This window comes from Budorcas taxicolor, chromosome 4 (genome assembly GCF_023091745.1).
Source record: "Budorcas taxicolor isolate Tak-1 chromosome 4, Takin1.1, whole genome shotgun sequence".
Lineage (NCBI taxonomy): Eukaryota > Metazoa > Chordata > Mammalia > Artiodactyla > Bovidae > Budorcas > Budorcas taxicolor.
In genome coordinates, this window is record NC_068913.1 from 34,385,294 (window position 1) to 34,616,077 (window position 230,784).

Below are 230,784 nucleotides of genomic sequence, written 5' to 3' on the forward strand. Positions count from 1 at the left end.
TGAGAAAAACTATTAAAAATTCCAACATATGGAGGCTGAACAACACGCTGCTGAATAACCAACAAATCACAGATGAAATCATAATATGCATAGAAGCAAATTAAAATGAAAACACAAACAAACCAAAACCTATGGGACACTGTAAAAGCAGTGCTAAGGGGAAGGTTCATAGCAATACAGGCTTACCTCAAGAAAAAAGAAAAAAGTCAAATAAATAACCTAACTCTGCACCTAAAGCTACTAGAAAAGGAAGAAATGGAGAACCCCAGGGTTAGTAGAAGGAAAGAAATCTTAACAATTAGGGCAGAAATAAATGCAAAAGAAAGAAAAGAGACCATAGCAAAAATCAACAAAGCCAAAAGCTGGTTCTTTGAGAAGATAAATAAAATTGACAAACCATTAGCCGGACTCATCAAGAAACAAGGGGAGAAAAATCAAATCAACAAAATTAGAAATGAGAAATACAAAGGATCATAAGAGACTACTATAACCAACTATTGTTGTTGTTTAGTCCCTTCAGTCGTGTCCGACTCTTTGCGAGCCCATGAACAGTAGCCCATCAGGCTTCTCTGTCCATTGGATCTTCAGGCAAGAATGCTGGAGTGGGTTGCCATTTCTTTCTCCAGGGGATCTTCCTGTCCCAGGGATCGAACCCGTGTCTCCTGCATTAGCAGGCAGATTCTTCACCACTGAGCCACCTGGGAAGCCCTCAGCAACTATACGCAGATAAAATGGACAACTTGGAAGAAATAGATAAATTCTTAGAAAAGTACAACTTTCCAAAACAGAACTGGGAAGAAATAGAAAATCTTAACAGACCCAACACAAGCACGGAAATTGAAACTGTAATCAGAAATCTTCCAGCAAACAAAAGCCCAGGTCCAGACGGCTTCACAGCTGAATTCTACCAAAAATTTAGAGAAGAGCTAACACCTATCCTACTCAAACTCTTCCAGAAAATTGCAGAGGAAGGGAAACTTCCAAACTCATTCTATGAGGCTACCATCACCCTAGTACCAAAACCTGACAAAGATGTCATTAAAAAAGAAAACTACAGGCCAATATCACTGATGAACATAGATGCAAAAATCCTTAACAAAATTCTAGCAATCAGAATCCAACAACACTTTAAAAAGATCATACACCATGACCAAGTGGGCTTTATCCCAGGGATGCAAGGATTCTTAAATATCTGCAAATCAATCAGTGTAATACACCATATTAACAAATTGAAAAATAAAAGCCATATGATTATCTCAATAGATGCAGAGAAAGCCTTTGACAAAATTCAACATGCATTTATGATTAAAAAAAACTCTCCAGAAAGCAGGAATAGAAGGAACCCACCTCAACATAATGAAAGCTATATATGACAAACCCACAGCAAACATTATCCTCAATGGTGAAAAATTGAAAGCATTTCCCCTAAAGTCAGGAACAAGACAAGGGTGCCCACTCTCACCACTAATATTTAACATAGTTTTGGAAGTTTTGGCCACAGCAATCAGAGCAGAAACAGAAATAAAAGGAATCCAGACTGGAAAACAAGTAAAACTCTCACTGTTTGCAGATGACATGATCCTCTACATACAAAACCCTAAAGATGCCACCAGAAAATTACTAGAGCTAATCAATGAATATAGTAAAGTTGCAGGATGTAAAATCAACATACAGAAATCCCTTGCATTCCTATACACTAACAATGAGAAAACAGAGAAATTAAGGAAACATTTCCATTCACCATTGCAACAAAAAGAATAAAATACTTAGGAATATATCTACCTAAAGAAACAAAAGACCTATATGTAGAAAACTATAAGACACTGGTAAAAGAAATCAGTTCAGTTCAGTCGCTCATTCCTGTCCGACTCTTTGAGACCCCATGAATCACAGCACGTCAGGCCTCCCTGTCCATCACCAACTCCCAGAGTTCACTCAGACTCACATCCATCGAGTCGGTGATACCATCCAGCCATCTCATACTCTGTCGTCCCCTTCTCCTCCTGCCCCCAATCTCTCCCAGCATCAGAGTCTCTTCCAATGAGTCGACTCTTCGCATGAGGTGGCCAAAGTATTGGAGTTTCAGCTTTAGCATCAGTCCTTCCAATGAACACCCAGGACTGATCTCCTTTAGGATGGACTGGTTGGACCTCCTTGCAGTCCAAGGGACTCTCAAGAGTCTTCTCCAATGCCACAGTTCAAAAGCATCAATTCTTCGGCGCTCAGCTTTCTTCACAGTCCAACTCTCACACCCATACATGACCACTGGAAAAACCATAGCCTTGACTAGGCGGACCTTTGTTGGCAAAGTAATGTCTCTGCTTTTTAATTTGCTATCTAGGTTGGTCATAACTTTCCTTCCAAGGAGTAAGCATCTTTTAATTTCATGGCTGCAATCACCATCTGCAGTGATTTTGGAGTCTGACACTGTTTCCACTGTTTCCCCATCTATTTCCCATGAAGTGATGGGACCAGATGCCATGATCTTAGTTTTCTGAATGTTGAACTTTAAGCCAACTTTTTCACTCTCCTCTTTCACTTCCATCAAGAGGCTTTTTAGTTCCTCTTCACTTTCTGCCATAAATCAAAGAGGACACAAATAGATGGAGAAACATACAGTGTTCATGGATCAGAAGAATCAATGTAGTGAAAATGAGTATACTACCCAAAGCAATCTACAGATTCAATGCAATCCCTATCAAGCTACCAACGGTATTTTTCACAGAGCTAGAACCAGTAATTTCACAATTTGTATGGAAATACAAAAATCCTCGAATAGCCAAAGCAATCTTGAGAAAGACGAATGGAACTGGAGGAATCAACCTGCCTGACTTCAGGCTCTACTACAAAGCCACAGTCATCAAGACAGTATGGTACTGGCACAAAGACAGAAATATAGATCAGTCGAACAAAATAGAAAGCCCAGAGATAAATCCATGCACCTATGGACACCTTATCTTCAACAAAGGAGGCAAGAATATACAATGGAGAAAAGACAGTCTCTTTAACAAGTGGTGCTGGGAAAACTGGTCAACCACTTGTAAAAGAATGAAACTAGAACACTTTCTAACACCATACACAAAAATCAACTCAAAGTGGATTAAAGAGCTAAATGTAACACCAGAAACTATAAAACTTCTAGAGGAAAACATAGGAAAAACACTCTCCGACATAAATCACAGCAGGATCCTCTACGACCCACCTTCCAGAATATTGGAAATAAAAGCAAAAATAAACAAATGGGACCTAATTAAACTTAAAAGCTTTTGCACAACAAAGGAAACTATAAGCAAAGTGAAAAGACAGCCTTCAGAATGGGAGTAAATAATAGCAAATGAAGCAACGGACAAAGAACTAATCTCAAAAATATACAAGCAACTCCTGCAGCTCAATTCCAGAAAAATAAATGACCCAATCAAATAATGGGCCAAAGAACTAAACAGACATTTCTCCAAAGAAGACATACAGATGGCTAATAAACACATGAAAAGATGCTCAACATCACTCATTATCAGAGAGATGCAAATCAAAACCACAATGAGGTACCATTTCCCACCAGTCAGAATGGCTACGATCCAAAAGTGTACAAGCAATAAATGCTGGAGAGGATGTGGAGAAAAGGGAACCCTCTTACACTGTTGGTGGGAATGCAAACTAGTACAGCCACGATGGAGAACAGTGCGGAGATTCCTTAAAAAATTGGAAATAGAACTGCCTTATGACCCAGCAATCCCACTTTTGGGCATACACACCGAGGAAACCAGAATTGAAAGAGACATATGTACCCCAATGTTCATTGCAGCAGTGTTTACAATAGCCAGGACATGGAAGCAACCTAGATGTCCATCAGCAGATGAATGGATAAGAAAGCTGTGGTACATATACACAATGGAGTATTACTCAGCTATTAAAAAGAATACATTTGAATCAGTTCTAATGAGGTGGATGAAACTGGAGCCTATTATACAGAGTGAAGCCAGAAAGAAAAACACCAGTACAGTATATTAATGCATATATATGGAATTTAGAAAGATGGTAACAATAACCCTGTATGTGAGACAGCAAAAGAGACATAGATGTATCGAACAGCCTTTTGGACTCTGTGGGAAAGGGTGAGGGTGGGATGCTTTGGAAGAATGGCACTGAAACCTATATATTATCATATGTGAAATGAATCGCCAGTCCAGGTTTGATGCATGAGACCGTGTGCTCGGGGCTGGTGCACTGGGATGACCCAGAGGGATGGGATGGGGAGGGAGGTGGAAGGGGGGTTCAGAATGGGGAACACCTGTACACCCATGGTAGATTCATGTCCATATATGGCAAAACCACTACAATACTGTAATTAGCCTCCAATTAAAATAAATAAATATATATATATACACAAAATTACAAAAGACAGAAATATTCTGGTCTCAAAATGACAGAATTGGAAATTAAATCTGGGGAATAAACCCTATTTTAACAGCAAAGCTTCTTTTAATATAAGAATATAAAATGAAATATAAAACAAAAACTGTCATTTGGTTATTTCTGAGAATAACCCGAGTACACAGTCTCATTTCCCCAAAATTCCAAAGAGGGTAAAGACAGACTCAAAGGTGGAATTTTATCAAGAGCAACTGGAGTGCAAGAAGATGAAGTTCATATAAGATCACTGGAATATAAAAGGCAGCTCTTTTTATGCCTGTAACCATACTTAATATTCACTTTTACTAATATTCATTTTATAAGATAGCCTACCCCTCCCACACACACACTAATTTTACAAGTGTCTGGTGTGTTATGTCTGAATTACAAAGTGTGTACTATAAGACTTAATTGGTTTAGTAAGTCTTCCAGGTTCTGATTGCACAGTTCCCTAAATCTGCATTCTCAGGAGGAAAAACAAAAATGGATACAGGTAGAGAGGGCTCATCAACCAGCCTGTCTTATTCCAAATCTGATTAAAGAAAAGCTTCTAAGTGGCCACCAGGAAACCAGAAAATAAGACAAAGAAGTATATTAAGGTTTTCAAATTCCAGATTTCAAGTTATTCAGCACAGAAGCACAGTGACAGGTACTAAGCCATAGTAATTAATAACCCATTGCTAACTTCTATCATGAGTGCCTGGGACTTTGACCTCAAACCTTCCAGGATTAGAGCCCTTGGTGACAGGGTACCCCAGGTTTTGTTTGAACCACACTCCATGTGGCTGGTTTCCTCTGTCTAGGACTGAGACCACCAGTGGGAACAGGCCAGGACAGGGGACTCTGGAGGCTCTTTGCACACAACAAGTTTGTGTACAATGCTCATCATTCCCTGAGAACAAGCTAAATTAAATGAGTTCATTTTACCTCTTCATTAACATACTCCCCAAGAAAATATTATACCAGATGAAACCTCTTTTTTAGATCAAGAGAAGGCACAGCACTTTTTCTTTTGTTTTGCTTTGTTTTCATTGGAGTGAGATTGGTTTACAACCTTGTGTTGGTTTCTGCTGTGCAAAGTGAATCAGCTGTGTGTGTGTGTATATATATAGAATAGTGAACACATTCAAACTCACCATTGCTAAAGTACTGACAGTTGGTCTCTTTTCCTTCTTCTCATCATTTTTACTGAAGAATCTAGCAACAGAATGACATAAAACTTTAAAAACTATGTAAATCTATATGCAATCAACATAGAGCTTATATTTAGAAACAACCAGGACAAAGAAACATGTCTACAGTGTCATTAAAAAAACAGCTTATAATATGATCCCATTTATAAAATTTAAGTACGTTTACATATACCTAGAAATCTATACACGGGGTTATCACTGGGTGTTGAGATTTCTGTTGAGATTTCAAATTATTTTCTTCCTTGTGCCTTTGGTATTTCCTAATTTTCTATGATGAATACACAGAGACACACAAATTTGGAATTATAAAACTAACACTAAAAAAAGAGAGCTTCCTGTCTTTCTTCTACTTAGAACTCACTCATGCTCCCCAGAGTTAATCCCTTTAATTATCATCTCAGTGATTTTAGCAACAGATAGTCTATCCTTCTACCTAGATATTATTCCTTTACCTCAGGGAGAGTAGTGGCAAACATGCAGGGCAGAAATTATCCTAAAAAAGAAACATAATCAAATCACTCTCCATGAACAAATCTAATTCTGAAAAGATGTCTGGAGGTGGCAATACACACAACCTAGAAAAAGCACCATCAAAAAGGATGGTTTGTAAACTGAAAAAAAAAAAAAGCTGTCCTCAGGCAGAGAAAGGTCAATTATTTCGAGCACAGATTCAAAACTCTCTAACTAATGTTCTACTCTAACTGCCATCCAGCATATGAGAGCAACCTCCGCATCTGTATTTTCCTATTTCTAAAAAGAAAGACTATCTCAGGGAAGAAGTACATTCTTTTTACACAGCTTTTCAAGTTCAAAAAGTAAATTTATCTGTGTCTTTGTTCTTTAAGCTAAGCAAGGTCAAAGAGTCAAAGAAACTTCTAAAGAAAAAAAATCCAGAGTCTACTCCATATTTGGCTTTGGAGTGACGTTGCACTACTGAGAAACACACAAAATAAACAAACCTAACTCTTCAGATTCGGTTCCACCCTATTCCCAGTAAAGGCACAGTTTCAGTACCCCTGGAATCAGGATGAGAGGAGAAAAATAGCCATACAAAATTGAGTTTTAGCTCTAAGCTTTTTATTTATTTTTTCATTCTCCAAAACTGTGGCTACTCTGAAGAATTAATGTTTCAGACGCTGGCTAAGTAAACACGTCCCATACAAGACCTCATTTCATCTTAATCTCTGTGAGGCAGGCACATTTTTATCCTTCCTTTACAGACAAGAAGAGTTAACTCACTTGTCCAAGGTCACACAGAATGAAGCCAAGCTTTCCACGGAGAAGTCTAATTCCCAGACACCAGGCTATCTGGTGCAGTGTCAGACTTCTAAGACACTGCCCTGCCAGGAACACTGACTGTCACCCCTCTTAGAAGATTCATTTATCCCCATTTGCTCCAACACAGTGCTGACAAATACGAAGTTGCTTATCAAATTGCATCTTAATAAAGAATCTTTACAAATACAAATATACCAAAGGGTACTATTACCCAAACATTAAACCTATTCACATTATCAGCAAGTCACATGCTTCTTTATGATTCTGAATTAGAATATACAGTTTAAAAAACAAACTCATAGAAAAAAAGATTAGTGTTTTCTAGAGGGGGGAGACAGGATGAGAGAAAGCTGCTCCAAAGGTACCAACTTTCAGTTATAAAAGAGTGCTAGCGACACAATGTGCCACAAGATGCCTACAGTTAACACTGCTATATGATACAGATGAATCAGCTGTTAAGAAGGTGGATCCTAAAAGTTCTTATCACAATAAGAAATCTTTCTTTTTATCTGTATAAGATGAAGGATATTAGCTAAACTTGTTGTGATAGTGTATCACAATATTTGTAATTCAAACCATTATGCTATACACTTTAAACTTACAAGGTATTGAGAGAGTCAATTCCTAGGCAGATTGATAAGAAGTTCAGGGTCCCCAAGGAGGAGAACGGGATGTAGGGCTCTTGAAGGGGAGATAGGGGTCTGTAATTCTCAAGGAGGAGAAAATGACAAACTTTTTTTTCCCTCTACATTCCTTAGTTTAGTCAATTACACAACTCAGTTTAAACTTGAAATGGCAACCCACTCCAGTGTTCTTGCCTGGAGAATCCCAGGGACAGAGGAGCCAGGTGGGCTTCCGTCTATGGGGTCGCACAGAGTCGGACACGACTGACGCGACTTAGCAGCAGCAGGGATTATACCGGAGAAGGCAATGGCACCCCACTCCAGTACTCTTGTCTGGAAAATCCCATGGACGGAGGAGCCTGGAAGGCTGCAGTCCATGGGGTCGCTAAGAGTCGGACTCGACTGAGCGACTTCACTTTCACTTTTCACTTTCATGCATTGGAGAAGGAAATGGCAACCCATTCCAGTGTTCTTGCCTGGAGAATCCCAGGGACGGTGGAGCCCAGTGGGCTGCTGTCTATGGGGTGCACAGAGTGCGACACGACTGAAGCGATTTAGCAGCAGTAGCAGGGATTATACAACAACAATGTATCTGGCTGGAGGACTGTTTCTCCTTCCGGAAAACCTGACTAATCCTGATATCTTAGAATGTATTATGGGAGTGGGTCTGGTAGGATCTACTGTTAAATTCTGATCTTGTTATCCTAAAATGTAAATTGTGGGAGTGGGTCTGGTAAAATTTTCACAAACTTGAGACATTCTTTTGATTCATTGGGATAACTAATTAAAAGGTATATAACTCCATTGCTAACACTAGCAAGGGGGTGCTCTTTCTGCCGTCTTCTGATGTCTATGTCAGAAGCTTTCTCTGTCTCTTTCATATTTTAATACAACTTTATTACACAAAAGCTCTGAGCGTCTGGCCCTGGATTGAATTCTCCTCCAGAGGCCAAGAATCCCAGCATCTTTTCGTGGTTCAGCAACAACCTTTCAGTATCATAGGTCAATTATAACTCAGTAAAACTGGAAAAATACATAGCTTTATAAAAAACAGATTCACATCAATAATGGTGAGCACAGTTTAATAAGAGTTTCTTAACTGAAAAAAAAATTTCTAGTTTGAAAAAAAAGTTTGTAGACCAATCAACAATAAAATGAAGGTATGTGCAAGTTCAAAAGAAATACTGTTTTCAAAATATGGGCTCTTAAAGAAGAATAAATAAGTAAATATCCCACAAATATTTACTGAACACCTTTTTCAAAAAGGTTCAAGAGGGAGGGGACATATGTATACCTACAGGTGAATCACGCTGATGTTTGGCAGAAACCAACACAATACTGTAAAGCAATTATCCTTCAATTAAATTTTTAAAACCTGAGGTATAACTGATAAACACTGTATTACTTTCAGGTGTACAAGAGAATGATTTGATATTTGTATATATTGGGAAATCATCATGAGTCTAGTTAACATTTGTCGTCGTACACAGTCACAGAATTTTCTTCCTTTTGATGAGAACTTTCACGCTTTACTCTTAGCAACTTTCAAATATGCAATACAGTGCTAACTGGAGTCACACTGCTGTACATTACACCTCCATGACTTATTCTATAACTGGCACTTTGGACCTTTTGACTCCCTTCATTCGTTTTGTCCCCCTTTCCTCCACCTCTGGAAACCACCAATCTGTCAAACAAATTTCTTTCCTTCCACAAAGCCTTATTTCAATGTCCCTAAGTGTTTGCATCAAAAAATACATATTTAAGGTACCAAGTTTAAAAACTTAAAAACAAAAAGGGATGTATCTACCTTCCACTCTATATAACCTATTTTATGAGAATTTATTATGAAAACCTTCAAACAAACAAAAAAAGAATACTAATAATGACTACCCATTAAAAATTCACCTAGATTCAACAGCTGTGAACATTTTGACCATATTTTCTTTAATGCATAAGGAAGTTTATAACTGTTAATCATCAAACTATTTGAAAATAAGCTGCAAAGATCATGGCACTTCACATGTTTTCCTACCATCATCAAATACAATAAAATTAACAGCAATTTTGATATCAATCCACATTCAAAATTTCCAAGAATGGTTTCTATAGGTTTTTCCTTTTTAGAACTCTGATGTAATTAAGGCTCATGTATTATATGTGGTGGTTTTGTTTCTTTGTTGTTGTTTAATCACTAAGCCGTGTCTGACTCTTTTGCCACCCCATGGACTGTAGCCTGCCAGGCTCCTCTGTCCAAGGGATTTCCTAGGCAAGAATACTGGAGTGGGCAGGCTACCACTTCCTTCTCCACTTGTCTCTTTACTCTCTTTCAAATCTAGAAATTCTTCTTCCCACCTACCTCTCACCAAACGTTGACTTTTTATAGGAACAAAAACGGGTGTCTTATAGAATATCCCACATCTTGGATATGTCTGTTTCAAACTTTGTCCAAATTGTGCAGGAAGTATGAAACACAGATTTGAGAATGCACTGTAAAAAAAAATGCAAACTATCTCATTAATAATCCTCATTACATGTAGAAATGATAATAGGTTGAATATACTTGGATCCTTAAAATGTATTTCCAACATTAATTTCACCTGTTTCTTTTTACTTTTTAAAAGTTGCTATTAGAAAATTAATAATTACAAATGTGGTTCACATTATATTTCTATTGGACAGTATTAGTCTGAAAGCTTGATAAGTTAGATTCACTAAATGATTTTGCAAACATACTTCCTAGGTGGTGTCATGTCACTAGCACAGTCTATTCCACCAGGAGCCAGGCCAGGTATGATCACTTGGATAAGGTGGAGAACTGCGGTATCTTTCCACTGGAAAAATCACATTTTCCTTTTTCCAGTTAAGAATTGTGGCTAATTCATAGATTCAAACTTTCTCTGAATGGTTTAGGATCCATTAACAACCCTTGCCTGAACCAGTTACAACAATGCAGGTTTAAACATTTTTCTGTGAAGAAGGTTCTCCCTCTCTCCCCCTTAGTTTTCCTCCTCCTCTCAGAATTTTATTAAAAATTAATTTATTCAGTATTTCACAATCAAGTACAGTCATTATTCTTGTTGATGCTCAAACTGTCCCAGATTTGGGCCAGTGAAAGCCCCTTAAAGCCAGCTCCTGTGTCCTTTTTGATAATCGCCCTCCACCTCTTGTTTTCAGGTACCACAAGATACTTCAATCTCAGGCTCATCTGGCATTAACCCTTTCTCTATGGGGTGCAGATTCCTTTTTTGTAAGGAAGGATACTGAGAAACCAAGATTGACATTGAGTGTGCTCTTTGCCACTCACTATCCATTTCAATGGACAGAAACTAACCTATTAAAAAAATCATGAAATCACATTCAAATTCAACATTGTTTTTAAAAAGTCTACTTAATGTCCACACTTGTATTTCTTTTCTCTTCCACTGAAAAGGTTGGTTTCTAATAATATTAATATTTTTACTAATTTTACCATTTATTACTAACAAAGAGCTTACTGAATGAAATTTAAAATTTCCTGTACAGATACTGCACTCTGATCAAAGTTTACTAAAGATAATTATTTTTCCTATGTGATTACAGAACCAATTCTATATACAGTCAGAATAATTTTACACCATTCTAATAATTCTTTGGTAGTACATTCGTCTCACAATTACTTCTACCAGAGTCAGATACTCATTGCCTTAAAAAGAAAAAAAGAATACTTAAAAGTAGTCGTGGCCTTCTGCCTCAACTGCTGCGTGCCACAAACATGCAATGTTTATGTGACTGTTTTACCAGAAGGAACAGACTGGACCACAAAGCAGAGGACAAGCAGCGCACGGTTCAGGCTCACGCACAATCAACAGCACACGTAAAGCAGAAAGTTATAAAACACAGGAAAGGAAATGAGACTTGGTCTGTGTGGGACCAGAAAGCTGAGGAAGAAGCTCACCGTGCAAATGCTGGGCTCAACTCAAGCGAGCGAACCTCCGCAATTGCCTGCATTTAAGATAAAAACAAAACAAAACAAAACCCATCACCACCACCATCATCAGCTCATTTATTTAAGAGTTGGAGGCCAGAAACAAATCTCCCAAGTTTCTCAAGCCATGTAAAGTATGAAAGTGAAACAAACTACCTTTTTTTGTCCCTTTTCAAGAAGTTCTTCCCCCCTGCTCTTCCATTGCGGCCGTCAAGATCCATCACGACCTGAGGAGCAACCCCAGCCAATCAGTCAAACGTAAGATCCTCAGAAGGCTAAGGTGAAACTGAACTGAACTACAGCGCGCCGGGCAGAAGCGCGGAGCGCTCGCTCTGATGCTCCAGCGGCTCGTGGCCGCGAGGGTCGCCGCAGGGACATGTCTCAGCGTCAGGCATCCATGCGAGTACAGGGGCAGGGCGCTGGGCAGGGCGCTGGCCCGGCCCAAACTCTGCCCGCTTCCAGCGCGGCTTCTGCCTCCCGGTTCCCCACGCCACCCATCTGCCCGCGGGCTCAGAGCCCGGCTGCCCGCACAGCGCTGGCTCTGTGGGCTCGGGGCAGCAGACTCCAGGACGCATAACTAGCGCAAAAAAACCCCCCAAAAAACAAAAAACCAAACACTAGAGACTGGGGTGCCTCAAGAGCTCCCCGACTGAGAATAAGTCTCACCCTTTGTGGTCTCCTTGGACTTGCCAATTGGAATCTCCCCTGCCCTCTCCTCCGAAACCCAACTCAGGAAATTAGCCCACCCATCCTCCCCCCGAACCTTCTTCGTCTAGTCCCCAGCTTCTCGCGCCCTACCTCGGGCTTTCCCTCGGAATGTTCACTAAGGCGTGAATCTTGGAAGTAGATTTCACACTCCCGCGGAAAGGCGCGGCGGATGCGAACAGCGGTCTCGGCTCCTCTGAGCCTTGAAGAGAGCCGCTGGTCCAACACGCCCTGGCTTCCCCTGGGAGCTGGGAGTACGCGCGGAGAACTTGCGCAAAGCCCACGCCCGGTGCTCTGCGCTCGGCCAATCAGCCGCAGGCTCGGGACAGCTCCCGGCCGGTTCTATTGAATCCTGATTGCGCCAAGTTACGAAACAGGTTGGAATTAGGGGAGGAATGTCGACGCTTCTGTTGCCCCTCAGCAAAAGGGCGAGCAGGGGAACGCTTATCAGCTGAATCACCGAGAACTTTTATGTTTATAGAGCCCTTGTCTGTACAAGTCCACGAAATTATGAGTATATAGATACTCCAATACTTTGGCCACTTGATGCGAAGAGTTGACTCATTGGAAAAGACTCTGATGCTGGGAGGGATTGGGGACAGGAGGAGAAGTGGACGACAGAGGATGAGATGGCTGGATGGCATCGCCAACTCGATGGACATGAGTTTGAGTAAACTCCGGGAGTTGGTGATGGACAGGGAGGCCTGGCGTGCTGCGATTCATGGGGTCGCAAAGAGTCGGACACGACTGAGCGACTGAACTGAACTGAACTGAGATATAAATGTCACTATACAATTCGCTTCTTGTGACTCGAGTAGATAAGGGAAATTTTCTTTGATATCGCATCCAATATATTCTAATAAAACAATCTCCAGCCTTGCCCATTCTGTAAAATTCCCTTCTGCTCTCTCATATTTTTTCATTAGAGTATCCACCGTTTCGTACTTGTTTTAAGTCATATATTTTTTTCTTTATAACAACAAATTAAAGATATGGTGAAAAGATAAAATTCCCTTCCAAGGAGCATTATTTAAAAGGCCAGGTGAAATTTTTCTGCAAGTGCTTTTTTCAGTATGTTAGACAGTGTCTAAGGTGTATATGTTTATCCTTTATTTGAAGGGACATACAAATAAATGGTCTTCCCTGGTGGCTCAGATGGGAAAGAACCTACCTGGAATGCAGGAGATGGGATTCGAACCCTGGATGGGGAAGATCCCCTGGAGAAGAGAATGGCAACCCACTCCAGTATTCTTGCCTAGAGAATTCCATGGACAGAGGAGCCTGGTTGACTGCACCCCATGGGTTGCAGAGTCAGACATGACTGAGTGACTAACACCTTCTGTTTCAAGACATATATGGGAAGATTTTTTCTTAAACATATAAATCGAAATGGACATTTCAAGGTAGAAATGTATGTAAAAGGGTGTAATATTCTTGGGTTTTAGCCATCAGATGAATGCCCTGTTTTTCTCAAGGCATTTTAAAACTTATATTTTTATTTGGCTTCTGAAAGTATCGTGCATTTTAACATGTTGCTTTAGTTGTAATTTAGTGCCGTGTCTACTGTTACCATTTGCAGGTTTTTCTGGTCCTCTCTTTTCCTCAAATTGATGAAAAGTAAGGGCAATTGTGAAGACAATTCAAATTCATAAAGCAGCGTTAACTCACATCAGAGCTTTTCATGCTTGTCAACCCAGGGGAAATGGATGTTTTTGTAACCTTTTGTCTGCTCTCTCTGACTTAGAGGAGTTACCTCTCAGCTCACTGCAAAAGTTTAAAAGAAGAAAATCTTTTTAGTTTTTACAGCATAGTGTATTTTCTGTACTTTAAGTAACATATTTCAAAGCCATAATTTTCTTTTATTCCAGATTTTCTTTGCCTTGATTTTTTTTTTTCACTTAGCTATACAATCAGGTTTCTTTCCTTACAAACTGTTAATTAGCCTCTCTAACAGACCACTCATATTCTCTGTGTTCTAATTGGAAATGTGTGGGTACAGCATCAGCCCAACCATTTATAGGCTTAACACCAACCCTTTGTTCCACCTGGGGCTAATGTATAAGGCTTTCCCCTTTCTCCCATGTGTTTTTCATCTGATTCATGCTTCTGCTCTTTTTCTCCACTGTTGTTTTACCCTGTCCCTCATTTAGTTAAGAGGAGAGCAAAAAAGTTGGCTTAAAGCTCAACATTCAGAAAACGAAGATCATGGCATCTGGTCCCATCATTTCATGGGAAATAGATGGGGAAACAGTAGAAACAGTGTCAGACTTTATTTTTTTTGGGCTCCAAAATCACTACAGATGGTGACTGCAGCCATGAAATTAAAAGACGCTTACTCCTTGGAAGAAAAGTTATGACCAACCTAGATAGTATATTCAAAAGCAGAGACATTACTTTTCCGACTAAGGTCCGTCTAGTCAAGGCTATGGTTTTTCCTGTGGTCATGTATGGATGTGAGAGTTGGACTGTGAAGAAGGCTGAGCACTGAAGAATTGATGCTTTTGAACTGTGGTGTTGGAGAAGACTCTTGAGAGTCCCTTGGACTGCTAGGAGATCCAACCAATCCATTCTTAAGATCAGCCCTGGGATTTCTTTGGAAGGAATGATGCTAAAGCTGAAGCTCCAGTACTTTGGCTACCTCATGCGAAGAGTTGATTCATTGGAAAAGACTCTGATGCTGGGAGGGATTGGGGGCAGGAGGAGAAGGGGACGACAGAGGATGAGATGGCTGGATGGCATCACGGACTCGATGGACGTGAGTTTGAGTAAACTCCGGGAGATGGTGATGGACAGGAAGGCCTGACGTGCTGCGATTCAAGGGGTCACAAAGAGTCGGACATGACTGAGCGACTGAACTGAACTGATCTTATCATATATTCAATATTTTATGTATCCTTGAAAAATGCCCTATATCCTCCCTAAAACAATGCAGGATTTTTTTTTAATTCAAGTATAGTTGATGGTCAATGTTGTGTTAGTTTCAGGTATGCAGCAAAGTAATTCAGTTTTATATATATGTATATTTTCTTTTTTAGATTCTTTTTCATTATGGATTATTACAAGATATAGAACATAGTTTCCTGTGCTATACAGTAATTCCTCATTATTTATTTTATCTATAGTACTGTGTATATGTGATTCCCAAACTCCTAATTATCTCCCACTCCTTTTCCTCTTTGGAACTAAAAGTTTGTTTTCTATGTCTACAACTCTATTTCTGTTTTGTAAATAAGTTCACTTTTATCAGTTTTTTAGATTCCACATAATATTGATGTCATATGATATTTGTCTTTCTCCCTCTGACTTACTTAGTATGATCATCTCTAGGTCCATCCATGCTGCTGCAAATGGCATTATTTCATTCTTTTTTATGGCTGAGTAATAGGATTTTTTTAAAGTAGAACATATATTATGTTGACTGCACTATTTCTACAGGCTTGAGCTTCAAGTGATAATCTCTATCAAGGAGTACATTGTTCAAGGATCAGAATAGCCCACAGAATTTTCAATAAAGTTCTTGTACATATATATATATATTAGTTGTTTTGCTCCACTGGCATGAAGATATGGATATAAAATACAATGGACCTAAAATAATGGATGATTCTAGCTACTCCCAAGCCATAACCGTTGGTTTTAAAGACTCTGACTCCTGTCTCACATTACTGCCAGCCACTCCTGGTAATATGGAACAGCTGGACTAGGCACTTCCACTATGAGCCTCATTAACTTCCGGTGAAACCCTTTGGAAAGCAACCCCTTTGCAAGTCTTGACTCATACAACTTCATTCAAGCAGACATTTTTCCTTTCTGACGTGTGCTTCCCCATAATCTGTACCTTCCTGTCTTCCACTGGCATGTAGTCCTTTCACAGGCTTTAATGTACTTTCCCAACATTCAAGATTAGAGTCCCTGCCACAGTTTATTACATACCTGTGGGAATAATAATACATGCTGCTGCTGCTACTAAGTCACTTCAGTCATGTCCGACTCTGTGCAACCCCAGAGACGGCAGCCCACCAGGCTCCCCCGTCACTGGGATTCTCCAGGCAAGAATACTGGAGTGGGTTGCCATTTCCTTCTCCAATGCATGAAAGTGAAAAGTGAAAGTGAAGTCACTCAGTCGTGTCCGACTCTTAGCGAACCCATGGACTGCAGCCTACCAGGCTCCTCCGTCCATGAGATTTTCCAGGCAAGAGTACTGGAGTGGGGTGCCATTAATAATACATACCTATGGGAATAATAATAACTAGCATTGACTAAGCACTGGCTGTGTGCCAGGAATTATCCCAAGTATTTGAAAGAGATTAAATCATTTAATCCTCACAATTATCCTCTGACATGTGTAATTTTATTGTTACTCCCATTTTACAGTCACAGAAACTGAGGTTTGACATCACGTGCCCAAAGTCACACAACTGGTACGCAGCTGACCCAGGACTTGAAAGCAATCCAGCTCCCAGCCCTCATAACTACACTCTTAACCACTTGCCTACAAGGGTACGCTATTATAGTACACTGTCCTACACTGCCTTTTCAAGACCCATGAAACATTTTCATCTTCTGACTCTATCTTAGAAATCACGCAGTGGCTCCTTACCACCAGCTGTATTGTATCTGAGAGTTTCCACTTGACTTTTAAGGGCTGTAACACATAATGCCTCTCTGACTGTTTTCATCCACCCCACTTCCTTACACTCTCTCCCTCAACCCCAACACATACATGAGTGTTCACTCCATTTTGGCCCAACTCATCTCTCAGATGATTTGCTTTTTTTCCCCTCTGTGCCTTTCTACATGTAAATCTTTAATTTAGCCAGCAATTTTCTTTTATGGTACCAAATTCCACAAACAACTTGAACTTAGATTCAACTATTGCATGCATGCTAAGTTGCTTCAGTCTCACGTTACTCTTAAGCGACCAAATGGACTGTTGCCTGCCAGACTCCTCAGTCCATGGGATTTCTCAGGCAAGAATACTGGAGTGGGTTGCCATGCAACCACAGGGGATCTTCACAACCCGATGGAACCTACATCTTGAGTCTCCTGCATTGGCAGGTGGGTTCTTTATCACTAGTACCAGCTGGGAAGCCCTTTCGCTGTGTAAGTTTGAACAATTCGTAATTTACTTAACTTTTCAGTCCTTGAGTTGTCCCTTTGGTAAAAGGAGATAATAATGGTACCTTATAAAGTTATTGCAAGATTAAGTGATTTGTGTATTGAAAAGGCTTGTACAGTGCCTGAAACACATTAAGCACTCAGTAATTGTTATATATTAGTAATAAAACCCCCTTCTCAGTCTATTTTTGCCCTTCCTTGCTATTCTTCACCACTCATGTATGTAGCTACAGGTATGTATTCTCTGTTACTTTCAACAAGCTTTCCAGGTGACTCAGTGGTAAAAACCTGTCTGCCAATGCAGGAGACACGGGTTTGATCCCTGGGTTGAGAAGATCCCCTGGAGAAGGAAATGGTAACCCACTCTAGTACTGTTGCCTGGGAAATCCCATGGACAGAGGAGCCTAGTGGGCTACATTCCCCGGGGTCACAAAAGAGTAGGACACGACCGAGCCACTAAACAACAAGACTTTCAAGTCATAGAGGAGCTAAATGATAGTGATAGACGGTATAAACATTAAATTCTGCCTTTAGGGAGATTGCAGATTCCTTTATTCATAGAAGTTCTTCTGGCCCAAATAGACTGGGATTGTGTGTTTTATTATTTGGTTGTGTTGCAATTCATAGAGTGCTGAAAAGTACAGTTCATGTAGTACTGTACTCTGTGGTAGAGATACCATAAATGCCGTTGTCAGGAGAGTTTCTCTATTTTCTTTGAAACTGTTTGCCATTTAAAATAACATTAACCTCTTCTGAAACACACCTTTCTACCCAATGTCAAGCAAAATTAGTGTGTGAAGCTCTACCAAAAACTCTTTTTATTGAGATATATTTAATATACACTATAGTATTAGTTTTGGGCTCCCCTGGTGACTCAAACGATAAAGAATCTGCTGGCCATGTGGTAGACCTAGGTTCGATCCCTGGGTTGGGAAGATCCCCTAGAGGAAGAAATGGCAACCACTCCAATATTCTTGCTTGAGAAATCCCATGGACAGAGGAATCTGATGGGCTACAGTCCATGGGGTCACAAAGAGTCAGACACGACTGAGCAACTAAGCAGCAATGTTCATTCTAGGTGTACAACATAATGATTCAATATTTGTGTATACTGTGAAATAATCACCACAAGAAGTCTAGTTAACATCCGTCACTATGTCTAGTTATGGAGTTTATTTTCCTTGTAATAAGCCCCTTTAGATTTCACTCTCTTAGCAACTTTCAAATATGTTATTCAGTATTGTTAACTTCATGCTGTCTGTACATTACATCTTCATGACATTTATTTTATAACTGAAAAGTTGCACCTTTGACTCTCTTCAGCCATTTGTCCCACTCCCACTTCCCACCTCTGGCTACCACCAGTCTATTCTCTGTATCTATGAGCTTGTTTTGTTTTTGTTTTTAAGATTCCACATATAAGTGAGATCAGATTGTATCTATCTTTCTCTGTCTGACTCAGTTCACTTAGCATAACACCCTCAATAACGCCCTTAGCATAACATCCATCTATGTTGTTGAAAATAGTAAGAGACATTCTTTTTATGGCTAAACAATATTCATTTTATGTATACATGCCACATTTTCTTTATTCATCTGTCAGTGGACACTTCTGTTGTTTCCATGTCTTTGCTATTTTAAATAATGTTTCAATGAACATGAGCAAGCGTATGTCTTTTGGTATTTTTGTTTTCTTCAGGTGAATACCCAGAAATGGAATTGCTGAACCATATAGTGGTTCTGTTTTTAATTTTTTGAGGAAGCCTCCATACTATTTTCCATAATGATAATACCAATTTACATTCCAGCAAGTAGTGCACAATAGTTCCCTTTTCTCCATATCCTCACCTATATGTTCAGACGACTCAATCTTAAATGCAAAGAGTATTTGCCATGTAAGTCCCATAAGTGATGAGTTTCACTCAGTGCATTGAAAAATTAAGATATTAGATGTGGAACTACTGGCATTTTAGCTACTTTGATTTAGTGGGCTTTATCTTACAGCCTATTAAACTATTCACAAATGAATCTTAATTCCAATTCCTTGCATTTTAATTTCTGTAAATGTGTTGTTAATAAATGTTTTTATTTCTTTAATGTGGAATTTTCAGAAGTTTTAAAATTCTGCCATTAATAGAAAATCCATTACATGTGTTTTTATCAACCAACAAGCACTGACTAAAAATGAATTCTGAGGAATGTCCAGGCTCTCTGGCTGTGTATTTAGATGACTATTTATATCCTAGCTCCCTCAACCCTTCATTTCCTTTTCAAGCCACTATTATAATTTATTTTTTATGCTCTCACCTACTTTCCTTCTTCTCTTAAGAAGAGAAATTTTTATTCTTTAGGAGGTTCTTCTTCCTATGACTCTTTTGTGGTAAATCCTGGAAGGAGACTGTGCCAGTCAGGAAAAGACTGCAATTTTAAGTAGGATGACCCCATGTGACTGAGACAGGATGGAGGAAGGTTATCATGATGCAGTTAAGATCTTGGGAATCCTAGATTCTGTCGAGGTCACTTGAGGTCTGAGATAGGATGGAGGTGAGGAAGGTTATCAGCGATGGAGTTAAGATCTTGGGAATCTGAGATCCTGTCTGGGTCACATGAGGTCATCCTACTCAAATCTGAATAATGATGCTTTTAAAATTATTTCTATAAAATGGTTTCTGCTGTAGGGTAATTCTCACGCTCCAGTGTTTCCTTCTAGATTCATGGATGTTTACGCTTGTGTGAGAATTAAGAGGTCAATGTATGCAGGTCTTTTATTACACCAAGTCTCTGAAATGCTAATTCACTTGACTGAAGGCCGTATATCAGCAAGGGTCGAGTTAACAACATAGATTTTCTGACACTGAGTTTGCTGTTCTTTCTATCATGTTGAGAGGGATCCTAATGGTGAAGATTTCAGATTGGCTACTATAGGGTGCGTGTTAGGGGCACAGGTGCAATCAGACTCTCTAGCTGTTTTACTTCACCTTTGTGGCAAGTTTCTCTCACTTGATTTTGTTTTTGCCCTTGATCAGTTAATTACTGACTAGGGTTCTCAGCCTCCTTAATCAATCAAAATTGATGAGAGGCCAGTCAAGAAATTTAGACAAGGCATTATTACTGGGGCTCATGCTGCAGCAAAGAGGAGGGAAAACAAATAACAGGTTCCCTTGCTTGCTCGATTGCTCCCCGAGGTGGGGCAAGTTGGTTCCTTATATGGGGTGACAGTAGGGGTGTCAGGAAGGTCTCCTGGAGAAGAAAATGTCAATCCACTCCAGTATTTGTTGCCTGGGAAATTCCATGGACAGAGGAGCCTCGTGGGCTGGGCTATTGTCTATTGGGTCGCAGAGAGTCAGACAGGACTTAAAGGACTTGTTGTTGTGACTAAACAACAACAAGGGGTGGGTCCAGGGCTCAGGCTGGAGGGGTGGTTTAGGTAGTTTGCCCACTTCTTTGGTGATATTGTGTGCAGAGGGCTTGCACAGTACCTTGCTTTTGCCTCCCACTCTTCAAAAGTGGCAGTTAGGTTTTGGTCTCTTCATATCATGTTGTCCATAATTTGCCCCAATCGCACATGCACATGATTATTTTTAGTTTCTTATACTTGGTTTTCATTTTGTTACTCGAGGGGATATTTGTCCAGTTGCAAGCACTGCAGCAAATGGTCCCGGTTGTAGGTCGTAGCCTGCCTCATTGAGACTTGCTTGTTTTAGTAATCATTTTTCAGGACCCAGGAGAAGGGCTATAGTTCAAGGATACACTCTGCCTTAGTAGTGTCTGAAGTCCAATTATCTGGGATTCTAAAGCTGGCCAACTGAGACCTGGGGTTTATTTTGTTGCACATACTTGAAAATGCATGAAAGAAATATATTACTCATTAAAAGTTGCATTTTTGTTGTAGCTCAAAATTAAATTATGTATTAAAATACCTTTAATGATATTAACATTTCTCATATTATTAGAAAATGAGGACATACTGCTAACCCCAGTAGTGTAAAAGAAATTGCGAAATTTGTCATTTATCGCATGACCTTTTCTTGAGACACTGATGAATTCTGATTCTTATCTTTTAGTTGGTTTCCATTGTGTTAGTCCTTCCCAGTGAGGAATTCTGTAGTTCAACTGAATTTTTGACTGCATTGTCTCTGTTACTTGACATAACCTGCCATGTCCTTGTAGCTATTGTGTTGCTTCTAATCACTGTTGTATTGCATGTTATTTTCCAAGAACTGGAAATTTAGTTTGCAATTAACAGTCTGCCCTCACTTCTAATTTTATTTCTTTTATTTTGCTGGTTATTATGCATTACAGTCAAATAGTCCTCCCACAAGCCAAGTGTATTGGGGCTTCCTAGGTGGTGCTAGTGGTAAAAAACCTGCCTATCAGTTCAGGAGATGCTAAGGGATGTGGATTTGATCCCTAGGTCAGGAAGATCCCCTGGAGGAGGGCATGGCAACCCACTCCAGTATTTTTGCCTGGAGAATGCCATGGACAGAGGATTCTGGAGGGCTACAGTCCATGGAGTCACAAAGAGTTGGACACAACTAAAGCGACTATAAGCCAATTATATTATCTTATTACTATTTTATCACATGACAAAGATGAACCTTCTTGCTATTCTACAGTCTAGTTTTTCTCACTCTGTTATCTTTGTTACTCTAAATACAGTAAATTCCAAAAATCATGCTTTAAAATTGCCATCTGGGTGGCTCAAAACATCTCACATTGAGTATTGGACTTGTTTTTGCTTTCTTTCTTTTTATTACTTATTCATTTATTAATCTGACTGTGCTGGCTCTTAGTTATGGCATGTGGGATCTTTAGCTGGGCGTGTGAACTCTTAGTTGCCACATGTGGGATCTAGCACCCTGACCAGGGTTCGAACCTGGGCCCTCTGCATTGGGAGTGTGGAGTCTTAGCCACTGGACCGCCAGGGAAGTCCCCAACCTCTGAACTTCTGATCCTGTCGCCAGATTGGCTTCTCGTTCAGTTGCATATCTGAGTCAACACCATCATTTACTTCATATCAGAAACCTGGGGAAAGGGGCAGTCAACCTCGGCACCTGATTCTCCCCTACTGTCTGTGTCAGACTTGAATCCATTTTCTCCTCAACAGTGATAATAGCCTTGTAATCCCTGGAGAAGGGAAGGTCAACCCACTGCAGTATCCTTGCCTGGAGGATCTCATGGACAGAGGGTTGGACATGACTGAAGCGACTTAGCACACAGGCAGGCACGCAATTTTGTCAAACCATAATAACTACTATCCTCTCTTACCTGAGTTACTATCAGAGCTTCCTACCTGGCTTCTCCATATCCATTCTAGAACGCTTATAATGCACTCTCCACAGCAGGGAAAGTAACTTGTAAAAATGCACATATGGCCATGTCACACACCCATGTAAAGACTTGCAATGCCTTTCCGTTGCTCTCAGGTTCAATTCCCCATTCATCTCTGTAGCTACAGGCTGCTTCTCTCTTTGCTCCTTCGTGATCCAGGCATGCTGGCCTCTGTCAGCTCCTTGGAGCTTTACTGGGCATGGTGTTCCTCTTGCCCACCCTCCTGGAGTGGTCTTTCTCTACCCCTCTACCCTCTCCTACCCCTTACAACTGGCCAACATGTATTTACATAGAAACACACACACACACACACACACACACACACACACCAGCAGGTGGCTAATTGATTCATCCTTCTGCTTCAAACATCAGTTCCTCAGAGAAATATTCCCTATTCTTCTGGGTTAGATTTTGTCATCTTGATAGTAGTTCACAGAGTATATTGCACTTCTCCTTCCTATTAAACATCACAATTGCAATTTTTGCTCATTACAAAATGTGTCTTTCCCATTGAGATATAAACTCTGGAAGGGCAGCCCGTTTCTGCTTTGTTCTTCTGTTTCCCAACAAAGGAAGGATAGTGAACATGGTAAATATTTAGTGAATGAAGGAATGGCTAAATTAATACTGTTGTTCATCCCCTGGCTTTTTCTCTCTTTATACTGGGCCTTCCTCATTTTGAATAATCATTCCACATTTGTAGAACAAATTTGAAAGATCTTAGCTGATTAACATCTCTACATTCATTTAACATTCTTAGAAAGATTCCTTTTAAGATGAGGAAACTAAGACTCAGTGAAGCTGAAAGATTCCCATCTTTCTGAGACCATGAAGAAAAAGACATGTGTGCTAGTGTGCTCAGTCGTGTCTGACTCTTTGCGACCCCATGAAATGTAACCCACCAAGCTTCCCTGTCCATGGGATTTCCCAGGCAAGAGTACTGGAGTGGGCTGCCATTTCCTCCTCCAAGGGATCTTTCCGACCCAGGGATCAAACTCGAGTCTCTTGTATCTCCTACATTGCAGACAGACTTTTTCCCAACCAAGTCATCAGAGAAGACTTTATGAAGAGAATAGGGCATTAACATATTTTTTAAAATGCTTAGGGCATGTCTGAAATTCTTTAAACTATGTATCAAAATCAATAGATTTGATTTTCAGTTTTGTGTACATATTGCAAATAAAAATCAGGACATGTTATATTCATTTACCTATAAATAAATAAAATAATTATTCACAAAAGAATAATTTTTTATTTACAGCTTTTTGTATATAAAAAATGTTATAAAACGGGAATTCCCTGATGGTCCAGTGCTTATGACTCAGCACTTTCACTGTTGTGGCCTGAGTTCATTCCCTGGTTGGGGAATTAAGATCCCACGAGCCATGTGGTGTGGCAAAAAAAAAAAAAAAGTTTAGTTACGCATAAAGCAAATCACCTTTACTGAAGAGAAAGACGGAAATTTCTGGAGACTGTTAAATGTTCGAGATTTGTGACTAGCATTGGAAAGAATTTTCTGCTCTTTGTCACTACATGCTTTACCCTGGTAATCTGGTGCCACAAGAAATACATTATTTACAAAATTTTTTATAGCAGTGCTCCAGATGGTTCTATCAGACCTAAGAATCCCATAACAACAAAACTTAACAAATATTTATCGAGTGATTGCACTGAACACTCTAGGTGTAAAGAGAAATGAGTTAACCCTTGCCCTCAATAGAGTTCCTACTGTATCAGAGGAAAGAAGGTAAACATAATGACTAATATTTATTAAGCTGTAAATCAGATGTTTTAACTGGAGAAGGCGATGGCACCCCACTCCAGTACTCTTGCCTGGAAAATCCCATGGACTGAGGAGACTGGTAGGCTGCAGTCCATGGGGTCGCTAGGAGTCAGACATGACTGAGCGACTTCACTTTCACTTTTCACTTTCATGCATTGGGGAAGGAAATGGCAACCTACTTCAGTGTTCTTGCCTGGAGAATCCCAGGGACAGGGGGCTGCCGTCTATGGGGTTGCACAGAGTCGGACATGACTGAAGTGACTTAGCAGTAGCAGCAGATGTTTTTACACAAAGCTGACACAATTAGGGCTGTCATTATATTTATTTTAAAGAAAACTAAAACTCAGTGATGTTTAAAAAAGCTGTAAAATAACACCCAGTCGGTGACCAATAAATTTGCATTCAAGATCCCATACAGCAATTTGAACTTTGGAACCCACATCTTTAACCACTTCTCTATGTTTCCTCAGGTTCAAAATGATAGAGTGTTTAAAAAGCAGAACTGAGATCTTTTCTCAGGCATCTATTGTGCTACTTAAAGACATCCTTTTTTTTTAAGAGCCTATATATCCACATTTGACATCCCCCCCCCCCAAAAAAATCACATAGATGAATGCTAAATGCAGCTCTATTAGAGAGGATGGATATTTGAGGTGCATGTTTTGTTGTTGAAATACTTAAAATAGTCTCCATCCATGTGCCAAGGAAAGCAATTCAAACTTTTGAAAATGTAAAACCAACCTGCATCAACAATTGTTATATATTTTCAACTGTTTCTTAGAAGTAAATTCAGGCTTGTTAAAACTACTGAGCTGGAGTATGTTTGAATGATTTAATAGGCAGTTTTCAGAGCTAGTTTCTGAATGAGATAGCTCTCAGCGTAGCCTTGAGACATGGGGAGATTGGTAATTAAATCCAGAAAGGTGTTGTCATGGGCTCTCTGGCTGGAATGTGTGAGAAGAGTTTTTTAGTATTCATAACTGCTATTTGCTTGGGCGTGACAGCAGGAAGCCTAGTTTACGTGTCTGGATGGTATAATTCCATGTGTTCCTTGATTTTCCTCTTCCATTATGGTTTAAAGGATATTGAATACAGTTCCCTATGCTAGACAGTAGAACCTTGTTGTTTACCTGTTTTTTTTTCCATTGGAGGATAATTGCTTTATAATGTTGTATTGGTTTCTGCCAAAAATAACGTGAATCAGCCAGAAGTATACATCTGTCCCCTCCCTCCTAAGCCTCCCTCCAATGACCCCCTCTCCTATCCCACCCCTCTATGTTGTCAGAGCACCAGGTCTGAGCTCCATGCATCATACAGTAACTTCCCACTAGCTATCTATTTTAATATGGTAATGTATATGTTCCAAAGCTACTCTCTGTTCATCCCACCCTCTCCTTCCCTTGCTGTGCCCACAAGTCTGTTCTCTGTCTGCGTCTCTATTCCTGCCCTGCAAATGGGTTCATCAATACCATTCCCTTGCTGTTGTCATTTAGTTGCTAAGTCATGCCCGAATTTTTGTGACTCCGTGGACTATAGCCTGCCAGGTTCATCTGTCCATGGAATTTCATAGGCCGGAAGACTGGAATGGGGTGCTATTTCCATCTCCAGGGGATCCTCCTAACCCAGGGATTGAACCCACATCTTCTGCATTGACAGGTGGATTCTTTATCACTGAGCCACCTGGGAAGCCCACCATTTTTCTAGATTCCATATGTACGTGTTAATGTATGATATTTGTTTTCCTCTTTCTGACTTACTTCACTCTGTGTGACAGGTTTTAGGTTCGTCTACCTCGCTAGAACTGACTCAAATGCTCCTTTTTATGGCTGAGTAATATTCCATTGTGTGTATGTACCACGACTTCCTTGTCTATTCATCTGTTGATGAACATCTAGGTTGGTCACATGTCCTCGCTATTGTAAATAGTGCTGCAATGAACACTGGGGTCTTTTTCAATGATTGTTTTCTCAGGGCATATGCCCAGTAGTGGGACTGCTGGGGCATGTGGTAGTTTTATTCCTAGTTTTTTAAGGAATCTCCATACCACTCTCCATAATGGCTGTATGAATTTACATTCCCACCAACAGTGCAAGAGGGTTCCCTTTTCTTCACCCCCTCCAGCATTTATTATTTGTAATTTTTTTGATGATGGCCATTCTGACCGGTATGAGTATAGTAGTTTGTATCTGTTAATCCCATTTCAGAATTTCAGGATTTCAGAATTTATGTAGTTATTTCCTTTAAAGGAAGCAAAGGAAGTATCTGAGGAAATGGGGATAATTGGAAGAATGAATAAAATTATGGAATGGGAAAGCATGGCTGCATAATATTAAGATCTTTTCTTTTTTTTTCCCCCTCAACATTCACACATTCTTTAAGCCCACAATTTTTACTTATAAATTGGTGGAAGACTATGTTTTTACACAACACAGTGAAGATTATTACTGTCCTAAGCACATTGTATAGTAAGAAGGAAAATTCCAGCCAAAAGTATAGATCCTTTCTCAAGATATGTGTACACACACACACACACACACACTAATGTATGTGGGCTTCCCAGGTGGCACTAGTGGTACAGAACCCTCCTGCCATTGTGGGAGATGTAAAAGATGTGGGTTTGATTCCTGGGTCAGGAAGATAACCTGAAGGAGGGCATAGCAATCCATTCCAGTATTCTTGCCTGGAGAATCCCATTGACAAGAGGACCCTGGTGGGCTACAGTCCATATGGTCACAAAGAGTCAGACACAACTGAAGGAACTTAACACACGCACACACACACACATATATATGACTTCTCTGAGAGCTCGGTGATAAAGAATCTGCCTGCCAATGCAGGAGATGTGGGTTAAATCTCTGGTCTGGGAAGATCCCCTGGACAAGGAAATGGCAATCCACTCCAGTATTCTCCAGAATCCCATGAACAGAGGAGCCTGGCTTGCTACAGTTCATGGGGTTGCAAAGAGTCAGGCACAACTCAGCAACTGAACAATAACAACGTATACTCCTGAAAACTGGTCTTAGAAAAATAATTCTAAATACTAAAAGCTTTATGACAGATTGATTATTACAATGTTGTTTGAAATACAAATGATACGCTGGAAAATAATTATCCAACAGTATAGGAACAAAAGTAAATTTGATTTGTGACTACTTTCATATGTAAGAGGACAGTGGAGTAACATAGCAAGAGTTTATCATGTAAATAAGTAAAAACACAGGATACAAGATTGTTTTTACCATACAATTACAATTGTATAATACTGCTTGCACATAATGAAAAGCCCTGAATATTTGGGTGAAGAAAATGTGAATTATTATTTCCAAAATTTACAAATATATATGTTCTTTTATTCTATAAGTAGCATGATGTATCTCTGTAAGTGTGACACTGTTTTGTCTTACAAACTTTATTGAAGACAAAACTTGTGCTTTTAGTTTTTGACTTCTATAGAGTTTTATCAGATTACAAGGAATTGTCATTTAGAATGAAGAATTTATATGATAATGTCATTTTCTGTTTAAATATTTGATTGTATGCTATGTGCAAGGCATTGTGCTATGTGGCACAGCTTCTGTGGCAGATGACAAGGAATAAAAATTTGCCCTTGGTGTGAAGAAATTCACGATAAGTGAAGAAATTCACGATAATTTAATAAATATAGTCTTGCCATACAATAACATTTTTATAGTTAAATTTAGCACAGATTGTTATATTATGGACACTGCAGATAATGAATTTGTCTGATAAAGATAGATGTTCTGTTCAATATGGAACTGGGCAATTCTGTGTTGAAAAAAAAATCAATGTGAAAGGCAAATTTATAAAACTCTTGCCAAACCATGTAATAGAATTTTGGAGAAACTGGCTGAATCTAGATTTGATGTTCTGGTACCTACTCTAGGAAGAACCATTAAAAATAATAGCTTACACTTGTTGAACAATTGCTATACACCACACCCTGTTTTAAGAGCTTCTCTTGTTTTCCATTTAATCTTCCCCCAAACCCTATGAAAAAAGTGCTGTCATCATCATCCCATGTTTAGAAATCAGAGAATAGAAGTTACATAATTTTCACAAGTCACATAGTATTAATACATTAAGGACCATGCCGAGAGCTATCACATAACTTGACGGTAAAGTCTAATTGTCTGAGAAAGGTTCAGTGGGCCATATTCACTGTATTCTTCAATCAAAAGGTAACAAAAAGTGTGGCATAGATGAGATTGAGCACTTTCAGGGTGGTATAGTCAAAAACTACAGGTGGACAATAAGCACATGAAATGATGCTCAGCATTGCCGTTATTAGAGAAATGTGAATCAAAACTATAATAAAGTAGCATTGATCAGTATGACCATCATCAAAAAGTCTACAAATAGTAAATGCTGTAGAAGGCATGGAGAAAAGGGAACCCTGCTACCTACATAGTTTGATGTGAACATAAATTGGTGCAGCTATTATGGAAAATAGTATGGAGGTTCCTTCAAAAACTATAAATAGAGCTACCTTATGATCCAGCAATCCCAATTCTGGGCATATACCTGGAAAAGATGAAAACTCTGATTCAAAAAAATTTGTGCTCTCTAATGTTCATAACAGGACTGTTTACAATAGCCACATGTAGGCAACCTAAATATCCATCAACAGGTGAATTGATGAAGAATATGTGGTGTGAGTGTGTGTATATATATATATATATGTATATATATATTATATATATGGCATATTAGTCATAAGAAAGAATGAAATGATGCCATTTGCAGCAACATGGATGGACCTAGAAATTATTGCACTAAGTGAAGTGTCAAAGACAAATATGATATTGCTTATATATGAAATCTAAAAAATAGTACAAATGACCTAATTTATAAAGCAGAAACAGACTCAGATATGGAAAAAAAAAAACTTGCAATTACCAAATGGGAAGGCAGGGTAGAGGATAAATTGGGAGTATGGGATTGACAGATACACACTAACAGATATACACTGTGTATAACATAGATAAACAACAAGGATTTACTGTATAGCACAGGGAACTATATTCAGTATCTTGTAAGAAGCTATAATGAGAAAGAATATAAAAACAAAATCACTTTGCTCTACACCTGAAACTAACATAATGTTGTAAATCAACTATACTTCAATTAAAAAGAAAGAAAACCAAAACATATTGTGAGAGGAATGAGTGATGTAATGGTTAATTTTGTATGTCCACTTGACTGACTGTAGGGTTCCCAGATTAAACATTATTTCTGGGTCTGCCTGTGCAGTCTTTTGGATGGGATTAGCATTTGAATTGGTAGATTCAGTCAAATAGATTGCCATCCCCAATGTGGGTGGACACCATCCAATCCATTGAGGGCTTGAACAAAACAAAAGATGGACAAAGGAGGAAGTCACTTCTTGTTTTTCCTGCCTCAGAGATGAGCCGGAACTTCTCATCTCACCTTCTCCTGTTCTCGGACTGAGATTTACACTATCGTCTCCCCTGGTTCTCAGGCCTTTGGATGTGGAATGAATCATGTCACTTGCTTTCCTGGGTCTCTAGCTTGCATAGATTGTGAGACTTCTCAACCTTTGTGTTTATGTGAGTGTGTTCCTCATAATTAATTTCTACACACACACACACACACACACACACACACACACACACACACTATCATTTCTGATTCTCCCAAGAATCCTGCCTAATACAGGAAGGAGGTATATGGGTGGCAAAGCAGAGCAGAGGAGAAGCCCATGGGAATAGGATATGGGCTGATTTGGGTAATATGTTCTATTTAATCCATTCCATCAGTTACAGTTCTGCTTGACGCTGCAAACAGGGAATCAAAAAATTAGATTATCTAGCTCGAATGGCCTGGGGTTCTGTTAAATGGATTTAGACACTGGTCTGATGGCTAAATTTCACTTAAGTGGGGAGGGAGCTTGGCCATAACCAGGACAATCCTGCATTCAGGCATTTGCCTTAAAAATTATTTATCCATTCCCAAAAGTGTGGGAAATTCCCAAGAGTTCCCACACTCTTGTCTATTCTTTATTTTTCCTTTTAGATAGAAAATTATAACAACACAATCAACCAAAATTAAATGAGGACTGTATGTCAAGTAGGGATTCCTATATATCATAAAGGAGAGCGTTTGGAACAACAATCTCATTTACTGTGTTGATGGTTAGAAAACACTGAAGATAGACAAGGTGTAGTTTTCTCATATGAAGCAAAGCCACAGCAACATAATCCACCCCCGCCCCCCCCCCCAAATGAAATGTTTTTGTTTTTCTTCTACAAAGTACAAGTTGTTTCAGGACATGAAAGTACACAGTACTGGCACCTATTATCAGGAACCTACTAAAGCATGAAAGAAAGAACTAGAGTTTTCAATCAGAAAGTGTATGAAACCCTAAGTCTTTAGGGAAACTAATGAAACATTGCTGCTAGTGCTAAGTCGCTTCAGTCATGTCCGAAGCTGTGCGACCCCAAAGACCACAGCCCACCAGGCTCCCCCGTCCCTGGGATTCTCCAGGCAAGAACACTGAAGTGGGTTGCCATTTCCTTCTCCAGTGCATGAAAGTGAAAAGTGAAAGTCAAGTCGCTCAGTCATATCTGACTCTTAGCAACCCCATGGACTGCAGCCTACCAGGCTCCTCTGCCCATGGGATTTTCCAGGCAAGAGTACTGGAGTGGGGTTAAGTGCTACCAAATCATAATGTGGCAGCACTTCTTACTTGCTGTTTCAACTGTTCTCCACAAGGCAGCCACGGTGTCTTTTCAAAATACAAATCTGCTCTGGTCAGCCTTTTGCTACATACAGTTCCAAGGGCTTCTCAGGATTCTTAGAATAAAGATCAAAATGCTTCCTGAGGTCAAGGAGTTTGTGTAAAGCAAATGCTGTCTTCCTTTCTGGTCTTCTGTCCAAAAATACTCTCTACTTCCCTTTATTCTAAGAGCTCCAGCCACACTGACCTCAGGCAGAATGTATTTCCTCCAGCCCTGGGACATTTTTTTATGCTCTTCCTTCAGCCTACGTTCCTTCTCTCATCTTAAGCTCCTTTAACTAGTTAATTCCTATTTCTTCCTTTATGTGTGTTTATGCTAAGTGGCTTCAGTTGTGTCCAAACTCTTTGCAACCTCATGGACTGCAACCTGCCAGGCTTCTCTGTCCATGGGATTCTCCAGGCAAGAATACTGGAGTGGGTTGCCATGCTATCCTCCAGGGGATCTTCCTGACCCAGGGATCAAGACTGTGTCTCCCGCAGCTCCTGCACTGCAGGCAGATTCTTTATCACTGAGTCACTGGGGAAGCCCAATTCTTCCTTCACACCTCAGCTCAATCATTACTTCCTTCCCTGACATCCCTATAGGGACACAGTGTTGTTCAACTCCAGAGGCGCTGCTCACATTATATTCTATGGTAATAGTACTTTCTGGAGTCCTGTTCCTGCAACCAAATACAGTTGAGTATCCCTAGAGAAAGAGGATCAGACATGGCTTTCTTGACATAAGAGAAGCCATTTTGGGCCTAAATTATTTTGTGATCTAAGGCTGGTCACAATGCTTAGCCTTGAACTGTTCTCAGTAATTAATGATCTTAAGAAAAAAAAGAATACAGAAACAGGGCTTCCCTGATGGCTCGGTGGTAAAGAATCTGCCTGCCAATGCAGGAGGCACAGGTTTGATCCCTGATCCGGGAAGATCCCACATGCCATGGACCAACGAAGCCCGTGTGCCACGACTGTTGAGCGTGTGCTCTAGTTCTAGCTCGTGAGCTGCAACCACTGAGCCCGTGTGCTGTGACTACTGAAGCCTGTGAGCCTAGCGCCCGTGCTCAGCAGCAAGAAAAGCCACCACAATGAGAAGCCCATGCACTGCAGTTAGAGAGTAGCCCCCTCTTGCTGCAACTGTTAGGAGAAGCATACTGACTGAAACCGCCCACCCTGGACAGGCACCATAGTAGCTATTTGCATGAGTTGTTTCATGACAGGAAGTCCTAGTAAGAAACACGGAACTAATAAGCCACCATCAATCAGAAGAGTTCGGGAAAGATCAAAAGGAGACACCACGTTTCTGACCACCTCCTGGAATCCTCTCTGGCATCCATCTTGGCTGAGCCAATGCGTGTGCCACCAGGAAGGACTGAGTCAGAATGATTGGCCAAAGACAACCCAGAAACTAATCCCATTACCGTAAAACCCAAGACTGTGAGCATGTGGCAGAGCAGTTCTCCTGGGTTCCCTACCATACTGCTCTCCACCCAGGTGCTTCTTCCCAATAAAGTCTCTTGCTTTGTCTTCATTTCCAAGTGTTAGACAAGAGCCCACTCTTGGGCTCTGGAAGGGGTCGCTCTTCCTGCAACAAATGGTGACTCTGGTGGGATTCTTCACTGTGACTGACATCCTGATCACTTGGGGGTACTCAGGGACCAGTTTGCCTGCCAATGGAATAGACCCAGCGGCCACAACCAGGACCCTTTAGTCCCTGGTCTCATCCAAACACAGACAACTGGCCAGAGTGCCCTGACTGGGTAAGGAACCAGAGACTTTATGGACCTCTCTCCTCTTCCCTCTTTCTTTTCCCTCTTTAACCCTTCTTATCTTAACCTTTTTTTCTAGTCCCCCAGTCCTGGGCACAAGAGTCTAGTCGAAGGGCTTCAGCCTGAGCTGAGAGTTGGAGGAATATCACCTCAGCTTGGCCAAGAATTTGAATTCTGGTTCTGTTTTTGTCTGGTTTCTGATTTGGACTCAGTTAGGTTCTGGTCTGGTCTGTTTCTGGTAGGGCCAAGTTCCAGTCCTCCCTTCCTTGGAGGCCCAGGGAAAAGCCCCGTAATGCGTGGGTATCTGCAGATGGCAAGAGAAGTCTGTAAGGCCACCTTTTCCCCCCCCTCTCTCCCGCCTCCTTACCCCTCTTCTTTCAACCTGGTCTCTTTTCTCCCCTTTGAAATCTTTGAAGACCTGAGATATTTTCATTTATTCTGTTAGTACTTGGATCTGAACTTCTGCGTCTTGGTAGGTGGATTTCTGAAAGACTGTAATCTTTTATTTAAGGGAGTGTCTGATTAGGACATCTGGGTCTATGTATGTGTTTTACACTCTGTGATTTGTGTTGTGATTTGTGATGGCCATTTTGCTTTGTGTGGTCACCATTTTATTTAGACCTCAGAGAAAGTTGGTTTAGGTAAAAGTCTTAAAATTCAGTTTCAAAACTGGTTCTTTTTGCATATATAGTTAGTAAAAGCAAACTTGATCAAACCACTTTTTAGAATTCTGATGCCGTGCTTTGAAACCACGGCTCTCAGGAACACTTATCTAGACCATCTCTAACTCCTGAGATGGAGGGAAAAACAGGAAGATGCCTGAAAAGTTTTTATTTATTCCAACTTTTCTTTATAAACTAGTGAGTTTTATATTGTAATATCTGATTAATGACTAAGTTTAGGAAATGAAGCTAGATCTCATGTTGTATCTGTCTGTATATGTCTATGTCTCAGTATGTGTCTTTGTCTCTAGATAATACTGTTGAAATTAATTTGTAAATGAGCTCTATTTAACTGGCTTAAGAAAAAGTAAGTGCTTACAAAGGAAACAATTCCAGATTAAGCTAAATAAATTTCAGGTTAACTTGAACTGGGAAATATTCAGTATTAAATTAATATCTGATAATATAGACATGCCTTTAGAACCATCAATAAGTATAATACTTCTGTTGTACCTAGGATTACTAGAGGTCAAATGAGACTGTATTCTATCTGTTACAAATCTGTCAACAAGAAAAGGAATTCAATGGGAAAAAAGTTTTAAGGGAAGTGTTTTCAGTAAAAGAAGGTGTAAGAAATGAAAAAGTACTGAAATGAGTGAGTTATGCATGATCAGGATTTTCTAAAATTAGATTATAATTAATTGGGTAAATAGAGTTTGTTAGAAATTACTCAGCCATAGGAAAACTGGTTAGAACCAACTAGGTCCAAGATGGTAAAATCAACTTTCATTAGACTTTGAGCTTTGGTATGTACACCCATTATAAAATAGCAACAAGTTAAGTGATACACCCACTAGTATTGGCTAAATCTAACTAAGTGTTCCTGACCCTTTTGATTTTTTGGACAAAATTTCCTAAATCAAATTCTATTAAAGTTCTTTTGACTTCAGCCAACTTTGGGATGTTACAAAGGGCCCCTGAAACATCTGAAAGAAAGATACTAAGCTAAGTAGGTTCATTTGGTATATAAAATTACCTGGGAAATATTATATTATCAATGAGTAATACATCATTTTAGGTTATATTTTATGGTAAATGTTACTAATATAGATACCCTAGAAATTACATGGAATTCCTAAAATTCTGATATGTCCTGGTATTCTAATGGGAAAACTGATGACTTCACAAAGGTTAACAAAAGGGCTGAATTAACTAGTGAATATGCTTATAACTTCTATGGTTTCTATCTGAAAAAATTACTAGTTTGAATGTGTTTTCCAGAAGTATGGAAAACCTTCCCCATAAACTAATTATGACAGTAATATGGTAAAATTATACTGTATAGACAAATTGAAATAATTATCTTTTCTCTCTATCTGACCTCTCCCAAAATTGGAAACTCTTAGGTTTCCAATAACTTCGTCAGATAATTTAGGAAGATTATCTCATTAACAGGTACAGAAATCTCAAGGAATTTTTGAGACCTTGAAAAGGGAGGAAATTCACCTAGATTTATTAGGCAAAATCTATGATAAGCATTTTGCATGATTTTCTTAGCTGTGAAATGTTTTACTTTAAAAGTTCAGTCTGGAGAATGGATAAGGAAGTTGTGGTACATATACATAATGGAACATTACTAAGATATAAAAAAGAATGCATTTAAGTCAGTTCTAATGAGGTGGATGAAACCAGAGCCTATTACACAGAGTGAAGTAAATCAGAAAGAGAAACACCAACACAGTATATTAATGCATACATATGGAGTTTAGAAAGATGGTAACGATGACCCTATACACAAGACAGCAAAAGAAACATAGATGTAAAGAACAGACTTTTGGACTATGGGAGAAGGCGAGGGTGGGATGATTTGACACAATAGCTTTGAAACATGTATATTACCATATGTAAAATTGATGTCCAGTGTAAGTTCAATGTGTGAAGTAGGGCACTCAAAGCCGATGCTCTGGGACAACCAAGAGGGATGGGATGGGGAAGGAGGTAGGAGGAGGATTCAGGATGGGGGGATAAATGTACACCTATGGCTGATTTATGTTGAATAAACTGTGGAAAATTCTGAAAGAGGTGGGAATACCAGACCTCTTGAGAAACCTATATGCAGGTCAGGAAGCAACAGTTAGAACTGGACATGGAACAACAGACTGGTTCCAAATAGGAAAAGGAGTACGTCAAGGCTGTATATTGTCACTCTCCTATTTAACTTATATGCAGAGTACATCATGAGAAACCCTGGACTGGAAGAAACACAAGCTGGAATCAAGATTGCTGGGAGAAATATCAATAACCTCAGATATGCAGATGACACCACCCTTATGGCAGAAAGTGAAGAGGAACTAAAGAGCCTCCTGATGAAAGTGAAAGAGGAGAGTGAAAAAGTTGGCTTAAAGTTCAACATTCAGAAAACTAAGATCATGGCATCCAGTCCCATCACTTCATGGGAAATAGATGGGGAAACAGTGGAAACAGTGTCGGACTTCATTTTTTTGGGCTTCAAAATCACTGCAGATGGTGATTGCAGTCATGAAATTAAAAGACACTTACTCCTTGGAAGGAAAGTTATGACCACCCTAGATAGCATATTCAAAAGCAGAGACATTATTTTTCCAGCAAAGGTCCATCTAGTCAAGGCTATGGTTTTTCCAGTGGTCATGTATGGATGTGAGAGTTGGACTGTGAAGAAAGCTGAGCACCAAAGAATTGATGCTTTGAACTGTGGTGTTGGAGAAGACTCTTCAGAGTCCCTTGGACTGCAGGGAGGTCCAATCAGTCCATCCTAAAGGAGATCAGTCCTGGGTGCTCATTGGAAAGACTGACGTTAAAGCTGAAACTCCAATACTTTGGCTACCTCATTCGAAGAGTTGACTCATTGGAAAAGATTCTGATGCAAGAAGGGATTGAGGGCAGGAGGAAAAGGGGACGACAGAGGATGAAATGGCTGGATGGCATCACCAACTCGATGGACATGAGTTTAAGTAAACTCCGGGAGTTGGTGATGGACAGGGATGCCTGGTGTGCTGTGATTCATGGGGTCGCAAAAGTCGGACACGACTGAGCGACTGAACTGAACTGCACTGATGTCAAAAACCACCACGATATTGTAAAGTAATTAGCCTCCAAGTAAAATAAATGAATTTTTTAAAAAATTCTGTTTGAGACTCTATAAAAGTTTCAGCAAAGGAAAAAGTCTGTGATCAATTATGGTTATATAAATCATCAGGCCAAATTTATTGAGACCAGACCTATTTCATAAACAAAGTAGTCTTAATTTGGTTATATTTGGTAAAAATGAGGGTGATTTTAGGGAGAAAATGATGTTTCAATGAACACTAAATCCCAGTTTGTTAATGAAAGTCTGTATTTACTAAGACTCATTTCCTGGATAGTTCTTTGCTGTTAGGGTGTAGTAATGTAGAATTTAATTAGATTATTAGAAGATACCCTAAGATTGTTTCTGAAGCTTATTTCAGTAATCTATCTTTGAACGAAGATCGGGTGCCTCACGACCTGCAACCAGAACTGGAAAAAGACATAAGGGACTGTCTGCAACATGGATGGAAGAATCTTTTTATCAGGTACTCTTAGCTAGCTTATGCACAGTGAAATTCAAGGGGAAATTGCTCTTAGATTAATTCCCACTTCCAAAGGCCCCTTCACTGGACTAGTCTATAGAGAGGACTGCTGACCTGAATTTACCTTAAAACGGCGCTCAGAGGAAACTGCACTATACCAGGACAAGAGGCAATGGCACCCCACTCCAGTACTTGTGCCTGGAAAATCCCATGGATGGAGGAGCCTGGAAGGCTGCAGTCCATGGGGTTGCACAGAGTCGGACACGACTGAAGCGACTTAGCAGGACAAGAGGAAGATGACATGAGAAGTAGACAACTTGCCCAAGACGCTGGACCTGATTCATATGATCATTTATAATGCTTTCTTAACTTCTTGGACCTATTATAGACATGATCCTATGCTAGTTTTAGAAATTAATCCAATTGTTGGGTTTGTGGCCAATTACCTGTCTCAAGCTCTGGGTTACCTTGGTGAATTTCTCTACTCCAAGGCTCTAACTGGTTGGATGTGAACAAATTTACTTTAAAAGGAAAATTATAGTCATGTTCAGGTCACTGTTGATATTACTAGATGGAATCACCTCACCTGGCCAATTAATAATGCCTGCTCTGACTCTGGCCATAGATTTAAATTTTTTTTCAGGGTCACTCAAATTCAATCAGAATAATGAGCTAAGTCTCAACCAAATCCTCTAGTCTATTAAAAGGAAATCTCCCACAAGTATGGGATGGATTTATATAGATAACACCAGGCTATAATAATTTATGGAGAAGGCAATGGCAACCCACTCCAGTACTCTTGCCTGGAAAATCCCATGGACGGAGGAGCCTGGTAGGCTGCAGTCCATGGGGTCGCTAAGAGTTGGGCATGACTGAGTGACTTCACTTTCACTTTTCACTTTCCTGCATCAGAGAAGGAAATGGCAACCCACTCCATTATTCTTGCCTGGAGGAGCCTAGTGGGCTGCCGTCTATGGGGTCGCACAGAGTCGGACACAACTGAAGCGACTTAGCAGCAGCAGCAGCAGCAGCAGCAGCATGATAATTTAAGTTTAAAATATCTTCTACATGGTCATGAAATGCCCCCCATAACAGTCAAGTTTATCTCAAGCTTACTGAGATAAGCTTCAGAAACAAACTTAGCGTGTCTTCTAATAATCTAATTAAATTCTACATTACTATACCCTAACAGCAAAGAACTATCCAGGAAATGAGTCTTAGTAAATACAGACCTTCATTAACAAACTGGGTTTAGTGTTCATTGAAACATCATTTTCTCCTCATGAGGGGACTCTGCCAACTAGAAACTGGCACTTGCCACCTACCTCTACAAAGATTAAATCATGGCCACTGCAGCTGTTGACCTTCAACACCCCTAGAAGGAGTACAGGGCGGAGATCAGGAGCGAGGCACTCTGTGCTTTGGGGAAAACTGGCAGAACAGGCCTTCAGAGAGTTAGATATTTTCAGGAGGAGATTTTATGAGTCCCAACTCTTGCATCTTCTCATACCTAGAGAAAAACTAACATCATTATTAACAGTGACATCTACTTTGGCTATTAAGAAGATTATTACAATTAAAAGTAAAAAAAAAGATTGAATAGCTATGGTTCAGACATCCAAGGAAATCACTAGGCGACACTATGGGTATAATTTCAGACTAGTCCTTGAGCTTTCTGAGTTGGGTCAGACTTGGATACCACTGAGGTGCGGTGAGGTGAAGTCGCTCAGTCATGTCCGACTCTTTGTGACCCCATAGATTGTAGCCTACCAGGCTCCTCCATCCATGGGATTTTCCAGGCAAGAGTACTGGAGTGGGTTGCCATTTCCTTCTCCAGAGGATCTTCCCAACCCAGGGATCAAACCCAGGTCTCCCACATTGTAGGCAGACGCTTTACCATCTCAGCCACCAGGGAAGCCTAGACATTGTCAAAAAACAATGTCTGCAGGCAGCTAGTAACTGCAAACTTTTGATAAAACTAAACAACTGGCTACCAGGCTACAAGTCTCCTCAAAGTGCCAGGTCCAGGTTGGGTTTCAGGCCTATTCTTCTGAAAAGAAATGAGATTTATTTTGTCTATTAAAATTCCAGTTGTCACTCCTCCAACTACTTCTAACTGGGTCTGTTACATCAAAATGACAGACCAAGGGATTTAGATTTTAATCATACAAGACTCAGATCTAGGACTTGGAACTCAGAAATGCTTCCAGTTCAGTGTCTATTCTCCAAACTGAGGTGGCCCTATGCCTTATTTTGACAGGCATCAACTATCAGAGCCATAGTTGCCCAGTTCCCTGAATTAAAATTGAGTGGGAGTCTGGGGTCTTGGGGTCTTTCTGTGCCTCCTGCTTCCTGTTTGTAGGATATAGGCTTTATTCAGCCTCCTTGAACTTCCCCGAGTTTCAAAGGGCAGAGTCAAATTGTTGATAATAGGGGAAGGGAGAGAATGGTGGTTTGGTGAGTGGTAAAGAATCTGCCCAAGTAAGCAGAAGACTCAGGTTCATTACTGGGTCAGGAAGATCCCTGGAGAAGGAGATGGTGACCCACTTCAATATTCTTGCCTGAAGAATCCCATGGACAGGGCAGTCTGGCAGACTACAGTTTATGGTGTCGCATAGAGTTGGACACGACTTGGTGACTACATAGCAGCAGCAGGGAAGGCAGAAACAAAGGCGGAACACTCCAGAAACAATAGTACAGCAATAAAGCAGGGTCCTGGTTCCTCCTCAAAGGATGTTAACAATACCTTTGAGTTTTTCTGCAGGAACTAAGGCCTCCACTCAAGTGGAGGATGATGACTTCATGCTAAGCACAAGATTCTTAGAACTTCACCCTGTTACTTTACCACCAACCAATCAGAAGAAAGTCTGCATAGAGTGGAGAATAATGAAGACCCTCCTCCCCAAATGATTCTCTTTAAAAAAAACTTTTATTGTTGAGCTGGATCTTCAGTGTTGGTTTTTGGACACAAGTCTACCTTCTCTCCAGGTTGCCAGGGTATAAAGCAAATTTCTTTTCTAACCAACATTTGTCTCCTCAGTATTGGCTTTTGAGTGGTAAGCAGCCAAACCTGAGTTCCTTAACAATATGATTAATTTGACCCTGATAATTCAAGGATGCAATCATTATTATCATGGTCTTTTTGATATATTTTAAACATGTATATGCAAAATTCAACTATGGGCATAGTCAAGTGATACTAAATGTATTTTAATTCTCTTGACTTAAAGAATCTCTCTAGGAGAATTCTCTTGAAAATTGTTTTAAGCTTAAGAAGTCTCATTTGGTCTATCTGCAGAAAGAATTAAAGCTATATATATATATATATATATATATATATATCTTTGACATCATAGCTTAAAATCCTTTTTGGAAGTTTGTGAGTAACCCATTTCTCACTGATATTTAACTTTTGCCAAATATCCCCAAGATGATTATTTTGAAAAGCTTTACATTTGTATAAGTTGACTAAGATAACTTACAGAAAATCGCTTTGGCAGTCACCCAGTTATAGCTACAATGTCGTAGCCACGTGTTCCAGGAAACAAACTCACTCAGAAGGACAATGCAGATAGTGGAGTGCAGTTTATTACACTGGTGGGCCCAAGGCAGAATCTCCTCTTAGCCAAGGACCCTGACCAGTTTTAGTGGAAATTTTATATGCCCTGAGTGTACGTCCTCAAACCCACCTCCCCAGATTCCTTGAAACTAGTCTGGACAAGGTAAAAGAGAGATACGATCAAAGTTTACCGATGACTCAATGTGTCATAAGCCTAGATGGTTAAACAGTGGACATTTATCAATAGGCCTATGGTCATACCCCAATAAGCACAATGGGATTTAGAACTTTGCTCTGTTACAGAGATAATTAGCATATTCTTTTAGGCAACGGAAAGTCTAGGTACAAGTTCTGAGGCTCTTTTATCTGGGGGGTCTGGTTTTCCATTGGTATGCCGTCTCTATAGACACCGGGCACAATGTTCAGAGTCTACTGGGAGGGTGACCATGCGTATAGCCTAATGTTCACAGCTGGCCTAAGATGGAGTCCAGCTCTGTCTGTTTCCTCCTTCATTCCCCCCTCTTCATGCTCTTGTCAGGCGAGTGTATTCTTGGTTCTATCTCATCTCAACAAAAATTTGAAGCAATGGTTAGAGCCCTCGGAGCATCATAGCTCTCAGACAGACTGTGTTATAGCTCTTGGGTCTCAAACAGACCATGTTATAGCTCTTAGACAGATCAATGTTACAGCTCAATTTTATTTAGAAAAAAGCAGGAAAATACATCCTCGAGGCGTGAGGACATGCCAACCCAAAGACACGAAGGGAAGAGAGGGGAGTCCTGGCCCTTTGGCTCCTCTTTTTATGTGTTTTTTTCCTTGCCCCCCTGGGCCTGCCCTATGTAAATTGGGCTAGCCAGGAGTGCTGTTTGTTCTACCCAAGGTCCTCACTTCGGTCCTCTGACCTTCCTTTGTTCTATTTTCACGGGCTTTTCCCTTCCTTGTCTTTTAGCCACCGCCATTCTGGACTCCTGTTTCCTGTTCTAACTACCTAACACTTTTAACTCATATTATGAGCATCATTCATAGGGATATATTGCACCCTGGCTCTCTGACTGCCAATTTGGGAGAACGACATCAACCTTCGGGTTACAAAGTTCATAATACATTGTAAAATGCAGGGTCCACAAAGCAGAACTATCAAGGCAACTGTACCAACGGTAAATACAGTTTTCCACCAATAGCCCTTCACCCACGATAGGACTCCTTCTGAGTAAGTTTGTTTCCCCGAATGTGCAGCTACAATAAAAATGAATTCCTGATGTTAGAGAGATTTGTGTGTTACTTTACTAGCTTCATTATTAACCTTTTTGTTTTTGAGCTAGTATCTTACTTTCTATAGTATGTTTTTGTATACTTTACAATAGATTTTATTATCTGATAAAGCAAGTCTTCCCTTATTACTCTTGCTTTACCTGGTGATCTAGGCTATATTTGCATGTTTATATGACTTACAGATGAAATTTAGAATAATTTTGCCAAGACCCCCAAATGTAAACCTACTTACTTCATCATGGACAATTTAATCATTCTAATAACCAATGTAAATAATAATAATCATAATAATTACATCTAATGCTCATTGCATACTTACCAAGTGTCTGTCAATATTATAAGTGCTATAGCAGTAAACTCAAGTGATATAATTGTTTACTTGAAATCTAAGAAAATTGACTGAAAATATATTAATAACAATGTGTGTGTGTGTGCTAAGTCACTTCAGTCGTGTCCGACTCTTTGCGACTGCATGTACTGTAGCCCTCTAGGCTCCTCTGTCCGTGGGATACTCTAGGCAAGAATACTGGAGTAGGTTGCCATGCCCTCCTTCAGGAGATCTTCCTGACCCAGGGATCAGACCCACATCTCTTATGTCTCCTGCTTTGGCAAGCGGCTTCTTTACCACTACCATCACCTGGGAAGCCCATTAATAACAATAAGCACACTCAAAAAGATAACTGTGCAAAAGGAAGTATATTTCCTATGAAAAATTATAACCATTAATAGTTAGACATGTAATGAAAGTAAAAAGCCTAGTCATACTATCACTGGAACTTTATAACAAAAACTCCACCGAGTGAAATAAAAGAATGTTCAAGGAATTGAAGACACATACCATGGTCTTAGAACATTGCAAATATTGCAGAGATGTTTATATTTTTAACCTAATCTATTAATGCAGTGCATTTTCAGCAGAATCCCCATAGTTTCTTTGGGGGAAGAATGTGTCAAAATTATTCTAATGTGAAGAATAGACACTCTAAAGTTACTCAAGAACTTTCTGAAAGAGTTTAATTAGGAAATAAGCCCTACTTCCCTGGTGGCTCAGAAGGTAAAGAACCCACCTGCAATGTGGGAGACCTGGGTTTGATCCCTGGGTCAGGAAGATGCCCTGGAGAAGGAAATGGCAACCCACACCAGTATTCTTGCCTAGAGAATTCCATGGACAGAGGAGCCTGGCGGGCTATAGTTCATGGGGTCGCAAAGGGAGACACAACTGAGTGACTAACACACAAGCCCTACTAGATAGTTAAAAAAAAAATTAGAAGGCTTCATTCAATGGTTATCAGACTTTGGTACCACTAGCTTACAAATGATAAATCACTGGATCAGAATAGAAAATCCAGCAATAGACTCAAATATATGTAAATATTTAGAGCCTAATAAAGGTAGCATTTCATGTCCATGGGAAGGAATGCATTATTTAATACCAATGTTAAAGCATCAGTCACTTGGAAAAGTTAGGCTTTTTCATCAATTGTTTCTTACAGCAAGATAAGATCTATAAGTATCAAATATACAAATGCAAAAAACAAAAAGGAAAAACATATTACAAAATGTTAATCATTTTTATAATCTAAGCATAAATAAGTTTTTCTAAGCATAAAAACAGAAAAAACAAAAATAAAAACATAAATTTGACTGCATAAAAATACAAAACTTTTGGAAGGCAGAAAATGTTATAAACAAACACAATAGTGACAGGTAGTGAAAATACATATTGACTGTATATAGCATGAGACCATCTGGATAAAATTAAGTACATATATCTTTATTTTGTGTCTGGAGAGATACCTTGAAAAAAGTTGCTGTGAAACATTTATGTGCATTGTCTCTGTGGATTTATTATCATGAGCACATATATTTATTGCAAATGTAAAATTACTATTAAAATTATTCAGTTCAGTTCAATGGCTAAGTCATGTTCAACTCTTTGTGCCCCTATGGACTGAAGCATGCCAGGCTTCCCTGTCCATCACCAACTCCTGGAGTTTACTCAAACTCATGTCCATTGAGTCGGTGATGCCATACAACCATCTCATCCTGTCGTCCCCTTCTCCTCCCTCCTTCAGTCTTTCCTAGCATCAGGGTCTTTTCAAATGAATCAGTTCTCCACATCAGGTGGCCAAAGTATTGGCGTTTCAGCTTCAACATCAGTCCTTCCAATGAATATTCAGGACTGATTTCTTTAGGATGGACTGGTTGGATCTTCTTGGTGTCCAAGGGACTCTCAAGAGACTTCTGCAACACTACAGTTCAAAAGCATCAATTCTTCAGTGCTCAGCTTTCTTTATAGTCCAACGCTCACATCCATACATGATCCCTGGAAAAACCATAGCTTTGACTAGATGTAACTTTATTGGCAAAATAATGTCTGCTTTTTAATATGCTGTCTAGGTTGGTCATACGGAGAAGGCAATGGCACCCCACTCCAGTACTCTTGCCTGGAAAATCCCATGGACGGAGGAGCCTGGTGGGCTGCAGTCCATGGGGTCGCTGAGGGTTGGATATGACTGAATGACTTCACTTTCACTTTTCATTTTCATGCATTGGAGAAGGAAATGGCGACCCACTCCAGTACTCTTGCCTGGAGAATCCCAGTGATGGGGGAGCCTGGTTGGCTGCCGTCTATGAGGTTGCACAGAGTTGGACACGACTGAAGTGACTTAGCAGCTTAGCAGCAGGTTGGTCATAGCTCTTCTTCCAAGGAGTAAATGTCTTTTAATTTCATGGCTGTAGTCACCATCTGCAGTGATTTTGGAGCTCCCCAAAATAAAGTCTCTCACTGTTTCCAGTGTTTCTCCATCTACTTGCCATGAAGTGATAGGACCAGATGTCACAATCTTAGTTTTCTGAATGTTGAGTTTTAAGCCAACTTTTTCACTTTCCTCTTTTACTTTCATCAAGAGGCTCTTTAGCTCCTCTTCAATATCTGCCACAAGGATGGTATCATCTGAGTATCTGAGGTTATTGATACTTCTCCCAGCAATCTTGATTTCAGCTTGTGCTTCATCCAGCCCAGCATTTCTCATGATGGGGAACAACAGGCTGGTTCCAAATAGGAAAAGGAGTGCTATAAATACCCTGCTTATTTAACTTATATGCAGAGTACATCATGAGAAACGCTGGGCTGGAAGAAGCACAAGCTGGAATCAAGATTGGCAGGAGAAATATCAATAACCTCAGATATGCAGATGACACCACCCTTACGGCAGAAAGTGAAGAGGAACTAAAAAGCCTCTTGATGAAAGTGAAAGAGGAGAGAGAAAAGTTGGCTTAAAGCTCAACATTCAGAAAACTAAGATCATGGCATCTGGTCCCATCACTTCATGGCAAATAGATGGGGAAACAGTGGAAACAGTGTCAGACTTCATTTTTTCTGGGCTCCAAAATCACTGCAGATGGTGATTGCAGCCATGAAATTAAAAGACACTTACTCCTTGGAAGGAAATTTATGCCCAACCTAGATAGCATATTAAAAAGCAGAGACATTACTTTGCCAACAAAGGTCCATCTAGTTAAGGCTATGGTTTTTCTGGTGGTCATGTATGGATGTGAGAGCTGGACTGTGAAGAAAGCTGAGCGCCAAAGAATTGATGCTTTTGAACTGTGGTGTTGGAGAAGATTCTTGAGAGTCCCTTGGACTGCAAGGAGGTCCAACCAGGCCATCCTAAAGGAGATCAGTCCTGGGTGTTCATTGGAAGGACTGATGCTAAAGCTGAAACTCCAATACTTTGGCCACCTCATGCGAAGAGTTGACTCTTTGGAAAAGACCCTGATGCTGGGACGGATTGGGGGCAGGAGGAGAAGGGGACCACAGAGGATGAAATGGCTGGATGGCATCACCGACTCGACGGACATGAGTTTGAATAAACTCCAGGAGTTGGTGATGGATAGGGAGGCCTGGCGTGCTGTGATTCATGGGGTCGCAAAGAGTCGGACACGACTGAGTGACTGAACTGAACTGAACTCTGCATAGAAGTTAAATAAGCAGGGTGACAATATACAGCCTTTACATACTCCATTCCCTATTTGGAACCAGTCTTTTGTTCCATGTCCAGTTCTAACTGTTGCTTCTTGACCTGCATACAGATTTCTCAGGAGGCAGATCAGGTTGTCTGGTATTCCCATCTTTTGAAGAATTTTCCACAGTTTGTTGTGATCCACACAGTCAAAGCTTTGGTATAGTCAATAAAGCAGAAGTAGATGTTGGCAAATTTAACATTTCAAATTGGTAGGGAAAAGATTAAATCATTTAATAAGTAAACTTAGACAAATGGCTAACCATTTGGAAAAATAAACATATATCCTAATTTCACACATTCATATATTCCACATAGATGAACTTTTTATTAAAAAATGTTTTATGATATTAAAAACAATGTGCTAGATGTTAAATGTAATGAAAGTGATATCTGTCTGCCTGGAGCCACAGCACCTATAAATTTTTACAGAAATAAGTTTTTAAATAAAAAAAATAGATGGACTGTTTTTTATATAAAAGAGAAACCACAACATTTCTGAATATTCTTGGGAGTGGCAAAGGCCTTTCTAAAACGACCCAGGGAAAGACCAATAAGGGAAAATAATGATGAATATAATTTGAATAAAACATACTCAACATCTCTCTATACCATAACTCTATAGGCACTATAAACAGGGCAAGAACAAGTAAAAAAAGATCATCCAGTCCTTTGATCTTTCTTTTCTACCCCAGCCCATCATTTCTCTCTTTTCATCTTTCCCTCTGTGTCCGGTGTAAAATGCGTTAAGAATCTCTTTAGAATCATACTGTTAATATCCCAAATTTCCTTGTATTTCTGTCTTTCCTCCTATGCTCTCATAAAAATCTCATTCCTGAATAAAATCAACATTTCCCTTATTACTTCCATGCCAGCAGCCTAATCATCTGGGCTGAATGTTGTGTTCCCCAACACTCACACACTGAGGCCCTACCCTCCCAGTGTGACAGTATTTGGAGATTGAGCCTCTAGGAAGTTATTAGGGTTGGATGAGGTCATGAGGATGCGCCCTAATGACGGATTAGTGCCCATCTCTGGAGAAGGAAATGGCAACCCACTCCAGTATTCTTGCCTGGGGAATCCCATGGATGGAAGAGACTGATAGGCCACAGTCCACGGGGTCGCAATGGACACGATTGAGGGACTTGACTTTCACTTTAGAGAAATGAAGTGGAGTGAAGAGAAGTCGCTCAGTTGTGTCCGACTCTTTGCGATCCCATGGACTGTAGTCCACCAGGCTCCTCGGTCCATGGGATTTTCCAGGTATGAATACTGGAGTGGGTTGCCATTTCCTTCTCCAGGGGACCTTCCCGACACAGAGATCGAACCCGGGTCTCCCGCATTGTAGGCAGACGCTTTATGGTCCAAGCTACCAGGGAAGCCAGAAGACACCAGCAAAGAATTTGCTCTCCCTCTCATTCGCTACCCCGCCTTCAGGACACAATGAGGTCTTGTGAGCACACAGGGAGATGGCGCCATCTACAGCCAAAAAAAGTTTCACCAGGAACCAAACTGAGTGGTACTTTGACCTTGGACTTCTCAGCCTCTGTAACTTTGAGAAAATAGATCTGCATCATTTAACCCTTCCAGACTATGGTGTTTGTTATGGCAGCCTCAGATGATTACGACACTAACAATATCAAGGAAAATCACGCAATAGGATAGATAGGGCTCACTATAAATTCATCATCATGAACCTTAAAAGAAAATATATTAGTCATTCAGTTGTGCCCGGTTTTGCGTCCCCATGGACTGTGTAGCCCGCCAAGCTCCTCTATCCATGGAATTCTCCAGGTAAGAATAGTGGAGTGGGTTGCCATTCCCTTCTCCAGGGGATTTTCCCAACCCAGGGCTCCAACTGGGTCTCCTGCACTGCTGGAGATTCATTACCATCTGAGGCACCAGGGAAGCCCTCATCAATCTTAAATTGGTCCCCAGACCTTGACGAGGAGTCCTAAATTTCATTAGTCAACTTATTTCACCATTCGGTGTAAGATGGACTGTTTGAATTTTTCAACAAGTGGCTTTGTCTTCTATTTTGAAGTTAAAACAGAAGTTACCAGATAGGGACTTCCTCATCTTTCTAATAATAAAAGCTTGAAATTACTTATGTTCGCACCTGGGCTCCCACATTTCTCTATGGTTACAACTGAGAATTAGTATCTTTAGCCAAAGCTCAATCCATCTACCTATGCGTTGGATCCCATTGCTTTTCCATATTCTCACTTCTCATCATTTTTCCTCTCTTGCATTACTAACACTTCCTTACCAGTGGATTCATTCCATCAGCTTTAAAATGTGCTCACATCATTTCCATGAAAACAAACACATCACAACACAAAAACAACACAACAGTAGGGATAGAATACCAACATCCCTTTACTCAACATTTCCATAGGTCACTCCCCTCTTTTCTCCCCCTTTATAATAACCTTTAAAAAGAGTTGTGTGTGATTCTCAGTTCCCACTCTTTTAGTCTCCTACTTGGCTTCCACCTTCGTTATTCTACTGAAACAGTGCTTATGGATCTACAGAAAAATTGTGTATAAAAGGAAATTGCCTGGAAAATCCCATGGACAGAGGAGCCTGGTAGGCTGCAGTCCATGGGGTCACTAAGAGTCAGAAACGACTGAGCGAGTTCCCTTTCACTTTTCACTTTCATGCATTGGAGAGGGAAATGGCAACCCACTCCAGTGTTCTTGCCTGGAGAATCCCAGGGATGGGGGAGCCTGGTGGGCTGCCGTCTATGGGGTCACACAGAGTCAGACAAGACTGAAGTGACTTAGCAGCAGCAGCAGCAGCAGCAGCTTTTTGTCCATGATGTGAATTTCAAATATGTTTTCTCAGTCTGTTACTTTTCCTTTGTGTTTATGATGAAACTTGCTTCATAGATTAAAAAATGTTGTGTCTTCAGTTTTATCAATCTTTTCTGTATGTGCTGGGCTTGGGTATACATAGAAAGTCCACTTCTTTGAGATTATAAATGATTTGGTAATCTCTCTGGCTTATAATATTTTAGATTTGAGGACATTTTATGTCTTACAATTGGAATTTTGTCTTTCTAAATTTTTTTTGTCTTTTTTTGATGGGGAAAACAAGGAGATTGGGGAAATGATGAGTGAGTATAATCTACCCACTGAATTCTATGAAGTCCTTGTAGGTTAAATTCGGCATTTACTGTTCTCATTATTTTTACTGTGTCTTTTTACATCTCTGAATAACCTTTGTGCCAATTCTTGGATCAATAAAGAATTGCAGTAGGTGCCAAAATAGTTCAAAACATAATGTGAAAACTCATGTGCTTCTATAGCAGTATTGTACTTTGCACTGGAATATAATTTATTCATTATTTCCCAGGTTAGTGATCTGAAGAAAGAATGAGACCCACAACATATAGTTCAAGGTAATTAAGAAAAAAGCTTTATCAAATAAGGCCCCCATGTGGCAGTTTAATGACACGCTGTGCATAGGAAAGAAGGTTTAAGTGAAATCTTGTGCAGCAAGTGCCGTCAACTGAATCCCAGTAAAGGTAGCTTTTGGAAAATAACATTATTACCTAATCATGTAAGATGGACTTTTACTAAGTCTTCAGTCATAACTGTAAGTTCGTAGTACAAGTAACATGAAAATGTACTCGAGAGGCTAGGAAGCCAGTTTTAAGAATAACGACATCTCACTTTTCTCTATTTGATGTGACCGCTCGGTTTTGTCTTCCTGATAAGGGTTTCAGACATGTGTGTTCTCTCCCTCCGGCAGGACAAACCAGCATGGAATTTTCTTGATAACTGATAACTTCCCATTCTTTTCTCTATGAAGTTTTCATCTGTATTTAAATAACAATTTTGATTTGAGTAGGATAAACTTCCTTACAAACCTCTATGTCATTCATCACAGAGCAGACAAGAAATGTTTGGCAACCAGTGCACTGCCCTGGAAAAACCTCGTACTTTTATGTGAAAGATCATGTTTAAAGTCTACATTGTTTATTATAATTTTAATGTCTGAATATTTATTGTAATAAATTAGTTGTGACAGTTTTTTTCTACATGGTCTTTTCATTCTATTAATACTGTGATTCGGCTGAGAGGATGAAAGGGCTCAGTCTTTGCCCTGATGATCTCAAATAGAGATTTCACATTTTTTACAACCTTGGAAATTAGTAACTGACAGCTTTAACATACAAAGCTCTGTTTTAAAAGCATTCAACATACAGTAACAGAACCTCCTGTAGTATTTTGTATAATATACAAGAAGCACAGAGATACCTACACTATATCTATGTATCTATTCTATAATATTCTTTGCCAGAAATGTCAACACCAGAGCTGAAAGTTTAATGGATTTTGGAGCCACCAAAACTGTAAAATTAGAGTAAAATAATGTCAAATGCGACCTCAGGTTACATTTAACCAACATTTATTGAAAACCAGTTTTCTGCACAGCACTGAGCTAGGTTTCACAGGGACACTGTGAGTAGGGACTTCACTCTAAAATCTGGGCATACTGATGCAAAGAGAGATGAATGGCCAACCTAGATGAGCGCCTGAGAACTCAGGGTCAAAGCCAGGACCTCCCTGTTGGTAAGGTCACGGGTGGAGAACCTCTGGAAAGTGGGCGCTATGTTCCCAACGGTCGCGCTGTGGATAGCACTCCTTGCCTCATCTCAGGGAGCAGCCCAGCCGAGCCGAGGCCGATCTGCCCGGAGGCTCGCCGCCCCCACGCTCCTAATTCCGGGGTCACTGCCCAGGACTGGAGAAGGGCGAAACGTGCAGTGTCCACTTACGGCGCACTTCTTCTGTGGGCGGTCACTCCGGGCTGCAGGCCATGCTGAGGGCTAGGACAGGAGCGAAGTGGCGTCAAAATCTCAAGAGCAGACGCCCCAGGAGGGATGTTCTGCGGGCAATTTCCCTCCCTGGGCTATTTGTAGTTGTCTATCAGGCCAGGGGAGGGCGTTAGCGCGCGCGCACGCACACACGCACACAGACACACATACACACACACACCACCGCGCACACATACACACCCCCCCACCACCAAAACCCCCGCGCGCACACGTGCACACCACCACCAACAAAATCCGCTCCCTTCCTGGAAGTCAGGCCCTGGGTCAAGTGCGGGAGCGGGAGCTAGTGCAGGCTCGGCGTTGTAGCTACGGATGCCACTAGGCTGGGGAGTCGGATTCCGGCAATAGGGTCAGCCGTTAGAGCTAGCGATCCCAGCCATTAGCTGGGCTCCGGGAAAGGGTCGGCAATGTTCCCGGGGCACTCATGAGCACCGCATCCCACAAACCCCAGGCCAGCTGCGGCGCTGCTCCCGTGTGCAGACTGACTGCAGCACCAGGGTGGCGAGTGCGAGCCCGGCCTCTTGACAGCTGCCCACGCGCCGGGGCGGGCTCTAGCAGGTAGCTTTAAAGGTCCGCGGGGCAGCCCCGCCCCTCGCGCGCGGCGATTGGCTCCAGCTGGGGCGGCATTGGCTCGATAGGCACAGAGAGGGCGGGGCTGCGCGCGCGAGGCCCGTGGCTCCCTGTGGCTCCGCTGCTGGGGCGCGGGTGGCGGCTGAGTGCGGCTGGTTGGGCGTGCGGGGCCAGCGGGCACGCGCGTGCGCGGCGCCGAGATCCCTGGGGAAGTAGGGGAGCGGCCGACGCCGAACCGCACGCACAGATCGGCGGCTGGCGGCGCGCGCGAGAGCGGGGGTGGTGCGTTCGTGTGTGCGCGTGAGTGTGTGTATGTGTGTAGAGCTCTGGTGCGGTGCGCCAGCCGCCAGTGCCCGGGTGCGAGTCCCCCATCGTTTTCCACACCCTCCCTCCGTCCCTGTTCCTTCCCTGCCACCCTCCCGCGTCCCCACGGCCGCAAGCCGAGCAAAAGCCCAGGGAAGCAGGTGGGGGGGGGGGGGGGTGGCGGGCGGTGTCGCACGAGACAAAGGGGCCCGGGGGTCAGCCCGCCATGGCCTCCCGGAGCCTGGGGGGCCTGGGAGGGGGCCGCGGCGGGGGCGGCGGCGTCAAGAAGAGCCTGAGCGCCCGCAACGCCGCCGTGGAGAGGAGGAACCTGATCACGGTGTGCAGGTACGGCGCGGCCCGCCGCTCGGGGACAGAGGAGGGGGCCGCCGGCGCCGCGGGCTGGGGAGAGCGCTAGCCGCTGGGGGTCCCGGAGACAGCCGGCTGGAGCCCGGGCCGCCGCCGCCGCGCCGGGCGTGTCCGCGGCCAGAGCGTCCTGAGTGTGGCGGGTCTGGGCGCCGCCAAGGCCCCGGACTTTCCGTCAGTTTCAGTGCTGGGAGTCGCTGAGGGTAGGGCTTGGGGCGGGGCTGGGGGAGGATTTGTTTTCAATGTACAATCTAGCGTCTGAGTGAAAGAGGAGGGCAGGGAGGAAGAGCTACTTCCTTTTAGTGCGCGTTAAGCCGTCCGGCAGCTTTTCGTCAAGTAATTGTTGCTCTAATTGTTGACTGTTGCCTCAAAATCGGAGTGCATTTTGTTTTCTGTTTTTGATTGTTTGCACATATATCGTCGTTTCGTGCCACAGATGGCGAGTGCCTGCTACATGCTGGCCGCGTGTGTGTGATTCCTTGTCCTCTGCACTCGAAATTGCAGTGTTACTGGTATTTCTGCAGTTGATACCAAGAGTGGGACTGTGGAGGATACCTAGTCGGTGATTTATTTCAAGTTTTGCCTTTCTTTGTTTTGTAACTATAATCGTAGTATTCCCTTACTTTAAAAAATGTATTTAGAAATTACTTTCAACCAGGCTTGTATTCAGAAATGACTGACTTTTAGCATGCTGACATTTTGTTTAAGTCTTGTTTCTGGGTATTAAATCCATGGTAATCCTAAACATTCATTTCTTAGGAACGTCATTGAGCCATCAAGTTGTTGTAAAAGTACTTTGTTCCATGAAACGCTTCCTCAGAAATCAAAAATCCTGTAAGAATAAGAGAATGAGGAGACCTTTCCCTCCTTTACAATTTACATTTTTTTTTCTTTTCCTTATGTAAAGATATGTCTAGCATCTTAAGCAGAATATAGATATTTATACTCGGACTTATATTCAGTGACTTTGGGCAGTTTTTTTTTTTTTTTTAATTGCTTTTGACTTAAGAACTGTTCACCCCTCTGGTAGGAAGACTTGCCTCACTGACTTTTATGGCACTTGGAGTTATAACAAAATATTAATACGGAATCTTTTGAATTGACATTTGTGCTGTTTAGGATGCAAGCTTTTGAGGAAGATAGGTTGTATGAAATTTTTTTTACATCTAGGCAGTGTTTTTAAGTTAGGTAAATAGAACAGTAAGCAAGGCTAACTTTCTTACAAACAGTTTTTGTTTGGGAGAGTTTTGTTACCTACTCGTGGCAGCTGAAGTGATTTTGAGTGTTTGTAGGATGATGTTAATTACCCCTATATTTCAACCTGGAACATCAAACACCTGGGCTGACATAAATTGCTCTCAATCATTGTGGTAGTCTTCAGAACGGTGGGTGTTGAAGATTTGGGGTAAAACACTGCAAGAGGTTTTATACTCAACCAATTTTTAAAGACAATAAAAACCGATGAATAAAAAATCAGTGGAGGATACTGTTTTGTGTTTCCATTTTTGTCATGGTAGCAGAGGCAGTTCAGGAAAAGAAAGGGACATATCTAATCCTTGTTTAAGTTACATGTTTAAGAAATTTCAGTCACTGATTTGTGTGGACAGTTGTCTAGGTTAGCAGAATTTTTGTTGTGTTTGTCTAATTATTCTTTTCTACTCTGGAATGTGCATACATGCTGACTTTAGTTACAGTTTATGATAAATTTAGTATTGTAGCTAAAATAAATTTCATTATTGTAGCTATAATAAATTTCAGTTTCTGGCTTAGATTTCAACTTGTATATTTATGTGGATAATGTTACTAATACTGTTCTTCATGTTCAAATAGTTGGTGCATATCAATTATCCTTTTCTAGTAATGAAACCTATTTGATAGATTTTGTCTAAAGGCTTTTAGTTTTTGGGGAAAAGTCATTGTAGGCCATTTGGGTGTTTTAAGTATCCCCACCTCGAATTCTGCAAAAGAAACAAGCCAGTATTTGTGAATTTCTGTTGCTTTTCTCTGTTTCAGAATTACAGGAACCGGGGTATCTCACCCACATCTATTAATTTATTTTAAAATTTTTATGTAGCAGATCAGACATGATTTCGTATTTAAGTTGGGGAGAAGCTGGTTTAGTGAAAATATAATTGAGTTCTAAGTTTACTTTGTCATTAATTAATTGTGTCCTTTAACAAGTCTGTTTTTCAATTTTCTCATTTGTAAAATAATTTTGGACAGAATCATTGGTAATTTTCACTGAGAGCCCTAAAACTAGTAAAAAAAAAAAAAAAAAGCTAGAACTCTTTCAGGCAGAATGGGTTGGTTCATACTTAGTTATGAATTTCTCCAAACATGAGCAGGGTAATAGTAGATATATGCTGAATGGTAGCTAGATGAGGGGAGAAGGCAATGGCACCCGACTCTAGTACTCTTGCCTGAAAAATCCATGGACGGAGGAGCCTGGTAGGCTGCAGTCCATGGGGTCGCTAAGAGTCGGGCATGACTGAGCGACTTCACTTTCATGGATTGGAGAAGGAAATGGCAACCCACTCCAGTGTTCTTGCCTGGAGAATCCCAGGAACGGGGGAGCCCTGTGGGCTGCCATCTATGGGGTTGCACAGAGTCGGACACGACTGAAGTGACTTAGTAGCAGCAGCAGCAGCTAGATGAGGTATGTGCTTTTTTCTCTGTAAACAAGAACATTTTGATTTGTGCCATCTATATTGTGATACCTTGATTTTGTACTGGTATTCTGGAAAAATGGAACAGTATAGAAAGCCAAACCAAAGCAAGACAAACTCCCCCCACCCCTGACTAGCATTCTGGTATATGTGTTAGTTGAGGGTGGGAAGATATTTTAACCTGTTTAAGTTCTTTGCAGGTTAATCAGTACAGGTGATATGCATCAATACTTATACAGTAATGCTTTTCATTACCCCTTAAACAGTTTAGGCATACTCTCAGTTTAGGTTAACAGCCTTATTGCATAACTACACAATTCTTTTGGTTTAAAAACACCTCATATTAAGAACAGTGTTACAGTTCGAACTTTGGAAATGAGTTATTTGGTTAGGTAGGATAGTCAGGAATTGAATTTTGGTTCATTGTGATTGTGTGTGTAATTATTTCATCAGTGTTTTCATGAACACATATATTGTACACTGAAAACACAGTACTTATCTCAGCAAATAAGTAGTCTTTCATCCTTTTTTTTTAACAGATTGTGATAGAAAATAGATCATTCAGAGTCTCTAAATGTTTCACATTCAACTCTAAAATAATCATAAACTGACTTATTTCTATGTACAAACTAGTATTTTCTCTGCATAATCTCTACCATTTATAAAAATTGTTAAAATCCTTGAGGATTTTTTAACCTGCATTTTTCATCCCAGAAAATCAGGTACTAGTTACTTTTTTAAGCTTCATAAGTTATAGAAAAACTTGCATATTCTTTTGATTTTAGTTCTGGTGAGAAGGAGAATTAAAATATAAGTTCTCTTTCCGTGGGTCAATAATAGTTTATGAAAAATTATTAAGATATACATTTAAATATAGGTGCATAAATATTTTAAAATAACATTTGGCAAACTTCTAAACCAATACATTAAGAGAAACTCCCACATAAAGCCGTAACTTCCCTGTCTTGTGTATGGAAAGGACTAATGAAAGATTGAAGGAGATAGTGTGATGAAGTAAGCATAGTAGAGACAAATGATGATTTTCAAAATTAAAGTACTTTCAATAACGTGTACATAGTTCTTAGTTTTCTATAGGTTAAGATACTATTTCATAACTTGAATGTTAATTCAGATAACATCATTTGAATAGCACCTCATTTTCTTAATGTATTTGGGAAATGAGATGTTCCTATTTTTCTTGTAGCTAGTGTTTGAGTTAAAATTCTCCAGTCAGCTGCAGCAATTTTTGTGGAGTGCAGTCTTCTGTTTAACTGAAGCTTACAATCTTAAGTGTTCAGATTTATATGACAATAAAGAATACTATTTTAAGCATTGTGGATAAACTGCTTTTTAAAAAGCATTATACATTCCCTACCTTATTTAAAAAGACTCTGCATAGAATCCTTAAAAGTGACTTTACTCTGGATCTGTTTCTGTGAATATACCCTGTGCAGTGGTTGCCCTTGGAGACTCCTGAGGTACACAGAGCTGTTTGCTCCATGGCCCCATGGTGTGTTTGGTGTTCTTGGTCTGCTTTTGCATTTGCTGGCCCTTCCTGCCAAGTTAGCAGTTATTTCCTGCACCCCTGCCTGTTTCTACCAGCTCTTTCCTCTGTGCCTCCCATCCTGACATGCTCGTTATAGTTAGTTGTGAACTAGGAAAGCAGATAAGTAAATTTATCGAGTGTGTTTTTCTAAAAAAAGCACTGAGACACCTAAGTTCAGTGAGTGAGCTTTAGCATTCTGAACCTCTTAACGTCTGGTGCTGAATAATCAGGGGAAAGAAAGATATATTCCTGTACTTGAACAAGGTGGTTAAAATGCAGATATGTGAAATGTTACCGAATATCATTGTTGATGTAATTGTCTAAATAAGTGCAGTGACTTACTTTCCTTGTTACTATTTGCTTGAGAATGCTTGAGCAACTGTTCATACCTTGCCTTTTGTGATTATAGTTTTGGCTGAAGCTGTTTTAATCAATGCTATACATAGTAGACTGTGTGGACCACAATAAACTGTGGAAAATTCTGAGAGAGATGGGAATACCAGACACCTGACCTGCCTCTTGAGAAACCTGTATGCAGGTCAGGAAGCAACAGTCAGAACTGGACATGGAACAACACACTGGTTCCAAATAGGAAAAGGCTGTATATTGTCACCCTGCTTATTTAACTTATATGCAGAGTACATCATGAGAAATGCTGGACTGGAGGAAGCACAAGCTGGAATCAAGATTGCCAGGAGAAAGATCAATAATCTCAGATATGCAGATGACACCACCCTTATGGCAGAAAGTGAAGAGGAACTAAAAAGCCTCTTGATGAAAGTGCAAGTGGAGAGTGAAAAAACTGGCTTAAAGCTAAACATTCAGAAAACGAAGATCATGGGATCTGGTCCCATCACTTCATGGCAAATAGATGGGAAAACAGTGGAAACAGTGTCAGACTTTATTTTGGGGGGCTCCAAAATCACTGCAGATGGTGACTGCAGCCATGAAATTAAAAGATGCTTATTCCTTGGAAGGAAAGTTATGACCACCCTAGATGGCATATTCAAAAGCAGAGACATTACTTTTCCATCAAAGGTCCATCTAGTCAAGGCTATGGTTTTTCCAGTGGTCGTGTATGGATGTGAGAGTTGGACTGTGAAGAAAGCTGAGTGCCGAAGAATTGATGCTTTTGAACTGTGGTGTTGGAGAAGATTCTTGAGAGTCCTTTGGACTGCAGGGAGGTCCAATCAGTCCATCCTAAAGGAGATCCGTCCTGGGTGTTCATTGGAAGGACTGATGCTAAAGCTGAAACTCCAATACTTTGGCCACCTCATGCGAAGAGTTGACTTTTTGGAAAAGACCCTGATGCTGGGACAGATTGGGGGCAGGAGGAGAAGGGGACGACAGAGGATGAAATGGCTGGATGGCATCACTGACTTGATGGACGAGTTTGGGTAAACTCTGGGAGTTTGTGATGGACAGGGATGCCTGACGTGCTGCGATTCACGGGGTCGCAAATAGTTGGACATGACTGAGCGACTGAACTGAGCTGATACATAGTAGAACTTTGGGTTGGGACTTTGATCAACGTTACTTGTTAGTGTATGGCTTTGGAGAAGATTCACTTTCATTTCTAAAGAGTCTTAGAGCCCTAATCATAGGTGATCCCAGTGGAGGTAGGATGATCATCTTACTAGTCAGAGGTCGGCTTCTCAGCATTCACAGAAGATCCTTATCCCTTCCCCTAGCTTAACTGGCTTCATATTCAACTGGAAATGGAGATTTGCTGTCCTCTACACATTTATTAGAGGGTATTGTGTTAACCTCTCTGCTGATTGATAAATGTCAGAACTTGGTTGAGAGATGCGATATTTAGGGGGAAACATCTGGAGCTTATCCACTATTGTATTAGTCTTAGAGGTTTATAAACTATATCCCTGGGTCTGTCCAGAGGGCAGCTGAGTGTGTAGGTTGCATCGCTTTGCCCTGTCCTGTCTCCGGTTGCTTTTGCCCCTGTCTTGCTTTGGTAAGATTCCAGCAGCCTACATTGAGTGTCAGCAGAGGAAGCCTTCACAGAGGATCTTCTTGAAATTGTTGTCAAGAACATTGTTTATTATGTCAAAAAATGTCTTCTTTTTGTGAAGATTTCTATGAGAAATATCTTTTTTATTTTTTTAGTGCCAAGAGTTGTATCTTTAGGCAGTTGATTTACTTATATCTACTGGGCATAAATGTGTAGGTGGCAACTTCTCTTTTTCTCATACAGCTATTAGAAATCTTAGTGTTAAATCGGGAGAAGGAAATGGCAACCCACTCCAGTATTCTTACCTGGAGAATCCTGTGGACAGAGGAGCCTCGAGGGCTGCTGCCCATACGGTCGCACAGAGTCGGATACGACTGAAGCGACTTAGCAGCAGCAGCAGCATGCATTAGAGAAGGAAATGGCAGCCCACTCCAGTATTCTTGCCTGGAGAATCCCAGGGACAGAGGAGCCTGGTGGGCTGCTGTCTATGGGTTCACACAGAGTTGGACATGACTGAAGCATCTTAGCAGCAGCAACAGCAGTGTTAAATCTGTGGCCAATCTCTAAAACATATGTAGAATACCATACTGATGTATTTAGCCTTGTTTCTAGCTACACTTTGCTTCCATTTTTTAATATAGATTTATCGTATGCATATGGAAAAGTACATACAGCATAGGCGTACAATGATTTTTTTGCAAAGAGAACAGAGCTTTCTATCTAGCACCCAGTTCAAGAAAAAAGCGCATTACCCAAAGGAGACAAGATCATTGTTTCAGAAAGGCACCTGCACTTGCATGATGATCGCAGCATTGCTTGGAATAGGCAAGACATGGAAACAACCTAAGTGCCCATCAGATGATGAATGCATAAAGAAAATGTGATGTGTATGCACAATTGAAAATTATCCAGCCATAAAACAGGGGGAATCCTGCCATTTGCCACAACATGGATAGACCTTGGGGGCATTATGCTAAGTGAAGTAAGTCAAGGAAAGACAAGTACTATGTGATCCCACTTATATGTGGAATCCTAAAGAAACCATACCCACGAATACAGAGAACAGGTTGGAGGGAGGTTAGCAAAAAGGTGAAGGTGACAAAAGGTGCAAACTTCCAGTTTGAAGATAATTGATTTCTGGGAATCCAATGTTACTAACAAAAGAGAACACTACCCAAAGCCCCAGAAATCTCTTCCTTCCCCTCTTTCCATTACTACATACTCCTAGCTTTCAGCACCATTAGTTTTGCCTCTTTGAATTTGATACAGCATTGAACATTAAATTACAGCTATGTGCAACAAAAGGGATGAATCTCACAAACATAACGTTGAGCAAAATAAACTAAATAGGAAAAGGTATGTATTATTCCATTCATTTCAAATTCACAATGAGGCAACACTCAACAAATCCAGTCTGTGAGGTGAATATACCACAGTGTATCTATTCTGCCTAAATAGGACACTTGCCTTGTTTTCACTCTTTGACCATTACTAATTGAATATTCATGAATATGTATTTTGGTGAATATATGTACCTGCTTCTGTCAGATATATACCTAGGAGTGGAATTCCTGGGTGATATGGTGTGTAGATGTTTGGCTTCAGTGGATACAACAGTTTTCCAAAGGCATTGTACCAGGCTGCATAGTAGTGAGCACTGCACAGTTGACTCTTGAACATTGGAGTAGGGTTAGGGGTGCTGACTCTGAACATGGCCTAAAATCTGTATGTAACTTCACAGTGGGCTGTATCAGCAGTTCTACATTCTTAGATTCTACCAACCGCTGACTGTGTAGTACTGTATTCAGTGAAAAAAGCCTACATTAAGTGGACCCATGCAGCTCAAACTCATGTTGCTCAAGAGTCTACTGTATGAGAATTCCAATTTCTCTATTCCTCACTAACCCTTGAAATTTTTCTGTCTTCACTTTAGTGATTCTGGTGTGTTTGATGGGGTGTCCCATGGGGGTTTATATAATTTGTATTTCCCTGATCTCTGTTGAAGTTAAGCACCTTTCCATAAGTCTGTTGGCCATCTGGAGAGTCTCTTTTGTGACATGCCAGTTCAAGTGGTTTATCATTTGCAATGTCTGATGTTTTGTTTGTGTAATTCTTTGTACATTCTATGTGGATCTTTGCTGGTCTATGTGATGTAAGTATCTTTCCCCATGTGGTGGCTTGCTTTTTCATTCTCTTCATGTTGTGATAAATAGAAACTCATAATTGTGAAGTAGTCCATCATAAATTTCCTTCTTGGTTCATGCTTATTGTGGCCTGCTTAAGAAATTGGTCTAGTACTCCAAGGTAATGAAAATATTCTTCTGTTTTCTTCTAAAAGATTTAGTTTTGTCTTTTACATTTATATCAACAGTCCGCTTGTACTTTATTTTTTGTTTATGCTGTGAAGTATAGGAGTCAAGATTAAATATTTTCCTTAGGAAACTCAGTTTAACATGTGCTAAATAGCTTCAGTCCTGTCCGACTCTTTGCTACCCTGTGGACAGAAGCGCTTCAGGCCCCTCTGTCCATGGGATTCTCCAGGCAAGAATACTGGAGTGGGTTGCCATGGCCTCCTCCAGGGGATCTTCCCTAGAACCGTTTATTTAAAGAGACCTTGCTTTCCTCACTACACCCAAGTGTCACATTTACCGTAAGTCAGGTGACTGAGCGACTGGACAGCAGCATGTGATGGCATCATTAGTATGTGTGTTTCCGGACTCCCTCTTCTGTTCCATTAGTCTCTTTGTCCTTGAGCTAATACCATATTGGTTTAATAACTATTTCTTGGTGTTTGGAAATAAAAGTTCTCCAGCTTTGTGTTCAAGACTGTCTTGTCTATTCTTGGGCTTTGCAAACTAGATATTAGGATTAACTTGTCAATTTCCATTTAAAAAATCTGCTGGAATTTTTTTTAAGATTGCATTTAATCTATACACCATGTGGCATCTTGACAAGACTTAAATGCAATCCATGAGTAAAAAATCTCCATCCTTTCATGTATTTGTAATTATTCTGAAATTTTTCTCAAAAATGTTTCATAGCTTTGAATATATAGATTTTATCTTCTTAGGTTTGTTCATCCATATTTAATATCTATTATAATAATTTTAAAACTTTTTTCTTTTTTGTTGAAATATAGACATTAAATTGACTTTAAAAAATATTGTTCTTGTAATTAGCAATTTTACCAGCTGTGCTTATTAATTCTAATAGATTTTCTGCAGTTTCATGTGTGTGTGTGTGTTTAGCATTCTGAAAACATTGTCATGTTTTCTACCTATTTTACTTCTTCCTTTTTTAAACTTTATGGCCCTTCTTTTTTGTCTTAAATTGCACTGCGTAGGACCACAGTGTTATAGAAAGCATTAACAGTTTTACCACTAAGTATGATGTTTGCAGTAGGTTTTTCTTAGTTATTTTTTTTACTAAAAGATTGCTGAGAATTTTTATTGTAAGTGGATGCTGAATGAGTTTGAGCAAACTCTAGGAGATAGTGAAGGATAGGGAAGCTGGTGAGCTACAATTCATGGGGTCGCAGAGTCAGACACGACTTAGCAACTGAACAACAACAAATGTTATCAAATACGTTTTCTTTCAAGAACAGCATATGACTTCTCTCCTTTTTTCTCTTTATGTAGTTAATCACATTGATTGACTTTTTGATGCTAACCCTGGAATAAATAAACTGGGTTGTGCTGTATTATCTTTTTTATGTATCTTTACATTAAGTGATGGAGAAGGCAATGGCTCTCCACTCCAGTACTCTTGCCTGGAAAATCCTATGGATGGAGGAGCCTGGTGGGCTGCAGTCCATGGGGTCGCTAAGAGTCGGACTCGACTGAGCGACTTCACTTTCACTTTTCACTTTCATGCATTGGAGGAGGAAAGGGCAACCCACTCTAGGGTTCTTGCCTGGAGAACCCCAGGAATGGGGGAGCCTGGTGGGCTGCTGTCTGTGGGGTCGCACAGAGTCGGACACGACTGAAGTGACTTAGTAGTAGTAGTACATTAAGTGAGGTGATATTTTATTTGGGATTTTTGCACATTCATGAAAGTGGTCTGTGATTGTTCTTTCTTATAGTGTCCTTGTCTAGATTTGTCATTAAGATTATCTGACTTTACAAGTTGGGAAATGTTCTTTTATTCTGTTTTGTAGAAGAATTTGTGTACAGTTAATATTCTTTCTTTCTTAAACTTTTGAAGAATTCACCAGGGAAGAAATCTGAGCCACAAATTGTCTTTGTGGGAAGTCTTTTAGTAATAGACTCAATTTATTTAATAGATACTGAACAATTCAGATATCAGTTTCAGGGAGTTTTTCAAGGAATATACCCATTCATGTATGTTACCAAATTTAAAGCTTCTCTCAATATCCTCTGAATATCTTTTTATCATTTAAAAGTCTGGTCATTTCCCATTTTTCTCTCCTGATTTTGGTAATTTCTGTTTTTCCCATTTTTTTATTGCTGGGAGTATATAAAGTTTATTAATACCTTCAGAGAACCAGCCTTTAGCTTTGTTAATTTCCTCTCTGTATATTTCTTAATTTGTTGCTTTCTCTTTATCATATTTAGTATTTCCTTCCTTCCATTTTCTTTTTTTTAAGTTCCTGTTCTTTTTCTAATTCTTGAGATGGAAGTTTAGATCATTGTTTTTCAGCCTTTCTTCTTTCCAATCTTTGCATTTTCAGACCACAGATTGCCTTGTTTAACATTGCTTTGAGATAGCAAACAAGGGGCTTCCCTGGTGGCTCAGACAGTAAAGAAACTGCCTGCAATGCAGGAGGCCCCGGGTTTGATCTCTGGGTTGAGAAGATCCCCTGGAGAAGGGAATGGCAATCCACTCCAGTAATCTTGCCTGGAGAATTCCATGAACAGAGGACCCAGGTGGGCTACAGTCCATGGGGTAGCAGAGTCAGACACAGATTTAAAATTTGTATCTTCATTATTAATTAGTTTAAAATGTTTTCTACTTTCTGTTGGGATTTCTTCTTTGACTCATTGCTTATTTTAAAAGGTACTGTTTAGCTTTCAGACAGTTGAAGATTTTCTATTTTTAGTTATTGATTTCTAACAATTTCACTGTGCAGAGAGTATTCAAAAAGATTTTAAAGTTTTGAATTTTTATCTACGCTCGCTTTACAATGCAACATTTGATCAATTTTAGTAACTCTTTCATATGCATTTGAAAAGAAGATAAACAGTCCTCTGTATTCACCAGTTCCACATCCAGCAGTGTGGGGAGGGCCAACTCTAAGGAACTTGAGCATCTGTGGATTTTGGTTTCTTCAGGGTTCCTGGAAGCAATTCCCTGCAGATATCAAGGGAGGACTGTATTCTCTCATTGCTGATTGCATGTTTTATAGATGCCATTGTGTTCCTAATTTCACTGTCGTCCTAGTTTTCTGTGTGCTCAGCCTGATGCTGAGAGAGGTGTGTTAGATCTGTCAGATCTGAGTGTAGATTTGTCTGTTCCTCTGTTTAGCTCTCTCATTGATTTGCTAAAATGTTTTGTTGTTTGATTACCAGGTGGGGACGGATTGAGAATTGTGATCTCTTCCTAGTGATTTCATTCCTTTGTTATCATGAAACGTCCTTCTTTATCTCTAATAGTGTTCCTACCTTAAAGTCTAGTTTTTCTGCTATTAGCATACTTAAAATAGCTTTCTTTTAGTTAGTGTTTATATGATATACTTTTTATTCTTAACTTTCAGTATTTCTGGGTCCTTAAAAGTGTCTCTTTGTAGGCAGGATAGAATTTAATTTTACATTTTATCTAGTTTTTTATTTAGAGAATTTAGCCCATTTATATTTAATGTTATTACCTTTGGGTTTATGACTCCCATTTTGCTATTTATGTTCACTTTTTCTCTTTTCTTGTCTTATGTATCATTATTTTTTGTTATTTCATTTATTCCTTATAGTTTTATCCATATGAACTTGTTGGTTATATATTCTTTTTCATTTTCTATATAGTTTACCCTTGAATAGTATGAGGCTTAGGGGTGCTTACCTTCCCCAAGTCAGAAATCCACGTTTAACAGTCATGTGTATGCAGTTAGCCCTGCAAACTGTGACTGCATTTACAGATTCAACCAACCGTAATAATATACCACTGTAGTATAAATGGGAAATAAATGGTCCGTGTATAAGTGGACTTAACGCACTTCAAACTTGGGTTGTTCAAGGGTCAACTCTTTATATTTTGATTTCTATCCTTTTGACCCTCGATTTATTACAGTAAATCCAAATTTAAGTTTTACTGCTTCTCCAGTAATGTTAGAACCATTTATCCCCCCTCATCCCAAAATACTTTCTAATAAATATGGTGCTCATTATGCTGTAATCTAATTATCTTTTTGTCTTCTATTGGAATGTGCATTTCTCAAGTCCAAGTCATAATTTATTGAGCATCTATTTTATTCCCAGCATCTAGTACATAGTAGGGATGTTTGTCAAATGAGGTTATTATGTCCAACTAGTGAAGAATAGTAGCAGTGGATAGTTCTAAAACAAGATTGAAGGTAAACTAAAGAACCATTCTCACTCACTTCTTAAAAAAAAAGTCACCCTTATGAATAATCTCTAATGAGGGGGTTTTAAACATCGAATAGCTTTAGATTCACAGATACAGAAAGCAAACCAGTGGTTACCAGTGGGGGGATGACTGGGGGAGGGGTAGTGTAAGGGTAGGAGATTAGGAGGTACATGCTTTAAAAAATTTTTTTAAATACATTTTATACTAGGTATAAAGTAAGCTACAGGGATATATTATACAGCATGAGGAATATAGCAAATATTTTCTGGTAATTATCAGTGGATATAACCTTTAAAAACTGTGAAAAAAATAAGCATTGAAATTAAAACATCTAATAGCTTCAGTAGTAGAACTGTCTATCTAGATTACTAGATAGCTTGTCATTGTTATTGTTTAGTTGCAAAATAGTGTCCCAATCTTTTTGTGACCCTGTGGGCTGTAGCCTTCCAGGCACCTCTCTCCACAGAATTTCCCAGGCAAGGATACTGGAGTGAGTTGCCATTGCCTTCTCCAGGGGATCTTCCCAATCTAGGGATCGAACCCTGTCTCCTGTGTTGGCAGGCAGATTCTTTACCACTGAGCCACCTGGGAAGCCTCGATAGCTTACTTATGTTAAAATACATTACTTGAGTATTTTCATTTGTCTTTGGACAAAGAAGAATTGAATTCCAAAGTGATATGTGATACAGGTGTCCAGTGAAAGTATTCTTTATTAAGCTGACTTTAATAGGAAATTATTTCATATAAGAAATCAAATGAATTAATTTAAGATGGGAAATTTTTTTTGTTTGAATACTTTCTAATTTTAAACAAGTTGTAAAAAAATTGTTTTGTCCTACACATACTAATGAAACAAACAAAGACTGAACACAAAGAATATTAAAAGCAGCAAGGGAGAAGCAACAAGTAACATACAAAGGAAACTCCATATGCTTAACAGCTGATCTTTCAGCAGAAACTCTGCAGGTCAGAAGGGAATGGCAGAATATATTTAAAGTACTGGAAGGGAAAACCCAACAACCAAGGTTACTGTACCTGGCAAGGATCTCATTCAAAACTGATGGAGAAATAAAAAGCTTTTCAGACAAGCAGAAGTTAAGAGAATTCAGTACCACCAAACCAGCTTTACAACAAATGTTAAAGGGACTTATATAGTTAAGAAATACAACAGAAGAAAAAAGATCTATAAAATCAACCCCAAACAATTGAGAAAATTGCATTAGGAACATATATATCAATAATTACTTTAAATGTAAATAGATTAAATGCTCCAACCAAAAGAAACAGATTAGCTGAATGGATAGAAAAGCAAGACCCCGTATATATGCTGTCTACAAGAAACCCACTTTAGACCTAAAGACACATATAGACTGAAAGTGAGAGGATGGAAAAATATATTCCATGCAAATGGGAAGCAAAGTATTTTTTACTTTCAAAAGAAAGATCTGTTTTTTTTTTTTTTTTTTTTACTGGAGTATCAATCCTCATATCAGACAAAGTGGACCTTAAACTAAAGAAGTTTACAAGAGATAAGGAAGGACACTACATATTGGCCAAGGGACCAATCCAAGAGGAAGACATAATAATTGTAAATACCTATGCATCCAACATAGGAGCACCTCAATACATAAGACAAACACTAACAGACATAAAAGGAGAAATTGACAATAACATAATAATAGTAGACTTTGACACCCCACTCACACCAATGGACAGATCATCAAAACAAAATTAATAAGGAAACAAGTCTTAAATGATATATTACATGAAATTGATTTCATTGGTATGTTCAGGACATTCCATCCAAATGCAGAAAAATACCCCTTCTTCTCATATGCACATGGAACATTCTCCAGGATTGACCACATCTTGGGTCACAAATCAAACCTCAGTAAATTTAAGAAAATTAAAATCACATCAAGCATATTCTCCAACCACGGTGCTATGTGATTGGATATCAATTGCAAGAAAAAATCTAAAAAATACAAACACAAGGAGATTGAACAACACGTTTCTAAATAACCAACAGGTTTCTGAAGAAATCAAAGGGAAGTCAGAAAATTTCTAGAAACAAATGACAATGAAAACATGACAACTCAAAACCTATGGGATGCAGCAAGAGCAGTCCTAAGAGGCAAATTTATAGCAATGCATTCCTACCTCAAGAAACAAGGGAAACGTCAAATAGACAACCTAACTTTACACCTAAAGCAACCAGAAAAAGAACAAAAACCCCTCAAAATCAGTAGAAGGACACATCAAGATCTGAGCAGAAATAAATGAAAAATGAAAGAAACAATAGTAAAGATTAATAAAACTAAAAGCTGGTTCTTTCAGAAGATAAACAAAATTGACAAACCTTTAGCCAGACTCATCAAGAAAAAGAGAAGAATCAAATCAACAAAATTAGAAATGAAAAAGGAGAGGTTACAACAGACAATGCAGAAGTACAGAGGATTATAAGAGACTATTATGAACAACCATATGGCAATAAAATGGATAACCTGGAAGAAATGGGCAGATCTTAGAAAAGTTCAGTCTTCTAAGACTGAACCAGGAAGAAATAGAAATTATGAACAACCCAATTACAAGTACTGAAATTGAAACTGTGATCAAAAATCTCCCCCAAAACAAAAGCCTAGAATATAAAAGCAGCTCATGCAACTCAATACCAGAAAAGCAAACAACCCAATCAAAAAGTGGGAAAAGGGCCTAAGCAGACATTTCTCCAAAGAAGACATACAGATGGCTAACAAACACATGAAAAGATGCTCAACATCGCCCATTATTAGAGAAATACAAATCAAAACCACAATGAGATATCACCTCATGCTGCTCAGAATGGCCATCGTCAAAAAGTCTACAAACAGTAAATACTGGAGAGAGTGTGGAGAAAAGGGAATACTGTTGCACTGTTGGTGGGAATGTAAATTGATACAGCCATTCTGAAAGATGCTATGGAGATTCTTTAAAAAAACTAGGATTAAAACCACCATATGACCCAGCAATCCCACTCCTAGGCATATACTCTGAGGAAACCAAAATTGAAAAAGACACATGTATCCCATTCATTGCAGCACTGTTTACAATGGCTAGAACATGGAAGCCACCTAGATGTTCATCGACAGATGAATGGATACAGAAGTTGTGGTACATATACACAATGGAATATTACTCAGCCATAAAAAGGAATGCATTTGAGTCAGTTCTGATGAGGTGGATGAACCTAGAACCTATTATAGAGAGTGAAGTGAGTCAAAAAGAGATAAATGTTGTATTTTAATGCATATACATGGAATCTAGAAAAATGGTACTGAGGAATTAATTTACAGGGCTGCAATGGAGAAACAGACATAGAGAATAGACTTGTGGACATGGGGAGAGGGGAAGAGGGGGTGAGAGGTATGGAAAGAGTAACATGGAAACTTACATTACCAAATGTAAAATAGATAGCCAACAGGAATTTGCTGTATGGCTCAGGAAGCTCAAAAAGGGGCTCTTTATCAACCTAGAGGAGTGGGAGGGAGCTTCTACAGGGAGGGGATATATGTATACCTATGGCTGATTCATGTTGAGGTTTGACAGAAAACAACAAAATTCTGTAAAGCAGTTATCCTTCAATAACAATAAAGTTTAAAAATGTTAAAAAAAATTGTCTTGTCCTTTTGTTGAAATATAGTGCTTCAGGTTATTTTTCATGTGGTGCAGTCTGCTGTTGTCAGTCTGCTTATGCAGCAATACAAGATATTAATATGCTATCTCAGTTTTAGGTGTTTAGATTAACAATTCTGTTTTACAAGCAGTTTTGATAGTACACATGGGGAAAATGTTTTATAATATACCTCTCTCTCTGTCTGTCATTTTTTTTACACTAAGCAAAATTTATAAAGAAAAAAATGGTAAATTCTGTCAAAAGAGACTTTTGAGTTAGAGGGTGTATATTCCAGAGAAGAGGGTTGGAATTTTTTTCTTCTGTGTTTCAATAAAACTTTATAGAAACAGGCAACTGGTGGGTTTTTGCCTGTGGATGATAGTCTGAGACTCCTGCTAAATGGATATGTGAAAAGTTTTCTTCTACTTATAAAGGAGATTTAAATTTTAGGAAAGATAAAAGGGGGAAAACACATGATTGTTAGAAATTCTTAACTCTCATAAGACTAAAAGAAAATAAGGCAGATTGCTGATTGAGAAAGATTTGGGAGGGGTTTCTGGTATAAAATAAAAGAAGTAGGCTTTCCCGTGAACAGATACCTGGATATGGTGCTCATTATCATCCACAGTCACTGTTTCACATTTGGGGTGGAGTGTCTCCTATCTCTTGGCAGCCATCTTCTTGCAGATTATAGGTAATAGATACAGCAATGGCAGAGGATAGTTACCCCACCCTTTGGTAAAGTCTACTTGCAATAATACTATATTATAAGGAATCCTGTAAATTTGGTGTGGTAGTAGTAGAAAGAATTCTCTTACAATTCGGATACTTCTGTGACTTTTTAAAATATCACTCATAAATGATTATAGCTATTCTGCACCCCTTTTGGTTTTGAAATGTAATGATTCTATATGCTTTTATGTACTTTGTTTATTTTAGGTATAATTCCATATAAAGGAATATAAAAATACAGATAAGAAAATCTGATTTTGTGAAATTAATATTTTTATGATGCATGTTTGACAAATAGTTAAGATTATATAAGCTTGTGCTAAAGAGATGGAAATATATTTCTTTCCTACTTGATCCTTCTGTGTATGTGAATACATCTTTGTATCTTACTAATACAGGGCCTTTAAATATTAAAGATGAATTTCTACTTTTAAATAGTTTCTTTTCTAATAAAGAGTGAGATGTTTCATGAAGTCATTTTGGGGGGACCTGCAACAAGATTCTTTTTTTTTTTATTGAATATAGTTGATTTATAATATCCTGTTAGTTTCAGATATATGGATGTAGATATTCCTTTTCAGATTCTTTTCCCTTATAGATTATTGCAAAATATTGAGTATAGTTCCCTGTGCTGTATGTAGGTCCTGTTGGTAATCTGTTTTATATACAGTAGTATGTATTTATTAATCCCGAACTCTTAATTTATCACTTCCCCATCTTTCCCCTTTAGTAACTTGTTTGTTTTCTATGTCTGAGTCTCTTTCTATTTTGCAAATAAGTTCATTTGTATCATTCTTTTAAAAATTTCACGTATGAATGGTATCATGTGATACTTGTCTTTCTGTCAGGCTTACTTCACCGAGTATGATAATCTCTAGATCCATCCATATTATTGCGGAGAGCATTATTGCATTCTTTTCTATGGCTGAGTAATATTCCGTTGTATATATGTACCACATTTTCTTTATCCATTCATCTGTTGATGGACATTTACTTGCTTCTACATCTTGACTATTGTAAATAGTGCTGCTGTGAACATTAGGATGCATGTGTCTTTTCAAATTATGTTTTCTGAGGGTATATGCTCAGGAGTGGGATTGCTGGATCATATAGTAACTCTGTTTTTAGTTTTTTCAGGAAAAGCTCTTTTATTTTTGACTTTGTTGTCACATTTTTTGCCTTTAATTATTTGTTGTTACTATTACTTTAGAACCTTGTTTACTGTGGAAGGAATTCATTTAAATGGGTGTAGTGAAGATTGTTTTTAATGTGGTTTTGGTAAACATCTTTCTTGATATGTTTCCAAAGGGGAAAAGGTAGTTCCTGCTTTCTTAAATGTGATGGTTTTAGTCACAATCATTTTTTAAATTTCTGAACTAACAAAATTTTCTTTGAACACTGGAGGTAGGAAAGAGACTCTTTTAAGACAGAGACATTTCAAAAAACAGCATTTAATTAAAAGACCCTTTTATGTAAATTTTTTTGCTTTTTAGTTCTTATGTGAAAGCAGTTACTTAGACTTGATTTGGTATTTTTAGACATTCATCAAATTGTCATTTCATTATTTTAAAATCAGTACTCTTTGGGAAATAGATGACTAATATTAATGTCATCATTATCAGGAAATAGCTCAGCATCTGTGTGATATTTTTTAGATGTACTGAAATTCTTTTTACAGGTTTGGTTTTTATAACATGTCTTAGTTACTGGATTATGGAGGAAAAGATTCTCGCTATTCTGGCATAATGGAGCTAGCCACATAATTCTACAGAAGTAAATGCTGAATGGGAAGTCTTGGCTAGCTAGAAGTAAAAGCATGGACTCTAAAGAACTAATTTGCCTTCTGAAGTTTTGATTTGTGTTGACAAGAGGAGAGCAGGCTATAAATGATGAAGCAATGCTGGGAAACAGTAATTTCTTCATTATTAACCTTGTTATAATAGAAATTATTTGAAATGCATTCTCAGCCTTAAAATATCTTCGTGCTTGAAAATAACAGAAAATGTGTCTAATGATATGCTTTAGGGTGTTTACACTTTGCTTTTGTTTTAGTTTTTAGTCACATATTGACTTACAGGTAATCTGATGCTCCGAGATTCACCATTTTAGATTTTTGTCATGCACATGTGTCTTCTATAGGCGATAATCTACTACAACAACATGATAGATTCATATTTTATTGACTATTGATTGATCTGTACAGGGCTGTTGATACTACAAAAATATTTATGTTACTCTCCATGACTTTTCCTTCCTACCACTTTTACAAAGAACATTTGTTAGGTAATTTTATGTTATTCCTGGAGGACAGTAGTGGCTGAAATCTTACAAGGCTGTTACAGGTGGAAATTGAGTTGTAGCTCTTTTTGGTGAAATAAGCACTCTGTTATCTTTAAATATCATTTACTATCTTAAATGCTATATATTTTTTAAATTGAGGTAGATTACTGCTACCTTGAATGTGATTACAGAGTTAGATATTCCATTCTGTTCTATTAAAGATTAGAGAGAAACATTCAGAAATTTCCTTCTTTTTAGGTCAAAGATGGAGGTAGAGACTATATGGCTTTTGTTTATTCATTTTAGGGACACTTAGCATTTCTTTCTCTTATGAAATAAGAACATTAAACTTTTTTGTTACTGTTAAAACTTTGGTGAAGATTGACGGCACTTTTCTAGTGTATTGTCAGTGAAAAGGGCAGAGTAAACAAAAGTGGATTTCAGGTCCCTGCCATAATTTGATTTTGGTTTACTTTGTTTTTATTTCTGTTGATACTCATGCATTACACGTAGTGTCCATCTAACTTGTCTATTAGATACAAGAGACAAACTTCCATCAATTACTTCATAGTTACTTGTTTTTTGTCTGTGTCTTTTACATAGTGGCTCCTCCATGGAGCTCTAGTTGCTGTAAATAGTACTGTGCTGCTGCTGCTGCTACTGCTGCTAAGTAGTTCCAGTCGTGTCCGACTCTGTGCAACCCATAGATAGCAGCCCACCAGGCTCCGCCGTCCCAGGGATTCTCCAGGCAAGAACACTGGAGTGGGTTGCCATTTCCTTCTCCAATGCAGGAAAGTGAAAAGTGAAAGTGAGTTGCTTAGCCATGTCCAACTCTTCGAGACCCCATGGGCTGCAGCCTACCAGGCTCCTCCGTCCATGGGATTCTCCAGGCAAGAGTACTGGAGTGGGTTGCCATTGCCTTCTCCACTGAACATTAATCTGTCTCAGCCTTTTTTGGTTAGAGTTATTTGTCTGAACCAAAGAAGACTGAAAATTGAGTGACTAGTTTCTCAAGGATGTGTAATTACTACCATTCTAGTTGCGTTGTTATTTCATTCCATGCAAAGAATACCGTGGGCTAGTGGTTCTCCAAGTGTGCTCCTGAACTCATACCCTTTCAGAGGTCTGAAACATCAGTAACATTTTCTTAACATGTCTGGGATATTATATGCTTTTTAGTTCCTGTTTTTAAACAAGTGTAAGTGGAGTTTTCCAGAAACTACATGGTGTATGATATTAGAATAGCTTGAATGCAGAAACAGATGTGAGATGTCTAGTTATTAAGTACAACACTAAAGATATTTGCAAAGATTTAAATAATACTGTTACCACTTTTAGTTTTGAAAAAAATAGTTTTAATAAAAATATTTATGCTAACATGTAATGGATTTATTTGGTTTGAAGACTGTAAGGCAGTCTTCACTTTGCATGGTTCCTGTTTGCACTGATTTTGGTTACTAGAATTTAATTTAATAATACCAATCTCTATAACAGCAACTTCCTGGTGGCTCAGGCAGTAAAGAAAGAAAGTGAAAGTGAAAGTCACTCAGTTGTGTCCAACTCTTTGCGACTCCATGGACTATGCAGTCCGTGGAATTCTCCAGGCCAGGATACTGGAGTGGGTATCTGTTCCCTTCTCCAGGGGATCTTCCCAATCCAGGGATCAAATCCAGGTCTCCCTGGATTCCATTGCAGATGGATTCTTTACCAGCTGAGCACAAGAGAAGCCTGCCTGCAATGCAGGAGACCTGGATTCAATCCATGGGTTGGGAAGATCCCCTGCAGAAGGGAATGGATACCCACTCCAGTGTTCTTGCTTGGGAAATCCCATGGAAAAGGAGCCTGGCGGGTTACAGTCCATGGGGTCATAAAGAGTCAGACATGACTAAGTGGCTAACACTTTGACTTCTATATTAATTGTGAGTAGTTGCATAAAATAAAATTTTGCTGGTAGCTCTTTAGTTCACAGATCATTGTGTAAATAACAAATGCACATCATGGTTAGTGACCAGTCACATCATTGCTTCAGAGTCTGTCTAGAATTGGTCACTATGCATCTGTTACTCGTTCATACACAGAAATCAAAAGCTGCAGGTATGTTGTTTTTTTTTGTCTCCTTTTTGTAAACCCACATGCCATTGTGTGGAAATGCACAATTAAGAGTAAATTGGCCAACAATGATGACACTGGGGCAAAGAAACAGAAAGTGATAATGCTGGAAGTAAAACTTGAATGGAAATTAAATGGAACCATAGAAGAAACAGTTGATCATTGGAATGTTGATTGAAAGTGATACTGTTAGTTGCTCAGTTGTGTCCAACTCTTGGTGATCCTATGGACTATAGCCCATCAGGTTCCTCTGTCCATGGGATTCTCCAGGCTGGAGTGGGTTGCCAATCCGTTCTCTAGGGGATCTTCCTGACCCAAGGATTGAACCTCAGTCTCCTGCATTGCAGGCAGATTCTTTACCATCTGAGCCACCAGGGAAGCCCAAACTGTTGCCATTCAAGGGAATTTAGATAATCAGCCAGAGGGAATTATTGAAGGAAACATTGATATAAATGAACAACGTGGTTATGACAAAAAGATGTAATAATACTAGTATAGGGCCTCTCAGAGATTCTCACCGTTTTGAAAATTCACAGGGTAAAATGTTGGAACTGATTCAAACTTAGAAAAGCATATGACAGTTTTCCCAGGCTTAGACAACATCAGTTCAGTTCAGTCACTCAGTCGTGTTTGACTGCGACCCCATGAATTGCAGCACGCCAGGCCTCCCTGTCCACCACCAATTCCCAGAGTTTACCCAAACTCATGTCCATCGAGTCGGTGATGCCATCCAGCCATCTCATCCTCTGTCGTCTCCTTCCCCTTCTGCCCCCAATCCCTCCCAGCATCAGGGTCTTTTCCAATGAGTCAGCTCTTCGCATCAGGTGGCCAAAGTATTGGAGTTTCAGCTTCAGCATCAGTTCTTCCAATGAACACCCAGGACTGATCTCCTTTAGGATAGACTGGTTGGATCTCCTTGTAGTCCAAGGGACTCTCAAGAGTCTTCTCCAACACCACAGTTCAAAAGCATCAGTTCTTCGGTGCTTAGCTTTCTTCACACTCACTAATATTTCAAGTTATACAATGAGAAGAAGGTAAACACTTTTCAAACTATTCTAGATAAGTTTGTTTGTTTGTTTGTTTGTTTTTTTTTACAAAGAAGACACTTTAATTCTCAGTATTGCTCATGTTTTAAATTACAGTGTACTAAATAATGTTTGACTATTTCTTCCATTTCCCTGTGCATTATAGCTAGCAGAGAGTTTTTAATGTTTTGACAAAAATTTGTGAAGGGCAGAGAATAATTGTAATTCTTTCTATTAATTATTGTGATCACACTGCATGATTTCAGTTTGCATAGTCATTTTCATGTGCAAAGGGAGGACTGCCTGTATTTAACTCATATAAACAGATATCTTTATATTTTCCTTTATACTTACGTGTTGTATTTTTTGTCTTGGTTGAATGAGCATTTCCAGTAAGCCTAAAAACTAAGGAACAATTTGTACTCCTTTATCTCCCGTGTGTGTGTGTGCTCAGTTGCTTCAGTTGTGTCTGACTCTGCAAGCCTATGGACTGTAGCCTGCCAGGCTCCTCTGTCCACGGTATTCTGCAGGCAAGAATACTGGAGTGGGTTGCCGTGCCCTCGTCCAGGGGATCTTCGGGACCCAGGGATCAAACCTGCACCTCTTATGCCTCCTGCATTGGCAGGCAGGTTCTTTACCACTTGAGCCACCTGGGATGTCCATAGTTTACCTTTCTAATTATTTAACAGTTCTCATCATTACTCCTTTTCCTATGCTACTGCTTGTCTTTACTTAGACATTCACCCTTCATAGGGTGTGACTGTAAAGGGATAGTATGCTTATCAAGGGATCAGTTCAGTTCAGTTGCATATTAGTATCCTACTCTTTGCGACCCCATGGACTGCAGGATGCCCGCTTTCCTGTTCTTTGCCATCTCCCAGAGCTTGCTCAAACTCATGTCCTTCGAGTTGGTGACGCCATCCAACCATCTCGTTCCCTGTCGTCCCCTTCTCCTCCTGCCTTTAGCCTTTCCCAGCATCGGGGTCTTTCCCAATGATACAGGGATAGTGTGAGGGAAATGCTAGGGACAACAGAACTGCTCCAGATCCTGATTTTGATTTTGGTTCCAGGAAGGTATACATGTTAGAAATCAAGAACTTTCTTTTTTGTCTTACTGTGACATTGGCCTTTTTTGCCATTCCCTCAAAATAGGTGTTACAAATATAACAACAGGTACTTACAGAGTATATCTTTCAAGTCATTGTCCTATGGCTAAGGAAGATATAAACACACAAAAGATATGCTTCTGCCCTGAAGGAATTTGTATTCTAATAAGATAGAAATAGACAACACAAGTAATAGCAGTAAGATAAGTTGTAAACATCTCTTAAAGGAGATACAAACAAGATGCTACTTTGAGCTAGGAATATGTACAGGATAATTCTTCACTGAGAACTTGGCATTTAAGCTGAGTCTTGGGAAATGCATTGGTATTTGGCAGTCAGAGACAAAGGACATTCTGAAGAGAAGGAAAAATATAGTGTACTTTAGAGAGTTATAAGTTTTCCTGTTGTAGTTCATAAAAACTTGGGATCTATACTTCATGAAGGGCTTCCCTGGTGGCTCAGAGGTTAAAGCGTCTGCCTGGAATGCAGGAGACCCGGGTTTGATCCCTGGGTTGGGAAGATCCCCTGGAGAAGGAAATGGCAACCCAATCCAGTACTCTTGCCTGGAGAATCCCATGGAGGGAGGAGCCTGGTGGGCTATAGTCCATGGGGTCGCAAAGAGTCAGACACGACTGAGCAAATTCACTTCATACTTCATGAATACTCAAATCCTATCTTAATCAATTTTGTTCTCCAAAACTCTTAAGAGCATTTTGATTTGATGCTTAAACTCTTATAAGTTGTATTATGGCTCTGAACTTAATAATTTAGGTCATTTTGTTTATTCTGATTTTAATGGCTCTGAGGACAGTGGACTAAGTTTCTAAGTCTTAATGCAGTCAACAGATAGTAAATATATAAGTCAAAAAGGCTGATATTTCTGTAAATTTTCTGTGTTCAGAGTGAATTTGGGTAAATGGAGTTTTCAGAGCATATAATCTTTTAAAACATTTCTGTAATATTTCTCTAGATTGCTTTCCTCCCATTTTTTCTACTTGGTGTATGAATAACGTTTACTTAAAAGCAATAATAATTTCTTTTCCATAGGTTTTCTGTGAAGACCCTGATTGATCGGTCCTGCTTTGAGACAATTGATGATTCTTCTCCTGAATTTAACAACTTTGCAGCCATTTTGGAACAGATTCTAAGTCACCGACTGAAAGGTAATCATGCTAATGTATCATTTACTCTTCCAACAGTTCTGTTGTTAACAAGCTTGAGATTTTAGAAATTATACTGTTTAGTGTGATTTAGACTGCAGCATCTTGAGAAGCAAAAAACTGATTTTAGAACACCTAATCTTTTGGCTATGTCCCTGGTAAAGAATCTGTTCTTGAATTTATACCCATTTCCAGGATGCATTAAAAATGTTGAATATTAATTGCCACATACAAGAAGCAGATTCACTTTCTATATATAATTAAAATAAAAGCTTAAATTAAAAGGTAACTCATCCTCGAAGATTACTAGTTGGTATTTTAATCAGTTTACAGAGGAGCACCAGGCATTGTTTGCTTAATCTTTTCTGCATTAAATTCAGAATCTTTGGAAATTTTTTAGCAGTAAATAGATTTTAAAAAAGCTATATAAAAGAGATGCTGGACTTAAAAAAATCCGTAAATGTATTTATGTCAGAAACATATATATATAAATCTCTTAAATTTAAAAAAAAATTTTTATTTTACTTTACAATACTGTATTGATTTTGCCATACATTGATATGAATCTACCACAGGTGTACATGAGTTCCCAATCCTGAACCCCCCTCCCACCTCTCTCCCCATATCATCTCTCTGGGTCATCCCAGTGCACCAGCCCCAAACATCCTGTATCCTGTATCGAACATAGACTGGTGATTTGTTTCTTACATGATAGTATACATGTTTCAATGCCGTTCTCCCAAATCATCCCACGCTCTCCCGCTCCCAAAGATTCCAAAAGTCTGTTCTATACATCTGAGTCTCTTTTGCTGTCTCGCATACAGGGTTATCATTACCACCTTTCTAAATTCCATATATATGTGTTAGTATACTGTATTGGTGTTTATCCTGCTGGCTTACTTCAGTCTGTATAATCGGCTTCAGTTTCATCCACCTCACTAGAACTAATTCAAATATATTCTTTTTAATAGCTGAGTAATACTCCATTGTGTATATGTACCACAGCTTTCTTATCCATTCATCTGCTGATGGACATCTAGGTTGTTTCCATGTCCTGGCTATTATAAACAGTGCTGCAGTGAACATTGGGGTACATGTGTGTCTTTCAATTCTGGTTTCCTCAGTGTGTATGCCCAGCAGTGGAATTGCTGGGTCATAAGGCAGTTCTATTTCCAGTTTTTTAAGGAATCGCCACACTGTTCTCCATAGTGGCTGTACCAGTTTGCATTCCCACCAACAGTGTAAGAGGGTTCCCTTTTCTCCACACCCTCTCCAGCGTTTATTGCTTGTAGACTTTTGGATTGCAGCCATTCTGACTGGTGTGAAATGGTATCTCATTGTGGTCTTGATTTGCATTTCTCTGATAATGAGTGATGTTGAGCATCTTTTCATGTGTTTGTTAGCCATGTGTATGTCTTCTTTGGAGAAATGTTTATTTAGTTTTTTGGCCCATTTTTTGATTAGGTCATTTATTTTTCTGGAATTGAGCTGCAGGAGTTGGTTGTATATTTTTGAGATTAGTTGTTTGTCCGTTGCTTCATTTGCTATTATTTTCTCCCATTCCGAAGGCTGTCTTTTCACCTTGCTTATAGTTTCCTTTGTTGTGCAGAAGCTTTTAAGTTTAATTAGGTCCCATTTGTTTATTTTTGCTTTTATTTCCAGTATTCTGGGAGTTGGGACATAGAGGATCCTGCAGTGATTTATGTTGGAGAGTGTGTTGCCTATGTTCTCCTCTGGGAATTTTATAGTTTCTGGTCTTATGTTTAGATCTTTAATCCATTTTGAGTTTATTTTTGTGTATGGTGTTAGAAAGTGTTCTAGTTTCATTCTTTTACAAGTGGTTGACCAGTTTTCCCAGCACCACTTGTTAAAGAAATTGTCTTTTCTCCATTGTATATTCTTGCCTCCTTTGTCAAAGATAAGGTGTCCATAGATGTGTGGATTTATCTCTGGGCTTTCTATTTTGTTCCATTGATCTATATTTCTGTCTTTGTGCCAGTACCATACTGTCTTGATGACTGTGGCTTTGTAGTAGAGCCTGAAGTCAGACAGGTTGATTCCTCCAGCTCCATTCGTCTTTCTCAAGATTGCTTTGGCTATTCGAGGTTTTTTGTATTTCCATACAAATTGTGAAATTATTTGTTCTAGCTCTGTGAAAAGTACTGTTGGTAGCTTGATAGGGATGGCATTGAATCTGTAGATTGCTTTGGGTAGTATACTCATTTTCACTATATTGATTCTTTCAATCTATGAACATGGTATATTTCTCCATCTATTAGTGTCCTCTTTGATTTATTTCACCAGTGTTTTATAGTTTTCTATATATAGGTCTTTAGTTTCTTTAGGTAGATATATTCCTAAGTATTTTATTCTTTTTGTTGCAATGGTGAGTGGAATTGTTTCCTTAATTTCCCTTTCTGTTTTCTCATTATTAGTGTATAGGAATGCAAGGGATTTCTGTGTGTTGATTTTATATCCTGCAACTTTACTATATTCATTGATTAGCTCCAGTAATTTTCTGGTGGAGTCTTAGGGTTTTCTATGTAGAGGATCATGTCATCTGCAAACAGTGAGAGTTTTACTTCTTCTTTTCCAATTTGGATTCCTTTTATTTCTTTTTCTGCTCTGACTGCTGTGGCCAAAACTTCCAGAACTATGTTGAATATTAGTGGTGAGAGTGGGCACCCTTGTCTTGTTCCTGACTTTAGGGGAAATGCTTTCAATTTTTCACCATTGAGGATAATGTTTTCTGTGGGTTTGTCATATATGGCTTTTATTATGTTGAGGTATGTTCCTTCTATTCCTGCTTTCTGGAGAGTTTTTATCATAAATGGATGTTGAATTTTGTCAAAGGCTTTCTCTGCATCTATTGAGATAATCATATGGCTTTTATTTTTCAATTTGTTAATGTGGTGAATTACATTGATTGATTTGCGAATGTTGAAGAATCCTTGCATCCCTGGGATAAAGCCCACTTGGTCATGGTGTATGATCTTTTTAAAGTGTTGTTGGATTCTGATTGCTAGAATTTTGTTAAGGATTTTTGCATCTGTGTTCATCAGTGATATTGGCGTGTAATTTTCTTTTTTTGTGGCATCTTTGTCAGGTTTTGGTTTTAGAGTGATGGTGGCCTCATAGAATGAGTTTGGAAGTTTCCCTTCCTCTGCAATTTTCTGGAAGAGTTTGAGTAGGATGGGTGTTAGCTCTTCTCTAAATTTTTGGTAGAATTCAGCTGTGAAGCCGTCTGGTCCTGGGCTTTTGTTTGCTGAAAGATTTCTGATTACAGTTTCAATTTCTGTGCTTGTGATGGGTCTGTTAAGATTTTCTATTTCTTCCTGGTTCAGTTTTGAAAAGTACTTTTCTAAGAATTTGTCCATTTCTTCCAAGTTGTCCATTTTATTGGCATATATTTGCTGATAGTAGTCTCTTATGATCCTTTGTATTTCTGTGTTGTCTGTTGTGATCTCTCCATTTTCATTTCTAATTTTTATTGATTTGATTTTTCTCCCTTTGTTTCTTGATGAGTCTGGCTAATGGTTTGTCAAATCTCTTAAAATTTAAGAGAAAAAATGAAAACTGTGTTCCTTCAGACATATGATACTTTTAAATTAAAAATATACATCTGTAAAATATAGCTGATAACATCAAGAAGTAGTATGTAGTATATAAATTTTAGTAGTAATAAATGATAACTTTATCACATTAATTCAGTTGACAAATTTCACTAAAGGAAATTTGATCATTAGATGTTTTCATTTAAGTGTTTATTATCTTTACGATCTTAATGGTATAATAATTTCAAATAAGTAATGTTTTGGTGATATAATTTATGAGCATCTCAAATTTAATCTGAAAGTTAATTCTGTTTTTTGCTTTTTATTGCTGAAAGCATCAAGTTTTACTATAATTGTTTAAATCAGTTGAGCAGTCCTGTAGGCTTATAATAAACAGTTCAATTTAATTAAATTTTAAATGGGTAACAAAATCTGAATTCATTCAGCCTTTTGCATCTTAAAGTGGGATCTGTAAAAATCACTGGTGCTTTTCTGTTAAAGTTCATTGTTCTGTATATTTAAAGGGTTATTTATTTTTCTTAGTTTTGATATTCAATATTTTCTAAATTTTCCATGTTACCCTTTATGAGAAAGTAAGTTTTTATGAAAGTAAAGTGTCTGAAAACATTTTGAAATATTTTCATAGTTACTATATTGTGTTATCATTTTTTAAATTTTATGTCAATTTACAAATAATATTTTAAAACATATGAAATACAGTGGTGTTTGAAGTATCTTAATGTTCCACAAAGGTTTTATCATAAGACCTCAATTCCCTTGATTTGGTATACCATTTAGCATGTAATTTGTTCACAAAATACATAAACTACAAAGAAAACAAACCACGTTGATCTCGCCATGCTGAGTGACGGGGTAGACTCACTACCATATAAGTGGCACATCTCCCTGCCATCTTCTGAATCATGCCTCAGCAAAACACACATCGTAGACCTTAGACTGACTTCTTCACCATAAATGTTATTTCTATAGAAGCCAGTGGACTGCTGTGTTGAGAACACAATCTCTAGTTATTTTATGGATAAGACTTCCACTAGAATGACAGTAAGAATGATGATTCTGAAATCTGTGAATGTTTTAAGCTTGGTAAGATTAATAATTCAAAACATGCTTTTAAAAATGTTCCTGTGGATCAACTATGGTGGTCACTGTTGTTAGTATGGATATGAATCATGAAATGATCTGTAACTTTCATGATGAGGTAGTTTATTAAAGATTCAGGTGTCTAGAAAGATTCATATAGTATTGCCCATTTTTTGCTATTCTGATATGTAACAAATTGCCTTTAATTTTTGCAAAAGTTATATAATTATTTTGATAATATAGTGTGTTCACTTAGAATTTAGTTAATGTGACAACTAATTTTTTCTATTCTTTCCTTGATAGAAGTACAAGTTTAAAATGTATAATTTCCTGGGTTTACAAGGCTTACTTGTCTATAGCTACTTTTTATTATTTTAATAAAAAGGCATTTAATTTATCAGTCTTTTTCAGAGGAAAACCAAAAACTCACTCCAGGCCCACTATAGGCTGTACTAACACAGGTAGAAAAGAGAGCTTCACTCATTCTAACAGCCCCATTATTAAAAAAAACAAGACTTTTAAAATCACTATATTGATGTTGTCTGCAGTAATGCTGTAATAAGGTGATGATCTTACTTTTCTGGAATATAGCTGAGAACCAAGAATTGATCACAGAATGGAAAGTTCAAAGAGGCCTTAGTTCATGTCTTCACTTCAGTCATTTTTTAACTTTTGCTCTAAATCATAATCCTTTTCTCCAGTTAACTTCCACCTCCCCCAATAAAAGCCACTGCAGATGCTGGATATGTAAGTGGAAGGTCTTGTTGAAGCTCGGTGGGAATATCAGGCATTTTTCCAGCTCAGCAGCAATCACACCCCGCCTCCACAGTACCACTTCAGGCAGCACCATTAATCATAGCTTTAAAATCACTAGTGTGTCTCCTACTGAAGCAATCCACCAAGCAATATTTCCAGCTGGTGGACGTACGGTCTTCATTTGAATACTTCTGATATCGAGGAACAAAGGATGGTACAGCAGGCCATTATTTTTTAGGCAGTTCAGATTGTTAGAAAATTCTGATGTATAATATAAGAAGTCAACTTAGGTGACCGTGCTTTTCTGCCTCTTTTTAAAATTGTGAGCCTAATACATATTAAAAGTGGCTATTACATAATCCTTTTTCCTTAGTTCCCCTTTTCTTTCTTCAGGTGAAGTATCTCTAGTTCTTTCAGTCTTCTGGAACCACTGTAGTCTCATTCTTCGGGTTTATCAGTGGTTTACTGGATCTTAAAATCTGGTACTCAGAGCTGAGTAAAGTGCTTCAGATAGGCTAACTTCTGTGTTGGTTGGAGTTTGAGATTACAGTGACTTTCCGATTCCCACATCACACTTTTGTTTAAGTAAAGGCCAAGCAAAATCCCAAAGCTTCTAAAAGCTTAACTGTTGCTTGTCTTATGTTTTAGATTCTCTAAATCAGTTGCCTAACTCTAGGTCAAGAAAGTATTATTTTTCTAACCATCCTCTTCATTTATTAAAAAAAAAATTATTTATTTGGCTGTACCAGGTCTTAGCTGCCATATGAAAGTGTGAAAGTGTTAGTTGCTTAGTCATGCCTGACTCTTTGTGACCCGCCAGGGTCCTGTCCGTGGGATTCTCCAGGCAAGAATATTGGAGTGGGTTGCCATGCTGTCCTCTAGGGGATCTTCCCTACCCAGGGACTGAACCCTGGTCTGTGGCATTGCAGGCAGATTCTTTACCGTCTGAGTCACCAGGGAAGCCATTTGCCTTTTGCGAGATCTTTCAGTTGTGGCATGTGGGATTTTAGTTGTGGCATGGAAGCTCTGAGTTGCAGCATGTGATATCTAGTTCCTTGACCAGGGGTGGACCCTGGCTTCCCTGCATTGGGAGTCTTAGCCCATGGACCACCAGGAAAGTCCCCCTTATCATTCATTCTAGAGATAGATGAAGTCTACTCCATTTTAGCCAAATACTACAGAAAAACTGGCATTACCCCAACCCAGACCTGAAGAGGCTGAATGGAGAACTTAGAATTCCATCCTCATGAGAACAGAGTATCTCAGCAGCACCACAGTGTGGTATCAGAGAAAACCAAGCAGAGAGCTGGCAGTTCTTCCCTCTTTGCTGGTTGTGAGCCTTGTCTTCTCACCTGTTCCCATACTGTGTTTATAGAGAGCCTGGATTTTGATCCCCACCCAGCAGCGATGAGGTGTATTAGAGAGTTATGTCTTTGACCATCACTCAGCAGTGATGAGGCTGCTCCCAGTGCATTGTCAGCCAGCCTATACTCCCATCTCCACCCAAAGGTAATGAGGACTCCTCCCTGAAATGTCAGTGAAGGTCCCCAGGAAGCTTGGACCTCTCCGTCTATGTGTCAGTAATGAAGTGCGGTGCCTTCCACCCCATGACCTTCCCCTGCTGGAGCAGTGTCACAGAAAGCCAGTTAAAACAGAAGGTTTAAATAAGATCCATAGTCTCCACGCAGTATGAACATACCCAGGTTTCATTTGAAGATGGCTTTTCGTACCAAGAACCAGGAAGATGTGTAACAAAAGGCAATAGATGTCAACACTGAGATGGTAAAAGGTGTTAGAATTACTGATACAGATCACAAATCAGTTACGATAAAAATGCTTCACTGAGCAATTACAAACATTCTTGAAACAAGTGAAAAAATAGAAAAACACTGCAAAGAAATAGAAGATAAAAAGAAGAAACAAGTGGAAATTTTGATACAGAAAAGTACAAAACCAAAATGAAAAGTTCTAAGGTTAGGCTCAGTAGGAAAGTGGAGGGGGAAGAGGAAAGAATCAGTGAACTGGAAGACAAAGCAATCAAAACTTCCTAATTGAATAAAAGAGACTCAAAATAATCTAAAATTAGAAGAGACTTAAACAGAAAGCCTCAGGGACCTGTGGGATCATAACAAAAGGTCTAAAATTCTTGCCATCAGAGTCCTTGAAGGAGAGAAAGAGGACCAAACTGAAAATGTACTCAAAGAAATAATGACTGAAATTTTCTGAAATTTGGCAAAAGATGTAAACATAGACTCAAGAAAGTTTCCTTTTATTTTTTTGTTTTCTGTTCGTTTCCTCTGCTTTTGGTTTCTCTGTCTTTTTCCTATTTCCTGTGAATTGTTTCAAAACTTTTTAGAATTCCATCTTTACTTATTGATAGTGTTTTTGAGTGTATCTGTGTGTGTGTGTGTATATATAGTAGTGATTGCTCTAGGTATTTATATACATAACTTGTCACGGTCTGTTGGTATCATCATTTTCCAATCTGAAACTTAAAAATTTTACGTTTCTTCATGAACACTACTCTTCCCTATTTATAAATTATTTTAGCTATTTCCTGTACATACATTTAGAACCACATTAGACAGGGTTACAATTTTTCTTTCCACCATCAAATGTAATTGAGAAAATTCAAGAGGAGAGAGCAAGTCTGTTTTTCAGGTTACAAAGGAACTTAACTGCTGTGTCGTTTCTTGAGTTCCAAGGTCCTTTTTTAAAATTCTCCACCTTCAGAAGCTTCTACGCTTTGTTTTCTATACAGCGTTTAGGGTTGTATTTAGCAGGAGAGAGCATCTACTTTGTCTTTTCTGGAACCAGTAGTCTTTAATTTTTTAATGTGAATAATTGCGTCAGTAGTTTTTCTAATGGTTATTCATCCATATATCCTTGGGAACAATCTAATTTGGACCTTGTGTATTATTTTAATATGCTTCATAAGATTTAGGGTTTTTTTTTTTCTTTTTGGCTCTGCTGATTCTCGGTTGCTGTGCAGGCTTTTCTCCAGGTGTGGCAAGCAGTAGCTATTATTTAGTTGTGGTGCGTGGGCTTCTCGTTGCAGTGGCTTCTCGTGTTGGGCTCCAGGGTGCAGGCTTCAGTAGCTGTGGCACATGGGCTCAGTAGCTGTGGCTTCTGGCCTCTGGAGCATAAGCTCAGTAGTTGTGGCACACAGGCTTAGTTGCTCTGCGGCATGTGGAATCTTCACAGACCAGGGATTGAACCTGTGTCTCCTGCATTGGCAGGCAGATTCTTTACCACTGAGCCACCAGGGAGGCCCGAATGGTAAGTTTTGATTCTGAGTTTATGGGCAAAATTTATCATTTTTCTGTTTGGTACTTGGTACTTTTTTTTGTTGTTATCAAGTTTATATACACCTCGTTAAATAAATGAAGGTGTTTTATCTTTTATTGTTCTTTGTAAGAATTTCCCATAATCTTGAAAAAATCTGTTAGGGAGAATTTGCCAGTAAAAACTCTAGGTCAAGTGGGGCAGAGACAAGACAGTGTGCATATGCAAATGCAGTTTAATGGCTAATTTACTCGCTTAATGCTTATCAGTCTGTTTAGGTTGTTGATTTATATATTCTTTTCTACAGTTGTCAGTTTCCTCTATATCCTCTTAATTATTTAACCTCTAGCTAGTTGCCATTTTTCCTTTCATTGTGACACACTTAAAATAGAGGAATTCAACTGAATGGTTTAAAAAAAGTCAAAGCTCACAGAAGAGATCTAAAGATAAGTCACATGTTCATCCTTATGGCATTGTTAAAAGCTAAGATTCTGCTTTTTAAAAAAACCTACTCCCTGTCTTCTTTGTTTACCAGCCATCCGCCTTGTATGAAGGATATGGTATACAGTTGTTCCTAGATATCCTTGGAGGATTGGTTCTGAGGACCTCCTGTATAGCAAAATCTGCAGATGACCAAGTCCCTTGTATAAAATGGCATAGTATTTACATATAACCTACATACACCCTCCTGTGTAGTTTGAATTGTCTGTAGATTACTTAAAATGCCTAATACAGTGTAAATGCTATATAGGTAGTTGTCAGCACCTGGTAAATTCAAGTTTTGCTTTTTGGAAGTTTCTGGAATTAAATTTTTTTTTTCCTCATCCGTGGTTGGTTGAATCCGTGGATACAGAGGGCCGCCTGCATTTAATTCAGGTTGCTTTTAAAGAATAAGCAAAAGCTCTGTTAGTGACTACCTGGTATTATTTTCTACACAGATGTCCCCTTTATACCACCGATATTGATCATTAGTTTTTTTCTCTTTTTTTCATGAGCACTATTGCCAGAAGTTTGTTAATTTTATTAGTCTTTCAAATAGACTAATAAATAACTTTGTTTTTGGCTTAGTTGATTTTTAACCTTCTCTCCATGTAGCTTCTTTGGCTACATTTAGAAGTTTGGATATGTTTTCTTTTCACTAATATTCATTTTCAAGTAATTTTTACTTTTTATTATTTCTTCTTTAGCATCTGTGTTATTTGGAAGTTTATTTTTAATGTTTCTGAAAATAGCTTTTACATTTCACTTTTATTTTTGAAATTTATAAGATTTGCTTAATGGCTCAGTGTATGATTAGTTTCAATAAATGTTCTATTATTAGTTTCAATAAATGTTCTATATTGAGAAGAATTTGTATTCTCCAATTCTTGATTATGTTTTTCAAATACTTGAGTCACATTTTTGTCAGTTTGATCTATTAATAATAGAAGTTTTAAAGTATTATTCTGATGAATTTCTTAAGTTATTGTTATAGATATGTCTGTTTTTGCTTTCTGTATTTGGAGTCTATTTTGATGCATTCAGTTTTAAGGTTTTTATAGAGTCTCTTATTCTCTGTTTATTTTTCATTTTTGGCCCCTTAAGGGTTTCTGTGAGTTTTTTTCCCATGTGTTTGCCATTTGAAAGTGTATTTATAATATTTTATCTAGTATTTCTACTTTTGTGTTGGGAGGAGAGAAGATTTTCCTTAATTCCTGCTTTCCATTCCAAGGATAAATTTTTGCTGTCTCTAGAGTTCCAAACTTTTGTCTTCTTTTCTTCTTTGAAAGTTATCGTCATCCTTTGTTGTTGATTTGAGTGAGCAGTTAAACTTAATGGTCAAAGTGTGTGATGTTGTGATGTAAACAAGTCTGGCACCAATAGTAAGTATTCACTAGTTCCTTTTAGATATTTTCTATTGTCATGTAATTAAAAAATACCCAGATCTCTAGGAGAGTCAAAAATGGCAAGACTTCCTCTGTTGGCAGGGATCAAGAAAAAACTTCTGAAAGAGATTTCATTTGAGACATCTAGGTCAAGATGCAGGCATTTGAATATCAGGAATAAATCATAGGTAGCTTGGAGAGAGGAAATGAGTTATGTCCAGGAAATACTGAGGAGTTCCTTTTGCTTTGCCCAGATAAATTCTGTATGTAGAAGGGCAAAATAAGGGTAGAAAGGTAAGTTGGGATTACTTTTTGAACCACTTTGAATTATATGAAGTTTAAAGTTGGACAAAATAGTGTAAGAAGTTGTTCAAAGTGTTTCAGAAGAATATATCAGAATCAAAACATTAATCTGGAAACAATATCTAGACACTTCGGGAGTTAGGAGAGCTTAGCGGTAGGGAGTCAGAAATGTTTGTTAAGATAAGTCTGATTGAAAGGTAATGAGAGTCTGAACTGGATGGCAGAGGGAACTGAAATGAAAACACAGAGGTACTGTGCAAGCAGAATCTATGGGACTGGAGAATTCACTGGTGGTCCAGTGGTCAGGACATCGTGCTTTAACTGCCACCATCCTGGGTTTAATCCCTGGTTGGGGAACTAAGATCCCACAAGCCATGTGTCATGGTAGGAAAAAAAAGGTATACATACGTATATAACTGGAGTGTTGCTTATGTGTAGCAAAGAGATTGGAGAATTGGAAAGATGGTTTTGAATAAAAGATGAATAAGAGTCAGTGGTGCCAGGGAACTCAGCTCAGTACTCTGTAATGACCTATACGGGAAAAGAATCTAAAAGAGTGTGGCTATGTGTATAACTGATTAACTTTGCTGTACAAACAGAAACTAACACAACATTGTAAATCAACTATATGCCAATAAAACTTCTTAAAAATGAAAAATACTCAGATGTGTGTGTATACATATATATGGATATTATATCACATATAATAATATATAATCACTGTTATTTAATAAATTCATATTTAGGTAATACAGTATATCATATATTATGTATATATATTTTAAGTTTAGATCCCCCTTTTTCTGAGTTTCCCCGTTTTTTACACATAAATTCATCCGTTTGTATCCTGTAGCCCTGGCTTTTAAATACTTTTTTGTTCCTGTAGTTACAAAGTTTATTTTCTATTTGACAGTGAAGTCTGTTCCTGGGTATTACTCACTGAAACGATTAAGGGCATTATTTCATTCTTTTTTATGACTGAGCAAGATTTCATTGTATATGTACCACGTCGTCTTTATCCATTCCTCTGTCAGTGGATATTAGGCTGCTTCCATGTCTTGGCCATTGTAAACAGTGCTGGAGTGAACACTGGGGTGCATATATCTTCTGGAAGTATGGTTTTCTCCAGATTTGTGGGAAAAAGTGGAATTGCTGGATCATATGGTAGTTCTATATTTAATTCTTTTAAGGAACCTCCATAGTGTTCTCCATAATAGTTGTACCAGTTGATGTTCCTGCCAACAGCGCAGGAGGGTTCCTTTTTCTCCACACCCTCTCCAGCATTATTATTTGTATACTTTTTGTTGTTGGCCATTCTAACTGGTATGAGGTTATCATTGTAGTTTTGATTTGCATTTCTCTAATAGTTAGTGATGTTGAGGATCTTTTCCTGTGCTTTTGGCCATCTGTATGTCCTCTTTGGAGAAATGTCTCTAGATCTTCCTCCTATTTTTCGGTTGAGTTGTTTATTTTTTTATATTGAGCTGCATGAGCTGGTTTATTTTTTTATATTGAGCTGCATGAGCTGTTTGTGTATTTTGGAGATTAATCCCTTGTTGGCCTCTTTGTTTGCAAATATTTTCTCCCATTTTGTGAAAATGGTTTTCATTTTGTTTATGCTTTCTTTTGTTGTGCAAAAACTGTTAAGTTTAAATGGGTCCCATTTGTTAATTTTTGTTTTTATTGCTTTAGGAGGTGGATCCAAAAAAGATATTGTTGCAGTTTATGTTACAGTGTTCTGCCTGTTTTCCTCTAAGAGTTTTATAGTGTCTGGATCTTATATTTAGGTATTTGACCCATTTTGAGTTTATTTTTATGTATGATGTTAAAGAATGTTCTAGTTTTATTCTTTTACATGCTGCCCAGTTTACCCAGTACCAGTTATTAGAGATTGTCTTTTCTCCATGATTTTATTCTTGACTCTTTTGTTTTATTAGTTGACCATGGTGCATAGGTTTATCTCTGCACTTTCTGTTGGATTCCATTAAACTATCTATCTGTTTTTGTGCCAGTCCCATACTGTTTTGATGACCAAATACTTTGTAGTATAGTCTGAAGTCAGGGAGCTTGATTCCTCCAGCTCTAATTTTCTTTCTCAAGATTGTTTTGGCTATTGAGGGTCTTTTGTATTTCCATACAAATTGAAAACTTTTTTTGTTCTAGTTCTGTGAAAAAATACAACTGGTAATTTGATATGAATTGCATTGAATGTCTAGATTGCTTTGGGTAGTATAATTATTTTGACAGTATTTGCATTCTTCCAATCCAAGGACATGGTATATCTTCTGTCTGCTTGTCATCTTTGATTTCTCTCATTAGTGTTTCATAGTTTTATGACTACAGGTCTTTTGCCTCCTTACGTAGGTTTATTCCTAGGTATTTTATTCTTTCAGATGTGACAGTAAATGGGATTGTTTTTCTTTCTGCTCTTTCATTGTTAGTATATAGGAATGTAAGAGATTTTGCTTACTAATTTTGTGCCCTGCAACTTTACCAAATTCACTGATGAGCTCTAGTAGTTTGGTGGTGTCTTTAGGGTTTTCTGTGTGTACTATCACATCATCTACAGACAGTGACAGTTTTACTTCTTCTTTCCCAATTTGGATTCCTTTTATTTCATTTTCTTCCTTGATTGCCATGGCTAGGATATCCAAAATTGTGTTGAATAAATGTGGTGAGAGTAAATATCCCTTGTCTTGTTCCTGATCTTTGAGGAAATGCTTTTATTTTTTTCACCATTGAGAATGATGTTACCTGTGTGTTTGTTGTATATGACCTTTGTTGAGGTAGATTCCCTCTGTACTCACTCTAGAGAGGTTTTTTTTTTTTAACATAAATGGATGTTGAGTTTTGCTAAAAGTTTTTTTCTGCATCTATTGAGATGATAATATGGTTTTTATTTTTCAGTTTGCTAATGGGGTGTATCACATTGATTGATTTGCATATACTGAAGAATCCTTATTTCCCTAGGGTAAATCCCACTTGATCACGGTGTATGATCCTTTTAATGTATTGTTGGATTTGGTTTGCTAGTACTTCATTGAGGAGTTTGCATCTATGGTCATTAGTGATAATTGGCCTGTAGTTTTCTTTTTTGTGGTATCTTTGTTGGGGTTTTGGTATCAGGGTGATGATGACCTCTTACAATGAGCTTAGGAGTGTTCTTTTCTCAGCAGTTTTTGGGAGGAGTTTCAGATGGATATTGCTATTGTTGCTTTATTTGATTTCCATTTGTATGGAATACCTTTTTCTGTCCCCTCACTTTCAGTGTGGATGTGTTCTAGATCTGAAGTGGGTCTCTTGTAGATAGCATATATATGGGTCTGTTTTTGTATCCATTCAGGCAGTCTGTCTTTTGGTTGGAGCATTTAATCCATTTACATTTAAAGTAATGTTCCTATTGCCATTTTCTTAATTATTTTGGATTTGTTTTTTGAGATCTTTTTTCTCTTCCTCTTTTTCTTGTTTTCTCTTCTGATTAAATCCCATGGACAGAGGCTCCTGGTGGGCTACAGTCCACAGGGTCACAAGAATTGAACATGACTTAGCAACTAAACCACCACCACTTGTAAATTATGTATTGCTTCTCCCTTGTTACCTTTAGTTTTTTTTCTCTGTGTTTAATTTTTTCAGTTTGATTAATATGTCTTGGCATGTTCCTCCTTGCCTTTATACTATATGGGACTCTCTGTACTTTCCCAGACTTGAGTCAGTGTTTCCTTTCTCATGTTAGGGAATTTTTCAGGTATAATCTCTAAAAATATTTTTCTCAGGTCCTTTCTCTCTTCTCTTTCAGGGACCCCTATAATGTAAATGTTGGTGTGTTTAATGTCCCAGATATCTCAAAGGTTAAGTTAAGTTTTACATTGTAATCCTTAATCAGTGACTATAAAAATAATAAGAGATGTAGAAAAAAATCTAACAGCTAAATAAAAATGGAATGCTGAAAATATTCAAATTACCCAAAAGAAGGCAGGGGGAAAAAAAGGCCAAGAGAAAGCAGTCAACTGGTAGAACTAACTCCAATTGCATTATTAATTGCATTAAATATAAATGACCTAGACACACCAATTAAAAGAGATCATTTGGGGGAAAAAACTCAACATATAAAATTTAAAAAAACTTTAATAATACAGATAGTTTAAAAGTAAAAGATATTCCATGCAGAAACTAATTGAAGGAAAGTTGGAGTGACTGTATTAATATCAGATAATGTGAATTCCAGAACAATGAAAATTGATGTGATTGAATGTGGATATTCACATTATAAAAAGAGAGTCTGTTTGTCCAGAAGACATAAAAAATCCTAAGATACATACATTTAACATAGCTTCAAAAAGCAAAAGCTGATGGACCTGACCAGAGAATTAAAGATAGAAAAATCTACAGGTAGGGACTTCCCTGCTGGTGCAGTGGTTAAGACTCCATACTCCCATTGCAGGGCATGGGTTTGATCCCTGGTCAGGAATGTAAGGTCTCACATGCCTCACAATGTGGCCAAAAAAGAGAGAGAGAGAGAAATCTACAGTTGTACTTACAACTACAGTGTCCCTGTGTGGATGCTCAATTGTTCATTTGTGTTTGACTCTATATGACCCCATGGACTGTAGCCCGCCAGGCTCCTCTGTCTGTGGAATTCTACAGGCAAGAATACTGGGTTGGGTTGCATTTCCTACTCCAGGGGATCTTCCCGACCCAGGGGCTGAAACTTCATCTCTTGAGTCTCCTGCTTTGGCAGGTGGATTCTTTACCAACTGTACCATCTTGGAAGCCCCATCAACTACAGCACTCTGTAATAACCAGTAGGTCAGATAGACAGAATATCAGTCATATAGAAGATCTGAACAGCATAACATAACAGCAATAATGTAAAACAGCATAAAAATATTACAGCATATAAAGAATAAAAAATAAAACAGCATGTAAAAATATAACAGCAATAATATAGAAAATCAGAACCAACTGACTAAATTGACATTTATAAAACACTCCACCCAACAGCAGTAGGTTGTATGTTCTTTTCAAGGGCAAATGGAACATTCAAAAAGATCTTATTCTGAGCCATAACACAAACCTTAACAAATTTAAAAGAATTAAATTCATACAAAGTATGTTCTCTGACTCTAACAAAGTTAAACTAGAAATTAAGAACAGAAGCATCTGAAAAATCATCAACTATTTTTGAATTAAAAAAAATCATAAGTAATTCATATTTCAAAGAGGAAGTCTCAGGGAAAATTAGAAAGTATTTTGAACTGAATGAAAAATTAAATGCATCATACCATTTATGGAATGAAGTTAAAGCAGTGTTAGGCATTAAATAAGGAAGCTTGTATTAGAAAAGAAGAAAGGTTTAAAGCCAATAATTCAAGATTCCACCTGAAGGAACTAAAAAAACAAGAGAAAATTAAACCCAAAGCAAATGGAAAGATCAAAACAATAAAGATAAAGGCAGAAATTAATGAAATTAAAAACCTAAAAACAATAAATAAAACCAATCACATGAAAGGCTAATTGTTTTAAAACATTAATACATTTTAATTTTATTAACTCTTGGTCCAGAGTGAGCAAGAAAAAGAGAAGACGTAAACTACCAATATCAGGAGTGGAAGTGGGCATATCATTATAGATCCTATATTCAAAGGATAAGTAAATACTATGAACCACTCTTAAAATAAATTTGACAGCATGGATGAAATGGATCAATTTCTTCAAAGTCTTGTTAAATCCTAACAAGACTTAATAGAGAAATGGATGACTTGCCTAGTCCTGCATCTATTAAAGAGATTGAATAAGTAGTTGAAAACCTTCCAACAAATGAAACAAATGGTCTCTTTTATAAGGGCCCTAACCCCATTCATGAGGGCTTATGATGTGATAACCTCCCCAAAGCCCCACTTTCAAACACCATCACACTGGGGATTAGGTTTCACTGTTGGAGAGACAGAAACATTCAGTGTGTAGCCGGGATCTACAGAAGTCTACAGCAGGGTAGTGCTGCTTAGCCTTAGTATTAGTGACATTTTGGACCTTATAATTTCTCTAAAACTCAATATTGTTAAGATGTCAGTTCTCTCTACATTGACTATAGATCCAGTGTCCTCTCAAAATGTTAGCAGGCTTTTTTGGTAGATAATTAAACTGACTCTGTAAATGACTAGACTAGGTAACTAGAATAGGCAAAACAGTTTCACAAGGGAAGAACAAAGTTGGACGCTCAGTCTCTGATTTTGAAAACTTTCAGGAAACAGTGATAAAGGGTGTGTTATTGGTAATTACAATTTCAATTAAATATTAAAGTAAAATAAATATTAGGACTTCCCTGTAGCTCAAACGGTAAAGAAACTGCCTGCCATTCAGGAGACCTGGATTCAATTCCTGGATCAGGAAGATCCTCTGGAATCTTCGGAATGGCAGTCCACTCCAGTATTCTTGCTTGGAGAATCCCATAGACAGAGAAGCCTGGAGGGCTACAGTTCATGGGGTGGCAAAGAGTTGGACAGGACTGAGCGACTAACACTTTCTTATACTTACTGGTAAAAGCTTTTATATATACATAAATACATAAGTTGCTATGTCGTGTCCGACTCTGCGATTCCATGAACTGGCTCCTCTGTGCATCGGATTTCCCAAGGCAAGAATTCTGGAGTGGGTTGCTATTCCCTTCTCAGGGGATCGTCCCAACCTAGCGATTGAACCTGGGTTTCTGGCTTGGCAGACAGATTGTTGCCACTGAGCCACCTGGGAAGTAGAATGGAGTAGAATCCAGAAATAGAGGCACAAAGATATGGTTGATTGGTTTTTTACTAAGATGAAAAGGCATTCACTGGTGAATTGATCATCTTTTTGAACAAATGGTGCTAGAACAATGGGATTCAGCTCAGTTCATTCACTCAGTTGTGTCTGACTCTTTGCCACCCCATGGACTGCAGCACGCCAGGCTTCCCTGTCCATCACCAACTCCAGGGTTTCTGGCTCTAGGTGAGTGATCACACCATCGTGGTTATCTGGGTTATGAAGACCTTTTTTGTATAGCTGTTTTGTGTATTCTTGACACCTCTTCTTAATATCTTCTGCTTCTGTTAGGTCCATATCATTTCTGTCCTTTATTGTTCCCATGTTTACATGAAATTTTCCCTTGGTATCTCTGATATTCTTGAGATCTCTAGTCTTTCCCATTCTGTTGTTTTCCTCTGTTTCTTTGCATTGATCACTGAGGAAGGCTTTCTTATCTCTCCTTGCCATTCTTCGGAACTCTGCATTCAAATGAGAATATCTTTCCTTTTCTCCTTTGCCTTTCACTTCTCTTCTTTTCTCAGCTATTTGTAAGGCCTCCTCAGACCACCATTTTGCTTTTTTGCATTTCTTTTTCTTGGAGGTGGTCTTGATCACTGCCTCCTGTACAGTGTCACAAACCTCCATCCATAGTTCTATGTACAAAAAATGAACTTTGAGTTCTGCCTCACACCACATACAAGAATTAATTCAAAATGGATCATAGACTAAATGTAAAAACATAAAAACCATTAAAAACATAAAACATCTTGTTTAATTAGGCAAACAGATTTTAGGTAAAACGACCGAAGTGTAGTCTGTGAAGCAAAAATAATGACATGTAGACCTCAGCAAAATTACTAACTTTTGTCCTCCAAAAGACATTTTTAAGAGAATAACACAAACCGTAGGCTGGGAGAAAATAGTTGCTAATCACATATTTGAGAAAAGGCTTATATCCAAAATATGCTAAGAACTATGAAAATTAATAATATTAAAACATCTAACCCAATTTAATAATGAGCAAAAGATTTGAACAGACCCTTCACCAATGAAAATACGCAAAAGGCATGTAACACACATGAAAACATGTTCAGTATCATTAGTTACTTGGGAAGTACAATTAAAACCACAGGCACTGCTGGACTCTATACCCATTTCTAGTAGGGATGTGGGGAAGTTGAAATATTGATGTGTTACTGGTGGGAATGCAAAATGGTTTCCCAAAAGCTAATTCTTTACTCAAGAGAAATGAAAACTTATCTTTACACAAAGATCTGTTTATAACAGCCGTATTCATAATCACTAAAAACTAGAAACAGCTCAAATCTCCTTCATGTGATGACTCGATAAACCAACACAATCCATACAAACTGAGAAAAAAAGGGAAAAAACATCTTCTCTGTACACAACAACCTTTATGAATGTCAGATGTATTATGCTAAGTGAGAGAAGTGAGACTCTGAAGGTCAGATACTGTATGCTTCCATTTGTATGACATTCTAGAAAAGACCAGACTGTCATGTCAGAGAAGAGGTTCAGTGATTATCAGGGATTAGTGACTAGAGATGTTGATGTTCATACTGTTAGCATGAAGGAGTTTTTTTGGGTCATAGAACTGTTATGTATCTTGTGATCATGGTTACATGATTGCTTGCATTTAAAAAATGCACAAAACTCAGCTTGCCAGGTGGTGCTAGTGGTAAAGAATGCACCTGCCAGTGCAGGAGGTGCAAGAGATGCAGGTTCGATCCTGGAGTAGGAATTGGCACCCCACCCAGTATTCTTGCCTGGAAAATTCCATGGGCAAAGGAGCCTGGCAGGCTACAGTCCATGAGGTCACAAGCAGTCGGACACAACCGAGAGACTGGGCACTCTGAATACCAACAGCAAACTTACTGTACATCAAAATATATGTTTATAACTTCCTCTACTTCTGTCAGTTCCCATTAAAACATTTTAAAATGGCAAAGATCCCACTCTTTCATTGTAATACTTAAAATGACCATTCCTTGATTCTTGGTACCTTAGGAAATTAAGTAAGTTTCCTAACATAGTAGAAAGAAACCCCAAGGAAGATAGCCATCACCCCTTCACATTTTTCATGGCTAAATATAACTCTTCATTCTTCCTCTGCTTTGGCAACAAGTCATAGTGTGAGTTCCCTATACTTTTCCCGGAGCACATGCTTTAAACTTGACATTGCACATATACCTTCCTCTTTTTTCTTTTTTCCCCTAATCTTCACACAGACGCACACACGCACACGCACACGCACATGCACACCCTATTTATACCATTCATTCTTTTATTTAACAATCCATCTAGATCCTCTGCTACCTTATAGGATACAAGGATTAATAAGACATGCTTTCACATGAAGTCAGTTCTGGAGGGCAAAGGGAAGGTACATTAACAAACAGTGATGTAGATTAGTATGGTTGAGTCATAGTAGAAGTATTAACGAGCGTGATGTAGCACAAAAGAGTGAATAATCCTTTCTGCCTTCTTGGGTCAGAGAGGGATCCATACAAGAAAAACATAAAACTGCCTCAAATTAAAATTTAAATTTCATTTAAAAAATGTCATCTGTGACTTTGAGTGTAGTAGTGTATTGTAGACCGGACAGTTTAAGAAAAATATGAAATTTAGCAGTAAAGTGGTCAGAAACAATATTGAAAAAACATCTTGCAAACTTCAACTAGGTGATATGGAGGTGGGATATAGTGGTGAATTTTGTAAAGTTTATATGAAAAATAGCTGATTAAAATGAAAAAGCTCTGAGTATCATAGAGGACTAAACCCTATCAATTAGTAATATACTACTAATTAAAGAAAACAGGAACAAATATAATGAGATACTATTGATATATCAAATGGCCAAATATAAGAAGATACTATTGATGTATCAAATTTCCTATGAATTAATCTGCTAATTAAACTTCCTAACTTTGGGCTTGGTGACTCAGATTTTGCCTCAGTTCTCAACATTGTTCTCTAGTTACACTATGCACAGAGAATCCTCTTTCTGCTTTTAAATTGCTGTGCTCTAGCCTCATTGTTCTTCTCCTTTTTGTTGAGTAACCAGACACTGCTGTCATAGAACACCATTGCACATCTCCATCTGAATGGTTAATTCCCCATCTGTTTCAAAACTGTTCATTGAAGTGTAAACCCTTCCAACATATTTTAAATTAGGACTCACCTCATCTCCTTTCACCTGAAGCATTCCTGACCTCTTTGCCCTGTCCTGCTTATTTTCTAAAGTCTTAACTTCTGACATATGTGATTTACTCATTATGATTATGATTATATTTTTTTTGCTTAAAATTTTTTTAATATATTTATTTTAATTGGAGGCTAATTACTTTACAATATTGTAGTGATTTTGCCGTACATTGACATGAATCTGCCACGGGCGTACATGTGTTCCCCATACTGAACCCCCCTCCTGAGAAAGTATGTTATACAAAACTGTATTTCAGGTTATTAGGTGTTTTATGATTAAAGGGATTCTGAAAGAGAAAGCAAAGCTATGATAAAAGTATTAGAATAGAGTCAAACAAAACTGGCTGTTAGCTTTGACTCCACCCATTATAAATTCTGTGACCTTGGGCAAATTACTAAACACCTCTGATTAACTAAAAGTAAGGGATTTTTTTTTAAACCTTTTTGTTCCTGTTGTTTTTTTAAAATATAAATTTATTTATTTTAATTGGAGGCTAATTACTTTACAACATTGTATTGGTTTTGCCACACATCAACATGAATCTGCCATGAGTGTACATGTGTTCCCCATCCTGAACACCCCTCCCTCCTCCCTCCACATACCATCCCTCTGGGTCATCCCAGTGCATCAGCCCCAAGCATCCTGTATCATGCGTCGAACCTGGACTGGCGATTTGTTTCACATATGATATTATACCTGTTTCAGTGCCATTTTCCCAATCATCTCACCCTCGCCCTCTCCCACAGAGTCCAAAAGACTGTTCTATGCATCTGTGTCTCTTTTGCGGTCTCGCATACAGGGTTCTCATTACCATCTTTCTAAATTCCATATATATGCGTTAATATACTGTATTGGTGTTTTTCCTGCTTGCTTACTTCACTCTGTATAATCAGCTTCAGTTTCATCCACCTCATTAGAACTGATTCGAATGTATTCTTTTTAATGGCTGAGTAATATTCCATTGTGTATATGTACCACAGCTTTCTTATCCATTCATCTGCTGATGGACATCTAGGTTGCTTCCATGTCCTGGCTATTATAAACAGTGCTGTGATGAACATTGGGGTACACGTGTCTCTTTCCATTCTGGTTTCCTTGGTGTGTATGCACAGCAGTGGGATTGTTGGGTTGTATGGCAGTTCTATTTCCAGTTTTTTAAGGAATCTCCACACTGTTCTCCATAGTGGGTGTACTAGTTTGTATTCCCCCCAACAATGTAAGAGGGTTCCCTTTTCTCCACACCCTCTCCAGCATTTATTGCTTGTAGACTTTTGGATTGCAGTCATTCTGACTGGCGTGAAATGGTACCTCAAGTGGTTTTGATTTGCATTTCTCCGATAATGAGTGATGTTGAGAATCTTTTCATGTGTTTGTTAGCCATGTGTATGTCTTCTTTGGAGAAATGTCTATTTAGTTCTTTGGCCCGTTTTTTGAATGGGTCATTTATTTTTCTGGAATTGAGCTGCATAAGTTGCTTGTATATTTTTGAGATTAATTCTTTGTCCATTGCTTCGTTTGCTATTATTTACTCCCATTCTGAAGGACTGTCTTTTCACCTTGCTTATAGTTTCCTTTGTTGTGCAGAAGCTTTTAAGTTTAATTAGGTCCCATTTGTTTATTTTTGCTTTTATTTCCAGAATCCTGGGAGGTGGATCATAGAGGATCCTGCTGTGATTTATGTTGGAGAGTGTGTTGCCTATGTTCTCCTCTAGGAATTTTATAGTTTCTGGTCTTACATTTAGATCTTTAATCCATTTTGAGTTTATTTTTGTGTATGGTGTTAGAAAGTGTTCTAGTTTCATTCTTTTACAAGTGGTTGACCAGTTTTCCCAGCACCACTTGTTAAAGAAATTGTCTTTTCTCCATTGTATATTCTTGCTTCCTTTGTGGAAGATAAAGTGTCCATAGGTGCGTGGATTTATCTCTGGGCTATTTTTGTTCCATTGATCTATATTTCTGTCTTTGTGTCAGTACCATTCTGTCTTGATGACTGTGGCTTTGTAGTAGAGCCTGAAGTCAGGCAGGTTGATTCCTCCAGTTCCATTCTTCTTTCTTAAGATTGCTTTGGCTATTCGAAGTTTTTTGTATTTCCATACAAATTGTGAAATTATTTGTTCTAGCTCTGTGAAAAATAATGCTGGTAGCTTGATAGGGATTGCAATGAATCTATAGATTGCTTTGGGTAGCATACTCATTTTCACTATATTGATTCTTCCGATCTATGAACGTGGTATATTTCTCTATCTATTAGTGTCCTCTTTGATTTCTTTCACCAGTGTTTTCTAGTTTTCTATATATAGGTCTTTAGTTTCTTTAGGCAGATATATTCCTGAGTATTTTATTCTTTTCATTGCAATGGTGAATGGAATTGTTTCCTTAATTTCACTTTCTGTTTTCTCATTATTAGTGTATAGGAATGCAAGGGATTTCTGTGTGTTGATTTTATATCCTGCAACTTTACTATATTCATTGATTAGCTCTAGTAATTTTCTGGTGGAGTCTTTAGGGTTTTCTATGTAGAGGATCATGTCATCTGCAAACAGTGAGAGTTTTACTTCTTCTTTTCCAATCTGGATTCATTTCTTTTTCTGCTCTGACTGCTGTGGCCAAAACTTCCAAAACTATGTTGAATATTAGTGATGAGAGTGGGCACCCTTGTCTTGTTCCTGACTTTAGGGGAAATGCTTTCAGTTTTTCACCATTGAGGATAATGTTTTCTGTGGGTTTGTCATATATGGCTTTTATTATGTTGAGGTATGTTCCTGCTATTCCTCGTTTCTGGAGAGTTTTTATCATAAATGAATGTTGAATTTTGTCAAAGGCTTTCTCTGCATCTATTGAGATAATCATATGGCTTTTATTTTTCAATTTGTTAATGTGTTGTATTACATTGGTTGATTTGTGGATATTGAAGAATCCTTGCATCCCTGGGATAAAGCCCACTTGGTCATGGTGTATGATCTTTTTAATGTGTTGTTGGATTCTGATTGCTAGAATTTTGTTAAAGGTTTTTACATTTATGGTCATCAGTGATATTGGCCTGTAGTTTTCTTTTTTTGTGGCATCTTTGTCATGTTTTGGTATTAGGGTGATGGTGGCCTCATAGAATGAGTTTGGAAGTTTCCCTTCCTCTGCAATTTTCTGGAAGAGTTTGAGTAGGATAGGTGTTAGCTCTTCTCTAAATTTTTGGTAGAATTCAGCTGTGAAGGCGTCTGGACCTGGGCTTTTGTTTGCTGAAAGATTTCTGATTACAGTTTCAATTTCCATGCTTGTGATTTTCTGTTATGGTTTTTTATTTTTTCCTGGTTCAGTTTTGAAAATTTGTACTTTTCTAAGAATTTGTCCATTTCTTCCATGCTGTCCATTTTATTGGCATATATTTGCTGATAGTAGTCTCTTATGATCCTTTGTATTCCTGTGTTGTCTGTTGTGATCTCTCCATTTTCATTTCTAATTTTTATTGATTTGATTTTTCTCCCTTTGTTTCTTGATGAGTCTGGCTAATGGTTTGTCAATTTTATTTATCATCTCAAAGAACCAGCTTTTGGCTTTGTTGATTTTTGCTATTGTCTCTTTTGTGTCTTTTGCGTTTATTTCTGCCCTTTTAAGATTTCTTTCCTTCTAACCTTGGGGGTCTTCATTTCTTCCTTTTCTAGTTGCTTTAGTTGTAGTGTTAGGTTATTTATTTGACTTTTTTCTTGTTTCTTGAGGTATGCCTGTATTGCTATGAACCTTCCCCTTAGCACTGCTTTTACAGTGTCCCACAGGTTTTGGGTTGTTGTGTTTTCATTTTCATTGTTTCTATGCATATTTTGATTTCTTTTTTGATTTCTTCTGTGATTTGTTGGTTATTCAGCAGCGTGTTGTTCAGCCGCCATACGTTCAAATTTTTAATAGTTTTTCTCTTGTAATTGAGATCTAATCTTAATGCATTGTGGTCAGAAAAGATGCTTGGCATGATTTCAGTTTTTTTGAATTTACTAAGGCTAGATTTATGGCCCAGAATGTGATCTATCCTGGAGAAGGTTCCGTGTGTCCTTGAGAAAAAGGTGAAATTCATTGTTTTGGGGTGAAATGTCCTATAGATATTAATTAGGTCTAACTGGTCTATTGTATCATTTAAAGTTTGTGTTTCCCTGTTAATTTTCTGTTTAGTTGATCTATCCATAGGTGTGGGTGGGGTATTAAAGTCTCCCACTGTTTTTATGTTACTGTTAATTTCCCCTTTCATACTTGCTAGCATTTATCTTACATATTGCTGTGCTCCTATGTTGGGTGCATATATATTTATAATTGTTATATCTTCTTGGATTGATCCTTTGATCATTATGTAGTGTCCTTCTTTGTCTCTTTTTACAGCCTTTGTTTTAAAGTCTATTTTATCTGATATGAGTATAGCTACTCCTGCTTTCTTTTGGTCTCTATTTGCATGGTATATCTTTTTCCAGCCCTTCACTTTCAGTCTATATGTGTCCCTTGTTTTGAGATGGGTCTCTTGTAGACAACATATATAGGGGTCTTGTTTTTGTATTCATTCAGGCAGTCTTTGTCTTTTAGTTGGGGCTTTCAACCCATTTATGTTTATGGTAATTATTGATAAGTATGATCCTGTTGCCATTTACTATGTTGTTTGGGGTTCGAGTTTATACTCCCTTTCTGTGTTTCCTGTCTAGAGAAGATCCTTTAGCATCTGTTGGAGAGCTGGTTTGGTGGTTTTGAATTCTGTCAGCTTTTGCTTGTCTGTAAAGCTTTTGATTTCTCCTTCATATTTGAATGAGATCCTTGCTGGGTACAGTAATCTGGGCTGTAGGTTATTTTCTTTCATCACTTTAAGTATGTTTTGCCATTTCTTCCTGGCCTGAAGAGTTTCTATTGAAAAATCAGCTGTCATCCTTATGGGAATCCCCTTGTGTGTTATTTGTTGTGGTTCCCTTGCTGCTTTTAATATGTGTTCTTTGTGTTTGATCTTTGTTAATTTGATTAATTTGTGTCTTGGGGTATTTCACCTTGGGTTTATCCTGTTTGGGACTCTCTGGGTTTCTTGGACTTGGCCGATTATTTCCTTCCCCATTTAGGGAAGTTTTCAACTGTTATCTCCTCAAGTATTTTGTCATTGTCTTTCTTTTTGTCTTCTTCTTCTGGGACTCCTATGATTCGAATGTTGGGGCCTTTCATATTGTCCTCGAGGTCTCTTGAGATTGTCCTCATTTGTTTTAATTTGTTTTTCTTTTTTCCTCTCTGATTCATTTATTTCTACCATTCTATTTTCTACTTCACTAATCCTATCTTCTGCCTCCGTTATTCTACTATTTGTTCCCTCCAGAGTGTTTTTGATATCATTTATTGCATTATTCATTATATATTGACTCTCTTTTATTTCTTCTAGGTCCTTGTTAAACCCTTGCATCTTCTCAATCCTTGTCTCCAGGCTATTTATCTGTAATTCCATTTTGTTTTCCAGATTTTGGATCATTTTCACTATCATTATTCGGAATTCTTTATCAGGTAGATTCCCTGTCTCTTCCTCTTTTGTTTGGTTTGTTGGGCATTTTTCCTGTTCCTTTACCTGCTGGGTATTCCTCTGTCTCTTCATCTTGTTTATATTGCTGTGTTTGGGGTGGCCTTTCTGTATTCTGGCAGTTTGTGGAGTTCTCTTTATTGTGGAGTTCTCTCACTGTGGGTGGGGTTGTATCAGTGGCTTGTCAAGGTTTCTTGGTTAGGGAAGCTTGTGTCAGTGTTCTGGTGGGTGGAGCTGGATTTCCTCTCTCTGGAGTGCAATGAAGTGTCCGGTAATGAGTTATGAGATGTCAGTGGGTTTGGAGTGACTTTGGGCAGCCTGTATATTGGAGCTCAGGGCTGTGTTCCTGTGTTGCTGGAGAATTTGTGTGGTATGTCTTGCTCTGGAACTTGTTGGCCCTTGGATGGTGCTTGGTTCAGTGTAGGTATGGAGGCGTTTGATGAGCTCCTATTGATTAATGTTCCCTGGATTCAGGAGTTCTCTGGTGTTCTCAGGATTTGGACTTAAGCTTCCTGCTTCTGGTTTTTGTCTTATTTTTACAGTAGCCTCAAGATTTCTCCATCTATACAGCATTGTTCATAAAACATCTAGATTAAAGATGAAACGTTTCTCCACAGTGAGGGATACCCACAGAGGTTCACAGAGTTACATGGAGAAGAGAAGAGGGAGGAGGGAGATAGAGGTGACCAGGATGAGATGAAGTGGAATCAAAAGAAGAGAGAGCAAGCTAGCCAGTAATCACTTCCTTATATATGCTCCACAGCCTGGATTGCTCAGAGATGCTGACGGAGTTATACAGAGAAGAGAAGAGGGAGAGAGGAGACAGAGGTGGCCAGGAGGATAAGGGGGGGAATCAAAAGGAGAGAGACAGATCCAGCCAGTAATCAGTTCCCTAAGTGTTCTTTACCATCTGGAACACACAAAGAGATTCACAAAGTTGGGTAGAGAAGAGAAGGGGGAGGGAGGAGATAGAGGTGACCTGGTGGAGAACAAGGAGAGTCCAAAGGGGGAGAGAACAGTCAAGCTAGTAATCTTGCTCCCAAATAAAAATGGGTACTGAAGATTGGGGTCTTAAAGGTACAAAGTTGATAAGAAATACCAAAATGCAAAGGTTAAAAATCTAGAATAGAGGCTGGATTTTCAAAAATACAATATTAAAGAAAAAGGAAAAAAATCACAAAAGTTATAAAAAATATATATATGAAGTTTGCTTTAAAAAATAGGGTCCCTCTTTTTTTTTTTTCTTTTGCAAAGTAATAGTAGGTTATAATGGAGAAGGCAATGGCACCTCATTCCAGTACTCTTGCCTGGAAAATCCCATGGATGGAGGAGCCTGGTAGGCTGCAGTCTGTGGGGTTGCTAAGAGTCGGACACGACTGAGCGACTTCACTTTCACCTTTCACTTTCATGCTTTGGAGAAGGAAATGGCAACCCACTCCAGTGTTCTTGCCCGGAGAATCCCAGGGATGGTGGAGCCTGATGGGCTGCTGTCTGTGGGGTCACACAGAGTCTGACACAACTGAAGCGACTTAGCAGCAGCAGCAATGGCAGCAGAGGACTTAAAAATAAAAAAAAAAATTAAAGAATGATAGTAAAAATAATAAAAATATATCTAGGACTTTCTCTGGTGGTGTTGTGGGTAGTGTGGGATCAGTTCATTTTTGGATAGTTCCTTGGTCTGGCCTATATTTCTCAGGATCTATAGGCCCCTTCCTATGTAGTCAGTACTAACTACAGGGTTTTAATCTATTGCACTGTCACTTCCAAGGCGGTTCCCTCTGTTTTAGCTGCTTCTGTTTGCTGGTATCTTCAGTGTCTAATTTCCGCTGTGGCCCAAGGGGGCGGTGGTGGACACTTTTTTAGGGCTACTTGTTCAGTTGCGCTGTGGGGAGGGAGGGACGCTGCAAACAAATAACACTGGTGTGTGCTCGCAGTGTCTCGGCCACACTGGGTTTGCCCCCGCTCAGGGCATGTGTGCTTTTCCTGTCTACACTGCTTAGGCTCCAGGTTGCTCTGCTGGGAACTGTCTGAGGCCGGCCCTGGGTTGTATGGACTTCCCAGATCTAAGCTGCTCAGATTCAGGTATTCGGGTAGTCTTCAGAGGTGCAGACTTGGTTGGGCCTGCGTTTTGTGCCCTTCCCAGGTCCGAACAACTCAGGTGACCAGGCGTTTGGCAAGCACGGTCGCCGCGACTTACCGCCTAGCCCGTCTCTGCCGCTCGGTTTTCTGGGTGTACAACTGGTGTACCTTCTCAAGTGGATGTTGACCGTCCAGAATCCCAAGAAGTCTTGGTTAGCAACGAAGCCTTCTTGCAGTTTGGTAGATAATGCCTCTCTGGGGCTGTGATTGCCCCCTTTCGGCTCTGGCTGCCCTCGTCTGCCTGTCACCGAAGGGTGATGGGCCGGTCTGCAGCTGGCTAGCTCTGCTCGGTCGTTTGTTCTGTAAGCGGGCCTGGCGGTGTCTTAGGTTAAGGCTTTTCATGTGGTAGTTATCCCACCGTAGTTATCCCACAGTAGTTAACCCTTGGGTTTGCTATCCCAAGTTAGTTCCCTCAGATTGCCCTTGGGGCATTCAGGCCCAGTCCTTACCCTAAGCAATGCAGCCCGTGCCTCCCTGCCCAGCCCCCGCTTGCTAGTGGCGGATACAGGCATCTGCACTGCTTCCCTGCTGGGGGAGTTACCGTTGGGCACGTAATCTGTGGGGTTTAATTATTTATTTATTTTTCTTCCTGGTTATGTTGCCCTCTGTGGTTCCAAGGCTCGCCACATACTCGGCAGTGAGAGTGTTTCCTGGTGTTTGGAAACTTCTCTAAGACTGCCTTCCCAGGGCAGAGCTCCATCCCTACCTCTTTGTCTGTCTTTTTATCTTTTTTATTTTTTCCTACCTCCTCTCAAAGACAATGGGCTGCTTTTCTGGGTGCCTGATGTCCTCTGCTGGCATTCAGAAGTTGTTTTGTGGAATTTTCTCAGCATTCAAATTTTCTTTTGATGAATTTGTGGGGGAGAAAGTCGTTTCCCCGTCCTGTTCATCCGCCATCTTCATGATTATTGTTTATTGTATTCCTTTACCTCTGCTAAAGTATAAGCTTCATTAGGCTAAAGATCTTTGTTTCATTCATTGACATCACCTATATTTCTGACACAGTGCTTGGGATATGGTAGGCACATAGTGAATATTTGTTGAAAAACAAAACTCTTGAGAAATTTCCACTTGATCCCCTGAGTACTAATTTCTGGGCTGTTTTTTGGTTTTGTTTTTTTTCTGTGATAGCACCTGGATTCAGACTCTTAAAATAAGGTAGAATGTCTGTGACTTGACATTTTAGAATTTCTGCTATCCAGTTGAACTGTTATGATACCTAAGCATTGTTCAGGAACACTGGCTTGAACCTCAAAGCTCTTCCTGACTTAAATAATAAATAGTTACCTCCCCATGAGGCCACCTTTTGAAGTGTGGTGTAAGCACTGTTAGAAACAGTGGTAAAGATAAACCTCTCCATTTGGCTCTTGAATTTTCTTTGTTCATTTTTGACAGTTTTCCAACTTTTGAGTTTTTGTACATAAAATGAGACTTGAATTGTTTCTGCAGTAACATTTGAACACAACACACCCAAATAAAACTCAGCTACTCAGGCCAGAAAAACATGATGTAAGAAAAGAAAGTGGCTCTGAAGGTTGCCAAAGTTTGGCTTTTAGACAATGAACAAGGCCACTCTGTTCTTGGAATGTACTTCCATGATATACTTGGAAATGCAGGAAACCTTCAGCAGATTTTGTATCTCAGAAAATCATAACATTCAAACATTCTTGAAACATCCAGGGTTATATGTAGATGGTTATTTTCGTTCAGTGTCTTGAGTTGTATATTTTAGTTGCTAAGTTGTATCCTGCTCTTGGAAATCCATGCACTGTAATCCGCCAGGCTCCTCTGTCCATGGGATTTCCCAGGCAAGAACACTGGAGTGGGTTGCCATTTCCTTCTCCAGGGGATCCTCCTGACCCGGGGTTTGAACCTGCATTGACAGGCAGATTCTTTACCACTGGGCCATGGGGGGAGACCCTTAAATTGTATAGGAAATAAAATTAACCTCTATGTAGGATAGTAAATTTAAAGTTCAAGTAGTAAATAAGCAGCTATGTAGAGTCTGAAAACAGAGAACTTCAATTTGTAAGTATGGTTTAAGAAATGTGACTGGAAACATTGAAGTGTCACTCAAGTTTCCTTTTCTTCATGTATCTTTTTTGATTAAAAACATATTCCTATACTTTTATGTATTCCTAAGCTTATAGCCCTTATCATTTCTTGTTTTTCTGATGCCTTTTGAAAAACCTCTTTCTTCATTTTAAGATTTTATCCCATAAAGGCCATGTGAACTATTTGACTTTGTTTATATTCTTGTTAATGTTCTACTGTGTTTTTAAAAAAAGGAAAGAAAGGAAGAAAATGATAAAGCTCTAGCACGATTCCTTAATTTAACCCCTTTCTGTATATGTATACTTCCATCTTCTTGGACTATCAGTTGTTCTCTGTCTTCCCTTTTACTCCTACTTCATGTAAAAATGACGAGAGGTTCACATATAAAACCTTAGAAGTATTAATAAAACCTTCCAGAAATCCCAGATATAATTGCAGCTAGCAACTTTCTGTATATCTATCATATCTGAATATGTATACATAGACAATATTTGTATTTTCTTTGTTATGACCTGTGTTTTGCCGTTAGTCATACTATATTTTTCCACATCATTTTGTTTTATGAGCATTTAAAGACTTGAGATTAAATTCCTATAACATAAAGTTCACTATTTTAACCTACATAAAGTGTGCAATATACTGGATTTTAGTATATGCACAGTGTTGTGCGACTATCACTGCTGTCAGTTCCAGGACATTTTCATTATATTATAAAAGAACCTCTGTATCCACTGAGCAGTCACTTCCTTTACTCTCCCCAACCCCCACACCCCATTTCCTAGAAACCACTAATATACTTTTGGTCCTTATGGATTTACTTCTGCACATTTCATGTAAATGAAGTCATAAAATGTGTGGCTTTTATGTTTGGCTTCTTTAATTTAGCATGTTTTCAAGGCTAATCCTTCTTGTACAGCTACCAGAACTTCATTCCTTTTAGTGGCTGAATAATGTTCCATTCTATAAATACACCACATTTTGTGTATTTATTATTCATTTAATGGACATTTAGATTGTTTTCATTTTTTTTCTACAGCAACAGTCCTATTATAATAGTACTGTTATGAAAAGTCATGTACAGGTTTTTGAGCATCTGTCTTCTCTTGTTTATATTGCCATTTCATTTTAAACATATATATAATATTCAGTTGTATAAATGAACCATAATTAATGTCATATTTACTTATCAAAATTTTTTACCAAATTTCTTTCATAAACATGCTGTCATATACCACTGAAAAAAAGTTCACAGTTTTCTTCTATTAATGATAGTAGCTAATGCATTCTTAGAATTGTAATTACTGAAATTAAAGGGTATGCACATTATGATATATATGTATTATGTTTAATGTATGTTGCTATATTATCTATCATCTCTCAGGTTGTACCAACAATAGTATATATGGTTATTTTCTCATATGCTCATTATACTATTATATTACTATTTTTAATTTGGTAAGGGGTAAATATTTTTGGTCTTCTATTAATATGAAATATATACAACATTTTGTTATTTTAATTTGTTTTTATTTACAAGTGAGATTGAATGTATGTGAGATTGAATGTATGTTCATGTTTACTCATCTCTTTTCCTAACTTCCAGATTATGACTTTATTTGTTTTGTGGAATAAATTTTTTAAATTAGTGTAGAATAAAGAATTAATTATGTACATTATGTGGAACTCATTATTTTATAGCCCATTTTGATCAATGACTTTTCTCCCTTGATACTAGTCTTCTTATATAATTATTATTGGTAGTTTATTATTTTATTCTTATGTTTCACTTGAAAGTTTATTTCTGTTTTGAAACATCTGAAATATTTTTCTTGTCTTAGTTTCATACTGTATATGGTTTTGAATGTTTAAAATTCTGAAACACGCAATGGCCACATAGTTGGTGATTTGCTCCTGTTTGAAGCTATGTGACTGTCATACTACTCTTAATTAGTGTTATTTGTTTTCAGTGTTTTTAGGTGAAGAGCAAGAAAGATATCTCAAGTTTTTATATTTATTTGGAGATAGGACCAAAACAGTTTTTATATTTTAGAACCAAACCATAATTTTCAAGGAATTTTTAACTTTCACATTTAAGCATTTTCTTATTTACAGAAGGAAAGGTTTATTAATGGTTTTAAACCTGGTTACCCCTGGAAAGTTTTTCAAGTTCATTTTTTGTGAACTTCTCTTCAAAAGTCCTTCAAATGAAAGAATTACAATTTAGAGTTGGGTTCTGAGAAGGGAGTACAACATGGGAGAAAGCATTATGAAAAGACACTAAATAATAGCTACTATCGATAGAATTGCCTAGGATATTTTGTGTGTGTGTGTGTTTTTAATATAGGATAGAGTTTAAAAAGTTTGTGATTCTAATAGGTAGTCCAGTTCTTGGAGTTAGCAGGAAATGATGGTTTCTGATGGTAATTCATGTTTGTGTTTGTTTACCGTGTGTATGTAGTCCTTTGAGTCTCTGCCAGAAAAATAATAGGACATTCCCAGTTGGATCTTATGATTTTTGCAAGTTAGCATAGAGCTACTTACAGTACTTGTAATTATCAAATTGTATTTGGTTTATTTTCAGTAATGGAAAGTTTTTTCTTGGTAAAATTTTTTTACATAACTTCAACAGTCTAGATCATTTAATGCTCAAATATTGCTCATTTAAAGGAAGTAAATATTTCTCATATTGTAGAAAAGGGAAAATATTGCACAATGGACTTTCATTCATTTTTGGAGAGCATCATAATTTCAGTTCCTACATTTTTCTGATTTTCTAATTTCAATGAGTTGTTCTTGAATATGATCTAACATTTTTATTTGGTTAAAATTCTTCCTATATTTTTTTTCTTTAAAGTCACTATGAGTTATCAAATGTAAAGTATTTGCATAATTTTGGTGCTCAGTTTTTAAAAATTGTTGACTCAAATAACCAAATACTATTTCAGTGTACCTACATTTACCTGTAAATGGCATTTTAAAGCAAATTTTTAAGAACAAAAAGTTTTTATCTTGAACAAAAGTTTTAAGATAAGTTATATATAATATTTTAATTTTAGAAGCTACTAAAAAGTGGAAAATGGCTACATAGAAAAGGTACTGTTTCACTGTTAGCTGAATTACAGTGCATATTGCAGTTGTAAATATTGCGTCACTGAGTGATTTTCTCTTACATCCAGATACATGGTTAATGATTCAAAATTTCAAGCAATACAAACTTGAACATTGTTAGTATTAATGACAGAATAGAGTATGTTCTATCTGGTATTCCCAGTTTAAAAAGAAAACTTGTGAAAATTCTGACTTACTGTCTGATCATGTATTATCAGTCTTGTTATTTGCCTTATAAATGGCAATCAATTTACAAATCTATCTAGGGATCTTTTCAGGAATCCATTTTTAATTACATAAAAGTAAAATCTTCTACTTGTAGCCTTATTAGAAAAGTATACACGCACAAAGAGAAAATAAGACTAAATACAGCAGAGGCAAAAGGGTCACGTTTTACATAGTTGTTAGCATTTGTCAGACTTTATCAATCATGATAATGTAGCTCAGTCTTCAAAGGAATCAATAAATAGAAAGCTAAAGTTGCAACAAGGGCTAACATGAAAAAAGGGAAGAATAAATGTATTTATGGATTCGTATTACATTCAGTCTTATCACCAAGGCTGATTGATTTGTTTAAAGCAGTAGTCTTTTCTGTATGGTGGCCATTTTCCACATTAATATAAAGACTATAAAGTTGATTTACTTACAGTTATTTGTATTTGAAAAGTATCTACTTTCCAAGTCAGAAAATACTGTATCTTCAGTATAATTAAGCATTCTGTTATTGTGTATCCATTTCTGAGTAGATTCTTCTTTTGGATAAAATTTTAGAAACTAGTACCTAGTATCACCATATATTATATAATTAAAATGGTCCATTTGAATGACTTTTGTTCTTGAACAAAACATTTTCAGTTTGTTTGGTTTAAATATTTGGTCTTGTCTCATCTGTCCTAACATTATATTTAATGTTAAATATATAACATTATATATATGTAATAAATTTGAATATATACTATTACATATTAGTTACATATGAAATGTGTAACATAAATTACATGTGAAATATGTAAATAAATTTTATGTATTTGCATATTAATATACCTATATTCTTGTTCAGGTATATCATGTATGTATTATATCTTTTATATATTATAAATAATTTAAATAAAAAATATAAATAAATATTATCGTATACTTTAAAACAAAAAGTTTTAATTTCAATTGAAAATGAGAATGTTTTCTACTAACAAGCCACTCCTTGAGCCACTTAGAAATAATGTAAGCTTTGCCATTCATATATACATATATATATATTTTGGCACCATCTAAGCTAAGGATTTATATTTTATATGAAAAAATTTACCCCATTCACACTCTGTGTTTACTGCGCCATTATTTTTCCCATTTATGAGACTGTAGTAAGAACTCATGTTTAACCAGGAAAGCCAGTCGACTGATTCTTTCCTCTGTCAGATCTTGTCTACAGCCGAAGGAGCAGATGAGCATGAGGATGCAGGGAACAGATGTGCAGGGTCTAGGTGGGCGCTCTCTGGGCCTCACCTTTCCATCTACAGAATGAGATGGGTGCTGAACTGTGACTACAGATAATTGGAATCTGGTGGATTGTCTTTTGGTCTGGATACTTCTGGTTGCTTATAAGTGACCTCATGTGAGATATTAAATTATGATCAAAGCAATTAATGCCTGCAAATAAGTGGAAATGTTTTAGTTGTTAAAATTGTCAGATGGTGTTCCATAGCCAGAATCAAAATATTACGCATAACCAGGTCATAAAGGCTAACATGTTAATAGCTGAAAAAAACCCTAAAGTATAAATTGAGCTTCATAATAGATTCAGTAGTTGTTTCCTATTTTGCACTGGGGATTGATTAAACCGTGACATAAATCTGAAGATGATGAATCTTACTCGAGACTTTTTTTTTTTAAGTAAAATTATTTTAAGCACAGTTTCCCTGAAAATTGTTTTTACTTTGATAACTTTTTGATTATGTAAATGACTACAGATAAGATACACTACTTTCAAGGCAGAGCTAGTAAACGTGGTTTAAACATTAAAAATTGGTGTTCTTAACATTTTCAACGAAAAGCATTCTGTTCTGATTTACATTTAATGCAGAGAGATTTTCATTTTGTTTGTTGTAGAAAGAGCATTCAATTTTAATGTAGACTTCAAGTAGGGTACCTTTGGTTATAGATCCTTCTGGATATGTTTCCAATTTAATATTTGTTTGCAATGATGCAACTGGATGTAGGAGGATAGAGCCGAATAGTAGAAACATAGACGTAGCCAATAGCACAACTATATCTATCTCCTTCCTTTTACTTTTTTATGCATTACTGACCGTGTTTGGTTGCTGGCTTCTGTTTAGTTTCATAAAAGGTCTAAGTATTTGGCAAGGTGTGGGACCATGTCCTGTTGGAATTTCAGTGTTTGCTTATGAAAGAAGATACCATCTGTGGGGAGTATGACTTCAGAAATTTGACTTTGGAGTGTTCCTGTGTAATTCTACTGGGAATTGCCAAAAAACAGGCAAGAATTTATAGTACTTTTCCAGATGGTGATTGTTAAACAATAATTGGAAGCTGTAGGAAAAACAGTGTTTTTGCATAAAGTAGGCATTTAGTGAACATTGGTTAAACTAAGGATTATTTTACAAAATAAAGTGCTGTTCTCATGATTCAGAAAAAATTATGCAAACTTTATCTCTTCTTAAACCAATAAAAGAGAGAACTTCTCCTTAAAATGAATTTTATAACTTTTTGAAAAGTTTAACAGTAAAAAGAACATTTATTTTAAAGTCAACTTTCTGAGTCATATAGTTCAATAAGTGAGCAACTTTCCTAGCCATTTGTATACATTCTAAGGTGCAAGGCTAGCAAATTCAGCAGGCTTCTTGTTCATTTTGCATTCTTTCATTATCAGCTTGTTATGTTTGGGGAGTAGTAATGGAGATGAAAATAAACGGGGAAAAGTAGCTTCTCTCTTTTGTAACTTACACACCGCAGCCTCTCCAACAGAATAGGCTACAAGAGACCACTTTGATTTCCATGCTGAGTAGAGCCCCTGTTCATCTTAATTGAGTTCATCTTATATAATAAATGTGAGTGGTGTTTACTGCATCAAGATTATTTGTAGCTATCTTATTGGAGCTGTTCAGTTTGCTTTTGTAAACTTCATGTCAGGTTTCTCAAATATCTCTGTGTTGTTGTTTATTTTTTTTAAAGAGAGTTCCCAAAGTTGCCGGTGGCTGTCTCATCTGCAAATACCTCTCCAAGGTACTCTATGCTGGTGATGTCTCCCGCCACTGAGCTGCGCGGGAGCATGGAATTGACTTACTGGGGAGGGCTGTATCAGTTAAGTGATCTTTCTTAGTACATTGCATGGGTTTTGCAAAGCTTTCTACTTTTGTTAATCTAGAGGGCAGAACTATGCTTACGCTGAGTTTTAAATTAAAAGCTTTTTGTTAACCCACACAATATAATACTCCATTTACTCTCCTACATGACCCCCTCTGTATTTCTGTTAAGTTTCCTGGTTTTAAGCACAGTTTTATTAATCATGTGTATCTGTGTTATTTATATTTTACTATAACTCACTAATATAAGACTTACTGGTTATTTTCTCAGTTTGTAAGTGCTGTGTAGTAATATTTGAATTACATGCAAACTGGGGCTCAGGGAAGCTATGAATTTTCCAAAGTTACTCAGTAAAACATACATGGGTGCTATCAACAGTCATTACTGGTCTTAAACCACCAGTGGGATTATATTCCTTAGTTTCCTTTCTTCAAGGTAAAATATATGCCTTAACTCACTTATTTGAAACTTTTTTTATTGTGTTCCTGCTGTATACAAAGCAGTGCTAGGCCTCGTGCTAATGACCTGGACTTTTATTATATTTTTCATTTAGAAAGAAGTACATAGTTGTTATTTTTAAAGATCACTTATAGTAAGACAGGTAGAAATAGAAAAACAGTATTTTCTCGTTTCCTCAATCCTGATCCCCATAATCACTTTAAACAATTTAGGTCCCTTACGCATAACCTTAGTCACTGCTGAAACATTACACTCGATTTCTTCAGGCCTGTGCTTTGATATGTGACTCTGTGGATGTCAGCCTTCATGCTCTTAATTCAGTCTACCAGTGTTCTAAGCCTTATATCAAAAATGCTGGCAGAAGAAGAAAGCAAAACCTTTGTACTCTGCTTTGAAAGATGGTAAAATTACTAGGATAAAAAAGCCTATAAGTCAAATTCAGTTTTCAGATTTCTGGTGAACCAGATTATCTTCATTTTCTTTGTTGTTTTGGGAGATTAAGAATTGGCTAATTTTTATGGTATAAACTGTGGTATAGTTTAGAAGTTTGTGATAAATTCCTTACCAGTGAACAAGACATTGTCAGTACCAAAGGATAATGCTTACATTTTATAGATTGGTAACTGTGACTCATCAGAGAAGGCAATGGCACCCCACTCCAGTACTCTTGCCAGGAAAATCCCATGGACGGAGGAGCCTGGTAGGCTGCAGTCCATGGGGTCGCTAGGAGTCGGACACGACTGAGCGACTTCACTTTCACTTTTCACTTTCATGCGTTGGAGAAGGAAATGGCAACCCACTCCAGTATTCTTGCCTGGAGAATCCCAGGGACGGGGGAGCCTGGTGGGCTGCCGTCTCTGGGGTCGCACAGTCGGACACGACTGAAGTGACTTAGCAGCAGCAGCAGCAACTGTGACTCAGTTGCTGAATGATTTATTTGAGGCATCTTACAAGTAACATAGAGCTAGCAGTATAAGTACAGTTGAGTATCTCATCTAGACTCAGACTTATTCACATCAGCTGAAAGTGTAATTAAAGTTAGTTTAAGTGTTTATATTTGTTCTTTTTTTAAATAGAACATTACCATGAAACTTTATCTGGAAAATTAATCAAGGTCACGATTGTACTTTCAGCACTGGATGGTCTAGTAAATGTGAACTTCAGCTAATAATAGTGCCTTTTTTTAAAAGGACAAGAACCTGATCTTTTGCATAAATGGGAATTTTCTCTGTTTAGAAAATTTTAAACTAATTTTCATAAATTAGCAAGAAGAAATGTAAGATTCCTGCTTCCCTGGCAACTCAGTGGTAAAGAATCCGCCTGCAGTGTAAGAGACAGAGGAGACATGGGTTCAGTCGCTGAGTTCAGAAGATCTCCCCAGTAGGAGGAAATGGCAACTCACTCCAGTGTTCTTGCCAGAAAAATCCGATGGACAAAGGAAATCTGTGGTGGGCGACAGACCGTAGGGTCGCAAAGAGTCGGACACGACTGAAGCAACTGAACACGCACACACACACTGTAAAATCTACAGTGCAAAGTTAAAAAATCTAAATATATTGGCAACAATATAAATCCACAAGTAATTAGTTTCCTTTAAGTATCTGAAACTTTTGCAGTGATATTTTTGTTGTTCAGTTGCTCAGTCATGTCCGACTCTTTGCGACCCCATGGACTCTAGCACGCCAGGCTTCACCGTCCTTCACTGTCTCCCAAAGGTTGCTCAAACTCATGTCCATTGAGTTGGGGATGCCATCCAACCATCTCATCTTCTGTTGTCCCCTTCTCCTCCTGCCTTCAGTCTTTCCAGCATCAGGGTCTTTTCCGATTAGTCAGCTCTTCACATCAGGTGGGCAGTGAATATCCGGGTTGGCCAATGAATTGGCTCTTCACATCAAGTAGCCAATGAATATCAGCTTCAGCGTCAGTTCTTCCAATGAATATTCAGGCTTGATTTCCTTTAGGATTGAGTGGTTTGATGTCCTGCTGTCCAAGGGACTCTCAAGAGTCTTCTCCAGCACCACAGTTTGAACGCATCAGTTCTTTAGCATGCAGCCTTCTTTATGGTCCAGCTCTCACATCCATACATGCCTACTGGAAAACTATACCTTTGACTATGTGGACCTTTGTTGGCAAAGTGATGTCTTTGCTTTTTAAACACTGTTTAGTTTTGTCATAGCTTTTCTTCCAAGCAGCAGTGATATTAGAGTGGCTTTTTAAAATTTGATGGCTCTGTCTTTTATCGCTTGTCTAGATAAATGGCAGGTCCCAGGTAACAGTCTTGGATGTTGTCATCCAGGTAATGTGTTGTGGCACTAACAAAACTTCAGCTTGTGAGACCAGCTCTTTACATAACTAAGCAGAATACAAAGAGTGGAGAAAGAAAGTCATCTAACAGATTCATTTATATATTACCAAAAGATGACGTGTCGTCATCCACTACTAAATAGAGATCCACTTTGGAAATTTCAGTTTTTAGAAGGTCTCATATGGCCATAAAATAACATAAGAGCAAAACACAAATATTCTGCATGATGTGAATATCTACATTATTCAAGTTAGGTAATGTAAAAGAGCAATTTAAAATAATGTTAGACCTTAGAGATCGCAGGCCATTTTAAGGTGCTTGAAAATAGGCAGTTTAGTGGGAAAGACATCATGTAGCTGGTTAGTAGCAGATCACCTTTTAGTCTAGCTAACTGTCACCTCTTATTTCAGTGCCTGAAACGAATTAGAGTCAGGTCAATGGGTTGGAAATAAGTATTGAAAAGTTTGTTTAACTTTGGAAAAAGTCAACTTCTAAAAATACATATAAAATTGAAAGCACTTTATATATCTGTACTTGTTGGCAACATTAAAAAGAGAATTCAATTAGTGGTAGCATGTTTCTTCTGAATAAAATGTCTTCAAAATATAGGCTAGTTGGTTCCTTGCTATGTGATTTGCTTTTGTAGTTATTTTTAAAGGAAATGAGACTATCTTTGGAGTGATTATTTATTACGTCAGCAATTATTTTTAAAGGCATGGTCAGCTTGTAAGTTTGTTTTTGAATTTTCCTGTTGAATATAGGTTTTACAGACTAATAACCCCAAGTACATCTTTTGCTAACAGTTAATCTGTATCTAAGTACAAGTGATGTTCAAGTAATAATAATTCAAATAACCAATTGAACACTTCTGTTATTCTTTTTAACCTCAAACATTTAAATAGATGCAGAAATTACTTTCTTAAAATCCTAGGATATATGGACAATTTACATGAGAGTTCATTTGGAGTTTCTAACAAACAACCCCACCTTCTCTTAATCAATGCATATCCTTCTGAATGTGAAAAATTCAGGGTCTTGATTTAACAAATTCATTTTGAAACAATGCACATGAAAGAGTAAGGCAGGCAGAATCAAGCCAGTCATGCTCTCATCTAATTTCTTGAGTAGGTGGAAGTGTTGTGAAGATACTATTGCTGGTATACTTTGTTGTTGTTCAGTCACTCAGTTGTGTCCAACTCTTCACAACCCCATGGACTGCAGCACGCCAGGCTTCCCTGTCCTTCACCATCTCCTGGAGCTTTGGTCAAACTCATGTCCATTGAGTTGGGGATGCCATCCAACCGTCTCATCTTCTGTCGTCCCCTTCTCCTCCTGCCTTCAGTCTTTCCCAGCATCAGGGTCTTTTCTAAAGAGTCAGCTCTTTACATCAGGTGGCCAGAGTAATGGAGCTTTAGCCTCGGCGTAAGGCCCTGCGACATGGTGACGTGTCAGGCTGTTAGTTGTTTAGCTTCTCAGTTTCCTTAGTTTCTTATCTAGGAAATCTCGTCATTGTCTCTTGGGTGAAAGTCCTGTAGAGAGCATATCATACACATAATAGGAGTCCCAAGGATTTAGCCTCCATTCCTTCTCCGTATAACCTAAGCCTAGATATTTAGTTTTTCTGTATCTTTGTTTCCTCTCCCCCAAAAGGGGACCGTGTTTTTTAAAATTAATTTTTACTGGAGTGTATTTGCTTCACAATGTTGTGTTTCTACTGTGCAACAAAGAGAATCAGCTGTACACATACATATATCCCCTCGTTTGGGGATTTCCTTCCCATTTAGGTGACCCCAGAGCACTGAGTAGAGTTCCCAGAGCTATATAGTAAGTTTTCATCACTTATCTATTTCATACATGTTACCAGTAGTGTATAGATGTCAATCCCAATGTCCCAATTCATCCCACCCCACTTCTTACCCCCTTGGTGTCCATATGTTTGTTCTCTGTGTCTCTGTTTCTGTTTTGCAAATAAGATCATCTATACCATTTTTCTAGATTCCACATATATGCATTCAGTCAGTTCAGTCACTCAGTCATGTCCGACTCTTTGCGACCCCATGAATCGCAGCACGCCAGGCCTCCCTGTCCATCACCAACTCCCGGAGTTCACTCAGATTCACGTCCATCGAGTCAGTGGTGCCATGCAGCCATCTCATCCTCTGTCGTCCCCTTCTCCTCCTGCCCCCAATCCCTCCCAGCATCAGAGTCTTTTCCAATGAGTCAACTCTTCACATGAGGTGGCCAAAGTACTGGAGTTTCAGCTTTAGCATCATTCCTTCCAAAGAAATCCCAGGGCTGATCTCCTTCAGAATGGACTGGTTGGATCTCCTTGCAGTCCAAGGGACTCTCAAGAGTCTTCTCCAACACCACAGTTCAAAAGCATCAATTCTTTGGTGTTCAGCCTTCTTGACAGTCCAGCTCTCACATCCATACATGACCACAGGAAAAACCATAGCCTTGACTAGATGGACCTTAGTCGGCAAAGTAATGTCTCTGCTTTTGAATATGCTGTCTAGGTTGGTCATAACTTTTCTTCTAAGGAGTAAGCGTCTTTTAATTTCATTAATATATGATATTTTTCTCTTTGTAACTTACCTTACGTGGTATGATAGCCTCTAGGTCCATACATGTCTCTACAAATGATCCAGTTTCATCCCTTTTTATGGTTGAGTAATATTCCATTCTATATATGTACCATGGCTTCTTTATCCATTCCCCTATTGCTGGACATTTAGGTTGCTTCAATGTCCTGCCTATTGTAAGTAGTGCTACAGGGAACATTGGGGTGCATGTGTTGTTTTGAATTATGGTTCTCTCTGGAAATATGCCCAGTAGTGGGATTACTGAGTCACCCTACCCATCAAAAGGGACTTTGTTACATTTTTTAAATTTTCAACAGCTCTACTTTGAAATTTCTCATAAATTATTTTCCTCAGCCACATCAAACTTACGAGAAGGTTTAAAATAAAGTTACCAGAGAAACCTTGTGATTCTCCCTTCAAGACTGCTTCCTGTCTATGGTACTCCATTTATTGAAAGAAGTGTGGTTGCTAGTGCTCATTTTTAAACTGTGGGATGATGTCAATTAATAGAAGCTAAAGAAATTAACCAAGACTAGATTTTAGGGAGGTCAATTTAGCATGGTTGATATGGGAAAAGGTTGGATTAGGGAGTAAATTTTAAAGATTTTTCTAGATTCTATACAAATAATGGGAAAAACTTCACTGTGCATTTCATTGCTATTCTGTAATGCAAGGGGAGCTTGGATCTCTTAACTCATTCTATGATAATAATTATAAAAGTAATAATGATTATTAATATCTGTATTAGGTTATGTAGTAATTGATGCACATACATTATCTTTTCACAACAGTGTTATCATGTAGATAACTACCACTATTATCAGTTTATAGAAGAAACTCAGGTTGGTAAAGTGAAAAGTCATTTGCTTAAGATTGCATGTCTAGAAAGTGATCTGTTCTGATCCTCTTGACTCAAAAGCCCATATTCTTAGCATTAGACATCCTCTCTTCTCCAAATGGCTAACAAATTGATAACATGAAAATTGACCTAAAAACAGACTATACTGACATCATGTTCTGGGAACTATTTTTAACTAAAGAGGAGAAGGAGCAAAGAAAAGTGATGGGGAGAGACTGAAGGAAAGAAGGAAGATTATAAATACTCCTATAGATTTCTGTCTTTTGGCAGTAAGATTTCATTACTGAAGAGACGTTTGAGTTATATAATGATGTTTGAGTAGGGATGTGTCAATGCTTTTGTATTTTTATAAAAGTAAATATTTTTGTCCAGAATATTTGATGTTTGTAATATAGCATGCAGACATCTTGATACCAGATTGTCACTGAGCTGTTACTGTAAAAAGATCCTAATTAGATTTTTAAGATTCAAATTTTTATATGAGTTACAGTTAAGATCTGGTTAGTGTGGATTAACCAGTCAATTTGTTTTAATATTTATTAGATGCCTGCTGTGAGACAAGCATTGTGTCACAAGTGCTGGAGATAGAATTAAAGACAAATAAGATATAGTCTCTGCCTTAGTGACCTTACCATCTAATGTGTGATACAATGAAGTAAGCAAGTAACTATACGTGTAAGCTCAGGGTATTAGGCCAGCTCGTAGGGAGGAGTGACTTGCTGTAGAGATCACATGCAGCTTACAAAAAGAGGAGGCCTTTGAAATGTCCTGCATGATAAATAGGGATTACCTATCGTGACATGTGAGCCTTCCCTTGGTTGATTAACTATATAATTAGAAATACCAGAAGGATCTTTTTAACAATACCAGTGCCTAGGCCCACCCCCAAAGATTCTGATGATTTAGCTTGGGTGGAGCCCAGACATAAGTACCTTTTAAAAGAAGCTTAGTTATTCTTAGGTGTTGCTGTGGTTGGACACCACTCAAGATATTTCAGACATTGTTCCTAAAATGCTGCTTGTGGACAAGAACACTGTTATACTTCTTGATGATGTTTAAAGAGAACATGTTCCTGGGGAAAAGAAAATTGAGATAAATAAATGTTACTTCAAAATAAAGAAGCAGAGGTTTTAAAAAGCTACTCTTTCTTAAGATTGAACAGCTTCCCTAGGTAAGAATAATTATTTCAGAAAACTGAAGATATACGAATATGTCTCTCATATCCTATTGAAAAATATTAAGAGTAAAAAATTGTTCCCATGGACTTATTACCCAAAGTCCTGCATTGGAATATTAATACACACAAAAGAACATTTGTTCTTGAACACAGATGAAGTTATCCAGGTCTGGAAGATTAGAATGGTAAGTGCCCAAGGACCTGTCACGGGTTGTTGACTAGGAGTGAGCAGGTGAATGACGGATGAAGGCTTGGGAGAATGACAGTGAATGGGTGGTAATGATTAGTCAGTGTACCTTCCCGAAGTTGTTAGGTACTTATAGGCTACACATTGTTTCATTTCTTCCAAGTATTCCTCTGAAGAGGAGAAAAAGTGTTGCCTTTTAAATTTTTTTCTGTTTTTCCAAGAAGAGAAAGGTTTAGGAGGTAACATTTTGTTTTTCTTTTTTATTATTGTTCTTATTTTATAGTACTTTAATGTGCTAAGTCCTATGCTCAGGACTGCTCAGGCATTACTCGGGCATTGTTGTATTTGATTCAGAGAATACTCATACTCTGAATACTCAGGCATTACTCAATACTCATTACTCATATACTCAATACTCATTACTCAGGCATTACTCAGGACTAGTCAGGCATTACTCAGGTATTATTGTATTTGATTCAGAGAATACTCATTAAGTGGTTACTCCAATTAGTCCCCTTTTAGTGTCAGGAAAAGTGGTGTTCAGAAAGGTTTATTAACTTGGCTGGGGTCACACAGCCAGGAAACAGCAAAGGTGTGATTTAAATGAATGCTTAACTGGAAGCACAAGGAAGGATAACTGTGTGCTCTCTGAAAGACTGTGTTAGAATAATAGGATATTAACATGCAGACAATTGTGTTTAGTGTCTAGGCCCTTTTTGCTTCATTTACTCTGATTGTATTGTTGAGAAAACTACGATCCAGATCCATTAAATAGATGGTCCAAAATCACACAAGTAGGTAAAGTTAGAAAGGGACCAGACTTAAGGCTTTTTGACCCCAAGATCAGTGTCCTTTCCACAATCCCACACTCTACTGCCCTTTATTTTGTTGTTTTTGCATTTTGAGTTACTAGTCTGGTTTTCTTTTTATTTTGTGTTACAATTTGTCTCCTGAAGGTCAAGTAACCTGGTTTGGTTATGGAAGTCCTCGTAGCTTCTGGGACTATATCAGAGTGGCTTGCCGGAAAGTTTCACAGAACTGTATCTGCAGCATTGAAAATATGGAACATGTCAGTTCCTCCAGAGCTAAGGTAAGACATCAGTAGTAATGTGCAGGGTGTGTGTGTGTGCTCTCAGCTGAAGCATTTTAACCCAAATAGAGAATTCAAGCTCTTTGCTATATGCAATATTTCTTTTCTTTGTTGAAATTAAGCACTTAACCAAATTTAACATCTTTCAGAGGCTTAATTTTTTCTACTAGTTATTTTAGAGTGCTCTTAAATCTTCTCTGTTGCCCTATAAGTAGCAAGAAGGCATGAAGCTAGTCACTGTGAGTTTCTTTTTTGAGAGGCACGGTGAAATCTTTCCCAGTCTGTGAAGTTTCAGCAGCTCTTTGTGTCCCGCACTGGCAGTCCGCATGTCAGACTGTGTTCACATAATTCCAGACTGTGATTTGCCTGTTGAACCGGGTTGATATTCATATTACTGGTGCAGAAGCAGTGGTAGGTAAGATTGCTGATGCCTTGGCGTAAAACAGTGGCATCAAACTATTCTAGTGGTCATTGAGTTCTTCCTCTTCATGCACTCAGTCAAAGAAAAAAAGCCAGTTTCACTTAATGTCTATATTGGTAAACATTAATTTAATTAAATCTCAACCTTTGAAAGCCTTTCTTTTTAGTATTTTGAGTGACACAATGGGAAGCATGCATAAAGCGTTTCTGCAGCATACTGAAATATGGTGGTCGTCTCAAGGAAAAGTACTCATGCAACCGTTTGAATTGTTAGCTGAACTAGATGCTTTTGTTGTGTAATAGTATTTTTACTTGAAAACATTCAAACTATAGCTTTTTTGACTTAGGCATTTGTAGACAGTCCTTAAATAAAGATGAATGAAATAAGTCTGTTCCGACAAGAAAAAGAGCTTGACAGTATTTGTTGCCAACATTAAAATGAAAGCTTTCAGGTATAAATTAGAATTTGGGAAAACTAGTTAAAGTGTATTCACAAGCTTTATAGCTTCCTAGGACTTGAAACACTTAATTCTGATAATGTTAATATTAACAAAAATGTATTTATCTTGTTTAATGGAATGTGTAATATTTTTAAGTTAGTGTGTTAGTCATGTCTGACTCTTTGCAACGCCATGGGTTGGGGCCCACCAAGCTCCTTTGTCCATGGGATTTTCCAGGCAGGAATACTGGAGTGGGTTGCCATTCCCTTCTCTAGGGATCTTCCTGACCCAGGGATCAAACCCGGGTCTCCTGTATTGCAGGCAAACTCTTTACTGTCTGAGCCAATAGGGAATACATTGAAGTCAATAAATGTCTTCATTTCTAAGTCAACTATGACTAGTTTTTTGTAAAAAAGTTTTTCTCATAGATGTTTAAATCTTTTTTGTTTCTCTTTTGCTTTAGCAGATTTCATTTTTGTCACAATTGTTATCTTAGTGGTCCTTTGGCCTCCGTTTTCTTGAACTATTAAATTTGTTCATTTATTTACTTTCTAATTGTCTGATTGAATACAGGTTTTAAAAATGTGCAATTTGAATTCTCTTTTGCATCTTAACTTGAGTTTGTATCTTGGCTTCTGTAGGTTAAGATGAAAAGACTTGTTCAGTCGCTCAGTCATGTCCGGCTGTTTGTGACCCCATGGACTGCAGCATGCCAGGCTTCCCTGTCCTTCACTGTCTCCCAGAGTTTGCTCAGACACATATCCGTTGAAGCAATGATGCCATCCACCGATTTCATTCTTTGTCACCCCCTTCTCCTCCTGCCCTCAGTTTTTCCCAGCATCAGGGTCTTTTCCAGTGAGCTGGCTGTTCACATCATATGGCCAAAATATTGGAGCTTCAGCTTCAGCATCAGTTCTTCCAGTGAATATTTGGGCTTGATTTCTTTTTGGAGTGACTGGTTTGATCTCCTTGCTGTCCAAGGGACTCTCAAGAGCCTTCTCTAGCATCAGGGTTCAAAAGCATCAATTCTTAAGCGCACATCCTTCTTTATGATTGAACTCTCACATCTATACATGACTATCAGAAAAACCATAGCTTTGATTATATAGACCTTTGTCGACAAAGTGATATGTCTGCTTTTTAAAACACTGCCTAGGTTTGTCGTAGCTTTTCTTTCAAGGAGCAAGTGTCTTTAATTTCATGGGGGCAGTCACTGTCCACAGTAATTCAGGAGCCAAGAAAATAAAGTTTGTCACTGTTTCCATTTTTTCCCCATCTATTTGCCATGAAGTGATGGGACCAGATGCCATGAGATTAGTTTTTTGAAAATGTTACATTTTAAGCCAGCTTTTTTGCTCTCCTCTTTCACCTTCATTAAGAGACTCTTTAGTTCCTCTTTGCTTTCTGCCATTAGGGTGGTGTCATCTACATATCTGAAGTTATGGATATTTCCCCTGGCAGTCTTGATTCCAACCTGTGATTCATCTAGCCTGGCATTTCACATAATGTACTCTGCATATAATTTAAACAACTAGGGTACAATATATAGCCTGCAAGTACTCCTTTCCCAATTTGGAACCAGCCTGTTGTTCCATGTCTGTTTCTAGCTGTTGCTTTTTCCTGCATGCAGGTTTCTCAGGAGGCAGGTCAGGTGGTCTGGTATTCCCATCTCTTTCAGAATTTTCCACAGTTGTTATGATCCACACAGTCAAAGGCTTTAGCATAGTCAATGAAGCAGATGTTTTTCTGGAATTCTCTTGCTTTTTCAGTGGATGTTGGCAATTTGATCTCTGGTTCCTCTGCCTTTTCTAAGTCCAGTGTATATATCTGAAAGTTCTCGGTTTATGTAATGTTGTAGCCTAGCTTGAAGGATTTGAGCATTACCTTGCTAACATGTGAAATGAGCACAACTGTATGGTAGTTTGAACATTCTTTGGCATTGCCCTTCTTAGGGATTGGAATGAAAACTGACCTTTCCCAGTCCGGTAGTCAGTGCTGAGTTTTCCAAATTTTCTTCTGTATTGAGTACAGCACATTCACAGCATCATCTTTTAGGATTTGAAATATCTCAGCTGGAATTCCATCACCTCCTCCAGCTTTGTTTGTAGTAATACTTCCTAAGGCCCACCTGACTTCACATTCCAAGATGTCTGGCTCTAGCTGAGTGATCACACCATCGTGGTTATCTGGGTCATGAAGATCTTTTTTGTATAGTTTTTCTGTGTATTCTTGCCACCTCTTCATATCTTCTTCTAGGTCCATCCTATTTCTGTCCTTTATCGAGGCCATCTTTGCATGAAATGTTCCCTTGGTATCTCTGATTTTCCTAAAGAGATCTCTAATTTTCCCCATTCTGTTGTTTTCCTCTGTTTCTTCGCAGTGTTCACTGAGGAAGGCTTTCTTATCTCTCCTTGCTATTGTTTAGAGATGGGTGTATCTTTCCCTTTCTCCTTTGCCTTTAGCTTCTCTTCATTTCTCAGCTATTTATAAGCCCTCTCAGATGACCATTTTACCTTGTTGCATTTCTTTTTCTTGGGGATAGTTTTTGTCACCACCTCCTGTACAATGCTAGGAACCTCCATCCATAGTTGTTCAGGCACTGTTTATTAGATCTAATCCCTTGAATCTGTGTGTCACTTCCACTGTATAATCATAAGGGGTTGTATTCATAGAAGGTACCCCAGTGATACAGAAACTTTATTTTCTTATTTTCAAATTAAAAGCAGGAAAGATTAACATGACAAGTGTATTCTAAACCCCTTCAATATAGGGGAGAATATATTTCTATAACTAGCATATACCAAAGTAGAAAAGGTAGTTGAGAAGGTAAGAAGCACTAGAAATGTAGCACTCTTGACCTGGGTGGACCAAAGAATCCCAAACTCCAGCTGACCAGCTCTCTTAATAAGCCTTGGGAGTAGGCCCTACACAGCAAGATGCTGCCCAGCAGAGACAGATTAATATTTATTCTGTAAAAAACTGGTATTGAGTATCAAAACACCACAGAATAATTACGTTCTAAATCCTGTTTTTATATCTTTGTTTTGCTCAGGCCTCAAACAGAGTCCATTCCCCAGGCAAGGATACTGGAGTGTGTTGGCATTTCCTTCTGCAGGGGATTTTCCCAACCCTGGGATCAAACTCAGGTCTGCCTCATTGCAGGCAGACTCTACCTACCGTCTTAGCCACCAGAGAAGCCTCCATTTATTAATACTTGTGGGGGAAAAAAGATCTACTACTTGTCTAGAGAAGTCTGCAGGCAAAGATTACACCTGTCTTTATTTATTGTAGTGCAAAGAGCAAACTAGTTAATCTACTCAGTGAATCACATCTGCCAAGTGTCAGGATTGAAGGATTAAACAGATATCTCAGCTGGCAGGTTTACTGAGCCTTTGAACTGCAGTTCGGAGTGACTGCTAGTATGTATAGCACTCTTATCCAGCCTTGATACTTGGGAAAACGTATCAGAACCTGAGCACCAAGCTTACGTTTTAAACAGTGTGTAACTCAGTAGGCTTGGGACCAAAACTACAATCTTCATTTTTGACTCCTATTTAAGAAACCAGATCATTCTGATTATACTTTTAGGGCTATGTGAACATTTTAAATAGTGGAAGGCAGGATGCCCTGTGGCGCAATGATTGATTCAGTCCAGAGACATTCTCCAAATTGATTGATTGAATCAGGATTGCCTGTGTCTTTGTATCACTGTACAGCTGAGATTCACATTGTAGAAACTTGCTGCCACAAGAGATGTGAACTTAGTCACCGTAATCTGAGACCTGTAAAATGTAGACATTCCCTTTCTTTGCTTAGTCTGTGACTAGCTGAGCTCGTTTTCCAGGGCCTATTCATAGCCTGTCAATGAAATAGAATATTTGAATTGAAGACTGTGACTGTAATCTTTACATCTCAGCCATATTTGCAGCTCTTCTTTCTGCAGTACACAAGGGATCTTCCCTGTCAGTCCAGTGGTTACCACTCTGTTTCCACTGCAGAGGGCATGGGTTTGATCCCTGGTCAGGGAACGAAGATCCCGCAGGCCCACCAGTGCAGCCAAAAATAAAAAGTATGCAGGAATAAAAATATGCAGGAATTAGGGACATAGGATTTCTGTACGTCAGCTTATTTCATATCAGGCTAGAATTAGCTTTCTGAGAAAAATAACTTCATATCAACAGGTACCTATTTTGTTTGCTTCTGAACTTATCCATCTTCCCTATTTGCTAATGTGGGCCAATTACTTGTAAGCATGATATTAATACATGACCTTTGACAGGAGGTCCATTGTATTGGATCCTTAGTTACTATTGTTGTTCATGTTGCAGATATTTCCATTGGATTTTCTTAGTATCCCAGCTGATTTCAAGTTCAAGATTGCCTTCTTCCCCTTTAGTCAGTCTCTGGCCTGAAAGTATGAACTCTCTACTGTCATTGAGTTCTTCCTTCTTCCTGGATGTCTTGTGTGAATTTTCTTTTTCTTTGGTTTTAAGAGCGTTCTTATTTTTAAAATTCTTATTTAAGGATGTGTTAGGCTTTCGTAATTTATGGTTGCTTACCCTATGTATTCCTTCTATTCAGTATAAATGTAACATATTATAACTTCTGAATATACTAATCACATCAACGACTCGTATATCCATGCATCTCTCCAGCTGATAAATTTTTATTGAGCACCTATACTGTGACAGAACTGTGAGTGTAGCCCTTAATACATTCTGATGATTTATGTCCCTAATTCTGCCTAGTTTTTCCTGGTCTCATCTTCTTCTTACTTTTTCCTTGTTCAGACGCTTACCTTGTCGTGCTTTGTCCTAGATGGTGGTTAGCCAGATTTTCTACTGAAAGAGGCAGAGGCAGAGAGCGAGGGTGTTAATCACAGATACACCAGAGTTACCAAATACTGGAACTTTACAGTAAGATACAGTATTGCAAAGAGGCCACTTTTATGTTCATTTTCTCTTACTGATTCATAATCTACCTCCTCTTTTAACTACCACTCCACTTTTCCTATCGCTAGTTCATTACTGTGATGGCCCCAAACCTGGAAGTGAAACAAATTGAAGGGGCCCTGTAAACACTCCAGGCTTTTGAGACGCCAGAAAGGCTGTTCCTTGGGAGTTAGGGAAATTCAGATGAAAACCAGCACCCCAAAAACCTAAAAGTGGTGCCCTTAAGTGGTACAAAGTGGTTTTCAAATACACTTGTCTACCATAAGAAAAGTAAATCTACTCTAGAGAAAAGTAGCATTAGAGTTGCTGCAAATTTTCTTCCACAATGTCTAATATTTAATAAAAAATCACCAAGCATATTGGGAAACAAGGTTAAATGAACAAAACTAAGAAATGTAAAAAATTGAAACAGACCTATGGGAGATGCAGATAATGGACTATTAAGTAATTATAATATGAAGAAGATATAAATAAAGATTAATACTAGAGAACTGGAGTATATAAGAAAATCAAAATAGGAAACTACAAAATATTCAGTCTTAATGAGCTTTACAATAATCGATCGTTTGCTAAGTTGTATTGCACATCAATGAATTTCAGAGGATTGAAATATAAACAAATATAATGTTTTCTAACCACAGTAGAATCCATAACAAAGAGTTAACTAGGCTTATATAAGTTGAAGTTGAGAAGAATTTCTAAATAACTCACGAATGAAAAAAGAAATTGCACATGAAATGAAAACATACTTAGTAATGATAATGAAAATATATAAAAATTGTACTTAAAGGAGAATAGATAAGTTTAAGTAGGCTTTTATGTATTTTAAGAAAAAGGCAGAAAATCAGTTATCAAAGCTTTCATCTCAAGAAACTTTTTAAAAAAGTAATAAGCCCAAAGTAGGAGGAAAGAAGTAATGAAGAATAAAAGTTCAAATAAATAATTGTACACTATAAGAAAATCAACAAAACCAGACGTTGGTGTTTTAAAAAGATTAGTATAACTGATAAGTTTCTAGCAAGGCTACTAGAAGGAAAAAAAGAGAGGTTATAAATTACCCATATCTGTAATGAAGAAGTGTAAACCCCACAGACTGTACAAACATTAAAAATCCCAAGAGAAGGTATGAATAACTTCACACCTGTAAATTAAAAAATTTAAATGAAATGGGCAAATTCTTTGAAAAATGCCACTTATAAAAACTAATACAGAAAGGAAGAAAACTAAGTATTCTGATGTCTGCTAAAGAAATTGACTCTCTGGTTTGAACTCGCCCCCTTACAGCCCATTTTTAAATGGACTTATCTTTTTCCTAGAGGTTTGTAAGAACTCTTTGTATTTTACAGACGAGAGTCTTCTGTCAGTTCCATATAACGCAGATACTTTTGTCCACTCTGTGATTCGTCTTTTTATTCTCTTACATAGTTGTAGTCCACCCCCTGAAATAGGGAAGGTAGGGGGTATGGATCGTAATTCTATTAGGTTGGTCAGTTTGGTGGTGAGATGAGTCCCCTGCCTTCTCGTTGTGTCTGTTTTGTTTCCTCATATAGTAAGGTAGGGACAGTATTGTAACTGACACAGTTCTCAGGAGGGTTAAATATCTTAATGTGTCTAATACAGAGGCAAGCTTTTATTAATTACATTCTTCAGGAGTGTTGACTACTTTTATTAATTTTTTTTCCCAAAAACCTTTAGTGGCAAACAGGCTAATATTTGTGTCTCCCAAACAATAACAACAACCTACAGTGATTCACCATTACCTAACTGATGCAGTCTAAAATCTTATACCTGCTTTTCAGCTTTTCCCTGTTGATGATTCCAACAAGCTTTAAATATTCTGTTGCTTTTGTTGAAAGAAAAGAAACCGTTAAAAATTAGCACCAAATATTACAACAGTGTAACAGGATTGCACAACATCCAAAGACAGGAAACTAGGTGTAGCCCAGCTTTGTATGGCTTGAAATGGATAAATCAGGAAGCAAGGCTTTCCCCCTCGTTTCTTATCTAACAATAGCACACTTTCTCTCCAGGGCAACTTTCCCTGCTTCTGTGTGAGCATGTAGCTTTTTGATTCAAGCCACTACTGCTAGTCTGTCTTTTCGATGAAATTTTAAGAAACTTGAGACTGAGGGCTGTTGTGTGCCTCTTCCCTTCCTCTGTTCCAATCAGCTACAACTAACTGTAGGTTCCCCTAGGCTTACTCAGCAGAAGCAGTTGGCTGAGCACAAGGGCAAGCTAAGGGGTTTTGAGGTTGGTGGGCAGATTGACTGGCGTGCTAAGCCACGCCCATGTCATTCCTTTATTTCCAAACAGTACAGCAGTTTCTAGCCTGCCAGGTTTTGCCACTGTCTGGATTAACTTGTTTTCAATCCTTTCTTTCCAACAGTTTGAGGAAATCACTAGAACTGTAGATATTTCTGTAAGTGTAGGCATTTCAGTGCTTTTTTTCTATACTGGTAGTTGGTAGTTGACCATCATATTGGTTAGTTTCACTTTATTCTTAGCTACTATTACAGTGGTTTGATTTTTTATATAGTCAATCTTCATAGATTTTTCTGGAGAGGTGTGAAAGGGTTGAGTGAAATGAACATAATAGGATTATAAAATTCTCACTATTGAGTATTCTTTGATTCTAAACAAAAAGTTCAGAATAAATGTTTTGGCTTATGAAGAAAACTTTACTGACTAGTCCCAACTACTGAATGCTGTTACCCCTTTTCAAAAGTAAGATTATTCATATTTTGTTAGAATTGTGTATTTCTGTCATTTTATTCTAGGATATGCTTCTGGGCTATTTTTTGTTGTGTTTTTGCTTTTTCTGGTTTAAATTTCTGGTAATATCTTTTAGAATGCTCTGGAGGCACCAAATTCAGTGACTCATGATTTGGATAAATGATAAATAATGAAATTTGGTTCACTATTTGTTGTGTAAACTTCCTTCTGGAAAGACTAAACAAGTGGTGTGAGGATTATTTTTATTAATGAGAATGGACTCTTTCCTCTTGTTTTATAAGGGGACTCATTTCAATTAGTGTGTTGATTTGGACACTGAAGTAAAGAGATGAGTCTTGTAATTTCCTTATATAATTCACAAGGAGTCTCTAACCCAAGTAACTCAATTTTGATGGTTCTGTCCCTGCAGAAGCTAGAAAATTAATCGGACATGCTCTACCCTATACCTTTAGAGAAATAAAGTATATACTATATATAATTAAAATTTATCTCATCTTATCAAATACACATTTTGAGTGAGTTATTCTTTGCATGTTAAAATGCTTATATTTTTGATGACATAGTGAACACAAAATTTTTTAATTTCTAATTTTTTCTTTATGTTTGATTCTTTCTTTTTCCTTTTAGGGTAGAGCCTGGATCAGAGTAGCACTCATGGAAAAACATTTGTCTGAATACATCTCTACAGCTCTGAGAGACTTCAAAACAACCAGGTTTAAAAGTCCTTTTAATTTTCAAATATATATTAAGAGAGTCACCTGAAGACTTAGAAGTAAAAATAGAATAAAGACTTCTTTGTTTTTCAAGTCCTCACCTATTTTATTTCCCCTTTTTATATGTTTCAGATAAGTCCACTGTCTTCTTAGGGAAATAGTTTTTCAACTAAACATACTTCCACCTTGGTTTACCTTTTCAGGCCTCATTATGCCTGGAATATCTTTTTTCTGAAAAGTTTTGATTCTTACTTTTTCAGCACTTGAAGTTTCATTCTCACCACAGACTTTTCCTATTGCTTTCTTCCTCTTTCCACACCACAACATTTATTTTATTCACTTCTTTAATTCTTATATAATTAATGATTGCTCAGTTGTGTTTTTGGGGCAGTCTATACCAATGTTCTCCTTAGGCTGTATAGATTTATGAGATGGTACATTGTGCAAAACAGGATTTTTATTAACTTTTTATGACGATTCTTCCTGGAGAAGGGAAGGGCTACTCATTCCAGTATTCTGGCCTGGAGAATTTCATGGACTGTAAAGTCCATGGGGTTGCAATGAGTCAGACACGACTGATTGACTTTCACTCTATGATGATAGAGAAAAGGTTCATATAAGGACAACAGTCATGCCCACTCAGCTCTGCCCTGCTAATCTATATTTAAGGCTTTTGTTAAAGCACTCACTTTTTTTCCATTTCAATAGTATTTGTAAATGAAAATATTAAATAATTTCAGTATCTTATATATGTATTGTTCAGTATAGTAGCCACTAACCACATGCCACTGAGTAAATTAAAATAGAAATTAAATTACTGAATCAGTTCTTTAGTTGCTTTATCACACTTTAGGTGTTCTCTGGCCCTTTGTGGTTCATGGCTACCAAATTGGACAGCATGAATGCAAAACAGTGCTTCATGGCAGAAGGTTCTATCTGGCAGCACTGACTTTGACACTTAAATTACCATACATATTTCTACCTTGTTAATCATGTTTCTGAAGGAAGAGAGTGACTGTAGGCCAGTTTTGACAGGAAATTAGGCATGTATATACAGAAATCATATATCTAAAATCTTAATTTGCACGTCTTGATGGCATGTTTGACATTTTGGATTTTGAGAAAATCTGGGTCTTTAATGTGACACATTGTTTTAGCTGACTAGCTGGTACAGATGACAGTATCTTTGCTTAGGTGTTGCCTACATCCGTTGGGTCATCAAAAAAGCAAGAGAATTCCAGAAAAACATCTATTTCTGCTTTATTGACTGTGCCAAAGCCTTTGACTGTGAGGATCACAATAAACTGTGGAAAATTCTGAAAGAGATGGGAATACCAGACCACCTTACCTGCCTCTTGAGAAATCTGTATGCAGGTCAAGAGGCAACCGTTAAAACTGGACATGGAACAACAGACTGGTTCCAAATTGGGAAAGGAGTACGTCAAGACTGTATATTGTCACCCTGCTTATTTAACTTATGTGTAGAGTACTTCATGAAAAATGCTGGGCTGGAGGAAGCACAAGCTGGAATCAAGGTTGCTGGGAGAAATATCAATAACCTCAGATATGCAGATGACACCACAATTAAGAAAGTAAGTGGAGAAGAACTAAATAGCTTTTTGATGAAAGTGAAAGAGGAGAGTGAAAAAGTTGGCTTAAAGCTCAACATTCAGAAAACTAAGATCATGGCATCTGGTCCCATCACTTCATGGCAAGTAGATGAGAAAACAGTGGAAATACACATTGTTGTCATCTCCTTTCTTCAGAGTCACTCTTCATCCTTGTCTGGCCTCTGCCTCTACCACTCCACCAAAGGTGATTTTTAAAAGAAAACCAATAATGCACAAGCTACCCAAATGTAATGAGTGTCTCTCTGTTCCCATTGTACTCCACAGCCCAGCTGAAAGAGTTGAAACCTTCTTCTTTCTTGAAAAACCTCTTTGTTTTTTTACCTACATAACACTCCTGGCTTTTCTGTGTCCCTCAATACTCGCTCTTTCTCAGGCTTCTTTTGCTGTTAACAGCTTCTTCGTGTCAGTATTCTCTGCACTCAGTCTTCTGTTGTCTGCTGTTCTTTCTCTCCTCACAACTGCACCTGTCTCTGGAGATTTTTTTAAAAATTTATTTTGAATTGAAGGCTAATTGCTTCACAATATTGTGTGGGTTTCTGCAATACATCAGTACAAATCAGCCATAGGTATACATAATGTCCCCTCTCTCCTGAACCTCCCTTCCACCTCCCATCCCATCCCACCTTCTAGGTTGTCACAGACCCCACTTTAAGTTCCCTGAGTCATTCAGCAAATTCCCACTATCTATTTTACATAAAGTGTATATGTTTCCATACTACTCTGTCCATTCATCCCACCCACTCTTTCCCTCGACCCCACGTCCATAAGTCTGTTTTCTGCGTCTGCATTTCCATTCAGTTCAGTTCAGTTGCTCAGTCATGTCCAACTGTTTGCAACCCCATGAATTGCAGCACACCAGGCCTCCCTGTCCATCACCAACTCCTGGAGTTTACCCAAACCCATGTCCATCAAGTCGGTGATGCCATCCAGCCATCTCATCCTCTTTCATTCCCTTCTCCTCCTGCCCCCAATCCCTCCCAGCGTCAGGGTCTTTTCCAATGAGTCAGTTCTTCACATGAGGTGGCCAAAGTATTGGAGTTTCAGCTTCAGCGTCAGTCCTTCCAATGAACACCCAGGACTGATCCCCTTTAGGATGGACTGGTTGGATCTCCTTGCAGTCCAAGGGACTCTCAAGAGTCTTCTCCAACACCACAGTTCAAAAGCATCAATTCTTCGGCACTCAGCTTTCTTCACAGTCCAACTCTGACATCCATACGTGACCACTGGAAAAACCATAGCCTTGACTAGATGGACCTTTGTTGGCAAAGTAATGTCTTCTGCTATGAAGACCTACAAGACCTTTTAGAACTAACGCCCCAAAAAGATGTCCTTTTCATTATAGGGGGCTGGAATGCAAAAGTAGGAAGTCAAGAAACATCTGGAGTAACAGGAAAATTTGGCCTTGAAGTATGGAATGAAGCAGGGCAAAGACTAATAGAATTTGCCAAGAGAATGCACTGGTCATAGCAAACACCCTCTTCCAACAACACAAGAGAAGACTCTATACATGGACATCATAAGATGGTCAACCACAAAATCAGAGTGATTATATTCTTTGCAGACAAAGATAGAGAAGCTCTATGCAGTCAGCAAAAATAAGACCAGGAGCTGACTGTGGCTCAGATCATGAACTGCTTATTGCCAAATTCAGATTTAAATTGAAGAAAGTAGTGAAAACCACTAGACCATTCAGGTATAACCTCACTCAAATCCCTTATAAGTATACAGTGGAAGTGAGAAATGGATTTAAGGGGCTAGATCTGATAGAGTGCCTGATGAACTATGGATGGAGGTTTGTGACATTATACAGGAGACAGGAATCAAGACCATCCCCATGGAAAAGAAATGCAAAAAGCGAAATGGCTGTCTGAGGAGGCCTTACAAATAGCTGTGAAAAGAAGAGAAAAGGAAAGATATAAGCATCTGAATGCAGAGTTCCAAAGAATAGCAAGGAGAGATAAGAAAGCCTTCCTCAGTGATCAGTGCAAAGAAATAGAGGGAAACAACAAAATGAGAAAGACTAGAGATCTCTTCAAGAAAATTAGAGATACCAAGGGAACATTTCATGCATCTCCATTGCTGCTGCTGCTAAGTTGCTTCAGTCGTGTCTGACTCTAAGTGACCCCATAGACGGCAGCCCACCAGGCTCCCCTGTCCCTGAGATTCTCCAGGCAAGAACACTGGAGTGGGTTGCCGTTTCCTTCTCCAATGCATGCAAGTGAAAAGTGAAAGTGAAGTTGCTCAGTCGTGTCCGACTCTTAGCGACCCGATGGACTACAGCCTCCGTCCATGGGATTTTCCAGGCAAGAGTACTGGAGTGGGGTGCCACTGCCTTCTCCATTTTTGCTGCCCTGCAAATAGGTTCATCAGTACCATCCTTCCAGATTCCATATATATGTGGTAATACATGGTATTTGTTTTCTCTTTTTGACTTACTTGACTCTGTTTAATAGGCTCTAGGTTCATCCACCTCATTAGAACTGACTCAAATGCATTCCTTTTTATGACTGAGTAATATTCCATTGTATATATGTACCACAGCTTCTTTATCTGTTCATCTGTTGATGGACATCTAGGTTGCTTGCATGTACCAACTTTTATAAATAGTGCTGCATTGAACATTGGAATACATGTGTCTTTTCTAGTTATGGTTTCTTCAGGGTATATGCCCAGTAGTAGAATTGTTGGGTCATATGGTAGTTTTATTCCTAGTTTTTTTAAGGAATCTCCATACTTCTTCCATAGTGGTTGTATCAATTTATATTCCCACCAACAATGCAAGAGGGTTTTTCCCTTTTCTCCACCTCCTCTCCAGCATTTGTTGTTTGTAGACTTTTTTTTTTTTTTAAATGATGGCCATTCTGACCAGTGTGATGTGATATCTCATTGTATCTCTGGAGTTTTAAATACCACCTGGGTGGTCATGACACCACATTTAAATCTCTAGCTAGTTCAGATTTCTTGATTCTTCTCCCGTCTAACCCTGTTCACCCCATTCTTGAAAGTCGTTTCATTGCCTTACCTAAATGGCCGATGAAGTCAAAATCTAAATTCATATTTGATTCCTTTTTCTCCTTCATTCATTACAGCCATTCCATTAGCAAGTCTTTTTCCTATTTCCAGAATCTGCTTCAAATCTACCCGTTTCCTTTTATCATTATGGCTGCAGTAGTAATGCACACCTCTCTCATCTCTTGCCTACATCCTCCCCTGTTAGCCTCCCGCCTGAGATTCCAGTTTCCCCCCCTGCCAGTGACCACCCAGCATCCAGCCAGTCTTCTTAAAAAGTATTGTAAAAGGGATCCTGTCAATTCCTACTTTAAACATTGAAATGCTTTCTCATTACTTTAGCCAGCAGGCTCTGCAAACACATTTCCTGGAGTCAGATCCTGGTTTCACCGCTTTCTAGCTGTGGAATCGTGGGTAAATTTCTTACTCCCTCTGTGGCATAAAAATTGTTGGTGAAGTTAAGCAAGATAATTCATGTAAAGCACTTATAACTATGCCTGGCGCTCAGTACATGTTCACAATTATTAATGTTATATGGCCTCCAAAGCCCTGTTTTCAGACTTCTTTGGGCCTAAGGTCCCAGAATAAACACTTACTCGAGAATATCTTTCCCAATGCCCTTTTTCAAAGTTGGATTCATCTTTACTTTTTCTCCACCTCGACAACCTAGTTCCTCATTTTATACTGCTTGCCATCTCTGATTGTCTCTTCTGTTTATTGCTTGTCCTCTCCCCTAGACTGTAAGTTTCATAAAGAGGGGTCATGTTTACCTTCTTTATCGTTTTATCTCTCATACATAACACAGGTCTTGCTACATGATGTATTTGTTGTTAAAATAGAGAATCTTACATTCTTAGCAAGACTGTTTGGAGATTGACTTTTTTGGCTATCTTTTCTTTCTGATTCAGCTTGTCGTTGAATAGAATAGGTCTAAAACACATTTCTTTGTAATGCTATAATTTGTTTTGTATGTCATGAGGGAGAATCTTATCTACCCCCACTTCAAGCTTCTTAAATAAAGACTAAACTGAGGAAGAGAACAAGATATTGATAATGGAATTTCTTTGGCTTATAAAATAAGCTTTCTCATATTTGAGTATTACACTTTTAGTGTATAGAATAACTTATGACTCTCAAAATAAATTTTGAAGCATGATATTGTTCAGTATCAACATCATCTATTCTGGTGGTTCACTTCCCATCCAAAGGATATTTGTTACTGAAATACCTGAAAGGTTTTAAAATAGTCCTTCAGAATAAGCACTAAAGATGGCATTGTAGACGTATTTCAGTTGGAATTAAATTATATGTGTTGAGAAAAAGATTATTATTCTTATTTGAGTGTTATTTTAAGTACCTTTCTAGTGTCTAGTATTTTTCTAGTCAACATACAAATCATTGGAAAGAGTACACCTGATAGAAAGTGGGGACTTTTCTTACAGATCACAGTAATATCAAATAGTTGCTGACAATTTTCCTTTGTTTCTAAAACATAAAACTTGAAAGATACAGTTGAACATGTAACTCTTTAAATAGAAGTTTTAAACTTATTTTTCATGTTGCTACTTTCAATATTTATAATCCATTTTTGCAAGCCAATATGCTGTTTTGGTTTAGATCCTTCTCATAAAAATATTTTCCTTAGAACAAAAAATATTTTCAACAAAAGGGAATTTTTTTTTAGTGTATACCTTACTATTATTAGTCATCTTAGCCTTTACTCTTGGCTCATTGGTTACATAACCTTGGTTATATAAGCAAGCTTTATTAATGTTCCAATTTTTCTGTGAGGTAAAATGAAGAGATTGAAAGTTTACAGTCTTTAGAAGTCTTTGAAAATATTGATAACAAAAATCAAATTTTCAGTCAGAATTATTGCTATATTGTCTTAAGGGAATAAAACAATTTTTTGTAATAGCTTCTGCCTCTTTAATACACATGGATGACTTTGTATCTTTGATTAAATGATAGTATATCAAATGTCAAGTGACATAAAATAGCATATTATAAATGAAACTAAATGTTGATAGATTTCTTTAAGTGCATTTATTTATTTTCTTAATCAGATCTAATAGTGAAAAGTTCAACATACAATGGGCAGTTCTCTTAACTAGCCTTTCCTCTTCTGTTTGTCCTCCCCTCCCGTCTGCTACAGTAAAGGCGTATTAAATCAGGTCTATGTAATATTATATTTCAGATATGGTTTTAAGTGGAATTAATTGATTTCACATTTAGTGTATTATATGACAGTGACAGTGAAAGTCACTCAGTCGTGTCCGACTCTTTGCAACCCTGTGGACTGTAGTCCATGGAATTCTCCAGGTCAGAATACTGGAGTGGGTAGCCTTTCCCTTCTCCAGCAGATGGTCCTGCCCCGGGAATCAAATCGGGGTCTCCTGCCTTGGAGGTGGATTCTTTACCAACTGAGCTATCAGGGAAGCCCCTAGGTTAGCTTAAAAAATCAATCGTAAAACAAAGGCCAGAAAAACTCAGTAAAACAAAATGATATATAAAACATAGGGTATATAAATTACCTTTAAGCTTGCTTAAAAATGGCTCTAAAACCATTTAATCTTTGTTTCAGGTATTTTTCATTAGTTCCTAGTATAATATTAACATTGGAAAGCAAGCAAAAATAGTTTTGATGTGACTCTTGGAATGTACTTTTAAACATGATGAGCTCAAGGTGGCAAATAAAATAGACCTATTCTCATATAGGGAAGTACTGGGAATTATGGGTGATTGCTGATGTCAAATGCCAGAATAAATGCATGTGTCCCGTAGGAAGTGGTGGTCTAGAACCATTGGAATCATAGTTCTTCAAGCAGTTGATCAAATATTCTGTCAACAGCCAATTTAGCCATTGAGGCAGTGACAAAATCTCAGATGTTTCAGTTCAGTTCAGTTCAGTCGCACAGTCGTGTCTGACTCTTTGCGACCCCATGAATTGCAGCACTCCAGGCCTCCCTGTCCATCACCAACTCCCGGAGTTCACTCAGACTCATGTCCATCGAGTCCGTGATGCCATCCAGCCATCTCATCCTCTGTCGTCCCCTTCTCCTCCTGCCCCCAATCCCTCCCAGCATCAGAGTCTTTTCCAATGAGTCAACTCTTCGCATGCGGTGGCCAAAGTACTGGAGTTTTAGCTTTAGCATCATTCCTTCCAAAGAAATCCCAGGGCTGATCTCCTTTAGAATGTACTGGTTGGATCTCCTTGCAGTCCAGGGGACTCTCAAGAGTCTTCTCCAACGCCACAGTTCAAAAGCATCAATTCTTCGGTGCTCAGCCTTCTTCACAGTCCAACTCTCACATCCATACATGACCACAGGAAAAACCATAGCCTTGACTAGCCGGACCTTAGTCGGCAAAGTAATGTCTCTGCTTTTGAATATGCTGTCTAGGTTGGTCATAACTTTTCTTCCAAGGAGTAAGCATCTTTTAATTTCATGGCTGCAATCACCGTCTGCAGTGATTTTGGAGCCCCCAAAATAAAGTCAGCCACTGTTTCCACTGTTTCCCCATCTATTTCCCATGAAGTGATGGGACCAGATGTCATGATCTTCGTTTTCTGAATGTTGAGCTTTAAGCCACCTTTTTCACTCTCCTCTTTCACTTTCATCAAGAGGCTTTTTAGCTCCTCTTCACTCTCTGCCATAAGGGTGGTGTCATCTGCATATGTGAGGTTATTGATATTTCTCCCGGCAATCTTGATTCCAGCTTGTGTTTCTTCCAGTCCAGTGTTTCTCATGATGTACTCTGCATAGAAGTTAAATAAGCAGGATGACAATATACAGCCTTGATGTACTCCTTTTCCTATTTGGAACCAGTGTGTTGTTCCATGTCCAGTTCTAACTGTTGCTTCCTGACCTGCATACAGATTTCTCAAGAGGCAGGTCAGGTGGTCTGGTATTCCCATCTCTTTCAGAATTTTCTACAGTTTATTGTGATCCACACAGTCAATGGCTTTGGCATAGTCAATAAAGCAGAAATAGATGTTTTTCTGGAACTCTCTTGCTTTTTCCATGATCCAGTGGATGTTGGCAATTTGATCTCTAGTTCCTCTGCCTTTTCTAAAACCAGCTTGAACATCAGGAAGTTCATGGTTCACGTATTGTTGAAGCCTGGCTTGGAGAATTTTGAGCATTACTTTACTAGTATGTGAGATGAGTGCAATTGTGTGGTAGTCTGAGCATTCTTTGGCATTGCCTTTCTTTGGGATTAGTTTTGTCTAAATATCTTTACCATTTTGTGGAACACCTCAGTTGAATATGTAGGAATTTCTTCCATTTATTTTACTGATCTTTGTTAGGCTGAAACTTTAAGTTTTTCTCTTTATGTAAATGGTAACTATTCATTTGCATTTTCAAGAAATGTAAATTTACATAGTTCCAAGAAAGAGCATCTAATCCAAGCTAGTCTTCCCATCACGTTTGTTTGTATCCTTACATCTGTCAGAGGGTAAATAGTTATATTTTCCTTTGTACTTTTTATTCATGTAAAATTTCTTACAGACTGTAACAGAGGTTAAATTCTCTTTAAACATTTTTATTTTATAGGAAGTATCATGGTTCAGTAGAAAAGATGTAGAACTTAAGTAAAAATTGGTTTTCTTCCTTGATAAGTTTATCAGCATCATCTTGGGCAAACTGTTTTAACCTGTCTCTCTTCTTGATAATGAAATTGAAATGAATGACAATTGCTTCTGTATTTATTTGATCAGCTTTGCAAGTATCAAACAGTATGATTATAAAAGTGTTTGGTAAACTGTGGACTATTCAGAATTGATGGTAGTAATATAAGAATATAGGCTTTATATGCAGTCTTTATAAGCTCTGCTGCTCCTGCTAAGTTGCTTCAGTTGTGTCCGACTCTGTGCCACCCCAAAGACAGCAACCCCAGGCCCCTCCATCCATGGGATTTTCCAGGCAAGAGTACTGGAGTGGGTTGCCATTGCCTTCTCCGCTTTATAAGCTCAAGAATATAGAAAAGAGCAGGACAAATTTCATTTACTAAGATGCTTTCCTTTTAGTTAGTGGGATTATAGAGTGGTGTTCCTTGCCATTGTGTAACATAAAGACTTATAACAATTTTATTATCCTTGTTACTGAACATAAGCAAGTTTTTGATACTATTTGAAAATGAATTCAATAATCTTTAGATTCTTTTGTGGAAAAATACCTTAAGCCCATATTAAATGATATTTTTCCAAAATATTTATTTTAAATATTTAAAAATAAACTTTAACATTATAAAAATTAACATTAACCAAAACAGAAGGCTTTACAAGAATTAAAAAAGATAGATTCATATTTACATTTTGTCAGAGTTACAGTGAGCACTTTCTTTTTTGTATGCAGCCACCTAGGTAGCCCATCTGCCCTATTAGTATTGTAACGTTAAAGGTTAGCATCAGTTCAGTTCAGTTCAGTCGCTCAGTCGTGTCTGACTCTTTGTGACCCCATGAATCGCAGTACGCCAGGCCTCCCTGTTCATCACCATCTCCCAGAGTTCACTCAGACTCACGTCCATTGAGTCAGTGATGCCATCCAGCCATCTCATGCTCTGTCGTCCCCTTCTCCTCCTGCCCCCAATCCCTCCCAGCATCAGAGTCTTTTCCAATGAGTCAACTCTTCGCATGAGGTGGCCAAAGTACTGGAGCTTCAGGTTTAGAATCATTCCTTCCAAAGAAATCCCAGGGCTGATCTCCTTCAGAATGGACTGGTTGGATCTCCTTGCAGTCCAAGGGACTCTCAAGAGTCTTCTGCAACACCACAGTTCAAAAGCATCAATTCTTCAGCGCTCAGCCTTCTTCACAGTCCAACTCTCACATCCATACATGATCACAGGAAAAACCATAGCCTTGACTAGCCGGACCTTAGTCGGCAAAGTAATGTCTCTGCTTTTGAATATGCTGTCTAGGTTGGTCATAACTTTTCTTCCAAGGAGTAAGCATCTTTTAATTTCATGGCTGCAATCACCATCTGCAGTGATTTTGGAGCCCCCCAAAATAAAGTCTGACACTGTTTCCACTGTTTCCCCATCTATTTCCCATGAAGTGATGGGACTGGATGCCATGATCTTCGTTTTCTGAATGTTGAGCTTTAAGCCACCTTTTTCACTCTCCTCTTTCACTTTCATCAAGAGGCTTTTTAGCTCCTCTTCACTCTCTGCCATAAGGGTGGTGTCATCTGCATATGTGAGGTTATTGATATTTCTCCCGGCAATCTTGATTCCAGCTTGTGTTTCTTCCAGTCCAGTGTTTCTCATGATGTACTCTGCATAGAAGTTAAATAAGCAGGGTGACAAGGTTAGCAGAAATTACTATTAATCACATCTTCCTAGTTCTTAGTTTGGTTAATAACCCTTGGAATTACAGAAAAAAAATGTATGTTTATGTTTGTTCTGTGTATATTAATAGAAAATAATCTGCATATTTTTGAAAGGAGACCAGTTTAAATGACTGTTTACCACCTTTCAGTTTACATATATATTGCTTCAGTCTTGGAAAAATGCTAGACACTGTAGGCCTACTAAAGGAGTCACTTTGAAGATTCTTTTTAAGAGAGATATAAACACTTAGAAAGACTTTTTTCCTTGTTACAATTTCAGCTTTTTTTTATTCTGCTAAGTATGTGCAAGAGATTTAAGTGATCTCGGTATGTTCTTGTTTTGACAAATTAAATAAATTTTAGTTCTTTCTACTCTAGCTTGGGCTTTAACTGATTCCTGTAGCTGAAGCTTCAGTCTGTTTTTAATACATATTCACCCATTTCATTTTTTAGGAGATTTTATGAAGATGGAGCAATTGTCTTGGGTGAGGAAGCAAATATGCTTGCTGGCATGCTCCTTGGACTCAATGCTATTGATTTCAGGTACTTCATCTAACTGTATGTATTCTGATTTAAAATTATTCTACCTCATAATAGTTTCTGCTTATGATTCTTTTCTTTCAGTTTTCTAAGTAAGGCATGCAGTTGGATATTGATTTGATTTTTGTTTTTCCCTTTATAATGAGATCAGTTTTATAAATAGGTTTGCTCTAAAAAAAGAGGCTGTCTTAAACTTAAGGAATTAACTGACGAAACTTATTTGCTTTCTGGCTTGGGAAAAAGAAAGCTTGGACCACATCCCCACCAACCAGAAAAATCATATATTCTGGTAGCACTGAAGGAAGGTTTTAGATCGTATCTCTTAGTATTTTTCCACTATTGTTTTAAAATGAAAAAGAAATGTACTAATATTGATTCATAGCCAGAAAGATTTTCATTTTCTCATGTGGTGAGATAAAGAGGATCTTGACAGGCTGTCTTAGATGCCTTATGTTTCTTATTTTGTTTCTGGAGTATTAAAAATTTTGTTAATATTTGCTTTTATTATTAACAAGGTGAGTTGATTCCAAACTAAGATTGTATGTACTGAAAATGGACATTCTAAGTTCTCCGTAGGTTGTTGGAAGCATCCTTCTGCATTTCATTTATTGATCTAAGATTTTACATTGTACTAAAAGTAAAAGGTTTGTCTATAATAAGAATTCAAACCTGAGAATTAAGGATTATATTTTCATTGAAATATATCACTTAAAAATTCACTGTTAACAAATAAGCATAAAACTTAAAAATCTGCTTTTAGGTCTTGAACTAAAAAATAATGCCCTCGAAAAAGAGACTGTCTTAAACTTAAGAAATTAACTGAGGAAGGGTTAATTCAGTCAATTCCTTAAGTTCCTCAGTTTCACTCATGTTACTTTTTTCTAGTAAGTCACTTCTTTTTCAAAATACTTTTCTCTTTATAACTTTCCTCTATTTGAAATTTGATAAAGTGGGATTAGGTTAACTAACTTAATTGTTTGGGATGCAAGTGGTGAATACAGCATGAAGGCTGTCTTCATGATTTCTCTAAGGGTGTTAACTTTTTCCCGTATGCTGCTGGCTCTGTCTAAATCCTTTACAATTATTTTTTGGTTGAAAACAAAACTCGGATAATAATATAAACTCTCGGTTTGTTGTAGCCCATTGATATCGTGGAGAAAGCAAATATCTTACTGACACATTAGTAATGTTTTGAAAATGAAGGAAATCCCATATGTGGCCACTTTGATTTTCTCCTTATTCAAGTCTGGAAAAATGCATCCTGTACTCTTGATATTAATATATTAGAGTATGTTAGCAGGAAAACTTCCCAGAGGAACCAAAAGGTAGTAGTTCATATATGAAGATTTTTCTAATCAGTCAGACTTTCTTAGGAAATATTCAGTGTCACCTGAGAATTTCTATGTAAATGAGAACAACTCTTCATATGAAAATACTCCAGTGACGTCTTTGAAGTCTAATAAAGACCAAGATAAAATGAACTATATAAATAGTATTCGTACAGACTTCTCAGTAAACTTTACTTTTGCATGATGTGTGTATGTAATAGTGTTATTTATTTTTGTAAGCCCTTAATATTGAAGGTAGAATTGTCTTTATTGAGGTGATTATAACAAGCCACATTTAAATTACAAATAAAAAATTCATCTTTTTATCATTAATGAAACAAATGTTTCTATCAAGAGATTGTTTATAACACTGCGATTTAAATTTTTATGTATTAATATATTTATTGTCTGTTGTCTTAGCTTCTGCCTAAAGGGAGAAAGATTGGATGGCAACCTTCCTGCTGTAATAGACTATATACCATATTTGAGGTTTACCCAAAGGTATTTGATATTTTGTAATCTTAATTTATAGTTGAATGTCTTATATATTCATCTGATTAAAATTACCTTTTATAGAACATTTATTTTCATACCAGAAATCATTCAAAAATATAAATTCCAGTTGTATTTTTAGTATATATATATATATATAGTTTTTATATAATTATAAAATGGCATAAATAGTTTTTAAAAACAGCATCTATTTTTACTTTTGTAGTTAATATAATAACCTTAATAGCTCTATACTAGTCCATTGAGATTTCAAAACTGTAATTCATTACTTAGATTGGTTTTCATGTTATCTCCATTAAAATTAAAATAATAATGAACATTTGTGTGCAAATAATTTTATTTTGTTTCTTTTGTGAATTTATAGAGTTATTTAGGTAAGTGCAATGAAAAATTTTGTGACTCTTAAAGTCTGTTCTTAGAGTTGTATCAATTTATCCTACTACCAATATTGTGTGAGAGTTAGAGGTTTCCCACAATCTCATCAGTATTAAAAATTAATCAGGTGAAATCTAAAACTTTTCTTAAGATCTGCTTTCATAATTTATTTCCTGAATAATTATATACTTCTGAAATATTATGATCAGGTAAAAACTGTAAGGGAGAGAGAGTAATATATGTCTGTAAGTAATAGATGTATGTGTATACATACACAGAAGATGCATTTATTGAGTGCTAAGGCAGGAAAGGCAGAGGAACCAGAGACCAAATTGCCAGCATCTGCTGGATATTTGAAAAAACAAGAGAGTTCCAGAAAAACATTTATTTCTGCTTTATTGACTATGCCAAAGCCTTTGACTGTATGGATCACAATAAACTGTGGAAAATTCTTCAAGAGATGGGAATACCAGACCATCTGACCTGCCTCTTGAGAAACCTGTATGCAGGTCAGGAAGCAACAGTTAGAACTGCACATGGAACAACAGACTGGTTCCAAATAGGAAAAGGAGTACGTCAAGGCTGTATATTGTCACCCTGCTTATTTAACTTCTATGCAGAGTACATCATGAAAAATGCTGGGCTGGATGAAGCATTAAGCTGGAATCAAGATTGTTGGGAGAAATATAATAAGCTTAGATATGCAGAAGACACCACCCTTATGGCAGAAAGTGAAGAAGAACTAAGGAGCCTCTTGTTGAAAGTGAAAGAGGAGAGTGAAAAAGTTGACTTAAAGCTCAACATTCAGAAGACAAAGATCATGGCATCTGGTCCCATCACTTCATGGCAAATAGATGAAGAAACGGTGGAAACAGTGGCAGACTTTGTTTTTTTTGGGCTCCAAAATCACTGCAGATGGTGACTGCAGCCATGAAATTAAAAGACTCTTACTCCTTGGAAGAAAAGTTATCACCAACCTAGACAGCATATTAAAAAGCAGAGTCGTTACTTTGCCAACAAAGGTCCATCTGGTCAAGGCAATGTTTTTCCAGTAGTCACGTATGGATGTGAGAGTTGGACTATAAAGAAAGCTGCTGCTGCTGCTGCTAAGTCGCTTAAGTCGTGTCTGACTCTGTGCGACCCCATCGACAGCAGCCCACTAGGCTCCCCCATCCCTGGGGTTCTCCAGGCAAGAATACTCGAGTGGGTTGCCATTTCCTTCTCCAATAAAGACAGCTGAGTGCCGAAGAATTAATGCTTTTGAACTGTGATGTTGGAGAAGATTCTTGAGAGTCCCTCAGACTGCAAGGAGATGCAACCAGTCCATCCTAAAGGAGACCAGTCCTGAATATTCATTGGAAGGACTGATGCTGAAGCTGAAACTCCAATACTTTGGCCACCTGATGCGAAGAGCTGACTCATTGGAAAAGACCCTGATGCTGGGAAAGATTGAAGGCAAGAGGAGAAGGGGATGACAGAGCATGAGATGGTTGGATGGCATCACTGAATCAATGGACACAAGTTTGAGTAATCGCCGGGAGTTCGTGATGGACAGGGAGGCCTGGCATGCTGCAGTCATGGGGTCGCAGAGTCAGACATGACTGAGCAATTGAACTGAACTGAAGGCAGGAAAAAATCTTTCCTAGGTTTCTTCCTAGATGTCAAGAGTATAGGAACTCTGTAAACTTCTGTAAAGGTATGCAATCCCTGTACCCAAAATAATCACTGTCTAGTAAGAGAAGTCACTGTGATTTCAGAGCTAGGAGTGTGAAGAGTTTTTAGGTGATGAAGGAGAAGGAGGAATAGAGTATTGTGGTACAAAGATTTCTAACTTAGTTAGGGTCCCTTGGGAAATGGATAATTCTGTTACATTAGATCTAGAAAAGAAACACCAAGATGCAGGCATGAAATTATCACCTTTTGGGGATTCATTGGATTATAGGACACTTTGTGGAGATTACTAACAGTTCAAAATAATACTAGTAAATATGAGCAATACTATGTATTGGATGTTTATCAGTGCTTAAGCGCTTTATTTAAGCTCTTGTGTAAAGTGCTTTACTTTCTGTGTTAAGTGCTTTACTTCTGTTAACTCATTAATCTCCTCAAAAATCAGTGAGGTCGGCACCACTGTCCTTATTTTTAAGTGAAGAACTGAAACACAGAGAGGTTAAGTAGCTTGTCCACAGACACAGCAGATTTGTGCAGAGTGGGCCACAGATCTGAAATTAGAGAGCAAAATGACTGTTTGGAGACAGGAGTTTGGTCATCAGTGTGCAGATAGAAAGGCAGTTTTTAGTGATCTAGGAAATTTAAATTAAAGTATGAAGATAATCATAAATGTAAATGTTCCTTTCTTCTTAAATAAGAGAAGGTAGTGATTATTACAGTGCTTTTAAAAAGATGAAGTCATGGAACCTTCTCACCTGGTACCCTCAGAATGAATTTAATGATGTGTATTCTGTGTCTCCAGCTGCTTAGTCACCATTTGTCCAGTTTTTTTTTTTTTTGCAATTTCCTCTTTCTATGCAGTAATCCAAAAACATATTTATTCCTTTGTAGTCATTATATAACAGAGGACTCCTGCCATCTTGTTATATAAAGGATACAAGAACAAGAAGAGAAATAATCAATTCAACCTAGTCATAACCCAGCTAGCATTACTGACCATGGAGGTTTTCTTTTTAGAAAGATTTAAACTATCCTAATAGTCATAAAGAACCAATATTTTAAAAATTGAATGATTTTCACCCAAACGTACCTGTATTAGACACAGTTTTAAAAATTCTATTTGATGCCTAATTATAAGAGTCTCAGTTCAGTTTAGTCGCTCAGTCATGTTCGACTCTTTCTGACCCCATGGACTGCAGCAACCAAGTTGTCCATCACCAACTCCCAGTGTTTACTCAAACTCATGTCCATTGAGTCGGTGATGCCATCCAAGCATCTCACCCTCTGTTGTCCCCTTCTCCTCTTGCCTTCAATCTTTCCTAGCGTCAAGGTCTTTTCAAATGAGTCAGTTCTTCACATCAGTGGCCAAAGGATTGGAGTTTCAGCTTCAACATCAGTCCTTCCATTGAATATTCAGGACTGATTTCCTTTAGGATGGACTGGTTGGATCTCCTTGCAGTCCAAGGGACTCTCAAGAGCCTTCTCCAACACCACAGTTCCAAAGCATTAATTCGTCGGCAGCTTTCTTTATAGTCCAACTCTCATATCCATACATGACTACTGGAAAAACCATAGCCTTGACTAGATGGACCTTTGTTGGCAAAATATCTCTGCTTTTTAATATGCTGTCTAGGTTGGTCATAACTTTTCTTCCTAGGAGTAAGTGTCTTTTTATTTCATGGCTGCAGTCACCATCAGCTGTGATTTTGGAGCCCCCAAAAATACAGTCGGCCACTGTTTCCACTGTTTCTTCATCTATTTGCCATGAAGTGATGGGACTGGAGGCCATGATCTGTTTTCTGAATGTTGAGCTTTAAGCCAACTTTTTCACTCTCCTCTTTCACTTTCATCAAGAGGCTCTTTAGTTTTTCTTTGCTTTCTGCCATAAGGGTGGTGTCATCTGCATATCTGAGCTTATTGATATTTCTCCCAACAATCTTGATTCCAGCTTAATGCTTCATCCAGCCCAGCATTTCTCATGATGTACTCTGCATAGAAGTTAAATACGCAGGGTGACAATATACAGCCTTGACGTACTCCTTTTCCTGTTTGGAAGCAGTCTGTTGTTCCGTGTCCAGTTCTAACTGTTGCTTCTTGACGTGCATGCAGATTTCTCAAGAGGCAAGTCAGGTGGTCTGGTATTCCCATCCCTTTAAGAACTTCCCACAGTTTGTTGTGATCCACACAGTCAAAGTCTTTGGCATAGTCAGTAAAGCAGAAGTAGATATTTTCTGGAACCCTCCTGCTTTTTTGATGATCCAGTGGATTGGCAGTTTGGTCTCTGGTTCCTCTGCCTTTTCTAAATTCAGCTTGAACATCTGGAAGTTCACAGTTCACGTATTGCTGAAGCCTGGCTTGGAGAATTTTGAGCATTAATTACTTTCCTAGCCTGTGAGATGAGTGCAATTGTGTAGTAGTTTGAGCATTCTTTGGCATTGCCTTTCTTTGGGTTGGAATGAAAACTGACCTTTTCCAGCCTCAGCCACTGCTGAGTTTTCCACATTTGCTGGCATATTGAGTGCAGCACTTTCACAGCATCATCTTTTAGGATTAGAAATAGCTCAACTGGTATTCCATCACCTCCACTAGCTTTGTTTGTAGTGATGCTTCCTAAGGCCCACTTGACTTCACATTCCAGGATGACTGGCTCTAGGTGAGTGATTACACCATTGTGATTATCTGAGTCATGAAGATCTTTTTTGTACAGTTCTTCTGTGTATTCTTGCCACCTCTTCTTAATGTCTTCTGCTTCTATTAGATCCATACCATTTCTGCCCTATATTATACCTATCTTTGCATGAAATGTTCCCTTGATATCTCTAATTTTCTTGAAGAGATCTCTAGTCTTTCCCATTCTATTGTTTTCCTTTGTTTCTTTGCATTGTTTACTTAGGAAGGCTTTCTTATCTCTGCTTGCTATTCTTTGGAACTCTGCCTTAAAATGGGTATATCTTTCCTTTTCTCCTTTGCCTTTCTCTTCTCTTCTTTTCTCAGCTATTTGTAAGGCCTCCTCAGACAACCATTTTGCCTTTTTGCTTTTCTTTTTCTTGAGGATGGTCTTGATCACTGCCTCCTGTACATGTCACAAACCTCTGTCTATAGTTCCTCAGGCACTCTGTCTATCAAATCTAATCCCCTGAATCTATTTCTCACTTCTACTGTATAGTCGTAAGGCATTTGATTTAGGTCATACCTGAATGATCTAGTGGTTTGCCCTACTTTCTTCCATTTAAGTCTGAATTTGGCAATAAGGAGTTCATGATCTGAGCCACAGTTAGCTCCTGGTCTTGTTTTTGCTGACTGTATAGAGCTTCTTCATCTTTGGCTGCAAAGAAGATAATCAGTCTGATTTCGGCAAAGAATATAATCAGTCTGATTTCAGTATTGATCATTTGGTGATGTCCATGTGTAGAGTCTTCTCTTGAACTGTTGGAAGAGGGTGTTTGCTATGATCAGTGCGTTCTCTTGGCAAAACTCTATTAGTTTTTGCCCTGCTTCATTCTGTACTCCAAGGCCAAATTTGCCTGTTACCCCAGGGATCTTTGGCTTCCTGCTTTTGGATTCCAGTCCCCTGTAATGAAAAGAACATCTTTTTTGGGTGTTAGTTCTGAAAGGTCTTGTAGGTCTTCATAGAACCATTCAATTTCAGCTTCTTCAGCTTTTCTGGTTGGGGCATAGACTTGGATTATCGTGATATTGAATGGTTTGCCTTGGAAACGAACAGAGATCATTCTGTTTTTGAGATTGCATTTTGGACTCTTTTGTTGTCCTTGATAGCTACTCCATTTCTTCTAAGGAATTCTTGCCACAATAGTAGATATAATGGTCATCTGAGTTAAATACAGCCATTTCAGTCCATTTTAGTTCTCTGATTCCTAAAATGTTGATGTTCACTCTTGCTATCTCCTGTTTGACCACTTCCAATTTCCCTTGATTCATGGACCTAACATTCCAGGTTCTGTCTATTCCTCCCCATATTACTGTTTTTAACTTATTTGTAAAGTAGGTGTTTATTATAGAATAATTAGAAAATACAGAAAGGTAGAAAGTAGAAGAAAGCTTAAGTCACTCACAATCTTATATTTACAGCGCAGCCACTAGCATTGTTAACATTTTGACAGATCACTTTCAGCCTTTTCTGTGCATAGAAATATTTTTTCTTCGATTAAAATGGAATCATGATATACATGTATCTGTTTCCCTTAATACTATATAATGAACACTTTTTCATGTTCTTAGCCATCATTCTATAGCATTGTTTCCTAACAGGAATAGAATTTCATTCTTTATAGAGTGTGTTAACTCAGTTATTGTTCAACTTTTGAAGTGTGTTCAGTTCCCTGTCTTGTACAGTATTGCAGTTAATGGCCTTGCACTACATCTTTTTATGCAGAACCATTATTATTTCTTTAGGTTAAAACCTTGAAGTAGAATTTCTTGGATAAATAGTATATATGTTATTAAAACTTTTGAAGCTTGCTGTCAAACTGCCCACCAGAGAGGCCATACCAGTTTAGATCCTATCAGCAATATGTGACAGAGCCTACCTTTGTCATTTACAATTAAGTCTTAAAGGTGTGGCTAATGCTCTAAATAAAAAATATCCTGTTGTTGTTTTTGGTTTGCATTTATTTGATTGCTGGTGAAGTTGAACTTCAAAAATATTAGTTATTCTTTTAAAATAGAGTTTTATGCTTCTGAAGCTAAATATGTGAAATAAGTTAATAGAAAACATCCTAAAATATATTTCATATTTAAAATTGGTTTAATTAAGTTTTAAATCGTGTATCAGTGATAAGATATGAAATTTTCTGAGTTACTGCTTGATATAGCTTTAAAGATCTTTTCTTAAATGGATTTTAAGCCAAAAAAGTCTAACAGTAGCTGATGATTGTTGGTCTTTTATAATGCCTTCAGTTTTTCACTTTTAAATATAGCATGTTTATAGTTAAGTATTTATATTTAGAATGATAATTTCCTAAAGAGGCAAATTTCTACAGACAGAATTGCTGAGTTTAAAAGATTGTAAATGATCAAGTATGCTGTTAAATTGCTTTTCTTATATAGTTTAGCTGTGGCTTTTCATATATAGTTGGCTGTCCATATCTGCAGGGTCCACATCTGTGAATTAATCAACTGTGGATCAAATGTATACAGGATTTGGCCATGTAAGCGACTTGCACTTCCATGGACTCTGCTCTCTTGGGGGCTCCTGGAAACAGTCCTTCCTGGATACTGAGGGACCTCTTGACCCTGTCTTTTCCCCTCTTAGAAGGGATAAGCTAAGCATTTTTCTACCAAAGGCCAGTCTTTTGGCCTGTGTACTGCACCCCATCATCTCTCTTCTGTTCGGTCTTAGCTCTGGTAGTTGTCCTTTTCCATTAACTTTCCTTTTTCTAGATCTTCCTGCACGTCATAACGTATAAGCATGTGGTTATTTTTCCCTTCTTAAAAAAGGGAACCAAGAAATTTCCCAGCCCCTCATGTAACACTTCTGAGCTATTCTTTAGTTCCCTTTCTTTTATGGCAGAACTGTGCCTCCTTTCTTGTTTTTTGCCTCCTTTCTCTCTTGGTGGCTCAGCTGGTAAAGAATCTGCCTGCAATGCAGGAGACCCAGGTTCAATCCCTGGGTTGGGAAGATCCCGTGGAAAAGGGAATGGCAACCTACTCCAGTATTCTTGGCTGCAGAGTCCCACAGACAGAGAAGCCTGGAGGCCCATAGTCCATGGGGTGCAAAGAGTCAGACATGACTGAGTGTCTAATACTTTCACTTCTCCTGAACTAGTCAAATGAGCCTTTAATACCTACCGCTGAAACTACTCTTTTCATAGTCAGCAGGAATGTCTCCTTGCCAAAGCCAGAGGTCAGTTTGCTCACCTTACTTGACCTTTGAGCAGTGTTGGATGCACACAACTCTTCCTCTTAGCACTTTGCTACTTTTCCTCCTGTTTGCTCCTTCTTACTCTCTCTCACTGCTTTCTTCACTTCCCCAACCTCTAAATGTTGGACTGTTTCCGAGCTCAGTTCTGAATTGTCTACTCTCTCTACACTAAGTAATTGCATCCAGCTTCACGGCTTTTTAACACTATACTGCTCTTTCCCATATGTATGCTTCTACCTAGAACACTACTCTGAACTCTGGACTCATACACACAGCTGCCAACTTGACATCTCCACCTGGATGTGTAATAAGCACCTCAGATGAAGCATGTACAATAAAGAACTCCTAATCCCACCACCGCCACCTCTGGAAAAAAACTCACTTCTTCCTTTAGTCTTTGCCATTCCTAGAATGGTAGTTCTAGCATGCCAGTTGCTTATGCTCAAAAACTTTGGGGTCAGTGTTGAATTCTCTCTTCCATAATCCATCAGTAAATTTTGCACCACCACTGTCACCTCCTAAACTTAAATACGGAGATTTGCAAGAGTCTTCAAACTCCACCTCTGACTCCTGTCATTTTTTTCTCCATAGAACAGCCAGAGTGATCCTTTAGGAATATGTCAAATAATTTCATTCCTCTGTTCAAAACTTTCCAGTAGTTGCTTTCCTTCTGACTCAAAGTGAAAGACAAAATTCCCAAGTTTACCTGGCCTCCCGTTCCTCCGTGACCTCATGTCCTGTTCCCTGCCTTCTTACTCACTGTGCTTCAGTGACACTGGCCACCTTGTTACTCCTTCAGCACACCCAGTCCGCATATGCATCGTTCTGTTTTCTCTACTAGGAACACAATCACTCTCAAGGTATTTGCATGGCTACTTCCCTCATCTTCTTTAAGACTCTGCTTAGTACCATCATAGTCAGGAAGCCTGCACGGAACATTCTCCCTAAAAGAGTGATACCAGTTCCCCTGACTGAGGTGACCTCAAGCAACTATTTTCATCTCTTATTCTCATTTTCTTCCTTTGTTGAATGAACTTATTAGATAGTGCAGCAATACTTCATGGGGTTATCATGAGGACTAATGAGGTACATGAAGTGTTCATACAGTTCCTTGGATCCCTGTCAGTTAGTCAGTTCAGTTCAGTCGCTCAGTCGTGTCTGACTCTTTGCGACCCCATGAATCGCAGCACGCCAGGCCTCCCTGTCTACCACCAACTCCCAGAGTTTACCCAAACTCATGTCCATCGAGTCAGTGGAGCCATCCAGCCATCTCATCCTCTGTCATCCCTTTCTCCTCCTGCCCCCAATCCCTCCCAGCATTAGCGTCTTTTCCAATGAGTCAACTCTTCCCGTCAGGTGGCCAAAGTATTGGAGTTTCAGCTTCAACATCAGTCTTTCCAGTGAACACTCAGGACTGATCTCCTTTAGGATGGACTGGTTGGATCTCCTTGCAGGCCAAGGGGCTCTCAAGAGTCTTCTGCAACACCACAGTTCAAAAGCATCAATTCTTTGGCCCTCAGCTTTCTTCACAGTCTAACTCTCACACCCATACATGACCACAGGAAAAACCATAGCCTTGACTAGATGGACCTTAGTCGGCAAAGTAATGTCTCTGCTTTTTAATATGCTATCTAGGGTGGTTATAACTTTCCTTCCAGGGAGTAAGCATCTTTTAATTTCATGGCTGCTGTCACCATCTGCAGTGATTTTGGAGCCCCCCAAAAATAAAGTCTGACACTGTTTCCACTGTTTCCCCATCTGTTTCCCATAAAGTGATGGGACCAGGTTCCATGATCTTCATTTTCTGAATGTTGAGCTTTTAGCCAACTTTTTCACTCTCCTCTTTCACTTTCATCAAGAGGCTTTTTAGTTCCTCTTCACTCTCTGCCATAAGGGTGGTGTCATCTGCATATCTGAGGTTATTGATATTTCTCCTGGCAATCTTGATTCCAGCTTGTGCTTCATCCAACCCAGCATTTCTCATGATGTACTCTGCATAGAAGTTAAATAAGCAGGGTGACAATATACGCCTTGACGTACTCCTTTTCCTATTTGGAACCAGTCTGTTGTTCCGTGTCCAGTTCTAACTGTTGCTTCCTGACCTGCATACAGATTTCTCAAGAGGCAGGTCAGGTGGTTTGGTGTTCCCATCTCTTTCGGAATTTTCCACAGTGGATCCATATGGTTAGTATTTGTTTTCCTGCTTGTCCTCACAAGGAGCTTCCTTATCAGTTCTTCCTTTCTCCTCTTGGGTGGTTTTAGATATCTATTATTTATGTTGTTATTATATAGTATTTCATTTTACCTTCTTTGGGTTTGTGATGGTCTTTTCTTACCTTTTTATAAAATAAGGTCTATTGAGATATCATTGACAGGTAATTTTAAGTTATTTAAAGTGTACATCATGATGATTTGATACCGTATTCTGACAATAAATGGCTTCTCAGATAGCTCAGTGGTAAAGAATCCACCTGCCATCCCTGGGATTGGGAAGATCCCCTGGAGAAGGAAATGGCAACCCAGTCCAATATTCTTGCCTGGAAGCCCCATGGAAGAGGAGGCTGGCAGGCTATAGTCCATGGGATCACAAAAAGTCGGACACAACTGAATACATTCTTCCTACCTCTGATAATGTACACCTTGTGGAAGGATTTTCCCCATCTCATTAACTAACATATCTGTCATCTCACATATTTAACCTTTTATGTGTGTGGGAGAACATTTAAGTTCTACTTTTGTAACCAATTTCAGTTATTCAGTAGTGTTATCAACTATTATCACTATGTTTAACATTAGATCCTCAGACTTTATTAATCTTACAGCTGAAAGTTTGTACCCTTTTGCCAACCTCTCCCTAGTCTTCACTACCCTCTGGGAACCGCTTTTCTACTCACTATTTTTATAAGTTTTACTTTTAAGATTTCACATGTAAGTGATAACCTTCAATATTTGTCTTTGACTTATCTCACTTAGTATAACGCCCTCAAGATTCTTCATGTTGTTGCCAGTGGCAGGATTTCCTAACCTCTTGTGCCTGAACAGGATTCCATTGTATGTATGTACACACCACATCTTCTCTATCCATTCACCTGTTGATGGACACTTAGATCCCATCCATATATTGATTACTTACGCTTCAGTAAAGAAGAGTACGGATATCTCTTCAAGATTCTGTTTTTATTTCCTTTTGATACATACCTAGAGGTGGGATTGCTGGACCATACAGTAGTTCTATTTTCAATTTTATTTTGAGGAACCTTCCTACTGTTTTCCAAAAAATCCAATTGATTTTCCATAATCAGTTGACACAGGTTCCCTTTTCTCCACATCCACATCCTTGTCCTCACTTATCTTTTTGATTATAGCCATTCTTTTTTTTTAAGATGGCCATTCTTGACAGAGAGCACTAGTGGTAAAGAACCTGCCTGCCAATTTAGGAGACTTAAGAGGTGCAGGTTTGATCCCTAGATGGGGAAGATCCTCTGGAGGAGGAAATGGCAACCCACTCCAGGATTCTTGCCTGGAGAATCCCATGGACAGAGGAACCTGGCAGGCTACAGTCCATGGGGTCCCAAAGAGCTGGACATGACTGAAGTGACTTAGCATGCATGCATGCATGCGTTCTGATAGATGTTAAGTGATATCTTGTGATTTTGATTTTCATTTTCCTGATGATAAGTGATGTTGAGTACCTTTTCATGTACCTGTTGACTGTCTTTCTATGTCTTTTTTGGAAAAATATTCACTCCATTCCTTTCCTATTTTTCAGTCACATTGTTTTTTTTTTTTTTTTTTGCAGTTGAGTTCTCTTGGATATTAACTCCTTATCAGATATATAATTTGCAAATATTTCCTCCCTTTCAGGAGGTTGCCTTTTCATTCTGTCACTGGCTGCAGAAGACTTTTAGTCTGATGTAGGCCCACTTCTTAGTTTTTGCTTTTGCTTTTTTTTTTTTGACTGTGTGTGTGTCTGTCAAATCCAAAAATCATTGTCAATATTGATGTAAAAAAACCCTCTGTGACACAAAACCCACTCTGTTTTCTTCTAGAATTTTTACAGTTTTGGGTCTTGTATTCAAATCTTTAATCAATTCAGAATTGATTTTTGCATATGGTATAAGATACACATATGGTATACAATACAAGATATACGATATGCATATGGTATAAGATATAAGGTCTCGTTTCATTCTTTGTGTGTGGCTGACTAGTTTTCTCAGCACCATTTGTTGGAAAAACTGTCTTTCCCCATTGTATGTTCTTAACTCCTTTGTCATAAATATATACATGGGTTTATTTCTGGGCTCTCTGTTCTATTAATCTATGTATCTGTATTTATGCCAGTATTGTCCTGTTTTGATTACTGTAGATTTGTAATATATTTTGAAAGCAGGAAGTGTGATGCCTCCAGTTTTGTTCTTCTTCCTCTAAACTACTTCAGCTATTGGGTTTATGTTATGGTTCCATACAAATTTTAAAATTGTTCATTTTATTTCTGTGATAAATGCATTGAAATTTTTGTAGGCATCACATTAGATATGTAGATTGATTTAGGTAGTATGGACATTTTAACAATATTAAGTCTTTCAATTTGTGAACACAAAATTATCTTTCCATTTAAGTGTCTTCTGCAGTTTTTCATCAACATCTTATAGTGTTTAGTGTACAGGTCGTCCACCTTCATAGTTAAATTTTTTGTAGATATTTTATTCTTTTTTGATGCAACTGAAAATGACATTGTTCTCTTAATTTCTCTTTCTGATAGTTGATCAGTATTATATGGAAATGCAACTGATTTTTGTATACTGGTATTTATCCTTCAACTTTACTGAATTTGTTTATTAGTTCTAACAGTTTTTTGGGTAGTCTTTAGGATTTTGATATATAATATCATGTGATATGTGAATAGTGACAGTTGTATTTCTTCTTTTTTTACTTGGATGCCTTTTACTTCCTTTTCTTGCCTAATTGCTCTCTCATTAGGACTTCCAATGTTGAATGTAAGTGATGAGAGTGGGCAGTCTTGTTTTATTCCTAATCTTAGAAGAAAAGCTTTCAGCTTTTTAGCATTGAATATGGTGTTAGCTGTGGGCTCAATGTAAATAACCGGTATTATGTTGAAGTATATTTCCTATGCCCAGTTTGTTGAGAGCTTTTATGATCTTTTCTTTCTCAAAACTTAAATTTACTTCTTTTCTTATGAGTAAATAAGGCTTATAAACATCCCTTGAAGTACTATTTCAGCTGCATCCTAAAAGTTTGATGTTATTTTTTATTTTTGTTGTTTAAAGTACAGTTTCCATTATAATTATTTGACCAAAGGTTATTTGGCATATAATTTTTAATTTTCAGATATTTTCAGTGCCTTTGTTTGGGTTATGATTAGTGAATGAGGTCTACATAATATTATAGTTATTATAATAGTTCCTTGAAATTTATTGAGAAATAACCTAGAATCAGTGGTATTCCAGTGAGTGGGTCCAATATTCATTAGATTATGCTTGTTAATGGTATTTTATGTCCTTTCTCACTTATCCTTGTTTCATCTTTTTAATTATTTAAATGTATTAAGTTCTTCACTATGATATTTGATTTGTCGGTTTTTCCTTGAGGTCCTTTGACTTTTACTGCATATTTTAAAAACTACCTTGTCAGATGCATACAGGTTTAGAATTCTTCATTCATCCTGATGTAATATGTAGTAATTTAAAAAAATTCCTTGAAGTTTACTTAGTCGTTATTAATGGCGTCTAACCAGTTTTGTTTAGATTAATATTTTTCTAGTGTCTTTTTTAAAAAGCTATATTTAGTCTGACATACCTTCCATTTAGTATGTGAGAAATTGGTTTGACAGCTGTAGTTATATGTCATTAGTTGTAAGTTGTACCCTGATTTCAGGTGTGTTAGTATGTGAAAAAATGTACAGTAAGAACTGATAAAATAGAGTTCATTTAATGTTTCATGCCTTTATGTTCTTAAAGTATACACACACACATTTTAAAAATAGTTCTTGAGTTTAAAAACTTGAGTCTAATGGGCTTTATGTTTTAACTGAGGTGCTTAGGGTATTTACTGATATTTTTGGGTTGATATCCACTCTATTGCTTTCTTAGGGCTTCCTAGGTGGCTCTAGTGGTAAAGAACCCACCTGCCAATGCAAGAGATATAAGAGATGCAGGTTGGATCCCTGGGTCAGGAAGATCTCCTGCAAGAGGGCACAGCAACCCACCAGTATTCATGCCTAGAGAATCCCATGGACAGAGGAGCCTGGCAGGCTACAGTCCATGGTGTTGAGGTCCTTTAATGGACCAGAACCTGGTTGTCTGGCGTCAACGATAAGAAAGTAAAGGAGAGAGAAAGAGGCTGATATTCCTTGGTTTACGCAGAAAACCAATAAAGTCCCTGGTACGGGGCTTGCACTGCTCACGAAGGCACCAGGCGCCCTGTCGAGGGGGTGAAGGCACAGAGTGCCTTCTTGAGAGGGTCTTAGAAGCCCGGGCAGGAGAGTGAGCCCAGTGGGCCTCTGCACTCCAGAGAATTAGCCTGAGAGAGAGAGAGAGAGAGAGAGAGACATGGGGACCCAAGCTCTGATGGAGCCAAAGGTGTTTTATTCAACATCGTGTGAGTATATATACTGTCTTACAAGGTAGCTATTTTCAGCAAAGATAAAAGTCAAAAGTCCAGACTTACAAATTATCAAGGAAAACATAAGGCGATCCATATCAAAGAGAGGGTTGTAAATAATCACTTTTACCATATGGTTCATAAAAAGGAAGATGGTTGTAAATAGTTACTTGTCACCGTATGGAAAAACTAAGGAAGGAAATGCATGCATTCCTAAACCCCTGGGAGTAGTTTGCTACTCCACTCAATTCCTGAATATTCAGGAATTAATAAGGGACAGAGGATTCATGACAGATCCAAAACAGCACACAGGAAGCCTCCTGTTAAATGCTTCCTGACACCATGGGCTTGCAGAGTTGGACACGACTGAAGTGACTTAGCACAGCACACAACACATTCTTACTTTCTGTTTGTCCTACATTCTTTTATACCTTTTCTGTCTTCTTCTTATGATTCTTTTTTTTGCGGGGATGTGGGGGGACGCGGGGGGGCGTTTCTTCCGCCATTTTATTCCTTACTCATTTTTAATTTGTAGACTCTTCTTTTACTAGGCATCTTTTATAGGCTTTTTTTTTTTTTTAAACTGGTGGTACTTTTACTAGTTTTACTATGCATATCTAAACCTTAACAAAGGCTAAATTTAATATCTTTACCACTTATCCAGATAAATGAGGACCTTGTACTGTTTTAACTCTATAATCATCTCATTCTTGACATAGGCTGTTCTGTCCAGAATTGTGTTTGTTGTTGGTTTATTTAAAACTCCATAAAACTAGGCGTTATTGTTAGTGTTCTATATTCAATGTTTAGGTTTACCCACAAGTTCACTATTTTCTTTGCTTAGTGCTTCTTAACTCAGTTTCCCTTTTCCTAAATTACAATCATTAGGAAGTTTCTTTAAGTGAGAATTTGTTGGTAAATCCCTTAAATTTTAGTTTTCTCGAAATATGCTTATATTGCCCTCCTTCTGGAAGGATAATTATGCTGTACTTGCTAGCCTGTTTCAGCAGTTTTTTCCTTACCATTTTGACAATCTTTAATACTGTAATTTCTTTGTATCTACCTTAAATGTTACTAATTCTCTTAAGTTTATCTGCTTTTTAGCTAATTCATTTAATTTTTAATGTCAAATACCATCGTTTAAGAGCTCTGCTTGTCTTTTTTTCAAAACTGAAACTTTATTATCAGCTTCCCAGAGCCACAGATGTGACAGGCAGACTTCATTTGGCATGTTTGGTCATTGGTTTGTTTCTGAGATCATTAGCTAAGAACATCACCTGGGTTGAACTTTTATGTAGCAGTCTCTAATTCAAGTCTGCAGTGTGCTTTGACCTGACTCAGGAACCCAACAGATGCAAATGCTGATTGTGGAGGATAAAGAAATAGAATATCTTTCTTTGATCCTTGTATTTTCTACTATTATATCTATATTAACTTACAAAATTATGATTTCTGAGTTCCTTTGGTTCATATTTTCTAGGTGTGTTTCCATCTTTTTAATTTTAATTTTTCTGTTCAGTTCAGTCACACAGTCATGTCCCAACTCTTTGCAACCCCATGAATTGCAGCACGCCAGGCCTCCCGGTCCATCACCAACTCTCAGAGTTCACTCAAAACTCATGTCCATCGAGTCGATGATGCCATCCAGCCATCTCATGCTCTGTCGTCCCCTTCTCCTCCTGCCCCCAATTCCTCCCAGCATCAGGGTCTTTTCCAGTGAGTCAACTCTTCACATGAGGTGGCCAAAATATTGGAGTTTCAGCTTCAACATCAGTCCTTCCAAAGAACACCCAGGACTGATCTCTTTTAGGATGGACTGGTTGGATCTCCTTGTAGTCCAAGGGACTCTCAAAGAGTCTTCTACAACACCACAGTTCAAAAGCATCAATTCTTCAGCACTCAGCTTTCTTCACAGTCCAACTCTCACATCCATATATGACTACTGGAAAAACCATTGCCTTGACTAGACAAACCTTTGTTGGCAAAGTAATGTCTCTGCTTTTCAATATGCTGTCTAGGTTGGTCATAACTTTCCTTCCAAGGAGTAAGTGTCTTTTAATTTCATGGCTGGCTGGCTCAGAGGTTAAAGCATCTGCCCACAATGTGGGAGACCTGGGTTCTATCCCTGGGTAGGGAAGATCCCTGGAGAAGGAAATGGCAACCCACTCCAGTATTCTTGCCTAGAGAATCCTATGGACAGAGGAGCCTGGTGGGCTACAGTCCATAGGGTTGCAAAGAGTCGGACATGACTGAGTGAATAGTCTTGTCTAATCTCCACCTGCAGTGATTTTGGAGCCCCCCAAAATAAAGTCTGACACTGTTTCCACTGTTTCCCCATCTATTTCCCATGAAGTGATGGGACCAGATGCCATGATCTTCGTTTTCTGAATGTTGAGCTTTAAGCCAACTTTTTCACTCTCCTCTTTGACTTTCATCAAGAGGCTTTTGAGTTCCTCTTCACTTTCTGCTATAAGGGTGGTGTCATCTGCATATCTGAGGTTATTGATATTTCTCCCGGCAATCTTGATTCCACCTTGTGCTTCTTCCACCCCAGCGTTTCTCATTTTTCTGTATTCATGTGTATTTTATAGATAGCTTACTGTTGGCACTCACTTGCCTTAATCAAACCAGAACATCAGAATTGGCTGTTGAGTTTAACCTATTTAAGATTTTTGTAATTGCTTTTGTATTAGTGCTTATTCTGCCATCTTATTTTTTGTTTTCAACTTACTGTATTTTCTTATTTTGTTCCTCTGTTTGATAGAGTTTTTTTGTATACCTTGAGGGTTATAAAGACTATTTTTTTGCTCTTTCTTAAATGTTATTATCATTGCTGGTGTTTTAAAATTTATTTTCGGGCGGGAGTTTTCTAAGGGGCGGCTCTGGCGCCGCCGGAAGGTAATGTAGCGGTCCTAGAGTTGGAAAGAGCAGCGGACTTGGTGCAGCGCGTCCAGGGGTAACCTGGTGTCCTGGAGAGAGTCACCTGCGGCCTTGTGTTTTGGAGATGGAGGCTCTGGGTTGGACAGGCGTTTCTCTGAGGTGAAAAAGTCTCAGGCCTGTTCCCGGACGAGGCCTCCCTCACCCCCACACCAGCCTCTTTGGGGTCAGACAACTCGACTCAGCCCACACTCTGCCTGCCCATCGTCACCCCCGAAACCGGGGTTCTCACCTCAGGATGACTTCTAGACCGGAGATAGTAGAAGATTCCTAGTTGTGATGGGTTTGATTCTGTATTTTGATTTTTTTGTGACAAGTGCTAGGAGAGGAACCAGTGGCATCTAAGACTCATGATCATCAACTGGAATCCGATCCCAACCCTGTGGAAGTGTGTAATAAATCGTCCACCTCCCTGAAGATGACTGAACGTGTTTCAAAGGAACGAATCCACCTTGGCCGTAGCCCCCAGAAAGGGGAAAGTGGTGATCTCAGCCACCAGGAAGAACTTGAATCCAGGTCCCTTCATTTGTCCCCAGAGCAGTCTGCTTGTCATCAAGACAGGAGGCAGTCCTGGCGGCGAGCAAGTATGAAGGAAACAAACCGGCGGAAGTCACTGCCTCCCTTTCATCAGGGCATCACAGAGCTCTGCAGATCCATCAGTGTCGACCTAACAGAAAGCAAACGGCTGAGCTCTCTCCTCATTTCCAGTTTCCAGTTCTCTGTTCAGAAACTTGAACCTTTCCTAAGGCTTCAGTCTTGAAAGTTTCAGAGCCAAAGTGTCTTCCCTTTCTGAAGAGTTGAAACATTTTGCAGACAGATTGGAAAGTAATGGAACACTACAAAAATGTTTTGAAGATTCAGAAGGAAGAGTATCATATTTGGCTCTGGAAACATCAGTGGCTGAGATGAAGGAATATATAACAAAGTTTTCTTTAGAACGTCAGAGTTGGGATCAGCTCTTGCTGCGCTACCAGGAAGAGGCTGAAGAGATCCTATCAAGAGGATCAGCTGAAACCAAAAATACTGAAGTTGAAGTGGAACCTGGAATGTATGTCGGGTCTTCCCAGAGTGAAGTCCTTAATACAAAACCTGACTACCAGAAGATACTGCAGAACCAGACTGAAGTCTTTGATTGTATGGAGTTGGTGATGGACGAACTGCAAGGATCCGTGAAGCAGCTGCATGCCTTTATGGCCGAAAGTACCCAGTGCCTCCAGGAGGTGTCAGTACAGCTCGGGAAGAGAAGCACTCAACAGTTAGATCCTTCACCAGCTCGAAAACTGCTCAAGCTTCAGTTACAGAAACAACCTAGCAGATACTGCTCTAAATCTTGTCAGTGACCTCATGCAGCTTTCCTGCTGCAAGGTGCTCTAGAGGAGAGAAACCGGAAGAGTGCCCCAGTGCACAACGGGCGGAGCTGTGACATCTGCCCTGTTGCCTTTGAAGATAACTGGCTGACTGTAAAGCACTCTGATTTTTTTTCTTAAAATGGAATTTATGCATTTGAAAGAATGTCATAGACAAGCTTTTTCCAAGAACGAGCAAAATGCTTGAGACTTTGCTTTGGAATGACGTTCAGAACTAGTAGCCCATTCTTTGAAATATCCTTTGTGATCAGAAATCTCCCTACTCCGAAGATGTTTTTGAGGTTTTGAAACAACCTAAAGTTATTCAGGACCAAATCCAGTAAGCATTTTAGAGGTCATTCTGGTTGTAAACAGAATGAGACTGATCTTCTCCTGTGACTTTGAGGGTGATGTTAGGTAGAGGAGTTGTGAGCGTTGTTTGCATTGTATGGATACATATATCTCCTTACAAGATTCCCAAATTGAAGATAATAACACTCATTCTTTATATCCTGATGTCTATAATGTGTTTTAGCTTTTTTAGGGGGGCGTGCTTCACCATGTGGCATGGAAGATCTTAGTTCCCCAACCAGGGATCAAGAAGGGGTTAAGTGTTTCTTTTTCATTGTTCTCCATATTTGTTAATGATTTGCATTACAAGATTGCATGTTCTTAAAAGCTTTCCCTTATCCTCGTGTATGGAAAAAATGAAAAGGCAGGGAAGACTTAGCAGAAAATAGGATTCTTTGTCAGGACCCAGAAGTGAACCGTAGCGTGAAGTTACACCTCAGTGTTAACAGCCAATAAAACACCAACTAATTAAAAAAAAAATTTTTTTTTAAAGAAAAAAAAAAATTTTATTTTCCCTGTTCCTTTTAAAATGTATTTTTCTTCGAAACTAGACAATCCTCTTAGCACACCTTTCTCTCCATTATTTAGATTCTGTCCTACTTTTTCCCCACCTTGTTCTGTGTTTTCTACCATACTGATATCATAAGGAATTTTACATATGGATTGTAATGGATTTTTTCTCTGCTTCGCCTGTGTCTCTCCTTCTTCCCCCCAGTAGAAAGTGTTTAGGTATAACTGGTTTTCTGAACCTCTTGTTTTTAGTCAAAGCCGAGCTGATCATGAGCACTGCGCTGATATTATACCCCCACTGGCAGCACACTGGTGATGTGCTGTCTGCCTTACAATGGAGATTGAACAGTCAGTGAAAACAACCCAGTGACAAAACTCTTCTCAGCACATGTGGAGTTTCTGGCTCTCTTCTTTAGAAGTTTTTTTCCCCTCTCTTCGGGACATTCTCATAGTTTTCCTGTTTTAATGCCTTAGATCTGTAAACCTCACTTGAACTTCTGTAGCATCTGTAGGCCTGATGATAATATCCTTATTATTGTATAGTTAGTGCTGAACATTTTGGAGCTTACTTACCAGCAACTTGCAAATGCTGAAGTATTTCTAAAAAACCAACATGGAACATACTGTGAACTTTATTTCTTTAAAAAATGTTGATCTTCTCAGTTCTGATAGTATCAGCAGTGACGAGGAAGAACTGAGGACTCTGGGAAGCAGTGACAGCGAGAGCAGCACTCCAGAGAAGGCCGGGCCTCCAGTCATCATGGATGAGAACAGTTGGTTCAACAAGTGTAAGAGAGTCAAACAGAAGTATCAGCTCACCCTGGAACAGAAGGTGCGTCTCAGTCATCAGAAGTCGTTTCATTCCGGCTCGAGTGACTGCCTTTAGACCGTCACTACCACGAGATCTGCTAGCTAAACGGAAGTACTTACCTAGTGCTACTTCCTTTCTGTTCTTGGATTGTCCTCCTCTTAATTAAAAATCAGGCCCAATTTTAGGAGAGGCTTTTGTTTGCTAAACTGCTTCTAATTTTACATTTTAATCTAACACTGACCCATTTACCCTCCTGTATGCCGTTTCATTTATACGTTTGAAGTATTAATTTCTAGGATTAATTTTATAAAAGATTATTTGGTTTATGAAAATGTAGTAACAGTGATTGCTTAAGAAATTCCATATATGTGTCTCTCTCTCCTTTTGTTAAAATCAGGTATTTAAGCAGCTTTTGTGTGTTAAGCACTATAGTAGGCAAAGGGGAGTACATAGCAGACTGGGATACAAACTAGCATCTTGAGTTATAACATACTCTTAATTTTCATGTATTGTTTATTTTCCTTTCTTCCCTTCCTTTCAAATTACTGTTATTCATAGATGAGCTACTTAGGAAAAGCCTAGTGGAATTATATCAATAGAAATATTAGAACAATAAAAAATACACTGAGGAAAATGGTTACAAAGGAAATTTACAAATATGAAGAGATTTCCTGTAGACAAACAACTACTAGTTAAGGTATACAAAGAAAGCTTTAATAACTTGTGAAAGAATAATTCCGGTACCAGATACCAGCAAGAAGTCAGACTAAGATAACTAAAAGCCTTTACACTGTGAAAATCTGAAAATGCCAAGTAGAATAAAATTTTGAAAAAGTTTCATACAGAACTTCTCTCTCAAAGAATAAGAGCTCACTAAGGACATTGTACAGGAGGCAGTGATCAAGACCACCCACCCCCCAAAAAAGAAATGCAAAACAGCAAAATGGTTGTCCAAGGAGGCCTTACAAATAGCTGAGAAAAGAAAAGACGTAAAAGGCAAAGGAGAAAAGGAAAGATATACCCATTTGAATGCAGAGTTCCAAAGAATAGCAAGGAGAGATATGAAAGCCTTCCTCAGTGATCAGTGCAAAGAAATAGAGGAAAACAATAGAATGGGAAAGACTAGAGATCTCTTCAAGAAAATTAGAGATACCAAGGGAACATTTCATGCGAAGATGGGCTCGATAGAGGACAGAAATGGTAGGGACCTAACAGAAGCAGAAAATATTAAGAAGAGGTGGCAAGAATACGCAGAAGAACTATACAAAAAAGGTCTTCATGACCCAGATAACCGCAATGGTGTGATCATTCACCTAGAGCCAAACATCCTGGAATGTGAAGTCAAGTGGGTCTTAGGAAGCATCACTGCAACAAAACTCATGGAGGTGATGGAATTCCAGTTGAGCTGTTTCAAATCCTAAAAGATGATGCTGTGGAAGTGCTGCACTCAATATGCCAGCAAATGTGGAAAACTCAGCAGTGGCCACAGGACTGGAAAAGGTCAGTTTTCATTCCAGTCCTGAAGAAAGGCAATGCCAAAGAATGCTCAAACTACAGCACAATTGTACTCATTTCATACACTAGCAAAGTAATGCTCAAAATTCTCCAAGCCAGGCTTCAACAGTATGTGAACTTTGAACTTGCAGATGTTCAAGCTGGATTTAGAAAAGGCAGAGGAACTGGAGATCAAATTGCCAACATCGGTTAGACCATCAAAAAAGCAAGAGAGTTCCAGAAAAGCATCTACTTCTGCGTTATTGACTATGCCAAAGCCTTTGACTGTGTGGATCACAACCAACTTTGGAAAATTCTGAAAAGGATGGGAATACCAGACCAGCTGACCTGCTTCTTGAGAAATCTTTATGCAGGTCAAGAAGCAACAGTTAGAACTAGACATGGAACAACAGAATGGTTCCACACTGAGAAAGGAGTACATCAAGGCTGTATATTGTCACCCTGCTTATTTAACTTATATGCACAGTACATCATGAGAAACACTGGGCTGGAAGAAGCACAAGCTGGAATCAAGATTGCCAGGAGAAATATCAGTAACTTCAGATATGCATATGACACCAGCCTTATGGCAGAAAGTGAAGAAGAACTAAAGAGCCTCTTAATGAAAGTGAAAGAGGGGAGTGAAAAAGTTGACTTAAAGCTCAACATTCGGGAAACTAAGATCATGGCATCCGGTTCCATGACTTCATGGGAAATAGATGGGGAAACAATGCAGACAGTGGGGCATTATTTTTGGGGGGCTCCAGAATCACTGCAGATGGTGACTGCAGCCATGAAGTTAAAAGGCGCTTACTCCTTGGAAGGAAAGTTATGACCAACCTAGATAGCATATTAAAAAGCAGTGACATTACTTTGCCAACAAAGATCTGTCTAGTGAAAGCTATGATTTTTCCAGTAGTCACGTATGGATGCGAGAGTTGGACTATAAAGAAAGCTTTATGCCAAAGAATCGATGCTTTTGAACTGTGGCATTGGAGAAGACTCTTGAGAGTGTCCCTTGGACTGCAAGGAGATCCAACCAGTCCCTCCTAAAGGAAATCAGTCCTGAATATTCACTGGAAGGACTGATGCTGAAGGTGAAGCTCCAATACTTTTGGCACCTGATGGAAAGAATTTACTTATTTGAAAAGACCCTGATACTGGGAAAGATAGAAGGCAGGAGGAGAAGGGGATGTCAGAGGACAGGATGGTTGCATGGCATCACAGGCTCAATGTACATGAGTTTGAATAAGCTCCAGGAGTTGGTTCTGGACAGGGAAGCCTGGTGTGCTGCAGTCCATGGGGTCACAAAGACTCAGACACAACTGAGCGACTGAATTGAACTGAAGGACTGTATAAAGAAGGAAGGGCCTAAAAACAAGTGGGGGTGAATTGAGTTAAAGCCATTGCAAACTCTTGTGGTGGTGGTGAGGGGCCATTCCCTTAACCTAGGTACCTGTGTTTTAATACCAACAGGGCACAGCAAATCTAGGCCCACTCTCATTCAAGGTGGAAACTGAACCTTGAAGACAGGAATGAGATGCACAGTGGCAGAGTAAGCACAGAAATTCGTAAACCTTGACTACATGAGATAGCAGCAGCAGTATTAATGCCAGTATGGGGTGGCAGTGGTGTTCTGGAATATGCTTAAGAACTGGTTTTGCAGGGAAAAGTTGATGAGCTCTGATTTGCTTTCATTTGCTGATTTCTCTGGGATAAATACTCCCATCATGGCCAACTTAAAACTACCTGTTTGATGTTACTGAATGCAAGATAAGGGAAAGATGCACAGTAGCACACAATTATATAGTTTTTCTCCCAGAGAAATACAGTGACTGTGACTTGAAGAGCACAAATAGCGATAGTATACTATTGTAAAATACTTGGGAAGTGATGGATTTGGAGTAGTTAATTTCTACTCAACTACTACTATTTGAGTAGTAAGTTATTTTAAGTAGTAGTTATTTTGAGTAGTTGTTTTTTAATACGGTTTACTTGATCCTTGTTTTTCAATACAATTTACTTAACTAAGTTTATATAATTTAATTGTTAATAATAGCAGTGTTTTAACGACTGAATTACACAATATTGGCAGCTTAACATTTAGGTCTGGCTTCAGTCTTCCCTGGAAAGTAAAATGGAACTAAACCCTATTTAGTAGTATCAGAAAGGGTGAGAAAAAGTGATTGAAGTTAAAGCCTCTTAGGATCTATGTATTATAAGTAGTGTAGTGTAAAAAGAGTGTACACACCCTTTTTAAGGTATATGCCTGTTTCCAATATTGCAGTTATAGGAATAGAATATTTAGCTTTTAAACTGATAATAAGAAAGAGAAGAAATAAAGAAAATGTGATTATTACAATAGAAAAGAGCAAATGAAAAAAAATGAAGATAGTATTTAAAAAAACCACACAAAATAACGGAAATCTCAATACAACCAAGAGTCAGCATTGCCATAAAAGGGAAAGGTATAAGCTTGACAATTAAGACAAACTCTTGAGAATGCCTGGTGGTCCAGTGGTTAAGCCTCTGTGCTCTCCCTGCCCAAGGCCCTGGTTCAACCACTGGTCAGGCAACTAAGATCCCACAAGCTAAAATGGAGAAGCCAAAAAAATTAATAGTTTAAAAAAATAATTAAAAAAGGACAAACTCTTATATTTATTTTTTGTGTTTATTTTTTTAATTGAATTTATTTATTTTAATTGGAGGCTAATTACTTTACAATATTGTAGTGGTTTTTGCCTTAAATTTATTTTTTAAGTCATAAGTTTTAGTGACATGCTGTCTGTCTGTAATAGGCATGCATAATAGTGACTCAAAAAAACATTGAAACTAGGAGGATAAAATAGAGTAGGCAAATATTAACCAAAATAATTCTATATCGGTATAATTCACACTAGACATTAAGGCAAAAAGTATTATTAAGACTAAAGAAAGATATTGCCTTTTTAAAAGAGAAGAATTTACCAGCAATCTATAACAGTACTAAACTTACATGCATTTAAAAATTCAACCATGAAAAATATGAAATAGAAATTAATAGAATATCTAGGAGAAATGAATAAACCAATAATAATAGTAGAAAATTTTAACATCCCAATAATTACAGATAAAACAGACAAAAAATTGGTAAGGATGTAATGAACTTGAGCAATGCAACTAGTAAACTTGCAGCGAATTATAGTAGGGACTTCTCTGCTGGCTCAGTGGTAGAGAATCCACTGCAGGTCAATGATGCATTGCTTACCGTTTTTACTAGTGGACTGCCAGTGCAGAAGATCTGGATTCGATCCCTGATCCAGGAATATCGCGCATGCCTCAGAGCAACTGAGTCCATGTACCTCAGCTATTAAGTCTGTGCTCTGAAGCCTGGGGGGTAACTGCTGAACCCCGTGCACCCTAAAGCCCATGCTCCACCACAAGAGAAGCCATTACTCCTTCTGGTGAGAAGCCGTGCACCACAGCTGGAGAGTACCCCCCACATTCTGCACCTAGAGGAGAGCCCATGCAGCAGTGAAGACTCAGCCCAGCCCAAAATAAATAAAATCATTTTTTAAAAATACGGTAAATGCTAACAATTAGAATGCACATTCTTTTAAAGCATACATGGGACAACTATTCCATTTTTTATGGGCTACACTAGGTCACAAAGCAAATACAAAAAAATGATACAATAGTGACCACAATACAATAAAATTAGATTCAATAGAAAAAGGTTACCACCACCTAAGGTACACCAATGGAGATTTAAAAAATATAAAGTCTTCTAAATTATGGATCAAAAAGAAATGAGAAAATACTTAGAAATGAATAGGAATGAAAATAATGGACACTGATAGTCCTAAGTTGCAACTTGCACAGTACTTGGAGAATTACTTATCCTAGAAAAGAATGAAAATTAAAGAGCTAAGCATCCAAGAAGTAAACAAAAACAACAAACCAGTTCAAAATAATAAAAATAAGAGCAGGTATTAATGAAATAAACAGAGGTACATAATCAGTTAAACCAAAAGCTGAGTATCTGTACAAACTAATTAAATAGAATCAACCATAATTAAATTTAAGAGTTGTGGCACAGATAGACGATTTTAAGAATTAAAAGAGAATAGATAGTAAAACTATAAATGCCAGGGAGACCCCTCCCATAATTATTAATAATTTTATCAATACTTCTCAAAACTTGCAGACCTATAATCATTGAAGAAATTAAACAAGTAGTTTAAAATCTGTTCCCACCTTCCCCTCAAATCACCAGACCTGTTTGGTTTCTGAGGTAGATGCTACCAAACATTCAGGAGGCAGTAATTCCCGTTTTCTACTGGCTGCTCTTGAGAAGAGGAAAAGAAGGAATAGTTTCCAGCTGATTTTATGAATTCAGTATAACTTTGGTACTAATATAAAGTCACATGAAGTCAAATGGGATATGATTAGTGTTAAAACCTGTGGTATGAACAGTTCAGCATTATCTGGTAAGTGCGCAGATATCTAAGGCCTATGACCCAGCAACTCTACTCCTAGTCATGTCTCCGAGAAACTCTCAGATGTCTGTACCAGGTATCATGTAACTGACTGTTCACAGTAATGTTTATATTAAGAGATATGGAAAATAATCTAAATGGCCATTGATAGGAGAGTGAGTAAACAAGCTGCAGTATTCATACAACAGAATACTATGCACTGTTGAGAGTAAAGGCAGCAACTGTAGTGAGACTCATCACTAGATGAAAAAGCAGGTTGCAAAAGAATATGAATAAAACTCAGCCAAACTAAACAGTATATTGTTTAAGAAGACACACATTTGTGGTGATACTGGAGGAAAAGCAAGGGGGTGATAAACACAAATCTCAAGATGTTGTCGTCTCTGCAGAGAACAGGGGATGGGATCAGAAAGACATCATGTGACTCTGAAAGTACTGGCAGTGAATCCAGGTGCTGGGAATTTGTGTTGTTTAATTACTGATGTTTACAAATAATCATGCATAGCTTAAACTAAGCTGTGTACACATATAACAGTTTTATCTGTAAAAATTAAATTTATTTTTAATTTTTGAGATTTTATTATGGAGAAAACCAATATTTGAGAATTGACAGGAAAAAAATCTGAAAAAGAAAGTGACAGGAACAGTACTAGTTGCTATTAATATGTATTATGAAGCCAGAATAGCTAAAGTAGTTTTCTAATGTTAAGCACATGAAAAGGATAAGAAGTGGAATAGAAGAATACTTTAAGAAAAAAAAAGAGAGTCTAATGAATATCCTAAGAAGAAAGCACATTGTATCTAAAAATTATAGAATGCCATGAGAAGGGAACAGCAGAAAACATGAAAAAAATTTTTGGAAATTAAAAATAAGATTTCCTAAGTTCAGGAATTTAGTATAAGGATTTGGAGAATAAATTAAATGAACACTCCTAGAAAGTAGGGCAAAAGGACAAAGAACCAATAAATGAGTTAAAAGATAAGAGAGAATCTGTCTTTAGGTGTCTGCTAATAATTATACATTACATACAGGGTACCAGGTATTAATAGTATTCTAAACACTTTACCTTTCATTTAATCTTCCCAGCTAGATACCCTTTTTGTTCCCACATTTTTAGATGATGAAACAAAGACCCAGAGAGATTAAATGATTTACCCAAGGACACTTAGTTTATAAGTAGTAGAACTGGAGTATGACATGAGACAGTCCCTTAGACTGTAGGCCTAACCTAGACATTATACTGCTTTCCTGTAATATGCTAATGCTAAAATGTTAATAACTGTTTTTGAAAAATAATCACTGAGATGCAGATTTTTAATTAATCATTCTATAATTAAGTCTGTTTTGAAGCCTGAAGGCATTTAGAGTGTTTATCACTGTTGTAGAGCTTAGAAATTATAATATTTTAACTCAGGTATATGTTAAATTATAAACATACGTGATTGAACTTTCAGGTCAATTCAGTTGCTTAGTCATGTCCGACTCTTTGCGACCCAGTGAATTGCAGCACGCCAGGCCTCCCTGTCCATCACCAACTCCCAGAGTTCACCCAAACTCATGTCCATCGAGTCAGTGATGCCATCCAGCCATCTCATCTCATCCAGCCGTCTCACTGAACTTTAGAGAACTTTAAATAATGGAGAACATATGTTAAATTTTTAATTCAGTTAAAATGGTTTTACTTACCATTTCTTCAGTGATACTTTGAAATAATTTCATTACAACATAGCTAAGAATAACATTTAATCTACTCAGCATTTATCTTCAAGATACATATTAGAATTTTGCACTTGTTATTTCCAGGGTTATCTTGAAGAACTCTTACAACTTCGAGAGAACCAGCTGTCTGAATCTGTTGCTCAGAATAAAATACTACTACAGAGGATTGAAGATTCTGACCTGGCTCATAAACTGGAGAAGGAACAATTAGAATATATAATTGTGGAGCTTCAAGATCAGCTGTAAGTGAGTCCTTTTGGAAAAATTTTGGCAGTATGTAAAGTTAAGAAATATGTCATGTTTGGTGAAGGATTCAAGTTCCAAGAAATCTGATTGCCTGCTATTTAGTTCTTTTTCACTTAGTCTTTTTAAAAAGTTTCCTTTTTTCTTGTAAAACTAATCCATGTTCACTGTAGAAACATTCCAAAATATGGGAAGAAGATAAAAGCACCTTCGGTTGTGTTACCCAGAGTTAACTGTGATAATGTGGTGTGTGTTATTCCAAATGCATATGCATAATTTTGAGGTTTTAGTGATTGCATAAAGATGGCATATAAGATCATCCATTCAAAGTACACTGTGCTATTGAACGTACAGTGCCACTAGATGAACTTTTTGTTACCAGGTTGTGCCAGAATGTCACTGAGTACAGTTTAGTAGAGCTGACATTTTTTTCATGGCAAGAGTTTTTTGTTGTTGAACACTGTGTATTGATCTACAGTCTGGCACAGCTCCTTATAGTAGTGTTTAAAGGACTAGTTTAAAGCACTTTCACCAGCCATACCATTTTGTCAAACAATTTTATCAATTAGTTGTTTATAGTGAAAACCTCCTCATGTTAATATTTACTTAATGTTAAGGATGGTTTTAATTTTTTTTCTTTTTTAAAATTAATTAATTACTTTTGATTGGAGGCTAATTACAATACTGTGGTGGTTTTTGCCATACGTTGACATGAATCAGCCATGGGTGTACCTGTGTCCCCCCGTCCCAAACCCCCCTCCCACCTCCCTCCCTATCCCATCCTCTGGGTGGTCCCAGTGCACCAGCTTTGAGGGCCCTGTTTCATGCATCGAACTTGGACTGGTTATCTAGTTCACATGGTAATATACTTGCTTCAATTCTGTTCTCTTAAATCACCCCACCCTCGCCCTCTCCCACAGAGTCCAAAAGTCTATTCTTTATATCCGTGTCTCTTTTGCTGTCTCATATATAGGGTCGTTGTTACCATCTTTCTAAATTCCATATATATGTGTTAGTATACTGTATTGGTGTTTTCTTTCTGACTTACTTCACTCTGTATAATCGGCTCCAGTTTCATCCATCTCATTAGAACTGATTCAAATGTATTCTTTTTAATGGCTGAGTAATACTCCGTTGTGTATATGTACCATTCATCTTATCCATTCATCTGCTGATGGACATCTAGGTTGTTTCCATGTCCTGGCTATTGTAAACAGTGCTGTGATGAACATTGGGGTACACGTGTTTCTTTCAGTTCTGGTTTCCTCAGTGTGTATGCATAGCAGTGGAAATAATTTCAAACTTTCAGAAAGGTTGCAGAGATAGTAAAAAATAATTTCTATATGCTCTTTCCTAGATTCATCAATTTTCAGCATTTTCCACGTCATAATTCTTTCCTCCTTATATATATGGATATGTTATTTTTTGAACTACCTGAAAGGTTGCATACCACATAGTACTTCAGTGTGTTTTTCCTAAGAACAATAGCATTATCCTAAACACTCACAGTTCAGCTCTCATTTTAAGAAATTTAAATTAATAGAATACTTCCATTGTACCTATATCTCATATTTCACTTTCATCAGTTGTCCAAGTAATGTTTCATATTGCTTTCATTTTTTTGGTACAGAATCTAATCCAGGATCACATTCTGCACTGACTCTCAGTATCTTCAGTTACTTTTGATGTTAGCGTTTCAGTGGTTATCTCAATTGAGATTGGTATTTCTGAAAACACAAGCTAGAAATTTTATAGACTGTCCCTCAGTTTGAGTTTGTTTACTTTTTCTTGTAATTAGAATGAGCTTATCCATTTGGGGCTGGAATAGTAAGCAAGCAGTATGTTCTTGGGCTGTCACATCCAGAGGTCCATGAAGTCTGTTGGCCTTTTATTAGTGATGTTACTTTTAATCATTTGGTTAAGATATTTTTCTCTTCTGTATAGTTACTGCTGTTCCTTCTGTAACTAACACATAATTTGCATGGAGATACTTTGCGACTAAGAAAATTAAATGATTTTTTTAAGTAAAAAAGTTTTATGAAGAAACATAAAAATTTAGTGTTTCTAGGAATTTGTGTCTTCATAAGAATTACATTCACTTATTGTTTCTTAAGATTTTTAAAAAATATTTTAAAGAGAATGTGTCCTATGGTGTCTCTCTCACTGAGGAGCACATTAATACTACTAATCCTGTAGTGTCCCTCACTACTATAAGCAGAGAGAAAAATATTATGAAGCAAACAATAGAGATTTCTGGTTATTTCTTTACAATTAAAAGATTAAGAAAGTAATTTTTCTTTTGCAAATAATACTAGTAGTTTGTCTAAATGCTTTTAACCTAAAAATAATTATGTAGTCGGTTTTTATTTATATTTCCATTTGAAGAATTAAATTTGAATGCATCACATTTATTTTACTTCTGATAATTTAAAGGAAAGTCTCAAACTTTATAGTTTAAAAAAGAATTTGTGAGTTCGGTTTTATCTTATTGCTATGATAGAAGTGTCCTTGATCTTTCTGGTTTTGCAAAGAAACCTTACAATTGTCTTTAATCTCTTTAAGTTACTAATCTCAATACTAATAAATTACTAATTGATTAGTTACTAATAAATTAAAGTTTTATCTCTTTAAGTTACTAGAGCAAAAAATAAAAAGTTAAAGTCACTGATGAGAATTAGGTTATTGAATTTAGAGATTGGAGATTTATTTTCACATAACATGGTTGCAGTCTCTGGATTTGTTGTAAATTGGTGCCTTACAAGATCCTTTTATACAGAAAGCATTACAGAACACTTAGTAGAAGAGTAAGGTGTCTTCTAGAATGTTTACGATTTGCTATGTTATCAGAGTCACATTTAAGGTACAGATAATCTCTGGCATTTTTGAAACTGTAGGGAGAGAGTGTACATTTTTTCCTCCCTATGTCACTGAGATTTTTTTCCAACAGGAAGGTTCGCAGTCAAAGATATAACATATAAAGACAAAGGTTAGAAGAGGAGCATTAAATGGAATGTGAAGTATGCCACATTTGCTTCTACATTATGTTGATTATCTTTTCCTGGGTGATTAAGATAATTTGCCACTTAACTTTTTATATATTTCTCAAAGGTTAGATGTGTTTTTTCATTACTGTTAAAATATGCTTTAATAATGTCTTTAAACACTTGTGAAATCTGAACATTGTGTAGTTTGGGCAGTAGATGATCTCATAGAGGAGCGTTCCACAGCTTCATCGCAGATCAGGACTGTGCTCAGATACTGGCTCTGTCCTTGCCTATTATGAGCTCAATCTCCGTTGAATTATTTTCTTGGAGCCTCCGTTGCCTTATTTGTAACATGGAGATAATATTTGTGTTCTGGGTTATTATAAATATTAAGTCATATCATGTTTAATACTGTTAGGACAAAGAAGGTAATCAAGATTATTAGTCTGTTTTGGCTTGTAGAAACCTTAAGATTTCCTTCATATATTCACTCAGATGAATATTGAGTTTAAAATGTTTTACCTTAACATGCCTAAATGGTACAGCTCAGACAGTGAGTCTGGACTTGACTGTATTATCCCTGAGTATCAAGGAATTCACTTTTGAGATCGAGTTTCTAAATGGTGTGCTATGCTGTACTAAGTCACTTCAGTCTTGTCCGACTCTTGGCGACCATGTGGGCTGGAGCCTATTCAACTCCTCTGTTCAAGGGGATTCTGTAGGCAGAAATACTGGAGTGGGTTGCCGTGCCCTTCTCCAGGGGATCTTCTCTACCCAGGGATTGAACCTGTGTCTCTAAAGTCTCCTGCATTGGCAGGCAGGCTCAATGGTAGTTGGATGAATATTTATGATAATATTATAGATCTGTGGTAGGCATTCAGAGATGTTCTGTCTGCTGTACAAGTGATTCTTTGTGAAACACTCATTGCAGCCCTTGAGAACAGTCTCAGAACAGGATACAAGAGCTAAGCACCTTGTCATGATTATTATCGATAAAATGTATAATGATTTTTTTCTAGTTGATGAAATTTTTCTATTCGTGATTTGAAAAATAGGAATAGTAAAATGTTTTAGAGGACTCCCTAGAGAAGGGAGTGAAGAGCCTAGACTAGCAGAGTGAAGAATCATGCATTGCTAAAACTAGGCCACTGTTCCGGTTCAACAGCCAGTTTGGTGTAGTTCATGGTGAGTAGTAATCGTGTGATCTGTTGGCCTGAAAACCAGAAGTCACTGATGCTGTGGCACCCTGGCTCACAGCTTTTAGGATGACTGGTGTGGATTCTAACAGAGTGCAATGATGTCATCATAGCCCAGCTAAAAATGGGAAAACATGGCAGTTCCTGGTCATATATATTTTTGGCAGGTAACAGCTATTAAAATATCAAATTACAATTAGGCTGACATATATTACACACAGAAGAACTGTACAAAAAAGATCTTCACGACCCAGATAATATGATGGTGTGATCACTCACCTAGAGCCAGACATCCTGGAATGTGAAGTCAAATGGGCCTTAGGAAACATCACTACAAACGAAACTAGTGGGGGTGATGGAATTCCAGTTGAGCTATTTCAAACCCTGAAAGATGATGCTGTGAAAGTGCCACACTCAATATGCCAGCAAATGTGGAAAACTCAGCAGTGGCCACAGGACTGGAAAAGGTCAGTTTTCATTCCAGTCCCAAAGCAAGGCAATGACAAAGAATGCTCCAACTACCGCACGGTTACACTCATCTCACACACTAGTAAGGTAACGCTCAAAATTCTCCAAGCCAGGCTTCAGCAATACATGAACCTTGAAATTCCAGATGTTCAAGCTGGTTTTAGAAAAGGCAGAGGAACCAGAGATCAAATTGCCAACATCCGATGGATCATCGAAAAAGCAAAAGAGTTCCAGAAAAACATCTATTTCTGCTTTATTGACTATGCCAAAACCTTTGACTGTGTGGATCACAATGAACTGTGAAAAATTCTGAAAGAGATGGGAATACCAGACCACCTGACCCACCTCTTGAGAAACCTGTATGCAGGTCAGGAAGCAACAGACTGGTTCCAACTAGGAAAAGGAGTACGTCAAGACTGTATATTGTCCCCCTGCTTATTTAACTTACATGAAGAGTACATCATGAGAGACGCTGGGCTGGAGGAAGCACAAGCTGGAATCAAGATTGCTGGGAGAAATATCAATAACCTCAGATATGCAGATGACACCAACCTTATGGCAGAAAGTGAAGAAGAACTAAATAAAGTCTTGATGAAAGTGAAAGAGAAGAGTGAAAAAGTTGGCTTAAAGGTCAACATTCAGAAAACTAAGATCATGGCATCCGGTCCCATCATTTCATGGCAAATAGATGGGGAAACAGTGGCTGACTTTATTTTTTGGGCTCCAAGATCACTGTAGATGGTGATTGCAGCCATGAAATTAAAAGACACTTACTCCTTGGAAGGAACATTATGACCAACCTAGAGAGCATATTGAAAAGCAGAGACATTACTTTGTCAACAAAGGTCCATCTAGTCAAGGCTATGGTTTTTCCAGTAGTCATGTGTGGATGTGAGAGTGGGACTATAAAGAAAGCTGAACACCAAAGAATTGATGCTTTTGAACTGTGGTGTTGGAGAAGACTCTTGAGAGTCCCTTGGACTGCAAGGAGATCCATCCAGTCTATCCTAAAGGAAATCAGTCCTGGGTATTCATTGGAAGGACTGATGCTGAACCTGAAATGCCAATACTTTGGCCACCTGATATAAAGAACTAACTCATTGGAAAAGACCCTGATGCTGGGAAAGACTGAGGGCAGAAGGAAAAGGGGACAACAGAGGATGAGATGGTTGGATGGCATCACTGGCTCAATGGACATAGGTTTGGGTGGACTCCAGGAGTTGGTGATGGACAGGAAGGCCTGGCGTGCTGTGGTTCTTGAGGTCACAAAGAGTCAGACATGACTGAGCAACTGAACTGAACTGATATTACATACTCCATATAAGAATAGGAAAGTCAGGAAAATGCATACAGAAGAGAAAAAGGCCAGGTACCAGATTGTTAGATAAAACCATTTCTACAGGAATTTCTTCATCGAACCATTCAAATTCAGCTTCTTCAGCGTTACTGGTTGGGGCATTTAGGACTCTCTTGTTGACTGTGATGGCTACTCTATTTCTTCTAAGGGATTCTTGCCCATGGTAGTAGATATAATGGTCATCTGAACTAAATTCACCCATCCCAGTCCATTTTAGTTCACTGATTCCTAACATGTCTATGTTCACTCTTGCCATCTCCTGTTTGACCACTTCCAATTTGCCTTGATTCATGGACCTAACATTCCAGGTTCCTATGCAGTATTGCTCTTTACAGCACTGGACTTTGCTTCCATCACCAGTCACATCCACAACTGGGTGTTGTTTTTGCTTTGGCTCTGTCTCTTCGTTTTTTCCTGGAATTATTTCTCCACTGATCTTCCAGTAGCATATTGGGCACCTTACCAACCTGGGGAGTTCATCTTTCAGTGTCGTATCTTTTTGCCTTTTCATACTGTTCATGGAGTTCTCAAGGCAAGAATACTGAAGTGATTTGCCATTCCCTTCTCCAGTGGACCATGTTTTGTCAGAACTCTGCAACGTGTCCCATCCATCTTGGGTGGCCCCACATGGCATGGCTCATAGTTTCATTGACTTACACAAGGCTCTGGTCCATGTGATCTAATTGGTTAGTTTTCTGTGATTGTGGTTTTCAGTCTGTCTGTCCTCTGATGGAGATGGGTAAGAGGCTTATGGAAGCTTCCTGATGGGATAGACTTACTGAGGGGGAAACTGGGTCTTGTTCTGATTTACTGGCCATGCTCAGTAAATCTTTAATCCAATTTTCTGTTGATGGATTGGAGCTGTGTTCCCTCCCTGCTATTTACCTTTGGGCTTCCCTGGTGGCTCAGAGGGTAAAGCGTCTGCCTGCAATGCGGGAGACCTGGGTTCGATCCCTGGGTTGGGAACCTGGAGAAGGAAAAGGCAACCCACTTCAGTACTCTTGCCTGGAAAATCCCCATGGACAGAGAAGCCTGGTAGGCTACAAGAGTTGGACACGACTGAGCAACTTCACTTTCACTTTCAAACTATGGTGGAGGTAATGAAAATAATGGCGACCTACTTCAAGACATCCCATGCATGTACTGCTACACTCACTGCCTCCAACCCTGCAGCAGGCCACCACCAACCCACGCCTCTGCTGGAGACCCCTGGACACTCCCAGCCAGTCTGGGTCGGTCTCTTGTGGGGTCACTGCTCCTTTCTCCTGGGTCCTGGTGCACACAGGGTTCTGTTGTGCCCTCCAAGATTCTATTTCCCAGTCCTGTGTAAGTTCTGGCAGCTCTATGGTGGGGTGAATGTCAACCTCCTCCAAGAGGGTTTATGCCATACCCAAGTCTGCTGCACCCAGAGCCCCTGTCCCTGCGGCAGTCCACTGCTGACCCGTACCTCTACAGGAGACGCTCAGACACAGTTCTGTCTCAGTCTCTGTGGGGTCCATGGGTCCTGGTGTGCACAAGGTTTGTTTGAGCCCTCTGAGTGTCTCTGGTGGAAATGGGGTTTGATTCTAAATGCAAATTTGCTCCTCCTACCATCTTGCTGGGGCTTCTCCTTTGCCCTTGGACATGGAGTCTCTCCTCACAGCAGCTCCAGCGCCTACCATCTTGCTGGGGTTTCTCTGACCTTGGACATGGGGTATCTACTCCTGGATGCTCCAGCAAAGTACAGCCACTGCTCCTGACCTAACACCCAAAAAAGATGTCCTTTTCATTATAGGGGACTGGAATGCAAAAGTAGGAAGTCAGGAAACACCTGGAGTAACAGGCAAATTTGGCCTTGGAGAACAGAATGAAGCAGGGCAAAGAGTTTTGCCAAGAGAATGCACTGGTCATAGCAAATACCCTCTTCCAACAACAGAAGAGAAGACTCTACACATGGACATCACCAGATGGTCAACACCGAAATCAGAGTGATTATATTCTTTGCAGCCAAAGATGGAGAAGCTCTATACAGTCAAGAAAAAGAAGACTGGGAGCTGACTGTGGCTCAGATCATGAACTCCTTATTGCCAAATTCAGACTTAAATGGAAGAAAGTAGGGAAAACCACTAGACCATTCAGGTACAACCTAAATCAAATCCCTTAAGATTGCTCAGTGAAAGTGAGAAATAGATTCAAGGGATTAGATCTGATAGACAGAGTGCCTGATGAACTATGGACGGAGGTTTGTTACATTGTACAGGAGACAGGGACCAAGACCATCCCCAAGAAAAAGAAACACAAAAAAAGCGAAATGGCTGTCTGAGGAGGCCTTACAAATAGCTGTGAATAGAAGAGAAGTGAAAAGGATAGGAGAAAAGGAAAAATAAATCTATCTGAATGCAGAGTTCCAAAGAATAGCAAGGAGAGATAAGAAAGCCTTCCTCAGCGATCAGTGCAAAGAAATAGAGGAAAACAACAGAATGGGAAAGACTAGAGATCTCTTCAAGAAAATTAGAGATACCAAGGGAACATTTCATGCAAAGATGGGCTCGATAGAGGACAGAAATGGTAGCGACCTAACAGAAGCAGAAGATATTCAGAAGAGGTGGCAAGAATACATAGGAGAACTGTACAAAAAATATCTTCATGACCAAGATAATCACGATGGTGTGATCACTCACCTAGAGCCAGACATCCTGGAATGTGAAGTCAAGTGGGCCTTAGAAACCATCACTATGAACAAAGCTAGTGGAGGTGATGGAATTCCAGTTGAGCAATTTCAAACCCTGAAAGATGATGCTGTGAAAGTGCTGCACTCAATATGCCAGCAAATGTGGAAAACTCAGCAGTGGCCACAGGACTGGAAAAGGTCAGTTTTCATTCCAATCCCAAAGCAAGGCAATGCCAAAGAATGCTCAAACTACTGCACAGTTGCACTCACCTCACACGCTAGTAAATTAATGCTCAAAATTCTTCAAGCTAGGCTTCCGCAGTACATGAACTGTGAACTTCCAGATGTTCAAGCTGGTTTTAGAAAAGGCAGAGGAACCAGAGATCAAATTGCCAACATCTGCTGGATCATCAAAAAAGCAGAAGAGTTCCAGAAAAAACATTTATTTCTGCTTTATTGACTATGCCAAAGCCTTTGACTGTGTGGATCACCACAAACTGTGGAAAATTCTGAAAGAGATGGGAATACCAGACCAGCTGACCTGCCTCTTGACAAATCTGTATGCAGGTCAGGAAGCAACAGTTAGAACTGGACATGGCACAACAGACTGGTTCCAAGTCAGGAAAGGAGTACATAAAAGCTGAGTATTGTTACCATGCTTATTTAACGTATATGCAGAGTACATCATGAGAAATGCTAGGCTGGAGAAAGCACAAGGTGGAATCAAGATTGCTGGGAGAAATATCAATATTTCTCAGACATGCAGATGTCACCACCTTTATGGCAGAAAGCGAAGAACTAAAGATCCTCTTGATGAAAGTGAAAGAGGAGAGTGAAAAAGTTGGCTTAAAGCTCAACATTCAGAAAACGAAGATCATGGCATCTGGTCCCATCACTTCATGACAAATAGGTGGGGAAACAATGGAAAAAGTGTTAGACTTTATTTTGGGGGGCTCCAAAATCACTGCAGATGGTGATTGCAGCCATGAAATTAAAAGATGCTTTCTCCTTGGAAGAAAAGTTATGACCAACCTAGACAGAATATTAAAAAGCAGAGACATTACTTTGCCAACAAATGTCCGTCTAGTCAAAGCTATGGTTTTTCCAGTGGTCATTTATGTATGTGAGAGTTGGGCTATAAAGAAAGATGAGTGTCATAGAATTGATGGTTTTGAACTGTGGTTGTTGGAGAATACTCTTGAGATTCCCTTGGACTGCAAGGAGATCCACCTAGTTCATCCTAAAGAAGATCAGTCCTGAATATTCATTGAAAGGACTGATGTTGAAGCTGAAATTCCAATACTTTGGCTGCCTGATGGAAAGAACTGACTCATTGGAAAAGACCCTGTTGCTGGAAAAGACTGAAGGCGGGAGGAGAAGGGGATGACAGAGGGCGAGATGGATGGATGGCATCACCGACTCAATGGACATGAGTTTAAGGAAACTCCGGGAGTTGATGATGGACAGGGAGGCCTGTGGTGCTGCAGTCCATGGGGTCCCAGAGTCAGACATGACTGAGTGACTGAACTGAACTGAACTGAATATAGGCAAATACTTCAGGCCACCGATAGAGGGCGCTCTCTAACTGTACATAATACATTCTCACTCTGCTCTCCTCTAGCTCAGTTGAGCTAGGACTTGGAGATGATTGACCTGTAGTAAGGCAGCTTTCAGTCCATTCTGAAGGAGATCAGCCCTGGGATTTCTTTGGAAGGAATGATGCTAAAGCTGAAACTCCAGTACTTTGGCCACCTCAAGCGAAGAGTTGACTCATTGGAAAAGACTCTGATGCTGGGAGGGATTGGGGGCAGGAGGAGAAGGGGACGACAGAGGATGAGATGGCTGGATGGCATCACTGACTTGATGGACGTGAGTCTGAGTGAACTCCGGGAGTTGGTGATGGACAGGGAGGCCTGGCGCGCTGCGATTCATGGGGTCGCAAAGAGTTGGACACGACTGAGCAACTGAACTGAACTGAACTGAAGGCAGCTTTGTGTGGTTTTTTCCTTGCCTTCATGGTGAACCTCAACCTCGGGAGCCTTGACCATCTTCCATCAAGTAGCTCTTACTTGTTTGTCGTTGTTAAAGCTGTTGTCATTGTAAAGTTATTGTAACATTTCTTTAATTAATAGGAATTTTACAAATATTTTACACTAGGTTTGAAGTTTAGTTAGGATTGTCACAGTCTTTCTAGTGGTCTAGTTAGCAGGTTGAATAGGCTTTGAGTTGTCATCCCATAGCTCTGTTCTCCCCATAAGTGAGTGAAAGGTGTTCAGTCATACCTGACTCTTTGTGACCCCATAGACTGTAGACTCTGTCCATGGGGATTCTCCAGGCAAGAATACTGGAGTGGGTAGCCATTCCCTTCTCCAGGGGATCTTCCTGACCCAGGGATTGAACACAAGTCTCCTGCATTGCATGCAGATTCTTTACCGTCTGAGCCACCAGTGAAGCCCTTTCCCCATCAGGCTAGTTATTTTCGTCGTGTGGTTGAAGAACACTGTTTTGTTTTGTTTCTGGATTACAGCAGAAATGCATATATTCAATGTCCTTCTATCAGTTAAATTTATTTTTCTTTTTGATGCTCAGATTGTCCAATCTTTACTAATGGAAATGCCTTTATGTTAATTCCTGTGTACTTCTGACAAGATACATTTGTCATTGCTAACTTTCTTGCTTTCTGGTACAAGATACCACAGGCTGATCTTGGATAGTTCTGGTGCTGGAATCAGTCATTCCTCTAAGGATCCAGAGTTTATCTTATATTTTACAATGAAAGGGAAAAGGAGGCATTTGAGGGAATTCCCTGGCGGTTCCAGTAGTTAAGACGGCAAAGACCAACAAGGAAATAATTACTATAAAAAAAGGGGTTAGGGACTTTGCTGGTGGTCCACTGGTTAAGATGCCATGTTTCCACTGCAGGGGGCCTGGTTTTGAACCTAACACAGCCAGAAAAATAAATAAGGAGGCATTTGAGGGTTTTTTGAGGTTCTAAATTACTCATTAATATTTCTTTTCAAAGGATGCTCTTAAGTAAAGGTCAAAAGTTCAACTAGGATAAATAAGATACAAGGATGTAATGTACAGCACAGGGAATATAGCCAATACTTTAAAATAATTATAGATGGAGTATAAGTCAAAAAATAGTGAATAGTTATTCACTGTGCTGTATAACTGAAACTAATAGAGTATTGGAAATCAATTGTATTTCAATTTCTTTAAAACATGTAAACATTGAAAAGTATTTAAGAGACCTTTTTAGATTTGGGATTAACTTTTTGGGCAAGAATACTTCATAGGTAGATAATAATTTTTGAATACTTGGCTCCTTACTAGGCTTTTTCTTTGAGTGTTTTATTTGAGGGGAAATAACTGTAAAGTGATGCAAAGAATCACTACAAAACTTTACAAAAATTGGTAGATAATTTATAATTTTTGAATAACTGAAGAGTGATCTTTATCCCATGTCTGTGTCTAAATTTAACAAAAAGCAAAACACATGACTATAAAGAAAATTTTATATTGAAATTATGAAGAAGTTAGGATTTTCAAAATGCTATGTAAATTTTCCAATTCTGGTAAACTTTAATGAATAAAGAGTAAATTCTTATTACTTCTTTTGGTACAAAATTGCTTTTGTAACTTCTCTGGCATTTATATCCATTCATTTGACCAATGCTGAGAATGCCATGAAGATCCAGGCTCTGTTCTAGTAGTTAGTGATTCTGGAGTGAATAAAACAGGGTTCCTGCCCTCATAGAGTTTACCTTAGGCAGTCGGCAGTCACCGACACCAACAGTAACAAACAGTGCCTGAGTGACCGTCCTGTTCCTCTTCCCAAGTAGCTACGAGAGGCTGTGAAACTGTTCAGTTTGGTACTCTAACCCACGTGGCCAGGACTGAAACCTGGCCAAAACCCACTCTTCCAACTGAGATCAGACACCTGGTTTCAGGACCTAATGAAGCTCTGGTTCTTGATGTTTTGTTGCAGAAGGAATTCAGTGAAAGACAGAGGGATAGGTAAAAAGTGGATTTATTTAGAGACAAACACACTCCACAGAGTGCGGGCCATCTCAGAAGGTAAGAGCAGCCTCGTAATACTGCTGTGGTTAGATTTTATGGGCTGGGTAATTTCATAGGCTAAGTGGGAGGATTATTCCAACTATTGGGGGGAAGGGCAGAGATTTCTAGGAACTGGGCCACCACTCGCTTTTTGGTCTTTGATGATTGGCCTTGGAACTGTCATGGTGCCTGAAGGTGAATCATTTAGCTTGATGATGTGTTACAATGAACTTATATTGAGGCTTAAGGTCCAGTGGAAGTTGACCCATCTGCCATCTTGGACCTGTTTGGTTCTGATCAGTTTATGTCGTGTCCTCAGGCTGTGTCATTATTTTAAAGGTTATGCGCTACCCACTTCCTTCCTGTTTCAACTGTAAGGAGGTAGCTCTTATCCTGTGTTCCTAGGAGAGGAAAAGAGAAGTGTATCCACACCTCATTTTTTGTGGCTTTCCCTGTCTGGAACTTCATTCTGCTCATTTGAGTAAAGTTCTGAATTATTATACTTGTGCTGCGCATGTGTGTGTGCTCAGTTGCTTCATTCGGTCCAATACTGGAGTGGGTTGCCATGTCCCCCTCCAGGGGATCTTCCTGACCCAGGGGTCGAACCTGTGTCTCTTGCGTTGGAGGTGGGTTCTTTACCACTGAGCCACCAGGGAAGCCCCTTGCTCATGCTAGATTAGATCCTTTATCTTCATGAAGATTGTAGCCTAAGATTTTCTCAGTGTGCCCTGTCACAAATAGCGCTGGACTATATCCCGAGAATTATAGTACATCAGGAAATAAATAATACACAGAAGATAGCAAAGGTGTACAGCAGGGGTTTTGGGCATTTGCTGGACTTGCCATCAGAACTCGCCTTGTCAACATCGGCTTCAAATGTGTTAGCTTATCAACATTAAAAATTGCCTCATATCATGGACCTCTGGGGTTACTTAGGAATACTTGGAGCCACAGATATTAAATGGTAGGTTCCAAGTGTTATATGCCTTATGTATAACTAGAGGCTGAAAGCAAAACTTCATCATGAACATCAGCACAGCATCTGAGGTGAGTGGGGAAAGGAGCAAAATGAGGGAGAAAGGATAACCCTGAAGTATGGAGACACAGAACAAGGAATCAAATAAATGAACAGAATAATAGCTTTGAATTGACTGAGCATTGCTATCAAAATATAGAGTATGGGATTCTACATCTTTTAAAAGAGCTTGTAAGTAACAGTAGACTTGAGCCTAATCTCTGAAAGGAAGGAAAGAGACCAAACTGGAAATTTTCTTTTTGTCTTTCATTTAGAATAATGAGTGTAATATTGAGGGTACCAAATTAGAATAATGAGTGTAATATTGAGGGTACCAAAAAAAATGTGTGATTTCATTTTTGACACCAGGGTACTCTGGCTGAAACCCTTGCTTTAAATGCCATTTGCAGCTAAAGACAAAAGAAGGTGATTTGTTGGGAGCAGTGGTTTAGAAATGCTAAAAGGAGGGATGAAAGTTACATTCCAATAAGAAGGAAAACATTTGCTTGACCGTGCAGAAATAGTGGGACATGGTCAACCCTGATCTCCCCCTCACATACCTGGCCCATGTTCTTTTTAGGTATCTTCAGTGATAGCTCTATTCCTGGTTGTTGTTGTTCAGTCGCTAAGTTGTGTCTGACTCTTTGCAGACCCTTGAAGTATATGTAGCACACCAGTCTCCATTGTCCTCAAATATCTCCCAGAGTTTGCTCAAACTCATGTCCATTGAGTCACTGACGCCATCCAACCATCTCATCCTCTGTTGCCCCCTTCTCCTCCTGCCCTCGATCTTTCCCAGCATCAGGGCCTCTTCCAATGAGTTGTCTCTTTGCATCAGGTGGTCGAAGTGTTGGAGCTTCAGCTTCAGCGTCAGTCCTTCCATTGAATAGTCAGGGTCGATCTCCTTTGGGATGGACTGGTCTTCTCATTGTCCAGGGACTCTCGAGAGTCTTCTCCAGCACCACAGTTCATGGGCATCAGTGCTTTGGCTCTCAGTCTTCTTTATGGGCCAAATCTCACATGACTACTGGAAAAACCATACCTTTGACTATATAGATTTTGTCAGCAAAGTGGTGTCTTTGCCTAATTTTCCTTCCAGGGAGCAAGTGTCTTTTAATTTCATGGCTGCAGTCACCATCTGCAGTGATTTTGAAGTCCAAGAAAATGAAACCTGTCACTGTTTCCAATTTTTGCCCTCCTATTTGCCATGAAGTGTTGGGACTGGATGCCATGATCTTAGTTTTTTTAATGTTGAGTTTCAAGCCAGTTTTTTCCTCCTTTGCTTTCACCCTCATAAAGAGACTCTTTAGTTTCTCTTCTCTTCATGCCATTAGAGTGGTGTTATCTGCATATCTGAGGTTGTGAAAAATTTCTTCTGGCAATTTTTTTTTATGTTGAGATATATTTAAAAATCTTTATAATTGAATGATAATTGCTTTACAATATTGAGTTGGCTTCTGCCATATATCAACATGAATCAACCATAGGTATACATATGTCCCCTCCATCTTGAACCCCCCTCCCACTTCCAATCCCATCCTGCTGCCAGCAATCTTGATTCCAGTGTGTGATTCATCCAGCCCAGCATTTCGCATGATATACTCTGCATAGAAGTTAAATAAACAGGGTGACAATATACAGACTTATCTTACTGCCTTCCCAATTTTGAGCCAGTCCATTGTTTCATGTCTGTTTCTAACTGTTGCTTCTTGACCCGCATACAGGTTTCTTGAGAGACAGGTAAGGTGGTCTGGTACTCCCATCTCTTTCAGAATTTTCCACAGTTTGTTGTGATCCACACAGTCAAAGGCTTTTGTGTAGTCAATGAAGCAGAAGTAGATATTTTTCTGGAATTCCCTTGATTTCTCTATGATCCAGTGAATGCTGGCAATTTGATCTCTGGTTCCTCTACCTTTTCTAAACCCAGCTTTTACATCTGGAAGTTCTTGGTTCATGCCCTGGTAAAGCCTAGCTTGAAGGATTTTGAGTATAACCTGAATATCACGTGAAATGAGTGTAGTTATATGGTAGTTTGAACAATCTTTGGCATTGCCCTTCTTTGGGATTGAAATGACAAATGAAATTTTCAAGTCCTGTGACTACTCAGTTTTCCAAATCTGATGCCATACTGCATGCAGCACTTTAACACTTAATCTCTTCTGCTTCTATTAGGTCCTTACGATTTCTGTCATTTAACAAGCTCATCCGTGCATGAACTGTTCCTTTGGTATCTCTAATTTCCTTGAAGAGATTTCTAGTCTTTCCCATTCTGTTGTTTTCCTCTATTTCTTTGCATTGTTCTTTTAAGAAGCCCTTCTTATCTCTCCTTGCTATTCTCTGGAACTCTGCATCTTTCCCTTTCTCCTTTGCCTTTTGCTTCTCTTCTTTCCTCAGCTATTTGTAAAGCCTCCTCAGAGAACCACTTTTCCTTCTAGCATTTCTTTCTCTTTGGGATGGTTTTAGGCACTGCCTCCTGTACAGTGTTATTAACCTCTGTCCATAATTCGTCCGGCACTCTGTCTACCAGGTCTAGTCCCTTGAATCTATTAATTACCTCTACTGTATAATCATAAAGGATTTGATTTAGGTCATACCTGAATGGCCAAGTGGTTTTTCCCTACTTTCTTCAATTTAAGCCTGAATTTTGCTATAAGGAGCTGATGATCTGAGCCACAGTCAGTGCCAGGTCTTGTTTTTTTGCTGACTGTATAGAGCTTCTCCATCTTTGGCTGCAAAGAACATAATTAATCTGATTTCTGTATTAACCACCTGGTGATGTCCATGTGATGGTAATGGTCATAGTGGAGAGTTCTGACAAAACATGGTCCACCAGAGGAGGGAATGGCAAACCACTTCAGTATTCTTGCCAATAGAACCCCATGAACTATATAAATAGGCAAAAAAATATGACACAGAAAGAAGAGACTGGCTCAAGTTGAAAGGTGTCCAGTATGCTACTGAGGAAGGAAGGAGAAATAGCTCCAAAAAGAATGAAGAGGCTGAGCCAAAGCAGAAACAATGCCCAGTTCTAGATGTGTCTGGTGGTGAGAGTAAAATCCAGTGCTGTAAAGAACAATATGGCATAGGAACCTGGAATGTTAGGTCCATGAATCAAGGTAAATTGGATGTGGTCAAGCAGGAGATGGCAAGCTTGAACGTCAACTTCTTAGGAATCAGTGAACCAAAATGGAGAGGAAAGGGAAAATTTAATTCAGATGACCATTATATCTACTATAACTTTCAGTGGTAAAGAATCTGCCTGCAATGCACGAGGTGCAGGAGACACAGGTTTGACCCCTGGGTCAGGGAGATCCCCTGGAGAAGAAAATAGCAACCCACTCCAGTACTCTTGCCTGAAAAATCCCATAGACAGAGGAACCTGTTGGGCTATAGTCCATGGGGTCACAAAGAGTCAGACACAACCGAAGCAATTAAGCATTCATGCATTATATCTACTACTGTGGGCAAGAGTCCCTTAGAAGAAATGGAGTAGCCCTCATAGTCAACAAAAGAGTCTGAAATGCAGTACTTGGGTGCAATCTCAAAAATGACAGGCTGATCTTGGTTGGTTTCCAAGGCAAACCATTCAACATCACAGTAATCCAAGTCTGTGCCCTAACCACAAATGCCAAGGAACCTGAAGTTGACCAATTTTATGAAGACCTACAATACCTTCTAGAACTAACACTAAAAAAAAAAAAAGATATGCTTTTCATCATAGGAATTGAAACGTAAAAGTAGGAAGTCAAAAGATACATGGAGTAACAAGCAAGTTTGGCTTTGGAGTACAAAATGAAGCAGGGCAAAAGCTAACAAAGTTTTGCCAAGAGAATGCACTGGTCATAGCAAACACCCTCTTCCAGTAACACTAGGGATGACTTTACAAATTGACATCACCAGATGGTCAATACCGAAATCAGAGTGATGATTACATTCTTTGCAGCCGAAGATGGAGAAGCTCTATACAGTCAGCAAAAACAAGGCCTGGAGCTGACTGTGGCTCAGATCATCAGCTCCTTATAGCAAAATTCAGGCTTAAAATAAAAAAGGTCGGGAAAACCACTAGTCCATTCAGATATAACCTAAATCAAATGCCTTATGATTATACAGTAGAGGTGATGAATAGGTTCAAGAGGTTAGATCTGGTAGACAGTACCTGAATAACTATGGACAGAGGTTCATGACATGGTACAGCAGGCAGTGACTAAAACCATCCCAAAGAAAAAGAAATACAAGAAGGAAAAGTGGTTGTCTGAGGAGGGTTTACAAATAGTCGAGGAAAGAAGAGAAACGAAAAGCAAGGGAGAAAGGGAAAAATAGACCCAACTGAATGCAGAGTTCCAGAGAATAGCAAGGAGAGATAAGAAGGACTTCTTTAATGAATAATGCAAAGAAATAGAGGAAAACAATAGAATGGGAAAGACTGGAGATCTCTTCAAGAAAATTGGAGATACCAAAGAAACATTTCATGCAAGAATGGGCATGATAAAGGACAAAAACAGTAAAGACTCACCAGAAGCAGAAGAGATTAAGAAGAAGTGGCAGGAATACACAGAAGAACTATACAGAAAAGGTCTTGAGGACCCGGATAACCATGATGGTGTGATGACTCACCTAAAACCACACATCCTGGAATGTGAAGTTAAGTGGAACTTAGGCTCTGCAAAAGCCTCGGACTGTGTGGATTGCAACAAACTGTGGAAAATTTTTAAAGAAACGGGAACACCAGACTGCCTAACCTGCATCCTGAGAAACCTGTATGCAGGTCAAGAAGTAAGCATTAGAACCTTATATGGAACGACTGACTGGTTCAAAATTGGGAAAGGAATACAGCAAGGCTGTGTATTGTCACTCTGTTTATTTAACTTCTATGCAGAGTACATCATGTGAAATGCTGGGCTGGATGAGGTATAAGCTGGAAGCAAGATTGCTGGGAGAAATATTAACAACTTCAGATATGCAGATGATGCCACTCTAATGGCCAAATGCAAAGAGGAACTAAAGAGCCTCTTGATGAAGGTAAAGGAGAGTGGAAAAGCTGGCTTAAAACTCAGCACTAAAAAGCCAAGATCATGGCACCTGGTTCCATCACTTCATGGCAAATAGGAGTCAAAAACATGGAAGCAGTGGCAAGCTTTCTCTTTGGCTCCCAAATCACTTGGGATGGTGACTGCAACCATGAAATAGAAGACACTTGCTTCTTGGAAAGAAGGCTTTGACAAACCTAAACAGCTTATTAAAAAACAAAGTCAGCACTTTGCTGACATAGGTCTGTATAGTCAAAGTTCTGGTTTTTCTAATAGTCATGTGCAGATGTTCGAGTGGACCATAAAGAAGGCTGAGTGCTGAAGAATTGATGCTTTCAAACTGTGATGTTGGAGAAGACTCTTAGCCCTTTGGCACAGCAAGAAGATGAAACTGGTCAATCCTAAGGGAAATCAACCCTGAATATTCATTGAAAGGACTGATGCTGAAGCTCCAATACTTTGGCCGTGTAATGGGAAGAGCCGACTTATTGGAAAAGACCCTGATGCTGGGAAAGATTGAAGGTAAAGGAGAAGAGACAGCAGAGGATGAGATCGTTGGATAACATCACTGATTCAATGGACATGAACTCGGGTGAGCTTCGGGAGATGGTGAGGGACAGGGAAGCCTTGGCAGTGCTGTAGTCCATGGGGTCAGAAAGAGTCAGGCATGAATTAGTGACTGAACAACAGCAGTGTCCATGTGTAGTGCTGTCTCTTGTATTGTTGGAAGAGGATGTTTACTATGACCAGTGTGTTCTCTTGGAAAAACTCCATTAGCCTTTGCCTTACTTCATTTTGTACTCCGACAGCAAGCTTACCTGTTATTCCAGCTATCTCTTGACTTTCTACTTTTGCATTCCAATCCCTGTGATGAAAAGGATGTATTTTTTTTTGGTGTTAGTTCTAGAAGGTATTGTAGGTCTTCATAGAACTGGTCAATTTCAGATTCTTTGGCATCGGTGGTTGGGACATAGACTTGGATTACATATTCTTTGTATGTATTTTCAGTAATAGCTCTATTCCTGGAACAGAATCTAAATTCTTTAGGTAGCTAATAGGAATGTAAAAAGACAGACTTTTGAGCTGTCTTTTCCTCCCTGAAAACAATCAGCCTAAATTAATTCTCATGCCAAAGAGGCACATTTTTAGGGTGGCAGATATTGCTGCCTTACAGAATTAATAGCCAGAATATTTAAGGACCTTATACAACTCAGTAGCAAAAATAACTTTTTTTTTAAATAGGTGAAGGACTTGAATAGACATTTCTCCAAAGAAGGCGTAGGAATTACCTAGCAGGTATGTGTGGAAAGGTGTTCAACTTCACGAATCACCCGGGAAAAAATTAAAAGTAGAACTACTGTATGCCCCCTCAGTCCCACTTCTGAGTATTTACCCAAAGGGAGGGAAATTAGTATTGTTATCAAACCCAAGTTCCTGTGCCCCATGCACAGTGAGACCTAACAAACTGAACAGTCAGACTTGGGAGCAAGGAAAGGTTTGCTGATCAAAAGGGTGCTGACCAAGACGATGGAAGACAAAGGTTTGTCTCAGATGCATCTTACTGGCTGGCATAGTGGTCTTAAAAGCAACAGTTGGGATGAGGGTTGCAGGGGCCATGACCTTCTTCTCATTGGTTAGTGGTAATGTAACAGGATGGTATTTCAGGAATCTTAATCATCGACCTTTCAGCCAGTCTGAGGTCCAGTGCTTGTACCTAGTATGTCATCCCCATCCCCCACCTGGGTGGGGGTCTTAGTTCCTACAGAACAACTCAAAAATATGTGTCAGGTTGTTAGGTATATCCCTTGAGGAGGAATTAAGACTCTGTTATCACTGAGCTATTTTTTTTTTAGTGTTTTATCTTTAATTGGAAGATAATTACTTTACAATATTGTGTTGGTTTCTGCCATACAGCAACATTCTTGAACCTCCCTCCCACCTCCCACCTCATCTCATCCCTCTAGGTTGTCAAGGAGCACCAGATTTAGGCTCCCTGCGTTATACAGCATATTCCCACTGGCTATCTACTTTACATATGGTAACATACATGTGTCCATGTTACTCTCAATTGGTCCACCGTCTCCTTCCCCCACTGTGTCCATAAGTCTTTTCTCTGTGGCTGTGTCTCCACTTGCACCCTGAAAGTAGGCTTATCAGTACCACCTTTCTAGATTCCCTATATATATGTGAATATAAGAAGTTTGTTTTTTTCTTTCTGACTTATCTGTTTGATAGGCTCTTGGTTCATCCACCTCACTAGAACTGACTCAAATGCATTTCTTTTTATGGCTTAGTATTCCGTTGTATATATGTACCACAGCTTCTTTACCTATTCATCTGTTGATGGGTATCTAGGTTTCTTCCATGTCCTAGCTATTATAAATAGTGCTGCAGTGAACACTGGGGTATATGTTTTTTTCAATTACTGTTTTCTCGAAGTATATGCCCAATAGTAGGATTGTTGGGTCATATGGTAGTTTTATTCCTAGTTTTTAAAGGAATATCCATACTGTTATACTGGAGAAGGAAATGGCAACCCACTCCAGTATTCTTGCCTGGAGAATCCCATGGACAGAGGAACCCAGCAGGCTACAGTCCAGAGGGGTTACAAAGAGTCGGACACAACTGAGTGACTGAACAACAACAACAATATTCTGTTATATATAGTGGCTGTATGAATTTACATTCCCACCAACAGTGCAAGGGGGTTTCCTTTTCTCTACACCCTCTCCAGCATTTATTATTTGTAGATTTTTTGATGATGGCCATTCTGACTGGTATGATGTAATACCTCATTGTAGTTTTGATTTTCATTTCTCTAATAATGAGCAATGTTGAGCATTTTTCTATGTGACTGTTGGCCATCTGTATGTCTTCTTTGGAGAAATGTCTGTTTAGGTCTTCTGCCCATTTTTTGATTGGATTGTTTGTTTTTCTGATATTGAGCTGCATGAGCTACTTGTATATTTTGGAGATTAATCTTTTGTCAGTTGTTTTATTTGATGTTATTTTCTCCCATTCTGAGGGTAGTCTTCACCTTTTTTATAGTTTCCTTTGCTGTGCAAAAACTTTTTATTAGTTAGGTCCCACTTGTTTATTTTTATTTCCATTACTCTAGAAGGTGGCTCATAGAGGATCTTGGTGTAATTTTTGTCAAAAAGCATTCTGCCTGTATTTTCCTCTAAGAATTTTATAGTTTCTGGTCTTAGCATTTGGTCTTTAATCCATTTTGAGTGTATATTTGTGTGTGGTATTAGGAAGTGTTCTAATTTCATTCTTTAACGAGTAGCTGTCAGTTTTCGCAGTGCCACTTATGGAAGAGACTGTCTTTTCTCCATTGTATGTTCTTGCCCCCTTTGTCAAGGACAAGGTGACCATCGGTGTGTAATTTTATCTCTGGGCATTCCATCTTGTTCCATTGGTCTATATTTCTGCTTTTGTGCCAGTACTATATTATCTTGGTGATTGTAGCTTTGTAGTATAGTCTGAAGTCAGGAGGTTGATTCCTCCAGCTCCATTCTTTTCCTTCAAAATTGCTTTGCCTTTTTGGGGTCTTTTGTGTTTCCATACAAGTTGTGAAATTTTTTTGTTTTAGTTTTGTGAAAAATGCCATTGGTAATTTGATAGAGATTGCATTGAATCTGTGGATTGCTTCTGGTAGGATTGTCATTTTCACAGTGTCCATTTCTCCCAATCCAGGAACATGATATATCTCCCCAATTGTTTGTATCATCTTTGATTTCTGTTGTCAGTCCGCTATAATTTTCTGTTTATGTGAGCTGTTGTTTCTTGACTGCTTTTCCTTTGTGTCTGCATTCCCTCATTTCCCTAAATTCAAAATTGCTTGAATCTCTTCTTTGGAACTCAGGGAAGGCCTAGGAGATTAAAGCCTTTCTCTTGAAGCGATAGCACACTGTCATGTTAATTTCAGCGTTAGTAATAGTAACCAAGAGATAGAGGTAATTTCAGTGTCCATGTGTCCATGGATGAATGGATAAAGAATATGTGATATATAAAGACACTGTGTCTATATACAAACATATACAATGGATGATAATGCAGCCTTAAAAATGAAGGAAATCCTACCATTCATGACAACATGGATGACATTATGCTAAGTGAAATAAACTAGATGCAGAAAGACAAAAACTGTATGATCCCACTTATATGTGAACTCCAAAGAAGTCAAATTCACAGAATGACTGTGGAATGGAATGAAATGATTGTTAGCAGAGCCTGGAGAGGCAGGGATTTAGGGAGATTAAGTTCAGGAGTACAGAGTTTCTATTATGTAAGATGAACAAATTCTGGAGATCTAATGCATGACAAAGTGACTGTAGTTAACATTATTGTATACTTGAAATTTTCTAACAGGGTAGATCTTAAGTGTTCTCATCACAAAAAAAGAAGTTAACTATGTTAGGTGTTGGATGTGTTAATTAGTTTGAGTGTGATTATTATTTCACATTGTATATCAAATCATCAAGTTGTTTACTTTAAATATACAATTTTAAATTATCAATTATACTTCAGTAAAGCTGAGGAGGATAAGACTGAATTGTGTGGGTGTGGCCAAATTCCTAAATAATTCCTACTGAGAATCTAAAGAGAAATTAGTTATCCACCAATTCAGAGGTAAATACTACAGGAAAGCTGTTAAAAATTAGCTGGAATACATATATTATTTCTACTCTCTTAGTAAATTAAACAATTTTCTCTTAGTGCATCTTTCTGTAGAATTATTGACCTTAAATGTTAGCAGCAGGCCGAGCTCCTTCAGACAGTTGGGAAATAGGAATGTCTCTCTACTGGTACATTTTGATCAGGACCTCGCTGCTAGAACAAATGAACTGCTTGTCTGTTTATCACCGGAAGAGAACTCTGGTCAAGATTTGGAATTCAGGGGTGGTGTTCTCAACCTAACCAGTTCACTTGCCTGCCCCCTAGTGTACGGGGGTGGTAAGAGCAAGGGTCCCCATACCAGGATCCTCCAGGAAGCTTTCCTTTCCACAGCCGCAGGGCAAGCGCTAGGATTTCCTCTGTCCACATTCCTCACAGATGGTGGGAACCAGGTGTGGCATGGATGAAAAACTAGGCCTGTTCAATACACTGAAATCTCTTATATCCTGTTCCAGAGGACAGGCAGGTTCCCACAGAAAAAGACAATATTTAATTCATCAATGGGCAAAAATTATCCACGGGCAAATAGTGTGTAAAAAGTTCTGTGAAAATTCAGTCCCTTTTTCCATTCTATGTGGTGTAAAAGTTTTCACTTTCCTCAATATTCTGAAGTGGAGGTGGTGCACTTACTTTTCATTAACTGAGTTTTGCCAGTGTCCTTTCCTCAGATGCCTATGTGCCTTTCTTGTATTCTGCTGTGAATATTTCCTGTGGGCCAGTTATGACTTCGAGATTCTGTTCTCCAGTGAAAACCACTGGAAACCCTAAAGAGTATGTGAAAGAGAAAAATGTAGTAATAGAGCCCAAAATAAAGATAGTTTATTTTAATAGATTCTCTGGCCATTAACCACCATTTCTGCTTTACACAATTTTTCTGTCAGTCTTAGAAGTTTTCTAATCCCTCTTTACTGTTTTTGTAAAAACTAATGTTAAAGTACCCTAGAACCTTTTAAAAATGTACCTTTAAAGTACTTTTTAAAATGTACCTTTTTAAAATGTTTCATTCCTTCCCTAGTGAAATGAAATAGTTGAACCTTGCCTAAGGTAGTATCTTAATGGGAGACATTCTCACTGAACTCTGCCTATTTCATTTCTAGCATTCCAATTTTAGGAGAAAGTCTGTTGTTTACATCAGATAATGTTTCTTTATGGACATAGTGGAACAAATGTTTTAAATGCACACAGATAAAATCAGATCTCTGTAAAATGAGAATATTTGTTTGTAGCTTGTAGAGACATTTAAAAGTGGGATTACTCCATTAGAATCATGGTTAATAGCCAGTGGTGTTGTGCAGGTTGGCCTTCTCAGTGCAGGATTGTCATGCTAGCTAGTACACTGATGACTGTCTGCCACCCACAACAGGACTGTGGTCTCTGAAAGTTAGTGGAAAGCACATTTTACTTCCTGCCTCTGAGCTGATTGTTCAGAACCTTGGGACACTAAAGTCCTGGACTCCTGCTTGAGAATGCAGGTTGCCTAGGTGATATTTTAAGGTATTTTAGAGGTAGAATTAGAGCTTTGCAAAAAGAATTATGCTTTTAATTGAACTAACAGTTCAAATGTTGAATTAGTTTTGTGAAATTGAAATATTGGCAGAAAGCTAGTTCTTTTCTAAGTTGTATTAATGAGTAATAGCTTTACAAAAGATGAAAATAAAACCATGAGTTGTTACAGTGGCTTCATTCTGTAGAAAATTTCCTGTAGAGTATATGGTTCAATGCAGTTGTCATTGAGGAAATTATTTTCATGAAGATTTACTGGTAGTCATTTCTATCAAGAACAGTTACAGGAACCTCATAGTTTTTATTTTATATTTTTCTATATTTTATTTTTATTTAATTCTTTAGTTTACTATTACTTCAACATTGTGAATTTTGAAGCTAGATAATCATACAGATGGAATCTCCACTCTCTTTTATGTTTTTATTGGCATCTGATCACCTGTAACTTTTAAGATATCACCACTATTTTTAGTTAAGATGTCAAGTGCAGCTTGGGTCCCTTAGTCCGTTATAATATCTCTGGGGAAAAGATAGGAAGCCTGAATTTCACAGGTGGCAATTTGTTACAGCAGGTAGAGAAAGAATGAGAAACACATACTGCAGGAGACAGAGCAGTCTTAGCCCAATCAGTCTTCCTGTAGTTCTGTCCCCAGTCTGTTAACATTCCGTTTTTAAAAGGTGCATTTGGGGGCCTAAATTGATACCGTTAGGTTCCTCTGCCATTGCAGAACAGTGAAGACAAAAGCACTCACCATCTTAATATTCACAGGACTGTGCTAAAGAATAATGATTTAAGATCGAGACAAGAGTTAACTGCCCACCTCACCAACCAGTGGCCTTCCCCAGGAGCTCTGGATGTCAATGCTGTTGCCTTGGATACGTTGCTTTACCGAAAACACAATAAACAGTGGTATGAGTAAGTGTAATACTTTTTTTTTTTTTTCCCCGACTAATTACAAACTTAGTTGTACTGAAACATATGACTGTCCACTTTGGTTTCTAATACTTTTCTGAATTCATTATTAGCTCAGAGCAAAAGTAGGATTTAAGACTATTTTGGCTTGGTAAGGTTATATTAAGGCAGTGAATGTGGTAATGTTACAAAGCCAAGGCACCCTGAAGAAGTAAAGACATTGAGAAACGCTTCTGTAGTATTACATTAGCTACCTACTTCTCCTCTACTGAATCTTCAGCCAGTCCTTCAGTTATGTCAGTGAGCTTGTATTTAATGAGCCATCTATATTTGAATTCTAGCTGTGGTGTTTGTTTTTACGTTAGAACTAATTTTCATGCTTGAACACAAAATTCCATGTCATAAAAGGATAGAAAGAAATTTACTTGTTCTTGGTGGGTCTGAAAGAGTTCTGTTCATTTTTCAATAAATCTAATTTTGGGGGGATATTGAAGATAATCACTCCACCCATGGCCACAAGATCCTTTTCCTTTTTCTTTGTCCCAGGATTCAGGACTGTTTCACTTAGAAACTGTTTCCCCTGTTGAGAGCTGCACAATCTTAGGCTCTCTTTCTTCAGGTAGTCTTCATTTCAGAACTTGGAAATCGTGTTACCTTCTTTTGGCTTTTAGTCACTTTCCCATCATGGTAATTGTTTTCAGTGTCTTTATTGTCATATCTTCAGCTGACTTTTCTGATAGTTTTCCCTGCTCCCCCTCCATCTCCTTCGGTTCTCTCTCCCCTTACCTTTGTCCCTCCTTCATCTGTTTCCCTGTCTCCTCCCTCTCTTCTCTCTCCTTTTTTTTTATCCCCCTCTCTCTTTTTTTTTTCTGTTTTTTTTTCTTTTTTTTTTTTTTTAAGAGCCCTTTTAAAAATTTCACTGGTAGTGCATGCATACTCAGTCGTGCCCAACTCTTTGCAACCCCATGGACTGTAGCCTTCCAAGCTCCTCTGTCCATGGGGTTTAACCAGGCAAGACTACTGAAGTGGGTTGTCATTTCCTCTTCCAGGGGTTCTTCCCAACCCAGGGATTGAACCCACGTATCCTGCGTCTCCTGCATTGGCAGGCAGGTTCTTTACCACTGCACCTCCTGGGAAGCCCTTCACTGGTAGAGCAATATACTTCTTTTTGTGCTTCGGAGGCCACCTTTCACTAGGTAATTAGTGGCCTGGCATTTCTACAAGGAATGTCTTAGCACAGACCTAATTTCTGCCTGGTTTCCTCTGTGATTTTTCTCATTTCAGAGATAGAACTCAAAATAAATTTTTACCTTTTGTTGTTTAAAAAAGATTGCTGGAGGCTTTTATGTTTACTTGCCTGTTAGTTTCATTGATTGTTAGAGATAAATAGGGAGCCAGTTATTTACAAAATGAATCAGTAGAACTGTCTTCATCATCTCCTGCACCACACTGAGTATGAGTCAAGGTGTTGACTGGGTCTTTCATGAATTGGAACCTAGTTCCCCTTATATCCTATGTAAGGTATAAATAACTACAATATATCTTATTATGCTAGGATATAATTTTATCTTTCTTTGACACATTTAATGTATGCAAAAATATTTATTTGTATTTCTGATTTATAATTGAGAACTTAGTTTTTTTCTTTTTTTAAATATAAATTTAAAATATAAAATATAAAATTGGAGGTTAATTACTTTTACAATATTGTATTGGTTTTGCCATACATCAACATGAATCCGCCACAGGTGTACACGTGTTCCCCATCCTGAACCCCCTTCCCACCTCCCTTCCCATACCATCCCTCTGGGTCATCCCAGTGCACCAGTCCCAAGCATCCTGTATCATGCATCAAACCTGGACTGGCTATAGCAATACTTGGTATATTTATCTATAACATAAGATGCTCCTGCTTTTATAACTGCAAAAATAATGCTACATCTTGACAAAAGCCTAGTAACTGTGCTTTTTATTGCAAGATCTATGTTGTCACTTTACATAGTGGGTGGTAAAATATTTTAGCAGAAAGACATGTACATACCACTGCCTACCCATAGAGCTGCCCACTGGGGAACCAGTGAGAACATCCAAGTGGAAGATTTATTTCTGGGTTACCTCTGCATGTAGTAATAGTGGCTGTCTTCTACAAAATATTGTAATAGCAACAAGAGTAACTACAGTCTCAGAAAAGAATGCAGCAAAACTGCCTGTTTAGAATGGATCCAGATTTTGTCCCTCTTGACTTGGTTTCTCCATTAGGTTAAGAAAGGATACCCTTTCCTTCCTGGCATCATCAGTCTTTAATCTCGCCAGACCTCTGATGTTGGCACTGCTTTTCTGTGACCCTATTGCCAAACTGATATCCCTGAACAAAAGTACGCACTTGGGGCAGTGCTGAGATCCCCGTACCTAGAGTTTAAAGTCAGGATTTGAACGTATTTCTGTTGCTTCCTTGCTGTTTAACACTAAGCATGACTCCTTGCTTTTTGTTTCTGTACATGGAGTGGGGGTAATGCTTATTTAAACGGAATTGTAAGAGTCATCTGAGGCAGTAAATTGCCTGGCACCTAATCCCTTTCTGATAAGTCTGTATTTATTTATAGTCTATATAATCTTTTCTGTTTGGACTCTCATATAGCCTTATATCTTTCATGTTTGGACAGTACCATTCACCGGATATCCTGCTATTTCTTAGAGAGCTCTTAAAGCCCTATCTAAATTTAAAATGACCAACAAATTCCCAGTTGTTTGAAATTAATAATACCAACTTTTTCATGTAGAAATGGATTTTCAGAACAGAGTAGTACTGTATATAAATCATGTTTGAGACACATCATAGCTTTTCATCAAGATACAGTTTGGGCTCTCCTCAAATTTATAATACAGGCCAAAGCTATAGAACTGAGCCGATCACCAATTTCCTCTTCATTTTATCAGTGTCTTAAATAAGTCCAACAAACATTTGTGAGAAACTGCAAATTGCGAAGGAGGTAGCCAGAGCCTCCTTAACAAGGAATATTAGCTCTCTTAATAATTTGGAGAAAGAAACTGACCCTGTAATGAGTCATTGAAATTTCACGCTAAGGATATGGAAGGTCCGTAGTTAATTTCTCCAGAGGCTCTGTAAATGTATTTGCCCACTTGGGTTTTAGAAGAAAGAGAGTGTGTTGTTTGATGTAATGAATTTTGTGGTAAAATGACCCGTTGGGTAACTTGACTGTGATCACCTTGTCATGGAAGGACCCCTTTCACTAGAGATCTTAAATTTACTTCCATTTCCTACACTGTTTATAAAGCTTTAAACATATCATTTCAAATTTATTTCTAGATTATTTAGACTGACAAGGTTAGTTATGTGGGATTTTATTATATCTCTTCTTTTATTTCAAACATAGGCATATCATTTTAAAAAAATTTAAGGCTTTACAGGCATTTAAGGCATTACTGTAAAAGCTCAACAGTAAATAAATATATAAGGCACACTCCCTAACACGCACACCGAGCAACTGATTCTTTTTTCTTTCCACTAAGTTCTGTTTTAATATATATCTTTATATGCAAAGTCTAGGTCACATGAGCTTGTTAAATATCTGGTATATCATCTTGTTAGATTACCTGTTACATAACTTTGTTAGATTATTCCCATCCCAGATCAGATCCATCGTCACCATATATATATATTCTACTTATACTTTTTTTTAGTTTTCTAAATTTATCATTGTCTTCCAATTTAGCTGCCATTCACAGAATTATTAAGAATTATGAGGTTTTTATGTCCTTTATGATCTACTCCTTAGGCCTGTTTTTCTTAATGATTTCCAGTGCATTAGATATAATCACTTCATGTGTATTCCAGGTTCTCCTTCTCATGTGTGTCTAAAGCACTGAGATTGTAGAAATCTTTTATAAATTACATTTTGTATTGACCTGACTCACATTTTGTCCTCTTTTAAGCTCCCTTTCATCCTTCCATTTTTAGTAAATTAAAAGTTTATAGATGTTCTGCTGTAACAAATGCTTACTTTGTTCCTTAAACATACTTCTGTGGAAATCAAACCAAGAATAAAAAGAATGGATTCCATGCACAGTGATGTGCCTCTGTGTATAGATTGTGTGCATGTATTTGTTTCTGTTTTCTACATGTGGATAGTTTATTCTTCTGTTTATCACACTCTCTGTTGTCCAGTGACTACCAGATAATGTAACTTATTATTGACCTCAAGATGTCTAATGGGCAAATAGGTAATGTAGATTAGCCACAACATTGTGTCTGCATTGATATAAAGTATAAGATTGTAGAAAAATTTACTTATAATTGAATTGACTTATCACTCAGTTTCCTTTGATTTGCCTTTATTTTGGTACCCAGTTCTATATATAGGAGTTTGAATTTGAGTGGTTTTTAAATGTTGCTATAGTAAGAAATTGAATGCTGTGAATTTTGTTATGTCTCAAGTGCTCACAACAGTTCCTACAATTTTAAATTATATTTAACAATGTAATGGCATAGAGTAAACTGTGAACTTTTATATAGTCAACACATGACTCTTACTATCTGGGTTCCTATTTTGATTAAGCTCTTGCCGTTTAAAAAATTCAACTCTGAGAAATAGGAACAGACTGTTACCTGGTTTGGTGTATCTGGTGATGGTGGTGATTTAGTCGCTAAGTCATGTCCGACTCTTGCGACCCCATGGACTGTACCCTGCCAGGGTACCTCTGTCCATAGGATTCTCCAGGCAAGAATACTAGATAGGGTTACTATTTCCATCTCCAGAGGATCTTCCCAACCCAGCGATTGAACCTGGGTCTTCTGCATTGCAGGCAGATTCTTTACCAACTTAGCTACAAAAGAAAGAAAGAAAGTGAAGTCTCTCAGTTGTGTCCGACTCCTTGTGATCCCATGGACTGTAGCCTACCAGGATCCTCTGTCCATGGAATTTTCCAGGCAAGAATACTGGAATGGGTTGCCATTTCCTTCTTTAGGGATCTTCCCAACCCAGGGATCGAACCTGGGTTGCGAGCAGTTTACCATCTGAGGCCACTAGGGAAGCCTGACTTAGCCATGGGATACCCTTAAATCTTACAGTGTGGTTTTAGTGAGTATAGGATTCCAAGATAAGACTTTTAAAGACACAACTCCAATAGATAGTTTACTCCATGGCAACAAAATGTTTGTCAGATGGAGTTGCCAGTTACATTGCAAATATGATAAAAAAAAAAAAGTGGTAACCAAAGCCATTCTTTGTCATTACTGAAAGCAGCCGAACTAGATTCCTGTCAGATGCTGGGAAATAGGTTCATGCAAGGAAGATATTGTATAGTACTAATAAGATATTCATAATGTCTTATTCATATTCATAGCTTATTCATAATATCTTATGAATAAGGTGCTTAGTTTTGGCTTGGAATTTTTATTTTTGCTTCAAAATATCATTGTCTACCAAATTCTATTTTTATTTCCATTGGCCTTTGGTGAAGTACATAAAGCCTGTAAGCTCAAGGATTATCCCCTAAAGGGTAGAGAGGTCCTGAAGTCACTTTGGATGTAGAAGTGCGATTCTCTGAAAGGTACTTCAGCAGGTCACACAGGAAGCACACCCCTCATAAGATGTCTTCCTGCACTTTCCTCCCTCAGTGGGTGACCCAGTCTTGGAGAGCCTGTAAATGTGTGCCACCAAGTTCTCAGTCCTTAGTCACAGAGACTTTTTAATTCTGGGTTTTTTGTTGTTTGTAAATATTTCCATTCATACATTTTTAGTTGAATAATATCAACATGAATAAGTTTTCTATAGTGAAATAGCAGCATCAGAAACATCCTAAGCCCTTCATTTTATTTATTTTTTATTTATTTTTTAATTTTTTTAATTTTTTTTTTAGCCCTTCATTTTAAAAGGCAAGTCTTCTACCAGTTAGACACAGAAAAATAACTTGGAAAAGAAACTTATTTATACCTTCCTTTATTAAATTCTTCCATTCCTGCTTCCTGCTATCGCTAAAGAAATAAAATTTCACTGGAAATCAAGGGAAATTGTCAGTGCTTTGATTAAATACAGTATAGTTTCCATGATCTGTCTTAGCAAACTGAGCTGCTGTTTAAGAAGGGCTTCTAATAGGAAGCCGAGTCTTTTCTCTTTACACTAGAGAGGAGATAGTGTAGTAATTATTGGGAGAGAGTTAGAGCCAGGCTACCAAGTGCAACGGAGAAGGCGACGGCACCCACTCCAGTACTCCTGCCTGGAAAATCCCATGGACAGAGGAGCCTGGTGGGCTGCAGTCCATGGGGTCGCTAAGAGTCGGACACGACTGAGCGACTTCACTTTCACCTTTCACTTTCATGCATTGGAGAAGGAAATGGCAACCCAGTCCAGTGTTCTTGCCTGGAGAATCCCAGGGATGGAGGAGCCTGGTGGGCCGCCATCTATGGGGTCGCACAGAGTCAGACACGACTGAAGTGACTTAGCAACCAGGTGCAAATCTCATCTCCTGTGTCCCAGTCCTCTTCTGTAAAGTGGGGATGATAATAATTCCAACCTCTTCTGGTAGCCATGAGCATTAAGGAACTTAATATATATGTACATGTAGAACAGTGCCTAGCATTTGATAAGTACTATATAAATATATATAAATACAAATATTGGGTATCATTTTTTAATTATTTATTTTACTTTACAATATCGTATTGGTTTTGCCATACATTGACTTGAATCTGCCATGAGTGTACATGTGTTCCCCATCCTGAACCCCACTCCCATGTCCCTCCCCATCCCATCCCTCTGGGTCATCCCAGTGCACCAGCCCCAAGCACCCTGTCTCATGCATCAAACCTGGACTGGCGATTAGTTTCACATATGATATTTTACATGTTTCAGTGCCATTTTCCCATATCATCCCGCCCTCGCCCTCTCCCACAGAGTCCAAAAGGCTGTTCAATACATCTGCGTCTCTTTTGTTGTCTTGCACACAGATTTATCGTTACCTTCTTTCTAAATTCCATATATATGTGTTAGTATACTGTATTGGTGTTTTTCTTTCTGGGTATTATTTTTTGTTACATGTTATGTATTTGTGTTATCTGTTACAATTATCTCTGAAGTTTCCTACAGAGACTATCTTGCTATTTAAAATTATGAGTAAGAACTTTTATACTCTCAACATTTGAAGTCATCACTGTTGTAAAGTGAGAAAGTGCTCACATTGTAAGCTAGGAAGCTATTCTGTCACCTCACCTTCACCTCATTTCTTAAAGGAAAAAACAAATAGGTGCCAGTTATATCCCCTGTATACTTAATACACACACACCAGTTAAATCTGTGAGCCTCCTCTTGTGTGTATGAATAGAGAAGTGAAGTCGCTCAGTTGTGTCTGACTCTTTGCGACCCCGTGGACTGTAGCCCACCAGGCTCCTCTGTCCATGGGATTCTCCAGGCAAGAATACTGGAGTGGGTTGCCAATTCAAGAGCTATGTAATAGGTCACTTAGATTATATATATTTTCTACAATATTATTATAACACTTCTAGGAAATTAGATAGGGTTTGACTACCTTTGGAAATAAGTGTTGAACCTGAAAAATGTGTTCCTCTTCCTGGATCATTTATATTTAGAAATAATACTGAGCTTTGTCACATACCTGAAATGTCAGTAATACCATAGCCGCATATATCTCTTTGAGTTGGTTTTATGTTGACAAAACAAATATGAGGAAGATTTGAACATTTACATTCATTAACTTTTCATTCATAACTGAATTTTCATTTGTTATAATTTATTTCTAGTGAATTTGTTTAATAGAAAATGGGCTCATTCCTATTGATGTTTGGCAGAAACCAACACAATACTGTAAAGCAATTATCCTTGAATTAAAAATAAATAAATTAAAAAGAAAATGGGCTCACAGTTGTCAATAGATGATGGAAGGAGGTTAATCATCTTGAAGGTGTTTTAACACAAACAGGTATTTTACAACCCAACATTTTTAAAATTTCTCAGTGACAGGAATTGATAACAGTAATTTGTTATTTTTATGTAAAAATCATCTGTAATAGTCCCAAGTTATTGTGCTTAGGAGACACAATCCTCATAACAAAAGTTATGTCAGTTTCAGTTTCATTTGTGTATTGAGAGACTTGAGATTTTCTGCACAATTGATAATGACCAGTCAATATCAATGCACAATTGATAATGACAATTGATAATGACCAGAAGTGCCTATTTCTTTACTAACTTGATCATCAAAAGGAACTGAATTTGTTTGACAGGTTGTTTCTCTTTTCCTGTTTTAGTGGATTTAACAACCTCCAAAGAGGGCGGAGGGAAAGATACAACTGTTTCTATTGCCACCATGATACAGATGAAGTTTAGGGGGCAGATGGGGAGAAATGAGCCTGCGATTCAGTAAATTGGAGAAAACCATTAAAGAATATCTCTAGAAGTTTTTTTTTTTAATTGTGGGAATAAGTTAAAGTAGTCTTTCACCTTTGTCTTACAGAAAAAGTTATCAGAGCCTTGACCAGTTATCAGCTGAGGTTAGCCTTTCTCAGACTTCACTGGATCCAGGTCAGTCACAAGAAGGAGATGGAAAACAAGACACATTAAATTTAATCAGTGAAGGTAAGAAAAAAAATTTATTCGAAAATTATGTTTTCCTGCACTGTACGTATTTTAATTGCTAAAGAATAATAGTGACATTTCTGTGAAGCATGCTAGGAATTAAGCTGCCATTATGATTAAAAAGGGTCAACTCTTGTTTTTATCTCATGTGTTTGTAGCTAAACTTCTCAAAAGATATTCTGTAGCTGTTAACCTTTATTTCTTCACTTCCTGTGTTCTTTTTTACCCATTCCATATTGGCTTTTCCCCCCAGTTTGGCTTTCTTTTTTTTCCAAATTGGCTTTTGAGTCTCTGCTACTTACCAAAATGCATTTTATGAAGGTAATCAACTGCTGCCATATTGTTGACATCAGTCCTCTGTTTTTACCCTGTTAAACTTCTCAGCAGTTTTTGATCCAGCTGATGATTACTCATTCTTTTTTTTTTTTGATTACTCATTCTTGAGTTCCTTTTGGTACTTTATTTTCTGAATATGCTGAAAATCGTGGGGAATAAACATAGAAGAGTCTTCTTTCCTGTTACTGCTTTCAGCTGTGTTCTAACCACCCCTCTTTCCATTGAGTTGCATCTTCCTGAACAACATGTTGATCCAGTTTCATAACTTTTGAGGCCACTTTCAATCGTATGATCACATTTCAGTTTCTGAGACACAGTCTGCTTGCTTTTAAACTTCAGTAGAATAGCTGTTTAGAAATTCTTACCTTTCCCACACCCATCCCCCAGGTTTAGGCTAGGTGTGTGACTCTAACACTTTGGATTGGGTAGCTGGTGCTGGAATAATCTGACGCTCACATATTTTTCTTCTGCTCGTCTCAGTTCCACGCTTGGTGATGGGTGAGGTCTAGGGAAAGACAGACCCTGCCTTATTTCAAAGGAACTGTTTTCTTCTGTGCCTCCTCTCTTCTCTTGTCTTTGTTGCAGTAAATGACACCCCCACAGGCGTTATCCTAGACGCTGCTGTTTGCCCTCTAACTGCAAGTCAGCTTGTCAGCAAGTTCTGTCTGCTTCCCATGCAGTGCATGCTGCAGGTATTGATTCATCCTCTCCATTACTACTGCTGTGGTCTAGGCCACCTGAATCAAGCCTCTTGGATGGACTGCTTTCCTCTCTCATTCCTGCCTCCTCTCAATCCATTCTCCATTTAGTGACCAGTAATCATTAAAAAACATAAATCAGAATCTATTGGCCACCCACCTTGAAATTCTGTAACTGCTCTCAGTACTACTCAGAGTCAAAGCCAAACTGCTTTTCGTGGCTTCCTTGTGATCTGGTCCTTACCAGCTTCTGCCTCATATCGGTCCATTCTTTGGTTTGTTCTCCACACCATAGCAAACTGACCTCCAGACTGTCCCTCCAGGCTGGTTTCTGCCTCAGCTATCTTTACACTTCCTTTGCCCACTGCTCTGAAGCTCCTTTCTTAAAATCTTTCCATGGCAACTTCTTCATCAGGTCTCTGGACAAATATCAGCTCTTTAAAGTAGTTTTCATTGGCTGCTGTACCTTAATTCACCACCTGTCTCCAGGTCCACCCCATCCTGGTCACTTTACAATACGTATTGTTATACATTATGATTCTTATCTGTAACTCCCTACTAAGATGTAAGCTTAGAAGGGTAGCTTCCTGGTGGCTCAGACAGTAAAGAATCCGCCTGCAATGTGGGAGCCCTGGGTTCGATCCCTGGGTTGGGAAGATCCCTTGGAGAAGGGTATGGTAACCCACTCCAGTATTCTTGCCTGAAGAATTCCATGGACAGAGGAGCTTGGCGGGCTACAGTCCATGGGGTCAAAAAAGTCGGACATGACTGGGTGACAAATGCTTTCACCACCCATGAGGGTGGGGTATCTTATCCATATTTTCACCAGGATATTGTTAGAGTCTGATGAATTATAGATAGTCATTAAATATTAATTGATAGAATAAGTATATATAATAAATAAGTGTCATAGACTGTGAAGAACAAATTACTGGTAGTATAAAGTAAAAATTCAGTTAACCAGAAGTCTCAGGCAATGGGAAAATTATGATAAAATGAATTTCCTGCTTCTTTTAAGATAGTTGTTAACATGTTATTGAAGGGCCTTAGTCTGTTTTACTAGTTTAATAAACAGTGTATATTAAATACAAACGGATCTTTCTTTGATGATATTGACAATAAAGGTAGCATATTAGAGTGTCTTAGTGGCACTAATGTTGATGGAAAAGAGTAAACTGTCATTTTTTAGAGTATGTATATGTTTAAAAAACCTAGTGAATACTATGGATTTCTTTATGATGATTTTTCATATAAAAATACATTTGTTCAAACTTTTAATCTAGTTTCTAATTTTAGGCATTTTAATATCAATAAGATATTAATAATGAATATTTTTATACTGTTAAAACAAATGTGAGACTTCCCTAGTCGTCCAGTGATTAAGACTCTGCTCCTCCACTGCTGGGAGTGTGGAGCTCGATCCCTGGTCAGGGAACTAAGATCCTGCATGCTGTGTGGTGTGGCCAAAATAATAATAAAGTAAAATTTGTTAAGAAAAAAAAAGAAAATGAGTGGAGGAGGAGGGAGTGGGTGGCACATACAGAGTTTTTAGGGCCATGAAATGGCTCCAGTGATACTAAAATGGTAGAAACATGTCCTTATACATTGTGCAGCCCATAGGATGGTCAGTGTTAGGAGTGAACCCTAATATAAACTGTGACCTCTGGGTGGTGATTGTGTGTTTGTGTAGGTTCCTCCATTGTAATAAGTGTGCACTCTAGTGGGGGAGGCTAATAGTGGGAGCCTGTGCATGTGTAGGGGTAGGAGGTATATGAACAATCCCTGTACCTTCACGCTCAGTTTCTTTATGAACCTAATTACCCTAAAGAATACTGTATTGGTTTTAAGAATTCAGGTACTGCTTTGAAAAGATAGACAAAACTGATAAACCTTCAGCTGGACTCATCAAGGAAAAAAAGATGAGACCCAAATCCATAAAATCAGAAATGGAAAAGGAGAAGTTACAGCTGACACCACAGAAATGCAAAGGATCATAATAGATTACAAAAGCTAGTAAAATGGATAAGCAAGAAAAAAAGTGGACAGATTCCTCAATATACAATCTCCCAAGGTAGAACCAGGAAGAAATAGAAAATACAAACTGATGTATTACCAGTAATAAAATTGAATCAATAATTTAAAAACATCCAGCAAACCAAAGTCCAGGACCACATGGCTTCACAGGTGAATTCTACCCACATTTAGAGAAGAGTCACCACCTCTCCTTCTGAAACTATTCCAAAAAACTGCAGAGGAAGGGACACTTCTGAACTTATTCTATGAGATCAGCATCACCCAGATACCACAACCAGACAAAGGTATCACACAGAAAAGAAAATGACAGGCCAGTATCCCTGATGGATGTACATACATTACAGGTAGTACTCTGATCAAAATGCAAAAGAATCATAGAATTTGATAATTTTTTTCTTTAAAGGGGCCTTTCACCTGGGGGTAAATAAACCATCTATTGAACAACTCTTGGGTGAAAGAGAAATATAAGTTGAAATTACGAATTTCTAAAAAATGCCAATGAAGACAGCATAGCAGACTGTGAGATTTACTTGTCTATGACCAACCTAGACAACATATTAAAAAGCAGAGACATTACTTTTCCAACAAGGTCCATCTAGTCAGGCTATGGTTTTTCCAGTGGTCATGTATGGATGTGAAAGTTGGACTATAAAGAAAGCTGAGCGCCGAAGAATTAATGCTTTTGAACTGTGGTGTTGGAGAAGACTCTTGAGAGTCCCTTGGACTACAAGGAGATCCAACCAGTCCATCCTAAAGGAGATCAGTCCTGAGTGTTCATTGGAAGGACTGATGTTGAAGCTGAAACTCCAATACTTTGGCCACCTGATGCAAAGAGCTGACTCATTTGAAAAGACCCTGATGCTGGGAAAGATTGAGGGCAGAAGGAGAAGGGGACAACAGAGGATGAGATGGTTGGATGGCATCACTGACTCAATGAACACGAGTTTGAGTAATCGCTGGCAGTTGGTGATGGACAGGGTGGCCTGGCATGCTGCGGTTCATGGGGTTGCAAAGAGTCGAACATGACTGAGCAACTGAACTGAAAAAGGAAAGAAAATAAATGAGTTTTCCCAGCCCCTAAAACTGGAAAAAGAAGCAAAAAGTAAATAAAAAAGCACAAAGAATAAAATAATAAAGATAAAATCACAAGTTAATGAGACAGAATAGAAAAGATATTTACTTAATAAATCAAGCAACCTTATTTTTTAATTAAAAGAGATCCAGATAATTCAATCATAAAGGAAAGAAAGCAAATAAAAATTAAGGGAATAAGTACAACCTGATAAATACAGTATGAAAAATTAAAAAGTGATAGGTCAGTTCCACTTACAGATTATGATATAAAAGTTTTAAATAATGTACTAGTGAACAGTATCTATCACCACATAAAGGAACGATACACCATGAACAGGAACAGAAGATTGATTCAGTATTAGGAAATCTATTAATATGATGTACTATATTAATAGATCTGAGGAAAGACTTATCATCCACAGATGCCAGGAAACCCTGGGCAGAATTCAACACTTGTGTGATAAACATTCAAGACAGAAGACCTAAGTGATACTTACCTTACATGAATATGTATATATGTGTGTATATCTGTCCTAAAACCAGCATCTTAATGGGGAAATGCTGAGATACCCATTGTTTCTACCACTATTTAACATTATACTGGAGGTTTAGCCAGTGCATTTAAAGAAGAAACTTCTAGGGACATGAGAATTGGATTTTAGAGTTTATAGCATGAACCTGGGAAGCACAGATAAATAACACTAATTTAGACAATTAAAAAAAAAGTCTTGGAGCTTCTCTGTGGTTAAGAATCTACCTTCAGGGGACACGGGTTCGATCCCTAGTCCAGGAAGATCCCACACACCACAGAGTAACTAAGCCCGTGAGCCCACATGCTGCAGGCTCCTGAAGCCTGCATTCCTTGAGCCTGGGCTCTGTAACAAAGAGTAGCCCCCTGCTCGCTGCAACTAGAGAAAACCTGTGTGCAGCAACAAAGGCCCAGCACAGCCAGAAACAAACAAAATTCAAAAATGAAATAAACTGCAAAGTTTAAAAAATAAAAGTCTTCTAAAATAACAGGATTTAAAATTATACAGAAATCAGTAGCCTTTGCATGTGGTACAAATAACCAGTGACTCTGTTAGTATGGAAAAAGAAAAACTATTTAAACAGCAGAGAAGATAAAATATTTAGGCATTGTATATTTCTTGTTAAATTTTTTCCTATCTCAGGAGAGCTATAACCATTTTTAAGAAATACAAAAGCAGACTCAGTAAATGGAAAGAAATACTTTCGAGTTTTCTCCAAGTTAGTGTAAAGTTGACACAATCCTGCATATGCTTTTATTTTCTAATCCAGTAAATTTACCCTGGAGATACACTTAAGTAGCACAAAACTATGTATGCCCAAGGTTATTCTGTCCACTTAATATTTGTTTACATTCTGTACTTTTCCCTGAATGCTTATCACTTTGAAGAATTTCTGTAGCTACCCCCTTTTTAAAATTTAACTTTTTATTTTGAAGTAATGGTATAGATTCACATGCAGCTTAATAAATAATACAGAGGTCTCCATATACCCTTCACTCAGTTTGCCTCCTGGGCAACATCTTACAAAACTGTACAATATCACATCTATGAAATTGACAGCATAATCCACTGATTTCACTCAGACTTACAGGTACTCAGTCATGTGTGTTTTTAGTTTATGACATTTTACATGTGTCGGTCCCTGTATACATACCACCATTCAGACATGGACAGTTCCTTCACCACAGGGATCCCTTATGCTGCCCTTTATAACCATACCCACCTCCCTTCCAGCCATGCCTTACCTCTGCCCCTTCCCTAACCCACAGCAAGCACTAATCTGTTCTATGTTACTGTAATATGTCATGAAATTATGAAGAATGTTGTATAATAACATCATGAAGAGTATTAAGATAGTACATGGACTCTTTGGGTTGTATTTTTTCACTCAGCATAATTCCCCTGAGATCTGTCCCAGTTGTTACGTGTCTATTTTTTTTATTGCTTTCTTTATTTTTATTTTTGCTTTTTTTATTGCTAAGAATATTCCATGGTATGGATGTGCTGTATCATTTTTGTTTTGTTTTGAAACCAGTCATTGAGGGATGTTTAGGTTGGTTTACACTTGAGGACTGTAAAGCTGCTACCATTGACTGAATGTTTGTGTTCCCCTAGATTCATCTGTCGAAACCAAATGTCTGGTATGAGAATATTAGAACGTGGGTGTTGGGAGATGATTAGGTATGAGAATGGAGGCTTCATGAATGGGATTAGTGCCCTTAAAGAGAGACCCCCAGAGAGCTCCTTTCCCCCTTTAGTCTTGTTAGGACAGAGTGAGAAGACTACTGTATAGAAACCAGGAGACGGACCATAACCAGACACCGAATTTGCAGTGACCTTGAGCTTGGATTTCCCAGTTTCCAGAACTGTGAAAAACAAATTTCTGTGGTTTATAAGCCACCCAGTTTATGATATTTCTGGTATAGCAGCTGAAATGGACTAAGCTGCTATGAACCTTTATTTATAGGTGTTTGTGTGAACCTAAGTCTTACTTTCTCTGGGATGAATAGCTAGGAGTACAGCTGCTAGGTTGTATGGTGGTTGCATGTTTAGGTTTTTAAGAATCTGCCCAACTATTTTTCAGAGTGACTGTTCTGTTTTGTATCCCCACCAGCAATGTATGAGCAATCCAATTTGTCCACATCCTTACCATCTTTCAGTGTTGTCACAGTTTTTTATTTTAGCCATTGTTAAAGCTATGCAGCTTCCCTGGTGGCTCAGAGGTTAAAGCGTCTGCCTGGAATGCAGGAGACCAAGGTTCGATCCCTGGGTCGGGAAGATCCCCTGGAGAAGGAAATGGCAACCCACTCCAGTACTCTTGCCTGGAGAATCCCATGGAGGGAGGAGCCTGGTGGGCTACAGTCCATGGGGTCACAAGGAGTCAGACATGACTGAGTGACTTCACTTTCACTATCTCACCATGGGTTTAATCTGCATTTCCCTGATGGGCTTCCCAGGTGGCTCAGTGGTAAAAAATCTGCCTCCCAGTGAAGGAAGACTCAGGAGATATGGGTTCGATTCCTGGGTCAAGAAGATCCCCTAGAGGAGGAAATGGCAACCCACTACAGTATTCTTGCCTGGGAAATTATGTGGACAGAGGAGCCTCTTGGGCTGAAGTCCATGGGGTCACAAAGAGTCGGATACAACTGAGCCACTCAGCATGCATGATGGCAAGTGACGTTCATTTTTGTGAACTTATTTGCCATCAGTATCCTCCAGTGAAATATCTCTTCCTGTCTTAGTCTGTTTTCAACTTGAATTCCTTTGTTTTTTAAACTGTTGAATTTTAAGAGTTCAATAGGTAATTCTAAAATTGATACATGTTAGAAAACACTCAAACTTGATGGGTAGCTATACATTTTTCATGCTCTCTCAACATAGATTACTCTTTCGAAAAATACTGACTCTTCAGGAAAAAAATGTATTGGAAGTTCACCGTTTCTTTTCCTGGCTGTTTCTTACATTGCATCACAGTAAAAATGAAAAAAATTTAATTTAAAGACTTTCATGACATCATCCCAATTTTATAATGTTCTTTGTACCTACTTTTCTTGTTGAATGTAAGCTGGATGGTAAGTTCATTAAAATTTCTTTCTGTGCTTTGCTGCATTGATTAAATTTTTATAATGAATATGTCATTTTTTCAAACATAATAGATATTTTTCCCTTCTAAAAACAAATACTGGAAATTAAATACATCAAATGTATTGTTTGAAGTGGTTAATTTAGTGATAGAACTGTAAATGACCATTACTTTTACATATTTTTCACATTTTTAGTTAAAAGTATTAACATCTCTATGTGACAAGTCCTAAGAAATAGAGATTTGTTACTTATTACTTGGAGAAAAGAAATATGTGCTTGTATTCTAAAATTTTATTCAAACAGAAGAACCTTTTATGCCTTTGTATAGGTCCCTACATTCCTCAAGGATTTATTTTAATGAATGATATAGTAAAGAGATATAAAACAAAAGGAAATTCTACATTCCTACTGATTATTTAAATTTAAAAAAAATTTTATAAGTTAAAATGTGCCACAGTTGTTGATAGGAAGATTGAAAAGTTGTCTTTTTTTAGGAAGCATGTATTAAGCCTTTCATATGTGACTGCTATTATGCTAACAGCTACGTATTTCATCAAGTCTAACCAAAAAAAATAAACCCCCCCCCAAAAAAGAAAATGCCAACAATTAAACTAGAACGCATTTGTCCATATCTCTCAGCACTTTTATTTTAGAAGTTCTTTTAGACTTAAAAAAAAAAAACCTGTTTCATTATAATTCTTATAACATAAAATCTATCATTTTATAAAACAAAATTTTTAAACTCACCATATTAAAGCGTACAATTCAATGGTGTTTAGCATATTCAGCATGTGTAACCATCACCACTGTCTAATTTCAGAACATGGCCATCACCTAGTAAAGAAGCCCTGTTGTACCTACTAGGGTTCAGTCCCAATTCCTCCTTCCCCCTCCTCCTGGTGACTACTAATCTATCTTCTCTTTGAATTTTTCTGTTCTGAACATTTCATAAAATGAAATCATACAAAGTGTAGCTTCTTTTGGGCCTGTTTTTTTTTGACTTAGCATGTTTTCACAGTTCTTCCACGCCACAGCATCCATCAGTTGCTTCATTTCCTTTTATGCTCAAATAACCTTCCGTTGTGTGGCTGCACCGCAGTGTGTGCATTCGCTGTTGGAACGTTTGGGTTGTTTCCACTTTGGGGCTTTGATGAATGCTGCTGCCATGAACATTCATGTACAAGGTTTTGAGTGAACTTATATTTTTCTCTTGGGTATATATCCAAGAACAGAATTGGCTGGATCATATGTTTAACCATTTGAGGAACTGCCAAACTTGTGGTTTTTTTTTTTTTTTTTTTTGAACAGACAGTTGCATTTTGCAGTCCCACCAGCAGGGAGGATTTCATTTTCTCCTCACCCACACCAACACTATTTATTGTCTGGCTTCCCTGGTGGCTCAGAGGTTAAAGCGTCTGCCTCCAATGCGGGAGACCCGGGTTCGATCCCTGGGTTGGGAAGATCCCCTGGAGAAGGAAATGGCAACCCACTCCAGTATTCTTGCCTGGAGAATCCAATGGACAGAGAAGGCTGGTAGGTTACAGTCCATGGGGTCGCAAAGAGTCGGACACGACTGAGCGACTTCACCTTTTAAAATAGCCATCCAGTAGGTATGAAGTGGAATTTCATGGTTTTGACATGGACTGTGCTGATGCATAATAATGTTGAACATCTTTTCATGTGCTTATTGGCCATTTGTATATCACCTTCAGAGAAATGTCTACTCAGATCCTTTGACCATTTGAAAATTGCATTGTCTTTTTATTGTTGAGTTGTGATAGTTCTTTATGTTTATTTTGGATTGTAGACCTGTAGCAGATAATACAAATTGCAGGTATTTTCTCCCTTTCTGAGGTGTGTGTTTTCACTTTCTTGCTAATATTCTTTAACTTACAAAGTTGTCGATTTTGACAAAATACAATTTATCTAGTTTTTCTTTGGGTTGCTTGTGTTTTTGTTGGTGTCACATCTAAGAAAATGCTGCCTAATCCAAGGTATATGTATTAAGTATAGCTATATGTATTAAGTATAGGTATACTGGAGTAACAGGCAAATTTGGCCTTGGATACGGAATGAAGCAGGGCAAAGGCTAATAGAGTTTTCCCAAGAGAACACACTGGTCATAGCAAACACCCTCTTCCAACAGCACAAGAGAAGACTCTACACATGGACATCACCAGATGGTCAACACCAAAATCAGATTGATTATATTCTTTGCAGCCAAAGATGGAGAAGCTCTATACAGTCAGCAAAAACAAGACCGGGAGCTGACTGTGGCTCAGATCATGAACTCCTTATTGCCAAATTCAGACTGAAATTGAAGAAAGTAGGGAAAACCACTAGACCATTCAGGTATGACCTAAATCAAATCCCTTATGATTATATGGTGGAAGTGAGAAATAGATTTAAGGGACTAGATCTGATAGATAGAGTGCCTGATGAACTATGGACGGAGGTTCGTGACATTGTACAGGAAACAGGGATCAAGACCATCCCCATGGAAAAGAAATGCAAAAAAGCAAAATGGCTGTCTGGGGAGGCCTTACAAATAGCTGTGAGAAGAAGAGAAGTGAAAAGGATAGGAGAAAAAGAAAGATATAAGCATCTGAATGCAGAGTTCCAAAGAATAGCAAGGAGAGATAAGAAAGCCTTCTTCAGCGATCAATGCAAAGGAAGAGAGGAAAACAACAGAATGGGAAAGACTAGAGATCTCTTCAAGAAAATTAGAGATCTCAAGGGAACATTTCATGCAAAGATGGGCTCAATAAAAGACAGAAATGGTATGGACCTAACAGAAGCAGAAGATATTAAGAAGAGGTGGCAAGAATACATAGAACTGTACAAAAAAGATCTTCATGACCAAGATAATCATGATGGTGTGATCACTCACCTAGAGCCAGACATCCTGGAATGTGAAGTCAAGTGGGCCTTAGAAAGCATCACTATGAACAAAGCTAGTGGAGGTGATGGAATTCCAGTTGAGCTATTTCAAACCCTGAAAGATGATGCTGTGAAAGTGCTGCACTCAATATGCCAGCAAACGTGGAAAACTCAGCAGTGGCCACAGGACTGGAAAAGGTCAGTTTTCATTCCAGTCCCAAAGAAAGGCAATGCCAAAGAATGCTCAAACTACTGCACAATTGCACTCATCTCACACGCTAGTAAATTAATGCTCAAAATTCTCCAAGCCAGGCTTCAACAGTAGGTGAACTGTGAACTTTCAGATGTTCAAATTAGATTTAGAAAAGGCAGAGGAACCAGAGATCAAATTGCCAACATCCATTGGATCAACAAAAAAGCAAGAGAATTCCAGAAAAACATCTACTTCTGCTTTATTGACTATGCCAAAGCCTTTGACTGTGTGGATCATGATAAACTGTGGAATATTCTTCAAGAGGTGGGAATACCAGACCACCTGACCTGCCTCTTGAGAAACCTATATGTAGGTCAGGAAGCAACAGTTAGAACTGGATATGGAACAACAGACTGGTTCCAAATAGGAAAAGGAGTACGTCAAGGCTGTGTATTGTCACCCTGCTTATTTAACTTATATGCAGAGTATATCATGAGAAACGCTGGGCTGGAAGAAGCACAAGGTGGAATCAAGATTGCTGGGAGAAATATCAATAACCTCAGATATGCAGATGATATCACCCTTATGGGAAAAAGTGAAGAGGAACTCAAAAGCCTCTTGATGAAAGTGAAAGAGGAGAGTGAAAAAGTTGGCTTAAAGCTCAACATTCAGAAAATGAAGATCATGGCATCTGATCCCATCACTTCATGGGAAATAGATGGGGAAACAGTGGAAACAGTGTCAGACTTTATTTTTGGGGGCTCCAAAATCTCTGCAGATGGTGATTGCAGCCATGAAGTTAAAAGACGCTTACTCCTTGGAAGGAAAGTTATGACTAACCTAGATAGCATATTCAACAGCAGAGACATTCCTTTGGTGACTAAGGTCCGTCTAGTCAAGGCTATGGTTTTTCCAGTAGTCATGTATGGATGTGAGAGTTGGACTGTGAAGAAAGCTGAGTGCCAAAGAATTGATGCTTTTGAACTGTGGTGTTGGAGAAGACTCTTGAGAGTCCCCTGGACTGCAAGGAGATCCAACCAGTCCATTCTAAAGGAGATCAATCCTGGGTGTTCCTTGGAAGGACTGGTGCCAAAGCTGAAACTCCAGTACTTTGGCCACCTCATGCGAAGAGTTGACTTATTGGTAAAGACCCTGATGCTGGAAGGGATTGGGGGCAGGAGGAGAAGGGGACTACAGAGGATGAGATGGCTGGATGGCATCATCGACTCGATGAACATGAGTTTGCGTGAACTCCGGGAGTTGGTGATGGACAGGGAGGCCTGGTGTGCTGCAATTCATGGGGTTGCAAAGAGTCGGACACGACTGAGCGACTGAACTGAACTGAACTATGTATCCAAGGTATATGTATTTTTGTATATGGTGTGAACTAAGGTTCTAGTTTTATTCTTTTTGTGTGTAGTCAGTTGTTCCTGGACCATTTTTTGAAAAGACTGTTCTTTCCCTCACTGAATGGTCCTAGAACTCTTGTTGAAATCCATTACCCATACGTGTGTGTGTTCATTTCTGGAGTCTCAGTTCTGTTCTGATGGTCTGTGTGTCTATTATGGCGCCACATCATCCTTAGTCCATATCACACTGCCTTAAATTACTGTAGCTTTGCAGTAAGCTTGAAATCAGGACATGTGAGTCCTACAACTTTGTTCTTTTTCAAGATTGTTAAGTTTGGGATCCTTTGCATTTCCTATTACTTTATTTCAAATATAGTTTGTATTCACTTATTTATTGTTGACCCCACTGCGTCTTGATTGCTGCGTGCAGGCTTTGTCTAGTTTGGGTGAGTGGGGGTACTGTCAAGTTGCAGTGCTCGGGCTTCTCATTGCAGTGGCTTCTCTTGTTGTGGACCACAGCCTCTAGGGCACTCAGGCTGCAGTAGTTGTGTTTCCCAAGCTCTAGAGCTCAGGCTCAGTAGTTGTGGTGCATATGCTCAGTCGTTTCGTGGGATCTTCCTGGAGCAGGGGTCGAACCCATGTCTCCAGAGTTGGCAGGCAGATTCTTTACCACTGGACCACCAGGGAAGCCCCCATATGAATTTTAGAATCAACTTGTCATTTCTAAAAAAAGGCAGTTAGAATTTTGATGGGGATTACATTGAGTTTTTAGATTTGGGAAACATTGCCATCTTAACAATATTATCTTCCAGTCCATCAAAATAAGGGATGTTTTTTCATTTATTTTAACCTCAACTTTCTTACAGCACTATTTTGTAGTTGTCAGTGTACACACCTTCATACTTTTGCTTTATTCCTAAGTATTTTACTCTTTTAGATGCTACTGTAACTGGAAATGTTTCTTAATTTTCTGATTGTTTATTGCTTTTTTTTTTTTTTTGATCCAGTCAGGGATCACACAGAGCATTTAGTTTTCAATCTCTTTGGTGTCCTTTCATCTAGCAGAGCACCGTGCCCCTCCCCCCAACTTTTTCTCTCATTTGAAATTTATGTATTTTATGCACCTAGCCAACTGTTTTGTTAAATCCCTGACAATTTAAATTTCTCTAGTCGTTCATTCTTAGTATATTCTGGTTACATATATTTGGGAAGAATCAGTCAGTTCAGTTCAGTCGCTCAGTCGTCTCCGACTCTTTGCGACCCAATAGACTGCAGCATGCCAGGCCTCCCCGTCCATCACCAACTCCAAGTTTACTCGTGTCCTTTGAGTCAGTGATGCCATCCAACCATCTCATCCTCTGTCGTCTCCTCCTCCTTCTGCCCTCAGTCTTTCCCAGCATCAGGGTCTTTTCAAATGAGTCAGCTCTTTGCATCAGGTGGCCAAAGTATTGGAGTTTCAGCTTCAACATCAGTCCTTCCAGTGAACACCCAGGATTGATTTCCTTTAGGATGGACTGATTGGATCTCCTTGTAGTCCAAGGGACTCTCAAGAGTCTTCTCCAACACCACAGTTCAAAAGCATCAATTCTTCGGTGCTCAGCTTTCTTTATAGTCCAACTCTCACATCTATACATGACCACTGGAAAAACCATAGCTTTGACTAGACAGACCTTTGTTTGCAAAGTGATGTCTCTGCTTTTTAATATGCTGTCTAAGTTGGTCATAACTTTTCTTCCAAGGAGTAAGCGTCTTTTAATTTCATTGGGAAGAATACAGTATAAATAATGCATCTTTTTTAGTACAGTCATTAGGAGGTCGGAGAAGGCAATGGCACCCCACTCCAGGACTCTTGCCTGGAAAATCCCATGGGCAGAGGAGCCTGGTAGGCTGCAGTCCATGGGGTCGCTAAGAGTCGGACACGACTGAGTGACTTCACTTTCACTTTTCACTTTTATGCATTGGAGAAGGAAATGGCAGCCCACTCCAGTGTTCTTGCCTGGAGAATCCCAGGGATGGGGGAGCCTGGTGGGCTGCCGTCTCTGGGGTCGCACAGAGTCGGACACGACTGAAGTGACTTAGCAGCAGCAGCAGCAGCAGCATTAGGAGGTCACTGACCTTTTTGCACACTGAGAGACCCTTTAAAAGACGGTTCCTTTTGACATCCTGGTAGTCTGTCACAGCTTCCTTGCTTTGTGGAAAACAAGATGTTCTGAGTTTCTTTGGTACATTTCATGCCCATACTCAGAATTAGCTGTTTCTCCAAGAAGTCCTGTTTCCTTACACTAGAAAATGATACTGGAGAACATAATCTGGGCCATAGAGGTCCCTGTTATGATTGGACTGGTCACTGTTTCTAGCCTCTTCACTAGTGAGTTAAGATGTTTTTAAAAGAAAAATATACCTTAACTTTATTTTACTTTGTAATTCATACATAAAAGGTTTCCATTACTTGATTTTGTATTTTTATATCTTTATGTTAGACTTTTAGTCTTTGCAATTACTGTGTTATAATCTGTATGTTTTAAAAATATGTGTAATCTAAGTATATACTCTCAAAGAATTGAAAATAGGACTCAGATACTTGGATGCCAGTGTTCACAGCAGAATTATTTTAAGTAGTCGATAGGTGGAAACAACTCAGATGTCCATACAGATGAGTGGAGTAACAAAATGTCATATATATACACACCATGGAATGTTATTGAGCCATGGAAAAGGAATACATACCACATGCATGGGCCTTTAAAAAAATATTACATTAAGTGAAATAAGCCAGACACAAAAGGGCAAATGCTGTATGATTCCACTTTTAAGAATGAATCTAGGACAGGCAAATTCACAGAAAGTAGATTAGAGGTTTTGAGACTGAGGGGAATGGGAGAAAGGAAAGTTTACTGTTTAAAGAGGTAGGGAGTTTTTGTTTGGCATGATGAAAATTTTTTGAAATAGTGGTTGGTGATGGTTGCACATAGTGTGAATGTAATTAATACCACTGAATTGCACCTTTATGTGTGTGTAATTAGCAGTGAATATCTTTGCAATATTATAGGTCAATGATGAATTAGGAATTTGGGAGAAACCATTCAAGCATTTGAGTTCTTGGAGCATTTAGCAAGAACTCTAAATGGCCTGAAATAGGTCTCTAAGCTTAGACCTTAAAAGGAACATCTGTATCTTTTGATGATAACAAATGTTATCATCAAAATAAAGTGAAGTCGCTCAGTCGTGTCTGACTCTTTGTGACCCCATGGACTGTAGCCTACCACGCTCCTCCATCCATGGGATTTTCCAGGCAAGAGTACTGGAGTGGGGTGCCATTTCCTTCTCCAGAGGATCTTCCCAACTCAGGGATTGAACCTAGGTCTCCTGCATTGTAGGCAGATGCTTTACAATCTGAGCCACCAGGGAATTCCTTCATCAAAATATGATAACATTTAAAACCCGAATGTAACAATTATTCTTGCATATGTTTTCCTAACAGTGTTTTACCTTCCTATATTTTATTAGCGAAACCATGTAGTGAACATAGTCATCTTTTGGTGTCTGTTCTCATTTTACAAAGGAAGGAGCAGGCTCAGAGAAGATGCCTTTCCCCGGGTCACACGGCTGTAAAGAACACAGGCATTCTTTCATGTCCCAGCACGGTTCTTACTGAATCATTCATTATATAATTACGTAATGCTGGTCTCCTGTGTGCTAGCACTGGGAATATGACGACGACTACAACAGACTCCATGTCCTTTCTCAGGCTGTGATTTTTTAATAAAGGAGAGTGCCCCACAATGATCATATTGCATGACAGTGAAGGCACTGCAGAGGGGCTGTTTGAAACAGTGTATGATATTCAGAAACCTCTGACATCTGGGTCAGTTTACATTTCTGTAACCATGTGAGTAAAGCCTAAGCTTTCCATCTTCTCTGGAAAACTGATTTTCACCTTACTAGCCTTTCACAGCCTTAGGCCGGCCCCTTAGAGCAAGCATGTGCACAGTGGGGGTTAAACTTGTTCTGCTTGGGAAAGAACGTGTTTTCCCCAGGCATGGACACAGACCTCTGCCACTCCTCCTTCAGGGACCGACTGACTTCTAGCAGGTAACCGTATCCCTGGTGCAGAGTAGATGCTGAATGTTTATTCAGTCAGTGGGCAGAGGTTCCCTAGGTCAGGCCTCCAGCTGAACTGCAGCAGTTCTGCTGCTTCTGCATCGCTTCACCTTTACCCACATGCGCATTTCCTGGTGTTTCTGTCGCCTGGGCACTTGTGTTGTTGCTGTAGTTTTTTGTTATTCTTTACTAATTGGATATGCCCATATTCTCCCCCCAAAAGGTAAATTCCATATTTGTTCCAGAATATCTCAAGCTTCCATATCTAGAACCTTAAAAGAAGCACAAATAATCCCACTGTAATGTTTCTATAAGGGGTAGCATTGAAACTACTGGAAGATCAAAAGTCAACATACAAATGTTTGATTTTACAGTATGTTTGCACTGTTTTATACAGTATGTATGGTTTAATGGTTTTAGGATCTTACTAGTATCAAGCTTCAAGAGCAACTAAATATTTGTTATCTTATCCTAATTTTCAGGTAAAGAAGATACTCCCTCGTTACTTGGCCTCTGTGGGTCTCTAACATCAGTGGCAAGTTACAAATCTCTAACAAGCCTAAAATCGAATGACTACCTTGCAAGTCCTACAACAGAGATGACAAGTCCAGGTCTGACTCCATCCTGAAAAATTGTATGTGAAAGCCAGAAGTTTTTATGTTGCAAATATTCCACATACGTAAGTTGGACTGCTGGGAAAATCTTTGGAATTTTATATTGTTCTGGGACATGTCTGGAATTCTGTTGCTTATATTAGAGAATTCAGTCCGCTCCATGTAAACTTCTGGGTGAAAAAAAAAATGCTGCCATTTTTCATTTAAAAATGATTATATTTGTCACTGAAGTTTAAAAATAGGCTTAAAAAACTTTCAGATATCCTCTAATAATCCATTGCAAATTGTACATATTTATTATTCAGCTGATTTTCATATATTTAAATGTATCATAGTTGCCAGAGACTGAGTTCAAGGTTTTATTCTAGATATTTAAGTATTTTCTTTTGCTCTCTTATTCAATGATTACATTTTCTAAAAATGACTTATTTCATACTTCATGAACTCCTTCCCAGGTTCTGATGTCTAAATGCCTTGTCTTTGAAGTGAGGAGAAAGGTTCTCAGCTGCAGTTTCATAGCAATTTATTCAGTTTGTCTGTAACAGTTACCATTTAGCATCAACCTAAAATTCCATTCAGCATTTTATAAATTTTGTAGGATGTGCATTTAGGCAGTTACTTGTGTTGGGGCACAAGGAAAGTATTTTACAGTATTTTAGGCCATTTAGGTAAAATGAATAACACTTTGTTTTCCAAAATTTCCTTTAAAGTTTACCAATTTTAAAATTGATCACATTTATGTCCCATAAATTGGAAAAACTGAAAAATGTAGAACAGATGTTGAAAACAGTTTTATCAGGAAAGATATCAAGTTCATTTAAGGATTTGAGAAGCTTTAAGATAAGGATCAGCAGGCTAATCACCACACTTAACAGCATGCCTGACATCCAGTGCTATTTTCTCTCGTGTGCAAGAATGAATTGTGTCTCACGTGCTTTAACAGCTTCTGTCATTAATCATGCCATAATCTCATTTTAAAACTGACCTTAAAAATTACTAGTTAAAAATTAGTTTTCTTAAAAAGCTCTGAGATGTCTTTTAAATTTTTGCAAATTTTGAAACAATTGTACATTTGGTCCCCCCAAATTCCACCATATTGAAAGAGGAAATGTACGAAGTATATTTTCTAGAGTAAGTAATATGAGGAAAACATGGTCAATTGTGCCAAAGATCTTTTATACATTGTTTACATGAAGAGGCTACTACAGTACTTATCTGGGACTTTGTATGCTATTTTTTATTTGTTAATAAAACATTACATTCAAACTTAGCAACTTTGACTATTGAAAGAACATTCCTCCTAAAATATTGAGAGAAAAGCAGCACTTACCACAGTCATTCTTTGTGTTCGAAATGTGGGAGTGTGGTGGTTCTCTGCAATACTTGACTCTCATTATTCAGAATTGAAGATAATAAACAGTAACAAGGCTAGTCATATGTTAAGACAGTTCAAACAATGTCATTTCAGGGATAAAGAAGACCTGGAAGCCCTTAAATTATTTAGATGTATCAGAACATACTCAGAGCTTTCTTCCTTTAGCTTAAGTCTTTGGTACTTGTAGTAATGCAAATATTCTTGAGAAATGGTACCATCAATCTAGTCTTAAGTCTGTATACCTTATTGTGAATGATGTATCTACAGCAATTTGTAATTCAGCATGGGGAATGGAAGGAAGGTTAAAACAAGGTTACTGGAAACCTTGGGAGGAGCAAATGAGAGACAATTAAGGGTGGGAGGAACTTCGAAAATTTTAGGCTAGCCTTAAGCACTGTTGCTGCTGCTTTCCTAACAGTCAGACTATTTAAATGCTTTCATTCATGGTCCACTCTCAAATGACATTATCCTTCAATAATTAAAGAAAATCATTGTTACATTTTCCATACATTTTTATAATATAGAAAGGAAATACAGGACTCCATAATTGATCAAAATTTTCAGATTTGGTCTAACGTGTACCGAATCTTGTGCATCTTCACACGCTGCTGAACGCATACTGAAACATGGCATCTGAGGACAGCGACTCTTCCTCCTTTCTTGGAGCTCTTGGTGTAAAACTGAGCTGCTAATGTGACTTCAGGTTTCTACACAGTTCATTCCACGCTAGTTATAGAGGTAGTCTGTTGATGTTTGCATGAGGTATGTCTCTATCTTCAGTAGTGTTCATTGTTCACACACTCTGCCCTAAATAGAAGGCTGAACTATATGCTACTATTTCCATGCGTATTTTGTTGCCTTGATGTACGATACTTGTTGCATGTATATTAAACATTTTGTACCATGCAGTAGTAGTCTTATTTTTTCTTTGACAAAATGTTATTGATTCAAGGTATACACTGAATTTTTGTTTCAACAAATGTGGTAAGTGTATATTAACACCTCAAATACTAATATGAAACTGATTTTGGAGAAATCTTCATTTTGTTTCAAATTATTTTTATTTTCTAAAAAATGACATGCTTTAAAATTGACAACATTCACTCAAGTGGTACAGGACAGTCGTGGTTTTGGCTGAGTTGTGATTTATGTAACCCTGTTTGTTTTCTGACGTGTAAAATGGACCCACCACCATCCTCTCAGCACCTATGTGATGGCATCAGGATAAAGTCAACATTAAATAAACTTATAAGTTCTGAAACAGTAAGTACCAAATGCAAACTACCATTAAGTGTGACTGACAGGAACCTTAAACATCCAAGTAGACTAAGTTGGTTTTAAGTCCTCTTTATTAGATGTACATACAAGTTTTCAAGTGGTTAAAAATGTTTCTCAAATTTACAACTTATGTAAATTCTTTGTTAAATTTCCCATTGTTGGTTAGTTTCTGGTTTTGATAAACTCATCCACTGGATTACTCTGGAAAGGTCACGTGACTGCTTTGAACATCAGGGCCCTTAATTTCTTTTACCTAGTCCACTTTGCTCTTTAGTAAGCAAAGCAACTTCTATTTTGCTTTAGCTTTTTTTCCCCACAGATAGGAGGGGGAAGATAAAATTATACCAATGCCATGGTGGTACCTTTTAAAAACATACTTTAGTATAAACCAAAACTTGTTTTTAAAAAGGTCACCTGATCATAAGTCCCATTTTTCATCCTGAGTCATTTTTCTAAAACCAGCTTCACTTTACAACACTTGGTCTTAATATGTGACACATTCTGGTGTTTTCTGTTTTATTCTAGGCTAACCTATGCTATCCTATTTTCTTTCAGTTAAAAAAAAAAATAGGTCTTGAGAGAAAAACAAAACACAACTCTAACTTTTCAGAGCTGGGCTCAAAATACTTCCTTGGTTTTCTCTTGCCTTCTTGTTCCTTCTTGGCAGACCAGGCCCCCTGGACTCCTTTTCCCATCTGATCTACCATGGGGCATGTACACTCTGCTCAAGCCACTGGTGCTAAGTACCACTGCCTGATTGAAGACTCCCAGCCTCCAGGTATGTTGCTTTGGACTGCCTGTCCTAAGAACCATTTCCTGACCAGCCTGTGCACCCCAGGCCAGGGGAGAATTCTTCAGCTTTTCCATTACTTTTGTTTATTCCTAACAATCACAGCTGAAACCTTAAGACCAATGAGAGTAGCTGCAGTATCTTACCTCCAGTGCTTTTTATACTGCCTACCACGTAAAAGGACTCATCTCAGTAAGTGTGGAGTGATGGATTAAAACATAACAGCAGTCATTTACTTTTTTTTTTTTAATTTTTATTTTTACTTTATTTTACTTTACAGTACTGTATTGGTTTTGCCATACATTGACATGAATCTACCACGGGTGTACATGCATTCCCAAACATGAACCCCCCCTCCCACCTCCCTCCCCATAACATCTCTCTGGGTCATCACCGTGCACCAGCCCCAAGCATGCTGTATCCTGCGTCGGGCCTAGACTGGTGATTCGATTCTTACATGATAGTATACATGTTAAAAAGTAATACACCAAACTTTCCCGTATCCCTGGAATTTGTGCCCCAGGGGAAAAAAAGAGGCTAGAATTAAAGGAGTCAAATGTGGCTAAATAAACATACTGAATAGTTTTCCTAGAAATAACTTTATTTTAAAAAGTAATATGGAATTATATGAAAGGCAGCAAACATGTAATACTTGAATAAGACATTTTTCTTAAAAAACTTAAACACATAAGAAATTAAATGTGTATGTTAGAAATTTTAACATTAACATATGCATTTAGAAACATTACCAAGAATACAATTTTTAGCCAAACCTTTTTTGGTTCCTACTAGTAATGCTTTTTTACCACTTAAGTATAGACAAAGCCTAAATTCAGACTTCTTTTCTTTCAGATACATTGCATGTAATGTATGTTACAAAACTACAGGGAATTAGGTTTATTTAAGTTCTTTTAGTTATAAAATAATAATTTTCCACAGTGCAGTCAGTAGTGGGGAAGGAGAGGATGAAAGTTTCCTTTCTGTTTGTTTATAAGTGACATTAACTTGAAATACATAACTTTTTTGAGACTATTGTTCAAAACCTAAATTTTTCTGCCCTTTTCTACTAGTTACCCAAAAGAAGCACAGCAGAGCAAAGGTAAATTTAAATTTAATACTGTTAAATTCAGTGTTCAAGATAAACTTCCATTGTGTTTTATATATATGTTGATAGTATAGCATTAACATAATTTTATATGAAAGTATTTAGAAGCACAGTGGTAGCTTTAAGAAAGCATAAAATATTTCAATGAAAATATAAATATTTATATTTTTATAGATATATATGTTGCAAACTTAAGGTAAATCAACACAGGATAAAATAAACACAAAAAACTTAAATACAAACCCTATATAGTTTATTTCTGGTGAAACATAATGTATTTTCCAATATAGTAGAAAACTATTTAATTCGTACCAACACTAGAGATATGTCACTTAAATATATATTACTCTATTTTAGGGAAAAAAAGTTTCACATTTTCATAAAATACAGATAGACTGCAATAAAGTGCTTTTTCTTAGAGTATACAGATACTGAGGAAAACAAAAATATCTAAAAATATTGTCTTGAAATCATTCTTTTTCATTCTTACATTCATAAACTAAACTTCTTAGGCATTAGCCTCCAGTGACCAAAAGCTAGTTCTTGGTCTAGCACACTCGTGTGAGATGTGTAAAGTCAAGGGACATCTTGAACATACTCTGTCTCAGTGGTGTTAGAACAAGCGAAGAGATGTGACCTAGAGAACTTCACAGATGGTAATGCCTGATGACAAGACAGCTGAAACCAGAGGCCGGCCTTGTGCTGAAACGGCTTTCTCGCTGGCCTGAATACCACGTGCTTTTCCACTGCACACCCAAGTTTGACTGAAGTGAGCATTTAAGATGGTCAGTGAACGCTGTCTCTCACAGAAATAGTAGATAATATGGGGGTCTTTAGACATCAAAAATAGCATCAGTATCACACAAGTTATATTTTTGGTTCATGAACGTAAGATAGCCATACCTCGGATCAGAGAAATCTTAATATACATGAGGCCTTAAAACAGTTAACAGGGTGGGAAAGAAAAAAAAACAAAACCAAATATATGTGAATTAAAGAAAATAACATTCACATCATTTACCAAATATTGCCTAATAATATTTAAAGATTGCTTTCCGTTATGTACTTTGTTGAAACACTTAAGTATCTACGTCCATGATTTAAATGTGTATAAAAAGACTTGGGAATTTTTTTAGACTCTGTACATCATTCAGCACACAATTGCAAAAATGTCCGACATCTCTGACACTCCCAACAGGATGAAGTTACACAGAAATCTGTACCAAACTCTGAGATTATTGCTTTCAGTGTAGAATA

At 38.4% G+C, this 230,784-nt stretch overlaps 1 protein-coding gene and 2 non-coding genes across 3 annotated transcripts; all 3 read left to right on the plus strand.

Annotated features, from left to right (window-relative positions):
• The first annotated feature begins 51,987 nt into the window (after positions 1-51,987).
• On the plus strand, positions 51,988-224,993 carry RUNDC3B (RUN domain containing 3B). The gene is made up of 12 exons (XM_052638590.1): positions 51,988-52,106; positions 76,791-76,906; positions 113,780-113,830; positions 122,437-122,570; positions 131,743-131,828; positions 143,251-143,340; positions 145,086-145,166; positions 165,537-165,705; positions 173,461-173,618; positions 199,331-199,477; positions 207,965-208,086; positions 224,848-224,993. Exons 1-12 carry the CDS (start codon positions 51,988-51,990, stop codon positions 224,991-224,993), a joined length of 1,419 nt encoding a protein of 472 aa, XP_052494550.1.
• TRNAS-GGA (transfer RNA serine (anticodon GGA)) lies at positions 76,191-76,262 on the plus strand. Its single transcript has one exon. It is a non-coding gene; the product is annotated as a tRNA-Ser (tRNA).
• On the plus strand, positions 214,964-215,035 carry TRNAS-GGA (transfer RNA serine (anticodon GGA)). The gene has a single exon. It is a non-coding gene; the product is annotated as a tRNA-Ser (tRNA).
• Positions 224,994-230,784: the final 5,791 nt, after the last annotated feature.

Bases quoted from the DNA above. Each gene is read 5' to 3' on its own strand.
- RUNDC3B (XM_052638590.1), top strand. From the start codon at position 51,988: ATGGCCTCCCGGAGCCTGGGGGGCCTGGGAGGGGGCCGCGGCGGGGGC. The intron at 145,167-165,536 runs GTATTTGATATT...TGATCTTCTCAG, and splicing joins TATTTGAGGTTTACCCAAAG to TTCTGATAGTATCAGCAGTG. The intron at 173,619-199,330 runs GTAAGTGAGTCC...TAATATTCACAG, and splicing joins GTGGAGCTTCAAGATCAGCT to GACTGTGCTAAAGAATAATG.